Genomic DNA, 229,052 nt, shown 5'->3' on the forward strand with positions numbered 1-229,052 from the left:
TCAGGAGCTTCTTCCGGGTCTCCCACTTGGGTGCAGGGGCCCAAGGACATGGGCCATCTTCCACTGCATTCCCAGGCCATAGCAGAGCTGGATCAGAAATGGAGCAGCCGGGACATGAACCGGCGTCCATGTGGGATGCCGGCACTGCAGGTGGCGGCTACGCCACAGCGCCAGCCCCCTGGCGGCGTGCGGGATGCTTTCTCAGGCCGCTGACAGCAGACACCGGCACTGGTTGGTAGCTCTCAAAAGGTATTCGTGTTGGGTGGGTGGGAGCTCACACAGAAGGCTTGTGGGAGTGTCCACTTAGTGTTAATGGAAGGCGGTTTTCCATAATAGCAGCTTACTTCTAATGCTACGTGATGGGGAACACGTGGGTTTCCCAGGCTTACCAAATACTCGCTTTCCTTCCATCTCTAAAGACGCTGGCCCCCAAACTGGGGCAACAGCTGGTACTCCGTTTTCCCTCCCAGCACCATCGCACTCGGGAGACTGTTTCCAAGGATGCTTTGCCACGAATAGTGCAGACAGAACCAGACCGGGCTAGTGCTCGCTGTTCCGATCAGCCTTGTGGAGGATCTCCGTTTCACCCCAACACTAACTGGCCCCTAAGTTTTCACTTGGAGAGGTCCCTCTGCAGCTGCCTGTGCCCCCGCCATCTGCCACGTCACACACGAGTGAGTTAGCTTTGCTCCGGTCCTTGGGGCAGTCCCTTGCCCTGGGGGGCATGGTCCCCTGATGTCAGTGTCACTGTTGGGGACATGGGAGCTCATTACTGTAAGCTCTGGGTGCAGGGTAAGGGTGGGAATGAATGAGTCCCTCAGAGGCTGGGTCCAGTCCCAGCTCCGCCTCCAATCCAGTTTCCTGCTAATGGAGATCGGAGAGACAAGTGGCAGCTCCAGTTCTTGGGTTCCTGCACCCCCGTGAGAGCCCTGGATTAAGCCCGCATCTTTAGCCTGGCCCAACCCCAGCCCCAGCTCTAGGTGGGTACTTGAGGAGTGAACCAGTGGATGGAAGATTTCTGTGTCTCTGTCTCTGCCTTCAAATAAGTGAAAAAAAAAATTCAAACATTTAAGGCAGAAGCAGGGACTACGGCTGAAAATTTCACCCATGAGCGCCCTTTGAGGTGGGCTTACTCTCTGGTTTCAGTGGGGTGTGTGTGGTCCGCCTACTGCTCCAGTGACAATTGCAGGTCCCTGGACTTGTCCAGTAGCCTTCTCCCCTGGGTGCTCCACGTGTGCTCAGATCATGAAACCCAAGGTGGTCCTAGATCCCCCAGGACCCCTACCTCTACCTCACTGCTCGTGTCCCAGACTTCATGCAGGGACCCCACGTACAAGTCCTTAAGGGTCACTTATATTGGAGGTATTTTCAGGCTGGGGAAAGAACTTGGGCTTTTGGGTTTTGAACCTTCAAAGTAGATTTCAGGGTGGGCGTTTGGTGCGTTGGGTTAAGCACCCCATGCTGGAGTGTCTGATTCCAGGCCCAGCTGCTCTGCTTCTGGACCAGCTACCTGCCAATGAGCCTGGGAAAGCTCCCGACACCCACATGGGAGACCGTGATGGAGCTCCTGGCTTCAGCCTGGCGTGGCCCTGGCCTTTACCAGGCCAAATTCTACACCCCTCTGAGCCAGGAGCTTCCTCCGCGTCTCCCACCCGGGTGCAGGGGCTCAAGCACTTGAGCCATCCTCCACTGCCTTCCCAGGCCATAGCAGACAGCTGGATCGGAAGAGGAGCAGCCGGAACTAGAACCGACACCCATATGGGATACCAGTGCTTCAGGCAGCGGCTTTACCCGCTATGCCACAGCGCTGGCCCCTTCCACCCGCTTTACCAAGTAGTTTTGCTCCCCGAAAGAAATTGAGACAGAGCTTTGGAGAGGCATCGCTTTATTCCAGAGCAGTCAATACCGATTGGGCATCCCGGTCTCCCCGCACTGCCTCGCTCAGCTCCCGTCCTGGGTGGAGATGCTAACAAGGGGGAGGTTGCCGCTCAGGCAGCCATGTGAGGACAGCAGGTGTACGCCACGCCCGTGGGAGCGAGGCAAGGTCCACCTGAATGTGGCAGATAAACGGGAGATGTGCCTGAGCCTGAAACCGAAGGACAGCTACTCATGTCAGTGCCCTGGGGGCTCGCCGGAGACAAGCCTAATGCCTATGCAGTGCCTGGAGGCTGGCTTCCAATGTCGGCCCAAGTGCCACCTGCCTTGAAAACGCTCCCAGAGGAAGGAGTGACAGGGACGCGGGAGCTGGGCCCAGAAGATTCCAACCACAGGAGCAGCCCACCCCCAGGGGAGCTGTGGAGTGCGGGGTGTGGCAGGAACCTCCAAGCCCCGCCCCGCGTTCCTGAGAGGTCGCGCCCCGGCGCTGCGCTACGCTCTTACCCCAGAGAGGCGGCCCAGGCCTCCCCGCCACGCGGAAACACCCGGGGCGCGGGGCGCAGGGCGCGGGGCGCGGCTCCGAGCGGCAGGCTGCTGGGGCAGGGCTGGACTCGCTGCCGGGTCTTCACCCTGCCCGAGCCTCAGGCCCCGCGGATGGCCGAGTCCAGGGTGGCTGATGAGCCCTGTGCTCTAGGGGGTTCAGGTCCTGAACAGCAGGAAGCCGCCAAAGGTGGTGCTGGGCGGGCTGCTCTTGGTGATGGAGCCCTGGGTCAGCTCGAACCACACCCTGTCCCCCCTCTGCAGCTCCAGCATAGCGAAGGTGGTGGCCAAGCTCACACCCGCCTGCCTGGTGACGCAGACTGGGGTCCGATGGCGACTGCCGAGCACCAGCTGCCCGGTGCCCAGCCCGGGCCCAAATTCAATGCTCACTGCAAACAGGTAGACGCCAGGCTCCGGGGCGAGGAAGTAGCCGTGCTCCGGGAAGTAGCCGCCGCCGACGTTGATGGACGTGGAGTTAAACTTCACCGTGTGCAGGTCAGTGGTCCCCTCGGAAAAGCTGGCGTAGAAAGCCACCGGGAAGCCTGAAACAGGAGGACAGTGCTCAGCGACCCCGAAAACCACCCCCCACCCCTGAGACCAGGCCGGGCGTCGCGAGCTGACTTCCGGAGCACCCTCAGGTTCTCCCTAATGGGGGGGGGGGATGCCAGGCTGTGGTACATTGTAGCTTAGCGTTTGGGGGGGCTGGTGTTGTGGCACAGAGTGTTAAGCCACATCCCGCAGGGCCAGCATCCCATATGAACGCCGTTCGAGTCCCGGCCACTCTACTTTTGATCCAGATTCCTGGGATCCGACTGTGAAGTTGACCTTGGCACCCACAAAGACATGTTCCCCGTTGGTCCCCTCCCCATACTCTCCCTGCGGGGTGAGACAAAAGTCTTGCTTTTCTCTGGTTCTGGAAGGTTTCTGGAGGTTAGTTCGCTTCGTGTGCAATCGCACCCTAAGCCCTGCAGTTTCCCCTCAGAGCCCAGCAGGAGGCGCACTCGCCCAGCTGGAAACAGGCCGGCCTGCAGCGCCCCCTGCCGGCGCTCCGTCTTCCCTCTACCCGGTCCCCGCCTGCGCTGCAGATGAGCCCAACCAGCCCGTGTGGGCTCCGCACGCGCTTCCCGCAAAGGGTGGAAAGGTTGTGTAAACTTTGAGCGTGCTTCCCTGAGGCGCGCCCCCACATCCCTGCAGCTATCCTGCGAGACACGCAAGAGGACTTTTTTTTTTTTTTTGACAGGCAGAGTGGACAGTGAGAGAGAGAGACAGAGAGAAAGGTCTTCCTTTGCCGTTGGTTCACCCTCCAATGGCCGCCGCGGCCGGCGCGCTGCGGCCGGCGCACCGCGCTGATCCAAAGGCAGGAGCCAGGAGCCAGGTGCTTCTCCTGGTCTCCCATGGGGTGCAGGGCCCAAGCACTTGGGCCATCCTCCACTGCACTCCAGGGCCACAGCAGAGAGCTGGCCTGGAAGAGGGGCAACTGGGACAGAATCCGGCGCCCCGACCAGGACTAGAACCCGGTGTGCCGGCGCCGCAAGGCGGAGGATTAGCCTAGTGAGCCGCGGCACCGGCCGAGGACTTTTTTTTTTAAGGACACAAATATTTTGAAAGAGCAAAATAGTACAGTAATAAACAGATACCCTAAACCGTTGGGCAGATTCTGCAAGTCACCGGCACACGGAGGCCTTGCAGAGACCCAGGAGTTAGTGCAGGTGGCACAGCCTCAGCCCTGTGGATGCTGGGGAAGGGGGACATAGGGATCCCTGGCAAACACCCAGTTGGCCATCCTGGGAGGTGGGGAGTGACGCCCGCACTTCCCAGAGCAATGAAGGGAGATACGCCCTGCTGCAGCCTGTGTCCTGCTCCACACTGCCTCCTGGCCTGTTTGGACATTTGGAGGGTGAGTGGGGGCAGTGCAGACTGGGACAGCCAGGCCCTGAACCCCCCAACCCCCACCCCCACCCTGTGCCAGGTGCACCAGGGTGCAGGTGGCCAACTTGGTAGCCCCTTGTCCTCTGGCCGGCGTCTTTGGCAGAGCCTCCTCCCCCGGGGCACCTTCAAGGAGGGAGGTGGGAAGGGCAGCTACTGAGTGCTTGAGCTCCAGACCCAGCTGCTGGGCCTGGGTCCCCAGCAGTGAGGCCGGGAGCAGCCCTCGGTGACGCTGGGGACCGCTGGCCTAGGTTTGGGGCACCCCTGTGCTGCAGGCGTCTGTCACATCCCGGGGAGGGGGGAGGGAGGTGCTAAGGCATGCATGGCTGCACTGCTGCGATGACTCACGGTGGCCAAGGTGGGAAAGGACACTGCAGGGGACCTGCTCGGGCCAGAGAGCCGGGAATGCTTTAGGAACTGCGGCCTTTCTCTGCATTGGCCCCTGGTGAGGCAAAATGGCCGGTGATGCCAGCCCTCCCCACACACTCCCAGTGCACAGGGGTGAGGGGCTGGGATGCAGGGATTGGGGGAGCAGCCCCAGGGGGAGCCATGGCACCTACCACTGCAGCTTTGGCAGAGGCGGCTGTGCCGGTGCAGGGGCTCTGGCGTGAATGCTTGGTCCTTGTGACTCCCACCCCTCCCCCACTCCCATACTTAAGGTGACTTTAGAAGCCCATGGCCCTGGCCGGCGCCGCGGCTCACTAGGCTAATCCTCTGCCTGCGGCACTGACAACCTGGGTTCTGTCCCAGTTGCACCTCTTCCAGTCCAGCTCTCTGCTGTGGCCTGGGAGGGCAGTGGAGGATGGCCCAAGTGCTTGGGCCCTGCACCTGCATGGGAGACCAGGAGGAAGCACCTGGCTCCTGGCTTCGGATCGGCGCAGTGCCGGCCGTAGTAGCCATTTGGGGAGTGAACCAACGGAAGGAAGACCTTTCTCTCTGTCTCTCTCTCTCACTGTCTAAATCTGCCTGACAAAAAAAAAAAAAAAAAAAAGAAGAAGAAGAAGAAGCCCATGGACCTGAAAACATGGTGTGGGGGGGTAGACCCCCCCCAGGAGTGGTGAGCAGGGCCTTGCTGGCTCCTTAGCAGCAGGAGAGCTGCCGCAGGCAGAGGGGCCCAGTGCGCAGCCCGGGAACTCACCTGCCTCCCAGAGGCCGCCCAGACCCCTTTGCTCCGTCCCCGGGACGCCTGCTTCCACCGCGGGCTCTGCGTGCTTCTTGTCTCTCTTCCGGGACCCGTCCAGGCCTTTCTGGTGCTTCTTCCCTTTCCTGCTCATAAAGGCTTGCAGCCTGCCCAGGTCTAAGCTGACATTGGTGGCCGCCAGCTCTTGGAAGTTCCCGAAGAGGCCGTGGAAGAGCTGCTGGTGCTGCTCCAGGTTGCGCTGGGTGGCAGAGAGCGCACTGCGCAGGCCCTGCAGGGAGCCGTTGAAGGAGGCAGCCCAGGAGGCTTCGCAGCAACGTCCCAGGTGTTTCACGGCGGCCGTCAGGCCCTCGAGCTGGTCCAGGGCCGCATCCCGTCTGGGCTCCAGGTGCCTCGCGCCGTCGTCAGCGGCCTGCTCCAGGGCGGCCACGCGCGCAGCCAGCTCGTGCCAGCCGAGCGCCTGCTCCTGCAGCCCGCTGGCCGCGTCCTGCAGGCCGGCGCGGATGTGCTCGTAGCGCAGTGGCAGCGGGTCGGGCTCCTCCTCGGTCAACCTCTCCAGCGCGTCCTCCCCGAAGAGGGCGGTCAGCACGGCCTCGTGGCGCAGCGCGTCCTGCAGCAGCGAAGCGAAGGCGCCGTGCAGCCGCTGCACCTCGGCGCGCATCTCACCCGCGGCCGCCTGCAGCGCGCCCACCTGGCCGTGCACCGCCTGCAGCTGGCTCCGGAACCGTGCCCGCTCGGCGCGCGCCTGCTCACCCTCCACTCTGTGTGCGTCCACGGCCAGCGACACGGAGTCCAGGGTGCTGCTCAGGGCTTGCAGGGAGGAGTTGTCCAGCCGGCGCTGCTCGTCCAGGGTCACCTGGGTGTCCTCCAGGGCGTGCGTGGTGGCCTTTTGGCCCTTTTGAATGACATCCAGGTCGAAGTAGAGCTTCTGGCAGTTGCAGTCCTTGACGTACTTCAAGAGGTCGGCGTGGCCGCCCTGCAGCTGCTGCAGGGTGAGGTTGACCTCCAGCAGCTGCCGCTCCACGTCCTCCTTGTTCTCCTCCATGATCAGCGACTTCTCCATCAGGATGACCCGCAGCTCCCGCAGCGCTGTGTGGTTCACCTGCAGCTCCTGCATCTGCCGCTCCACCTCGCTGATCTGATCAAAGCTCTCATCTGACTCCGAGTACAACTCCTTGATCTCGTTCGCGTGCTGGGCCAGGGTGGCCTTCATGTCCGCCAGGGTGCTCTGTGCTTCCTGGTCCCTGAGGCCCATGGCCACGTGCAGCTCTGACAGGTTCCTCTGCAGCTGGCCCAGCCTGGCGTGCAGGCTGTCTGGCTCCGGCTTTGCAGCCGCCACCAGGCTGCCATTGGTGTCCGGCGGCTCCTGAGCCTTGTGCAGTCGCTTCAGCTTGGCGTCCACATCGGCCTGGACCTCGGAGAGGGAGTGACGCAGGGAAAGGAGTTGGGCATGCAGGCGCGTCTCCACCTCCTGCTGCAGCTGGTCCACTCTCTGGGCATTGGCCTGCGCCTTGGCTTCGAACTTGGCACTGAGCTCCTGGAAGTCCGTGCTGGCCACAGTGCCCTCCTGGACTCTCCTGATGGCCTGGCGGTTGGCCTCCACGTCCAGAGACAGGTTCCTCACGGCCTGGGAGAGGCTCTGCAGGCTGTCATTGAAACCCTTCCAGATGGAGCTGAGGTGCCCACGCAGGAAGGCGTCCACGTGGGGCAGCAGCACTTGCTCCAAGGACCTGCCGGGAAACCCTGCGAGGGACACATTTTTACGCGAGCGCCCACAGCAGAGACACTGCAGGGGCCTCTGTGGTCTGGGCTGTCCTCTCCCCTCCTCGCCCCCTGCCAGGTCACCTGCCAGGCTGTCCCTCAGCCCCGAGCCTGCCGCTCACCCAGCTCTGTCTGGTTTGCCTCCATCCTCGCAGCTGTGAGCTGATCGGCCGGGGCCTTCCCCGGTCCTGGGGGGTCGCCTGGCAGCGGGTGGCCGTCACTCTGGAACTTCCCCAGCAGGTGCTCCCGCTGACCCTGCTGCTCCTCCGGCTCCATCTCATCAGTCTCGGCAGCTGGGTGGCCTGAGTATGCGTGAGACATGCGTGTGGCTAACGCTCCAGGCCTAGGCAGACCCCAAAGTCCAGTCCAGAGGAGACGCAGGGGGCCAGCAGCAGGAGAGGCAGTTGTGCTGTCTCCGCCCACCCTACCAGGGCTCCGCCCACGCGCCCCTCTGCCGGGCTCAGCACACCAACGCACCATGCTCCAAGCTGTCTGGCCGGTCCCAGGGCTCCTGGTGGCTGCCGCCTGGCTCCACAGGTTCTGGGGTTGTAGTGGGATCTGCAGAAGAAAGCATCAGATGTGGACCTTGGAGTTGGAGGAGCTGTGTGAACTCAGAGGTCAAGGGCAGTGGGCTGCGGGGAGTGCTACCGTAGTGCTGGCAGTCGGGGCCCCCAAAGCCCGGGCAGCACCTCCAGGCCACGGACATCAGCACCTTCTGCTTGACCTGGTACACCGGCTTCTGGGCCACCCGGTACCTGGGGAACAGGGCCAGCTCAGCGACTCCAGGGCGCCACTCTCCACCCCCAACCCCCACCCCAGGACCCCCAGGAAACTCACATGACTCTGACTCTCTGGCAGTCTGGGGACCCCTCTGGACATGGCTGCTGGGAGTGCACGAGGAATTTCTCTGTTTTGCAAGCGGCTACAAAGGTGACCAACTTGGACTTCTGGTAGGGGCACCAGTTCCTGGAAAATGAGCCAGAAAAGAGGGCTGCTGAGCCGGCCCAAGCCGCCCTAAGACCCCCGCTGGAAACCAACAGGAGGGGCTGGCACGGTGGCACAGTGGATTAAACCACTTCCGGGAGCACCAGCATCCCATCTGGTGCTGGTTCGAGTCCCGGCTGCTCCACTTCCAATCCAGCTCCCTGCTAATGCGCCTGGGAAGGCAGCAGAGGGTGGCCCAAGTCCTTGGGCCCCTTTATCCTGAGAGGGGATAAAGAGGGTGAGAGACCTGGATGAAGCTCCTGGCTTCAGCCTGGACCCTGAGAAGGGAGAATTCTGCGTTACCCACCCCTGGGCTCCAGGGCCACCCACAGACCCCGGCTGGCGAGGAAGTCACCTGCTCTGCCGCCTTCCCCAAGCCTGGGTCAACACAGGAAAGTCCAGTGCAGAGCCAGGGGGCCTGGCACTGTGTCTCCTGGTGCCAGGGAGGCAGCTGGTGCCCCCGGGGTTGGAGAGTCCTGGGCTCTGCCTCTTTGCACCTCTAGCTGTGAGGACTTGAGTGAGGCACAGTGTGTGTGTCTATGGTGGTGGTGGGGATGCCACTGCGCTGAGTGACTGGAGCAGCCCGAGCGCCCGACTTCTGGCAGTGCCCCGTGCATGCTGCCCCAGGCCCCGGCAGCCTGCCCAGCTGGTGCGCCTGGCTTTACCTGCGGCCCTCCCGTGCCTCAGCAAGGCTCCTGCTCCCTGGCCAGCCCCATTATGGACTTTGAATCAGCCAGTGCCAGGGGACAGAGGCAGCTGGGCAGAGCGGCCTCCTCTAGTGCCCTGCAAGGGTCACCCTGGGGTAAGGGTCACCCCTGGGCAGTAGCCTCTCCATCTTCACCCTTCACCTGCAGTTGCTGTGGGTGATGCAGCCCCTGCTCACGGCTCCGTGGCTGGCTCCACGGGGGGCTAGTGGGTGGGGTCCGGCTCTTCCCTGGCAGTCAGCTCCCAGTGCAGATGACAGTGGCCTCCATGTTGAGCTCAACACCCTCTCAGAGTGGCCAGCATGGAGGTGCGGGCAAGCGTGCATGCTGGGACCCCCCTAGACGCGGTCCAGAGGAAGTGAGAACTGGGCTGTGTCCTAGACTCAGCGAAGCAGGAGGAGCTATGCAGGTGGCCACAGAGGGAAGGCGGGGGGCGGGGGGAGAGGATGTGGGCACCCAGGGTGTCCCTGAGGAAGTCATGGAGATGACTTGAGAGTCACCAGGCTCCTGGGTACAGAAAGGACAGGCAGGGGGCAGGTAGGGGTGGTGACAGGGGTCTAGGGGGAGATGATGGATATGGGAAAAGTGGCCACAGTAGGAGATGAGAGGAGGAGATGGGGTTGCTGTCAGGGCTGGGGTTTTGTCCTCTGGAGCCTTCATGCACCATCGGGGAGGGCAGTGAGAACACCTCCAACATGAGTGTGGCCCGCCGGCGCCTTTGCACTCGGCCACTCTTGGCAGGGACGTCCCCACCTTGCCAGCCCCGGGGAGGTGGGGGAGGCCGGCGGCCGGTGCCAGCAGCGCTCCGCCCACAGAAGCAGCCCAGCCAGAGCGCCCACAGCACACACCTGGACCGCTGGCAACACGCACACTGCAGCCTTTCCCCACCCCCGCCAGCAACCTGTGCCTCTGCTCCCTCTTAAGCCAGCCATGGTCATCCCTGAGAAGAGCCAAGAGCGAGGCCCCAGCAGGCAGATGGAGAGCGAGTGACCTCAGGGTCGCCCACACTGCGGGGGCCCAGGGTGTCCCCATGACCCGCACTCTGTTCCCAGCCTGAGAAGTCGCCACATCCCAGAAACAAGAACAGGAAGCTGTAAAAAGAGGCAGCAGGGAACATTCAGAGAACAAAACGAACTCTTGGGGGCGGGCGTTTGGTGAAGACGTTTGCGTCAACTTCAGTGAAGCGAGGTGCCTGGCTCAGGTCTTGCTCTGGCTCCTGGCTCCAGCTTTCTGCTCTTGTACACCCTGGGAGGCAGCAGGCGATGGCGCAAGTAGCTGGGTTCCTGCCGCCCCCGTGGGAGACCTGGATGGAGTTCCTGGCTGCTGGCCTTGGCCTGGCCCCAGAAAATTTTTTTAAAAGTTTTATTTTTATTTATTTGAAAGGCAGAGTTACAGAAGCAGAGAGAGAGAGAGAGAGAGAGAGAGAGAGAGAGAGGTCTTCCATCTGCCAGTTAACTCCCCAAATGACTGCAATGTCTAGAGCTGAGCTGATCCAAAGCCAGGAGCCAGGAGCTTCTTCCCAGTCTCCCACATTGGTGCAGGGGCCTGAGGACCTGGGCCATCCTCCACTGCTTTCCCAGGCCATAGCAGAGAGCTGGATCAGAAGTGGAGCAGCCGGGACTCGAACCATTGCCCATATGGGATGCTGGCACTGCAGATGGTGTCTTTACCCGCTGCACCACAGCTCTGGCTCCCCAAAATAGAAATTTAAGAGCAATGTTAGAGGGTAAAGTTAAAGAAATTCCCCTGAAAGAAGAGCAAACAGAGCTGAAAATTGGGAGAGAAAACACAAGAAAAACAGAGAAAATGCAATGTCTAAATAACAGGAGTTCCAGAGCCTAGGAAGGAAACCATCAACAAACAAATACATGCCACATGCCCGAAGGGGAAGACCAGCATCTCCAGGTACACAGGGCCTGCCCGCCACCTGCAGTCCCATAAAAACCTCGAAGGAAGTCACGTGATCAAGGCATGCTCCGGCTCTATGAACCAAGAGGGCCCTTCACAGTGGCAGAGAGGAAAACCCGAACACACACACGCACGCACACACACACACGTGCACACACACGTGCGTGCACACATGCTCACACACACGCACACGTGCACATCTCTCAATGGCAGCACCCGGAAAGGAGAACTGCGTTCAGCATTCCCAAGGCAAACGACCTGCCCTGCCTGACCATCGCGATGCCTGAGAAGTGCGGGAGACGCTCAGAGAACTTCCCTCCCACGGAGCCTCTGCGGGGGGGTGCCTGCGGGCGCTGGAATCCTGCCGGCACGTCGTCGGAACCATCCCGTGGGCTTGGGACAGAAGTCTCTGGGCCCCGTGTTCCTGGGTTCCACAAGCCTCTCTAGGATTAAGGCCCGAGCATCAGCAAGGGGCAGCCCTCTGGGCCGTCCTGTGCTGCAGGAATTGCCCCCACCAAAACCAGAGAAAGCCAAGCAGGGGGAAATGCAGACACTCCAACCAAAGGCAGGGTGAAAGGAGCCCCCAGACAATGCTGGTTGAGGGTGCAGAGGGCCCCCGTCCACACTGGATCACCTTCGGGAGCCCTGGGGGTAGACGTATCTCCAAGAAGACTCAGCTGGCCAGACACCTGGCGTGCATGAGCGTCGCGGGAGATGTGGACAACTGGCTGGCAGTTTGGAATTGCATTAGTCACAAAGACAAAGAAAAGTAACCGGGAGAGGAAGGCAAGGCCTGGCTGGCATTGTGGCACGGCTGCTTGTGATGCCAGCATCCCGTATCGGAGCACCTGTTCAAGTCCTGGCTACTCTGCTTCCAATCCAGCTTCCTGCTGATGTGCTGGGAAGGCAGTGGGGGAGGGTCCAAGTGCTTGAGTCCCTGCCACGCACGTGGAGACCTGGATGGAGTTGCAGGGGCCTGGCTTTGGCCCGGCCCAACCCTGGTTGTTGTGGACACTTGGGGAGTAAAGCAGTAGATGGAAGGTTTCTCTCTCTGTCTTCCTCTGTGTCTTCCAAATACATAAATGAATGAATGACTCTTCAAAAAATTAAATTTATGGAGCTGTTCACACACACACAAATAGGACAGAAGACATTTTTGTTTTTTACTCCATGGAAAGCCAAAATTGTGCAGAGGATAAAGATTCCCAGGGAAGGGCCGCTTAGGATACCTGCGTCCCATATCAGAGTGTCTGGGATCGAGCCCTGCCTTTGTTTCCAATCCAGACTCTTGCTACTGTGCACCCTTAGAGGCAGCACTTGATGGCTCAAGTTCTTGGTCGTTGTTGCCCGTGCAGGAGTCCTGGATGGAGCTCCAGGCTCCTGGCTTTGGCCTGGCCCAGCTCCAGCTGCTGGGAGCATTAGAGGGGTGAATCATCAAATGAAGGACTTCCCCTCCACACCCATCTTTCTCTAAAGATTTATTTATTTATTTATTTGAATGAATTAAAGAGAGAGAGAGAGGAGAGATGGAGAGAGGTCTTCCATCTGCCGGTTCACTCCCCAAATGGCTGCAACAGCAAGGGCTGGGCTAGGCTGAAGCCAGGAGCAGGAGCTTCTTCCAGGTCTCCCATGTGAGTGCCAGGGCCTAAACACTTGGGCCATCTGCTGCTTTCCCAGGCGCATTAGCAGGGAGCTGGATGAGAAATGGAGCAGCTGGGACTCAAAGCGGTGTCCATAATGGGATGTGGCACTGGCTTAACCTGCTAAGCCACAACACTGGCCTCTCTCTCTCTCTCTCTTTGCCTTTAAGTAAATGAGATGTGGATGGGGCCGGAGCTGTGGCATAGCAGGTAAAGCCACCACCTGCAGTGCTGGCATCCCATATGGGCACTGGTTCAAGTCCTGGCTGCTCCACTTCCCATCCAGCTCTCTGCTATGGCCTGGAGAAGCAGTGGAAGATGGCCCAAGTCCTTGGGCCCCTGCACCTACGTGGGAGACCCAGAAGAAGCTCCTGGCTCCTGGCTTCGGATCGGCACAGCTCCGGTCATTGCGGCCATTTGGGGAGTGAACCAGTGGGTAGAAGAGTTCTCTTTCTCTCTCCCTGCCTCCGCCTCTCTGTAACTCTGCCTTTCAAATGAATAAATAGATCTTAAGAAAAAAAATAGTGGAGCAGCCACGACTTGAACCTGCACCCACAGGGGATGCTGGCATTGCAGGCAGTAGCTTTGCATACCACATGCTGTGACACCAGCCTCATTGATAAAGTTGTATCAGAACACAGCCAGGCCCAAAGATGCTTCGATGGCATAGTTTGGTAGATGAGACAGAGCACAGGAGCCCTAGACATCTGGCTTCTGACTCTGCTTCCTGCTACACAGACCCTGAGAGGCAGCAGTGACGGCTCGAGGAGTTGAGTCCCTGCCGCCATTGTGGGAGACCTAGGTAAGAGTTCTTAGCCGCCAGCTCTGGGCTGATGGGAGCTCCTGGAGAGCGAATCAATGCACAGAGAGTGTTCTGTGTCTTTCGAATCAGAATTCTTAAAAACATGTTTCAAATTGTGTGTCTGGCCTCGTGTTAAATATTTATTTTCTCTCCCTTTAGAGAGAAGGTTTGCTGATGTCCTGGTTACACGGTCAGCCGCTCTGCCAAGTGTGTGGGGACAATCAGCGCTCCAGCTCTCTCCAGGCCTCAGAGGCGCTGGCTCCCAATTCTCTTGCTGAGTCTCTGAATTCTCCGCATCTCTGAACACTGTGCTCACGTGGCTTCTTCCGGGGGCAGCACTGTCCATGAGTCAGCCCTCATTCCTACCCTATCCCGCAGCCCCACGGGGAATGCACACATCCATCCTTCTCCCATAGGCTCATTTTGAATATTCCCATTCAGATGGCTGTGTATGTTGCTCTCCCTGCTAATGGCCCGGGAAAGCAGCAGAAGATGGCCAAGTGCTTGGGCCCCTGCACCCACGTGTGAGGCTCGGGAGACGCTCCTGGCATCGGCCTGGCTCAGCCTTGGCCATTGCAGCCATCTAGGGAGTGAACCAGCAGATGGAAGATCTCTGTCTCCCTGTCTCTCCCTCCTTATCTCTCTTTGTAACTCTGCCTTTCAATTAATAATAAATCTTAAAAAAAATGCGCTATTAACAAAAATTGGTCAGCGTCCAAACTTGGCTCACTTGCCAGACTTTCTGAGCCCTGCCTGTGGGTATAACTGATAAAAATGAAACTTAAAATAAATAAAATCCTCTCCCTGTAGATGACAGGGAGACGCTGGTACAGGGTCTGACAACCCAGCTGGTGGGCACCCAGGCCAGCAGGGGCTGTGAGCCCCAGGGACTACCTATTGGTGCCAAGGGGATACCCAGAAGTCAGGACGGGGGAGCACTGTTCACTCACACTCAAACTGCAGACCGTGGAACCAGAGCTCAGGAACTCTGCGTGTGACACCTGCCTGCACAGATGCCCGGGCCTGGGCCCCATGGAAGCTTCTGGAACATGGGCTCAGCCCTAGGGAAAAGTGGGTGTTGGTGGGGGAGGGGAGCTTTTCCCCAGGTGTGTCTGGCCGCATCCGAGACAGCTGGCTGCTGCTGGGCTTAGTGGGTGGGGTCCCAGGGCACCTTACAGTGCACAGGGCAGGCCCTGCACCTGCACCACAAGGCATCGGCCTGTGCAGGTGTCAGCAGTGCCGAAGCCGAGGAGCCCTGTGATCACGCGGAGGGCCCTGGGGGCCTGGGCCTGCCTGGGAGCGCCGGGCTCCGGCCAGCAGTGACCGGGACTTTCCATCTCCAGTTCCTGGAGCGGGAAACCGCTGCCCACCTTTCCTGCCCTGGAACTTTCTCTTCTGACCTGCTCCGGCCCCGGGCTCCCGCAGCGCCCGTCCCACTGCCCACGCTCCACCCGCCCTGCGGCCACCCGCTTGGCACACACAGTGCAGGCTGCTGGCCCGGAGGCCCTGGGAACATTCCTGCCCTTTGCTTTGGTTTCCTCCAGCTCTTGGCAACTCCTTGCTGGCCTCGGCGCCTGTGACCCTGGCCCGACTGCTGAAGCACTCATTGTTCGCACGGCCCCTCTGCCTCTGGCCATCTGCTGCTTTGCACCCTCCTTGGGAGAGCCCCCTGGGCACCCTCATTTCCCAGGGGTCCCCCGAGTGGCAGGGGCTGGCCAAGAGCGAGGGAGCTGCTGCCTGTCCTGCTGTGAGCCTGCTCTCTGCCCCAACCTGCGGCTCCACCCGTGGAAGAGCTGCAGACAGCTTTGCTGCAGATGGGCTGGGCTCTCCTCCCCTCCCCCTTTCTGGACGGCAATGACCTTCTCCCAGTCCTGGAAACGTGGAGAAGCCGTGCTCCTGGGATGCGCAGGTGGGTGTGGGGAAGGTAGAGAGAGCCTCACGCAGGCAAGGGGCTGGGCAGAGCCTCCTGCATAATGCATGGGATGCCGCGGGCTGCCAGAGCACTTAGGAGCCGCTCCCCCCCTCCCCCCACCCCCAGGCTTCCTGGGGATGGAGGGCGTGTTCTCAGCAGCCTTGAGTCCAGCCATTAGCGTGATATCCCAGGGGACAAACTTGGCACGGCTTTGTCGTCCCTGAGCCAGAAAGGGGCATTGGCAGAGAAGCCTCAGGCTGCCCAGAGCTGAGGCTCCCTGAGCATGGGCCTGGGGGCCTTGGCACCAGGCAGGGGGTGCAGGGGTAGGAGGGGGGCTCCTCCCTGTTCTTGCTGGGGTCCTGTGTCCAGGGAGCAGCAGGTGCACCGTGGCCCAGCGACCACCTAGGCTCCACCCTGCTCCTGTGTGAGCACCAGCAACTGTGCTGAACTCCCCTGGGCTTCAAGCTCCCAGCTGCAAAACCCTAACCGCCCAGGGCCTGCTGCGGTGGAACAGAGACAATAAGCCTCAGCCATTCTCGCTCACTGCCCAAAAGACAGATGAACATCGGGATTTATCCCTTGCCCTTGGATCGCAATTGGGTCTCACACCCTATTGCCTTTACACCCCACCCTGCATTCTTTCCTAGGTTCCAGAGGCCCCGTGTGTGTGCAGGGCCACCTAAAAGACCAGTTCCAGAAAAATTCACCTCCCTTGCTGCTCCCTACTCCCAGCCCTCCTAAGATATGAAAAGACCGGGCCCCTGGGGTCAGGGCTTCCTGCCATGAGTTCCATCAATGTGCACACCGGCAGTCGGTCACCCACCCCTGTGCATCTATTTTCTCTGAGTAAATTGGGTCTGGCTGGAGAGCCGGACACTGCCTCCTCTCTGTTCTGTGCCTCTTTTCCTAACACTGCTGCGGGCGCCCCTCCCGTGCACGGCTGCCAGATTTGCAAGCAGCCGGGGACAGGGCAGAGGAAGCCTGGGTCTGCAGATCAGCAGCTGTGGGTGGCAGCTCTGAGCCACCGCTTGGGAGCTCAGGGGCCCTGGCTGTCGTGCCCAGAGGCCACGTGGGAGATGAGACTCCGTGCCCGGGCTCCCCAGGGTCCTGCAGCAGACTCAGTCTCCTGGGGCAGCAAGTTATGGGTCACGGGAGCTCTGGTCCTCAACAGCCTGCCCCAGCCAGGGGCCTGGAAGGAGCTGCTTCCTTGTGGAGTCCTAAGGCTCCCATTGATGGCTCCCTGCGCCCAGCCCTGAGGGGGTCCCCAGGGACCCAGGAAACAGCTAATCAGGTCCCTCCTTCCCCCTCCGCCCCTGGGATCTGACTATTCTGGGACACAGGGCAAGGAGCAGCCAGTTGCCCGGTTTGTCTTCCCCTGGGTCTGAGTCCAGGGTCCGTCCTGGCTCAGGCTTCAAGGCAGGGGTGATGGGCGGAGGCCTGGCCCTGGCAGTGGGGGTGGGGGCTCGGACCTCTCCTGCTGCCGGGGGCGGCCGGAGCTGGGTTTCCCCTCCTCGGTGTCAGCAGTACGGGAAGCCGTCAGCCCAGGAAGCAGCAGCACTTCCTTCCTTTCCCAGCTGCTCCTCCGGTCGCCTTGGCCCCTGGGCCCCTGGGCCCCTGGGCCGGTGGGGGTCTGCACTTCCGGGAGGGTGGGAAGCCCGGACTTGGGACACCTGGGAGTGCCCGGGGCCAGGTGCAAGGCACACCCTCCAGGCCCTGAGCAGAACTGGAGCCGGAGGCAAGATTGGGCACCTGCTTTCTCACTCTCAGCCCCGCCCCTCTCACCTGCAGGCACCGGCACCGGAAGCTGTCCCCAGGGCCACGTTCATGCCTGCAGATGGGAGATGCAGGGTGGGTGTGATGTGGCCCCTCCTCCCCTCCCAAGTCGCACGGCCAGGGGAGGGGACACTGTGGGGTGCAGGTTGGGAGCATCTGGGGCTTTGAGCCTGTTCCCGCTCTCCCTGGCTGTGTGACCTGGGCAGCTGCTCAGCCTCTCTGTGCCTCTGGCTCCTTCTAAGTGGCACCAGCTGCTCCACCCTGGAGTGATCGGAGATGAGGCTCAGACCCTAGGGCGGGGGACCACCCACAGGCCCAACACCATATCGGCAGGAGGGTCCCTGGCCCTGGACAAACAGAACACTGGAGAACAGCATCCTGGGTGCAGCCACAACCTGCCCATTTCCAGGGGGGCCCCAGTCTCTGGGTGCCGCTGTCTCTCCTCTGTGCTCTGCAGTGCAGGGAGTCCTGTCTGCTCACGGGCTGGCAGTCAGGGCCAGGCCCCCTGGGCGTGCACATCAAAATCCCACACCAGGACCTCTGGGCTTAGCGGGGGAGCCTGGCTGGGGTTCAGCTTTCCTAGTGGATTTTGCTAGAAGGGCAGAAGTCACAGCCAGCTGGAAAAGTCCAGAGCTATCGTCTCCTGGAGGCCCATGCTGGGTGGGCAACAGGAGATGCTGATCCCACCCCAGCTGAGCTGCAGGCCCCCTGCCCCTGCCACGGGCCAGGCAAGGGGCACCCTGTCATTCTTAGGCCAGTCTCCCAGTGCCCCTTGGAGGCTCCTGCTCAGCCTCACAGCTGACACGGAAGATGGACAGTATTAGCCCATTTCACAGATGGGTAGCTAAGGTCCAGGGAGGATACGCTGTGGCTGAGCAGGGACTCTGCCTGAGCTCAGACCCTCCTTACCGTCGGACAGGGTCCTGGTTGGTGTCTTCAGCCATTGTCCGCGGTGGCCTGGGACCCCATGGATCGGAGAAACTGGTGCTAGGGACCTGGGCCCAGGCCCCAGGCAGCGCCCAGCCCAGAGGTCCCCCGAGGCCGAGGAGCAGTATCAGAATCATCCTCTCGGTGTGAGGCAGGCTTGTTCTGGGCTCCACGAAGGCTCAGCCTCAGCTACTGACTCCAGAAACTGCCAGTGACGTCATCTTCAAGTTGACTGTCAGAGGCAAAGCAAACACGGAACAACAAAGAGAGGAAGTGGCCTGGGCCGGCCCACCCGGTGTGCGCCGTCCGGCGGCCCCAGAGCTCCTGGCCTGGCCCTGACACGGGCTGTTCCTGTGCCCCAGGAGGACTTGGCTCAGGGACACTGGGGGAGGGTGGGGGGAGCGGGAGAGGGACACACAGGGGATGGCCTTGGCCAACATATTCCCAGGGGGAACCAGGGCCCTGGGAGTCAGCAGAGGCTCATAACCTCGAGGTGGGGCTGCAGGAAGCGGCCGGTCAGGCTCGGGGGTCCCGCTGCCACCCACGCCGCTGGCCAGGAAGTGGCGGGCACGTTGTGCCCTCAGCCCCTCGTCTGTCCGTGGGACTGTGGGAGCCAGTGTGGGCTGGAGGTGGGGCTCAAAGAAGCAAAGGGGCTATCTTGGGGTTCAGTAGCACGCAGCCCAAGGCCGGGGCACAGGGGAGCCCTGTGGGTACCCAGCTGCAGCCGCTCCAGCTCATTTCCCCAGAGGGGCCGGGGCAGAGGGGCGTCCTGGGGCAGCCCAGGCTGGTGAGGCAGGTTGGTCACTCTTACCCGACAGGTGTGTGCGTGACCCCTGCCCTGCCTGCGACACAGGGTGCCCTGGCCAAGGTGCCTTCCCTCTGTGTGCGGACATGCAGGGCCGGCCGGGAATGAATGAGGGGCCCTGAGGGAGGAGGGGTGTGTGCAGCCCCCTGCTGCCCCTCTTGGAGGGCAGAGGGCAGGAGGGCAGGGCAGAGCCGGCTGGGCCCCCTGGTGGGGCGGAGGGGGGGTGAACCTGCTTCCTGCTGCTTCCCAGAGGGAGGCCCCCCTCCCGCCCCGCCCCGCCCCCACCCCCGCCCCAGGGTTGGCTGGGCTCCTGCCAGCCGCCTCAGCATCAATATTTCATCGACGTCAATAAGAGCGGCGGCGGGCGGACAGCGGCTGCAGCAGCACTCACGCCGGCTCCAGCCCGAAGCTCGCAGCTCACAGGGGAGCCAGGCTCCTGTTCTTGCCCAGCGCCATGGACGTCTTCAAGAAGGGCTTCTCCATCGCCAAGGAGGGCGTGGTGGGCGCCGTGGAGAAGACCAAGCAGGGGGTGACGGAAGCCGCCGAGAAGACCAAGGAGGGGGTCATGTATGTGGGTGAGTGGGCGCATCTGGGCGTGGCCGGCAGGGGCTGCGGGGGCGGGCGGCATATGGGGAGGGGGCGAGGGCCTGGCTGCTGGGCGGGGTTTCCAGGCCTTGGAGCATCCCTAGGCACCTGCTGCACACCCACCACTGTTTGCTTCTGGCTTCCTCAGGACCGCTGAGGTCCGTGAGCACAGACCACGGACCTCACACACAAGCCAGGCACAGCCAGGTTCCCCTGAGCCCGAAGACCCTGCAGCCGTGGGCAGCTCCTGCCCTCTCCGTACCAGGGCTGCTGTGGCCCAAGCCAGGCCACAGGTCCCCACTGGCCCAGAGGGACAGGTGGGCTGGGGAGGTGAGACCTAGGCTCAGTGTCTGTCCTGCCCCACCCCATCCCCCAGAGCATGGGGAGGCCGGGCTGATGACTCGGCTGTCACCTGCCCTGTCCTGCTGCTGTGTCCGAGGTCCGGGCCACACCCAAGCAGGGTCTGGACCCCCAGTTCTGGTCTTGGTGGTCGTCCTGCCGTGTTTTCTTGTTGCCTTCTCATCTGTTCCCTACCTCCAGGCACAGCCCCTCTGAGGGGGCTGCTGGGCCCAGACCCCCTCCTCCCCCAGCCGAGCCCACAGTGTGCACAGCTGCTCTGTTCTGGGTTCTCCCCAACCGCCCCTAACTCCAGGAGGTGGCCTGGGCTGAGCCTTCCGCTGTCCCCCCAGGAGCCAAGACCAAGGAGAACGTGGTGCACAGCGTGACCTCAGGTGAGCCCCCAGTCCCACCCCCCAAGGTGGGGAGCAGAGCCCTGCAAACCCTGAGGCCAGACCAGGGCGGGGCTCCTGCATCCTGCATCAGTGTCGCAGCAGCCCTGGACTCACATGGGACAGCCCGGGGTCCCAGGAGCCGGGGGCTGCAGCCTGACCTGGGATGGGGATTGGGGTGGGGGTGCAGGCCAGCGGTGGGGGGAGGGGAGGAGAGGGATTGAGGCCAGCCAGAGTCCTCCCACAGTGGCTGAGAAGACCAAGGAGCAAGCCAATGCCGTGAGCGAGGCTGTGGTCACCAGCGTCAACACCGTGGCCACCAAGACCGTGGAGGAGGCGGAGAACATTGTGGTCACCTCTGGGGTGGTGCGCAAGGTGAGGGCCACACGGAGGAGTGAGGGGGTGAGAGGTGGGGGGTAGTGGGGGAGGTATCACTATTCCAGTTGACGCTCGGGGGCTGGCTTGGCCTCTGAGTGGATGTCCATTGTGCACTGGGGTGGGGCTTGAGCTCTGTGCTTTGGTGGGTTTCTGGAATGCTCACCACACCTCGGAGAGTGGAGGGAGGGTCTGGGGCCCATTTGATAAACAAGGAAAGCGAAGCTCAGAACCACGCCCACAAAATGGCTCCCAGCCTTTGGGAAATGCTGCATTTTAGACATGAAAACAAGGCCCCGTGTGCTGACAGCGCACAGCATGCCAGAACTGCCCAGTCACCAAATGCCCACCCCGTGCCCAGCTAGGCTGGCCTGACCTGGCTGCTGCCTCCTCCCAGGGATGCAGCGCCCCCTGGTGGTGGAGAAGCAGTTGGTGTTCTGACCCCGCCCTGATCTGCCTTTGTGTGCATGATCGTGATGTATGTGCCTCTGTGTTGTGAGCGTGGGTGTATATGGGTGTGCACGTGTGGTCATGCACGCATGTGCATATGCGTTTGTACATGTGTGTGGATGCCTGTGTCCACGGAGCCGGCTCTGCTTTCAGTGGCTCACGTTCGTTAACAATTAGCGGCCGGCGCCGCGGCTCACTAGGCTAATCCTCCACCTAGCGGTGCCGGCACACCAGGTTCTAGTCCCGGTCGGGCGCCGGATTCTGTCCCGGTTGCCCCTCTTCCAGGCCAGCTCTCTGCTGTGGCCCGGGAGTGCAGTGGAGGATGGCCCAAGTGCTTGGGCCCTGCACCCCATGGGAGACCAGGAGAAGCACCTGGCTCCTGCCATTGGATCAGTGTGGTGTGCCGGCGGCAGCGCGCCAGCCGCGGCGGCCATTGGAGGGCGAACCAATGGCAAAAGGAAGACCTTTCTCTCTGTCTCTCTCTCCCACTATCCACTCTACCTCTCAAAAAAAAAAAAAAAAAAAAAAAAAAAAAAAAAAAAAAAAACAACACTTAATTCGCACTGAAATCCTGTGGGCTGGGCTGTGGAAACCAGGGTCCGGAGAGATTAAGAAATTTGCTGGAGGTCCCCTGGTGAGTCCATGGGGGCTTCAAGATCCCACGGGGGGCCAGGCTCCTGCGCCCATGCTCTTGGGGGTATGTGAGCGACTCCAGCCTGGGGGAGATGTGGGGGGCTCCAGCCCCGACACCTGCTACAGGCCCCCAGCATGGCAGCACCAGGAGTCCCTGCCCAGACAGTGGTGGGGGGCTGCCCTGCCCCTGGCTCCGGGGTGGGGCCCAGGCCTCTTCTTCCAGGGCTAGCACAGAGTGTCTCTGGCCCTTGGTCCCCAGCTCTTCCCCTTCCTAGCTCTGGGACCTTGGGAAACAATGGAACCCGCTTGGGTCTCATTTGGTCATCTGCGAAGTATGGGGGGGGGCTGCGTAACGAGACAGGGCCGTGACCCCCTTGAAGGGGCTCTGCCCAGCTTAGGGAAGCCCCCAGCAAATGAGGTGATTGTACCAGCAGCAGCAGGGGCCCTGGCAGAACCCCCTGGGGTCGGGGCCAGGCTGCCCGGGCACCCCTAGCTGATCCTGGAGGAGCCCTCGGAGTCACCCCAATGGAGACTCATTTCCTGGTGACATCCAGAAAGCTGCCCGACTTGTCCCCTGAGTGAAGCGCAGGAGAATGCAGCGCTGCCTGCCTGACCTCTGATGTACAGGCCTCGGGGCAGCAGGACGAGGCTTGCAACCCCCTGCCCCTGGCCAGGAGCGCCTGGCCCACTCTGGCCGACGCAGGTCCCATGGTAGCACGAAGGTGGCAGGGACCTTCTGATGTAAGTGCTGGACCAAGGTCCTTGCCGGTCACCATGACAACCTGTGAACCCAGCCCCAACGATGGGCCAGTATCAGGCTGGCCTGGAATGTCGGGGATCCAGGGGACAGGAAGTGGGGAGGGATGATGTCACCTGTGCTGGCCCTGACTAGCCTGAGCCTGGAGCCCACCTAAGAGGCAGAGAGAGGGATTCCTGCTGCTGGAGACTGGAGTGAATGGGCCTGGAGCAACCCAGACCTGAGGCTGATAGGCCCTGCATTTTGGAACCAAGACCTTGATAAGGACATCCAGCTTCCCTGGCCTCAGGGTCCCCATGAGCAGTGGTGACTCAGTCTTCCTCCCACCTCGGGGTGGAGGGGTGTGCTCATGTGACACGGGGACATCAGGATGACACCAGGGCTGGGAATTCAGGGGCCCTTGCTCACCCCCACTCCAGCTCCCCAAGGAAGCCCGACCAAGGGGTGTACTCAGGGACCTGGGATCCGCTTGAGGGGAAAAGCTGGGTCCCAGGGTGCCGGGTACCCTCGGAAGGCCGTGGTAGCCTCAGTCCCAGCTGGGTCCCCCCCTCCAACTCCAGCAAGGGTGGCATCGAGGGGCTTCCGCTCACCATTGTGCCTGGGTCTCCTCACTACCTTGCGCCCCCTGCTGCTCCCCCGCAGGAGGACTTGAAGCCATCCGCTCCCCCACAGGAGGGTGAGGCAGCCAAAGAAGAGGAAGCGGCTGAGGAGGTAGGAGCTGGGCTCCCAGGGTACACTCCCACTCGGCACAGCTCTGCTGCTTCCTCTGGGGTCCTGGGCCTGTAGGGGTCTCCTGACCATCTGCAGCCCACACAGGGACTATGGGCAGGGCCAACCTGGGGCCTGTGTGCCAGGGGCACAGATCACTCCTCCCCCAGCCCCTGTAGGGCAGCCACTGAGGGTTGTGGGCCTGGGGCGGTGTGCGTGTGAGGGTCACTCTCTCCCAGGCCAAGAGTGGGGGAAAGTAGAGAGCTGCAAGCCGGCCGGAGGCCCCCAGGAACACCCAGGGACCCCATCCCCTGCTGGGACGAGGAGTACCCAGCCCCCGGAGCATGCCCTGGAGGCTGCCAGCGCTCCCTGCACCTGCTGCTGCCACCACCCTCACCTCCTGCCCTCGGCCCCTCCGGGCTCTGGGACTTCTGACCCCACAAATGCTGCTGTGAGTTTTTTTTTTTAATGATTCCAAATAAAATTTGAGTACCCCCCACCGGCTACGCCTCCCATCTGTCACCTCCCAACCACGCCTCCCATGTGGGGGTGTGGCCTTGCCTTGGGTTAACCCAGGCAATGGGCAGTGTGTGAAGTTCACAGGAGCACAGACCTGGATGGCCCTGGGTGTCTGGCCCCTGGGGAGCACCCTGTCTGTCAGCTCTGCCTCTCTGAGGGACCCACAGTCCGCAGACGGTGAGATGGACTCCTAGGCCTACCCACCCACACGCATGTCCCTAACCGCAGTGTCCTTGGGGAAACAAGGACAGCCTCCCTAGACTAAGCAGTGACTTACAGTCAAGGCTAAATCCATAGTGAGGGTGGAGATTGTCCATCCCAGTGGAGACGTGAGGGGACCCCAGGGCACTTCCTGCTGGCCCCACCCCACTCGGACTCCCCACCAGGCTTAGGCTGGGCTTTCCCTGCCCGCACCCAGAAACTTGTCAGTTGTCATTAACAGCCAGAGGGGGAGCCGCCCCTTGAGAAACAACTGGTGAAACGGGCAGGTGCACAGGCTCCAACCGAGCACTGCTCTGAACACTCGGCCTGACTGGATCCTCGGAGCAAACCTACCGCGCAGGACTTAGCAAGATGCCCTGTTTCCCCGAGATGGAGCCTGGGAACAGAGTGACCCAATAACTCCACTAGCTGAGATGCGTGGGGACTGGGTTTATCCCAGGTTCCGTTCCAGCCACCAGCGCTGCCTAGGTTCCAGGGGCTTCCGGCAGACCCCCATCCCCAAGGACCAGGCTGGTCAGCGTGGGACGCGGATGGCTGTTTGCATCGGGCCCTGGAGTCCTGTTCGGCGTTGGCTGACCAGGCACCGGGGCTCCCTGGGGACCTTAAAACCCATGACTCACTCCAGGCCTGCGGTCTGGGCGTGGGAGCCAGAGCTTGCACTGCGCTGGCTACGCCACTCCCCCACCCAGTCTCTGCAGTGAGGAGCATGTGCGAGGGGAGCCCGCGGGTGCTGAGAGCCCAATCAAGCACAGCTGAGCTGGGCTGTGTCCTGGTCAGCGGGTCACATGCATCTGCTGACTGAGGAGGTGGAAAGGGGCAGGGGCCCCCCTTGCCACCCCTAAGCTCCACCTTGTACAGCAGCGAAAGGCCTGGAGGAGGCTCAAGGCAGTCAGGGGCCAGCCTACTCCCCCGCCCAGGTATATGCACAGAGCAGGTATGTGCTTGCCCCAAAAGGAGGCCATGGGGCATCTGGGTGCACCTGCTCTCTCGAGGCACTAAGAGAAATCAAGGAGGAGCCAGGCCGGCTCGGGTGACTGGGGCGGGCTGGCAGAGGGTGGGGGGACACCCAGACCCAACTCACAGGCACAACTTGCACAAGGCTCCCAGCGCCCTTTGGCCCTGGGGGAGGGACTGCTGTTCCCCGTCTTCTCCCAAACCCCAACACCTACTCATGGCCTCAAACACCAGTGGTCGGGGCAGCCCACTCCTTGCAGGGTGAGGCTCTTCTCACGGCCGGGATGGGTCAGGCTGGTTCCTCAGGTCTCTGCTGGGAAGGCCTGTGCTGTGTGCCAAGCATCCTTCAGCCCATGTACGCCTTCCAAAAACACATCTGGAAGATTCTGTTGGTGCTACCTACATCAAGGTGAGGACACTGAGGCCCCGAGTTCTCTAGGGGTGTCTGAACCCAAGCGGTCCGACGCCAGGGCTTCCGGGAACCATGTCTGCTATCCCCTTCCTGTCCTGCTCACTGCCCACTGGCGCTGGCACCTGGGCTGAGCTCACCAGAGCAGCGTCCGAGGCCTCCCTGGCTAAAAGCTCTCTGCTACTGTGAGGACTGAGCGCACACAGGGCTGCACCAGCGTGCCCGGGGCAGAGCGGTCAGGCTGATCCCGGCCGGGCTGTGGCACCCAGGGCAGTGCCAGGCTAGCACAGGCTGTGAGCTGGGCAGGGCCATGACAGTTTGCAGCTGTGCTCCCTCCCTCCCCCGACCTAATCTGCCCTCACCCGGGATCGCCCTGATCCCCATGAATGCACACCCAGGCTTCATGGCAGCAGTGAGTCTTGACAGCTAGAAGCAGGGCACAGATCAGCAGAGTGGGCCTGCGGAGGGCAGCTTCCCCAGGAATCTAGAGTAGGGGAGACTCCCCCAGAGGTGCAAGGGGCTGCCCTGGATGGGCTGGGATGTGGAGACAGAGCGCGTGTGCACCGAATACAGGGGAGGTGTCCCCAGGACCCCTGGCTCAGACTCAGGTCCCCGACACCCTCCTACCCCCCACCCCAGTCATCCTTAAGCCCCCTGCAAACCCTTGCCCAGAGAAAACTAAAATAGACATGGCTCATTCCTGCACAGTGGGAGGGGCTTTGGTTCCCACTGACAAGCTCCACCCCTTTCCCCTCCCCAAGCCCCTCTGTTCAGGGCCTGTTCTGTAAGTCCACACAGCAGGGTCTCTCCTCTTCTTCTATGGGTCTCTCCTGCCCCCCCGACCCCCACTCTGTCTGCATCCGGGATCCTGGCAGCCACTGGGCAGGCAGCTGGTCTGTGGTACCTGCCCAGGTGTGTGGCACCGGAAGCTTGGGGCTTCCCTGGGCCCTAGGGTTTAGAGTCCACCACAGAATGGAATCCTGCCCTCTCTCTGTACACTGATGCTATTAATAAAAACATGCATATCACAAGGTGTTTGTAAATATGATACAAAGGCACCATCGGTTTGGGGAACCCCTCTGCTGGGGTGAGACCGAGGGGTGAGGGGAGGCATGTGTGTGCCTCTCTTGCCCCTAACCTCTCTCTGGACCCTGTTTCAGGCTGTCACATCCCACTGCAGCCCAAAAGAGGCCAGGATGTGGTCATTCCTCCTACCCTGTGGGTCCAGAACCGCCCCTGCTCCCTCCCTCTTGCTGACCCTCCTCCCCCCACTGCCAGGTGGGCCTTGAAAGCAGAGCTGGTGCTGGACACTGGTCACTGGACACCTCAGTGAGCAGGCTCCCAGGTCTCGGCAGCTGCCATGACCTCACAGCCAGCAAGGGCACAGGGCACGTGGAACGGCAGGTGGCAGGTGCCGCCCAGGAAGGCGGTAAGCCCAGGGGGCACCCAGACCCTGCCTGGCCTTGGGGTCTGCAGCACGTCATCTCCTAACGCCCTCAGCTGTCTGTCCAGAGAGCATTCGCATCACCGCTTGTGTGGTCTTCCTGGGCAGCCTACAGGAGGGAACAGGTGTGGAGTCCGCCTTGCGCGCAGACAGGCTCCAAAGCTAAAGGCGCCGAGCGTGGGAAGTCAGGCATCAGGGCCAGACTTCCAGAGACGCTGTTCAGCCGACAGGGGTCTGCTTAGGTCATGGCCAGCGACAGCCACAGCCAGATGTCAGCTCCAGACTGACTGTGCCCTGCTGGGTATCTTCTCAGCCACCCTGGAGACAGGAAGGGCCGAGGCCCAGAGATATACACAAGCAAGGACACCTAGAGGCACAGGAAGGGCTTGTACCCCTTGCAGGCTGGGTGGCCTTGGGCTTGGGGCTTGAGGTCAGTGGCATCCACCCCTTGGGTGGGCGGATGTAAGGCCGGATGGAGGCCCCTACAGGGAGCCCCGGAAGGAGCGGGGGGGGGGGCGCTCCTGTGGTCAGTGGTGCCTTAACAGGGAATAAAGGCAGCATCTGTGTGGCCGGAGCAGCTGCTGAAAGGCCTGGTGTGGCTGGGAGGGAATGCATTGCCCGCAGTGTCTCAGAGCAGGGCCCCTGGGGAGGGAGCCCCGGGCCAAGCTAACTCTGCAAGGTATTGGTCCTCCAGCCCCGGGCCAGGGGGCCAAGCCTACGCAGGAAACCCACAGGGGCGCTGACCGGGAGAGTTCTTCTGGACTGAGGACAAAATGTGGCCTCTCGAAGTGATGGCGTGGACGCATGGGCATGGCCTTCCAAGCCCTGGCCCTCAGCTGCCCATCTGATCCGCCCCTCATTTAAAGATGTTCAGTTTCGTGTGCTCTTCCTCGACTGCCAAGCCCCCCCGCCCAGGGTGCAGCCACAGTCACCGCACACACAAGGGAGTATTCCAAAAGTCTGTGGAAAATGCAAAATGTAAAGTTTATTTTGGTTCAAAACACTGAAACCATGCATATAAGGGGGTGTTTAAAAACTCATAAAAATCTTTGCGTGGGTTTCACTTTTTGGCATCAAAATACGCTGAACTCTTAATCTCATTTTCCACGTGCTTTTTAAAAAATGCTATTGTCTTTAAAGATATTTCTTTGTTGAAACAGAGAGGGGAGCTCGCTCCCAGGCACCGGCATCGCCTGACACCTCCCAGGGTGCGCATCAGCTGGAGGCTGGGACGCCGGAGGGGGCGTTGGCACCCGCACCCAGGGACTCCCACGTGCGACTCAGAGGCCCCGACCCGCAGGTTACCGCGACCCACAACGCGCGCCGTCCCCGCCCCCATTTCCAGGAGCCAGGTGCCTCCCCCGCCCCAGGAGTGGGGTCGTAGGTCTCCAATCTGCGAGGCTCATTTTTCGGCCCGGAGCAGAGGGTGGTCTTAGAAACCAGGAGCAACGCCAGGAGGCTGGGGGCAGGCGCTCGCCAGGACCGCAGAGAACTGAGAACTGAATCTGCCCCGCAGTCCCACAGAGGAACCCAGGGTGACTCATGGGCTTGGGTGCGGCCGCCCGGAGGAGCCCCGCCCGGCCACGCCCTCTGGGAGGGGCCTCCGGCGTACGGGGCCCTGCACGTGGCCGCGGAGCGTGCGGAGCGCGGGCACCGGGCAGTGCGTGCGCGTGCGCGCGCTCGGGCACGAGACCCCGCCCTTAAGTAACCCTGCATTCGGGACAAACCAGGCACGTCCCGCCCTGGACCCAGCTGGTCTTTGTGGCCGCCGGGTTCCCGCTGAACCAGGCTTCCCGCAAGCCGAAGTCCCACTCTGCACCCCCGTTCCCGGCACTGTCCACGCAGGCGGCCGCGCCCTGGCAGGGTCCGCTGACGGGTGGCTCACGGCCCAGCCCGGGGTCCCGGCAGCGCCCGGCGCCCCTCTGCAGTTTCCACTGCTCTGAGCCCTTGCTAGCTCCGTTGCCCGGGACGCGCGCGGAGGCCGCCCGTGGTAGCGCAGACGCACGGACCGCGCCTTCTCCCTCTGCAAGCCCACTCCGGCCCACCGCGCGGCTCGCAGCCCTGGTCTCATGGCGGGTGCGCCCCTGCGCGGGCCTGGCTGTCCTCTGGTCCCAGACCTCGGCCAACACAGGGCCGCCCGCGAATGCGTGCTCCGCTCCTTCCTCAAGACACTTCCCTCCCCCAATCTGCAGAATCAGCCAAGGCTGTCCCGGGTGCGCCAAAGGAAGGGAGGAGACGTCTGGGGCTGCTTCCAGCGCCTGGAACGGCCCAGCCAGATGGCCTGGTGGTTAGGGCCAGTGGACGTGTCGTCTTGGGGGGGGGGGTTGCATCCTCGTCCTGCATGACTCGCAAAAATCCCTGTCCTCGCCCTGCCTGTTGGCCTGCTCTGGTGAGGGGGTGCCTTATGCATGACTGTGTGACCTAGCTCTGGCCTAGGAGAGAAGGGCCAGGGCACTTGCAGAGGGGGAGAGCGAGTGAGGGCTCCTGTGTGCTGGTCACTCCCCACATGCCCACAGAAGCCAGAGCTGGGCTCTTGGGAACTCAATCCAGGTCTTCCACGTGGGCGACAGAAACCCAGCCACTTGGCACCCCCTGCTGCCTCCCAGGGAACAAAAAGTGGAGCCTGGACTTGGAGCCCGGGTTCTCCAATGTGGGCTGTGGCCATTGCTGCCCTTGTCTTAACTGTCAGGCCAGCCCCAGCCGCTCATTGTTGGTGTTTTTCAAACAAGAAAGCAGAGGAAGAAGTGGTCCCTCGTGGTCAGTGGACTGACTTTGTGCCTGGAAATGCTCCCCAGAACCCGCGGCGGCTGCGTGCAACAATGGAAGGAACAAGCCCAAGGGAACCAACTTGCTGATGAGGGCGAAGCCCAGCTTCCTGGGCCGCCTGATGCGGGCCCTACGTTAGCCTCTGTGGGAAAGGGTACGTGTTCCCTGTGGAGCAGCCATGGATTAGGTTTTGGGTTGCAAAGGGAAGCTCAGATGCTTTGCAGTGGAACCAGGCTGCCATGGTCCTGCCCTGGAGGCCTTCCCACCTACACACGGCCGGGCCACCAGCCATGCATCCTCACTGCACAGCAGCCTGCCCTTAACCTGTGTTTTCGCTTGCCATGGTTTCTGTTACGCGTGATCAACTGAGCTCCAAACATACAAGTTGGAAATGCCAGAAACGAATGATTCATACGTTTTAAGTAACTTGTGTTACAGGATGTTGTGTTCAGTAACTACAGGACATCATTGTTTTGGTTAAAGCTCCTGCCCTTAGCACCCCTCCACCCCAGTCTAGAAACTCAAAACCAAAGCCAAGTTGTCATCTGAGGCTCAGAGAAATCAGAAGAGAGCACAGCCAAGTTTTTGTCGCACGTTCTTGCTGCTTTGAGCGTTACCAGAAAGATAAGCTGAAGCAACCTGATGTTACCCATTTTTCTCTTATCTCCCCCCGTCTGTCCCCACTTTGCAAGGGATGTCAGTCTGAAATAACATCACTGGCCTTTTTTTAAAAAGATTTTTTTCTTTCTTTGAAAGGCAGAGTAACAGGAAGAAAGAGGGAGAGAGATATCTCCCAGCAGCTCATTCACTCCCCAGATGCCCAAAGCCAGGAGCCAGGAACTCCAGTCGGGTCTCCCACAAGGGCGGTGGGGACTGAGCGCTGGAGCTGTCCGCTGCTGCTTGCCAGGCACACTTGCAGGAAGCTGGATCAGAAGCCCAGCGCTGGACTTGAACTGTCACTCTGTTCTGGAATGCAGGCATCCCAGTGGCAGCCTAACCTCCTGCTACATAATGCCTGTCCCCAACCAAGGCCTTTTTGTTTCTTTTGCTTCAGCTCCTTTCTGTCTATAAAACTAATCTCTGGGGCCGGTGCTGTGGCGTAACCTGTAAAGCTACTACCTGCAATGCCAGCATCCTGTATGGACACTGGTTCAAGTCCCGGGTGCTCCGCTTCTGATCCCGCTCCCTACTAACGAGCCTGGGAAAGCAGTGGAAGATGGCCCAAGTCCTTAGGCCCCTGCACCCTTATTTGTGACCTGGATGAAGCTCCTGGATCCTGGCTTCGGCCTGGCCCAGTCCTGGCCGTTACAGCCATCTGGGGAGTGAACCAGCAAGTGGAAGATTCTCTTTCTCTCTCTCTCTCTCTCTCTCTCTCTCTGCCTCTGCCTCTGCTTTTCCTTCTCTGTAACTCTGATTTTCAAATAAATAAATAAATAAATAAAATCTTAAAAAAAACAACAACAACAACAACAACACCCCTAATCGCTGCTCAGTCCATCAGAACACTGAATGTTATTTTATGGGATGAAGTGCTGCCTGATTCTAGAACTACAGATATGGCCAATTGACATCTCTAAAATTAAATCTGTTGTGATGTTTGCCCTTGGACACTTAGTAGTGTCTTCCAGGGCCTAGCGCAGTGCTCTGGCAACCTTAGGTAGGCGAATGCATGAACCACTGTATTTTATTTTAATTTTTTAAAGATTATTTATTTATTTGAAAGTCAGTTACATACAGAGAGAAGGAGAGGCAGAGAGAGAGAGAGAGAGAGATATCCTCTCTCCGCTGGTTCACTCCCCAGTTGGCTGGAGCTGTGCCAATCCAAAGCCAGGAGCCAGGAGCTTCTTCTGGGTCTCCCACACGGTTGCAGGGGCCCAAGGCTTTGGGCCATCTTCTACTGCTTTCCCAGGCCACAGAAGAGAGCTGGATCAGAAGTGGAGCAGCCGGGTCTTGATCTGTCACCCATATGGGATGCTGGCACTGCAGGTGGTGGCTTTACCTGCTATGCCACAGCGCAAGCCCCATACACTGTATTTTACTCTCTACTGATTATTCTCTTCTATTCTCCACTGAGATGTCTGGGATCTGAGCGGATCACTTTTATAGTTGAGTAATAGGTGCATGAAAGTTCATTCTGTTTTTTACAAATCATGTATGTATTTTATTCTCTGCTGTTGATTCTCTTCCGTTCTCTACTGCAAGACCAGGTGGCCTCCCAGTCATGTTTACCGTGGCACTGACTCATCAGTGCGGCCCCTTCCACACTGCCGCCTGCCTGGGGCTCTGGGTCTCCCATGGTCTGGTGCCTGTGCCTCTGGTCCTGTAATCCACTGAGCCCTGGAGGGCAGGGCCAAGTGAGACTTGGCTCTCGGCCCGTGTCTGGCCTACAGAAGCATGGTTCCAGGGGATTCATGGGAGCCTGTATGTGCCCAGGCTTGTCTCTACCCAGGTGTGTGAAGTGAGTTGAGCCCAGGCTGACAGAGGAGGAAAGAGCTGTGGCTGTTCCATCTGTTGGATCACAGTCAAGTCTCCAAAGATCAAGTCTTTCATTAGCAATTCCCACAAGTCATTCCTAAGTCTGCAACTGCCGGGTCCCTATCAGGCCAGAGGGAGAGCCCCTGACATGACATTCTGGGGCCCCCACCTGAGGGCTGAAGTCTGCAGGTGGAGGGTGTCCCCTCTGGCGCCTTCCTCCCTCCTCTTCCTCATCACCCAGAGTCAGCCGGGAGGATGAGCCTCGTGTGTCTGTTCCCTTTCTGTGCAGAGACCTCTCCCACTTGGCTCTCAGCTTTGACTCCCATCACCCTGTGCGTGAGCCAGGGTGAGCAGATGAGCCAGGGTGAGCAGGTGAGTCCTGCGCTTACACCCACACCCACGCCCACACACACACACACACACCGCTGTTCCCTTTCTTGCCTCCCTTCTCCTCTGTGGAAACTCATGTCTTGCACTTCATTCCTCAGCCCTGAGACACGCTTTGGATTTTGTCTTAGACCCTGCCGTTCCGTTTGCTGAGGTGCTGCCCGCTGTCTGCTGATGGGGCTACGCTGGTCTTCCAGGCTCCAGGTGAGCTGGTGAGATATCTGAGATCTGAGCTGATCATTTTTATAGTTGACTGATGGGTGCAAGGGAGTGCATTCTATTCTATTGTTTTACAAACCATGTAGGTATTTTATTTGAAAGCCAGAGAGAGAGAGAGAGAGACTCTATCTACTGGTTCACTCCCCAAATGCCCTGCAACAGCCAGGCCTGGTTCAGGTTGAATCCAGGAACTGGGAACTCCATCCAGGATTTCCACATGAGTGGAATGGAACCAACTCCTTGAGCCTTCATCTGATGCCTCCCCTTAGCAGGAATCTGGAATTGGGAGCAGAGGCGGGACTTGAATGCAGGTACTCTGATATAAGATACAGGCATTTAAAAAAAAATTTGTTTGCTTGAGAAGGCGATTACAGAGAGATCTTCCATCCACTGGTTCACTCCCTGCATGGCCACAGAGGCAAGAGCTGGGCTACACTATGCCAAAGCCAGGGGCCAGGAACCCCTTCCAGGTCTCCCACATGGATGGCAGGGGCCCAAGGACTTGGGTCATCTTCTGCTGATTTCTCAGGTGCATTAGCAGAGAGCTGGATAGGAAGTGGAGCAGATGGGACTTGAACTGGAGCTCCTATGGGTGCTGGCATCTCAGGTGGCAGCTTAACCTGCTGTGCCTCATGCTGGTCCTGGGATGTGGGCATCTTAACTGCTATGCCAAATGCCTGCCCCGTTATATATTCTGTTTGTGTGTATGGCATTTTCTGTTTTAAAAGAAGGGAAAATAGGAACTAGTGTTGCGGCACAGTGGGTTAAGCTGCCGCCTGCAATGCTGGCGTCCCATATGAGCACAAGCCTGAGTCCCAGCTTCTCCACTTCTGATCCAAGCTCCCTGTGGGCCCCTGCCATCACGTAGGCGACCCCGTGCAGTTCCTGGCTCCTGCCTTCGGCTTGGCCCAGCCCTGGCTGTTGTGGATCTTTCAGGAGTGAACCAGCAGATGGAAGATCTCTCTGCCTCTCTCTCTAACTCTGCCTTTCAAATAAACACATCTTTAAAACATAGTTATGAGAACAAAAATAAGAAAGGAAGAGCTTATGTGAACCATATTTTGAATTCTTCATTGTTTGGAAAAGGTATATAAGATATGGTAAGGCATACTCAAACCATATGGATGCTGGTTTGAGTCCCGGTTGCTCCACTTCCATTCCAGCTCCCTGCTAATATGCCTGGGAAAGCAGCAGAGGATGGTCCAAGTGCTTGGGCCCCTGCCAACCACGTGGGAGACCCAGATGGAGTTCCAGGCTCCTGGCTTCAGCCTGGCCCAGCCCTGGTTGTTGCAGGCATTTGGGAGTGAACCAGTGAATGGAAGATCTCTCTCTCTCTCTCTCTCTCGCTCTGTGTGTGTGTGTGTCTCTGTCTCTTCCTCTTTCAAATAAATAAATAAATAAATGTGTTTTAAAAATTAAAAATTTTAAATTGAAATTGCATATATTTAAAATATAGCCTGATTTGTTAAAAACATTATTTATTTGAAAGTCAGCATGACAGAGAGGGAGAGACAGAGAGAAAGAGAGAGAGAGAGAAAGACCTTCCATCTACCGATTTAATCTCCAAATGCCCACAACCACAACAGCTGGGGCCACTCCAGGCTGAAGCCAGAACTGCCCCTGGTTCTCTCATGTGGATGGCAGGGACCCAGGTACTTGGGCCACCCTCTGCTGCCTCCCAGGGGCGTTGGTAGGAGGCTGGATTGGAAGTGTGGAGTAGGCGGTGCTTGAGCCAGGCACTCCAGTATGGGATGCAGGTGTCACAAAAGTAGCAACTTAACCAGCTATATACCATAATGCCTGCCCTTAGCCTGGTGCCTGTGTGTGTACACAGTGAGTGATTACTACAGCCAAGCTAATTAATACAGCCACCTTGTCGCTTTGGTACAGTTTTTTGTGTGTGCTAAGGATACTGGAGTCCTATTCTTCCTGCCAAATTTCAAGTATACGATACAGTATTATTAACTCCAGTTGCTATGTCTTATGTTAACTTTCTAGAATTTATTATTTATCCAACATAATTGAAGGTTTGTACCCTGTATCTGTCATCTCCCCACTTCTCCCACCAGGAACCCCTAGCCCCTGCTAACCTCCACTCTACTCTGTTTCTATGGATTTGGCTTTTTTAGAGTCCTCATGTAAGTGAGATCGTGCAGATTTGGCTTTCTATGCCTGGCTTCTTTCTGTTAACATAAAGTCCTTAAGGCTTATCCATGTTATTGCAAATGACAGAATTTCCTCCTTTAAAATTATTGTATATTTGAGAGATGGAGAGAGAGGAGGAGGTGGGGGAGGGGAGGGCAGAGAGAGAGAGCAAGAGCCAGAACAAGCGAGCGAGCGAGCGCGCGAGAGAGATCATATTCACTCCAAATACTGACAGTGGCTGGGGTTGGCCGGGGCTGGAGCAGGAGCCGAGACTGACCCAAGTCTCCCTGGGGTTGGAGGTGTCGAGGGTGTGTGTGGCAGGAACCCACTGACTTGAGCCATCACTGCTGCCCCCTAGAGTCTGCATTAGCAGGCAGCTGGAGGCAGGGGCTGGCCTCGCTGATGTGGGACACGGATGTCTTAATTGCTAGCCTGAACACCCACTCCTCCTGTGTTTTTTCTTTAAAGGCTGGATAATGTTTCATTATCTGGGATACATTTTCTTTATCTAGCTGTTGATGGACATCTGGGTTGTTTCCAGGTTCTGGCAATTATGACTAATGCTGTAATGAATGTGGAAGTGCAGACATTTGTTTGAGATAACTGATTTCATTTTCTTTGATTATATACTCAGAAGAAAGATGTCTGGGTTGTATGGTACTTCTATTTTTAATTTCTTGAGAAATTTCCGTATTATTTTTTCTTTTTTTTCAAGATTTATTTATTTATTTGAAAGTTAGAGTTACACAGAGAGAAGAAGCAGAGAGAGAGAGACAGAGGTCTTCCATCACTGGTTCACTCCCCAATTGACTGCAAAAGCTGGAGCTGTGCCGATCCGAAGCCAGGAGCCAGGAGCTTCTTCCGGGTCACCCACGTGGGTGCAGGGGCCCAAGGACTTGGGCCATCCTCCACTGCTTTCCCAGGCCATAGCAGAGAGCTGGATCGGAAGTAGAGCAGCTGGGACTCAAACCAGTGCCCATATAGGATGCCAGCACTGCAGGTGGTGGCTTTACCCACTATGCCACAGCACCGGCCCCTGTATTGTTTTTCATAAATCTGTGCCAATATTCATCCCCAATTGCATACCAGGGTTCTCTTTTCTCCACCTCCTCCCCAACACTTGTTGTCTTTTCTTCCACTCTGGCTTCATCTGCTTGAAAGGCAGAACAATAGAAACAGGGAGACGACAGAGACATAGAGAGAGAGAGAGAGAGAGAGAGAGAGAGAGACAGAGACAGAGGCAGACAAAGACACAGAGAGATCTTCCATCCACTGGTTCACTCCAAATGCCCACAACAACCAGGGCTGGGCCAGGATGGAGCCAGGAACCCACTGAGCCTGCCCGTGGGTGACAGAGACCAGGTACTTGAGCCATCCTCTAGCGTCTCCCAGGATGCATTAGCAAGAAATTGGATCTGAAGCAGAGTAGCCAGGACTGGACCAGCACTCGGGTATGGGAGGTGGGTATCCCAGGTGTGGCTTAGCCTACTGGGCCATGACGCCTGCCCCCTTTGGTCTTTTGGACACCAGCCCCTCTGACAGGTGTGAGGTGGTATCTCCTGTAGTCTTGGTTTGCATCTCCCTGAGCAGTGAGGCTGAGCGTCCGCTTAACTGTGTTGTAGACAATTTGCTGTGCTCCATTGCTTGTGTCTCCTTGGGGAAAGACAAGCGTGGGTATGAGGTTGTTTTCTGCCTGGTTTCCATCTCTGCTGTGCCTCTCTTGGATATGATTCATTTTTGTCTTTGATTTTAAAATGTCTCTTTCTTGGGGGCCGGCGCTGTGACATAGTAGGCTAAGCCTCTGCCTGTGGCACTGGCATCCCATATGGGCGCCGGTTTGAGTCTTCCATTCCACTTTTGGAAGCTCCACCTCTAATCCAGCTCCCTGCTAATGCCCCTGGGAAAGCAGCAGAAGATGGCCCAAGTGCTTAGGCCCCTGCACCCACGTGGGAGACTAGGAGGAAGCTCCTGGCTCCTGGCTTCGGATGAGCTCAGCTCCTGCTGTGTGGCCATTTGGGGAGTGAACCAGAGGATGGAATTCCTCTTTCTCTGTCTGTAACTCTGCCTCTCAAATAAAAATAAATAAAACCTTTAAACATTTTTCTATTTCCTGGGCACGCATTTTCTTGTATCTGCTTTCTTGTGCTTCATATAGTCTTCCTATCTGTAATGGTTTATTTGATCATTGTTTCCACTACTTTATTACTAAGTTCTGTAGTCTCCTGCTCTGCCTACCCCCACGGTCTGACCGTCTCATCTCAGGATCCCAGTATTTCTGTTTCACGGTCTTCTTTCATAACCACCATTGCTTACGAAGAGTCCTCTTTTCCTTGTAAAATCTGCACTGGAATGCCACATAATAGCTTCGTGTGTCCTCTCCGAAGGAATCTTTTCTATAGGATTTTTTTTTCTAGGCAGTGTGGTTTTGAGATTCTTTTCTAGTGTTTATTTAAAAATCACACTTGTACTGTTAAGAAGGAAAGAGAAGTGAAGTGCAGAAGTGTGTGTCTGTTGGGGCTGGTGCTGTGGCACAGTGAGTTAAACCGTTGCCTGCTGCGCCAACATCCCATATGGGTGCTGGTTCGAGTTCCGGCTGCACCACTTCTGATCCAGCTCTCTGCCATGGCTTGGGAGGGCAGTGGAGGATGGCCCAAGTCCTTGGACCCCTGTTCCCGCGTGGGAGACCTGGAAGAAGCTCCTGCTCCTGGCTTCGGATCGGCACAGCTGCAGCCATTGCAGCCATTTGGGGAGTGAACCAATGGATGGAAGTCACGCCCTTCCTGTACCTCTCTGTAACTCTGCCTTTCAAATAAATAAATAAATCTTAAAAAGAAACATGGTGTGTGTCTGTGGTTTGCTGTGCTTCCTGGAGGAAAAGCAGGGCATGTAGGGAGGCACACACCTCTGTGTGGGGAGAGGATGCGGGAAGGAGAAACCTGAGGGTGAGGAGATTGGTTCTCTACAGGGATGGGACGGGCAGGGAGGGCGTTGAAAGGGGGGGAATGGTTGCAGCATAGCAGAGTGAGGGCAGAGCGGGGTTCCTGAGTCTCTGTTTTTGTAGCTGTGACTGGTAGAACCGTAGTGCTGTGGTTTGAATATCTGTCCCCCAAGACTCAATTGGTTCCCAAGTCTGATGTCAGTGGCACTAAGAGGTGAAAACTTGATCTCACTGTGGTGCTTGGTGGCAAGGCCCGTGGGAGGGGGTTGAGTTGGGTGGTGAGAGTGGAGCCCCCCACCCACCAAGTGAGCCCCTCTGGCTTTCTAAGAGACCACCTGGACACAGACAGGCGCCATGCCTGTCTCCCGCTGGGTGATGCTCTGTGCCACCCCCGGACTCTGCCAGCAACAGGGGGCCTCTGGATCTTGGACTTGAACTTCTCAAACACTGAGCCAAAGTAAACCTCATTCTCTGTAAAGTTAGCCTGCCTCAAGGGTTTCCTGCTAGTGGTGAAAATCCGACTGATAGGCGTAGTGGCATGGAATCAACTAGGAAGTGTGTGTGGTGGGGAGAACCCAAAACAGAATATGAACACTGCCAAATGGGCCTCCCTCTTATTACAAATGAAGCAAACACCACCTTGACAGGTTGGGGAAGAAAAGAAAAAAGGCAGTGACCTTGAAAACAGTAGCTTGGCTGGGTTCTGTAGGACCCAAAGCAAGCAGGACAGTACATGTGTTGTATAAGATGGCCGGTGAATGTGTGTCTCACAGACAGCAGGTGAGCAATTCTGAAACAACTTTATGTACACACTAGAACAGAATGCATGCATACGAGGGACCTTCATGGAAAATTCAAAGCTATTTATGTCTGTCCATAGTTTTTTCATGGCACACATTTTCGTTAATTTTTTTGAAGGCCCCTTGTGTATACAACATAAGAATTTTTTTCACCAAAACAAACGTATCTATTAATTCCATTTTCCAAAAACATTTTGAAATACATTCATATACTTCCTATCTCTGTCTGCTGAGGGTCCCTAGATGCAGTCCTAGGAACAATGAGTGGAGACGGCACTGGCATCCCATAAGAGCACCCATCCAAGTCCTGGCTGCTCCATTTCCAGTCCAGCTCCCTGCTAATGCACCTGGGAAAGCAGCAGGAGATGGTCCAAGTGTTTGGGCCCTTGCACCACATGGGAGACCCGGAAGAAGCTCCTGGCTTCAGATCAGTCCAGCTCTGGCCATCTGAGGAGTGAACCAGTGGATGGAAGACTTCTCTCTCTCTCCTGCTCTCAGTCTGTAACTCTGCCTCTCAGGTAAATAAATCTTTTTTTTTGACAGGCAGAGTGGAGTGGACAGTGAGAGAGAGAGACAGAAAGAAAGGTCTTCCTTTGCCGTTGGTTCACCCTCCAATGGCCACCACGACCGGCGCGCTGCGGCCTGTGCACTGTGCTGATCCGATGGCAGGAGCCAGGTGCTTCTCCTGGTCTCCCATGGGGTGCAGGGCCCAAGCACTTGGGCCATCCTCCACTGCACTCCCTGGCCACAGCAGAGGGCTGGCCTGGAAGAGGGGCAACCGGGACAGAATCCGGCGCCCCGACCGGGACTAGAACCCGGTGTGCCGGCGCCGCAAGGTGGAGGATTAGCCTAGTGAGCCGCGGCGCCAGCTAAGGTAAATAAATCTTAAACAAACAAAAAACTAAAACACATCTCCTCACAGCCTTTAATGTATGTTTCATGGGTTAACACTTATTTTATGTTTTTTTAAAGATTTTATTTATTTATTTGAAAGAGTTACACACACAGAGAGAAGGAAAGGCAGAGAGAGGAGAGGCAGAGACAGAGAGAGAGGTCTTCCATCCGCTGGTTCACTCCCCAAATGGTCAAACAGCCAGAGCTGTGCTGATCCGAAGCCAGGAGCCAGGAGCTTCTTCTAGGTCTGTGTGCAAGGGCCCAAGGGCTTGGGCCACCTTCCACTGCTTTCCCAGGCTACAACAGAGAGCTGGATTGGAAGTGGAGGAGCTGGGTCTTGAACCATCGCCCATATGGGATGCCGGCACTTCAGGCCAGGGCTTTAACCCGCTGCACCACAGCACTGGCCCCTGTACAATTTTTTTAAAAAAATTTGCCTGGAGGGCAAAGTGACAGAGAGAGACAATGAGACAGAGAGACAGAGATCTTATAGCCACTGGTTCTATCCAAATGGCCACAACAGCTGGGTTCAGGCCGGGGCCTAAGCCAGGAGCCCATAACTCCATCTGGGTCTCCTACATGAGTGGCAGCACCATCTGTGCTAGTGTGAAGCTGGGTCAGAGTGGAGCAGCTGGGACTCGAACCAGTGCTCTGCTGTGGGCTGCTGGAGTCATGGGCTGTGGCTTATCCCGCTGCACCACAACACCAGCCGCTGACCACTGTGCTCTAAGTGAGATGTGAGCATCGGGAGGAATACATACACACTAGTGAGCTGGAGGGAAGACACCCACCTTGTCAGTCACGGAGCCCTCGGAGGCTGCCAGCCGCCTGCGGTTCGCTGAGGAAGAGGGGACCTCAGCGGAGACTCCTGGGGAGGGGAGGGGCTGGGAGCCACCCAGGGTCCTTTTGCTCAGGAGCCTGCCCTTCTTCCAGAACCGTGTGGGACTCCCCTGCGCAGTCTCTCTGCCACTCAGAACCCAGCCGGCTCCAGGAAGCTGCCTCCAGCAGCCTTGTGTCTGCAGCATCAGCCTCCAAGGCTGGCCTCGGCACTGCCTTCCCAGGGAACCCTTCTCCCCGACCGACGGTGCTGAGATGGGAGAGATGGGACAATGACGGCACGATATAGCCTTGAGCTGCTGCCGGCTCCTCCCAGGCCTGCGGGTCCAGCGAGGCCAGGCTGCACCCCGCTCTCCTGTCACCCCAATCCCTTGCTCTCTGGCTCTGGGGGGAGGCAGCCAGTAGGAACTTCTGGAGAGCAGAGGCTATTGGTGCCTGAGCCTGCCATCTTGCCGGATCCGTTCCTCTGCCAATGGCGGCAGCTCCTGTCTGCTGGCCCTCTGCGACAGCCGCAGCTCTGCCCGGGTCTGTGGATACCTCTCCTGCCCCTCCTCTGGGCCTGGGGAGGTAACCACCCTGATTCCATCCATCCTCGGTCCCTTCCCAGGGTCATTGGGCCCTCTAAGTCCCTCCCGCAGGTGACTGGTCCCCACCAAGAGGTGAAAGGGAGAACACGCCCGGTCTCCCGGAGTCTGGACACAGCTGTCCTGTGGCCTGCAGGGCTCAGTGCGGTCAGGGTGTGCAGATCTATGGGTGCAGCGAGCTCACCTCTGTGAAATCAGGAGCAGGAGGTGCACTTGACGTTGGGACAGCTATGGAGAAAATGACACGCGGAATTGTCACCCCAGCCCCGACCCCAGACAGGAGGCACCCTAAGTATTTAACTCCTTAAAATAAACAGGGTTGTTTTTTTTTTTTTTTAAGAACTGATAATTACTAAGTTGGCAAATTACTGTTTGAAAAATTGGCTCTCCTTGGCTTGATGAATCAGCCAGTTGGTCCTTGGCCAAACTGAGTGTTGTTTGGTGAATTCTACCTGGGGAATGAGTCTGCTCCTGTCCAAGCCAGATTCTCTCTGCCCAAGAAGGGGGCTGGACTTGAACTTCTGACTCAGGATATGCTGGCAGGGGCCACTCTACCAGGGTCCCGTGGGGCTGGGGCTCTTCCAAAGCTGGGGTGGTGGAGAGTGGGCCTCAGCTGAGTCACTCTCAGATTCACCTGCACAGGTAAAGATGGTCCCTGAAGGTGCCTGAGCCCAGCTGTTCAGACCAGAACCCATCCATGGCTAGAAGTCCAGTCCTCAGAGGGACTACCAGGGCACTCGGGCTGGGCTGGGGGGACAGGGAGCTGGCTCAGCCTGGAAACCAAGCAGGACTGGGCCTGGCCCAGAGCTCAAGAGCCCGAGCAAGGCTGGTCCTGGGGCTTGGCCTGGCCAGGTCTCTTGCCTTCTCCCCATTGGGCGTTTGGGACGTGTGACTGGAGGTACCCTTGGCCAAGAGACCCGGGGCGGTGGGGTGTGTCACCAGGAGAGTCACAGAGCTCACCCAGAGGCAGAGTGTTGAAGACAGCCAGACTCTTGTGGGCAGGGGGCCGTGGCGAAGGGGCAGAACCTGACAGGGAGGGGAAGGGCAGCTGTCCCCCGAGGCTGTGCTGGGCCTGGCGCTGGGCTGGGCACTGGGGCCAGAGTGCTGCTGAGTAGCCCAGCTCTGCCGAGGGCCTGTGGCAGCGGCTATGCTCCAGGGCTAGGGAGGAGGGCTCTGTGGGGTCTGGAAGTCATCCTGGGGCTGCTGGAGACAGACCTGTCTGCGGCACGGGAGCCCAGAGGACCCCAGAGGAAACAGATGCAGGGCGTGTTCGTGGGTCCCAAAGCTTTGTTCTCGCCAGTGCTGCCCTAGAAGTGCCTCTCCATTCCTGCAACCCTGGCCTGGTGCCCTGGCTGGAGCATCTGGGATTTGGCCTCATTGAGGGGAGGGAAGGGTCTTTTGCACCTGCTTGAGCTTCACAGCCCCCCACTCCCCTAGCCCCTTCTGGGTTCACAGGCTCGTGCCTATCCCTGTATGGTGGCAGTGCACGCGAAAGTGGTACTAGTGTGTTCTTTTCCTTTTCTCTTTAAAGATTTTCATGTGTTTATTTGAAAGGGTTAGAGAGAGGGAGAGACAGAGAGAGATCTTCCAGCCACTGGTTTACTCCTCAAATGCCTACAATGGCCAGTGCTGGGCCAGGCTGAAGCCAGGAGCTCCATCTGGGTCTCCCACGCAGGTGACAGGGGCCCAAGTCTTGGGCCATCATCTGTTGCTTTTCCCAGGCCATTAGCAGAGAGCTGGATTGGAAATAGAGCAGCCAGGACTGGAACGAATGTCTATATGGGATGCCGGCATCGCAGGCAGTGGCCTTACCTGTAACACCACAACACTGGCCCCTGTTTTATTTTTCTTAAAGAGAGCTCCTCCACATTGTTTATGCTTCAATCCACCGCTGCCTGAGGGGACACAGCCATGGTACGTTAGTGGGCTGTGGCCACAGATCCTGATGTTCCACAGTACCACTGGCTACCCCAGCCATGGGCCTGGGCTCCCTCAGCTCCATAGGGTCCAGGCCGTGAGGGCTGCGATCTGGCAAACTCTAATCAGGCCCCACCACACCCAGGAGGTCAGGTCTGACAGACGTGGGAGCCTGCTTCAGAGTCCTGCCCCGGGCCTGGCCCACGTGAGCAGGAGCAGGAACGTGCCTGCTGGCTCCCGGTCAGTGGGCCTCCCAGCCTCCCCCGGTCAGCGGGCCTCACAGTCTCCAGCCTGCTGGCTGCCAGGTCGCCTCCCTGGTCCACCTCGCTGGGTGTTCAGGGCTCCCTGCCAGGGGCCACCCGCCTAGCACAGGCAGGGTAGGGGGCTGCGTGCACGAGGTTCCCCAGAGTGTGCCTTCTTGGTGCCAGTGGCTGTCAGTGACACAGCGGGAAGGCATGGCTGTCCCCATTTCATGGAGGAGGAAACTGAGGCTCAGGCTGGGCTAGTGACTAAGGGAAGCAGCACGTGGCACATGGCTTGAGGCGTCTCTGTCCACCCTGAGCCACCAGGGAGGCCGCCCGGCCCCTCAACAGGTGATGTATCAGGGGCCAGGACAGCTGCTTCCTGGGGCGCTCTGGCTCAGGTGAGAGACCTCCAGGTGGGGCTGGGCTTCGGTGTGTCCTTCTGCATACCTCTGTGGGGAAGGGCACCGCTGAGCTCACAGGGCCTCCCCAAGTTGCTCGTGGGTGAGGGTCAGCTGAGTGGCTAGCCAGAGTGACTGTGCCCCGTGTCCTCCTCTGCCCTGGGCATGGCACCGCCCCGAGCCTCCCGCCTGCCCTGTGGAAGCTGCCAGGCTTCCCTGCAGAGCCAGGGGACAGGATGGGCAGTGGCCCCACTCCACTTGTGTTCCTGACCCCCTCCCAAACCCTTGACTCGGCCACACCGGAGACCCTGAGCAGCAGGCTGGAAGCCTTGGGCCTTGTCACCAGGCTTGGAGATCTTGGACTGCAGGGGCAGGCATGGCCGGCGCCTCCAAGAACTGTCACCTCTCAGAGCACTCAAGCCCCCAGCCTTGGGGAAGCGGCTTATGCAGAGCTGGTCTCTCCTGCCCAGCCTTAGCCCTGCTCCCTGTCCCTGCCCTGTCCCTCCCAGGGTCCCTAGGACACCGAGTGCCAGGCTCTCCTGCTGTCAGAGGGGCATGGCCACCGCCCACAGCACCAGAGCGGCCCCACCCAGCTCTTCCTCCTGCCGCCGCCTCCACTGACTCACCTGCCCAGCCCTGGCGAGGGCTCGGCGCCCTAGAGCCCGGCAAGGCATCAGAGGCATCTATAAAAGCCGGCTGGTGCAGTCCCCGGCATCCTACTTGTCAACCACCCGCTGCCACGCAATGCTGGGAGGCCTGGGGAAGCTGGCGGCTGAGGGCCTGGCCCACCGCACGGAGAAGGCCACTGAGGGAGCCGGTGAGCACCCTGGGGCTCCCCTTTGCACCTGGGCCCGGTGGGGGGGGGCAGGGGAGCAGACTCGACTGGGCCTGTCGGAGGCAGATTCCAGCAGACAGGTGGAGGTGCAGAGCCCTGGTCTACCAGCCCCACTGGGACGGAGGGAGCGGGGGCAGGGCAGGGCGCAGGAGACAGGCAGAGCAGCCCAGGGTAGAGCCGGGAGAGTAGCATTGACCGCAACAGCTGAGGACCAGGAGGAAGGCCAGTCCAGAGGGGGCAGGGGTGCAGTCAGACGCTGGGGGCGTGGGGGCCGGCAGTTGGCCGGTCTGTCTTTGCCCAGCTTCAGGGTTTTACACGATTTGCCATTTGACGGTTGAGAGAACCCAGCAGGGGAGGGTGGAGCAACAGAACCAGTTCTGACTCTGAAATCGTTCAGTTTGGGCCCAAACTGGAAACAATTCGGACGTGCGCGCAGCACCCCCTCTCCTGGGAGGAGCTGCCTCGCGGGGCTTGGCTTTGCAGGACGAGGCACGGGATTAGGCACGTCCAGAGGGGCGTGGCGCCCTCGCACACAGGCCTGGCCCTGACTCTGCCTCCCCAGCTGGCGGCAGGCCCACTCCTGGGCGTCCCAGGCTGTGCCAGGCTGAGGGACGTAGAGGCCCCGCCGCCTGATTGGGCTCGCTCTGCCTGGAGTCTTCGGAGGGACCCAGCTGGGGGCCCTTGTTGCGAGCCGGTGCGGGGGTGGAGCGGCGAGTCGTGCTGCGCCCTCACCCTGCGCTCGTCTTCTCCGTTCAGTTCACGCCGTGGAGGAGGTGGTGAAGGAGGTGGTGGAGCATGCCAAGGAGGCTGGAGAGAAAGGTACTGGGGCTGAGGCTGGGCCGGAGAAACGGGGTTGGGGGCAGAGGGAGGAAGTAGGGGGCGCAGCAAGGGAAGCGGGTTGGGGGGGGTTGGTGGAGAAGGAAGCTAGGGGCCAGGCCAGCCCTTCTTTGCCCAACCAGGGCAAGCCCCGCTCGCATGTTGCAACCCCTTCCCGCTGGCATGCAATTGTCGTGTTGACATCTGGGCGCCATCCTCATCGTCTCCTCTGTGGGTCCCAAAAGACTGTGTAGCTGTGAGCTGGAACAGTGTGCTACAGATGTAGCATTCCTTATTTCTATAAACACGTATGTACGCACGTGTGTTGTGAGTAGAACCCATGTAAGAAGCATGAGCTACCCCGCTCCTTATGCCGAAATAGGAGGGTGTGTCTACAGTTTCACAGAAAAATGGAATCAAATTTGGGGCAAAACCAATGTGAAAATCGTGCATTATTTTTTTTTTCATAATGCGTATTTCCATGAACTTTTTGAAGACCCTGCATGGCCTGCAGGGGAACCAGGGGCCTAAATGTTAACACGTGAATTTGTTGATTTGTTAGTACCCTATTCAGGCTGATGGGTTAAACTATAAAGCAGGGAGCTTATAAACCATAGAAACCCATGAGCGCCCACCTCTGGGCTCCCAGGCTGTGCCTCCAGCCATGTCTGCACACGGTGGGAGGAGCAAACTAGCTCCTGGGGTCCCCGTAACAGGGCACCAAACCCTGCTCTGCCCTCATAACCTAATTACTTCCCCCTTACCTCACCTCTTAATCCCAGCACACTGGGGATTTGGGTTTCAACGTATGGATTTTGGGGGGACACATTCATCCCACAGCAGGACCATGGCAGACTTTGGCGGAATCTTAGGGAGAGGAGGATCTTTTTAATCTAGGGCAGAAAATTCAGCGGCCATAAAGGAAAATGTTACAATATAAAATTTCAGAATTTTCCATGGTAGACCAAAAAAAAAAAAAAAAAAAAAAACTAATCAGCCAAGCCAATAGAAAAGCAACAGACTAAGGGAAAATATTTGTAACATAAACAATAATCCGATGTAACAACCCAATATAAAAATCAGCAGGAAAGCAAAATCTAAGCAGCGAACACAGCTATGAGCAGAGGCTCCAAGTTGTTGGGGGGGATAAAATCAACCAGGAATTCATTCTTCCCGGAGCCCTGATGCGCTCTGCCCCAGGGGGCCCCTCCAGGAAGAGCCCCGAGCCTGCCTGCCCGGGGAGCCCTCAGTGACAGTTCCTCTCTTTATCCCCCCACAGCCCTTGGCGAAGCCCTAAAGAAAGCCCAAGAGTCAGGGGACAAGGTGGTGAAGGAGGTTACTGAGAAGGTGTCGCACACGGTCACCGAAGCTGTCACCCACGCGGCGGAGGGCCTGGGCAAGCTGGGACAGTGAGCGTGCCTACCCCTGTGCTGTCCCTTCCTGAATCTCAATAAAAAGATGCAAAACGTGTCCGCCAGCCCCTGGATGTATTCCTGTTTGCGTGGAGACACTAGGCTGAGTATCTTTCACCACAAGTGCTGCGCGTTCCCCCAGCGTTTCATCTGCTGGCTGTGTCCCACCTGCAGGCTGTGTGCCAGGCAGCGAGCTCTCGCCCACACGCAAGGAGCTCTAGAAGAATCGCTAGCACCTCTGCTACATTTCTTCTTCTTTTAAAAAGATTTATTCGTGTATTTGAGACATACTGTTATATAGAGAGATCTTCCATCCACTGGTTTACTTCCCAAATTGCTACAACTGTCAGGGATGGGCCAGGCGGAAGCCAGGAATCAGGAACTCCATCCGGGTCTCTGATGTGGAATGCATGGACCCAAGCACTTAGGCCATCTTCTGCTGCTTTCCCAGGCACATTACAAGGGAGCTCAATCAGAAGTGGAGCAGCTGGGGGCTGGAGCTATGGCGTAGTGCGTGAAGCTGCCGCCCGCAGCACTGGCATCCCACACGGGTGCCAGTTCTAGTCCCAGCTGCTCCACTTCCGAGTCAGGTCTTTGCTATAGCTGGGAAAGCAATAGAAGATGGTCCAAGTCCCTGGCCCCTGCACCCACTTGGGAGAACTGGAAGAAGCTCCTGGCTCCTGGCTTTGTATCAGTGTAGCTCTGGCCAATTGGGGAGTGAACCAGCAGATGGAAGATCTCTCCTTCTCTCTATGTGAACTCTGACTTTCAAATAAATCAATCAATCTTAAAAAAAAGAAGAAGAAGTGGAGCAGCCAGGACTGACACTGGGGCTCATATGGGATGCTGGTGTTGCAGGCAGTGGCGTAACCTGCTATATCACAATGCCAGCACCTGTGCTAAGTTCTTTAAAAGATTGTTTCCAGGGCCGGCACTGTGGCACAGCGGGTTAAAGCCTGGCCCGAAGCGCCGACATCCCCCATGAGGGTGCCGGTTCTAGTCCCGGCTGCTCCTCTTCCGGTCCAGCTCTCTACTATGGCCCAGGAAAGCAGTGGAAGATGGCCCAAGTCCTTGGGCCCTGCACCCATGTGGGAGACCCAGAGGAAGCTCCTGGCACCTGGCTTTGGATCGGCGCAGCTCCAGCCGTTGTGGCCATCTAGGGAGTGGGCCAGCGGATGGAGGACCTCTCTCTCTGTCTCTACCTCTCTCTCTGTAACTCTTTCAAATAAATAAAATAAATCTAAAAGATTGTTTCTGGGACCAGCTTTGTGGTGTAGTGGATCATTGGTTCATGTCCCGGCTGCTCCACTTCTCACCCAGGTCCCTGCTAATGACCTGGGAAAAGCAATGGAAGAAGACGGTTCAAGTGCTTGGGCCCCTGCCACCCACATGGGAGACCTGGAAGAAACTCCAGGCTCCTGGCTTCAACCTGGTCCAACCCTGGCTGTTGCAGCCATCTGGGGAGTGAGCCAGTGGATTGAAGATATCTCTTTCTGTCTCTCCTTCTCTTTGTCTGTAACTCTGACTTTCAAATGAATAAATAAACTTTTTTTAAAAAAAATTAGCTGAGCTGTTTCGTCATCCCCAAGAGGCCTGGACAGCGTTTCTGCCGGCCAGTTGCAAAAGCTGCTCAAGGAGGGACGGAGTCCACTGCTCACTGGCACTGAAGCTGCTGTGCTGTCTCCAGCTGGGGACTTGTTTCGGGCCCAGGCGTTGGGTGGAAGTGGATGGGAACCCTTGGCTTGGGACGGGCACTTGGTGTAGTGGGTAAGACCTGGAAGCTCCACTTCCTGTATCAGAGGTTCTGGCTTGAGTCTCACTTCTGCTCCTGGCTGCAGCTTCCTGCTAGTGCACACACACACACACACACACACACACCGGAGGGGGGGCATCAGGCTATGACTCAAGGAGCTGGGTTCCTACTAATCACCTAGGAGACCTAGACTGGTTCCTGGCTCCTGGCTTTGGCCTGGCCTCAAACTGTTGCAGGCATTTTGGGAGTGAACTAGTCTCCGTACAAGTACAGATAAGTGCAGAAACTGAGAATGTCTAGAACCTCTGAGTGGCAGTTGCCACTGCCCAGGCCTCCAGGAGAGCCATCAGTGGCTGGTTCTCATTGAACGAGGGACAAACCAGCACAGGTTGTTGAACTTGCACAGCAAGTGCGTTGGGCACGTGCAGGAGGAACCCAGCCCGTGATGGAGTCATGTGAAGGAATTGCTCCCTGTCCACAGAAAGTCGGAGAAGCAGTGCCCACATCCCCTAACTTCACGGGGGAGGATGCTGTCCTAGAATAAGCACTTCCCTCTGTCTTTTTATTATTATTTTTCATTTCAGAGGAAAGAGAATGGAGGAAATAGTTAACATTTATAGATGACAGAGAGGGGTAGATGGATGGATGGATGGACAGACAGACAGACACACACACACACAAACATTTTCATTCCCTGGTTCACTCCCTAAATGCCTGAGATGGCTGTGGCTGGAGTAGGACTGGAGCCAGGACCCAGGAATTCAACCCAGGTCTCCCATGTACATGGCAGGAACCCAATTACTTCATCCCTCGTTACTGCTGCCTAGGGTCTGCATAGCAAGAAGCTGGGGTCAGGAGTGAGAGCTGGGAATTGAACCAAGACTCCAGTATGAGACATGGGCATCTTAACCACGAGGCTAAATGTCTACTTTCCTCTTTCCTTCCTTTCTTTTCATTTTGCTATGTGTGTATTGTGCAGTGAAGGGCATGAAATAAACCATAGAAAGTATTATAAAATAATAGATCTTGCCAATGAAAATTATAAAACATGAATGAAAGAAATCATCAAGTGCACACAAAAATAGGAAGATATTCTTGTTCATGGGTTGGAAGAATTGATATCATTAAAATGTCTATACCACCTAAAGCAATCTACAGAATTGATGTAATTCCTATCAAAATCCCAATTAAATTCTTTACATAATGAGAATAACAATCCTAAAATTCATTTGAAACCATAAAAGACCCAGAACAGCCAAAGAAATCCTGAGGAAAAAAAAAAAAAAAGCAAAGACTGGAAGCATCATAATGTGTGATTTCAAAGCATATTATGAAGCTATAGTAATTAAAACAGTATGGTTCTGGCATAAAAACCAGCACATAGATTGATGTAACAGAACAGAGAACCTAGAATTTTTTTTAAAAAATATTTATTTATTTATTTATTTATTTGAAAGTCAGAGTTACATAGAGAGAGAAGGAGAGGCAGAGAGAGAGAGAGACAGGTCTTCCATCTGCTGGTTCACTCCCCAACTGGCTGCAACGGCCAGAGCTGTGCTGATCTGAAGCCAGGAGCCAGGAGCTTCTTCCGGGTGTCCCCCGTGGGTGCAGGGACCCAAGGATTTGGGCCATCTCCCACTGCTTTCCCAGGCCATAGCAGAGAGCTGGTTCGGAAGTGGAGCATCTGAGACTTGAACCAGCGACCATATGGGATGCTGGCACTGCAGGCGGCGGCTTTACCAATAACGCCACAGCACCAGCCCCCAAATTTTTCTTTAAAGATCTAAATTATTTTTTTGTGATGTAGAGAGACAGAGACAGAGAGAAATGTCTTCCATCTGCTGGTTCACTTCCCAAATGGCCACAACAGCCAGAGCTGAGCCGATCCGAAGCCAGGAGCCAAGAGTCAGGAGCCAGGAGCCAGGAGCTTCTTCCAGGTCTCCCACACAGGCGCAGCAGTCCAAGCACTTGGGCTATCTTCTACCGCTTTCCCAGGCCAAAGCAGAGGGCTGGATAGGAAGAGGAGCAGCCAGGACTAGAACTGGTGCCCATGTGCCCAGGTGGAGGATTAACCTACCGCGCCACGACGCTGGCCCCGAGAACCTAGAAATTAATTCACATACATACAGCCAACTGATCCAGCTCCCTGCTAATGTGCCTGGGAAAGCAGCAGAAAGGTGGCCCAACTGTTTGGGCCCCTGCACCCACATGGGAGACCCAGAAGAAACTCCCGGCTTTTGACTGGCCCAGCTCTAGCTGTTGTGGCCATTTGGGGAGTGAACCAGCAGATGGAAGACCTCTTTTTCTCTCCTCTCTATGTATCTCTGCCTTCCAAATAAATAAATAAATCTTTAAAAAATTTATTTGAAAGGAAGTGTAAGACAGAGAGAGAAATCTTCCATCTGCTGATTCACTCCCTAAATCCCCGCCACAGCCAAGGCTGGGCCTGACCAAAGCTAGGAGCTGGGAACTCCATCCAGGTCTTCCTTCTGGGTGGCAGGAACCCAGCTCCTTGGAGCATAATTTGCTGTCTCCCAGGTACATTAAAAGGAAGCCGGCTCAGAAGTGGAGTAGCTGGGAGTCCACTTGGCACTCTGATGTGAGATCAAGGTATCCCAAGTGCTGGTTTGACCCACTGTGCCGCAACACCTGTCCCCTTTGATACCATTTGAGTTGATTTTGTATATGGAGTGAGGTAGGGTCCCATTCGGTTCTCCTGTGTGTGGATATCCAGATGTCCTGTGCCTTTTGTTGAAGAGACTATTTGTTCCTCCTTAAACAATATTATGGGTTGAATCGAGTCCCCCCAAAAGATACGTCGAATTCATAATACCCAGTGCCTTAGAATGTGAACCTGTTTTCTGACCACAAACCAGGAAAGGCAGGAAGGAACTCTGCCCTGTTGATACCTTGATGGATAAGCCCCAGGAACGTGAGACTGCAATTTCTATTGTTTTAAGTCACCCAATCTGTGGTGCTTTGTTACAACAATCCAAGAAAAACCACTGTCAAAAACCAATTGGCCGGGGCCGGCGCCATGGCTCTCATGGTTAAACCTTTGCCTGTGGCGCTGGCACCCCAAATGAGCACCAGTTCTAGTCCTGGTTGCTCCTCTTGCAGTCCAGCTCTCTGCTGTGGCCTGGGTGGGCAGTGGAGGATGGCCCAAGTGCTTGGGCCCCTGCATCTGCATGGGAGACCAGGAGAAGGCACCTTGCTCCTGGCTTTGGATCGGTGCAGCGCTGGCCATAGGAAGACCTTTCTGTCTCTCTCACTGTCCATAACTCTATCTATCAAATTGAAAAACAAACAAACAAACAAACAAACAAAAAAACAATTGGCTAGGGGCTGCTGTTGGGTAGTAGGCTAAAACCTCTGCCTGAGGCGCCGGCATCCCATATGGGCGCTGGTTTGAGTCTCAGCTGCTCCTTTTCCGATCCAGCTCTCTGCTCTGGCCTGGGAAAACTGTAGAAGATGGTCCAAGTGCTTGAGCCCCTGTACCCGCATGGGAGACCTGGAAGAAGCTCCTGGCTCCTGGCTCCTGGCTTCGGATTGGCTTAGTTCTGGTTGTTTGGCCATTTTTGGGAGTGAACCAGCAGATGAAAGACATTTCTCTCTGTCTCTCCCTCTCTCTCTAACTCTGCCTCTCAAATAAATAGATAAATAAATAAATAAATAAAATCTTTTAAAATTAATTGGCCATAGATGTTTGATTTTTAGTTCTGGACTCTTGATGCCAGCACACTGGCATGTATGTTTACATGCAAGTGCTACCCATCTTTACAAATTTTATAATTTATAATTTACATTTTATAATTATATTTTATAATTCCACCCTGTACAGGTGGGGCTGGGCTGGGGCTGAAGCTGGAAGGCAGGACTATAATTCAGGTCTCCCACATGAGTGGCAAGAAGCCAATTACCTGAACCATCACCACTGCCTCCAGGGCACTGCACTGGCAGGAAGATGAAGTCAGAAGTTTGAGCCAGGAATTGAACCCAAGCATTCCAATGCGGGGTGCGGCTGTCATAAACGCTGGGCTAAATGCTCTCTCCCTTAACAGAGCTTTGTAGTGAGTTCGAATGGAAGTGTGTGTCCTATTCTTCAGTACTGTTTTAGGGTGTTCAAGGTCACAAGCACCCTCCCCATAAGCCTGAGTATCTGATTTGCTATTTCTGCAAACAAGACTATTGCAATATGTATAGAAATTTCCAATAGGAATTTGAACCTATTGCTTTGGTGAGTATTGTCATCTTAACATGAAATTTTCCATTCTATGAACATAGGATGTCTTTCCACTTATTTAAGGTATTCTTTCATTTATTTTTAGCAATATGTTATAGTTTTCAGTGTACAAGTGTTTCACTTTCCCAGTTAAGTTTATTCCTAGATATTTTATTCCTTTGGATGCTACTGTAAGTGGAATTATTTTCTTAATTTCCTATTCTGATTGTCCATTGCTAGTGTATAGAAACACAACTGATTTTTAAAAAAGATTTATTTATTTATTTGAAAGGCAGAGTTACGGAGAGGCAGAGGCAGAGAGAGAGAGAGAGAGAGAGAGAGAGAGAGAGGTCTTCCATCTGCTGGTTCACTCCCCAGATAGCTGCAACGGCCAGAGCTGTGCTGATCTGAAGCCAGGAGCCAGGAGCTTCTTCCGGGTCTCCCCCGTGGGTGCAGGGACCCAAGGATTTGGGCCATCCTCCACTGCTTTCCCAGGCCACAGCAGAGAGCTGGATTGGAAGCAGAGCAGCCAGGTTTCGAACCGGAGCCCATATGGGATGCCAGCACTGCAGGCAGCAGCTTTACCTGCTACACCATAGCGCTGGCCCCCACAACAGATTTTTGTGTGATGATTTTGCACCCTACAATTTTGTGGAATTAATGTATTCATCCTGGGAGGTTTCTGTGTGTTTGCATTCTACAGGGTTTTCCCTATATAAAATGTCATCTACAAATAGAGATCATTTATCTTCTTCTTCAATTTGGACTCCTGTTCCTTTTCTTGCCTAACTTTCTTGGCTAGGGCTTCAGTGCTAGGCGGAATAGCAGTGGCGAAAGTGAGACTCCTCATCTTGTTCCTGTTCTTAAGGGGACACCTGGCACTTTTCACCAGTGAGTTTGATGTTAACTGTGGATTTTTCCTAAGTGCCTCTGATTATGTTTAGGAAGTTCCTCTTGGTCTAGCTAAATGCTTTTACTAGGAAAGGGTGTCGAGCTGTCAAAGATTTTTCCACATCCATCTCGCCTTCATTTGACTAGATTAACATGGAGTATTATGGTGATTGATTTTTCCTGTGCGGAACACTGCGTTCCTGGAGTGCGTCCCACCTGATTAGAATGTGTACTGTTTTTAATGAGCTGTTGGCTTTGACTTGCTAGTATTTTGTGGAGTACTTTCGTGCTTCTGATCCTAAGAGACATTGGTATGTAGTTCTGTTTTTCTCGTTGGCCTACCTGGCGTTAGTATCAGGTGTTACGCAGGCTGGATTAGTGGCTAAGATGCCAGTGGCATGCCCACAGAATGCTTAGTTCTGCCCTGGATTCCAACTTCCTGCCAGTGTACACTCTAGGGAGCAGCAGGTGACTGGCCAACTAGCTGGATCCCAGCCAGCCCTGTGGGAGACCTGGATTGAGTGCCCTGCTTCTGGCTTTGGCCTGGGCCCAGTTCTGGTCATTGCGTGCATTTGAGAACTACACCAGCAGATGGAGCTCTCTGTCTCTGTTTCTCTCCGCCTCTCACCTCAACCAGCAAATGAAAATTCAAACAAAATGCCGCTATAGGTAGTTGGTGCGGACGTTAAGACACTCACTGCTTGGGACACCAGCATCCCACACTGGAGGGGCTGTGCCTCAGTCCCGTCTCTGCTCCCCGTTCCGTCTTCCTGTTCAGGCACACCCTGGGAGAGAGCAGGTGATGGCTCAAGTCCCTGCCAGCGCCGTTGAGAGACCCAGATGGACTGTGGAGGCCTCTGCTTAGGTTCAGCCCAGTTCTGGGTGTGGTGGGCATTTGAGGGTGAAGCAGTAGATGGAAGATCTCTCTCAGAGGTCTTTCAAATACATGAAATAAATAAGTGAACAAAGAAAATTCTGCTATGAAGGTGGGTGCAGAAATATTTCAGAAGAGAAATGTTTTCTCTCCTTTTTTGGGAAGGGTTTGTGAAAGACTGATGCGAATTCTCCTTTCAGTGAAGACTTTTGTGCCTGCAGTGTTGTCGCTAGTCCCCCCCCCCCTCCAGGGGTGGGTGGGTGTGGCTATTTCTATTATGACAAAAGCTACCATTTAGTCATTTTTAAGTGTGCTCTCCGTGGAAATAGGCACATTCATGCACACTCACCACCCCTGTCCACGCCCTGAGCATTTTCTTCATTCCTCACTGAATTCTGTGCATTTCACCACTGCCCATTCCCCAGTGGTAGCCAAGGTCCTGCTCCCTGTGCTGGGAGGTGTCTGATGATTCACCTCTCTGCTTGCCTTAGGTCTCTTGAGATTTTCTATTTCTTCTTGAGTTGACTGTTGTATTTACTTGTTTCTAGGAATTTGTTCATTTCAGCAAGATGATATGGTTTGTTGGTATACAGTTTTTCACAGTATCGCCTAGTAATCTAAACTTCTGAGGTCAATAATAATGCCTCCATTTTAATTTCTGGTTTCAGGGATTTTTTTTTTTTCTGAGTCAGTTCATCAAGTTTTGGGAAAGCTTCTCAATGAACCAACTCCTGGTTTTGTTGACTCCCATTTTTTTTATTTCATCTTCCTCTGCTCTAACCTCTAACACTTCCTTCCTAAGTTTAGTTTGTTCTTCTTTTACTCCTTAGGGGGTAGTTAGGTTGTTGATTTTATTTGACAGGCAGAGTTAGAGACAAAGATCTTCCATCTGCCGGTTCACTCCCCAACACATCCAACAGCCAAGACTGGGCCAGGCCGCAACCAGGAGCCTGGAACTCAGCGTGGGTCTCCCAGGTGGATGGCAGGGACCCAACCACGAGAGTTATCATTTATTGCCTCCCAGGGGGTGTGTGAGCAGGAAGAGGGAATCAGAAGTGGAGCTGGGACTTGAACCCAGGCGTGATCATAGGGTATTGGAGTGTACCAAGTGGCGTCTTAAACAGTGCTCCAAACACCCACCCCATTTCTCTTTTGAAAATTTTACTTATTTTCATTTTGTTTGGAAGGCAGAAAGACAGAGAGAGAGATCTTCCACCTGCTGGTTCACTCCAGGAAGCCCAGGGGGTGGGCACCCAAGTACTGGAGTCATCATCTGCTGCCTCCCAGGGGCTACGTGAACAGAAAGTTGGATTGAAAGTAGAGAAGCTACAGGGCGGCGCTGTGCTGCAGGTTAATCCTCCACCCGTGGTGCCGGTTCTAGTCCTGGCTGCCCCTCTTCTGATCCAGCTCTCTACTATGGCCTGGGAAAGCAGTGGAAGATGGCCTGGCGAAAGAGAACGGGAGGGGGCTCCTGGCTCCTGGGTTTGGATCAGCTAAGCTCAGCTCTGGCTGCTGCAGCCCTTTGGGGAGTGACCCAGCAGATGGAAGATCTTTGTCTTTCCTCTCTCTGTAACTTTACCTCTCAAATAAATAAATAAATAAAATCTTTAAAAAAAAAAAAAAGTGGAGAAGCTAGGACTTGAACCATGCCCTTGAATAAGGGAAGTGGGTGTCCTAAGCGGTGACTTAGCCCGCTGCACCACTCACCCGTACTGCAATCCTTTTATAACGCAGGCATTTACAGCTATAATCTTCCCAAGTACTGCTTTCCCTTCATCCCACTAGCCTTGGTGTATTGCCTCTGCATTTTAACCCATCTCAAAGCATTTTAATTTTTGCTAGTCATTTCTTTGAACCATTAATAGTGCTGTTTCTGTGTATTTGTTCCAGCTTCATTCTAGTCGGAAACAATAGTTTGTATGACTTACTGAGAATTGTCTTATAGCCTAACATACGGTGTGCAAGGCCGAGTGTTCCATGCGAACTCAAGCGAGTATTTTCAATTGTTACTGGGTGGAGCGTTCTGTCCATTAGGCTGTGCAGTTCCTCTGTCTCCCTGTTGATTTAGCTTAGATGTTCCATTCATTGAGTGGGGTAATGAAGGCCATCATTGTAGAACCTCCTTCTGTTTCTTTAGTTTTGTTATATTTGGGGGCTCTGTTTCTTGCTGCATGCGTTTATAATTGTAATACCTGCTTGATGCTTTGACTCATTAAATGTCCTTCTTCGGGCCCTGTAACTTTATTTATTTTTATTATTATTATCATTATTTTTTTTGCCAGGCAGAGTTAGACCTTGAGTTATAGACAGTTATAGACAGAGTTATAGACAGTGAGTGAGAAACAGAGAGAAAGATCTTGCTTCCATTGGTTCATTCCCCTAATGGATGTTAGGGCCGGCGTGCTGTGCCGATCCGAAGCCAGGAGCCGGGTACTTTCTCCCGGTCTCCCATGTGGGTGCAGGGACCCAAGCACTTGGGCCATCCTCCACTGCCCTCCCGGGCCACAGCAGAGAGCTGGCCTGGAAGAGGACTAGTACCCAGTGCCCCAACCAGGACTAGAACCTGGGGTGCCAGTGCCACAAGCGGAGGATTAGCCTGGTGAGCTGCGGCGCCGGCCTATTTTTGGCTTAAGGTCTTTCTACCTGCTATTACTGTAACCACCCCCGTTCTCTTCTGGTCACTGCTCCTCATGGAATCTCTGCTATGGCTTGGAAGGGCTGTGACTCCTGAACTCACACATTTAACCCCTAACTGCGAGGTTAAGGCACTTAGAGGGTAGAAACTTGATCTGATTGCAGGTGTTTGGAAGGTTGGCTTGCTGGGAGATCCTCCGGGGTGTGGCCTTGGCAGGCAGCTCTCACGGCAAGGTTGTTTATGAAGGCCTGAGTCAGGCCCAGCCTTGCTCTTTGCTTCCTGGCAGGCACCGCCATGGCCCTCATCAGAGGCCAAACCCATGGGGCTGTACAATCTTCAGCCATGACCTTCCAGAACTGCGAGCCAAAGCAAACCTCTCTCCCTCCTACGCTGTTTGCGGTATGTGTTCTGTTGCCACAATGAAGAGCTGGGGAATACAGTCCCTTCTTTCCATCTTTTCACTTCCAACCAAGGAAGCCTTTTCTAAGTGGTACAGTAGGATTTCTAAATCCACCCACTGTCAATGGCTCGTAATTGGTGAGTTTACTGTACTTAAAGTGATTGCCGAAAGCATTTATACTATTATGTTGTTTGATTTTACATGTCATATATATTTTCTCCCACAGCAGGGACTGCACTAGGCTGATACCAGGAGCCTAGAACTCAGCTGGGTCTCCAGTGTGGATGGCAGGGATCCAGCCACTTGAGTTATTTACTTATTTCTAGGGAGTCGTTTTGGACCTCTCAATTCCTTTTCTCATGAAGACTATTTAATATGTTGACTTATCACAATCTGGTTTGAACTGCTACCAATTGGCTTTGGTTGCACACCATTAACTGTTTTTTCCCATCTCTGCCCCTTCCCATGTTGTTACTGTCATGATTTATTAACATACAACTAGGGAGTTCCTGGGGCCGGTGCTGTGGGGTAGTGGGTAAAGCTGTTGCCTGCAGTGCCGGTATCCCATGGGGCACTGGTTCAAGTCCTGACTGCTCCACTTTCGACTCTCTGCTGTGGCTTGGGAAAGCAGATGGCCCAAGCGCATAGGTCCCTGCACCTGTGCAGGAGACCTGGAAGAAGCTCCTGGCTTTGGATCGGCCCAGCTCCAGCCACTGTGGCCATCCAGGGAGTGAGCCAATGGATGGCACACCTCTCTGCCTCTCTTTCAAATAAATAAAACACAATAATGTTGGCTATTACCTTCACCAGTGCTTTGCTCACCTCTTCATATGGCTGTCACTACCTGCTGGCTAAGCATGCTGATGATAAACTCCTTTGGCTTGCCTTCTCAATTTCTGGGAACATTTCCTTCCTTTTTTGGATGATAATTTTGTCAGATAAATTCTTCGTTGATTTCTTTTAGTACTTCAAATATCTCATTCCACTGCTTTCTGGTCTCCATAGTTTAAAACAATTTGTAAGAAATCTACTTAGGAATGGGCTAGAGGGAGAGAGATGAGTGTTTCCCTTGTTGGTTGACTGCCCGAATGTCCACAACAGCCTCCTGGCCAGAACCAAACTCTGCGAGCCAGGAATTCGATTCTCATTTCCCACATGATGGCAGGAGCCCAGTGACTCGAACCATCACTGCTGCCTCCCGGAGTTGGTCTGCATTTGCAGGAAGCTGGAGTCTGGCTTGGAGCTGGGTATTGCACTTGGGCACACCAATATGGGATGCTGGCATCTTCACTGCTCGGTCGAATGCTTGTCCCTTCCCCCAGTTTCTGATGAGAAACAGTTAACCTTACTGAGGATCCCCTGTACATTATGGATCACTCATCTCTTCTGCTTTCCAGGAGTGTGTCTTTGGCTTTCTACAGACTGACATGCCTATACCAAGAAATCTCTCACACAGGGCCAGTGCTGTGGCGCAGTAGGTTAAAGCCCTGGCTTGCATTGCCGGCATCCCGTATGGGCGCTGGTTCAAGTCCCAGTTGCTCCACTTCTAATCCAGCTCCCTGCTGTTGCCTGGGAAGGCAGTGAAGACGGCCAAGTCCTTTGGGCCCCTGCACCCGCATAGGAGAGTGGGAAGAAGCTCCTGGCTCAGCACAGCTCTGGCCATTGTGGCCATCTGGGGGGATGAATCAGCCTCTCTAGTAGATAATACTTACTCTTGCCCTGGAGATTATAACGCATTACTGTATAATAATCTAGTTCCTGTAAATACCTATTTTCAATAGTATTCAAAGTGTACTCCTAAGTAGCTATCCCCTAATCCCTCCTTTCTGCTTTTATGGTCATACAAATGACCTTTCACATTCATCTGTACAGTTACCTGTACCTGGGGCTTGTTCTTACGTGGATTTGAGTTAGTGTCTTTTCTTTTCAAACCCGAAGAACTTGAGAATTTCCTGTAGGACAGGTCAGCTCAGCTCCCAGTGAGTTCTCTCCCTTTGTGTTTATCTGGGAAATAGGAACTTCTATTTGTTTATAGCTTTATAGTGATTGTGTTTCCATAGACGTCAGCAAACTACCTTAGTTAATAGGTACAAACCCACCACACTAAAACTGCATTACAATTAAAAGGTAGATGTTCAGGGGGAGCATGCAACTTCAGATGCCAGGGAGTTCCTGCAGCGGGGGCGCTCTGTGCTTGAGAACTCAGCGCTGGAGCTCCCGTTCAGCACTGCGGGAAGGGCTCAGCAGGCGCACGTGCCGCTCGGCTTTCTGTGAGACTAAAGGGAAGCTCGAAGCAGGGAGGCGACACAGACCAAGTGGAAAGCGACACTCCGAATGGGGCAGCTGGGCAGGTGGTGCAGCCCAGTTCTGCTGCCCACGGTCAGTACTGTCTTCAATAGCGGATGCTCTGGCTGAACGGATCCAAGCGAATGGGCACTGTGCACAACTCTAACCTGTCAGCTATAGCAGCAGCAGAGCCTCCTGCTTCAAGGACAGCCTCTGTCTGGCCAGCTCAGAACAGAGCGCAAGGAAGAGTTATGGAGGCGGCTGCCAGGACTCCAGAAACAACTGCAGTCTTACCATCTATTAGAGAAAACACTAACGAATACAAAACACAGAAAAGAAACAAACTTTGGAAAAGGTAGACTTTTAATAACTGCTTTTTATCACAGGTTAACTCATGCAGTTACAAAGTAGTTAGAAATTTCTGAAAGGATATTATATTGTTTAAAAAAAAAAAAAAAGCGCTCATTCTTACATAAATAGTATCTAGCACTTCATTGGGACACTACTGTTCAGAAGGCCCTGGCTGTGTGCAGCCCACCGCCAGGGAAGCTGGGTGCACAGGCTGAGCAGGCCCCTGGTGCTGTACGGGGCCAGCCAGACTCCAAACAAGGGGCCTAAGTGGTTTTTCTGGGACACTCTACTCGAATTATTGTCCAATGGTCAACACCATCAAGCTTCAAAGGGAGAAACAATTCGCAGGATGGGGCCGTTACTGCATTCTTTGGACTCTGTGTCATAATTACAGGGAGTAAATCCCAACAGTTTTAACAAAAATGGCCTCCAACCTGTGCAGGGGTGAGGAGCATTCCCCACTGGGCCTTCTGCTTGGCTGGACAACAACGGGACTGATACGCTATAAATGATACTGTCTTATGTTATAAAAATACTAGCTTTGTCATTTGTCATGTTTATAGGTATACACTGCTTGAGTTGAAGTTAGGCTTGTTAAGTGATTAAAGGCAATTTTATTACAGCAGCATGTACTTATTTTATTCTAAAAGAATAAAATGCATAAAGAGAAACAGCTTTTATTTTTGTTTGCAACTTGTAAAATTGAGTTATTCTGACGTAAAATACCAATAACTCATCCAGGACCATGACACCTTCTGAGAATGCCACATACCTATTTCTAATGTGTCCAAGTGACAGCCCATCCAGATCTGCCCAGCGCAAAAGAAGCAACAATGGATCGCTCTTGAGTATGTCACCTTCCCTGGCGACAGCCACCAGAGTAAGGCGGCCCACGGAACACAGAAATACCTAAGCCACTGTCTGGCACAGGTGATTTCTGCTTCCCCACTTCTTAGCTTGTACACGATCCCCTAACGTCACTTTCCTTCTTCTTAAAGGGGCTGATTTGGATTGACTGGAGAATGGTGTCCATTACCTAATGGGTCATGAGAGAACAGGATTTCCGTGTTACATGTAAACTTGTGATAGGGCTGTGAAGTTACAGGTGAAGAGGGTGGTGGGGAAGCTGGCCGTGCCCCGTCTATGTGAAGGTCACGCCGGCCTCGTTGTACACTTTGAAGACTTTCTCGATGGCGTTCACGTAGGCAGCTGTTCTGAGGTCCAAGCCCAAGTTATACTTCATGGCTGTGCGCATGATTTGCTGAAATGAAGAGGAATGTGCAGTGAAGACAACCTGAACACAGGGAGCACACAGGGACCCTGGTACTGTCAGCGCAGGTCTCCGGCAGCCAAAGACAAACGACTTTTGGCAGGAGGACGACCGCTAGGCAGAAAGGCCTCATTCTCTGAATGAGCAGAGTGGGAACTGTCTAGGCAGGAGCCAAGAAGCCGTCCGTTGTAACTTTAGACGTGAGCATGAGCAGTCTTCCTAACACACATCCTGTTATCTGGAATACACTGATCTGAAGCAGGAATATGGGAAACTGGCCTCGACACAGGGCTCAAGTGGTCCGAAAACCTTCTCCCTGCATCACATTCTCCAGTGAGGTAGCTTCCTACAGCTACTGCCAGGGTGCGCTGAGCTGCACTCCAGCCTGGCCAGCCCCTCAACACTCAGCCACCTGCCACACACCCCTCTCCCTGCACCTCGCAGTGCTACCCGTTTCCAAGCTTAGGAATCCTACCAGAGACGGCAAACTGCTCATCAGCTGCGACTCAAAAGCCTGCACTTTGCTGCATACAAATGAAACCTGGAACGCTGAAGACTGCTAGTTTCTGCACCACACAGGACCTGGGAGCTGACAGGCACACAGGGCTTGTGGAAAGGCAGACAGCACACGCACACATACCCTGGCAGAACGCTCCATCGTGTAGGCTAAGCCAGAGTGCACGATGTCTTTCTCAGATGCACCCTGTCAAGGAAAAAACAGACAGGATTCTTAGATTCAGCACAGCCAGGCAGAGCTGTTTTGTCTTTCACTAAAGATATATGTAGCTTCTATATAGAATCGGGAAGTGCATTTTAACTTCTACTCAGTTTTAATTACATCTGCCAGCAAACACTCATGGTAAAGCAATGAGCAGAGAAGAGCATGGCTCCCAAGCTGTGGGGTCAGCCGCTTCTCTCCGAGGCGCCAGCGCAGCAGGTTACACAAGTCCTGTGGAGGAGCGTGCACCTCGTCCTCCAGGTGAGCGGACACCAGACAGAGAGGACGGCTCGGGGGAGGAATCCTGCCTGTGCATTCAGTGGTCACCACCACCTCTGAAAGCTGGATGGATCGCAGCAGCTCTTTAATCCCTTGGTGAGGAACCAAGGACAGAAGCTGGCCAAGTCAGAGCAGAGCTGCAGCGCAGGGGCTCCCGCCATGGAGTCGACCTACCTCTTTCTTATGATGCCAATTCTCTCTACCAGTTCATTTGTTTCAGTAAATTCCTAAATTTGTTACTTGGAATGGTTTCTAAAAAAATTAGGACAATTAACTATCACTACTTCTCTTAATGCAACATAATACAGCTACAGACAAAACCTGAAGAGAGTCACCAACAGGAGTTATCAGGGTAAGCATTTAGTGGTTAAAACACTGCCTGGACACAGGCATCCCATACTGGGAATTCCTGGGTTCAAATCCTGGCTTGGCACCTGATTCCAGCTTCCTATTAATGTGAACCCTAGGAGGCAGCAGAAGATGGCTCAAGTACTTGGTTCCCTGCCCATGTACGTGACCTGGATTGAGGTCTTGGCTTCTGGCTTTGGACTGGCCCAGTCTCAGCTATTGTAGGCATTTGGGAAATGAACCAGAAGACAAGCAATCTCTGCCTGCCTATTTTTCTCTCTCAAATAAATAAAAAAAAAAGTTATCTGAGATGAACATCATTTAATTCATAATGTATCCATTGAAGAAAGTGTATTTCTATAACATTTGTTTTTATTAAGCACTTGTTAGAGTAAGCTAGGAAGAGAAAATAAGCTTGCTTTGTAGGCAGAATGCTGCTGTTTCGTTCATTTATTTACCAAATAGCCACTGAATACCCACTATGTGCCTGGCACTGGGAAACGCAGAACACCACCACCCCCCGCCCTGTTCTCCTGGAGTTTCCACGCTGTTGGGAGCAGACTGCATGTGCAGGACTTGAAGTCACGGGGCACAGTGTGGGGTGCAGATGGAGAGTGGCTCGGGACTGAGGCCTCCCAGCATCCTGAGGGGGGATGATGAAGGGGCAGCAGCACAGGGGTAAGAAGGAATGGCAGTGAGCAAGGAAGAGAGCCAGGAGTCCGGTGTCCTGGGAGTGAAGAGAAGATGCTCCTTCTGGGTCACTTGTGGCCAAGTGAGGTGGGGACTGAAAACTGACCACTGGATTTGGCAATGCTGATGTCACTGGTTATCTTGACACAAACAGTTCTAGAGGAGCAGGCTGAAGAACTGGGGCAGGTGTTTTGCAACAGGTTACGGGTACATATTGGAGGCTTGGTGTGGGTCCCTGCCACTCTGTGCTTCTGATCCAGCTTCCTGCTTGCCTGAGGCCAGAGCAAGCACGGGGCTGTGGTGGAAGCCCAAGTGCTGCGCAAATCTTCCTACTGCTGCCAGCGTCCCCTGTGGACACACACTAGGTCGGACAGTGCAGCGTGGGGCAGCTGTCCCTGGGGAGAGGGGAGAAGTACGGCTGCTGGCAGCTCAGAGCCCACTTGGGGCAGTGGTCAGCACAGAACTGGCAGCATGGCCCCTAGCTGCATGGGCACAGGCATGGAAGGGGCAGGGCGCTGCATGTCATCAGCGCTGGCTTCCAGCATGCCCGTGGGGATGTGATGAACAAACGAGGTCTGGGTGTGATGGAGCACGGACTCTAAGTTAGATGAGCAGAGAAGGGAGATGTAGGTGGGGATGAGGGGCAGTGAGACAATGGTGGGTTCAACGATGTGGGCACTGGTAGGGCCAACGCAGGGCAGGGAGGAGCTAGAGGGAAAGAGCTGGGGAAAACTAGTTTTCTTTAACTGGTAACATGCAAGACCTCAAAGTCTAAAATTAGGAGCAATGCAATCATTTAAAAACTGGGAGACCAATACACTGAGCACAGATTCTTTTAAAAAGGGCAAAGTCACTCATAGCTCTGTCTTCCTAAGCAGCTGGCTGTCCCCTTCCTGTGCTCCGCTCGGGCTGCAACCAGAGTGACTGTCGTGTGCCAGGCAAATGCTGGGTGGAGGGGACCAAAAGGAGGAGCCAGCAGCCCAGCCTGGCCCACAGCAGGAGCAGCAGTGAGCCTGTCCAGTGCTCTGGAGCTCCGGCCTGCAGAGGGGACTCCTGGAGTGAAAAGCAGGGGGGGCAGTGCACTCCACGGAAAGCCCAGGCCTAAGAGATGTGGCTCTGAGAGAAAGGCTGGTTAACCAACTGGGGGAACTGTGTGTGGTTATCGCAGCTCTTCCAAAACAAAACTCAACTTTTCCCCATGTTACAGTCTCATCTACAAGATTCTTGTGATAATACAAGGAGATTTCACAAACAATAAAGGGGCTGGCACTGTGGCATAGAGGGTAAAGCTGCCGCCCGTAGCACCTGCATCCCGCATGGGTGCCAGTTCTAGTCCCAGCTGCTTCACTTTCGATTTAGCTCTCTGTTATAACTGGGAAAGCAGAAGATGGTCCAAGTCCTTGGCCCCTACACCCGCATGGAGACTGGAAGAAGCTCCTGGCTCCTGGCTTTGGATCAGTACAGCTTTGGCTATCGCGGCCAACTGGGGAGTGAACCAGAAGATGAAAGACCTCTCTCTTTCTCTCTCTCTGCCTCTCCTTCTCTCTTTGTATAACTCTGTCTTTCAAATAAATAATTTTTAAAATAAAAACACCATTTTCCATGAGCTTTCTGAAGACCTCTTGTATTTGTTCCCTAAGAGGACACCTGTATTTCTAACATAACCACTTCCCCTAACTGAAAAGCTGACTGCAAACAATCCCAATGACATCAGCATGCAGGAAGGCCTTCCTCTGCTTTTCAATTATTTTCTCAACATAAATCCCCAGAGGGGAGATTACGGCAGTGCCAAAGGGCAGGGCCACTTACATAAATCTTCCCACTTCCCAGCGAGCTGCACCAGCCTGCATTGCTGTCACAAGAACCACACAACTGTTTCCCCATGGACACGGCGAGTGTAGGAGCCACTGTTTGTTAATTTAATCCACTTAAGAAATCTTTATTTGAATTAAAACACTGAGGACAAATACTTCTTCCCCGGTACCACAACTTAGCTATTCACGCCTGTTGCCATTTTACTGGTCAAAGTTTGCTTTGTGATCAATACATTACCAACCTGTTTTAAGATATTTTTGGCTAGATAGAATTTCAAATTTTCATTTAGTTCAGTCTTATGTTTACATTTCAATGCTTTTTGACCTCTGAAACTGGAAAGAGCTGGAATACATAATCCCTCATAATTAGGTTAGAATCACTGTTATGTCATCTGTTTTGCAAAGTTACTAATAACAGAATTAGTCACTACAATTCTTTTTCATTTTTTTAAAGATTTACTGTATTTGAAAGGCAGAGTGAGAGAGAGATCTTCCATCCACTGGTTTACTCCCTAAATGGCTACAACAGTCAGGGGTGGGACAGGAGCTTGGAACTCCACCTGGGTCTCCCACAGGGGTGACAAGGGCCCACACAATTAAGTCATCACCTGCTACCTTCCCAGAATGCATTAGCAGAGAGTCGAGGCGGCTTAATCTGCTACACCACAATGCTGGCCCCACTCACTAGGATTCTTACTGCATTTTGAGAATATAAAGAGAAAGGAGAAGTCATTCAATTACTATCACACTGACTCCAATCAACTTGAAGCTGGAACCCGGCTCCACCTGCCCAGGCTGGGCGGGCAATGTGTGTACAGTACCATTCATTCAAGTGTCACCATACTCACCGATATCCTGTCCTGGAACTCTGCTGTGGGAACAATAGGAATAGTTCCACCGTGCTTCCCAAATTTTCTTTCTAAACTCTCTTGAACAGACACTATTAAAAAAAAAAATCAAGAGATGAAGATAAGATATTCCTAGCAGAAAAAAAAATGCCAAGCTCCAAACTAAACTAAATTCATAACCCAAAAGCTCACACAGAGGTTTAGAAATCTAACACTGGATGGGGCTAAAAGGGTTAATCAGTGAACCTTTGGCAACCCCCTATATAAATATGAATTTAGGTCACTGCTGTTTCCATAACACCCAGTACCAGGGTTTTTCCTTGGCTCTGTTGAGAAGAAAAGGCTGAGGGAGAAGAAAAGGCAGTGGCTGGAACACTGCACCAGATTCTCCGAGTGGGCTGATTCTGAGAGCCGAGTACAGAAGCGCAGTTGGAGGTCTTGGTCTTATTTCAGCTTGATGAGAAATTACACTCCTAACTGTGGAGCTGACTCCAAAGAGAAACAAGCACTCTCATTAGAAGACTCGAACACTCTTGACACTAGATAGAGCTTTGCTAAGAGCACCCAGAGAGAGAAACGAATGGTGAGGTTTCCGAACACTGACTATAGCACTATTAATGTGCAGGTGGTGTTCTGGAAACACTACCCCACAGAAGGAAACATGCTCACAGATAGATAACAGCTTGAGAGAGCTAATGCATGGAATATCCATGAAAAAATCGTGCACTTTTGGTCAAAGCCTCATGCAGTAAAATAACGGCGTTCTCATCTGTTCTCAGAAGAGATTACCAAAGGGAAGAGTCCTCTGAGGTGCAGGCTTGCCGCAGCTTCCGCTGCCTCAGATTATCCGTGGGGGTCACTATTAGAACTCACTGAGCAAGTGGTAGTTGGAGTCCCTTTCATATTTGAAGGTCAGACGGCCATAGCTGACATGATTCAGGTTCTTCAGCCACTCAAAGTAAGACACTGTCACTCCTCCAGCATTTAAGTAGAGATCCTAGACACAAGAACGGGAAAGGAAGACAAATAATTAAAGCAGACAGTCACAGTGAGAGCCTGGAATGAATGTGAGAAGTCCAGTTCAGCACCAAGCAGACTACTGGAACTTCCACAAGGTAACAACAGTCCCTGACTTCCTGACCCACCTCAGGCTTTTCTCCATTTACCCAAAAATAATGAAGCTGGTTACTAACGAGTATGCAATCAACTTTGGTTACAGCCTCTTCTCCACCACAGGTTCTCAGATCAAACTGCTGGCCCAGCAGCCACTGGACAGGCTGTGCACAGGGAGTGACGCCTCTGCAACACCAGCCCCACCTCGACACACAAAGGGTAGCCTGTTCTGCTAAGCGCTTGCAGCAAAAGGCGTCCCAAGCACACATGGAGGAGCAGGAACCTTTGGCACGAGCCCCACGCTTATCCACTGACAGGCCAAAGCACGTGCTGCTCACAGCAGCTTTCTGGATAAAGTGGGAAAGGATATGGAAAAGTGCATACAGCCAGGAATCCTGTGGGAGCCTGGGAGTTTATGTGTAACTGCCCTCTTAGCAGCTGGACACACAGTCGAGAAGGAGTGTGGACTCAGAAGGAGTGTTCAGGTCCTGGTGAACAGTGACAGGTGTCTTGTACTAATCGTGTTCCCACCCAGTTTTTCTTAAAAAACCAGAGAAAGATGAAGGATTTACTAGCTTGGGAAACATAATCCCCCCTTCACTAATTCCTGGCAAAAGACAATTATGAAGCCGAGTACATATAAAGACTGATAAACATGGCTGACTTACTGGAATAACCATGATGTTCCTCTCCAGGAAAATCTTATCAGCTTCGGGCGTTGTTGGTCCGTTGGCACCTTCAGCAATGATCTGGAAGAATGAAGAACATGCAGAAATGCCATCTGCACTGTGAGCTTCCAACCAATATGGCAGGGGACATGCACATAGAGACGGCAGCTGTGAGCTGCAGAATTCCAGTTAAAATTAAACTAGCAGGTTCCTTTGCTTTAATAACACAAATAAAGCTACCCTTCACCTACTTCCTAGTTTTCCTAACTACTGTTTGGAAGCTTGCACAACTCTGAATGCACCGAAAGTCATTAAACTGTCTACTCTAAGTGGGTGAAATGTATAGGATGTGAATTATATGCCAATAAAATGGCTAAAAAGAAAAAAAAAAAAAAGAGGAAACACACTCAGACTCTTCCGTAGCCTCTCTGACTTCATTCTGTGCTGACAATCTTGGTTCTACAGTGCTCTTACCTTGGCTTTGACCCTGGGTGCGTTGGACTTGGTCAACTGCTTCTCGCTGGCAGCAGGGATCAGTATGTCACAGTCGGCCTCCAAGATGCTTCCTTCATACACCTTTGCCTTGGGGAAGCCCAGAATCGATCCATGTTGCTGTCAGTGGTTGAAAATCAGAATTATTGGCTGTACCAGAGTTCAAATGTTCACATCTAGCGGCCACAATATGAAAATGAGTTTATTAAGAGCTCTTTGAGTCATATTAAAAAAATAAGCTCTACAAGGTTCATTGTGGTCAAACTGTTCAGGCATTAAATTATCGTACCAGTTTGAAGTCTTCCAGTTCCTTTGGGTCAATACCATCTGGATTCCATATACTCCCATCAGATTCACCAACACCAACACATTTAGCACCAAAACGATGTAAATATCTCATAGAGTGCAGGCCCACGTTACCAAATCCCTGTGAAGAACAATTTTGCATGACACAAACGAAACTTCTAGTCTAGATAAAACCAAATTTTGCAAAATTTAAACCTGCATTCTGTTAGTTTAGAAGCAATTCTCAAAATCCTTCTGCTAAAAGAAATGAACATACTAAATGGTTTCTCATGAACAGTAATTATTTTTTTTTAAAGTTTTATTTATTTATTTATTTGAAAGTCAGAGTTAGAGAGGGAGAAGCAGAGGCAGAGAGAGAGAGAGAGAGAGAGAGAGAGAGATCTTTCATCTGTTGGTTCACTCCTCAAATAGTGACAATAGTCAGGGCCAGGCCAAAGCCTGGAGCTTCTTCCAGTTCTCCCACATGGGTACAGGGGCCCAAGTACTTAGGACATCTTCTGCTGCTTTCTCAGGTGCATTAGCAGGGAGCTGGATTGGAAATGGAGCAGCCAGGACTTGAACCGTTGTCCATATGGGAAGCTGGCATCGCAGGAGGTGCCTTTACCCACTTCACCACTCAACCCTTTGTATCTATAATATAAATATCTATAATAATGAGCCCTAAAGAGGTTTAGTTAGGCACAGCCTTTCTTGCCTTACAGAGAAAATGGCAGTGGTGTGGTCAGTCCTCAGAGACCAGACATCCCATAGTTCTAAGAAGGTATGTCACTGCTTAGGAGGAATATTTTAAAGCAAAACTCAACTTAATCTAGGTTCCCCAAAGTAATATATGTTAACACAAACAAATTTGGGTCAATGTACAAACCTTTCTGAATACTCAGAATAGCATTAGAAAATTATGCTGGGAGACCTCCCTTTCTGGATATAACTTCATTTTAAAATACTGGCCAAAAGAACTTGGTGACAGTTTCATAGGTATCTGGGAAACACTTCTGTCAGTTCTAGTCATGTGAATCATATCAAAGCCCAGAAATAAAGGATGTGTTACCCTGAAAATAGACTCGAACCAAATTTTTAAAACTGTAAGTTGAAACTAGAAATACTTAAAAATCACGATATAAAAATTTTTTAATAAAAGAAAAAAGTTATTTAATGCATCTCAGCTTTTAAGAGAACAAAACTCTTACCTGAACAACGAATGTTTTATCTCCAAACCCTGGTGTCATTCCTAAAATGCTCATGTAAGATGCTTCATTGATGAAGTTTTCAATTCCATGGAAAAGCCCACGGCCCGTGGCAGAGATGCGTCCGTGGATGCCTCCTTGACTGATGGGCTTGCCAGTAACACATGCATGTGCATTGATGTCCTGCAAAAGGGAGCCAACACTTAAAGAATGGAATGTCGGGGAGGGCGTCTGGCTCAGAGGCTTGGGTCTCCCTAGAGATGCCCATATTCCGTATCACACTCCCTGGTTCAAGTCCTGGATACGCTGTTTCTGACCCAGCTCCCTGCTGATGCACATCTTGGGAGGCAGCAGAGGATGGCTCAAGTATTTGGGCCCTGGACACCCATGGAGGACACCTAGATGAGAATTCTAGGTTCCTGGCTTCAGCCTGGCCCAGCTCAGGCTGTTGTGAGCATTTGGGGAACAAACCAGCAAGTGGAAGATCTCATTTTCTCTGTCTCTCCCTCTTTCAAACAAAATGAAAGTAACAGGATGAAATGTCAAGCCCCACTTCTAAGATTAACCAATCTAATAAGTTAAAGTCAGTACACATTCCCATTTAAATCTAATAAGTTAAAGTCAGTACACATTCCCATTTAACTATGTGTGTGTATGACTTTTTATTGATTTACTTGAGAGGCAGAGTGCGAGAGTGAGAGCAAGCTCCCATCCCACTGGTTCACTCCTATGAGCCAGGGATTCCCTCCAGGTCTCCCCACGGTGGCAGGGACTCCTGTCTCTCAGGATGCACACAGTAGGAAGCTGGGCCTCAAACCACATGGGGAGGAGCTGGGGCGTTTTAGATGCTAACACATGTCCCTGTGGGTGCCTCTGTAAAGTAATCTTTTACTCATAGGACAAGCCTAGCTTTCAGCTTTCTGTTCCTAGTGTATATATCCAAAGGGAAAAACACAGAGTTTAGAAATTTATCAAGTACAAACAAAAATATCACAAAAACAGAGATAGCTTGGCTTAAAGTTATTACTCAACAAGTATTTCGGCCCTACTAAGCCAGGGTCCACACTGACCCATAAGTATCCTAGAATCTACCATGAGACCCGCACGCTGCCAAAGCCAAGCCCGAGGGCGGGTAGAGGTGTGTGTTACAGTGTTCTTGGAGGGGAAGATTCAATGTTGTGAATTCAATAAAATGTCCATTTAAACAATGCTTGTTTGCATCTACTTGAGGGAGAGAGAGGAAGACAGGGAATGTCCATCTTCTGGATCACTCCACAGATGCTCACAACAGCCAAGTCAGACCTGGCCAAAACCAGGAGCGAGGGGCCCACGCATCTGCTGCCTCCCAGGGTGTAGCAGCAGAAAGCAGGACTGGAAGGAGAGATGCTAGGACTCAACTGGCATCCAGCATGGGCACCCCAAGCTGTGTCACAAGGCTTTCCCAAAGGAACTGTGAGACTCAAATTCACCTGCTACAGTGGATTGACAAAAGTACTTAAGAAACTTTCAAAAAAGGCACGTGTGGGTACGAGAGGCTCGTGCCCGTGAGTGCGCAGAGTGCCTGAGTAGCACTGCGTGGCTCTGTGGAGTGGTCACGTCTTCACCACCCACCCTCCTGCTCTCTTTGAATCGAGGCTGTGCATGTGCTCCTGTTCAGAACCAAGTATAACTAGAAAAAGAGCGGGGCTCAGGAAGGCCACGCTTCGAAGACATCGAGTTCGACCAGAACTCTGTGCAACAGATGTACTGATGCGTGGAACAGAGGACGGAGACACTCTGATTCTAGGAGGAAATGGAAAGAAAATGAGGAACTGCTTTCTGTCAGCTGCAAAAACAGACTATGTAATCAACTAGTGGAGGCTATTTGCTCTCATGTGAGTAAGTTAGAAAGTGCCCTGGTCTTCATCTGTATTGTCAGAATTTTTTTACAGAGAACTGTATTTCTTGTATAGTTTCAGAAAGAAGGAAGCACAAGAGGCCCAGGATTAGTAGTTTTCCCACCGTTTTCTTTCATGAATAATGGACACTCATGAATACAGTCGCACACCTAGTGCCAAGTGCTTCTGACAGGGAGAATGCCAGCGCTGGAGCCGAAGGAAACGCTGTCTGTGGTCAGCCTGGCGCCAACCGCCGGCTCCTCAGCATGCCTAATGGTCTGTGCCAGGAGGACTCTCCCACCAGCACCACACCTGCAGGTGGGGCTGCAGAGGGTTCCAGCTCATGTCTACAAAGGAGCAGCAAAAACCAGGCTTTCTTACCTGAGGCTTTGATTTTGGACTTCCCATCACTTAAAGAAAATCTTTTACCAACGGTCCAGCGTTTGGCTGCAGTGTCTCACAAGTTGTTTTTTTTTTTTCTTGCTGTCACCACTGTGAATGAGCTATGAATAACAGAATACTACCTATTGGTTTGCCCTGTCAGTTTAGTGTCTTGCTTACAAAGAAAACGGATCATACCAGCTCATTTAGCATGGAAAGATGCCAAGAAAGAGTGTCCCTTTTGGAAATGGCAGTCAAAATTCTTTGACCTAACACTACTGATGACCAGAGGGGACTTGTGCAACTGACATGATGTAATGCCTGTAAGTATGCCTGTGTTTACTAAGTGCTGTGTACCGTCCTAAGTACATTAGCTCGATCGTCTAATCCTTATAAAGTCCACCAAGTTGGTTTATTATTGTTCTTTCCCATATGAGGAAACCACAGCAGTGAGGAGGCAGGCCTGGAATCCCGGCCCCAGCACTTCAACCCAGGAAACACGCCTCAGCTCTCAGTGTCATCTCCAAGGCCCATCTTTCCACTGGGCCCCTCACAGCCAAGTTCCCCAGGCCTTTACGCCTTTGGAGGACGTTGCTACATGAATGACCCACCGTTCTCCTGCATTCTGTCTTGCGCACTGACAAATCTGGTCCACAGCGAATAAACAAGCCAAACCACCACATGCAACACGTTCTGTGGGCAACAGCCACCTTGCATGCATCTTTTCTCCAGTGCATGCCCCGCTTCTTTCTTCCGAGCCCCCTGCAGCCTGGACCCCCTGCACTCAAGAGTGAGGCTTAAAGTGCAACTCAGCTCTGTCACACATGCTCTGCTTTCAGGACAAAGCCCAAAGTCCCCTCTGTCCCTTACGAGGTAGTAGCCTGGCTTGACCCAACTGTGCTGGCCTTTCTGATCTTTCTCCTGTTCATGACACTGGCTCACAGCAGCTCTCCGAGTCTCTCAGCTTCACCTCCCTCCTGTACTTCAGAACCTTCACCTCCTGCCCCCGTACTGGCCCCCTCCCCTGGGTGGTGTCCATGCATCTTGCAGAGTGCTGACCACAGGGCTCTATTCCCAAGGAGGCCTTTTCCCACCTGACCTCCAAAGGCTTTTTCACAGCTTTGGAACAACTTCCAGCATTTACGCCAAGTGCAGTGAACACCTTGTTTGCACTTGGCCTTGTGTGCAGTAGGCATGAATGAATGTCTTTTCCCACTCCATTTCTCCGCCTACTCCTTAAATATTTCCATTTTCAAAATCCCAGGCCTTTCAGGGACAGGAAGATCCTTCCTCTTAGGCTCTGTTCAGTGGCACAACCCTTGCAGGGGCCCCAGACTCAGGCCTCTGATTCATCCCTGTCCTTATCTCCTCACCTTGAGGAAACCCACGGCTCCTGGGTGCTGGCAGCAAAGCTCTCCGCTGACAGCACAGCTCGGTGCGTCTTCACTCCTGCCCTAGCTCCCTTCATAAACACGCCCCGTCTGATCTCTCCTCAGCTCCCCCGCTCCAGATACTCAGATTCTACCCTTATCCAGGTGGAGCCCGATCACCCCCCGAAAGCCTTCTTTCAGAAGCTGTTCCCACACTGCACGTGTGTGGGGAAGTCGGAATGGAAAGTTTCCTCACTCCCCCTCTGGGGCCTCAACAGTATGCCTGCCTGGTTGGGGCATAGGGCATCGTGAAAGTAAAAGCTCAATCCGTGCTCCCTACCCCAGAACTTAAGACAGTGAAATATAGAGTATGTGTGTCAAGGTTACAATTAAAGGGGGAAAAAAATACATCGAGTGCCTCGCCACTTCTCACACAGCTGGCAGGATGGTTACTTGTTACAGACAGGAAATGCAGAAACCCCGGGCTCCCACTGGGAACTCACATAGTGCCCTATGGTGCTGGCATAGGTGTCGGCAATCCAGGACATCTCCCGCTCGCCTGTGCTCATGTCCGGGGCAGGCACATCAATGCCAGGACCTGGGGGCACAGGGCAAAGGTGGTGCATCAGTTTAAAGATGAACTCATCTTAAACACCAAGATCCTTGAGATTCTCTGAGACAGCAAAGTCACCGTGGCTAGAAAACTTTAGATCTCCTTTAGGTAACTAAAGGCTTAACCACAAAACATTACATTACATTCTCCCACTGGCATCTGCTGCTATGCATCTGGAGGACTTGAGAGGGGACCGCAGGCGGAGCAGGGCCACTGCTCTTGACTGCAGTGGAGGAGACAGTATCGCTTAGCCCCACAGAAGCAGGGTTACTCGAGTCAGGGAGTAGATGGGGTGAGCCAGTGCTGTAACACGCTGCCTCCTGGCGGGGCAAGGCCTTCTCACACGGTAGAGACTGGGAGGAAGTCCTGTTGTGGAAGCAACTTCCTCAAGTCCTGAAACTCCTACTCATGCAACAATGTCACTTTGAGCCATTATCAGGCAAAGCTGAGCGCATATTGAAGTTTTAAGCTTTCTGGCCCAGATGCCAGCTTACTCGTGCCATGGATTAATGAGGCTTCCGCACGTGAGCAAAGAAGCCACATTTACTAGCATTTAAAGCTCTAGTTTCTTTCAGTGTACCAAATCACTTTTTAACCTTTGTAACTTTAAGATTCTTATCAAGATGGACAAAATTATGGGGAGACACTCCAGATATGGGCAACAAACACAACTGAAAAAATCCAAAACCAATTAAGAGAATTAACTGTGTTTGAGATTTAGGCTAAGAGCAAATATAGTTTAAAACCTGATGGCTGGCCGGTGCCGCGGCTCACTTGGCTAATCCTCCACCTGTGGCACTGGCACCCCAGGTTCTAGTCCCAGTTGGGGTGCCACATTCTGTCCCGGTTGCCCTCTTCCAGTCCAGCTCTCTGCTGTGGCCCGGGAAGGCAGTGGAGGATGGCCCAAGTGCTTGGGCCTCATACCCGCATGGGAGACCGGGAGGAGGCACCTGGCTTCTGGCTTCGGATTGGCACAGCGTGCCTGCCGTAGCGGCCATTTTGGGGGTGAACCAATGGAAAGGAAGACTTTTCTCTCTGTCTCTCTCTCTCTGTCTAACTCTGTAAAAAAAAAAAAAAAAAAAAAAAAAAAAAAAAAAAAAAAAAAAACCTGAAGGCTATCATAGGCAGAACAGCACTTCAAGTCACCCTTTCTGGAATTAGCTGACATCCTGACAGGTGTGACTGAGGCTTAAGTTAACATGCTTCTCCTGCACGATGACGCACACGCAAAGTGCACAGTGGAACTGGGTAAGAGATATGGCAAAAACCCAAGTGACTTTTTTTTTTTAAAGAAGATTTATTTGAAAGCAGAGTTAGAGAGAGACAGAGAAATGAGAGAGAGAGAGAGAGAATCGATCTTCAAACTGCTGGTTCACACAGTCAGGACTGGGCCAAGCCAACGTCAGGAGCCTGGAACACCATCCGGGTCTCCTATGTGGGTGCAGGGGCCCAAGCAATTGGGTTATCTTCCCCTGCTTTCCCAGGTGTATTAGCAGGGAGCTGGATTGGAAGCAGAGCTGGGACTTGAACTGGTGCTCATATGGGATGGCAGCATTGCAGGCAGGACTTAAACCACTGTGCCACAATGCTGGCCCCCTCAGTGCCTTTTAAGTAATGAAAGACAGGCCAAATCTAGTAAAGCTGTAGTGTTACTTATTTTGTTTCCATATTAGTCCATTTATCTCCTGTATTTTTTTCCTAAAAATGGGGTAAAACATGGCTAACTGCATTTCATAGGAACCTGCCGACAATGGGGGAGGGGACATGGAGGAAGAAAAACACCAGGGTGGGAAATCAGAGAACAAGAACATCTCCTTTCCTATTTTAGTCAGTTCTATTTTGTTTTAGTTTGTTAGTGAAACAAATTAGAAACCTTCTAGACCAAGAAAAGAAACATTCAGAAAAATTTAACTTGCTTGAAAACTAGAGTAAATGACAAATATTTATGTATCTCAGAAGGCCAATCCTATTACTCACAAAAGAATATCAACAGGAAATGAGTAGAAAGATGCGAGTTTAACTTAAGACAGTGACTTTTCAGGTGTCCCCTGCACTCCTGTACCATGAAGCACAAAGTTCAGCCCTACATGGCAACACATACCAATAAAGCCCTTCTTGGCCAGCTCCATGGTGAACCTCCTGGTGATCTTTTCCAACTCATTATCCTGTGAAGAAAATATATAAACAACAATGACAAACACCTGATACAAATATCACTCGGAGAACAATTCCATCATATTTTCTATTTACAGGACATTTTCATGTATCCTATCTCAGGGCATAAATGAGGCACTTCCATCCTAAAGTTAAGAAAACAAGGGATCAGAAATTAGCTTGCTAAGAAGCGGGTGTTTGGGTTAGTGGTTAAGATGCCTTCATCCCACTTGGGAATCCCTGGGAGGCAGCAGCAATGCCTCAAGTGACTGAGTTCCTGCTTATGCATGTGGAAACCTGGAGTAAGTTCTCAGCTCCCAGCTCTAGCCCTGGTCATTGCAGACTTGGGGAGTATGCCAGCACTTGGGAGCTCTCTTTCTTATTCTCTCAAATAATAAGTAAAGAGAAATAAATAACTTAGGTTATGAAACATGATAGTAGAATAAGAGCTCAAATCCCAGTTCCCCTTTGTATTAATTCCCCAGTTAAAGACCAAATCTTAATTAAGACTTATTGAAAAACGCTATAATTGTATTGCTATGGACCCTAGGAGCCATCCATGCAGTATGTCTCCATTTACATAGCGAGTCTGAAGAAGAATAAAGTCATACCTATTTATCATGTCTGTACAGATTTAGTGCTCTTTAGAGCGTTGGAACAACTGGTTTTAACTAACTTGAAACAGAATGAACAATACAAATTTCCCCGGATTAGTTAAGATACTCGTCACTAGATCATACCTAAAAACTTTAGATTGTAGTATATAATAGTAATATTTAAAATATTTTGAAAATAAGGCACAATGTCTTTAAAAATTTTTCTATTTATTTTCACTTTATTTGAAAGGCAAAGAGACAGGGAGAGAGAGAGATCTTATATCAATTGGTTTGCTCCCCAAATGTCTGTAACAGTTAGGGCTGAGCCAGGCTGAAGCCAGGAGCCAAGAACTCAATTCGGGTCTGCCATATGGGTAGCAGGAACCTAGAGTTCAAACTGGCATCCAAGCAGCAATTTAACCCACATGGTAATTTTTTAAAAAGATTTATTTATTTGAAAGGCAGAGATACAGAGAGAAAAGGAGAGATCTTCCATGACTGGTTCACTCCCTAAATGGCCACACTGTCAGGGCTGGGCCAGGCCAGAGCCATGAGCCAGATCTATTCAATGTGGGTGTCATGGGCCCAAGCACTTGGACCATCTTCCACTGCTTTCCCAGGCACATTATCAGGGAGAAGCTGGATCAGAAGTGCAGCAGCCAGGAATCCAACCAGCACCCAAATGGGATGCTGGAACTCAAGCTGGAGGCTTAGCCTTCTATGCCACAGCGCTGGCCCCACAGTAATTTTTAAGCATGGACAGAAGTGCCCAGCAATATGAAAGCATTAATTATCCTTTATTCAAGTAAGAAAATGAAAAAGGGCATTAATGTTAAACAGGTGACCTCTTATATAGCCAAACACTCAATGAGTTAATTATTTACTAGTTTTCCCTCTCCCTTGTAAGGGGGATATACAGAAGCCCAGGAACTTCCAGGCCCCTGCTTACCGCCCCGCACGCACACACCCCACTTCGTTACTCACTGTGTAGTTCTTGGGATTGATCTTAACACCAGCTTTTGCACCCCCAAACGGCACATCTGAAAGGGAAGGCTGAAAGTTGTTAATTCCACAAAAGATTAAAAGAAAAGGAAAGGCACCGTGCCATATGAGCCGAGGATCCCTGATTGAAAATGCTTATTTCTAGCAGTATTTTAGATTTCAGATTTCTTTGGATTTTGGAATATTTGTTTATGCAAAATGAGTGTCTTGGAAATGGGATCCAAGTCTAAACAGGAAATTCATTTATGTTCCATATACACCTTATACATATAACCTGGAGGTAAACAGCGTTTCAGTGAGCTGGTGGACTGACTGCAACCCATCATGAGCTAACACACAGAATTCTCCACTTGGGGCTTCATATTAGCCCTCACAAAGTTTTGGACCTTGGGGTACTTTTCATTTTCAGATTCGGGATGCTCAACTTCAATGTGTGATGCTTTAAGCTTCAATTTCAGAAAATTCAAGAGCGAAACACACACTGACTTCTTTTAGAATGTTGTACTTACTCCATATTTAATTTCCTTCTACTATGGTTAAGTCTTATTAACAGAGTCTGGAAAGGGATTTGAAACAGATGCACACTTTAATAAAATCCCATTATCTCCTAGAACTTAACAGAAGCCTAAATCTTAATTATTAAGACTAATTGAAAAACAATGTAAGCCTCAAAGAATGCAACTTAAACTCAGTTCTGACAGGTGTATCTTTACAGCACCTTACCAGTAACTCTGTGTGCGAACACACTCCCTCAGAGCTCTCATAAGGCTGCAACAAAGATAATCACTTACCCACCACTGCACACTTGTATGTCATCAGAGAAGCCAACGCCTTTACTTCATCCACACTCACATCCATGCTGTATCGGATACCTGGCGGCGTTTTATAAAAAAGGGGCAGGGAGAGAGGGAGGAAGAGGATGTACTTAGAACAAACTCTCAGCAAGTTTCAAAGCAACTAACGACATACAAAGTGAAAATGCCCATATTTTCCACATTTTACTATTTCCAAGAATACTTATAATATCTCAAGTGTCAGAACATCACAAGTCTAAAGGAACGGCTGCTAACCTGACTCCCAACAGCTACGGCATCCGCGCTGTGCTGAGAGCTCTGAGTGGTGCAGTCCTGGGTCTGCCTTCCGATGTTGGCTGATTAAAGGTCATGGGGATCTCAAGATGAGTACAATGCAGTCCCTGTATTGTACCCAGTGGGAAACCACACAAGAGCTACCTTCAAAAATGGACATACATCATTACTATTACTTTTATGGCTGTTGTCATTTTCAAGAAAGGAATTCTCTCAGTGAAAGCTTCTAAAAGATTTGCCACTTCCTTTCTGGTTTGGGTAATTTGGTAGCAGTGATCAAAAACTCTGCTTTTTTGGTAATACGCGAGAGCAAATAGAGAGTCAGCGTTGTCTGACAGACTCAATGTCAATCCTAGATGGGTTTTGCCTTCAAAGGGTAAAACCTGACATCCTTTGCTGTGACCCTCTCACCCAATGCCAGCCTCTTTCACCCGAGATGAGGAAGCCATCGCCCCTCCTGGGAATAAGCGAGTCTCTGTAAGGAGGCTAGTGGCCCAGCAGACAGGCAACTCTGAGCCTTAACACCCCTGTGTCTAGAGGTTACGGGGTGTGTGGGAGAGGGGACAGTCAGTGGGAATGCCTACTACTTTGGTTCTGGGGGTCTGGGTCAATCACCCCTCCAAGTTCTGCAGGGCTAAGACACCTTTCCTTCTCCAGGGTCCACTGTGCTCAGCCCAAGCCGAGAGCCTGCGGGTCAATGACCGTGCACCACCGGGGGCTCCCTGACACTCAGGGAGATCCTCAGCCGCCGTTCTGCCTTCCCTCTCCCAACAGACTCAGCTCCCCTAGAGGTCTGGGTGACTCACCGTGGAGTCACAGCTGAGTAATGCGAGCCCTGGGGATATCTCTTTAAAGAAGCAGTCTGGGAATCTAAGGCTTTTCAGACAGGAAACGTACAACCTCCCTACATGGCATATTGGTGGGGTTTGGGCTGGGGCCTTGTCCAGGTGACCCCAGCCTGTAGCACCTGCTCGCCTGGAGGGGCATTAACACTGCTCTACTGTGCCCGGGCTCAGGACTGCACATGGTCAACATTCTCCATGCCATAGGAAGTCACTGCAAAGCATGAAGTAGGACATAACAAAGCAATCCATCTTTAAAAAGCACGTCTTAACAGAGAGGATTTGCACAACCAGCATTAATAGACCTTAGTTTCATTACTTCCAAGATGAATCCATGTGATAAAACAAGTTTCCATTTAATAATTGGTTTTGCTGCTCCCATACAGGTCACTTCTTCAAAGCACATTTAAATTTCTACTTATTATTTTTCACTGATTTGAAAGGCACATATATAGATAGAGACACAGACCTTCCATCTGCTGCTTCATTTCTCCAAAAGATCACAATAGCCAAGGCTGGGTCAAGCTGAAGCCAAGAGCCTGGGACTCAATCTGGGTCTCCCATGTGGGTAGCAGGGGTCCAAGTGCTCGAGCTATCACCTGCTGCCACCCAGGGTGTGCACTAGCAGGGAGCTGGAATCCTAAGCCGAGCTGGGGCTTGAAACCAGGCACTCTGATATGGGATGTGGGTGTCCCAAGCAGTGTCTCAACTGCTGTACCAAATACTCATCGCTTCTTTTTTTTAACTGCTTGCTCTTTTACAGACTTTAAGTAGTCACACTCTAATTCTTCTTGTTCTTAAACACAGGAAAAAGTTATGTTCTACTACTTAAAAACCTTTCATTTTAAAAACTATCTGTTGCAGGGGGGAAGTGGTGCTGTGGCATAGCGGGTTAAAGCCTAGGTCTGCAGCACCAGCATCCCATATGGGCGCCAGTTTGAGTCCCAGCTGCTTCATTTCTGATCCAGCTCTCTGCTAATAATGTGGCTGGGAAAGCAGCAGAGGAAGGCCCAAGTGCTCGGGCCCCTGCACCTACGTAGGAGAGTTGGAAGAAGCTTCTGGCTTCAGATCAGCTCAGCTCTGGATACTCGGGGAGTGAACCAGCAGGTGGAATACCTCTGTTTCGCCCTCTCTCTCTAACTCTGCCTCTCAAATAAATAAATATTAAAAAAACTACCTATAATGCAGTGCATTTACTAGGAAAAGTTAAAAACTGCTTCAATCAGTTAACATTTATAAATCAAACAGCAAAAGCATTCAAGTGGCAAGCCCAATATTCCAGACACTGGTGCTAATTAGAAACCAGACCACTCCTACAAAAGTATAAATAAACAGGCAGTTTTATTACAAAAATCCTGGGATGAGTCAGAAATGGACTTCCTGTCTGCAAGGAAAATTTGTTCGGGGGCCACACCCATGCGGAGTCACCTCTCCTCACAGCACAGGCCATTTTCTGCAAGCTGTGTGCAATTGCAGAGCTGGCCTGGGGCAAGGAAGGAGTTAACAGAAGCCCTGGAGACACCGAGGAGGGGGACAGAGCAGGTGGTATCCCCTGGGCTACAGAAGAAGCATCTTTTCATTTTATTTCTGGAAACTGGCAAGTATACTAGTATAGGGTAGCTTAAACTGTCAATCTGAAAAAAAAAAAAAAACTCAAAATGTACCCATAAACTATTCTATAGCAATATTTGAGACCAACTCCAGTTAGACAAGACTCCCACTCTAAAGAAAAGCTGGTTATTCCTCTCCACTGACTGTAAACCAAAGACAGCCACTAAAAATACCTGGTCTCCTGAGACTCTTTCCCCACATTCTAATGGACCAGAGATCTAAGAATATGACTGCACAAAGCAACGCAGTCTCCACCAAGTGTGTAAATTCAGCAGACTGGGAAAAACTGGAGTACAGGAAGGACAACCTGACAAATATATCACAGTGCTGAAAGGCGGCGAAAATAGCATGTTTGAATGGAGACCCTATTTCAATTGTGCCTAATGTGAAGATAAAGCTGTCCAACAAAGCAAAAAATAGGTCATATATATGCAAACTGTAAGAAAAGCAGAGGGGCCGGCGCTGTGGTGCAGCAGGTTAAGTTACTGCCTGCAACACTGACATCTTCTCCTAGTGCCAGCTGAGTCCCGGCTGCTCCACTTCCTACCCAGCTCCCTGCTAATGCTCCTGGGAAAGCAGTGGAGAATGGCACTAGCTCCTGGGCCCCTGCACCCACAGGAGAGACCTGGGTGGAGTTCCACATTCCTGGCTTGAGCCTGGCCCAGTCCTCGCCATCTGGAGTGCAAGATCTCTCATCTCTGTCTCTCCCTTCTCTCTTTGTAACTCTTTCAAATAAAGAACTTGTTTTAAAACCAACATGAAGCAAGAAGAATCCTATTTGGAATCTGAGTAATTCTCACTTGAGCACTCTGTTAGCCTTGACTAACTGCTAGCATTAGTAGTGCTTGGAACAGGTCATCTGGTCCTCAGACTACAGTGTTACCAGGTACAACAGATTGCTGCTTCAAGGAGAATGAAGGTATATGCTTTTAAGGAAGAGCAAGAGGTCTGGCGGGCAGAGCTACCCAGTGACTGGGTGGATCACACAGGTGTGTACCAGAGAACCAACGTTAGCAGTGAGGTTGCAAAAGACCTGTGTTCCAATCTGCGACTAATCTGTGCCTCCAGTTCAGAGGGAGCTCAAAAAGTCCACCCACTACAATGTTTGCTATTTACCAATCTCAGTGAAGCTCAAGGGCAGGCAGAGGACAGAGCAAAGTACTTACACTATGGGAGCTGTGAAATCCCATTTTTCCTTCCCCAGAGAAACTGACTGTATACAGTTATTCTGCATTGGCTCGTAGCCACATGTTTGAAAAGGAAATCCAGGAAATGCAGACATCTGCAAACCTCACACGCACAAGCAATGCTCTGCCTTTTAGCTTCGTTAGCATAGATATTCCTTAGCATGCTAAGGAGTCCAAGAGTCTAACAATTGGGGCACACTACGTTTTTTCTAAGAGAAATGAAACTCAAATGCAAAACCTAGTTGAAGTTGCTATGGTGATGGAGAAAACAAAGCAGCTCGCTACTTTAAAACAGACTCAGGGAAAACCACAACTGGTTGCTTGATTTTCTCTCCCTTTGCTAGATGACTCAAAACCACACACAAGCTCCTAGCTACCACTGTTTTCTACAATGAATCACTAATCGAACACTTATGAAAATTCAAACTGGTCTTTAAAATTATTCGGAGATCTCTTAATAGAGTATGATTTATACATCAGGAATCAAATTCCCAGCTATGGCCTCTCACTTTATAGCATAGAAACGATTAGGACCGAGTTCTACCACAAGCAGAACCCCCAGAAAAGCAAAAGGCCACAGAACTCTTAAAATGCATGCACTGGCCGGCGCCGCGGCTCACTAGGCTAATCCTCCGCCTAGCGGCGCCGGCACACCGGGTTCTAGTCCCGGTTGGGGCACCGGATTCTGTCCCGGTTGCCCCTCTTCCAGGCCAGCCCTCTGCTGTGGCCCGGGAGTGCAGTGGAGGATGGCCCAGGTGCTTGGGCCCTGCACCCCATGGGAGACCAGGAAAAGCACCTGGCTCCTGGCTCCTGCCATCGGATCAGCGCAGCGCGCCGGCCGCAGCACGCCGGCCGCGGCGGCCATTGGAGGGTGAACCAACGGCAAAGGAAGACCTTTCTCTCTGTCTCTCTCTCTCACTGTCCACTCTGCCTGTCAAAAAAAAAAAAATGCATGCACTGATGCTCTCACCATTTATTTTCTTTTTTCAAGATTTATTTATTTATTTGAAAGGCAGAATTACACACACACACACACAGAGAGAGAGAGAGAGAGAGAGAGAGAGAGAGAGAGAGAGACTGACTGATCTTCCATTGGCTGGTTCACCTCAAATCGCCAAACAGCTGAGGCTGGGCCAGGTTGAAGCCAGGAGCCAGGTGCTTCTATTGGGGTCTCCCACATGGGTGCAGGGGCCCAAGCACTTGGACCATCTTCTGTTGCTTTCCCAGACACATTAGCAGGGAGCTGGATCAGAAGTGGAGCAGCCAGCACTCGATCTGGTGCCCATGTGGGACACTGCTGTGCCACAGTACCAGCTCCTATTTTCTCTCTTGATACTGACAGACTTTGCTAACTTAACAACAGAGTAGCACAGCTTAATTAACAATGAGAAGCAGAGGGCGAGCAGCAGTGTGGCACTCAGGCCACCACCCAGTCACAGTCATGACCACCCGAAACGCCAGTCATGGCACACGAATTCCGACAGTCAGCACCAGGAAGGAGTATTTCCTGCAGGAGCTAAGAAAAAGCCAGACACTTCCATCTGCTTTGATGGCATCAATGCAATGTTCTGTGTGAACAGGCAGGAAAGCCCACACTTTAGACTTTAAGCTGTTAACTCTTTCATTTGGACCATTTTGAAGGGACAAATAGAAGCTCTCTGGGAAGCAAATGCTTTGCTGATAGTGGAAAATTATTTCTTTTCTTCTTTTCATTAAAAATTTAAAAGTACAGCACACGTGTCACTACACTCTCCCTTGATCACCACTTGTGACTCTGGTCTTCTTAAGCATTTCCCTGCCTTTATAAATGGACATACACAACACAGAACTCCGCCTTGTGTTCCAGCGTTTAACTTACTGCCCGACGGAAGGAAGGAAGATTCTGCATTAAAAGGGGGATCTTGTTAATGTTTTAACAGATTCTGACAATGACTAACTTCTACCTATGTTATACCTTCACACCAAACAGGTCTCAGAAATGACGCCAGTTAAAGTGGAGAACACCAAATCGGAATACACTTAGCAAAAGATAATAGCAATTTGTTATAAAAAGATTCAGAGGGGTAAAGGCCTGCAAGCTCGGATATCCAGTGTCACATAAATTATTTACAAGTCTGTGTGATATCGGAGGTAGGTTTTAGAGAGGAAAAGACAATCCCAGGGAGATGGGGGAGGAGGGCCAGGCATGGACCAGGCAGAAGCACTGCACCATGCAAGGGCAGGACTGAGAAGAACATGCCTACATATCCAGTTTTCCCAAAAAAATCACTGGACACTAAATCTTCATTTCCAAGACCTAATCTTCTTCCCTATACACCAGACTACCCAGAATGTGTGGATGGTACCCAAAACTATGTATCCTCTGTGTTGTCCTCTGCATATACACCGCTGATGAACCTTCATCTTCCCACTCTAAGGTCTGTCTTTGGCTATCTGAATTGACAGTTTTGCAATTCTCCTGCTTTGGGGCTCTATTAAGTACATGGGTCACTTAAACACATGCATCACGACAGGAAAGGGTTACTGACAGCACAAATACTCTGGACAAAGGGATGACTCACCTTTCTGGGCAAGGGCTTTCATCACACTACTCAGAACAGCACACACTGAAACCACAAATTGTTGACTTCTGGAATTTTCTATCTACTGTATCAGACTATGATTGACTGTCAGTAGCAAAAGCAAAGCGGAGATAACTATAATCCTTTGCTATTTCCTATACCATTATTTTTTCTTATCAATTTTTCATGCTGGAAATTTTATTAAGTTATTCTTCACTCCTCACACACAAGTGTACATCCTGCCTGGTGGTGACGGTGTCTGTACATGTCCTACCCTTCTATTTCCTCTGCCATGACTCATCACTTCATTCTCAGTTCTACTGCTGCCCAGTATTCTGCACTCTCCTTGGTTTATCAGCACCTGTGCAACCAATCTAAAAGGAAACCTGCTGCTGCTTGCACTTGGCATCAGCCGTGTGGGCTTCCCACACCAAGCAGTCCTCCAACTCTCCGCAGTGTCTCTGCAGAGATTGAGAGTTCTGTAACTTAATTCAGTTCCGACACTTCCCATCTGGAGCCAGGGCAGACCCCACAGGCTAAGGGCTCAGGCTAAGATTATACTCCCCCGCCCCCACCCCGAATTCTCTGAACGCTGTCATAATCATTCAATTTTTTATGGAGGCTCTATTATACAGACATGATTGACTCTATCACCTGGTTGTAAAACTCAACCCTCGGCTCCTCCCTACTCTCCAGACACTAGCAAGTGGGGCTGGAAGTCCCACCCCTGCAGTCATGGCTTGGTCTTTCCTGAAGGCCTCCATCCTGAAGCTACCCAAGAACTCAAAGAGCAGGCTCAGAACAAAAGATGCTCCTATCACCCAGGAAATCCCATGGGATTCAGGAGCTCCCTAAGATCACCCTTCTTGCTTGGGAAATTGCAAGGGTTTCAGAGGAGCTTGTCCCACATTCCAATCTCTCACTATGTACAACAGCCTGCCCCCACCACCTCCTGCCCTGGCCAAAGTCACTCCTTAGTGCCTTTATCTGAAATGACCTTTCCCTTACCCAGCTCCTGTCCAGCCTACCCGACACCTAGGTCCACAGTCTCTCCGTGGTATCTTTTATTCCTGTTAACAGTAATACAACTGTTTAGTCCTTTTTTTAATTGCCATTTATCGACTGGTTCCAGGATAGGAAAATGCAAACATAATACTGAGCTCAAAGCAAAAGAAGAAAGACAGTGATAGAAAAGATTTCAGATTCTGCTCTATTTTGGGAAATCAACTGAAAAAATATTCCAGTAAATGGAAAAAAAAAAAAAGCTAGCTTTAAAAAATAATCTCTTTGGCACTGTGTCATGGCAGGTAAAGCTGCTACCTGCAATGCCATAGTCCCATATGGGAACCGGTTCAAGTCCGGGTTGCTCCACTTCCGAACCAGCTCCTTGCTAAGGCGCCTGGGAAAGCAGCATGGCCCAAGTACTTGGGCCCTTGCCACCATGTAGGAGATCTGGAAGAAACTCCTGGCTTCTGGCTTAGGCCTAGCCCAGCCCTGATGTTGCGGCCATTTGAGGAGTGAGCCAGTGGATGGAAGATCTCTCTCTGCCTCTCCTTTCCATAATTCTGCCTTCTAAATAAATAAAACCCACCCCTCAACCAGCCCACGGTACCTGACCAAGAGCAGCAACTTTAAAACTTGCACTCAACAGGTTAATCACAGAGAAGCTTGTGAACTAAGCATAAAGTGTAAAGATGGCAGCTGTAGGAGGGAGAAAGTAGCAGGTGTAGATAGGTGTGTAGTGCTTAACTCAGTGAGCCCCCAGTCCAGGTACTATTACTCATCACTATCGTTCTTGTAAATCCTCCTAAGGCCCAATGTATACAAAATGCTTTTTAAAATATCCTGTGTTGACAGTCATGATACTGATAAATGGTGAAATGGGCCACAGCCCTGACAGCCTTTGTCATTTCATTTTCCTCTAGCCTACAAGTAATTCAGAAAAATTAGGTCTGATAGACTTGCTCCAAGAATAATAAAGTAATAACAACTCGTGATAAATAGAATTTTCTTGATTTTTAATGAAGAGACAGTTGTAAGGCCATTTCAAAATCATTCAACTGAAAACCCTTAAATATAAATGCAATGCTACTCTGCTAGAGATGAGCTGCTCTAACACATTAATCTATTTACACAGCCAAGGCCTTCAAACCTCTTCCAGTGGAAAACTCTAAAATGTTCTCTCGGCAGCAATTGGAATGAATGGCCTGAAGATACAGTTTACAGATGCAAAGTTGTTTGAATTCGCATGACTTTCTAAGAAGGTTGGTCTTCTAGCAGCTTTTAACACAGTTCCAAGGCATCTATGATCCAAAGTGTTAGGAATCACTGTGTCCGTGGCCTGACAGAGTTCTCAATCAATTGTCTACATCAAGACACAACTGAGAACTTTTTCACAGACAGGAATGACTAAAAAGGCAGGTGCTGGAATCAGTGACCGGACACTTGGTGCTCAAGTCCACTGCTTGGACACTGGCTGTGTCACCTTCACTCTTCAGCCTGGTAACCACATTTGGAAATCTGGGACAACAGTGTATCTCACCCGGCATAAAGGCACTGATGCATGAAAAGGTCTTGGGTACGTGTTGTTATGAGGCACAGAACACAATGCATAAAGTCCTTAGCAAAACGCCTGGCACACGCAGAGCTCTAGATGTCTGCTATTACTGTTCCCTTGCCCTTGCCTGTGCCAGCTGGCCTCTGCCGTGGACTTTCCCTGGGTGGCGCAGGGGGTAACTGAAGTACTAGGAACCCTGCAACCGATGTGAGGAGACTAAGACTGAGTTTAGGTCCCTGGCTTTGGCCTGGCCCAACCATGACCGTTTTCATGCATTTGGAGGTAATCAAATAGGGCACTGAGCAGCCCGCTCTGAGGTTGTCTTTTTGCCCTTCAAAAGGCCTTCCCTGCCTTTATCAGCAGCACTTCACAGATTAATACCTCCATCTTGATAGTGAGGAATTCTAATTGCATGCACTTCTGCTTCTGGGAAGGGGGAAAGATTGATTTACCTGGACAGATAACAGCTTTGGATTTAAGGCTGTTTATGGTTACCTTGGGGGAGGGGCTGCTGGTAGGTTTGCTTTGGTATGATGTAAATAGGCAGTTAGTGAAAGTTAAAGTGAGCTGGAATTCTTACACCCCTGAAAAATGTTTATCTCTTTAACTGCTGGCCACCTTCCCAGAGTGCACCTGGTCTCATCCACCCCACTGTATATCCAACCAAGGTACCACCACCTACTTCACAGAGAGGCTGAGATCAGGGGAGAGGTCTCTCTGCTACACACCACACCAGGAGGTACCACTCTCATTTCCTCTCTCCAGCCCGCTCATGATGGGTATTTCTGTGTGGTGTGGCCCACACTCACCTGTGAATGTATGTTTATACCCTTTGTTCCTATTTGTGTAGGAGACCGAGTGAAGCTAGAACACGGAGTAAAAATTAAGATGCTAAGACCCACATCAGCCTCTTTTTGTTTTTCATTATTTGAAAGGTAGAGAGACATTTAGTGAGAGGGGAAGCCACCACCCACTGGTTCACCTCCAAATGCCTCAGTCAAGGCTGAGTCAGGCCAAAGCCAGGGACCTAAACTCAATCTTAGTCTCTTCACGTGGGTTGCAGGGCCCCAAGTATTTCAATTACCACCTGCTGCCACCCAGGGTGTGCATTAGCAGGAAGCTGGAATTGGGAACATAACAGGGTGCTTAAACCCAGGCACTCAGATATGGGATGTGGGTGTCCCAAATGGCACTTTAACTGCTGTACCAAATGCCCACTTTTCATTTTGTAGCTTTCATTACCATATGAATTGCATACATCCAATTTGAACATGAACAGGGGTTGTTGGATACAGGAATTATGAGCCATTTATGAACTGATGTGCTTTGACATGGAGATAAGATTTTTCTTTGAACAGTTTGCATTCTAAAAACCTAATTATTATGCAAAATAAATAGGAAAAAGCCAGAAGAGTCATGTGTCCCAGATTGGGGATTGGTGGCTGTGATTTGTTCAATGTTCACAATATTTCAGTCTTTAATTAAGGTTCCAGGCAGAATTGTCAGTATCTCTACCTAAGTTGATCAAAACTGATTTTTCTCAGCATATTAGCAATGGCGGCAAACCCATCTTCCTCCCACTAAAAGCCACACAATAAAAGCTTAATTTTTGTTTCTCACATTTAAAATCTAAACGCTGCCAATTTCATTAGAGTTTAACACATACTGGTGCTTAGTCCCTAGTTTCTTTCTGATGTGCCAATCCCTGCAAAGCGTACTCTGCATTATGAGTGAACAGCCTTCCTGCAAGTGGGGTTTTTACTGCCAAAGCAAACTTGCCACACATAAAAATGATGGGAAGATGGAATGACAACCTGAAATATGCGTCTCTCTTATATGGCTAGGGGAGAGGCAGTTGGCTTAATGAAATGAAGAGACCTTTATAACACACACACAGTTTCACATTTAACTCCAAAGAATTAGCCAGTGCTGTACTTCCTGCTCTTCTCACACCACTGTTCTCACCAGGAAGGCGTGCCTGCAGCTCTGCGCTGTCTCCAACCCACCCTGGCATCCAGTCCTCAAGACAAGGCCTCCTACTTCCCGTTGTTCCTTTCTGCACTTTGGCTCTGAACAGAGTCACTGAGCTAACAGAAGAGCCTTTTTCTGGGTATTAGAACTGTTAAGTAAAGATTTAGGGTCACTGTATCAAAAGGGATAAGGCTTAATAGCCTTAACAAGACAATGAGGGTGTAGGCTTGAAGAGAAAGTAAATTCACAACATCCGATTGTTATTAGCAATCTGCACATTTGCCCCAAATTCACCTTTATCTTTAAAAATGTTTACTTATCTATTTAAAAGGGGGAAGGGAAGGGGAGAGAGAGAATGAACATATATCAGGGAAAGGTTCACTCTCCAAATGTCCACAATAGCCAGGTCCCGCCAAGGCCAATGCTGGGAGCAAGAACTCAACTCAGGTCTCCCTTGTGAGTGACAGGAATCTAACCACGAGAGCCACTACCCACTGCCTCTCAAGGTTTGAAGCTGGAATCAGCAGTGGAACCAGACACTCCCAATGAGAAGTGGGATGGAGGAGGCCCCCAAATGCTTGCTCCTCACATTGACTTATAAAGGATAAAACATCCATGGGCCAGGCTGTGGTATAGTGGGTAAAGCCACCACCTGCAGTGCTGGCATCCCATATGGGTGCTTGTTTGAGTCCTGGCTGCACCACTTCTGATCCAGCTCTCTGCTATGGTCTGGGAAAGAAGAAGACGGCCCAAGTCCTTGGGCCCCTGCGCCCACGTGGGAGACCCGGAAGAAACTCCTGGCTCCTGGCTTCGGATAGGTGCAGCTCCAGCCCTTGCGGCCATTTGGGGAGTGAATGGAAGTGGATGGAAGACTTCTCTCTACTTCTCCTTCTCTCTCTCAGTGTAACTCTTTCAAATAAACAAATAAATCTTTAAAAAAATGATAAAATGTCCTGATCTCAGAACCATGGCTAATAAAATGCAGAGAATTTACTCAGAAAATTTGTAATAACAATCTCTAGTAATAACAATCTCTAGCCTACAGCACACTTTTCTGCAAATCCTTAATTAGAGGTAAACCTAATGACATCAATTAATTAAGGCATGCATGGGAAGAGGCGCACAAAAACAATGTTATTAAAAATTTGCTGGGGAGGGGGGGCTGGCGCTCTAGTGCAGTGCATTAGGCCACCACCTGCAGTGCCTGCATCCCATATGGGCACCTGTTCCAATTCAGGCTGTTCCACTTCTGAACCAGCTCCCTGCTAATGCTCCTGGGAAAGCATAAAGATGGCCCAAGTGCTGGGGCCCCTGCACCCATGGGTGAGACCGGAAAGAAGCTCCTGGCTTCAGTCTGGTCCAGCCCTGGCCATTGCAGCCGTGTTGGCAGTGAATCAGCAGGTGGAAGATCCATCTCTCTCTCTCTAGCTCTGCCTTTCAAATAAATAAATATTTAAAAAGCCACCTTTTTTCCCCTTACAAAGATAACCGGACCGTGGCTTTGCTTCAATATAGAGAATTTTATTTTAGGAAACTCAGGTCATTCTAGAGGAAAGATTAGACAGAGAGCTGAGGGTTTGAGAAAGGACAAAAGGAGCAGAGGAGGTGCTGTGCTCTGTTTGGCAAAGAACACTGGGAAGAGGGCAGTTCAGAGGGAGGGGAAGAAGGTGCTAAACTATGCCTCAGATTTAAAGATTTCAGTGCCCAGGGATCAATCATCTAAATCATCTTTTACCTCAATCACCAAAGATACTCTAAGACCAGAGTGGAGGGGCTCGCATTGGGGTGCAGAGGGCTGAGAGAGCTAGGCCCCTGGCTTCGGCCTGGGCCAGCCCTGGTTACTGCGGCCACTTTGGGGAGTGAACCAGCAGATGGAAGTGCTCTTTCCTCTCTGCAACTCTGCCTTTCAAATCAATCAATCTTAAAAAAAGACAGGGGGGCCGGCGCCGTGGCTCACTAGGCTAATCCTCTGCCTTGCGGCGCCGGCACACCGGGTTCTAGTCCCGGTCGGGGCGCCGGATTCTGTCCCGGTTGCCCCTCTTCCAGGCCAGCCCTCTGCTGTGGCCAGGGAGTGCAGTGGAGGATGGCCCAGGTGCCTGGGCCCTGCACCCCATGGGAGACCAGGAAAAGCTCCTGACTCCTGCCATCGGATCAGCGCGGTGCGCCGGCCACGGCGGCTATTGGAGGGTGAACCAACGGCAAAAGGAAGACCTTTCTCTCTGTCTCTCTCTCTTTCACTGTCCACTCTGCCTGTCAAAAAAAAATAAAAATAAAAAAAAAAATAAAAAAAAAAAAGACAGGGGGGAATGAAGAAGTTTCCTGTAAGTCAAAAAAGCTTTAAATGTTTAAAAGTGAGAAAAACCCACTGAAAGCAAGTCTCTCTTGGGATGCACATTCTCTGCCATCAGACAAGGGGGATAAATGGGTGTGAAGACCCCAGGGGATCCTGGAAGCAAAGTCTGGTGGTCTGCAGCACCCACCTTTGCTGAGTATGGATTTAGGACACTGTTTATCTTCCACACACTGCACATTTAGGGCTTTTCACAGCTGTATATACTCCTCTGCAAACTCTTTCAAACTCTCTGCTTATCACTTTATAAAGGCCTGTTTCTTTCATGCTCCACCATCTTGCGATGCTTGCTGTTTACGTCTCTGTGTTTACATGCGGGGTTAACAGCTCTTTCAGCTCTGGCTTGCCTTTTCCCAAGTGGGTTAATGCAACAGAACTGTATCACCCTGCAGGACAAAAAAGGGCTACAATAACGGTGCTGGTGCTCTGGGGTCCCGGCTGCAATCTGTTGCCAGGTTCAACATTTTGGCATTAAAACTGCTGATGCAGCAAGAGGAATAAGGCTGACAAACTGGTAAACCTGAGTAAGGCTGGGCCTTTTAAAGCACTTCAGAGACCAGACCGAAAACCAAACAGACTGGGCTATTTGTGTATCTTTTAAGGGACTGAAAAAAGCACTGTCAACAACAGTAAAATAATTTAATGTTCATTTTAAAGAAGCAATGTAATTCAGTATTTTCTACCCATTACCTCTTCCAACCTCCTCGTCTGCTCTTCAGGGCAGTCTGGTTTGGACAATAAGGGAGTGGTAGGAAGGAAAAAGGCCAGCGCAGTAGAGTGACAAGTGTATGCAGTTTTATATCCTTTTGGACCGGAGAGGGAAATCAGAGGTGAAAGTGGTTTAGACCCCACTCTTCCCAAAGGAGACTATCTAGGCTTGAGGATAATTCTAGGGCTTACTCCAAAGGCAAGCCATAGAAGTGGGTGGGGTCAATGCAAATTTAGTAAATCATTAAGCCCTCTGCAGCCACCTTTGCTCCCCAGCACAGCGCTGGTTTTTCTGGTCAGAGAGGACCTCCAAAAAATCGTTAAGTCCTTGGGCCTAACAGAAAGAGCAGGAGACCAGGCTGAGCGAGACAAAGGATGCAGTCCAACACCCTCCATGCTTAAAGGCAATCCACCCCAGCAGGACGCTGTAGCCCCTCCCACACTTTTTTCCTCCCATGCAACAGGAAAAAAAAAAAATCTAGATTTTGCCCTTTCTATTTTGGCTACCTTCAAAGACATTGTGCAATATATTGAGGGGGAGGGGGGATGAAAACCTTTATTTGCTCAAACAAAGCATCTGACTGCAGCAGCCAAATCTAGAGACATTCCAACATTTTCACCACAGGCTAACTCGGGGACTACCAATTTGTAACCGCCTCAATCCCTTTTCCTCATCTACTTTTATCTCTTCCCGAAGCACCAATCTGGTGCTGGCCAGGGCCGGTACACACCCCCAGGGCTATTTCATTCCATTGGCTGGCAGGCAGCTCACAGCCTACAGCCTTTAGATTTACTGTCAGAACGCCCAGTGTTTGTCGGCGACGTTACGCTCACCGCTCGTTTCGTTTTTCCTTCTTTATTTCGCCCTCCCCCTTGTTTCTGCTACAAAATAGAAAGCTGTCAGAGTGGGAAAGTCATTGAAAAGGCTGGTGTGTGGCTAACAAACTCCTTTGGTGAATGAAACTGTCAACCCGTGTCCCCGTGTCACCTGTCACTGTTCTAAGAGGGGGTGGAAAAAAGAAAGCAAACAATGTATTTTTGAACTCAGGGAAACTCGCCCTGCACACTCTGCAGGAACGAGCCCCGGCGACACGCGGGGCACCGGCGCAGTGCGCGCTCCGCATGCAGCATCCACGCACGCAGAGGCCCGCGGGGGAGAAGGCGGGCCCAAAGACCGGATGGTTTCAGGCGGAAAAAAAAAAAAAAAAAAAAAAAACCACCACAATGCCCCGAGTCCGCCACACCCGGGGCGCGCGGGCCGCGGGCGCTCACCTCCCTTGCAGGGCGTGCGGTGCTGGCTGTGCTGGGCCCGGTAGCCCTCGATGACCTCCCAGGAGCCGTCGTCGCGCCGGATGGGAAACGAGAGGCTCAGCACATGGTTGCAGGGCTTGATGATCCGCAGGATGCCCCGCACCCGGTTCCGCTTCTGCTCCTCGCTCTCGCGGGTGCGCAGGTCCTCCACCAGCTTGTCCTCCACGATGCTGGCGCCGCGGTCGAAGAAGCCCTCCACCATCTTGAAGAAGTTGGGGTCGTCCTCGCGGTCGGCCGCCGCCTCGCTGTAGTGGCGCCGGGCCGCCGGCGCGAGCCCCGGCTGCGGGGCGCACGGCTGCCCGCGGGCCCAGCCTAACAGCGAGGCCGAGTCGGCGGCCGCCGAGCCCAGCGCCGCCGCGGGCCCGGCCCGCGACAGCAGCAACGCTTCGCCCAGACAGCGGTACATGGCGGCGGGAGAGTCGCGCTCGAAGGCCTCCGCACCGAGGGAGGAAGGGCTTGGCGCGGGCTGGCCTTTTAAGCGGCCGCTTCCTGCCTGCCTGGCTGTCCCCTCCCCTCGGGCGCTCGCCGACTAACGGGGAGGGCGGACTTGGGGACCGCGCGCGCCGCCCAGGGAGCCGGGCCTCCGCCTCCGCCGCGGCCTCGCCCGGCCTCCCAGGCGGCGGCGGCCAGGCGGCCAGGCGGGAGGCGTCGGGGGCGCGCAGGCGGGCGCGCGCGGGGGGGGTGCCGGTGCGCATGCTCGGCGACTCCGCGCGCGCGTGGCGGGGGAGGGGCGGTCGGCGGCGGCCGGCGCTCCGGGGAGGCCTCGCCCGCCCCCCCAACACAGCGGGGCTCTCAGGTCCGCGCGCGGCCGGGGGTGGTGCGGGGCGGCCGGGGAGGGGCCTGGGCCCTCCTCGGAGCTCTGGGAGGCCGCGGGAGCGCGGCGCTGGGGCGAGGCCGCGGCGGTTTGGCCGTGCGCCCGGGGCGAGTGAGTCACGGTGCCGCTCCTTGGCGTCCCCCGGGCTGCTGGGGCAGGGCGTGGGGGGCGCGGGGCGCGCGGGACGGGGCGATCGCAGGCAGGGCCTCCGAGCAGCCTCGCCCGAGCTGGAGTTCTGAGGCGGCGGCGGGCCGGGGAAGGGGACGGCCGGTAGGCTGAGGCAGCGTGTGCGGCTGGTTTTTCCCTCGGCCTGTGCCGCGTTCCCCTCAGCCACGGCGATCGCGTCCCGCACCCGCACCCGCACCCGCACCTGCACCGCCCGGGGAGCCCCCTTTTCCGACGCGCGCTCTCGACCTGGCACGCAATGAATTAGAGCAGGGGGCTGCATCGCGTCTCCCTGGAGCTTGTTTCCGAAGGCTGCGGCATTCAAGGGGAGGTTTCCTTTGAGCCGGGTTGAAATCCGAGCCTTCGAGGGTGTTCCAGAAGTTAGATTTGGATTTGGACAGTGTTTACACCACGTTAGGCGTTCTTAGTGCCGTCCCCTCGGCGTGTTTTGGACGGTTTGAAAACTTCAAGGCACGCGAGGGTTCATCTAGGTGCTTATCAGCATACTGGATGGGAAATGCTAAGTTGATAAATTAAGGTGCGTGTAAGAATCTGATGACTCAGACACTTAAGGCAGCGGTCCGAGCCCAGGGCACCGGACTCGGCCTCCGCGCCCACACTGGCACCTCGTTGACTTGACGTTGATGTGCACTTTGTCAAATCTTAGGACATGAAAGAGAAAGTTCGCATCATTGCCTCCCAAACAGAAAATGATAACCTGGGTTAGTGCAGTGACATGTGTGCATCTCCCTGCACCCTCAAAGCAAACGTCTTTCCTTGCTGGGGAACCTTGTACTTTGCCTTATTGGCTAAATAAGTCATAGGCGTTCATTGTATTTATCTGGTATTTTTCAGCCGAAAATATTCTCTGACTTGGAATCCTGAGTTCGCCTTCATGATTCAAGGAATAAGGTACCACATTTCTTTTTTTTTTCACTTGATAGACATATTTTACCATTTTCGTGTAGCAAAAATTAAAAAAAAATCGCTGGAAAACATGCTCCCCCCACCTGTAATTGCGGAATTATCTGATTAGCATCAGTAAACATGTGGGAAGAATTCTCAGATTAAATTCTTCAGTGTGTTTTGAGGAAAGTGGTTTTCTGGGCCTAGTTTATCTGTCTCTCGATAACCTTAACCTTTAGAAAAATAAATGTTTGACTTTGCTTCCTCTATTTCTTGTGCTCCCGAAATCACCACACTGGATGCAGTGAAAAATGCGGGTGGAGCTGTGGAAATGATTTTTTTACTGAGCGTCTAAAGTGTATAATGCCTTACAAAATGGCTCCACAAGAGCCCAAATGCATTTTTATTTGTTATTGTTTTATCTTTATTTACTTATTTTGGACACACAGGTCCTTATTTTCTTTACAACTGCTAAATTAATTGAATTTATTCAAATCTATATTTTTAAAGAAAGTACCTCTCTTTAATGAAAGTAACTTTTTGTTTCCCTTAAGATTTATTTATTTGAAAGGCAGAATTACAGAGAGGCAGAGAGAGAGAAGGGTCTTCCATCCAGTGGTTCACTCCCCAGATGGCTGCAATGGCTGGAGCTGGGCTGATCCGAAGTCAGGGGCCAGGAGCTTCTTCTGGTTTCCCATGTGGGTGTAGGGGCCCAAGGACTTGGGCCATCTTCTACTGCTTTCCCAAGGCCTTAGCAGAGAGCTGGATTGGAAGTGAAGCAGCCAGGACTAGAATAGGAGCCCATATGGGATGCCGGCAATGCAGGCTGCAGCTTTACCTGCTACCCCACAGCACCGGGGCCTCTGAAAGTAACACTTTAATTAGGGTATCAATTTCCAGGATGACAACTTTCAGAGGAGATGAAATCATTGTGGAACTTAATTCAGTGAAATCCGGAGTGCTATTCCAGCTTGTCTTCTTTTACTCATGTCCTTATTCAAGGGAGAAAACAGGAATACATTTTTTAAGATATTGTAACAGTCTTCTCATTTTTCTTAATAGTCAGGTTATGAGTTATCATTCATTTGTAATACTCACTTTCTGAGTATGGTACTTTTTTATTTATTTTTTGACAGGCAGAGTGGACAGTGAGAGAGAGAGACAGAGAAAGGTCTTCCTTTGCCGTTGGTTCACCCTCCAATGGCCGCCGCGGCCAGCGCGCTGCGGCCGGCGCACCGCGCTGATCCGATGGCAGGAGCCAGGTGCTTATCCTGGTCTCCCATGGGGTGCAGGGCCCAAGTACTTGGGCCATCCTCCACTGCACTCCCGGGCCACAGCAGAGAGCTGGCCTGGAAGAGGGGCAACCGGGACAGAATCCGGCGCCCCAACCGGGACTAGAACCCGGTGTGCCGGCGCTGCTAGGTGGAGGATTAGCCTAGTGAGCCACGGCGCCGGCCCGAGTATGGTACTTTTTTAAGACTTATTTACTTGAAGGCAGAGTTAGACTGTGAGAGACAGAATTTTCTATCCGCTGTTTAACATCTCAAACGACTGCAATTGGCCAGGGCTGGGCCAGGCCAAAGCCAGGAGCTTTCTCCAGGTCTCACATGTGGGACAGGGTCCCAAGCACCTGGGCCATCTTCCACTGCCCTCCCAGGTACACCAGCAGGGAGCTGGAAGGGAAGTGGAGCAGCCAGGACTCCATCCACATGGGATGGCGGCGCTGCAGGCTGGCCCCATACTCATTTTTGTCAATGTTAACTTGACTATAAAATTTAAGCTGACTCTGTTCCACACGTTATACACATTTTTATTTTTTCTAATTTTCTCTATGTTTTCAAATTCAAGTTGTAAAAAATTTAAAACCCTACAAATACATTTAAAAATTAAAAACACAAAACACACTAAAACACCGGAGTAAGGGAAAGGGTTTATTGGGATAAACCCAGCAGGCCGGAGGGGAGGGGCGAGGAAAGAAAAAGAGGGAGAAGGAAAGGGTAAGAGAGAGATCAAGAGAGAGATAGACAGAGAGATGGGGGGGAGATCATGAGAGAGGAGAGAGAAAAAGAGCCCTGTGTTCGAGAACAGGTCCTTTTAAAACTTTGCCAGGGGGCAGGCAGGGAAGGGAATTGGGAGCAGCAGTCCCATTAGGATGGGGGTGAAGTGTGACACCGAATCCCATTAGGCTGGGAGTGGAGCCTGACACCCGTGGTTGGGCCTTGTGGTCACCTGGCTTCCAGCAATGGCTGTGGGGGGCTAGAGCCTAGGATGGTGTCAGGTTGTAGATCACGCACCATTTTCCTAACAATTGTCAGCCACACCCCAAGATTTAGTGAACAATTAAGAGTATTTGTTTTCACGGTGAAGAAGGTATTGTAATTCCTGATTTAACAGAAGGGGGAACTGAGGCTGAGAGACTAAATAAATGGCTGATAATCAGTTTGCTGGATAAGACTGAGATTTCAAGTCTTATAAGGCTATTTCTATTTAGTTTAAAATTGTTTTTGTTGTGGGGCTGGCACTGTGGTATAGTGGGCTAAGCTCTAGCATCCCATGTGGGGATTATTTATTTATCTGAAAGGCAGAGTTACACAGAGGCAGAGAGACAGAGAGAGGTCTTTCATCTGCTGGTTCACTCCCCAACTGGCCACAACGGCCAGAGCTGAGCCGATCCGAAACCAGGATTTTTTCCCAGGTCTTTTTCATGGGAGCAGAGACCCAAGGATTTGAGCCATCTTCTACTGCTTTCCCAGGCCATAGCAGAGAGCTGGATCAGAAGTGGAGCAGCTGGGACTCGAACCAGCACCCATATGGGATATAAGTGCTTCAGGCAACAGCTTTACCTGCTATGCCACAGCGTCACCCCCCTCCCCTTTTTAAATTTATTTATTTTAAAAGAGTTACATAGAGAGAGGCAGAGTTAGACAGAGTTGTCCAACTACTGGTTCACTCCACAAGTGACCGCAACAGCCAGGGCCAAGCCAGGCCAATGCCAGTAGCCAGGAGCCTCCTTGAGTCTCCCAAGGGAGTGGCAGCGACCCAAGCCCAAAGGCCATCAGCAGAGAGCTGGATTGAAAGTGGAGCAGCAGGGGAACTGGCGCCTGTATGGGATGCTGGCGTCACAGGCTGTGCTGTAACCTGCTATGCCACAGCACCGGCCCCTCTACTACATTTTTTTAAATCTACTCATTGATGGACTTTTTGCTTATGAATAATGCTAATATGGACATTTTTGCACAAATTGTTGTATGGACATATTTCAGTTCTTTTGAGTAGAATTCCTGGGTCATATGGCAACGCCATGCTTAAAGTTTTCAGTAACTATCAAACTTTTTCATAGGGACTGTACCATTTTAATTTTTACCAGCAGTGAAAGGAGGGTTCCAGTTTCTCTACATCCTCACCAACATTTGTTATCTGTCTTTTAATTATAGTCATTCTAATGGTATGAAGTGTTACTCATTTGCATTTCCTTGGCAGCTAAAGAGGGTGTTAAACATCTGTTCATATGCTTATTAGCCATTTGTGTATCTTTAGAGAAATGTCAAATCAGAGCCTTTGCCCATCTTTAAGGTGGGTTATTTGTCTTTTTATTGAAGAGGTGTAAGTGAGTTAGTTAGATCAATTATTTGCAAGTATTTTCAGTCATTCTGGAGATTCTTTTCACATTTTTATGGTCTTTGAAGCACTATGAAGTGTTTATCTATTTAAAAGAGCGACAGAGCTAGAGAGAGAGGATGGGAGAGAGAGATTGAGATTGAGAGATCTTCCATCTGCTGGTTCACTCCCCAAATGACTGTAACAGCCAGGCCTAAGTCAGGATTCTGGAAATCCATCCAGGTTTCCTGAAGGGGTGGCAGAGACACAGTCTTTGAACTGTCAGCTGCTGCTTTGCAGGGCATTCATTAGCAGGAAGCTAGACTGGAAGTAGAGTAGCCAGGACTTGGAACTCAGGGATTCCAGTATGGGATGTGGGCGTTCCAAGCCATGATTTAACCTGCTGTGCCGCAACCCCCACCCCACACACAAGTTTATAATTTTGATGAAGTCCATTTTATAAATTTGTTGTTGTTGTTGCTTGTGCTTTTTCAGGGGTGGGGAACGTCAGGCCTGCCGGCCATATAAGGCCCATGAAATCATTTGGTTTGGTCCTGCCACGGCTACTGCACCTGGGACTTGACATTCAATACATGTATAGCAGGCTTATTTCTAAGTTGATAATTTTGTATGGCCTGTGAATGATGTTATAAATATCCAAATGACCTTTGACAGAAAAAAAATCTTCTTCACACCTCCAACTGGCGGTTATAGGGTTTTACACATATGTTTTAGTCTAAGGTTTTTTTTTTTTTTTTTTTAAATAGTTTTAGCTTTTCCGTTTAGATCTTTGACCCATTTTTGAGTTACTGTTGTATGTGAGATGAGGATGGGAATCCAATGTCATTCTTTTGCATATGGATAACCAATTTGTTGCAGCACCATTTGTTCTAAACTGTTTTTTCCTCCATTGAACTGACTTCACACTGTATGGAAGATAAATTGACGTAAATGTGAGGGTTTTGTATCTGGACGGCCAGTTCTGTTCTGCTTATTCAGATGCTTGTCCTCATGCCACTGCTACAGCTGTCTTGATCACTGGAGCTTTGTAGTAAGTTTGAAATTAAGAAGTGAGAGTCCTTGTAAAAAATGCTTTGCACTTCTTTTAAAAAAAAACAAGATTTACTTTATTTGAAAGTGCAAAAGACTGGTGCTGGGCCAGCTGAAGCCAGGAGCCAGGAGCTTCATCTAGGTCTCCCCTGTGGGTGCAGGGGCCTGAGCGCTTGGGCCATCTGCTTTCCCAGGCACATTAGCAGGGAGCTGGATCAGAAGTGGAGCATCCAGGAGTCAAACTGGTACCCATATAGGATGCACGCATCACAGGGGTGGCTTAATCCTCTATGCCACAGTGCTAGCTCCTTACACTCCTATTGTTAAATTATTACTAAGCATTTTCTTCTTATTTTTTTTTTTTTAAGATTTTTCATTTATTTGAAAGGCAGAATAGCAGAGATAAAGGGACAGAGAGAAAGAGATCTTCCATCTGCTGCTTCACTCTTCAAATGCCTGCAACAGCCAGGGCTGAGCCAGGCCAAAGCCAGGAACCTGGACCTCCATTTGTGTCTCCCAGGTGGGTGCCAGGAACCAGTACTTGGGCCACCATCTGCTGCCTTCCCTGCATGTCAGGATGCTGGAAGTGGAGTAGTCAGAACTGGAACTGGCGTTGTGATAGGGGTGCCAGTGTCCCAGCCAGTGGCTTAACCCTCTGCATCACAACGCTGGCCCCATAAACAAGGACCTTCATGATAAGGGACTGAAAACCTTGAAACTTTTATCAGATCTCCTTATTCTTAATAGTTTTTAGTTCACAAGTGCTAGTTAATGCTTCTTTAATCAGCCATATGAAAATGAGAATACAAGGCTCCCCACCCCCATTAAGGAAGGAACATGTGCAAAACATGAAGATAAATGAAAATATAGAGTTAGCATGTACTCTGATTAAAAGTAATTTAACCATCAAAACAACTTGGCTTAGATAGCAATTTGGTTGAAAATGAATATATCCTAGTTAGGATTTTTCCAAGCATTGGTCATTTTGGTGCATCCTGGGTTGTTTTTCAAGCTTTTGTGCTGAAGTTTTCAGGAAAAATTTTGATTTCTAACTGATGTTCAGAAAAGTTTGTAAGTTGGACCTTTTTCCCTTTAGTGACTCTGGTTTTTTTTTTTTTTAATATGCAAAGAAACCATATCAAAGAAAATCTGGACTCTTCAATGTTTGTAGTCTTTTTTTCTTTCAAAATCTTTTTCCTAATAACCAAATGTTAGTTAAATCTGGCTGGTTCAGTTTTCATTTTGCTGTATTGCTCAGTAATGGCCAACAAAGGTTTATCACCTCCTGCTTAAGGACTATTTTCATGGTGTGACTAAACAAAAAAATCATGTAGCATTTTATCCCTTTAAACATGGCATGCAAGAAATGTGAGAGCTTTTTAAAATTAGCTGAAATAAGGTTGGATCATGGTACCACATATATATTGTTCATTATGTATGTCTTTGTTTTTTTGAGGTTTTCTTTGTTTTCCTTATGTGTAAAAAGGATAACACATTCAGTTACTCAGCATTCAAAATGCCTCACCATTCATCTCTTTATTAATCTATATGGATGATGCCCCATACAAGCAAATCTTTATCCTGACTTTGGCGTTTTGTCTTTAAAATTTTTGGATCAATTGTGATTTCACTGTGGTGTTGTAATTTGGGTAGTAGGAAAGAAAATATGGACCAAAAAAGGGGGAGGGGATGCAAATCTGTAATACTGGTAAAAGCAGATATAACTGAGAAGTAGACCAGAGAAGCAAAAGGTACCTTCCCCTTGATGTCATGCAGGAGTTAAAGAAGAAACCAACTTCACCTTTAAGCTTAGTTTGAGTACAGTTACTTTGAGCTTGCTTCTAAGAGCAATTAGAATTTTAAAAGGGCACAAAAGATCAAATCAGGGAAGCAGTAGGGGGCAAGATTGAGGTAATGTTAGGTCAGCCAAGTGGCATCAAGTAAACTGATAATTGATATCTGGATTAGGTAGGATGTTTTGGCTCTCAAGTAACAATATCAATAAAAATGACACACACCAAAGCAACAAGCTAAGCTAACCACAAGTATTTCTAATTAGAATCCTGGAGCCTGAGCTTTTCTACCATTGATACTAGGGCTGAACCATACCATCAGACACCAAAATGTTTTCTCCCTGTCATGTCCAGCAAGTTGGTGGTGTCTTTCCTAAAGGTTGTAAGATGGCTATACCCGCTCCAGGGGTCACATATAGGTACACCTAAGAACCAGGGAGAAAACCTCCAAGGCCTGCCAGCCGGCTTTACCTCTGTTAGGCCCCAGTAGCTAGGACGGGGTTACATGCCCATGCCTTGGTTGTAGGGAAGCCTAAGAGGGGGACTTTCTACAATTTTAACCTGTGAAGTTCACATTCTGTGTGATCAAGGAGAGTGGAAGGAATTGGTGTTAGGTAGACAGCCAATAGTGTCTGCCATTTTTGTCACAGAAAGAAATGACTTGCTCTCTGCTGTTTTATTGTGTTAAGCTATTTCTTTAGACTGCTTGCATAAGGGCAGTTTAAGGCAGAGAGGAACATATTCTTAAAATATCATGTGAAAATCTGATATAGGTTCCCTCTACATTGGGAAATCTTCAATTCTAGTTCTCTTGGAGAACTTACATAATTACGACAGTCTTAAGATTAGGCCTCCTGTTTTTGGACAGCTTTTTACCATGGACAGCTTGTAAGGGAAGAGCTGTGTGCTGTGATGTTTACTTTGTTGCAAGACAGGGCAGGACCAAAACCCATTCTCAACTTCTGGGGAACTCAGGATTATAATGAAATGTCAAGTTCTCAAATGACTATAGACTTTTAGATGAAGTTGCCATCCACAGCCTGCTGTGATCAGTGTGACACCTGGACAAGAAGCTTACAATTTTAAAAGAGCTAATCTGGCCTTTGTGTTGAAATGAGAAGTCCTTGCCTTGCCTTTCTTTGTCCTGAGGGCAGAAAGGGCAAGTGTCTAGGTCTCTGTGTTAGAGTGGTAGGTTATCAGCAGCATAGCTGGGAACAGTACTTCTGAAGTTACAGAGTGGACCTGGAGGGAGCCTTTCCCATGTTTGTTATCCACAGCTTCCTCATTCAGTGTGGAATCCTTTTTAATTGCATCCTTGGCTGTTCCTAGAAAACCTATGAAGACAAAGAGACTACTGCATTGTTGAGGGTAGAGATTGACAGCTGCTGGCCATCCAGAACGAAATTTCAGGTTAGCTATTAAGAAAAGAAAAAACAAGCAAAGGAATTGTCAGTGAAGAACACAGACATATGGTTATGACAGTGGGAAAGGACTCCTCAAGGACAAGAGGTGTTTGTGATGAAAGGCTCAAGCTAAAGCAAGCATTTATCCTTACCCCCGTTTGTTTTTTTTAAGTTGGTATTATTAGTAGCCAAAAATGGGATTATTTTGATGAACATTTTTTGTATATTCTTATGTTAGCTATAATGTACATTATACTTTTTTTAACTTTTATCTATTTGAAAGGCAGAGAGACAGACAGTTAAGGGAGAGACAGAGAAAGAGAGATCTGCTGTCCCCTGGTTCACTGTCCAAATGTCTACAAACAGTGAAGGCTGAGCCAAGCTAAAGGCAGGAGCCAGGAATTCCATCCAGGTCTCCCACAGTGGTGGCAGGGCCATCCTTTGCTGTTTTCCCAGGTGTCTTAGCAGAGAATAGGATTGGAAGCAGAGGATGCAGGCCTATTTTTGTAGATTCACACCATTTCTGATCCTTATCACTTTTAAATTTGTTATGGGATGTTTATTTTTAAAAATAAACATTTTTCTCTATAATTCCCAATCTAAACCAATAATAATTATAAAAAACATAGAATTTTAAATGTAGGAAAGAATCTGAACATTCTGAAAAATGAAAGAAAAGTACTCAAAGATATGCTTCAAATATCAACTGATAGTTGAAAAAACAATGACTAGTATATTCATTTTTTCTACTTTTTAAAATTGATTTTTTTTAAAGAATTATTTTATTTATTTGAAAGAGTTACACAGAGAGAGAAGGAGAGGCAAAAACAAAGAGAGGTCTTCCATTCCGCTGGTTCACTCCCCAAATGACTGCAACGGCCAGAGCTGCGCTGATCCAGGAGCCAGGAGCCTCTTCCAGGTCTCCCACGCAGGTGCAGGGGCCCAAGCACTTGGGCCGTCTTCCACTGCTTTCCCAGGCCATAGCAGAGAGCTGAATTGGAAGAGGAGTGGCCAGGACCCAAACCACATGAGATGTGCGCTGCAGGCTGGGGCCTTAACCTGCTACGCCACAGCGCCGGCCCTAAAATTGATTTTTTAATAAATGAATTAAAAAGTTTATTAGTCTTTAAAAAACAGGTTCTTCAATATTAATTCTTTTTTTAAGAAAAAGATTTATTTATTTGAAAGACAGAGTTACAGAGGCAGAGAGGAAAGAGGGCTTCCATCTGCTGGTTCACTCCCCAATTGGCTGCAAGGAACTGGACCCATCCAAAACCAGGAGCTGCTTCTGGGTCTCCCACGCAGGTGCAGGGGCCCAAGGACTTGGGCCATCTTCTACTTGGGCCATAGCAAAAAGCTGGGTTGGAAGTGGAGCAGCTGTGACTTGAACTGGTGCCCATATGGGTGCTGGCGCTGCAGGCAGAGGCTTTACCCACTATGCCACAGTGCCATCCTCCAACATTTCTTTTTTTTTTTTTTTTTTTTTTTTTTACAGGCAGAGTGGACAGTGCGAGAGAGAGAGAGAAAGGTCTTCCTTTGCCGTTGGTTCACCCTCCAATGGCCGCCGCGGCCGGCGCACTGCGCTGATCTGATGGCAGGAGCCAGGTACTTATCCTGGTCTCCCTTGGGGTGCAGGGCCCAAGTACTTGGGCCATCCTCCACTGCACTCCCGGGCCACAGCAGAGAGCTGGCCTGGAAGAGCGGCAACTGGGACAGAATCCGGCACCCCGACCGGGACTAGAACCTGGTGTGCCGGCACCGCAAGGCGGAGGATTAGCCTAGTGAGCCACGGTGCTGGCCCCAACATTTAATTCTTAATGCTCCTTGTAAAGCAGTAAGCTTACAGAAACTTTCTTTCTCATGAATAGGAAATCACTATACTTTTGGTCCAAGATGTATTGGGCTTTTTCCTTCCTCCTCAGATGGCAGATGGGTGTAGCTGAGTCTGGGCCCGAGTGTAGTTGTCCCCATGTGCAGCGTGAGCACGAAGGTGATGAATGGAAGACTCATAACCAGCACTGGCACAGGGCCTGCTTTGAGCCCAGGGGGGTCTTTGGTGTAGAACCCACGCTCCTTGTCCCACAGCTGGCAGCTTTCCTTAGCTGGGCAGTGGATCCCACCGCACAGCAGCCACTGCCTTGCCATGAGAGTGGCCTGAGGAGCCCACATTAGTGCCACTGAGGGTTGGGCCAGGCATGCTGAAGTCTTGAGGTTGTTGAACACTGAAGAAGACTGCCATGGCCGGCGCCGTGGCTCACTAGGCTAATCCTCCGCCTGCAGCGCCGGCGCACCGGGTTCTAGTCCCAGTCAGGGCACCGCCTTTTGTCCCGGTTGCTCCTCTTCCAGTCCAGCTCTCTGCTGTGGCCTGGGAAGGCAGTGGAGGATGGCCTAGGTCCTTGGGCCCTGCACCCGCATGGGAGACCAGGAGGAAGCACCTGGCTCCTGGCTTCGGATCAGTGCAGAGTACCAGCCGCAATGCGCTGGCGGTAGCAGCCACTTGTGGGGTGAACCAATGGAAAAGGAAGACCTTTTTCTCTCTCTCTCTCTGTCTCACTGTCTAACTCTGCCTGTCAAAAAAAAAAGACTGCCAGAAAGTTCTAAAATTGGTTTTGTTTTTTATTTTCTTTATCATTTGGTTTGCAACAGTTTTTCTTTAAAAATTATTGTAGATTTACACAAAGATTGCCGAAATAGCCCAGAGTTCCCCATATACCCTTCACTAAACTTTTTCTGATATCACCATCTTACATAGGCTTGGTTCGTTTGTTAAAACTAGGAAATTAATATAGGTACAGCTATACGCATTTTTGATGGTTACGGTAGTCAGATTGGTGTGTTGACCAGCATGCTTTTTGCTGAAACGCCTTGAGCTGTACCACAGATGTTCATCACAGTCACTGCTATGTCCTCAGCCCTTTTAAGTAGTCATGGTTGGTACCCTGTGACCTTTATTCTGTATTCCTCAGTCTACAGATGACTGAATACCTTTTGGGCAGGTGTCCAGCCATGTTCACTCCAAATCCTGGCCAGAACCCTATGATATGGCGTCATTAGAAGAATGACTTTTCAAATTTAATTTCATTTATAATCTATGTGTTTCTTTATAAATACCTCTGTTTCTGTTTGGTGACCTAATGTCTCTTTTTTTAACCAAAACGGTCTGATGGAGACAGTGTGCATTTGGTAACTGCATCATCATTCACTGTGGCTGAAGTGAGTTTATATGCGAGGGAAGTGGAGATGTTCCAGACAGAACAGGAAGAGAGGTCAAATGGGGCATCGCCCCAGGCTTACGAATCTTCACAGGGCCAATTCATTGGCGTTGTTCTCCCCCGTATACTTGTTCTTTTGGATTGAGGCTGTAGATGGGGATCTCTCATAGTTGTAGAACATTTTCAACTGTTACTTCTTCAAATACTGTCTTTACCCCGTTCTGTCCTCTGTCACTTTATTATCTTTGTCTTTACCTACTCTTTCATATTTTCTAACTTTTTATTTTTCTGTGGGGAGGCAGAGTGCCACATTAATCCCAGGCTTGCAATTGTCTGGCCCACCAAACAATGCATACTGTGGTTAAGAGCCTGCAAGTTCTGGTTTACACTTGGATGACCGTTAATGCTGAGGGTGCTTCCTTTTGGGTTACTATAGGGATACTCTCTTATTAGACTCAACATTTTATGTGGGTCCTGTGCTTTGAGTTTTGCTCCCCTGACCCCATGAGGCCATCAAACAAAAATTCTTACTGTACTTGATGATCAAATACTTTCACATAAAGCAATTTCAATGCTAACTTGCTCTAGATTCCTGATTTTCTCTTATTGTTACTCTCAGACTATCCATAAATGACTTTAAGAATTAGTTTTTCAGGACTGGCATTTTGGCACAGTAGATGCATATTGGAGTACTCATTTGAGTACTGGTGCTCTACTTCTGATACATCTTTTCTGCCTGAGAAGGCAGCAGAAGGTGGCCCAAGTATTTGGGCCCTTGCCACCCAAGTAGGAGACCAGCATGAGTTCTGGGCTCTTGGCTTCAGCCTGGTCCACCCGTGTGTGTAGTAGCCATTTGGGGAATGAACCAGTGCATAGAAGATATCTTTTTCTATTTCTCTTTGTCTTTCTCCTCTCTCTCTGTTGCTTTGCCTTTCAGAAAAAGAAATATTAAAAACAACAACAGCAATAGAATTAGCTTTCATACTTTGCCTGTTACCAGATAAATACTCAGGCCCTTGCTGCTTACTGCGTGGTTGGCCAATTCACTGGAGCCTAGCATTGGTAAGAGGGAAGGGTTTAAGAAGCTGGCAGTCTGGGAAAGAGTAAGAGTAATTTCTGGATTCAAAATGTGCTCTTGACTACCAGCAAAAAAGATTTTTAAAGGGACAAGAGTAGCTGCAGGGGGAGGTTTAAAAAAAAAAAAGTCTAGTCAGTGGATAATTATGCAGATTTTCAGGCTTTGTTCTGATGGTGGCCTATCCAGGAAATGCGCATCAGCCCTGTGGAGGCTTCCTGATGGACAGTGGAGCTGTCCTTTTGCTGGAGGCTTCTTCAATAGCTGGGTCTAAGGTCCCCCATTCCAAGTCATCTCCTTTCTGTAGGCTGCTGAAATTCTTATGCAAACCTTATTCACTAGGCTAGGGGAAGGGAAAATGCATTCATTTAGGTAAAAATGTGAAAGGGAAGATGCCTTTATTAGGGTTTTACATCTAGTGCTTCTGTTTTCTTAGGAATAATTGATTTGAATCTAGCTTATGATTTTGGAAAACTGGAACTTATATTGTTATTTATATTTCTAAGTATGGCTAATACTGATCATGATTAAATTAAGATCATGGTCTACTTGGAGTTGCATTGTATTTATGGATTCATGTGGAGACATTGGTATTTTTTTTAAAAGGATTTTATTTTTTTGTTTGAGAGGTGAATTTACTGACAGAGAGAGAGAGGGACAGAGAAAGGTCTTACATCCTTAGACGGCCACAGAGGCTGGAACTGAGTTGATCCAAAGCCAGGAGTCAGTAACTACTTCTGTGTCTCCCATGAGGGTGTAGGGGCCCAAGCATTTGAGCCATCTTCTACTGCTTTCCCAACCAAAGCAGAGAGCTGGACCAGAAGAGTAACAGCCTGGACACGAACCAGCTTAGCCGACTGTGCTGGAGTGCTGGACCTCTTACATGGTTTAACTATAGAATAGGATGAATGGCCCGCGCTGCGGCTCACTAGGCTAATCCTCCGCCTTGCGGCGCCGGCACACTGGGTTCTAGTCCCGGTTGGGGCGCCGGATTCCATCCTGGTTGCCCCTCTTCCAGGCCAGCTCTCTGCTGTGGCCTGGGAGTGCAGTGGAGGATGGCCCAAGTACTTGGGCCCTGCACCCCATGGGAGACCAGGATAAGTACTTGGCTCCTGCCTTCGGATCAGTGCGGTGCGCCGGCCGCGGCGGCCATTGGAGGGTGAGCCAACGGCAAAGGAAGACCTTTCTCTCTGTCTCTCTCTCTCACTGTCCACTCTGCCTGTCAAAAAAACAAACAAACAAACAAAAAACAACAAAAAAAACAACACAAACAAAAAAAACAAATAGGATGGAGCATCTTTCATTATGTCCACACAATCTTCACAAACGCAATTTTTTAAAAACAAACAAACAATTGTTTATTTATTTGGAAGACTGTCAGAGATAGAGAAAGAGGGAGAGAGAAATCTTTCCTTTTACTGATTCACTATCTAAAAGTCCACAACAACCAGGGTTGGGCCAGGCCTAATCCAGGAGCCAGGAACTCCGTCCTAGGAGGCAAGGTCCTCATCTGCTGCTTTCCCAAGCATATTAGCAGGAAGCTGCATTGGAAGCAGATCAGTGGGAACTCCTGGCACTGGGATATGATATGGGATGCCTGCAGCACGGATGGTGGCTTAATTGCTGTGTTACAAAGCTGATACTGAAATTGGAAAAGACTCCCTAAAATTTACACTGAAATGTGGCCCTTTAAAGTTCCCTAGAAATGCTATCCGGGGTGCCACATGTGCTACCACAAGCTGATTACTAAATCCCCGATATTAATAAGCCCGAGAGGGTTCTTGCCTAATACTTAGAGAGGAATTCTAAATACCGGCACAGATAAATGAGGCAGCATGGTACATTTTAAGCTTTTATTTAGTGAGAAAGATGCATAGGAGAGTGAGAGCTTTATTTAGGAGAGCACCAGGAACCAGCTACGTGGATGAGCAGCTAGGCCTGTATCAGGGCCAGGAAGCCTAGAGCACATGGCCCAAAGGCCATGCGCCCTGGAGGCGTGGGGCCCCCTCTTGATAAGAGGCCTGGGAAGAAGAGCCAGCGGGGCACACTGTGCCCTAGACTTTTAACACACTTCCAAAGGGGAGTGGTTAATTAGCCTGATTGGCTGGTTGACACCCAGGTCTGGCCAGGTAGGGGGATGAGGTCACACAGGGGCGTGGTCTTCCCGCTCACAAACCTAATCAATTTTTTTTTTTTCATTTTTTTTGGAATTTTTTTTTTTAAATTTTTTGACAGGCAGAGTGGACAGCGAGAGAGAGAGACAGAGAGGTCTTCCTTTGCCGTGGGTTCACCCTCCAATGGCCACCGATGCTGGCACGCCGCGCTGATCCGAAGGCAGGAGCCAGGTACTTATCCTGGTCTCCCATGGGGTGCAGGGCCCAAGTACTTGGGCCATCCTCCACTGCACTCCCAGGCCACAGCAGAGAGCTGGCCTGGAAGAGGGGCAACTGGGACAGAATCCGGCACCCTGACTGGGACTAGAACCCGGTGTGCTGGCGCCGCAGGTGGAGGATTAGCCTAGTGAGCCGCGGCGCCGGACAAACCTAATCAATTTTAACCTATATGCCTGCCCACTTCAATACCTTCAGTAAAGTTTTTGGAGGCTAAGTTTTATTCCTATGTAGTTTGTGTACGTGTGTGTGTGTGTGTGTGTGTGTGTGTGTCTTTAATTTTAAACTTTTCTGAGTGGTCTGATAGATTTACTGTTTTTGTTTTAAATAGCTTAAACCTGGAGAAGGTACCCTGTGTTTTTACTTATCATCTTTTTAGACCTCTATAATTGCATTGTTCTTGACAGAAATAGAAACTTACTTAAAAAACAACAACTATTTTTGGTCTTTGATATCCAAATTAATTTTCTTATCTTTTTAACATTTGGTTTATTGGAAAATTATAAAGTTTATTTTGTCTATCACATTTTATTCTAACTCATTCTTTTGTGTAGGAGCTATTTATTATTTTAAAAAAGATTTATTAATTTATTTGAAAGTTGGAGTTACACAAAGAGAAAAGGAAAGGCAGAGAGAGAGGTTTTCCACCCGCTGGTTCCCCTCAATTGGCCGCAATGACCGGAGCTGTGCCGATTTGAAGCCAGGAGCCAGGAGCTTCTTCCAAGTCTCCCATGTCCTTGAGCTGTGCAGGAATAGAGGGAGTGAAGATCCCGGATTCTAGCAGAAATAGGAAGACAGTTTCCATTAGAAATAAGGCGGAAGGGATAGTGACTGAGGAGGTGTTTGGGTGGTAGATGAGAAATTTGGATTAACGCCTGAGGAATTTTTTTTAGTAAAGGAGGGACAGTTTGATCCGCTGAGATAACAGGGGCAGGAGGGGAGACATGGTTGTTGTAAGGGAGAGTTTGAGGAAAAGGAGAATATTCGGGCGACCACTGAAGGAAATGAGAGAGCAAACTGCATAAGAGTACTTAGCACAACTGAAATAATGTGCTTTTCACAGCTTTGGTATTTACAAGGGTACTTAAGAAAGTTCATGGAAGGATGGGCTTTGGGCACAGCAGTCAACCTGCAGTTGGGACCCCTGCATTCCATATCAGATCGTCTGGGATTGAGTCCTGGCTCTCCTCCTGACTCCAGCTTCCTGTTACTGTAACCCTGGGCGGCAGTGGTGATGGCTGAAGTCCCTGGGCTCCTGCAACCCATGTGGGAGACCCAGATTGAGTTCCTGGCTCCTGGTTTCAGCCTGGCTCAGCCCAGAGGTGAGTGAACGAGCAGATGGGAGATCTTTCTCTGTCTCTCTGCCTGCGTTTTTAAAGAAAAAAGTTCATAGGAAAATTATATTAAAATAGTTTATTTGAGTGCAAAAGTTTTTTTGGGTGAACTTTTTTTCATAACATGTGGGAAGTGTATATTATGAAAAAGTATATTATGAAAATGTATATTATGGAAAAATCCATAGAATTCAAAATTTTTTGCACTAGAATAAACTCATACTTTTAATTCCATTTTTCCATGAGCGTTTTTGGATTCCCCTTACATAGTTGTATGAAAGATTTTTCCCTTTTCTTAGGGCCCAGCAACCGAAATATCTGAGCAAGGAAGTTAAACAATTAGGTTGATCTTGGTGTGGGTTTCCAGGGCCAGTGTGACAGAAGGGATAAGGAGGCAATAGATTCCAGTAGGCAGAGTGCTTGAAATGATGGATCATTGAGTCCAGGCAAGCAGGGAACAAATGAAACCAGAAGAGCTGCTGGCAGTTGAGATTGGGGAGTGGGAGGCTCACTCGGGGGAACAGTTGCTGGTTCTGACATCAGACGTAATCTGGCCACCGAGTGGTTTCAGGAATAGAGACGAAGTGAAGGTTATTGGAGTTGAGCAGACCAGGGAACCATAAGGCTAGGTAGCTCCAGGTGTCAGCCTCAACAGAAGTGGGGTGCTTGGAAACTGTGGCAGAGCAAGGCCGGGAGGGGGACGGAGGGCGTTCTGTACCATGTTTCAGTGTCTTTAATGAATATGAGGGAGTGACCAGGAGGTCAGTGGGTAACAGAAGCAAGGAGAGGTGAGAACAGATGGCACAACCCGAAAAAGAACTGTTGTTATGTGAGAACAGAGGATGACGTGTGTGCCGCGTGTGCTGAGTGGGACAAAGAGCAGCTCGCACTCAGGTTTGCGTTTGGACAAGGTTTGCGTTTAGACTGTGGAAGTGGGTTCGGGACTTAGAGTGCTTGTTTGCTGGGGGATGGGGTGGAGGGTTGTCAGGGAGCGTAGCTGTTACAGGAAGCGTGAAGGGGCAGGAGAGGCAGAGTACAGAGCAGAAAGGAGAGGAGAGTGGAGCGGGGAGGGGGGTTAATTGCTGGGCTTACCTTTTGGATGACTGTGAGTATGCAAGACGTGGTCTTAGCTGAGCTCAGACTTCTGATGAATTGTGCAGAGCAGAGTGTGCTGGCAGGCGGAGAGCGCAAGGTAGTTGGCTTCGCTGTTTCAGGTCTGCTTAGCAGTGTTTACGGCCTGTGGCCTGTGCTCAGCGCCCCAGCATGGAGCTGCCTTGTTCTTTGACAGAGCTCAGCCCTGTTGAAGGGGAAAGCCTGGATGGAAGCGCTTGGTGTTCATTTGTTATTTTGGCCTGCGCAGTCTTGTTGCCTAGGGGTGGGAGGCTGGGTAGCGATTACTCTGAGTCCTGATCGGGTCGAGGAAGCATTAGGTCTCCAGGCTTTTGCAAGGCTTGATGCCAGGTCCAGTGGGGGCTGTAAAAAAATTCTGAGTCCCCAGAAGGATGCACTGGCTGTATGTGTGATCCATGATCTCTATCAAGTCATGCAAACCTAATTTAAAAACAATATTTAAGGGGCCGGCACCGTGGCTCACTTGGTTAATCCTCCGCTTGCGGTGCCAGCATCCCATATGGGTGCCGGGTTCTAGTCCCGGTTGCTCCTCTTCCAGTCCAGCTCTCTGCTGTGGCCTGGGAAGGCAGTGGAGGATGGCCCAAGTGCTTGGGTGCCTGCGCCCATGTCAGAGACCAGGAAGAAGCACCTGGCTCCTGGCTTCGGATCGGTGCAGCATGCCTGCTGTGGCGGCCATTTGTGGGGTGAACCAATGGAAGGAAGACCTTTCTCTCTGTCTCTCTCTCTCTCATTGTCTAACTCTATCTGTCAAATAAATTTAATTAAAAAATTTAAGTTCTGAAGTACAGTCTGCAATGCTTCACATTAAACATCTTTTAGAATTAGAAAATGTATCCATTCATAAAGTTGTAAAACAATACTCTAAATGTTTTACCTCTCTTGAAACACCTGTTGGCATATTTAAGATGTGCTTCAGACTTACTAAGTCACGTGTAATTAAAATTTTGAAGCATGGTGTCTTTGCAGGGTGCTAGGAAATACTGATGTGTAGGAGTCTGCTATACAAACCAAGGGTGCTTTTGCCAGCAGGAACTATGACTTCATTACATGTTTGACCATTTCTGCCTCTCACAAAATAATAGATAACACTAGAAAGAAACATATTAACCACCAGGCCTACTCACCTGATACTTGGTTTACCATCTATTAGAATTTTTTTTAAACATTTATTTTATTTATTTGAAAGACAGAGTTACAGAGAGGTAGAAGCAGAGAGAGAGGTCTTCCATCTGCTGGTTCACTCCCCAGATAGCCGCAACGGCCGGAGCTGCGCTGATCCAAAGCCAGGAGCCAGGAGCTTCTTCCAGGTCTCCCACATGGGTGCAGGGGCCCAAGGACTTGGGCCATCTTCCACTGTTCTCCCAGGCCATAGCAGAGAGCTGGATCAGAAGAGGAGCAGCCAGGACTAGAACCGGCGCCTGTATGGGACTCCGGTGCTTTATCCCCCCCCCCCTTTTTTTTTTACAGGCAGGGTGGACAGTGAGGACAGTGAGAGAGAGAGAGAGACAGAGAGAAAGAGAGAAAGGTCTTCCTTTGCTGTTGGTTCACCCTCCAATGGCCACCGAGGCTGGCGCACCACGCTGATCCGAAGGCAGGAGCCAGGTACTTATCCTGGTCTCCCATGGGGTGCAGGGCCCAAGTACTTGGGCCATCCTCCACTGCACTCCCTGGCCACAGCAGAGAGCTGGCCTGGAAGAGGGGCAACCGGGACAGAATCCGGAATCCGGCGCCCGACCGGGACTAGAACCCGATGTGCCGGCGCCGCTAGGCAGAGGATTAGCCTATTGAGACACGGCGCCGGCCTGACTCTGGCGCTTTATACCAGGGTGTTAACCCGCTGCGCCACAGTGCCGGCCCCACCATCTATTAGAATTTTAACTCCAAGGCAGGCGGTAGCAGATAAGAGTTAGGGAATCTTCAGTCTTTTTTTTAAAAAAACAGATTTTAGGGGTGGGCATTGTGGTGAAGCCAGTTAAGCCACCACTTGATGCCTGTATCCCATATCAGAGTGCTGGTTTGAGTCCTGGCTACTCTCTTCCAATGCAGCTCCCTGCTAATGCATCCTGGGAGGAGCAGATAACGGCTCAAGTGCTTGAGTCATTGCCACCCACGTGGGAGGCTCCGACAGAGTTCTGTGCTTCTGGTTTCAGCCTGGCACAGCCCTGACTGGTGTGGGTGTTTGGAGAATGAACCAGCAAATGGAAGAGATCTCTCTCTCTCTCTCTCTTTCTTTGTTGCTCTGCCTTTCAAGTAGATGAAACATAAAAATAAACAAACATTTAAAAAAATTTAGTGGTGAATGCTCTGTTTTTCAGGTTTTTTTTTTCTTTTTCTTTCTTTCTTTTCTTTTCTTTTCTTTTTTTTTTTTTTTTTAAAGAAATTAACTGTATGAGGGATGGTCTTTGAAAAAGTTAGTTCCATCATCAAATAAGTTTGGGAAGCTGCATACTGTATCCTCTTGAGACAGGCTGAAGCAGGACTCACTAAATCAAGCATCTCCTGACCTGATATCCACTTCCAACTCCAAAGAGCAGGAGAAGGAGCATCTAGACCCTGATTGCCAAAGATCATCTGCTGCCCCATTAGGGACTTCCCCAGCCTGCATCCCTGCCTAGAGTGGCCCGGTGTGACTGACATTTGACCTTCCTGGAATGGCAGTAGCAAGCAACACTGCTTTTTTGAGCAAGTCATATGCAATAAACCCAGTAGCTCCTTGAGTAAAACACTGAACTGGGTGCAAACTGAAGTGTTGTGTGCCAAGGCGGGGACAATTTAGAATTCCAGGCCCAGTGTGACCGAAGTTCTGTGTGCTGAGGGAGAACCACCCTGCCTCCCCAACTCCAGAAAAGCCCTATTCAGCTCCCATCTGAGACTCTGCTGTCTTCTTTGTATCCAAGCATAATCCTCCAAGAAACTTTGTTTAGGTTGCACGTGGGCCTCTTGTCAGTTTCTATTTGCAGGTGAATCAAAGTGGGTCAGTAATACCCTCCCCTCCTGGTGGTCACAATGAACGTCAGTTACTACCAGTAAAGCAGCATTTATCTAGCCCTTCTGAAGGTACTTTCTAAGGCTTCTATATGCATTAACCTTTGGTAAGTCATGTTGCTAGGCTCCAGTGGAAATAAGTGCCAGGATTCAAACACAGGAGGATTGGCAGCATAGGGCTTGCAAGCACCACGTACCATCTGTAACCAGCAAAGAAACAGGTTTGAACGTTAAATCCAGCATTTCTCAAACTCATTTGACTGTAGAACCACATTATCTTTCTGTATTTATATGGGGATTAGTCATACATGGAGTTGACCCTGAGAAGTGCTGCCTGAGATGACCTGATTTTACATTGCTGGTTGCTGTCATTTAAACAGCATTGGTTTGGCACAGCACCAGTTATTCCAACTTGGTTCTCTGTTGATAGTACTCAATGGTATATTTATCTATTTGTTACTTTTTCTGCTTGGTAGCCTAGGATTTTGACTTCAAGGGGTTTCATATTCTCTGTCACAGTGACCTTCCCAGCAATTTTTAAAAGATTACTATTACTATATAGTATACTTCATATTAAAGCAGCTTATAACCCACATCATTATTTTACTTAGTGTTCTCTACTCTATGATTATATTATCATAAAATTTTATTTTGTTTTTAAAGATTTACTTACTTGACAGAGACAGAGAGAGAGAGATTGATCTCCCATCTGCTGGTTTACTCCTCAAATGGCCAAAATGGCTGGGGATGGGCCAAACCAAAGCCAGGAGCCTGAAACTCCATCTGGCTGTCCCATGTGTGTGGCAGGGACCCAAGCACTTGGCCCATCCTGCACTGATTTCCCAGGCACACTAGCAGGGAGCTGGATTGGAAACGGAGCAGTCAGGACCTGAACCAGGGCTTCTGTGTAGGATGCTGGTGACGCATGTAGGAGCTTAATGTACTGTGCCACAAAACACTGGCCTCTATCATAACATTTTCATGATTGAACTTCTCAGAGACCACCCAGTTCGTCTTCTTTATTATTATTATTTATTTAAAAATTTCTGCAGGTTGAGAAAATGATAGCTCTTTAGTGCCATGAAGTATAATAATTCACATCTGAGTTTGAACCCTGGCTCTGCCTCTTTACCAGCTATGTGAAAAGTTACCTCCTTTTTTGAAACTTCTATTTCTTTCTCTAAAAGAGAAGGCTGATATCTTACAGAGTGGCTATGAGAATTAAATTTGAAACTATGTGTATGTCTGAGACATAAAGTATTCTCATGTTAATACCTCCATTTTTTTCCTTAAAGAGATAGATGTAATGGTATGCTGTGAATGAATTATGAAAATAGTTAGAAAGGAAAGCTCCGTTTTGTGTGTGCAGGGCCTCAGTCGTGTGCTCACATGAGCTACATTTCTGCTGAAGTGAGGTTGTCATGATACAGGTTGTATGGGAGCTCAAACCAGTTACCTTCCGGCTTTCCGACTCAGATATTAAGCAAAACTGGACTGGGCAAACATGGACTTGTTTATTAGCTCACTTATTAATGTTGAACTAGCGTTGGTGCTGACTTCTGTTCTTCCTGAAATGCCACTGTTGTCGTTTAAAATCTGACACTCTAAAAGCTTAATGGTGTGAAGTATGTTTTCCAAAGTGGTCTTATCTGCCAGTTTGGTCAATATCACACATATGGGACAGGGTTGTTTTTGTTTTTACATTTACTACGTGATGCTTGTTAGATTTTTGTGGCAGTCTACTTTTGGGGTTGGTATTATTTAACCTCATAACCTCATATGGATCAGCATTCATAACCTCAGCGTGGATCAGCATTTCAAAAAGAGTTATTAAAACCAAAATCTAGGGGCCGGCGCTGTGGCGTAGCAGGTTAAGCTGCCACCTGCAGTGCCAGCATCCCATGTGAGTGTCGGTTTGGGACCCAGCTGCTCCACTTCTGATCCAGCTCTCTGCTGTGGTCTGGGAAAGCAGTGGAGGATGGCCCAAGTCCTTGGGCCCCTGCACCCATGTGGGAGACCCAGAAGAGGCTCCTGGCTCCTGGCTTCGGATAGGTGCAGCTCCAGCTGTTGCAGCTGGTTGGGGAGTGAACCAGTGGATGGAGGATCTCTCTCTGTCTGCCTCTCCTTTTCTCTCTGTATAACTCTGTCTTTCAAGTGAATAAATAAATCTTAAACAAAAAAAATCTATAGGGATGTTTCAGTTTCCCGACAACTTAATCTCTGATTAGAGAGAATGTGTGGGATTTGCTAATATTCTAAATACCTCTTATAGCCCTGGCACATGGTGAGCACTCAGTCAGGACTTAATGATGAACTGAATTTGGTTTCTAATCTCGACCCTGCCCCTTACAGCTTCTGTGACCTTGACAGGTTCCTCATATGTACAAAAGGGGCCCCGTCCTTACCTCCTCGGCTTGTTGTACAGTGTTGTTACCTCCTCGGCTTGTTGTGCTTGTTGTGACCAGTCAGGTAGTGTGGCCGGCGCAGCCCGTGGTGTGCTGTTTCTCTTGACACCTCACTGTGTTCTTCAGCGGTGCCCTTTTCCTCCTCATTTCCTGCACACTGGGATGCTGCATTTAAGAGAATCTGAATGTTTGCCAGCTAAACTGAAAATCTCTGTTTCTTTGCAGCCCACACTTAATACATTTTAGCAGAAGTGATCTTATGTCGGACAGACCTTAGTTTGAATCCTGGCTTTGCAATGTATTGGTGTTGTGGCCTTAGGCAAGTTATTTATTTATTTATTTATTTTTTGACAGGCAGAGTGGACAGTGAGAGAGAGAGACAGAGAGAAAGGTCTTCCATTGCCGTTGGTTCACCCTCCAATGGCCGCCGCAGTCGGCGCCCTGCGGCCAGCGCGCCGCGCCTATCCGAAGGCAGGAGCCAGGTGCTTCTCCTGGTCTCCCATGGGGTGCAAGGCCCAAGCACTTGGGCCATCCTCCACTGCACTCCCTGGCCACAGCAGAGAGCTGGCCTGGAAGAGGGGCAACTGGGACAGAATGTGGTGCCCCGACCGGGACTAGAACCCGGTGTGCCGGTGCCGCAAGGCGGAGGATTAGCCTAGTGAGCCGTGGCGCTGGCCCTTAGGCAAGTTATTTAACCTATCTGTATAGTAAGGTGAGATTAAAATGAGTCATTATATATACATAAACCACCTAGGTCATTGTCCAGTTTGTGGACACCCAAAATAAATGTTATTACATTATATTAACTGGAAACTGTTATTCGATCTGGTAATTTCTACAGTTAATCCATGGACAGTGAGCACCTGCTGTGTTCAGACCCTGTCAGAGCAGGCAGGAACACAGCGGATAAACATGGGGCACATTTCTAAGTTGGTGGGTGGATTTAGCCTTGCCTAGAATTATGATCCGCAAAAGAAGGACTTTCTGTTTCATTTGAGATGAAAGAAAGAAATTCACGGACTTGTTATTGCATTTGACATGGCTTTTTTTTTTAAATATTGCTTTTCTATATTAAAGCTCTAAAAAAAGAAGGAATGGCAGGCAGGTTCATGAGTATGACAACAAACCAGGTTTTATTATCTAACAAGTCTCACCTTTTGCTGATCTTGTTCATTAGAAATTAGCATGTTTCTCTCCTGTACTAAAATTCAACTATATAGCCCTGTACAGGTAATATTCAGATATTCTGTTCATTGTTAAAGTCACTCAGATTGTTTAGACGCTATGTAAAATTGACTCCTCCTCTTGCAGACTAAACATTGCAAAGCAGGTGCTACGAATTTTGATTTCCTAATAAATAGAAAAGCTTAAGGATTGGATGTTATGAAGCTTTAATTTGAAAAATGTGTATTATATACTTAACAAACTAATAATAAGGTTTTTTTTTAACTTTTATTTAATGAATATAAATTTCCAAAGTATAGCTTATGGATTACCATGGCTTCCCCCTCCATAACTTCCCTCCCACCCGCAACCCTCCCCTTTCCCACTCCCTCTCTCCTTACATTCACATCAAGATTCATTTTCAATTCTCTTTATATACAGAAGATCATTTTAGCATATATTAAGTAAAGGTTTCAACAGTTTGCACACACATAGAAACACAAGTGAAAAATACTGTTTGAGTACTAGTTATAGCATTAAATCACAATGTACAGCACATTAAGGACAGAGATCCTATATGAGGAGTAAGTGCACAGTGACTCCTGTTGTTGACTTAACAAATTGACACTCTTGTTTATGGCATCAGTAATCACCCTAGGCTCTTGTCATGAGTTGCCAAGGCTATGGAAGCCTTTTGAGTTCACCGACTCTGATCATATTTAGACAAGGTCGTAGTCAAAGTGGAAGTTCTCTCCTCCCTTCAGAGAAAGGTACCTCCTTCTTTGATGACCTATTCTTTCCACTGGGATCTCACTCACGGAGATCTTTCGTTTAGTGTTGTTGTGTGTTTTTTTTTTTTTTTTTTTTTTTTTTTTTTTTTTTTTTGCCAGAGTGTCTTGGCTTTCCATGCCTGAAATACTCTCATGGGCTTTTCAGCCAGATCCGAATGCCTTTAGGGCTGATTCTGAGGCCAGAGTGCTGTTTAGGACATCTGCCATTCTATGAGTGTGCTGTGTATCTCACTTCCCATGTTGGATCGTTCGCTCCCTTTATTTATTCTATCGGTTAGTATTTGCAGACGCTAGTCTTGTTTATGTGATCCCTTTGACTCTTAGTCCTATCATTATGATCAATTGTGAACAGAAATTGATCACTTGGACTAGTGAGATGGCATTGGTACATGCCACCTTGATGGGATTGAATTGGAATCCCCTGGTATGTTTCTAACTCTATCGTTTGGGGCAAGTCAGCTTGAGCATGTCCCAAATTGTACATCTCTTCCCTCTCTTATTCCCACTCATATTTAACAGCAATCACTTTTCAGTTAAGTTTCAACACTTCAGAATAACTGTGTATTGATTACAGAATTCAACCAAAAGTATTAAGTAGAACAAACAAAAAAAATACTAACAGGGATAACGTATTAAGTTGTTCATCAGCAGTCAGGGCAAGGGCTGATCAAGTCACTATTTCTCAGTGTTCATTTCACTTTAACAGGTTTCACAATCAGGTTAATTTTTTTATGTATTTGAAATTGCTAGGGCTGGCAACGCGGCTCACTAGGCTAATCCTCTGCCTGTGGTGCTGGCACACTAGATTCTAGTCTCAGATGGGGCGCTGGATTCTGTCCCGGTTGCTCCTCTTCCAGTCCAGCTCTCTGCTGTGGCCCGGGAGTGCAGTGGAGGATGGCCCAAGTGCTTGGGCCCTGCACCTGCATGGGAGACCAGGAGGAAGCACCTGGCTCCTGGCTTCGAATCAGCGCGGTGCGCTGGCTGTAGCATGCCGGCCACAGTAGCCATTAGAGGGTGAACCAACGGTAAAGGAAGACCTTTCTCTCTGTCTCTGTCTCTCTCTCTCTCACTGTCCATTCTGCCTGTCAAAAAAAAAAAAAATAAAAATAAAAATAAAAAATAAAAAAAAAGAAATTGCTGGAGAGGTCGAGGGAGAGACCACAACGGCCAGGGCTGAGCCAGGCTGGAGCCAGCAGCCAGGAATTCATCTAGGTCTCCCAAGTGGGTAGCAGGGGCCCAAACACTTGGGCCAGCTTCCACTGCTGTATTTTTATTTTTATTTTTATTTTTATTTATTTTTTAAGAAGGAGCATATTCTTTCATTATTGCCTTTGGGTTTTTTTTTTTTTTTTTATGACTTACTTATTTGAGAGGTAGAGTTACAGGGAGGGAGAGGCAGACAGAAAGGTCATCCATCTGCTGCTGTTCACTCCCCAAATGGCCGCACTGGCCAGAGCTGGGCCGATCTGAAGCCAGGAACCAGGAGTTTCTTTTGGATCTCCCACACAGGTGCAGGAGCTCAACATTTGAGCTGTCTTCCACTGCTTTCCCAAGCCATAAGCAGAGAGCTAGATTGGAAGTGGAGCAGCCGGGACATGAACTGGTGCCCATATGGGATGCTGGCACCGTAGGCAGAGGCTCAGCCTACTATACCACAGCACCAGCCCCTCCACTGCTTTTCGCAGGCCTTTAGTAGGAATCTGGATTGGAAGTGGAGCTGCCAGGACATCCCACATGGGATGCCGGTTTCACAGGTGCTGGCTTTACCTGCTACGCCACCAGGCTGGCCCCAACAATAAAGTTTTTAAAGGAGTACCAAAATAATCAACATGTATTTCGGAAGTTGACTTTAATAAACATCAGCATGTCCTTTCTGTTTTGTAGGTTTTCTTGTATTGTTGAGGTGCACATTTACACACCATAAATGTCTCAGTGGCACTGAGTACGTTCAGTGTTGTGCAGCCAATTGTGTGTCTAGTTTCAGAACTTTCTCACTGCCCCAGAAGGAAACTCCATACTCAGTAAGCAGACACTCGCTGGTCCCACCTTCCCTACCCAGCCCTGACTCCTGGCAGCCACTCATCTGCCTTCTGTCTCCCTGGACTTCTTGTTCTGATATCTCATGAATGGGATCATGCACTATGTTGCCTTAGGTATCTGGCTTCTTTCATTTAATGTTTTCAAGGCCTAATCATGTCATAGCATGTGCTGCCTTAGTTTTGTGGCTGAATAATGTTCCATTGTATGTATATGTCACATTATATTTACTTGTCAGTTGATGGGACAGTTTCCATTGTTTGAGTATTTTGGAATATGCTGCTGTGGACATTCATGTATAAGTTTTTGTCTGGGCATATGTTTTCAGTTCTCCTTCCGCTATGCCGAGGATGGAATTACTGCCTCATATGGTAACACTGTGAGTTTGCTTAGCTTCTGAGGAACTGCCAAAACTGTTTTTCCTCAGCAGCTATACCCTGTGACATAGTTTTGAATGCTAAGAAAACTTTGAAGAAATGAAAAAGTCTGCTGAAATGTTGACCTGAGAGCTCTTGTAGCCGAGACAGCCCTTCTGGCAAGCCAGATGGTTGGTAGGCAAGTTCTCAGTTTGCTTCATTTGCTTTTCAGAATAAAAACATCAAACTCTATCTACCCCAGAGAATAGTGTCAGATTTTTTATGCCAGCCTTATTATTCTGCTTATGAATGAACTTTTTGTTACTATAATGAAACACTTAGGGAAGGGTAAGCTTCTAAAAAGAAGGATTTATTTTGGCTCCGGGTTCTGGAGCTACAGGGCCTAGAGGCCTTGTTTGGTGGTGGCCTTCTTGCTGGCAGAATCCCAGGAGCATACCGCATCACATCCCTGCAAGAAACAGTGTATGTCGTGCTTCTGTGTGGCCGGTCTCCCCCACTTCAGTAAAGGCACCAGCATTCACTCGTGGAGGCTCCCCGGTCAGGTCCTGTTCTAATCTCATCCCTCTTCAAGTGCCAGAGTCAGATTGAGTCTTCACTTTCTTAGCAGCATTCACGTGGCACTTTGGGGATTAAACTTTTTGAGTTGGGGTGGGGAGGGTAAAGAACAAGTATTCAGACCACTGCACCTCACTTCCAGAAGTTTGCTGTATTCTTGGAATTGATGATGTTCCCTTTTATGGCAATAGTTACGAAAAGTGACATATTTGGGTTTCTACTTTGCTTTTTTCTTAGTGAGTTCCATATTTTGTTCTTTTTTTTATGAATTTAGATTTGTTAAAAGACATTTATTTATTTGAAAGAGTTACAGAGAGAAAGGGAAAGAGAAACAGAGTAATCTTTCTCCTGCTGTTTCACTCCCTGGATGGCCACAGCTGGGATCTCTTTCATGGGTGGATCTCCTTCATGGGTGCAGAGGCCCAAGGACTTGGGCTATCTTCTGCTTTCCCAGACACATTAGCATGGAGCTGGATCAGAAGGGGAACAGCCCAAACTCGAACCCACACCCATATGGGATGGCTGGCATCGAGGCAGTGGCTTTACCCGCTACACCACAGCGCCAGTTCTGAGTTCTGTATTTTATTGCATGGTTCACTAAAACAGAGAATCCAAGTATTGCTCTTTGTATGTAAACCATCCTTTTTATTTTTAAAGATTTTATTTATTTATTTGAAAGAGTGACAGATATGGGGGGTAGGGAGCGACAAAGAGCAAAAAGATCTTCCACCTGCCAACGTATTTCCCAAATGGTCACAACAGCTGGGGCTGGGCCGGGCCGAAGCCGGGAGCCAGGAACTTCATCCAGGTCTCCCACGTGGGTGGCAGAGGCCCAGGCATTTCAGTCAACTTCCGCTGCCTTGCCAGTCACATTAGTAGGGAGCTGGATTGGAGGCAGGACAGTGGGGACTTAAACCAGTGCTTTGGAATGGGATATGAGCTTTGCAGGCAACAGCTCAACCTGCTGTACCACAATGCTGGCCTCAGAAGCCATTCTTAAATCAAAACTTAACTGAAGATTTGTGGTTCAAAGAAGGAAGTGGTTTTATAATCTGAATCTTGGGCTTGAACTTAAAACAAGTGGATAAAAATTATTCTGTTAATTATAATGTCTGAGGTAATGCTTGAATATTTTTGTGAATAAAATTGATATAAAGGCTTGGGAGTAGTTTTAATTATAACTGAATTTTCTTGGATGTAAAATGATATTTTTAAAAATATACAAAGTCTTCACTTAAAAATGTGTGAAAGACACTGATGTTGTGGCTGTGTGCTCAGAGGTCTGTGTCTTGATGATGATGCTGTTTGTGCCAAGCTGTGCTTGCGCACCAGCTGTCAGCAGTTCAGTCTGTCACACCCCTCTTAACAGGTGTTTTAATGTTCATCAAATGAAGCAACTACAAAGAAATATAATAAGCAGGTCTCACTGACAGTGAAGAATTTCCAAAGTTGAAAGGGTGCTCCAAAGAAATCATACTTCTGCAGTAATTTCAGGGCTCTGTGGGAGTAGAGGGGCTTTTCTGCCGCATATCATGGAAGGGGTCAATCTTTGTGCATTTTCCGTTTGGAAGAAGAAATGAGATTGTCAGTCATCCCAGAAAGCTTGAGGGGAGCTCTGACTCTGACTCTGTAGGGTAAGTTACTCTTCGTTCCTTTAAGCACAGTATTACAAAGATTGTAATCTTTCTTAGAGTGATATAAAATTGAGGGGGCTTTGGAAAGGGGAATTTCTCTCAGGTTTTAAAATAGGAAGATAAGTATCATTGTGGGCATTGAGTACATTGTCTACTAAATTGTATATATTGTGTACTAAATTCTGCCATTTTTATCATTTTAGTAAGTTTTCCCCTAAAATAATTTGGTATTATTGTTGGATCACTTTGTCTACTTCGCTTTAGGAATATATAGGCACTTGGATTTGAACTAGAGAAATAAATATTTTTTAATTTAAAAATTTACTTGTTAGGAGCCCTATCTGCCGGCTCACTCTGCAATGTCCCCCATGGCTGGGACTGGACTGGGCTGAAGCTGGGAGCTGGGACGAGGTCTCCGTGTGGGTGACAGGGACCCAGCTACTCCAGCTTCACTGCTGCCTCCCAGGGTCTGCATGGCAGGAAGCTGCAGTCTCAGCCTGAACGGAGCTCTACAGTAAGGAATGTGGGTATCTTAACCAGCATCTTAACCAGTTGCTAGGCTAAACACCTGCTCTAGAGACATAGTTTTCGTTATAATTTTTGTCTCAATACTGAATTTTCATACCTTTTTTAGGCCATTGTCATAAGTTTGCAACTGATGACCTGTTCTAACTAAATGTGGTATAGAAACTACAAATAAAAAGTCAACCCAGGAGCCAGCACTGTGGTGCAGCAGATTAAAACCCTGGCCTGCAACGCCAGCATCCCATATGGGCGCCGGTCCTAGTCCTGGCTGCTTTTCTTCCGATCCAGTTCTTTGCTATGGCTTGGAAAAGCAGCAGAAGATGGCCCAGATCCTTGGGCCCCTGCACCCATGTGGGAGACCTGGAGGAAGCTCCTGGCTCCTGGCTTCGGATCAGCTTACTACCTCTCTCTGTAACTCTGTCTTTCAAATAAGTAAAAATAAATCTTTAAAAAAAAAAAAGTCAACCCAATAAAATGTTGATGGATGTGTTTATTTAAGGTATCAGTGAAGGGAAAGAAGAGAATTTTGAAGACCAAGGTTTTTTCTTTTTCTTTTTTTTCTCTTTTTTTAAAGGTGTATTTATGTATTTGAAAGATAGAGCAATAGAGAAAGATGGAGATACAGATGAACTTCCACCTGCTGCTTCACTCCCCAAATGGCTGCATCAGCCCGGCTGGGTCAGGCTGAACCAGGAGCCAGAAACTCCATCCTGGTATCCCTTATGGATGGCAGGGAGAGTACTTGGGCCATTTTCTACTGCATTTCCAGACTCATGATCAGGAAGCTGGATCAGAACTGGAGTAGCTGGAACTTGAACCGGTGCTCTGACATGGGATGCCGGTGTTGAAAGTGGTGGCTCAACCTGCTGCTCCACAACTCTGGACCCTTGGAGGTCAAGTTTTATATTATGAGATCTCCATATAATAGTTTTATACATACTTGGAACAGTATGAATGATTTGTGACCAAAATGTGATTTGTAGCAGGAATGATTGTTATGTGGATGGAGCCCCTGTCTGTACTTTATCATTCTCTGTGCCAAATTCTGGTCTTACTGTCAACATAAAAGAAGATGTTCCTTCAGTTGGAAATTTTAATGCATTTCTCATAGAAACACTGCAGTTCAAATAATATTATGAATTTTACTCATTATTCATTAAATGGATATTTTAAGCTCATGATAGAAAGCAGGTACAGTATTATATGTACTGTTTGTTTACCAGGATACAAAGATAAAGGAAACAAAGTGTATCATGATTGCTGATTTCAAATAAGTACTATTTCTTTGCCAGCCATGAGGAGTGCAGACGTGGTTGAAAGCTACTTGACACAGTTAGACGTTCATTGCTTTCTTTTCCGTGGTTCTTAGGCACTTTATGGGTTAAACTGCCCAAGTTCACAACTCTATTTCATAAGCTTGTTTCTTTGGGAAAATACTTCTCAAGTTTAAAAATAAAATATAATTCAACTTGGAAAATACAATCTGTGCATAAGTTGGAGCCTTCACCTGTTGTGAAACCGAACAGTGCTGGCCTCAGCATTACCAAGTTAATGTATAGTTGGTGCAAAGTTTTCAAGTATAATCGCTAACTTGCTTAGTGAGAGTGAATGGCTGTCTTGCTCTTTTGTGGGAGGCACATATTGAATTGTCTACACTTTTGAAAACACCTTTATTTCCCTCTCACCCTTGATTAACAGTTGTGCTGAATAGCTCAAACTGGTTGGGAATCGCTTTCCTCCTGAGTTTGCTGATTCAGCTCCATCGTGTCCTCGTGCACACGGGAGCTCTGGAAGTTCAGAGTCATTCTGACACTGCATCTGTAACTTCTGCACCTCTCTGGAAGCTGCTCAGAGCTGCTCTCCATCTCTCCTGTCAAGAAATTTCAAACTGATTATACTTTAATTTGGAGGTATTTTATTTTTTAAAGATGTTGTTGCCGCAGGCAGCAGCTTTACCAGCCCCAGACTGGAGATATTTCATCAGTTACGCTGTGCACTCTCATTTCACTGAGGAAATGTGTTTAGTTCTGGGGTATGTGATAGAACTATTTCATTGATTGACTTTTCCTCTCTGCTTTCTTCTTTAGGACCCTCTTACACTGATACTGAATTGTTTTGACTGAGCCTTCAGTTTTCATATTTTTCCCTTATTATCATCTGTTTGATTCTTTATTCTTTCTGATAAGTTTCCTTAAGTTTGATTTCCAAGGACTCTTTTTTATCTTTTTTTTTTTTTAAAGATTTTTAAATTTATTTGAAAGGCAGAGTTAGAGAGAGAGCAATTAAGCTTTCATCCGCTGGTTCACTCCTAAAATTGCTTCAAGGAGCCAGGAGCTTTGTCCCAGTCTCCCACTTGGGTACAGAGGCCCAAGCACTTGGGGCATCTTCCACTGCTTTCCCAGGTGCATTAGCAGGGAGCTGGATCAGAAGTGGAGCAGCCAGATCTTGAACCGGCACCCATATAGAATGCCAGCATCACCAGCAGAGGCTTAGCCTGCTATGCCACATGCCAAGGACTCTTAAATAATATCCTTTCAAATAAATAAATAAATCTAGGGGCTGGCACTGTGGCGTAGCAGGTCAAGCTGCTTGCCTGCAGTGTTGGCATCCCATATGCGTTCCACTTCGAGACCCAGCTGCTCCTCTTCCAATCCAGCTCTCTGCTGTGGCCTGGGAAAGCAGTAGAAGATGGCCCAAGTGCTTGGGTTCCTGTACAAGGGAGACCTGGAAGAAGCTCCTAGCTGCTAGCTTTGGATTGGCTCAGCTCTGGCCGTTGCAACCATTTGGAGAGTGAACCAGTAGATGGAAGACCTCTCTCTCTTTGCCTCTGCCTCTGCCTCTCTGTAGCTCTGCCTTTCCAGTAAAAAATAAATAAATAAATCTTAATAAAATTAAATCTAAAAAATTTAAGTAATATCCTATGTGTTCATGTATGGAATATCTTCTCTTGTCTCTATAAACATCTTCTCAAATTTTAAGTTTTCTTCTCCCTCTATTGTGCACGTTTCCTCTAGGCTCCTGTTTTTTTTTTTTTTTTTTTTTTTCTGTTTGTTTCCTGTGTCGTATGATAGAGGCTTTCCTCCGATGAGTGGTGGGCCATGGCTGCCTGAAGGTGTGGCCCTCAGCTCATTGAGAGCCGAAGCCCTGGGTCCGTCACTGGTGACTGGTGACTGAGTTCATGGCACGGTGATATGGCTGTGTCAACATCTGGTTTCTTCTCTGTTTCTGAAAAGAGGAGAGGGGTCTGTTCATTTCCCATCTGGTGGGAGGAGGACTCTGCAGTTGTCTTGGAGCAGAAGGGGAAGATTGCAGCATTCAGTGTAGGTGTGTGTTGACTTGATCCTCATTTCCGTCGAACCTCCGCCCACCACTGTGCTGTGCTGTGCCTTGTTCAGACGCCTGCTACAGAGGCTGATCCTCTGGCACTGGCCTTGGTGCAGAGACTTGACCATGTGGAACTTCCGAAGGCACTTGAGAGACTGAGCTGTTTGTTAAAGAGCTTCAACCTGCCTTCCTCGCGTGGTGCTGCCTGTACCCTTCCTTGTGGAGGTACCATCTTTCACCAGTCCCCAAGCCTTTTGAGAATTCTGTGGCAGAGGTCCGGTTGGTTCTTGACTTTCCACATTGCTTGTTCTTAGATCTGCTGGTAGGCACCACTAATGCATTGGTTTCCAGCTTGAATTTAAACTTTTGTTTATGTCCTGAAAATCCCTTGTTAGCATTTTAGCACAACTCTGGGACCAAATGAAATAGGTGTGTTTAATTTTCCATATTTTCCCAGAACCCCTTTCTATTTTTTTTTTTTGGATTATTGTTTAAGCATTATTTGTTTATTTTCTATTGTGGTAGAATACACATAAAGTTGACATTTTACCATTTAAAAATATATGAGGGGACTTTCATGTGAAAATGAAATTGCAAAAAAACTTTGAAATCTATGCATGCAGAGAATCTTCAAAGAGCTCGTGAAAAGCATGTGTGAAAAAACCATGCACAGGGCTGGCATCAAGGCCTAATAGGTAGAGCCATTGCCTGCAACACCAGCATCCCATATGGGCTCCCGTTCATGTCTGGGCTGCTCCACTTCCAATCTAGCTCCTTGCTAATGGCCTGGATAAAGCAGCAGAAGATAGTCCATGTATTTGGGCACCTGCCACCTATGCGGGAGACCTGGAAGAAGCTCCTAGCTCCTGGCTTCCACTTGGCCCAGCCCAAGCCCTTATGACCATCTAGGGAGTGAATCTGGGGATGGAAGGTCTTTCTCTCTGTAACTATGACTTTCAAAGCCAGAGCTGCACTGACCCTAAGCCAGGAGTCAGGAACTTCTTCCCACACAGGCCTCCCACAGAGGTCTCCCACACAGGTGCAGGGGCCCAAGGACTTGGGCCATCTTGTACTGCCTTCCCAAGCCATAGCAGAGAGCTGGATCAGAAATGGAGCAGCCAGGTCTTGAACTGGTGCCCACATGGCACTGCAGGTGGTAGCCCCACCCGCTACACCATAGAGCTGGCCCCATCAAATAAATCTTTAAAAGGAACAAAAGACTGCATGGATTTCAAAAAGTTTTTCTACCAAATAAACATCTTTTGTTCTGTTTTTCCACAAACTCTTTGATGTGCCCTTGTACAATTCAGTGGCATTAAGTACATTCCCATAATTGTCCTAGAACTTCAGATCATACCAAAAAGAATCCCCATACCCATTAAGCAGTCATTCTCTATTCCCTCCCACACTCCCCTCCAGTCCCTCACAAACACTAATCTGCTTTCTGTCTCTATGGATTTGGCTATTGTGGTTGTTTCATATTAATGGGAACATGCAATATGTAGCCTTTTGTCTTGCATTTCTATTTAGCATAATGTTTTGTAGGTCATCTGTGGTGTAGCATGAATCAGTACTTCATTCTTTTTTGTGGTTAAATAATTTACATTGTATGGGTAAACCTCATTTTGTGTACCTGTTCTTCAGTTGATGGATGTTAGTGCTGTATCCACTTTTTGTGTACTGCAGATAGTGCTGTTGTGAATATTGATATACAAATTTTTGTTTGGACACTTACTTTTACTTCTTTGGAGTATATACTTAAAGTGGAATTGCTAGGTCATATGGTAATTCTGTGTTTAACTTATTGAAGATCTGCCAAGTTGTTTTTCATGGTGACAATGCCATTTTATATTCCTATCAACAGTGTGCAAGGGTTCCAATTTCTCTGTGTCCTTGGTAACACATCTATTTTCCATTAGAAAATTTTTATTATAGTCATTCTAGTGGGCTTAAAGTGATATCTCGTGGCTTTGACTTGCATTTTCCTAATGACTAATAGTGTGGAGCCTCTTTTTCATGTGTTTCTTGGCCATTTGTATGTCTTTGGAGCAATGTTTATTCAAGTTTTTGTCCATTTTTAAGAAAAGATTTATTTTATTTATTTGAAAGGCAGAGTGACAGAAAAGAATGAAGAAACAGAGAGAGAGATCTTCCATCTGCTTGTTCACTCCCTAGGTGGTCACAGTGGTCAAGGCTGGAACAGGTGAGGAGCCCAGAACTCTATCCTGGTCTACTCTGTGGGTGGCAGCTGCCCAAGAACTTGGGCCATCTTCCCGCTGCTTTCCTAGGTGCATTAGCAGAGAGCTGAATTGGAAGTGGAGCAGCCGGGACTTGAACCAGCGCCCATATGGGATGCCTAGATTGCAGGTGGCTGCTTAACCCATTAAGCAGAACACTGGCCCTGGTAGCTCTTTTAATTGGTGTTTCTCTTAGACATACCCCCACCAATGTGTGTGTTGTGTGTGAGTTCATCTATACGTATTTCCATTGTGTACTCCTCTGAATTTATATTAAAGTAAATGTGAATTCATATTTGTTTTACCCAACTGAGTTCATTATCATGTGGATCATTCTAACCTCCTGCCCTTGGTTACCTGTAAACTTGCACTCCAACAGTGAAAAATCCAGCTCTCACCATCTATCGTTTACTTAACTGCTCAGTTCCCATGTACATATAAAGTATGCATATGGTGGCTTAGCTGTGAGTCACAGAGTTAGAGAGAGAGGGAGAGACAGAGTGAGAGAGAGAGAGAGGTCTTCTATCTGTTGGTTCACTCTCCTAATGGCTGCAATGACTGGTGCTGGGTTGATTCGAAGCCAGGAGCTTCTTCTGGGTCTCCATGCGTATGCAGGGCCTAAGCACTTGGGCCATCTTCTGTTGCTTTCCCAGGCTATAACAGAGAGCTGGATTGGAAGTGGAGCAGATGGGACTCAAACTGGCACCCATATGGAATGGAAGAACTGTAGACAGCGGCTTAACCCGCTACGCCACAGTGCCAGCTTTATGGAATAACTTCCATAAAGTGCTCCCGGAAAAAAAAAATCTGTTAGCCTACTCTGTATCAAGCAGAAGTACCTTTCAAAAACAAAGCCAGCGTGGTCGGCGCCGCGGCTCACTAGGCTAATCCTCTGCCTTGCGGCGCCGGCACACCGGGTTCTAGTCCCGGTCAGGGTGCTGGATTCTGTCCCGGTTGCCCCTCTTCCAGGCCAGCTCTCTGCTATGGCCCGGGAGTGCAGTGGAGGATGACCCAAGTGCCTGGGCCCTGCACCCGCATGGGAGACCAGGAGAAGCACCTGGCTCCCTGCTTCGGATCAGCGCGATGCGCCGGCCGTGGCCGCCATTGGAAGGTGAACCAACGGCAAAGGAAGACCTTTCTCTCTGTCTCTCTCTCTCTCACTGTCCACTCTGCCTGTTAAAAAACAAAAAACAAAAAAACAAAGCTAGCACCTGGTTAAGGGCAGATGAATTAAACCATGTTAATATCTAATATTCTAGAATTCACTGTAAAACATTTTTTTAAACAAATTTGTTCATTTATTTGAAAGGAAGAGTGACAGTGAGTGAGGGTTGGGGAGAGGGAGAGACAGAGAGAGATTGATCTTCCGTCTGCTGGCTCCCTCTCCAAGCGACCCCAACAGCTGGGGCTAGGCCAATCTGAAGTTAGGAGCCCAAACTCCATCTGGGTCTTCCATGTCGAGGGCAGAGACCCAAGTAGTTGGGCCATCATATGCTGCCTTCTGAGGTGCATTAGCAGGAAGCTGGGTTGGAAGTGGAGGAGCTAGGACTTGAATCAGCACTCTGAAAGGAGATGCAAACATCCCAAGGGTTGACTCAATCCATGCTTCCACAACATCGCTCTGAGTCCTACCTCTTAAAGGGAGGAGTGTCACAGAATTTATGGACATATTTTATTTTTTAAAAAAGATTTATTTATTTATTTGAAAGATATAATTACAGAGAAGGAGAGCCAGAGAGCTCTTCCATCTGCTGGTTCATTCCCTAAATGGCTGCAATGGCTTAACCCAGCCAAACCGAAGCCAGGAGCCAGGAACTTCATCCTGGGTCCCATGTGGATGACAGGGCCCAAACACTTAAGCCACTTTCCCCTGCTTTCCCAGGCATGTTAGTAGGGAGCTGATTGGAAGTGGGCTGCTAGGACATGAACTGGTGCCCATATGGGATGCTGAGTGTCCAAGGCGCTGGCTTAACCTGCTATGCCGCATCACCAGCCCCTATGGACATATTTTAAAATTTCCGTAGCTTCTAGGGAAAAGAAAAATTATTTTATGACTTTGGAATATTCAGATATTTATTACACAATATCCTGCTATTGTTCATTGGTTTGGGTGTCTCCCAAAACCCCATGTATTAAAACCTTGGTTCCCAAGCCTGTTGATGAGTAATAGTACCTTTGGGAGGTGGAGCCTGGGGCTTGTGCCCTTTCAAGGTAGTTCTTGTATGACCTTTGAGTTCTGTGAGAGTTGTCATAAAAGCCTGAGTCTGGGCCCGCCCGGTCTCTCTGCTGCCTGGTTCCCCACGGTCTCCTTCCTTGGCACATGCTCAGTCTTTGCCTTCTACCACTGCACAGAGGCCAAGCTGCGAGGATGCACCCAGTCTTGGGCTTGAACCTCCACAGCTGTGAGCTAAAGTTATTTGCCTCAGGTGTTTCATTGTAGTGATGCTAATCTTACTGATGCATATACTACAAAATTGGGATAAGAAAAGATATTGATAAATTAGACCACATGTAAATTGAAATTACTATTTTTTAAAAGATGCCATTAAGAAATGGAGTAGATAAGTATAGGGCAGAGAAGAAATATTTCTAGCACTGGCATCCGTGATATATGAAGAATTGCAATAACCCAACAGAGGAAAAGGGGACTAATCTAAGTAAGCAAAATGAATAAAATACATGAACAGGCTGGCGCCGCGGCTCACTAGGCTAATCCTCCGCCTTGTGGCGCCGGCACACCGGGTTCTAGTCCCGGTCGGGGTGCCAGATTCTGTCCTGGTTGCCCCTCTTCCAGGCCAGCTCTCTGCTGTGGCCAGGGAGTGCAGTGGAGGATGGCCCAAGTGCTTGGGCTCTGCACCCCATGGGAGACCAGGAGAAGTACCTGGCTCCTGCCATCGGATCAGCGCGGTGCGCCGGCCACAGCGCGCCAACCGCGGCGGCCATTGGAGGGTGAACCAACAGCAAAGGAAGACCTTTCTCTCTGTCTCTCTCACTGTCCACTCTGTCAAAAAAAAAAAAAAAAAAAACAAACAAAAAAAACCCAAAAAAAAAAACAAAAAAACATGAACAGACTTACCAAAAGAGGTTATAGCAATGACGAGTGAGCATTTGCAAGGTACCTTACATCATTTTGTAGGGAGAGGCAAGCCAAACTGACAGTGAGATGCCATTTCATACTGTAGAATTTCAGCAAGAGAAAGACTGAAGATATTAAGTGCTGGGCATGGTGTGTCACCCCTGGAACTCACATAGGACTAGTGAGTATGTAAAATGGTACAACTATTGGAGAAACTATTGGAGAACTGTTTGGCAGTTTCAAATGTAGTTAAACATCTTTTCTAGGATTTGGTGACTCCATTCCTAGATGTTTAACAAATAAAAATGAAAACAAACATCTACAAAGTCATGAACTTAAAAATGTTCCTAGTAGTTCTATAATAGCCCAAGGTTGGCAACAACTGAAATGTCTGTCTACAGAAAAATGGATAACAAATCGTGTTGTGTTCCCACCCTAGATTATTAGTAAGTAATACAATGCATGGAAACACGATATACTCAACAACACAGATGACTCTTTTTAAAAAAGATTTATTTATTTGAGTGAGTTACAGAGAGATTTTTTTAGAGAGACAGATCTTCTATCTGCTTGTCCACTCTCCAGATGGCTACAACGGCTGGGACTGGGCCAGGCTGAAGCCAAGAGCCGGGAGCATCATAATATACACATGTATAATTTCTAACCTTAGGGTAAATAGTGGTAAACTGAATGTTGTTTTTTCAAAATGTAAAATTCTTTCTATGACAGTGTATATTCTTCATGCTTTTAGATGGTTGTAGCGTAGAGCTTGCCTTTGTATGGATATGCCATAATTTATTTAGTCCTCCCTCCCTCTCTGTCCCCCAACTCCAGGAATTGATATTATTGATATTCTCAACCAACAGGGAAACAATTCTCATTTGACAGATAAAGGAATTTACTTTTGTGGCAGGTGTCTGGTGCAGTGTTAAACTGTCTCCTGGGCCACCTGCATCCCATATCAGAGTACCTGGGTTTGAGTCCTGGCTCAGCCTCCTGCTAATGCTCATCCTGGTAGGTAGCATGTAATGGCTAAGTACTTGGTTCCTGTTACCCATGTGGGAGACCTGGATTCAGTTTTGGGTCCTGACTTCAGCCTGGTTAACCTTTGGCTGTTGTAGGCATTTGGGGGAGTGAACCAGCCAGTATAAGAGCTCTGTCTCTGCCTTTTAAATAAAATATAAATAAATAAATAAATTTTAAAAGAAATGTGTTTTTTTATTATGAGGATTTTCAAATTTATACAGAAATAGTATAGTATAATGGATCTCTGTGACTGTCATCTAGCTTCAACGTTTTCCAAGTTTGTAGTTTTGGTAAGTTGCAGAGCAGGGATTTTTTTTTTTAATATTTATTTATTTTACTTGAAAGTCAGAGTTACACAGAGAGAGAAGGAGATGCAGAGAGAGAGAGAGAGAGGTCTTCCATCCACTGGTTCACTCCCCAAATGGCTACAAGGGCTGGAGCTGCGCCAGTCCGAAGCCAGGAGCCAGGAGCCTCTTCAGGTCTCCCACGTGGGCGCAGAGGCCCAAAGACTTAGACCATCCTCTACTGCTTTCCCAGGCCATAGAATAGCAGAGAACTGGATTGGAAGTGGAACAGCTAGGACTCGAACTGGTGCCCATGTGGGATGCCGGCAATGCAGGCAGCGGCTCTACCCATTACGCCACAGCGCCAGCCTTGCAGAGCAGGGATTTGAACTCATATATATCTTACTCCAAAACCCATGCTTTCATTTGTCATTTGATGCTGTTGAGTAATTTTATGATTACTTGGTATTTTGATAAGATAGACATGAAAAGGGTTTGTAATAGTTATTACCTGTTATAAAAGTGAAGTTTCTTGGTAATATGGTGGAGAAAGCACTCTCTGTTAACCACTTAGGTTTTGTAATAAGCTTTTTTTAGCTGCAGTGTTCTGCAAAGACAAACCTGCTGATACAGTTCATCCTGTTTTATAAATCTTTGACCTATCCACCAGACTCTGCCCACGTTAAAGATAAAGGGTAGTGGTTGTATTGGTCTTTGTGACTGAATGGCTTTCTGCAGATTAAGAAACGGTATAATCATTAACTGTGCTAATGGACATGTACTGGCAGGTTTGGTCTGGTATCTTAATGAGCTTTAACCCTCTGGGTACACCTAAAACCGAATCTAGAATCACTGAAAGCCGTCAATTGTCCATAAGTTAACTCTTTTGTCTGTATAATTTTGTTGTGGTATTTTGTTTCCCCCTGCCCTTACCACTCCCTGTCCCCCGACTCACATATTCACAGCTCCCATAAATTGGAGCATTTAGTAGCAGCAGCTTTTGGTATAAATAAATTAGAGATCTTCTATCCGCTGGTTCACTCCCTGCACTGGCCAGGGTTAAGCCAGGTTGAAGTCAGGAGTCTGGAACTCCATCCGGGTGTCCTATGTGGGTGGCAGGGATCCAAGCACTTACGCCATCCTCCACTGCCTTCCCAGATGCGTTAGCAGGGAGCTGGTTCAGAAATGGAGCAGCCAGAACTCAAACCGGCACTCATATGGGATGCCAGCATCACAGGCTGTGGCTTAGCCTGCTGGACCAAGACACTGGCCCCGAATTATGATTATTTTTATTATTATTTTTATATCGCTCTTCTTTTAATTAACAAGGCCACTTTGTAGTCAGTTGTTTGTGGGTTGAGTCCCACAGTTGAGGGGTATTTATTTAGCCTACTGCAGCAGCTGCTGTGTCAGTGACCTTGTTCTCATAGACCTTTGGTTCACCTCAGGCACCTCCTGTCCTGAGAGGGCTTCCCTGCACTCTCCTGACAACCTCTCGTGCTCCACCGTCTTTGAATCGTGCCCTTAATTCTGTTGTGGTCCTGTCGGATAGGAAGGTGTGGAGTTTGGGAGAGTTTGGTTTTGTGAAGTACAGTTGGATGGAATTCTCCAGAAATGTGTGAAATGAAAAGAGATGGTCCAAGGAAGAAAAGATAGCAGAAGAAACATAAAAATAATTACTAAATTAGACTAGAAATTGAGGAAGGAGTTTCACCACTGGAGTGGTGAAGTACTCAGAGTACTTATTTGGCCATCTAGACTTCATTATTGTCTTTCCAGAGATAAGAAATGAAAATCAGGGGCCAGTGTCGTGGCTTGGCAGATTAAGCTGCCACCTGCAGTGCTGCCACCCTCTATGAGTGCTGGTTTGGTTCCTGGCTGCTCTATTCCCAATCCAGCTCCCTGCTAATAAGCCTGGGAAAGCAATGTAAGATGGCCCAAGTGTTTGGGCCTCTGTACCCATGTGGGAGACTGGAATGAAATTCCTGGCTCCTGGCTTTGGCCTGGCTCAGCTCTAGCTGTGTGGCCATTTGGAGAGTGAACCAGTGAACGAATTTTCTCTCTCTCTCTCGTAACTCTGCCTTTCTTTTTTTTTTTTAAAGATTTATTTATTTGAGAGGTAGAGTTACAGACAGAGAGGGAGAGAGAGAGACAGAGAGAGGTCTTCCATTCACTCCCTAAATGGCCACAATGGCCAGAGCAGTGCCGATCCAAAGCCAGGAGCCAGGAGCTTCTTCCAGCTCTCCCAAGTGGGTGCAGGGGCCCAAGGACTTGGGCCATCTTTGACTATGACGAAAATTCAGTTTCAGAATTTCATGATTAGCCATGCTCTTAAAAGCCTATGAAAAATGCAGGCAAATGGGCAGCATTGGTTGAGTTGTCCCAAGCTTTTCCCTTCTAGGGGCACCCCTGCCTTTAATCCTGTGGTAGCCCTTGTCACTGATGTAACTGTCACCTTGTTTTTTCCATTAGACTGTAGGCGCCTTAAAGCCCCTTGTCCGTGTTGCTGAGATCCCAGTACAGTAGATAATACCTGGCACAGTGGCACATTTGCAACATGAATGACTGAGTGATAAACCAGTCATATTGGTCTTTTAAGCACAAGGGAAATCCAATTTGGTGGTGTCACAGAATTTAAAAAGCACAGTGTGAGAGGAAGGAGGGACTGGTGAACAGTTTCCAATGGCAGCAAGAGGAAGATTGGCAGCCGGCCTTTGGATTTGGCCACCGGACAGCCTTTGATTTCCATAGTGAAGGTGTCACAGCAGAGCTGCAGGCCGAGAAGCCGTATTGATGTGATTGACTGGAACGTGAGCGAAGAAACGGCGTGAGGTTGTTTTGTTTTGTCTTTAACGCTTTGGGGCTAACGAGAGGAAACCACTGAACACACTCAATGATTCGAGAGCAGAGTTTGTTCCTAGTGTCTGAATCTATTTGGCTGGATGTTATCAAAGGATTCTCACCAACACGTGACAGTAATATAGCATTCTGTCTTCCACTTGGTGTTGACATGTATTTTGAACTCAAAGGTTTTTGCTGTGTTACTTGGGCCCCTCTAGTGGCAATATAGTGATGACACATAAACAGTTACACATAAATTAGATCTAATATACCAGTAATTTCTTTTTTTAAAAAAGATTTATTTATTTGAAAGTCAGAGTTACACACAGAGAAGGAAAGGCAGAGAGAGAGAGAGAGAGAGAGAGAGAGAGAGAAGGTCTTCCATCTGTTGGTCACTCCCCAAATAGCTGCAACAGCCGAGCTGCACTGATCTGAAGCCAGGAGCCAGCAGTTTCTTCTGGGTCTCCCATGTGGGTGCAAAGGCCCAAGGACTTGGGCCATCTCCCACTGCTTTCCCATGCCACAGCAGAGAGCTGGACTGGAAGTGGAGCAGCCGGGACTTGAACCGGTGCCCATGTGGGATGCCGGCACTGCAGGCAGCAGCTTTATCCGCTATGCCACAGCACCGGCCCCCTGCCAGTAATTTTTTATGCTCTTTAATCTTTCTGTGAGGGGTGAATGAGGGTGGGATGTATGATAAGTATTGTGGTGCTTAGTCTTTCTTTGGTTTGGAATGAGTCATAGCTTGACCCCTAAGATTACCAGAATTTTGTCTCTGTAGTAATGCTTTGCTATTATAAACTATTTGAAATTGCAATGTATTTACTATAACTGCTAATACATTATCAGCTGCTGCTGTTGTTCTCTTATACCAAAAGTTAGATGTAGAGTCATTATTATATAACATTGGAACATTATTTTTTATTTGAAATTTATAAAAGAAAAACCTGAATTACCAAACAAAAAATAATTCTTATTAAAATACTATACATTGGGCCGGCGCCGCGGCTCACTAGGCTAATCCTCTGCCTTGCGGTGCTGGCACACCGGGTTCTAGTCCCGGTTGGGGCGCCGGATTCTGTCCCGGTTGCCCCTCTTCCAGGCCAGCTCTCTGCTATGGCCAGGGAGTGCAGTGGTGGGTGGCCCAAGTGCTTGGGCCCTGCACCCCATGGGAGACCAGGAGAACCACCTGGCTCCTGGCGCGGTGCGCCGGCCGCAGCGCGCCGGCCGCGGTGGCCATTGGAGGGTGAATCAACGGCAAAGGAAGACCTTTCTCTCTGTCTCTCTCACTGTCCACTCTGCCTGTCAAAAAAACAAAAACAAAAAACAAAAAACTATACATTGTTTATCACAATAAAACTTAAAAAATTTATTTGTTCTTATTTATTTGAAAGGCAGAAAAAGAAAGAGAGAGACGGACAGAGATCTTCCATCTGCTGGTTTAATCCTGACATGCCCACTGTGCTGGGGCTGGACCAGGCCAAAACCAGGAAGCTGGAACTCTAGCCAGCTGTCCCACGTCGGTGATGGGGACCCAAGTGCTGGAGCCGTTACCTGCTGTCTTTAGGATGCACCCCTTCCAGGCATGTGTAAAACTCAGTATATTGATATCACAAGTTACACAGTCTTCAAATTGCTTTAAAATTCATTTAAAGTTATGTTTGCAAAACATATCCACAAGGATACTTCAAAAAGTTCTTGGGAAAAAACTGTATTGTTAAAAGTTCAATAGAAAAATAAAATTTTTAAATGAAGACACCTCGTATGCATGGATTTCAATTTTTTTTTTTTTTTTGCAACAAAATAAGCTTATGCTTTAATCCATTGTCTGGCCTTTCTGGAGTACCCTTTATGTTGATGCGTGTGTAGCTCTTGTTCATTTACTTTTGCTGCCATATGGCAGTCCCTCTTTAAATACTCTATGATGTGCCTGTTCTTTTATTCATGGGCTTTCAGGTTGTTTTAATTTGGGGACTCTACAGTCTCCCATGCTCAGTCTTGTACTTGTTTTCTTACATATGTGCAAATTACGTGTAAGTTTTCTCCAGGCCAAAATCTTGGAAGTGCAGCTGTTTTGTGGTATGGTTTATGTGCACTCAGTTTTACTATGTTTTACTGAATTGTTCCTCATAGTGGGTGCCAATTTAGTCTTGCACCAGCAGTTGTAAGAGTTTGTCAATGTTGAGTAATGTCAGGCTATTTAAAACTTTTCCCAGTCCTGTGGACATGAAACCATGTTTCTTAAAAACAAACAAAAGACATGTACCAGTATTTTAGGATATTTCAAACATACACAAGAGTAAATTAATTAGTGCAGTGAGTTGCTATGTGTCCTGTCACCCTACCCCAGTGGTTATCAACACCCTCACTCCCTTCCCCCTCCGTGGCATTTTGAAGAAATCTGAGATGTCACACCATTCTGTCTGCACTCATGTATGTCTTCCAAACATAGCCTCAATCACATTACCCCACTACAGCAATAACAATAATCCTTTCATGTTATCACATATCAGTCAAGGCTTCAGTTTCTGCAGTTGTCTTGTAATACTTCTGTTTCGATTGTTCATGTCAGGATCTCAGTAAGGTACAAAACTGTAACTGGCCTCAGTCTGCCGGTTCCCTTTGCTCTCCCTTCATCTGTCTTTGTGCTGTTAACAGCCATTAATGCTCATTGCCTGAAAGGCCCACTAGTTCACTGGAATTGCTAAATAATGGCATTCTGTCATTCCTTCATTGCTTATTAGCAGAATGGCTCTATAGAGATTTCTTCTCATGAGTTGGTCACTGAGATACTGTTAGTGCAGAATGACAGGATAAATTTTCTTCTTGTCAGTTTTCAAAATGAATTGGTTGGGACAGGCGCTGTGGCGTAGTAGGTTAATCTTCCACTTGCAGTGCTGGCATCCCATATGGGCACCAGTTCAAGTCTTGGCTGCCCCTCTTCCAATCCAGCTCTCTGCTATGGCCTGGGAAAGCAGTGGAAGATGGCCCAAGTCCTTGGGCACCTGCTCCCGTGTGGGAAGAAGCTCCTGGCTTCAGATCGTTGCAGCTTGGGTTTTTGCGGCCATTTAGAGGAGTGAACCAGCGGAAGGAAGACCTTTCTCTCTGTCCTTCTTACTGTCTGTAACTTTACCTCTCAAATAAATAAATAAAATCTTTAAAGAAAAAATGGTGCTAGGTAGGCATTGTGGCACAGCAGGTTAAGCTTGGGCCACTCACATAACATCTGAGTGCCTGGGACCGAGTCCTGCCGCCACTTCCAGTTCAGCCTCCTGTTAATGCATCTGAGAGGCAGTAAGTGGTGGCCCAAATACTTGGATTCCTGCAACCCATTTGGGAGACCCAGATAGAGTTCCTGGCTCCTGGCTTTGGCCTGACCCAGCCCAGGCTATAGTGGCCATTTGAGGAGTAAACCAGCAAATAGACTGTCTCCCCTCCCTCTATCCTTACCAAAAAAATAAACTTCTTATAAAAAAAAAAAAGATGTATTTATCTATTTGAAAGTCAGAGAGGGAGAGACAGAGAGAGATCTTCCACCTGCTGGTTCACTCCCCAGATGGCTGCAATGGCTGGGACTGGGCTAGACCAAAGCCAAGAGCCTGGGGCTTCTGCCCAGTCTCCCACATGAGTCGCAGGGGCCCTAACACTTGGGCCATCTTCTGCTCCCTTTCCCAAGCCATTAGTAGGGAACTGGGTCAGAAGTAGAGCAGCTAGGACATAAACCAAACCAGTGCCCATATGGGATGCCAGCATTGCAAGTGGAGGCTTTGCCTAATATGCCACAATACCTGCCCCACAAACTTTTACAAAGTGTATTGATGAAAAGGTATTTAAAAAGTTATCTAAGCCGGCGCCGTGGCTCACTAGGCTAATCCTCTGCCTTGCGGCGCCGGCATACCGGGTTCTAGTCCCGGTTGGGGCACCGGATTCTGTCCCGGTTGCCCCTCTTCCAGGCCAGCTCTCTGCTGTGGCCTGGGAGTGCAGTGGAGGATGGCCCAAGTGCTTGGGCCCTGCACCCCATGGGAGACCAGGAGAAACACCTGGCTCCTGCCTTAGGATCAGCGTGGTGCGCCAGCCGCAGTGCTCTGGCGGCGGCCATTGGAGGGTGAATCAACGGCAAAAGGAAGACCTTTCTCTCTGTCTCTCTCTCTCACTGTCCACTCTGCCTGTCAAAAAAAAAAAAAAAAAAAAAGTTATCTAAGATTAGTGTTAATAAATTTAAAGTAAAACTAGCTTTCAGATGATTGTGTATTTTTTTCTTCTCACTTCCAGTCATAGTAGATAATGATTCAATCAGTGTTTGCATGTAGCTGGGCGAGTACCTTGGAGAGCAGAAGAGTGGAGTTAGAGACGTGGGTCTGGAGTAACTACAGTGATGGACCCTGGAGTAGCAGTTGGTTAAGGAGGGAAGTGAAGCATAAGGCTGTGGAAATGTGGTATAATCAGTGTATTCACTGTAGCTTCCCTGTAGCCAAAGAACTGTTGGAGTTGTGCATGTACAGGAAGCAGGTTGGAATGTAGGAAAAAATGCTCAGAGGGCTGAAAACTTAATACTGAAATCAGGAAGGGGTGTGTGGTTATTGATAACAGTATTGTATATGATTATGGGGATGCGTGACGGAGGTGAGGTAGAAATAAAATAAATGGAGGGAGTGGGTGTTTAGCCTAGAGGTTAAGAGCCTGTGTCCCACAGTAGAGCACCTGGGTTTGATTCTGGCTCTGGCTCCCTACTCCAGCTTTCCACCAGTGCAGACCCTGAGAGGTAGCAGTGATAGCTCAAGTAATTGGGTTCCTGCCATCCTGGTTGGTTACCTGAATTACATTCCCAGCTCCTAGAACATCTGGGGAGTGAACTAGGAGATGTGGGCTCTCTGTGCGTCTCTGAATCTTCTCTATCCCTCTCTGCCTCTCAAAAAAAAAAAAAAAAAAAAAATCAATGGAGGCGATGAGGTCAGCCAACCAAGAGACCTGGTGAAGAAAGGGTCACCCATGTTGATATTGAAATCACAAGTTATACTCTAGAATAATCGGGACCACTGGATTTGGAAGAGGGGACAGTGATCCAGTCCTCAAGGAATGTATTTCCCTCTGGGCTCTTCATGGTTCAGTCCCTTTGCTTTTTTAACATAGGCTCCTGTCCTGTGACCAGCAGTGCTCATTCCTACCACATCTGCCACAATGCAGATCCTGTTTCTTTGGTTTGGGCTGCCCTTAGCCACAACGCCTGCTTTCTGTAGTATGTGCTTCCCCAGGAGACTGGTTGTTTCCTTAGATCTATTTAATCAGTGCTATTGAAAATCAGTTATTATGACTCTTTACGCTTATCTCAGTAAGTATGTTGCTTGCTTAGATTTACTTGTATTAGGTGCCACAGTTAATAAAAAAGTTTAAGTTATAATGAATTTCTCTTTTATGTTTATTGCAAAATGACTATCACCTATATTTCAGAGAAGATTAAAAACTGTAGGAACAATATTGATTGTGCTAATGTATTAGAGTGAAGATAGATAATACAGTCATCAGTATGATTTTTAAAAAGCCTTACTTTGAAGGTTGGTGGGGAGGGTGACAGCGTTGTGGCATAACACATAAAGCCAGTGCCTGTGACACCAGCATCCCAATTGGGTGCTGATTATATTGCCAGCACTCTGCTTCCCATTCAGCTCTCTGTTAATGGGCCTGGGAAAGATGGCCCAAGTGTTTGGGTCCCAGCACTGCGCAGGAGACCCAGAAGAAGCTCCTAGCTTCTGGCTCCTGGCTTTGGTCTAGCCCAGCCCTGGCCATTGCAGTCATTTGGGGAGTGCACCAGCTGATGGAAGGTCTCTCTCTGTCTCTGTCTCTTCTTTTCTCCCTGTAACTTTTTCAAATAAATAAATAAATCTTAAAAGTGATCATGCCTCACTTGGGGCCCTGGCATCCCATATCCGGGCTCCAGTTAGAGTGCCTCCTGCTGTGTTTCAGATTCAGCTCCCTGTTAATGCACACGGGAAGGCAGCAGATGATGACTCGAGTACTTGGGCCCCTGCTGCCCAAGTGGAAGACCTGGGTGGAGTTTCAGGCTCCTGGCTTTGGTCTGGCCCAGCTAAGGCTATTGTGGCCATTTAGGGAGTGAACCAGCAGATGGAAGAGCTCTCTGTCTCTTCCTCTGTGTCATTCTGCTTTTCAAATAAATAAATCTTTTTAATAAAAAGTCCCATTTTTAAATTTTATCTGCCTTCTGTTTTGTTTTTGGGAATTAAATTCACTGCTGAAGAAAGGAGATTCTAAACTGAGGTAATCTATGCAGTGAAGCACAAGTAATTTAAAGGTGACTACTATGATTCAATGAATGTCCCCCCTTTTATTACCAACTTGTTATTTAAATGGGGCAAATGTTTACAATATCAGATATGAATATGCTAAGAATTTATTCACTCATTTGATGCTGGTATACTTGGCTTTATTTCTCCTAAAGAGAATCTGTGGGTGAAGAATTTCTGGTGACTCTTCTTGATTTCTCCTTATGATTTCTTGTGTATTTGTGAATTTTATGATATGACATATCAAAATGAATAATTTCCATTTATTATGTTTTAGATTCATAGTTTTCTTTTGGTACACTGTGAATTAACATCAGTATATGAAAATTATTGACAAAAGACTAATTTTGTATTTTTCATTTCTTATTAGAAACCATGAGCAGAGGGTCTCAAGTTCATGTCTTCTGGGGTGCTCCAGTGGGTCCACTGCAAATGACGGTATCGCAGGAAACAGCATCTCTGACGCCCACTGCTGACCCCTGGAAGGAAATTCAGCTTCTGTGCGATGGTCGCGCTTTACGGCTGAGGGATGAGAGCCTTGAGCGCAGGAGCCTCGGGGACACTCAGGTGCCAGAAGCCACTGCCCCGGCCGAGCTTCCTGGCGGCCCACGATTGGCAAACCCTGTGGGTAGGTCCGTTCCTGAGAAGGATGACTTTACACATTCAGAAACACGGACTGTAAAATCCGGGCAGATCCAGCCCTCGGGGCCGAGTGATGTGAGAAACTCTAATGTGCAAGCACACGCATTTCAGGGCGGAGGTCGGCGCTTAACCGAAGAAGGGCAGTGTCCTGAGCCTCAGCAGGAAAACGAGGAAGTTACCAGGGAAGAGCCTAAAACCCAGTCCGGCGGAGGTGGTCCGCACTCTCCTACAGATTCCTTTTGGTTCAGTCACAAGGGTGCTGCTGTGTTGGATTTGGTCTGCAGTAGCGGGCAGATCAGGATGGGGCCAGGAGCTGTAGGAACACCGTGTGTGCCAGCGGAACATCGCGAGACACAAGCCCAGCGTCAGGCATTCTTTTCCACCAACACAGGGGATAAGGCGAGGTCCGAGGGAGCAGACAGGGAGCTCTCAAACCTCCAGGTGTCTACTGACACTGAGTTCCTCAGCGTACTGACCTGCAGCCAGTTGGCTTTTTTAGCTCAAAGGGAGGATAACGGGCAGAAATCTGCAGCCACCGGGACAGCAGACGTGGAGACTGAACCAGAGACGAGCGGCGGGGAAGTAACACTGACTGCAGATGATGCCAGTCGGCCTCGCGCTGATTCTGCGGAAGGAAGTGATGATGGACAAAGCCAGGCACATTCCCTGGAACTTTTTAGTCCTGTTTGTCCTGACGCCAAGACCAGCCCCATCCCCATCAACTCCGACGAAGCTCTTGAGGAAGGCACAGGATCTGAAGAACTTTTCAGTTCCAAAGGTAAACTGCCGCCGGACGAGGTCGCCATCCAGCTGTGCAGCTCAGGAGTGCTGTGCTCCCAGCGAAGCACCTCCCACAAGAGGGCTGCCAAAAGAACCCGGGCTTCCGAGGACCGGCCAGCCGCTCCTGATGTCCCCCGCGTGCCCAGGAAAATGAAGCGGGCTTCCCACGCAGCGGTGGTGCAGCGGCGCGGGTCTGCGTTTAAGGGTGTGAGAAACACATCCTTGATAAAACACTGTCATTCTAAAAGTCAGAAATATAACTGTTTAGTCGTGGTGCTGTCTCCGTGCCACGTGAGAGAGGTACATGTGAAATCGGGACCCAGCGCCGGCTCTAAAGTGCCCTTGGCAACGATTACAGTAACGGACCAGTCCGAGATGACCAAGAAGGTGTCCCTGTGGAGGACTGCCGCATTCTGGGCGCTGACGGTGTTCCTGGGAGACGTGATTTTACTCACAGGTGAGGTCGTCATGGTAGAGTGGTCCCTGTTTTCTCAGCTCTGGGGGTGCTTTGTGTGGTTTCTTTTCTCCCGCTCCAAGTCTTTGAGGACTCTGTCTCGTTTGTCTCTTCTGGGCCCAGCACGACTGACCCCTTCCCAACATGCCCCGTGTCCTGGGCCTCCATTCTGGCCCTCCTTCCCAGCCTGCCCCCTTAGGAAGCCTTTCCTGGTTTCTGCTCTTGTTCGTTCACTGTCCAAGTGTCCAGGTTCTATCACTGGCCTCCTCGCTTTCTGATGGTTTTATCTGTGTATAAGTGTGTCTTTTTTTTTCCTTTGAAGATTTATTTATTTATTTGAAAGGCAGATTTACAGAAAGGCAGAAGCAGAGAGAGAGAGAGAAACAGGGAGTGAGACAGAGAATGAGAGAGAGAGGGAGAGATCTTTCATCTGCTGGTTCACTCCCCAAATGGCCACAATGGCTGGAGCTGGCTCAGTCTGAAGCCAGGAGCTTCTCCTGGTCTCCCACGCAGGTGCAGGGCCATCTTCTACTGCTTTCCCAGGCCATAGCAGAGAATTGGATTCGAAGTAGAGCAGCTGGGACTTGAACCAGTGCCTATATGGATTGCAGGCACTGCAGGCAGCAATTGCCCCAAGTACATCTTATTTTTTAACCCTTTTCTTTAACTGTATTATCAGTCTTAGGATGGCAGGACAGCGTTTCTGCTGCTACTAACTGTCTGTTACCAAGGGAACAGATACAGATTTCTGTTGTACTTTTTCATTTTAAAACTATATTCCATCACATTTGGAAATATAGAAAGGAAAAAAAACTACTGGTTTAGGGTAACGTCACATAACCACCAGCAGGGTTTTAGCGTGTTACCCTCTAGTTATTTTCATATGATTATTAAAATGTGTATTCATGGAGCAGGCACTTGGCACAGTAGGTCTGGTGCCACTTGGGATGCTTGCATCCCATATCGAAGTGCCTGGGTTTGAGTCTGACTCTACACCTGATTCCAGCTTCGTGCTAAATCATATCCTGGGAGGCAGTGGTGATGGCTGAAGGACTTAGACCTGAATCTGAGTTCTGGGCTTCTGGCTTCAGTTTGTCCCAGCCCTGGATGTTGTGGATATTTAGGAAGTGAACCAGCAGATGGCAGATCTCTCCCTCCCTCTCTTTGTCTCTCTCTCTCTGCCTTTAAAATAAGTAAAAATAAAAAAATTTTAAAAAGAGACAAATACTGCCCTTTAAAAATGTGTGTATGTGTACATATATACACACACATACTCATATATATATATATATATGAGGACACTTTAAAAATTCACAGAAAATGGAATTAAAAGATTATTTTGGTGTAAGAAAAAATTTAAGTCCTTGCATTTTAAAAAATAATACACCTTTTCCATGGACAGAAAAGAGGAAGATACTGAATACTTCCCCCACTTTTCAGCTGAGAAAATTGGAGCCCAGAGAAATAAAAGAATTTGTCCAATGTCACACACCTGAAAAGTGGCAAAGCCGTGATTTCACCTGGGCTCCAGAATCTGCAGTCTTACTATGTAGTTTTAATCATATGGCGCATACAGTTTTCATCCTGCTTTTTTGTTCAGTGTAAGAAATACAACATTTTGGGACCAGTGCTGTGGCATAGTGGGTAAAGCTGCCACCTACAGTGCCAGCATCCCGTATGGGCGCCAGTTTGAGTCCCAGCTGTTCCACTTCCCATCTAGCTCTCTGCTATGGCCTGGGAAAGCAGTAAAAGATGGCCCAAGTCCTTGGGCCCCTGCACCCACACAGGAGACCATGGGGAAGCTCCTGGCTCCTGGCTTCTGATCAGCACAGCTCCGTCCATTGTGGCCACCTGGGGCTATCTGTGGCCCTTCCAGTGGATGGAGGACCTCTCGCTCTCTTTGTGCCTCTGCCTCTGCCTCTCTGTAGTTCTGCCTTTCAAATAAATAAATCAATTTTTAAAAAATATAGATTTTGTTTCATGTTCTTTGTTGATTTATTTATTAAAAGCTGTATTTATTTAAAAGGCAGAATTATAGAGAGAGAGCGGGAAGGAGAGACAGAGACAGAACTCTTCCATCTGGTTCAAGGGGCTGGGCTGGGCCAGGCCAAAGCCAGGAGCCTGGAACTCTGTCCTGGTCTCCCACATGGGTGGCAGATGCCTACGTACTTGGGGCCATCTTCTGCTGCTTATCCCCGCACATTAGCAGGGAGCTGAATCAAAAGTGGAGCAACCGGGATTCAAACCAGCACTCACATGGGATGCTAGTGCTCAAAGAACGCACAGAAGAGAAGCTAGCAGCTGGGACACAGCAAGAGTGGACAAAGGGAGCCACAACACTAACCCCACATAGGCCGTTCAGTCCTAGTTTCCAGAAAGCTCCCCCGTAAGCTTTTCATTTGTTCCCTTCTTCTGTAGAACAGGATCATGGGAGTCGTGGAAGCTGTTCCAGCTCTTCCTGGCTAGGCAGTGTTTTCTAAGTGAGTCATCTGATCCCAGAAATGTTGTCAATAAATCATTCTCTAGCATTGTGGGACATGTGTTGAGAGGTAAGAGGCGCGTTAGGAGTGGGAGGAACGTGTGATAACACGCAGGGGAGGCCGGGTGAGTTCAGATTTTAGTTTACCTGACTAGCAGCACAGTGTTAACAGATGAGATGAGTGATGTGAGCGGAGGTTTGGGCTGTGCGGAGTTTGGAGAGCCACTGGAATATCCCAAGCAGAAATGTCCGTTAGACAGTTGTGGATACAAGAGCTTGAAGCCGAGAGGTCTGCAGTATCTATGTGGGAATAACCACGTGGAATTCATGCATCCTTGTGTTTCTTCCCCATTATCTCCAAATTATTTTGCAACTGTCAATACCGTCTTTATACTTCTAACACTTTGTACAATGATTGTATCCTATCTGGGTGATAGCCCTCATTTTGTCTGTACAGTTTACAATTTTTGTTCTACATAGAATTCTTTCTACCTGTTGGTGTGTTTAGTTCCACCCTAAGTGATTCTTTGCTGACATCTTAGATCCTGCACCTCCCTGCTTCCCACTGGAAAGTGTTCCTGCCACTGAGGTTCTTTACTTTTAACACCTATAGAGGACGATTACCATGCCATTTGGGGAAAGCTAATCGAGTCCTTTAAGAACGCCTTATATTGTGTTTAGGTACATTTCTAGTGTGCACTAAGTATTACTTTTCTGGGCACTGTGGCTTTGGAACTACTCTTTGCTGATTTATCAGAATATATACTATAACATTTGGTTTAGGTAAACAAATAACATTAACTTTTTCTCCGTGGAGTTAGTGAGCTTTCATATTGGTAATAGTTAACTGTAAGGGAGCAATTTGTTATTTTACCTATAGAAAGGCATACAATTATCCTTCCTTATCCACAGGGGCTATGTTCCAAGACCCCCAGTGGTTACCTGAAGCCACAGATAGTACTGAGCCCTACATATTCTATGTTTTTTTCAAAACATACATAGCTATTATAAAGCTGAATTTCTTTTTTAAAGATTTATTTATTTATTATTTTATTTGAAAGGTAGAGTTACAGAGAACAGAGGCGAGAGAGAGAGGGAGAGGTCTTCCATGGATGGAGGTGTGCTGATCCAAAACCAGGAGCCAGGAGCTTCTTCCAGGTCTCCCATGAGGGTGCAGGGACCCAAGGACTTGGGCTGGCACCTCATATGGGATGCTGGCGCTGCAGGCGGTTTTACCCACTATGCCGCAGTGCCTGCCCCTAAATAAACCTTAAAAACAACAACAATAACCAGTTACTTATTTCTGAAATCTCCAGGTAATGTTTTCACTGTGACTGACCATGGGAGGCTGAAACATTGAGCGTGAAACTGGATAAGGGGGAAACTACTACACCTAGGTTCAGATCTTGGCTTTGCTTTTTATCATCTGTGCCATGTCTGAACTCTATGCTGTATCTGGCTAGTTATCCACAGTGTGAAGGAATTTATGGCGTGATCAGAACTTCTCCCCTCTCTCTAGATGTCACCGTTCACGAGGACCAGTGGGCTGGTGAGACGGTGCTGCAGTCAACATTCACCAGTCAGTTACTGAATCTTGGGAGTCACTCATCGGTCCAGCCCGAGGAACGTAAGAGACATCTTGAAAGTAGTAATTTCTCATCACTTTAAATATGTAAACGTATAGGAAAGATTACAGTTAAAATATTTTTTTTTTACAAAATGCTGAATAAACAGCTGTGGAGTACTTTATATTAGCTTATTTTCACTAGAAGAGAAATAGTTTTTAAAAAAGAATTTATACATTGTAAATCATATTTCAAAAATATCAAGGTTCATGTTTCATTTCTTGGACAATATAGCGATGGCTCTTAACCTTTCAGGGAGTCACAGATCTCTTTTTCCAGAGAAATGAGCTTACATAGACACAAGCTTTTACTTACAATTGTAAGCCATTCTGTGGCCTTCTGAAGTTCTGTGCAATTTTTGAGCCTCTAACGAAGAATCCTTAGGGGAATACAGAGGCCTTGGCCTGGTGGTTTGAATCCTTCTTTTCCTTTCTGCCACTATCACTTCTCTGACTGTTTGCTCTTCTTTAAGATAAGATGTTTGGTGGAGACCTAGCAGCTATCTTCTAGGAAATAGGACAAAACAAGAAGTCAAAATAAGGGAAATGGTATAGACTGGGGTCAGAGACTGAGATTGGATCCTGGCCCCAGCACTTCCGTAGCCCTTGTCTTTAAGAGGATCATTTATCCTCGCTGAATCCCCTCTTGCCATCTGTGAAGCAGAAATAAAAAGATGCATACCTTACAGCGTTGTGAATATTAATTGAGGTAATGAATATAAGGTGTTACTGCTATACATAACATAGTAACAATATAGCAAGGCTAATGGGAGAAGTCACAAATGAGCAAAATGTAGTCAACAGAATACTGAAATAGTACAGTCAAAGAATAGCATCGGAGATGTGCAGATTACACAAGAAGTTAACCAGAATAGCAGGAAAGTTGTGTGACTTATTTGAGACAGGGTTGGAATTCCAGCCTCTGGTTTCTCAGTAACAGCAGCTAGAACAATGACGGCTGTTTGGAAGGAGCGGGCTTTCGCTGTCTCCCCAGGTTTGTTCATCAGCAGGAAGCCAGCATATGCTCTCGGAAAATGACGGAAAGAGTTCTTCATGTATCCAGTGTGCATTTGTGATGGTGGACATTGTTTAAGGCACCATGTTTCACCATATGCTGGGGTACAGTGGTGCCTGCCTCTGGGGAGCTTACATTCTTGTGTGGAAAGCACACACACACACACGCACACACACACACAGAACTAAACGGATGTAAATAAAATATTTGCCAGTGGGAAGGAGTGCTGTGAAGAAACCCACAGAAGGCAATAGTTAGGTTTGAGAGGTGATGGGAAGCCAGTGGTGATAAACAGAAATGGAGAGATGGGAGGTTTTGTCAATAGAGGTAACAGGATGCTGTGGGTTTGGAGGTGGAAGATGGGAGCTATCTGCTGCTGCTGAGTTTCTGATGTAAGTAACTGGGTAACCTTTACTGGGGAAGGCTGAGAGGGGGAAATTAAGGCAGATTTGGGGGAAATTAAGGGTTCTATTGTAGGCATATTGGGTTTGAGATACCCTTTGAGGCTTCCAAGTAGAATTGGAAACAGTCCAGGACTCAGAGGACAAAACTCTGGTTCAGATTGCAGAGTTACTAGCATATGGATGGTGTTCATTTATTTCGTTAAAAAGTTTAAATTTTAAAATATTGTCTGTGAAATGATAGACTCACAGGGGATTACAAAAATAGTAAGCCAAGTCCCATGGACCCTTCATTCAGCTTCCCCCAGTGGCGACATCTTACAAAACTTTATTATAATGTCAGTGTAATGCTATTAACCAAACTGCAGACCTTATTCAGTTTTTACATGCACTTATCTGGATTTATCTATAGTTCTATGCAGTGTTAGTAATCACCATGGTCAAAGTAAACTCAGAGAAACTCCCTCATGCCACCTCTTTAGAGTTCCCATCACTGTCCCTGTTCCCTCACAGCACTGATTTGTTCCCCATAGGGATCGTTTTGTTGTTTTGAGAATTGAATGTAAATGGAATCATGTTACATCAGTCTGACTTTTTTTTTAAGATTTTGTTTGAAAGGTGGAGTGACAGAGAGAGAGAGAGAGAGAGAGAGAGCGAGCGAGAGAGAGCGCTTCCATCCGCAAATGATTGTAACAGCTGGGGCTGGGCCAGGACCAGTACAAAGCCAGGAACCTGGAAGTCCATCCATGTCTCCACGTGGGTGGCAGGGGCCCAAACACCTGGGCCATCTTCTTCTTCTTCTTCTTCTTCTTTTTTTTTTTTTTTTTAAGGGAAAGGGTTTATTGATGGGGGAAATCCGATAGGCCAGAGGGAAGGGGTTAAGGGAGGGGGGAGGTCGAGAGAGAAAGGGAGAGAGAGAGAGATCAGGAGAGCACGTTTGTGGGAAGCAGGACCTGTTATACCCTTGTGGCCGGGGGCAGGGAAGTAGGAGCAGCAAATCCCATTAGAGTGGGGGTGGCACTGACACCTGTGGCTGGGCCATCTCGTCACCTGGTTTCTAGCAATGGTGATGGGGGCTAGATCCTAGGATGGTGTCTGGGGCATAGATTACACCACAGGTAAGACTGTGCCATTTTACTAACATCCTCCTCCCTTTTACCCCCCCCCCCTTTTCTTAAAAAAAAAAAAAAAGATTTATTTATTTATTTGAAAGTCAGAATTACACAGAGAGAAAGAGAGGCAGAGAGAGAGGTCTTCCATCTGCTGATTCACTCCCCAATTGGCTGCAACAGCTGGAGCTGTGCCAATCTGAAGCCAGGAGCTTATGCCGTGTCTCCCATGTAGGTACAGTGGCCCAAGGACTTGGGCCATCTTCTGCTGCTTTCCCAGACCACAGCAGAGAGCTGGATTGGAAGCAGAGCAGCCAGGCCTCGAACCGGTGCCCATATGGGATGCTGGCATTGCAGGCAGCAGGTTTACCCACTATGCCACAGCGCCAGCCCCCCCTTTTGTTTTTTATAAAGCAACCCTAATAAAAGTCCAGGTGGTGGTGGTGGAGGGATGATGATCTGTCTTTAGAGCTATTTCCTGCTGACGTAGGGTGACGATTTACTCTCCACTGGTGTGGGGCGATGTCTCAAGCCGCAGTGTCCTGGGTGGAGCACTGAGTATATCCCTGTAGCAGCATTTGGTTGACTGCCTGGTTGGGGAAGGCTTTGCTCCTTTCCATTATTACCTCCTGTAAACACTTAGACAAGGTAGTAGAAAAGCCAGGGTGAGAATAGCAGCCAATAATCCTAAGAGTGGCATTAGCTGAATATTGAGAGGATTTTACAACAGAGAGGAAATGGGGGGATTGGTCTTTGACCCTTGTGAAGACTGTTGGATGGATGGGGTTTTACGTGGCCTGATTGGTTCACATAATAACAACACAGTTAAGATCAGTCTGTTCTGTAGTACCACGCCTGTTAGTGAGGCTGGGCCGTCTTCTGTTGCTCTGCTCAGGTGCATTACCAGGGACTTGAACCCGTGTTCTTATGGGATGTGATGCTGCAGGCGGCAGCTTAACCCACTGCACCACAGCGCTGTCCCCTCAGTGTGATCTTCGGAGATTTTGTTCTCCCAAGTAATGATAATGCCCTGGAATCCATTCAGTTTGTTGTGTACATCAATAGTTACTTCTTTTTAGTGTTGAGTACTGTTCTAGTACATGGATCTACCAGAGTTTGTTTAATTGTTCACCTGCTGAATAACATTTGTATAATTTGCCAATTTGGGCTGTTATGAATAAATCAGATACGAAATATGAGTACAGGTTTTTGTGTGAACGTAAATTTCATTTCTCTGGCATAAATGCTGGGTTACATTTTGTAAGTGCATGTTTAGTTTCATAAGAAACTACCAAACTGTTTTCCTGAGTGCTTATATCATTTACAATTCTTTTTTTTTATTTATCTTATTTATAGATTTATTTGAAAGTCAGAGTTACAGAGAGGGAGAGGCAGTGGGAGGGAGAGAGAGAGAGAGAGAGAGAGAGAGAGAGAGATAGATCTTCTGTCCTCTGGTTCACTCCCCAAATGGCTGCAATGGCCAGGGCTGTGCCAGACCGAAGCCTAGATCAGGAACTTCATCTAGGTCTTCACATGGGTGCAAGGTCCAAAGCACTTGGGCTATCTTCCACTGCTTTCCCAGGCGTGTTATCAGGGAACTGGATCAGAAGTGCAACAGCTGGGACTCAAACTGGTGCCCATATTGGATGCTAGTGTTGCAGGCAGAGGCTTTATGTACTACACCACAGCCGACCCCTATCATTTAAAACTCTTACCAGCAATGTATCTTTGAGTTCAAAGGTTTTTTTGCACCAGTAATCATGTATAATATATTTACCTTAGTTTTTATTTTAACCATTCTAATAGTTATGCTGTGATATCTTGTTGTTGGGTTAATTTACTTTTCCCTAATGGCACAGAACAGATCTAATATACAAAATACAGCTAAAGAGATAGAAGATCTAAACAGCATAAAAACTAGGTTTGACTTTATGGATACAAATCAAACTATAATAGTAGAAATATACATTCTTCTCTTGTGCCCTCAACACATCCAAAAAGTTGATTATCTGTTAGGTCACAAAAAAAATATCAATGACTTTGGGCCGGCGCCATGGCTCACTAGGCTGATCCTCCGCCTATGGTGCCGGCACACCGGGTTCTAGTTGTGGGGAGCAACTCAGACTAGACTGTTACTCGAATTAAGACTTATTCTATGCATCTGCTCTCCCACAATATGGCGCTGGGAGAGGAGGAAACAGCTTCTACACAGCTGCCTCCAGTTCAACCAATAAACAGCAGGACCTGCTCCTGATTGGAGGAGAGCAGCGTACTCGGCGTGTGGGTAGCAGAGTTGGGATTGGTGGAAGAGGACTATAAAGGAGGAGAGAGACAACGTGCACCAGGAACATCTAAGGGGAACACCTGAGGAACATCTGAGCAGCCCCCGAGAGAGCCGGCTGGCGGTGTGCCGCTCCCCCATGGAAGTGGGGAAAGTGGCTAGGGGGAACCGCCCTTCCACGGAGGTGGAAGGGACGGTAGCCAACCCGGGAAGAACCAGCAGCAAACCCGGGGAGGGCCGAGCAGACAAAAGAACAGCGCAGGGTCCTGTGTCGTTCCTCCACGAAGACGGGGAGCGACACTAGTCCTGGTCAGGGCACCGGATTCTCTCCCAGTTGCCCCTCTTCCAGGCCAGCTCTCTGCTGTGGCCCGGGAGTGCAGTGGAGGATGGCCCAAGTGCTTGGGTCCTGCACCCCATGGGAGACCAGGAGAAGCACCTGGCTCCTGGATTCGGATCAGCGTGGTGCACCGGCCACAGCGTGCCGGCTGCGGCGGCCATTGGAGGGTGAACCAACAGCAAAGGAAGACCTTTCTCTCTGTCTCTCTCTCTCTCACTGTCCACTCTGCCTGTCAAAAAAAGAAAAGAAAAGAAAATATCAATGATTTTCATAAAATGTGAGTATTACAAATGTGCTGATCGAAATGGTATACCTAGAGTCTCAACAAAAATTTTATTTGGAAGTTTTACAACCTATATAATAAATCCAACACTTTTACCAATAAATATGAAAGAATATAAAAAGAAATTAATTAAATTCCAAGCTCAGAGAACTTTCAGAAGAACAATTAAGTAAATTAAAAAAATCCCAAGGAAGAAAATAATTCAGATAAAAGCAGAAATTAATGAAAATGAGAATTGAGGGGCCAGCGCTGTGGCATAGCGGGTAAAGCCGCCACCGGCAGTGCCGTCATCCCTTATGGGCGCCGGTTCAAGTCCCAGATGCTCTACTTCCAATCCAGCTCTCTGCTATGACCTGGGAAAGCAGTAAAAGATGGCCCTAGTCCTTGCGCCCCTGCACCCATATGGGAGACCCAGAGGAAGCTCCTGGCTCCTGACTTTGGATTGGCTCACTACCTCTCTCTGTAACTGTCTTCCAAATAAGTAAAAACAAATCTTTAAAAAAAAATAAAGGTAACCCAGTAAAATGTTGATGGATGTTTGTTTTTATTTAAGGTATTGGTGAAGGGATCACATCAGACTCCAGGAATTGGAAAACCAATGGGATGTTTTTAAGGTGCTGGAGGAGTCAAAACAATAATGGAAATTTTGAGCTTTGCTAATTGGTAGAAAAATGTATTACCAATGCCAGTAGAGAAGTAAGGGACAGAGCAAGGTTTTTAGAGAGGATAAATAATTGTTTCCAATGATTAAAAATATCAAGCTTTATTTTCTGCATTTAAACTGATTCAAGAAGAAGCTACATATTTTGTAGAGATGAAACCATGTTTTATATACAATCCCACTTTACAACATAAAATACAGTGCTAAGAAAATATTGTATGTCGTCAAGAAAATATAATGCTGCCATCCTTTTTGTGGGTTTTTCCTTCCTAGATTCCAGTATTGTTAGTGGTGACGTACTTCGGGACTTGCTGGCGTATGTGTCTTCCAAACACCCCTACCTCAGAGATCTACCTCACAGGCAGCCTCAGAAGGGGAGCAGTGTGGAGTTTGTGGACTTGGAGCAGCTCCAGTGTGAAACCTTAGTCCATGCAGTGCTCCGAGTTGTGGATATCACAGTATTGACAGGTGAACATTGGGTACTTCCTGACTTTTAGATTGCAGCTAATTGAGCATGCATGGACTCTCTTTCCAGTCATTATTCTCTGAACAATATAGTATAACAGCTGTTTACATAGCACGGACTCGCTGTTGAGTATTCTGGGTGATCTAGGGCAGACTAAAGTATATGGAAGGATGTGCATGGGTTTATGCAGATAGCGTACTATTTATGTAGGGAATTTGAGCATCTGTGGGTTTTAGTGTCTGGGGGTACAGATACTGCGGGGCGGTTGTAACACCAACTACGACCCTCCTTTTCCTTTTCCAGAGGCTTCGTACAATTACAGAGGGCAGAGGCAAAGGAAAGTCATAGTAACAGTGGAGCAGACCCAAGGTCAACATTATGTGCTTGTGTTATGGGGTCCTGGAGCATCATGGTACTCGCAACTTCAAAGGAAAAAAGGTAAACACACTAAAAACGTTTAATGTATTTGTATTTTGGTAAATGATTAATGCTTCTGTTCCTGAGATGAAGAGACTCTTAGAAGAGATAAGACAGCATTTGAAGTGGCAGTGATCATGATTGAATATTCTTCTGCCAGTTTTCTCTGTTACAGTTTTTGTATCTTTTGTAACAATTCGGTTGTCTAAAAACTCTTTTATAATTAATGGTGTCAAAATAAAGGCTTACATTTATTACCAGATATACTAATTTAACTTTTAATGAAGATTTATCTCCTTCAGACAGTGTCCTTTAAAGATTAATTCTGGGGGGGCCGGTGCTGTGGCTCACTTGGTTAATCCTCTGCCTGCGGCACCAGCATCCCATATGGGCGCTGGGTTCTAGTCCCGGTTGCTCCTCTTCCACTCCAGCTTTCTGCTGTGGCCCAGGAAGGCAGTGGAGGATGGCCCAAGTCCTTGGGCCCCTGCACCTCTTGGGAGACCAGGAAGAAGCTCCTGGCTCCTGGCTTTGGATTGGTGCAGTGCCGGCCGTAGCGGCCATTTGAGGGGTGACCCAATGGAAGGAAGACCTTTCTCTCTGTCTCTCTCTCTCACTGTCTAACTCTATCTGTCAAATAAAAAATAAAAATAAATAAATAAATAAGTTAATTCTGGAGAAGCTCCTACGATTTTTTTTCAGGCAGGGTACTCTTGAAAAATGAGCTGCTCTCTGGTTATAAGGCAGATATTAGAGTTTCATTAACTCTTTCAAATTATAAGTACTGCTCAACAAATCACTATGTATCAGGGTTTTCTTTAATTGTTTTAAAAGTATAGACTGTCGGCCTGTGCCGCGGCTCACTAGGCTAATCCTCCACCTTGCGGCGCCGGCACACCGGGTTCTAGTCCCGGTCGGGGCCCCGGATTCTGTCCCGGTTGCCCCTCTTCCAGGCCAGCTCTCTGCTGTGGCCAGGGAGTGCAGTGGAGGATGGTCCAAGTACTTGGGCCTTGCACCCCATGGGAGACCAGGAGAAGCACCTGGCTCCTGCCTTCGGATCAGTGTGGTGCACCGGCCGCAGCGCGCTGGCTACGGCGGCCATTGGAGGGTGAACCAACAGCAAAGGAAGACCTTTCTCTCTGTCTCTCTCTCTCACTGTCCACTCTGCCTGTCAAAAAAAAAAAAAAAAAAAAATTACATTAAAAAAAAAAGTATAGGCTGACATCCAAAGAAAGTTCCTATTTCAAATATGACCCTTTTTTTTATATTTTTTAAAGTTTAAATAATTTGTGGTGTAATAGATGAAATTAAATCAATATTCTAGTAAAATAGTATGTCTCTCTTTTGATATTGTGAGATTCTCTTGTAGCAATAAGATAGTTTGATTAGTGGTATAAGGTATTTTACCCTGCTATATTAAAGATTGATTGAGTGTATGGCCCATTGTTTTTTACCCAAAGATATTAATGTCTCTTCCCAAACTTCTGCCTATGAAGTAGTTATCTGTGGTAGGATCTGTCACATTGTCTCCCTTAATCATTAATAGTTATAACCAGGATTTGCGATAAGTCTGACTTCCGACTTTTATGTTAGGATCAAACAGTGACAGATGTTTGTTCAGTTGAGAAATCTGGCAAACACATATTGATGAGAGCGTAGTCATGATCACTGACCACCGTATCATAGCCAAGGGCATGAGTCTAGAGCGTGCTGACCAAAAATGTAGGTCAGAGGTGTACCGGAGCTGTAGGGAGCAGGTTGCTCCATGCTTGCCACGAATATTCTTTTAAGGTTAACAGTTATTTGGTTAATAGAAGATAAATTGTAGTCTTTTAATAATTCTACCATATTTAGGTTAATATTGGAAACTTATTAATCCACATATTTAGATGTGGTAGTTTATTGTTGATCCAGCACATATTTATTTTTAATCACCATTTAGAAGTTTTAATATCCATTTCAATACTGCAAGATTGTTCTTTTTTAAGGGAAAATTCAGATTTCAAAGGACCACTTAAATAAGTGTTTCTGCTTTCAAATATTGTTGGCATTCTATTTATTCATTTAAGATTTCCTATTCTTTCTATTAACTACAATTAAATTCTTTCTGTTAACTTCTGGGCACTGCTTTACTTCCTCCTAAGGATAACAAACTCATTTTGGATAATATAACCAGAAATGAATTCAGCAGTCATTATTTGAATACTGGAGATAATAAAGTTGATTCTGTGGGGAAGAATAGTAAGAAATCCCAAATTTACACACTTTTGAAATATGCATTGTTGGTAGGACTTTGGTGTGCCTCATGTATGCCAGGCACTCTCACAGCTTAGGTCCTAATGACGGTGAACTAAGGTCATAAACCCTACGTTGTAGTAGTGGTTGAGTAAGCCTAGAATAAGCTTCTCAGAACTAAATGCTGGGGAGGGTGTTTGTTGTAATGCTTGGGATGCCCACGTTGTGTATTGGAGTGTCTCAGTTTCAGTCCTGGAGGATCCTGGAATGCCTTCCTGGGAAGGCAGCAGATGATGGCCCAGGTACTTGGGTTCCTGTCACTCATGTGGGAGACCCAGATGGAGTTCCTTATTCTTGGCTTTGCTCTGGCCCAGCCCTGGCCAGCTGTTGTGGGCATGTGGGGGAGTTAACCAATGGATAGAAGATTCTCTCTCTCTCTGCCTCTGCCTCCCTGAAACTGTGCCTTTCAAATATAAATAAGTAAATCTTTTAAAAAATTTTAAATTTGGGCGCTGGAGCTTGTAGTTAGATCTCCGTTCTTGCCACCTTATACCGTGCGAAGCGTCTTGGGGTTTCAGGGCACCCCAGGGCAGCAGTGCTGACAGGCTCCAGGGCATCTCAGGATAGGAGCTGAAGGCGGAGGCAGCCCCAGGCAGCTTCTCCTTGTTTCTGGGTTACTCCTTCAGGACTTTCTCTGCTTCTCCACCACATGGAAGGCACTTCCTAATTTTACTTCTCCTTCCAGCAGGCCAGCTTCGTTTCTGGATTCTCAGCCAGGAGAATCTGATTGTGCGGCCTGATCCCATCAGCTGTGACAGGAAGATGAGGGCCTGAGCTGCTTTCAGTGAGGAGCGTGTGGCCTGGCTGTACACCTGGCTTGTGCTCACCATCCAGGGAACATAGATTCATTAGCTTAGAGCTGCATGTATCATAGAATCCCAGCTTGATAAACACATAGCTATAAATATGTGTGTATATTTAAAAATCGAGAAATGGCTTTCTTAATGCTAGCAATGGTATTTGTGTGGTATTATGTGGTTTTTATTTTCTCTTTATGCCTTTAGTTTGAATTTTAGGTGTGGGTGAGCTTCTGCATTTATTCTTCAAATTTTTTTATTGTAAAAGCCATAAAACATACACAAAAGTAGAGAGAATAGTAAGAACAAGAGTACCTCAAAGAGTTAATAATTAGACCTCTAGTCATTTATCATGATATAAAGATGTAGCGAAAAATCTGTTTATCTCAGTTCTGTTTATAATAGTGAAAAATAAAAGCAACCAAAGAGTCTCAAAGTAGAGGATTCTTATAATTTTAAGATTTTGGTTTATTTGTGCAGTTTTGTTTTTTTTTTAAAGATTTATTGATTTGAGAGTCAGAGTTACACTGAGAGAGAAGGAGAGGCAGAGAGAGAGAGAGGTCTTCCACCCAATGGTCCGTTCTCCATTGGCCGCAACGGCCGGAGCTGCGTCGATCCAAAGCCAGGAGCTTCTTCTGGGTCTCCCATGCAGATGCAGGGGCCCAAGTACTTGGGCCATCTTCTACTGCTTTCCCAGGCCATAGCAGAGAGCTGGATCAGAACTGGAGCATATGGGACTTGAACCGGCACCCATATGGGATGCTGGCACTGTTATGCAACAGTGCTGGCTCCTTATTTGTGCAGTTTTTATAGATTGCATATTCATATATAAATAATATATTGCAACTTTTAAAGATACTGTAGAATAATACTTAATGATATAAAAACATATATTTAGCACATTAACTAAAACTCAAATAAATCCAAAACAACTGGTTGTCCACTAAAATGTTAACTATTTTATTTTAGGGTATTGAGGTTATGGCTGCTATCTATTTATTTACTTAGCTTGTCTGATTTCTCAGAATAGAAAGCTATTTTAAAAATAATAATTGGTTGTTAAATAGCAACTTGGAATATATGTTCTTTAGTTCTGTATAATGATACTCTGATTGGAGAGATTTTCTGACTTATTTTAAATTCTCTATCCAAAAAAGTGGGTTAGATTTATGGAAACTGCAAACCTAGTTGTTATCAGAAAAGTTAATGCTGAGAAACCTCGTCTTGTTTTATTGCATTTTTATTTTTTAAAGATTTATGTATTTATTTGAAAGGCTGAACGTGTGTGTGTGTGTGTGTGTGTATACGAGAGTGAGAGAGAGATCTTCCATCCTCTGGTTCATTCCCCAGATGGCCCCACAGTAGCCAGCACTGGACCAGCCAGGAGCCAGTGCTTCATCCAGGTCTCCCATGTGGGTGGCAGAGGCCCAAATACTTGGGTCATCTTCCACTGCAGCTTTCACTGTGAAGCTACAACACTGGCTCCATATTTTGTATCTTGATACTCAAATTCTTTAGTAATAAAATTTGTAGTTAACTGATCCAATCAGGTCAATCTATTTAATCTGATCTTGAACCTAGACTTTTTACTTTTTGGTGACTTTTTGTTTTTATTTGTTTTTGTTTAAGATTGTATTTGGGAATTTAAATATCTTTTTGTTCAGCCTAATGGTGTACTAGAAAACCTAGAATTACATACAACACCTTGGTCATCCTGCGAGTGTCTATTTGATGATGATATAAGGGCAATTACATTTAAAGCAAAATTTCAAACAAATCCACCGTCCTCACTGAAGGTGTCAGACTTAGCAACTCACCTGCAAGATAAGTGTTCAGGTAAGATCATTGTATACCTAAAACGTTGCTAGTTTTAATATATGCAAAGAAGCTACCATTTCTAAAAAGAATGTATAATATAATGACTATAAAAGTGAAATACATATCCTTGCAAATAGCTGAACCAGATGTTAGCAACTTCTTAGCTTTTTGCCTCTAGTCCTTTGAGGTGAACTTGTAATGCATTTTTGTGCGTAGTTACCAACAGCTCATTGTCTGATAAACCAGAAGTAGAAAAAGCACCTTCACCAGAGCCACTGTAGACATAAACACCTTAGGAAGTCTGTTGGCTGCCGTGTGGACACAGCTGTAAAGATTTTACAGTGATGTAAATCGTGTGACGCTTACTTACTGCCCTGTAAACGTAACAGCATACTTCCCAAACTCAGATATGTGTGGAGAGTGTAGATAAAATTCATCCTCAGAAGCACATCACAGAGAAAAATGCCTTTGATGATGAATTTTTGTACACCTCCCATTAAGTAAATGTGATTACAGTGATCTGTTTTGAGTGAAGTAACAAAAAAAATACCTTTGAGGTTCAAAATTTCATAGACTTTTTTTATTTCTTTGAGAAGCAGAGTTATAGACACAGAGAGACAGAGAGAAAGGTCTTCCATCTGCTGGTTCACTCTCCAAATGGCCACAACAGCCAGAGCTGTGCTAATCCGAAGCCAGGAGCCAGGAGCTTCTTCCGGGTCTCCCACGCAGGTGCAGGGGCCCAAGACTTGGGCCGTCTTCTACTGCTTTCCCAGGCCATAGCAGAGAGCTGGATTGGAAATGGAGCAGCCGGGTCTTGAACCGGTGCCCATATGGGATGCTGGCACTTTAGGCCAGGGCATTAACCCGCTGTGCCACAGCGCCAGCCCCTACTTTTCCTCATTACTTAAGGTAGGAATTGAGATTGTTGATATGAGACCTTTCTTTTTTTCACTATAGATCTTCAGCGTCATAAATTTCCCTCCAAGTGCAGTTCCCATGCTCTCTATTCAGCGCCCTGTGTGTTGTGAGAATTGCCACTCTAGCTCGTGGGAGAGGCACTATTCCCAGATCTGTGCTCACCCCGGGGATGTTCCTAGTTTTTTGGGTGGTTCTTTCCTTGGCTGCTGGTCAGTGCTCCAGAGTTCTTGCTCTTTGCACCCCCCTCTGTCTGTCCAGTGCCCTACCCCTGAGAACTCACAGCCATGTTGGCCTCACAGACCCAAAGCTCCAGCTCCTGTCAGCTCAGGGAAAGCACCAGCTCTGAGCTGTCTAGGGTCTCCTTCCCAGGCAGTGCCCATATGGGATGCTGGCATTACAGTCTGTGGCTTTACCCACTAGGCCACAGTGCTGGCCCCATCAGTGCACTTCTGATAGCACATACCCAGAGGTGGTATCGGGCTCCTCAGGGTGAAGAGTTAGGGTGCCCTGACTTCAGACATCAGTCACAAGTATTGGGTGCCCAGGTTCCCATGTCTCTGTCTGACTCTGTACAGAGCTGGGGGTTCCCACATCCCCCTTTTTGGACTTGATCATTTGCTAGAATGGCTCACTGAATTCAGGAGCACTCTTTACTACCATTTGTGGTTTGTTATAAAGGATACAATTCAAGAATAGCTAAATGGAAGTGATGTATAAGGCAAGTTATGGGGGGTAGGGCATAGAGCCTGCATGCCCTCATTGGGCGCTCCACCCTCTCTGCCCATGGATATGCTCACCAACCCAGAAGTTCTCCAAACCTGGTTGCATAGGGTTTTTATCAAGTCTTCATTCCACAGGCATGATTAAGTCATTGGCCAGTGGTGCTTAACTCAATCTCCAGCCCCTCTCCCCGGGAGGATGGGACTGGAGAGATCAAAGTTCCAACCTTCTAATCCTGCTTTGGCCTTCCTGATCCCCTCCCAAAGCTACCTATTGGTCCCCAGATACCAATCATCTCACTTTTATCAACTGTGCAGATTCCAAGCGTTTTAGGAATTTTGTGCCAGAAATCAGGAGCAGACCAAATATTTATTTTTGATTTATAACTCAAGATATGGGCAAGAATCTAGTCTCTTACTCCACCCTAGTCAAGTGCCAGATTATAGTTTTACTATTTGCCAGTGACCTGCTGGGATGGCTAGATCAGAAAACTCAGCCAATGTGCCTGGCTTGGTTTTAAACATAAAAATTAACAACTCCATGGATAGTAATGAAATAGGAGGCCGCAGCACTGATCTGGCCCCTCTGGCTCAAGGATGAACCCAGGAGTGGCCATGTTCTTGGAGATCAGGGGTCTGCTTGCTTTACAGCAGTGAGAGTAGGGCCAGGACTGTGTCTGCCTCCTTGTAAAGAGAGGACAACGTTCACCGAGCGTCTCCCCCACTGCCCACAGAATGTCGGCTCAGCAGGCTGCAAGCCCCTTGCAAGCAGCCCACATTCAGAGTGCCATATTACTTCTCCTAAGCAGGCGTGTATGTTTATACAGTGGTAGGATAACGATGGCATTCTTTTAAACGGACTGAAGTCTTCCCTCAATAGTGTTTTAGTCATTGAGCGTGTCTATGGTGGGTTATTAGATGTGCAACCATGACCTCTCGTGCTAACTTGGGAAACGTGGTGCAATTGGAAGAGACATGCGCCTTCTTTGGGCACTGAAAGGCTGAGACAAGTAGAAGAACTAAAGAACAGCAGAGCTGCTGTTCATGGTACCCTGAGAGAGGTGACAGGAAAAGCGAGTGGGGACCAGAGCGATGAGGTGTTGGCCTGGGATATTCTAGCGTCTACAGTGATGAGAAAGAACAAATTTGAAGGCTTAAAGAAATCTTTAAATTAAACATGGAGAGGAAGGGAGAATAATGCTCTGATAAACTCCTGTGTTCAACAGGCAAAGATAAACTAACAGTGTGTCTGGCAGGTCACAGAGAAAGGATTTGTCTAATGGGTGGATGGCCATTAGAGGTCCTGGTGAGTCATTCAAGAAATGTTTAGGAAATTAGGGTGCTTAATGTGCACCCCGAGCAGGTTGATGACAGGCAGGAAATTGGGAGTAAAAAAGATTTTTTGAAAAAATATTTATTTATTTATTTATTTGAAAGTCAGAGTTACACAGAAAGAGAAGGAAAGACAGAGAGAGAGACAGAGAAAGAGAGAGAGGTCTTCCATCCGTTGGTTCACTGCAACAGCCGGAGCTGCGCTGATCCGAAGCCAGGAGTCAGGAGCTTCTTCTGGGTCTCCCACGTGGGTGTAGGGGCCCAAGCACTTGGGCCATCTTCCACTGCTTTCCCAGGCCATAGTGGAGAGCTGGATCGGAAGTGGAGCAGCTGGGACTTGAACCGGCACCCATATGGGATGCTGGCACCGCACACAGTAGCTCAACCCATTATGCCACAGCGCCGGCCCCCTAAAAAAGATTTTAAAGAGGGTAAATTGTTGGCCGGCGCCGCGGCTCACTAGGCTAATCCTCCGCCTGTGGTGCCGGTACTCCGGGTTCTGTCCCATGTGCTCCTCTTCCAGTCCAGCTCTCTGCTGTGGCCCGGGAAGGCAGTGGAGGATGGCCCAAGTGCTTGGGCCCTGCACCCACATGGGAGACCAGGAGGAAGCACCTGGCTCCTGGCTTTGGATCGGCACAGCGCCAGCCATAGTGGCCATTTGGGGGGTGAACCAACCAACGGAAGGAAGACCTTTCTCTCTGTCTCTTGCTGTCTAACTCTGCCTGTAAAAAAAAAAAAAAGAGGGTAAACTGTTGGTATATTATTTTTGGACAAGGTGGAGAGTAGAATAACTCATGTTCTATTTGGCTTTTGGCTGTGATCATTTTAAAAGAAGACAGGGCAGGGAGAAAGGGCATGGTAACTGGTTCGTGTATCTGCAGTACTAAACGAAGGCTTAAACTTTGCTTGATTCTAGAGGAGAGGAGGGAGAAAGCACCCGCCCTGTCAGCCGGGTTAGCTGCAGGCAGATGCATGTCCTCCCCTTAGAATCTGGAGTCAGTGCTGAGACCACAGGGAGCCTTTGTCTGGGGAGATAGAAGGCCCAGAGCAGGGCCTCCGGGTGAGCCTGTGACTAACCCCGTATTTGTAAATCAGCGCAACACGTTTGGTCCAGAATTTCTAGTGTTCCTTTTGGTTTGCCTTCTCTAGGAGTGACTCTAATTAAAGCCCGGATTCTGGAGCTGGCATTTCCCACCGCAGCAGCTCAGGAGATCGCGCTAAATGCTCACACTTCTCTGGGGAGGGTCTTCGCTTCTCTTCCCCAAATCATATACACTGGCTGTGCAAAATGTGGATTGGAACTAGAGACGGATGAGAATAAGATCTACAAACAGTGTTTTAACTGCTTGCCATGTATGAGGAAGAAAATCTACTACAGGTAAGGCATCGAAGCAAGCTGACGTGATGGAAAATGATTATTATTAGTATAGGGTGAGAAATGACCAAAAATTATATATCAGCCCTTACTTTCATACAAGAACAAATTGAAGCTATTCCAAGAGAATAAATTGTACTTCCTGAGTGACAAATAGCTGTTTATGAAAGCACAAATTGCCCGGTTATCATGACAGGAATTTTTAAAAGCAGTAATCGAGACACTGTCCACTCTGCCTGTCAAAAAAAAAAAAAAATAGCAGTAATCGGGAGATTACTATGAAGGAAGGCAGTGGAGGATGGCCCAAGTGCTTGGGCCCTGCACCCGCATGGGAGACCAGGAGAAGCACTGGCTCCTGGCTTCAGATCGGCGCAGTGCGCCAGCCCTACTGGCCATTTGGGGGGTGAATCAACAGAAGGAAGACCTTTCTCTCTGTCTCACTATCTATATCTCTTCCTGTCAAATAAAAAAAAGTGGCATATTCAAGAAAATGTTCGCTCATGAACCTTGTTTCCCTTCTTAGATATTTGTGTTTGCTATAGATATGTGAGTGAATTTTCCTGTTGCTTTGAAAGTGTGCTTTTGTGGGGAAGAGGATTGAATAAAGATGCATGATATATAATGTGATGAAAATGGAGTTCTCATCTGAAGTTAAGGCCTCGTATGTTAGGTGACTTTCAGTATCATTTACTCCATTCTGCTTCTTCCTTGCCACTCAAACCACTTCTTTTTAAAAAATTAATCCAGACATTATTTTTAAGGCTCATTTTATTTATTTGAAAGGCAGTTACAGAGAGATAGAGAGAGAGAGCAATCTTCCATCTATTGGCTCACCCCCCAAGTGGCTGCAACAGCCTGGGCTGGGCCAGGCCAAAGCCAGGAACCAGGACCTTCATCTGGGTCTTCCACATGGGTGCAGGGGACCAAGGACTTCGGCCATCTTCTCCTGTTTTCCCAGGCACATTAGCAGGGTGCCGAGACTTGAACCGACACCCATATGGGATGCCAGCACTGCAGGCAGTGGCTTAATCCATTTGCCACAATGCTGGCCCCTCAAACTGCTTTTGTCAGGGCAAGCAGCAATTTTAATGTTGCCTCATCTATGGATATATATTTGATTACTTCTGCCTTTTATTATTTATTTATTTAATTGAAAGGCAGGCAGAGAGAGAGGGAGAAACAGAGACAGAGAAAAATCAATCTTCTATCTGCTGGTTCACTCCTCAAATACCCACAATATCCGGGGCTGGGACAGGCTGAAACCAGGAGCCAGGAGCTCCATCCAGGCCTCCCTCCTTGAGCTGTTACCCTCTGCCTCCCAGAGTGCATGTTAACAGGAAGCTGGATTGAAAGCAGAGGCAGGACTCTATCGTAGGCACTCTGACAGGAGAGGCAGGCATCGCGAGTGCCAGCCCACGCTGCTGTGCCGCCACTGCTCGTACTTCCCCTCACCTAGCTTCAGGGGCCCTGCCTTCTGGTTTCTAAATTGCCTGTCAGACCCTTCCCTCTCAGCCTCTGCCGCGAATGTTGGGGTCCGCCCAGAGTCCTCTTTGTTCTGTCTGTGTGCTCTGCCTGGCTGATCATACTGTCTCCATGTGTTTGGATATGACCTGTCTACTCTCCATGGTGTCTCATGACCTGTCCCTTCTCTCTTCTGAGTTCATTTTTGTGTATGGTGTACGAATGTGAGTCCACTGTTGTTATTCTGCATGTGGATGCCCAGTTGTCCCAGTGTGACCTGCGGGAGACTGTTACGTCTCCATGGGGTCCTCTCGGCACCATTGTTGAGAGTTTATTTTCTTTGTGTCCACTGACTACTTACGTTCCATGAATGGAGGAATGGATGTGTCTTGTCACTAGTGTACATCCGGAGCTTAGCACAGGCCACGGGACATCACAGAGAGTCTGCCTGTTGAGCAGACAGAGAAGACAGCCTGCAGGAGAGAATCGCGAGGAGGAGGAAAGGACCCAGGATCACCACGTGCCTGAGGGGCGGGCCGGGAGTCGTGCTCTGGCTCTGTTGGAGGAGAGCACTCTCAATGCCCTTCTCCATTTATTTTTTTCAGGCCAGCTTTAATGACCGTAGCTGATGGAAGCCATAAGGTTTGCATCCACGTAGGATCCAAGCTGATAGAGAAGATGCTTCTCAACATTGCACCAGACTGCCTGGACAGACTGATAGGTAACGTAGCAACATGCCACCAAGAGGTTGTTCTTGCTGAAACCGTTAATTCAGGAGCACAGGTGCTCTTCTTTTGAGTGTCTAGTAAGTTTTGTTTGAAAGATAAACATTGCATTGTAGCAGTGTACTGTTTTAAGAAGCTGGTAGCTGTGCCATGACAGGTGCTGCTTTCTGTCTGAACCGTGTGTCATCTGCACCTGCTTTGCATGTCCAGCCATCAGTCTAGATGACCTTCAATAACTGGCAAATAGAAGCATAGGTTTAGGAAAAGAACTTGAAAATGCGCGGAGACTGGAGGGGCCGAGGGAGAGTGTGTGTGTTTCTGTGGGGCTGCATGCTGAGCCTGTATGTGTCACTTCCTCAGTGCCCTCCTCCAAGGTCACCTACGGGATGGTCGCCGCGGATCTGCTGCACTCCTTGTTGGCAGGCGGTGGGGAGCCCCGTGTGCTGAAGCTTCGGAGCCTGTTTGTGTTAGACGAAAACAGCTACCCACTGCAACAGGACTTCTCCCTGCTGGATTTTCATCCCGACAGTGTGTAGCACGGAGCCTCTGCCTTTCCCTGAGGCCCCGGGCAGAGACTGCAGGCATTTCAAGGAAGATGCACTGAACAATTATTTGTCTTCTGAAGTAAATGAATGACAGGGTTTTGCTTTGGACTTTTTAGCAAATGTATTTTACAAAGAGAATTGTGTTAAATATATAAATTAAAGCTATTTTTTCTAAGAAAATTCCATGAGGTTTAAAAAATTGGTTTTTTTCCCTTTCCAAAATTTCTCCTAGAGAGATGATCGAGCAGTGGAGGCAGTCGCGGAGTGGGTCCCTAGTAAGCCCAGGTCCGCCATTTGCTCAGTGCGCGGTCTGCCACTCCAGGCGTTGCACAAGGCCCTTCCACAGACTTCGCTTTTCTGCTGTGCTCATGAACCCTAGGTACTTCCCCTCATTCATTTTCACACTCGGCCGAGAAGCAATCCTCCTCGTTCCTTTTTTAAAGAATTATTTATTTTTTTACTTGAAAGAGTGTCAGAAAGGGAGCTCTTTCGTCTGCTTGTTCACTCCTTGCTCCTGACATTCACAAACAATCCCTGTGAAATGATTTTCTTGATTGTAGCTGTACGTGATAATAGAGTAGTTTGTAAAAGCCTACGCTTAGGTTCAGGACAAGCATGTCCTTCCTTAAAATACATTGAAAATGAAGGGGAAAGAACATTGTGCTTCAACTCATAAAGGGAGAAAGAGGGACCTGTGGTTAGTTCTCATCTAACGTGTGAGTGCCTCCCTGCATCTCCCAAGAGACTTCCCACAGTTGTTTGCATCATGAGCACAGAAGGAGCTGGCGGGAAGTGGGGGCACCAGTGGGGGCCTGAACCTGAAGTCTCTGAGCCTGGAGCAGGCTGTGTTAACGGATGAACACCACTGCCTGAAAACAGCCCCATTCCTGGTGAAATGGGCAGGTTTATGTTGTGTGTGTTTAAAAAAGAGCCTGCTGCGTCTTTGACATTGTTTTCAAACTTGGCTTCCCTGGGAATGAACCTCAGGAGTTTTATGGTTCTTTGAGAAATAACACGCACAAGTGCCTGCGTGTGCGTGTGTACACACAGATGCGCTTTTCTGTGTAGAAGGCTGGGGGAGTCTGACAGAAAGGAAAGGCCCGAACAAGGCTTTCTTTGATGAGTCTCTTCGGGTGATGAGGGAATTAGCGCTGAGGTTTTGAAAGGTGATTAGAGAAACAATTGCCCCATTTAGTGTCTAGGGAGACTGGGATTTAAAACACAGTTGGCTCCTTTGGGTCGTCCACCTCATGGGTGATGAAGCTCAAGCCTGGGATTAGCCTTCTAATCTCTGCTGTGTCAGTGTCACCAGAATTCTGGATGAAATTTGCCCATCGGGGTAAGCCCACCAGGAGAGCTGTTCCCTTAAGTGTGCCTTCCGCACCTTGTCCTCAAGCTGTGGCCTCACCAGACATCCACCCAAATGATTTCCTGGATGAACTGGCTCCTCCCAGCCTACTGATAAGCAATCTTGAAACCATTTCCATTGAGACAACCCTAGGGCACATCTCCTCACAGCCTTTGATGTATGTTTCATGAGTTAACACTTATTTTAAGTTTTTTTTTTTTTAAAGATTTGTTTATTTATTTGAAAGTCAGAGTTACACAGAGAGAAGGAGGGGCGGGGGGGGGGGGGTCATCCATCCACTAGTTCACTCCCCCCAATTGGCTACAACCGCCGGAGCTGGGCTGATCTGAAGCCAGGAGCTTCTTCCGGGTCTCCCACGCGGCGCAGAGGCCCAAGCACTTGGGCCATCTTTCACTGCTTTCTCAGGACATAGCAGAGAGGTGGGCCAGAAGAGGAGCAGCTGGCACTCCATCTGGCACCCGTATGGGATGCTGGCACCACTGGCGGCTGCTTAACCTGCTGTGCCTCAACGTCAGCCCCAACACTCATTGTTGAGAAACCTTATTTGGGCTGGAAATGCCTTCCTCCTGCCTCGGGGGATCTGAACCTGACCCCGGAAGTTGTGATCCATTTGATGGGGATCAGGAAGCCGTGGCTCTTGCTGTGGGCTGAATCTGTCCCCCACAAATTCGTAGGTTGACACCTAATCCCCAAGGGGGTTCTCTTCAGACGGGGCCTCTGGGGTGATGAGGCCATGACGGTGAGCCCCCGTGAATGGGACTAAAGCCTTCATAACAGAGGCCCCAGGGAGCTTGCGGGGACTCAGCTAGGAGCAGAAAACAGAATTCAAAGGTGGGTTTATTTTGGTGCAACAAAAAATTTGAAATCAACACATAGCATTTTCATAACAAAACATTTTCCATGAACTTTGGCAAGACTCCTGGTGCGTCTCTGAAGACAGACAGACAGACAGACAGAGCTCCTGTCCACTGGTTCCCTCTCCAGTGCCCTGATGGCTGAGAATGCAATCCAGGAGCCCTCGCTGCTGCCTCTCAGCGTCTGTGTTGGTGACAAGCTGGCATCAGGAGCTGGGACCAGGTACCGGGTCCAGGCACTCCCATGTGGGACATGGGCCTCTTTCCCACTAGACTAGGAAAAGGTCACAGAAAATTTTAGCAATATTTATCCTAAGGAGCTAACGTCTACAGTAAATATTTTACTTAAGGATGAAATGTGAAAAATTTTCTGAGAACAGAGATAAGGATGTACATATTTTTCTGTGTTCCTAGATGGGGTAATCAAGCAAAACAAAAAAATTAAAAGTATTAGAACTAAAGTATAAAGCTATGATATGTATATCATATATCATTTATGTATTATGTAAATTTATATATTATGTATATTGAAGACTCAAAAGAATCCAAAGATAAATTGTTAGTGAGTTTAGTATGATTGGGTACAAGGTCAAAATAGGAAAACCAACTTTATTTGTGTATAACAGCAAGAAATAAAAAAATTTAAAATACCTTGAAAAAAATTTCTAGGGGAAAATTTAATGAAAGATGTATAAGATATCTGCATGCAACAGTATTCATTATTTAAAGAAAGGCTAGGAGCTAGCGCTGTGGCATAATGGGCTAATAAGCCTCTGCCTTTGGCACTGGCATCCCATATGAGTGCCAATTTGAGTCCTGGCTACTCCTTCTCTAATCCAGCTCTGCTGTGACCTGGGAAAGCAGTGGAAGATAGCCCAAGTGCTTGGGCCCCTGCACCTGTGTGGGAGACCCAGAAGAAGCTCCTGGGTCATGGCTTTGGCTCAGCCCGGTTTCGGCTATCTGAAGAGTGAACCAGCTGATGGAAGACCTGTCTCTCTCTCTCTAACTCTGCTTCTCAAATAAATAAGTAAATTTTTAAAAAACAAAATGTTTTAAAATGCTAAATAGAAGGGCATACCAATCCTGTGGACAGGTTGGAGGACTCAGGAGCTCAGTGCAGTGCCAGTCAGAATCACAAGAGGCTTCTGCTTATTCTATGGGGTGTGAAGAGCCTAACAGGCAAACTTTTAAAATTTATACGCAAATGCAAAGTGCTGCACTAGCTAAGACACTCTTGGAGAGTCAGATTGAGGACTTATTCAACCAGATAGCGACTTGTCATAATCCATAATGAAGACATAGTGGTGTTAGTATGGAGACGGGCCAAGTGATAAATGAGACCAGACATACACAGACTCAGGTGTGTATGCAGATTTATTACAGCAGACAGTGGGGGGAGGATATTCTTTTCAGTCAGTTGTGCTGGGATAGTGCGATACCCTGGTGGAAACTCTGTCATAGCTTTTATTAATGTTGATGTCAAATAAGTTCTAGATCTAGCTTTGAAAAGCAAAATAACAAAGCTTTTAGAAAATAGTAGAGGAGAATATCTTTGTGATCTCCAAGTATGGGAAAAGTTAAATAGGACACAAAAAGTTTGTGCAAAATAGAATTAAAAGATGAATTTATTTGGGGAGCTGGTCTGTGGCATAGCAGGTAAAAGTCCCTGTCTGCCAGCATCTACAGGCATCGGTTTGAGTCCTGGCCGCTCCACTTCTGATCCAGCTCCCTCCCATGTCCTGGGAAAAGCAGGTGAAGATGGCCCAGGTGTTTGGGCCCCTGCATCCACATGGCAGACCCAGATGAATCTCGTGACTCCTGGCTTCAGCCTGGTTCAGCCCCGGCCATTTTGGCCATCTGGGGAGTGAACCAGCGGATAGAAGAGCTCTCTCTCTCTCTGTTTTTTCCATTTCTTTCTGGAACTCTGCATTTCAAATAAATCTTAAAAGAAAAAAAGTAAGTCTATTTTGGTGCTAAAATTTTGAGATACATGTGTAGTTCTTTTGTAATTTGTACTTTTTTTTCATAATAGATACTTTTCATGAAGGAACTCTTGGAATACCTCTCATATGCATTGATTTAATTTTTGTACCAAAATATCTTTTAATTCAATTTTCACAAGTTTTTGATTTTTTTTTTTTTTTTTTTGACAGGCAGAGTGGACAGTGAGAGAGAGAGACAGAGAGAAAGGTCTTCCTTTTGCTGTTGGTTCACCCTCCAATGGCCGCCGTGGCCGTCGCATTGCGCTGATCCGAAGGCAGGAGCCAGGTGCTTCTCCTGGTCTCCCATGGGGTGCAGGGCCCAAGCACCTGGGCCATCCTCCACTGCACTCCCTGGCCATAGCAGAGAGCTGGCCTGGAAGAGGGGCAACTGGGACAGAATCCGGCACCCTGAGCAGGACTAGAACCCGGTGTGCCGGCGCCGCTAGGTGGAGGATTAGCCTATTGAGCCACGGCGCCGGCCCATTAGGCAGGTATTTATTTAGGGAATGGAATATCACACAGTGACGGACATGAGCAAATTATGCTACACATGAGAATTCCTCCTTTCTGACTATTTAATAATAATATAGCTAGTGTTGAGAGCTGCATGGTTATGTGGTAAAAGCATAGACATGACTGCCATAGAGAAGAGATCAGAGGCTGTGTTTTCAAAAAATTTTTTTAAGATTTATTTTTTGAAAGAGTAACACACACACACACACACACGGAGTCTTCCATCCGATGGTTCACTCCCCAGTTAGTTGCAATGGCCAGAGCTGTGCCAATCTGAAGGCAGGAGCCGGGAGCTTCTTCCATGTCTCCCATGTGGGTGCAGGGGCCCAAGCACTTGGGCCATCTTCTGCTTTCCCAGGCCATAGCAGAGAGCTGGATTGGAAGTGGAGCAGCCGGGACTCAAACCGGTGCCCATATGGGATGCTGGCACTTCAGGCCTGGGCGTTAACCCACTGCACCACAGTGCTGACCCCTAAAATTTATTTTCATTATGCTTGAAAAGAACAGAGAGAGAGAGCTTCCATCCACTGGTTCACTCTCCAAATGGTCACAACAGCCATGGCTGGACTAGGTTTAGACCAGGAGCCCACAGCTCAGTCCAGGTCTCCCCCGTGGGCGGCAGGGACCCAAGCCCTGGAGCTGCCTCCCAGGGTGCCCGTTAGCAGGAAGCTGGATCAGAAGCCGAGGAGCTGGGCCCAGAGCAACACTCTGGGCAAGGGATGCGGACGTCCCGAGGAGCTACTAATCCTGCCCCACACTGCACGCCCCGCCGCGGTTGTTTTGGTGGGGAGGGAACAGGTAATGCTTGAGGGGCTGAGAAGGCTGGTACACCAGCTGGCGATTTATGCTCTTGCAGCTCCAAATCCATCTTCCCAGCCGCACTCTGCAAACACTGCTGGAGCAGGGGTGGGGAACGGCCAGCCCCCAAAATAATTCGGTCTGGCCCTGCCGAGGCAACCGCAGGCAGGACCTGACAGCCTGATAAATCTACAGCAGGCAAATTGTAAGGCTGACAGTGTACGGTCCACGAATGATGTTAATATCCAAATGGCCCTTGGCAGAAAGTAGCATCCCCACCGCTGCGCGGTCCTTCATGGAGAGTCCGCTGTTGAACAGTAGAGGGCGCCAGAGACAAGCTACAGGAGGCTGGGGCTGGGCGTGAGGCCACCCAGGCGGTGCTGCGCCCAGCCTGCCAGTCACGGCCCCACCCCTTCCTGGCAGGTTCACCACGCACTCCAGGCTCTGTCCCCACAGTGCCCTGGCCGCATCCGCCCACCTGCTCCCTGGGAGTTTGTCAATCCGCAGAGTGATCCAAGCAGAGGATCAGGAACAAAGGGCAGGCAGCCATCCTGGCTGGCGGCAGGTCATTTCTGGAGAGAGCAGGTGGAGACGGCACAGCCCCCAGAGCCGCCCCTCGCCCACCTGCAGGGATGCGGTGGTGCGCAGGTTCTGCGTGGTCTGCACTGGGCCCGGCAGAGCTAACCATGATGGCAGTGTTGGATTCAGATCCCCTCCCGAGCCGGGGCCCCTCCCTGCCCTCCCGGGCCTTGTGCGGATGTCACAGAGGCTGATGTGCGGAGACCTCCTGCAGCTCCTCTAGCTGCTGCCTTTCTCCTCACTCTCCCGACATTGCGCTCTGAGGGTCGCAACACCTTTGAAGCAAGGCCACAGGTGGGGACCAGGTCAGTGATTTGGGCAAAAAACAGCAAACCCCGCAATAGGCAGGTATCACAGTCCACGATGGCCATGGTAGACTGAATTGAACCGAGAGAGCGTTCTGCCCAGCCATCTTGAGAGAGCCAAGCTGAGGGACCGTCGCCAGCAAACCACTTCATTCGTTATTTTTTCTGGCTATCCATTCAAACCTGCTCGGCAGGTAGCTTCTCCACACCTTGTGGATAAATCCTTGTGTCATCATCACAGGCTGCCCAGTTGGCCGTGGTGACATTGAGACCCGGCCACCGCGGGCTCCTCCTGTCAGCACACCTGCACAGCTGAGCCGAGCTCCTGAATTCCCGTCTCTCAGTATTGTGCTTTGGGGAATAGTTTAGGGACACCTAAGGGCTTGAAACCCAGCGTCTTACAGCGGTGGGTTAAGGATGGAATTTAATCCCATCACAGCAAAGGACATTTGGAAAGTGACTGGATGAAGGTGCTCCAGTGACAGCCTCTCTGTTTCCTGGCTGGCCATGTGACCCTCTGTCCCTGTGCATCCCGGCACCGCCAGACTAATGAAATTCCAAAACCACAAACAAAAACAAACCTTTCCCTCTAGAAGCTAGCTCCTCTCGGGTGTTTTACTTTATTACTTTAATAGTTACAATGCTTTTTTTGAATCAGTTTTGCATGAATAGTGCGCCTTTTCCATAAGCTCCGTGGCATTCACTGGGATGCAAAGGTAGACCGGTGGGAAGCACAAGGACACTCCATGGCCCGAGAACAAACCCCGGACGGTGGATGAACGGGATTTGTGGAAACGGCCGTCTCAGTGAGTTTCCCCGGACGCATCACCTGGCACGGCGCAGCAATCCTCCGGGAATTGTCAGGTTTTCAGCGGTCCCTGTGGGCTATACTAGAGCCACGAGTTCTTCCTGTCCTTAGAGAGAGCGCCGGATCGGAATGCTACTAGCCAAGGCGGCCACAAACACCGGGAGCTGAGCACCTGCCGGGGCAGGGGTGTGCAGTTTTGGACTCTGGGGAGGGCGGCTCATGTGACAAGGTGTGGGTGCGATCTGCTACAGTCCCAGGAGACAAACTGACAGGCCCTCCTCACCCAGCCAGCAGTGGGGCGACCCTCAGCCTGCTCCACATTACGTCCCTGGAGCTGCGTGTTGTCGATGCCAGGGTGGGTGTCGCGTCACCCTGGGCTCCCACGGAGCACGCACAGTCATCACCAGGTTGAATAATTCCGGGGGACACGCGCTCTGCTGGGTGTGGGAGGGTCTCCTGGCCACAGCTGCTGGCCAGGGTGGAGCTTTCCTGGTCCTGGCCACTGCCGCCGGGTCAGGCCTGGAAGGGGCGGCAGAGTGCGTGCCAGCGCCTCACCAGCTCCTTGGGCTGGCGGAGCATCTCGTCCCAGTGTCCCAGCTCTCTGCCGCGGGTGTACATGTAGGGGCCCACCACGACCCGGCCCAGTGGACAGCTCTCTGCAGGCAGGGAGAGTGCTGTTAGGCTCCTGGGTGCAGAAGCCCAGCAACCCAGCAGCGTCCCCAGTGCCACGTGCGCTGTCCTCCACTGGCAGGAAGCGGTGAGCCCCCTCCCCACCCAGGAGAGCCTGCCGGGCCACCCATCTGCCCCTCACCCTCCCGAAGGCCTTGGTAAGCCCCCTTAAGAGCTCCTTCAGAAAGAAGGCATCTCACCAGCCACTGCACGCAAACAATCTTTAACAAGTCGGCAATTATGAAAAAACTCTTCGCATCAAAATAGACTTACCTTTTAATTCCATTTTCCCACGAACCTTTAAGTCCCTTTGTGCTTCCAACAGTAAAACGCACCCACCCAGTGCCACAGCAGAGAAGGGACTTAAGTCCAGCTCTTGGGACGGTGACAGCGGACGCCAGGTTGGGGGAGCAGTGGGTCAGAGCTGGCTGCGGTTACCTGCCAGGCACCCAACCAGCTCCTCCAGAAGGCACGAGGACACCTGCTGCTAGGCAGCCTCCCTCCCCCCACCTCGTCCTAGGGGGAACCCAGACCAGGTCCCACTGGACTAGTGCTGGGCATGACTCCCAGCCCTCCTGCTGGAAAGCTGTGTGTCCTCGGGTAAGAATCGCAGCCTCTCTGAGCACCGGTCATCTTACCCAGGAAACAGAGACTGCACAGCTCCTTCTGAGGTCAGGGGTTCGCTCTGCCTGCCCTCAGCAGCCCCTCCCTTGCCCCCGTGGCCCCACAGCCCAGCAGGGGGCTGGCCTCACCGGCTCCTCTGACGCTCTGCAGCACGGTCAGGCTGAGACTGGCAGTGTCCATTTCCGCAGCGCTGGCCTGGAAGCTGAAGGTCTCGTTGAACACGGGGTTGGTGGAGCCCAGCACAGCTGAAGTCTTCTTGCACTTGACAAATTTGTTGTGGTTCATCAGAGACACTTTGACAAACACACCTAGAGAGACAAGTGCACCCCTCTGCTGAGCTGGGAGAGGCGGGCAGGAGCCTAGAGCCCACGGGAGGCCTGGCTGGAGGGCACATGGCCCAACCAGGTGCCAGGTTTCCAGCCCTCACCCAGAGGAAACGGGGTTGATTAGTGGAAGGCCCTGGGGTGTGCAAAACGCTTGGCTCTCTTCCTCTTCCTTCCTCCGTCTCCGGAGCGTGCTTACACTGCGAGCCAGCATAAGCAAAGGCTGCCTTTGTGCACCCGAGCCTGGCGCCATGCGCACAGCCCCCCTGCCCCGTTCATCATCCCCTCCCGGGGGCAGGAACTGCCTGCGGGGTCCTCAGTCTCCTTTTGGGGGTGGGATTCAGATGAGGAAGGTCAGGACTCTGGCTTGTGTAAGGACCCCGAGGTAAAGACCAGTAGGGGACCCACACAGGGGACTGCCAGTCAGCGCTGGTGTTCTGAGAGACTGGGGGAAGCAGGTGCAGCATCAGCTTGTGTCAGAGCCTCTGAGCATGGGAGCCCTCCCTCTGGGGGCAGGTGGCAGGCCAGAGGCAGGGCTTGAGCTTGCTTACAGCCCCCGAGGGAGGCAGACACTGGCAGGAGGTAGCGAGCGCTCCGAGATGGGGTGTGTGCAGGCAGATATTGGGAGGCAGAGGGGAGGCCGGACTCCGGCTCAGCAGGGAGGCAGAGGGAGGTGACTTACTCACAACGCCCTGGTCCTCTGGGAGCTGCAGGCCCCTGGCGCGCAGCACCACCACCGTCAGGCGGCCCAGGGAGTCGTTGTAGCTGAGGCAGAACTGGAGGTCGCCGAGCTCTGAGGGAGGCTGCGAGGCGGAGCGGGACGTGCCCCACCCTGGTCACTCTGGCAGGTGCCGTGGGGCCTCCCCCTCCCTCCACCCTCCCAGTGGCCTGGCATGGGGGGGTGCACATGACACACCCACGTGAGGCTCCTTGGAGCCCAGCATCAGCTCGTGCACTGGTGAACAGTGGTGTGGAGCATAGTCAAGGATGCCCATCCAGGCCCGTGGGATGCCACACACTGTTCTGGGTCACGTGGACCCAGGTGGGATGGGGGATGGCGGGACTGGTCCAGCCATGGTGGCACCTGTCTCCGCTGTTTGACCTGGGGGTGGGAACCTAAATGTGGATTTTTCAGATTGACCCAGAGTGAAGGGTCTCAGGTGGTCCTGCACTGGCCAGGAGCTGGTCTGCCCCCCCACCCCCCCTCCCACAATCTGGTTGCACACAGCTCGGGGCCTGGTCCCACCTTCCTGAGCAGGGGCCGAGGGCTGAGGGCTGAGGGCTGATGTTGTGCCCACAGGAGCGCTGGCACCCGGAGGCACACACCTGGTGACCTTGGCCCTTACCTCCAGGCCCTCGGCCTCCAGGTCTCGCCAGATGGTGCGTGGGCAGCCGCCTGCCAGGGTCTCATTCTTCAGGGGGAAGAGCACCTGGCCCAGGAGCTGGTGCTTCCTCTGCCTGTCCACGTGGTACACGGAGAACCTGAGCACCCTCTGGGTGATGCTCTTGCTGGACACCTGGGGAGACAAGGACCCGGGCCAGGGACCAGGTGTGGGGACAGCAGGTGGGACGATGGGACACATTGTCCTGGACACAGGTGCTTTGGGGAGGGCTGTCTCAAGCAGGAGTCTACACCCACCACCACCAAACACAGACATCCTTGGGGGAACCTTCTCTACAGTGGGGCCAAGTGCCCCCAAGAAATGAAAATGGGCACAGAGCCCGCCATGCGCAGTGCGGGGCAGAACCAGCAGCAGCTGCTGCCGCCTGATGCCTTGCTAGAGCTGCGTCCGGAGTCTTGGGCCCCAGCACAGACCCCTAAGAGACTGGCCAATCACTTAGACTGACAGTCTGACTTAGAGCTGATGGCCAATCCTCACCAATTTCCTTCTCCTTCTCCCCTCCCCTCTTTAGGAGAGGCCGGGATCTGGTGGGAGGGCGGCTGGGACGGGGGTGGCGCAGTACAGGCAAGAAGGCACAGGCATGACCTGGGACCGTGCGGCTGCCACCTGGGATCTTGATGTCCTGCAGAGCAGGCTCACCTGTGAATTCTCACAGCCACGGCCTCTGTAGGACAGCCGGGGGCCACGCCCCAGGCCACCCGCTCTCCCCAGCTCTCAGGGGCCCTGGGGGAGAGGCGTGCACGGTGGCCCCAGCAAGCAGCTGCCCGGCCTCTCTTCACCTCCCGGGCTGGCTTGCTGCCCAGTTCTTGAGAGAACGTTTGCCCAAGGCCTCGTGGCAGGTGGCGATTGCCGGCCTCCCCTTAGGGCCTCAGGTCACCTGTGGAGGCTCCCAGGCCTCTTTGGGTCTGGCTCTGTGGCCTGGCAGCCTCTCCACCCCCAGACCCTGAGCCAGCCAGCCTGAAGTGAGCAAAGGCACCGTCCCTGTCCCTAGGATGCCACAAAACAGCCACTCCAAGGGGTCCTGGGGGTGGGGTGTTTCTAAGCAGGAAGATCCCACCTTCTGCCTTCTCAGAATCCCAGCATCCCAGAGAGCTCCAGGGCCCAGGGGTGCTCCTCCAAGTAACAGGGGCCAGGGCCTGGCACCCAATCAGTGCGCCAAAGCCACGCCTTCTCCTTTTGGTCTCCACACAGCCAGCACTGGAGGAGCCCAGCCTTCTGGCCACCCCTCTCCAAGCCTCTCTCCTGCCCTTCTCGTAGGCCCTGACCCCGCCGGTGGCACTCAGGGCTGGCTGGGTAGGAGGCCAGGGCTCTCTGGCACAAGGTCTGCCCTGCCCAGGAGGCCGGCGGGCACCAGGTGCCGATGCTCCAGGGGCCGTACCTGGAACACGAAGTGCTCATCAAACTGTGGGTCGGCAGATTTGCACCTGGTCTTGGACTGGACGAAGCGCCGCTCGTCCGGCAGCAAGTGCAGCTTCACCAGGGGCCTGCAGGTCTCCGAGGGGGCTCGCAGCTGCCGAGCCTTGATCAAGCCCACCAGCAGCCTCTCGGCCTCCTGCTGGTATTCCAGGGAGAACCAGAGCCGCCCCCGGCAGCCGGAGGGGAAGTCGCTCTCACTCTTGCCCTCCGGGAGCTTGTACAGCTCTGGGCTGAGGGCCCCCAGTCCATGTGCCTCTCCTGCAACAGAGGGACTGCTAAGTGCGGCAGGCCAGGGGCAGGTGGGCACGTGGGGGCGGCAGCAGGCTCTGGGGGCCCCTCCCTCCTGGCTCTGCTCCCCTCAGCTGAGTCCCAAACACTTCATTCTCTTCTCCAGACCAGCGCAACCCCCCCCCCCCCCCACACACACACAGCTGCTCCAGGAAGCCTGATCAGCGAAGGCACTGTACAGCCACACCTGGGCCCCTCACAGCATCCAATCCATCAGCCTCCGTCCCCGATGCCAGGGCCTGCTTGAGGGACACAGGGCCCGGCACCTGGCCTGCCTGCCTCCTTTCCATGTGTCTAGAGAATCCCCTGGTAAGTAAGTGCTGCCTTTTTTCTTTCTTCCTCTTCAGATTAGGACAGGCCGCTGACTGGGTGGTTCCCGAAGTCTCCTGGGATATCGTCAGCATAAAGAGGTGGCCAGAAAACTATAACTCTGCCACCCCCATGGCCATTATGCCGGACCCAGCACAGGCTCTGCACCTGGAAACACCTGTTCTGTTGCTTTTCTGCCTCTGGGACCTTGCGCCCAGGCACTGTTTAACCTTCAACAGCTTGTGTTTGGGGCCAGTGTTGTGACATTGTGGGTTAGGCCGCTGCCTCAGACTCTGGCATCCCATATGAGCACCGGTTCGAATCCCAGCTGCTCCACTTCCAATCCAGCTCCCTGCTAATGGCCTGGGAAAGCAGCAGAGGATGGCCCAAGGGCTGGGACCCCTGCATTCACATGGAAGACCCAGAAGAAGCTCCTGGCTCCCAGCTTTGGTCTGGCCCAGAGCTGGCCATTGTGGCCATCTGAGGAGTGAACCAGCAGATGGAAGATCTGTCTGTCTCTTCCTTGCTCTCTATAACTCTTTCACAATACATAAATAAATCTAAAAAAAGGCCTCTGTTTGTGAAAGTGTGAAATGGGGTAGGAATTCCTCCCCCACACAGCTGTGGGGAGGTCTGATTCCAAAATGGTCCAGGGGCCACACCCCACTCGGCATGGGGTGCAGCAGGCACTTGGTGGTGAGAGTATCCAGAAAGAGGGGCCCTGGGCGACCCGGCCACCCCTGGGCCAGGGCAGGCTGTGCTCCGGAGCCAAGCTGGGGAAAGCAGGTGGATCCATCTGGGCCCCGCAGATCCTGATCCTGGGCAGGCCCTGGGCGGGGGGGGGGGGGGGTGGCACTCACCGAGGGGACGGCTGCAGGGGGTGGGCAGGGGCTCCAAGGCCGGGCAGGGCTTCCGTGGGGCCTGGAGCCACTCTCTGCTGTCCAGGGGCATCCAGTCTCGGCCTTCAAGGGAAGGGGGCACCATGAATGGCATACCTGGTGACCTGGGAAGATGACATATAGGTGGTAAGGGAATGATGTGGCCTCAGATGGCTACATCAAGGAGCCGAGTGCCAGGGGCTGGAGGAAGAAAAACCACTGGGAGGCAAGGGGATGCAGGAGCACCATTATCAGGGCACACCCACACATATCCATACACAGACACACCCACCTACATACACACAGACACACCCACCTACACACACACCTATACACACACATACCCACACCCATACACAGACACACACAGACACACACATACCCCCATACACAGACACACACATACCCACACACCCACTCACACTCACACCCATATCCAGACACACACACACCCCACACACATACCCACACACCCACCCACACATACACACCCACACACAGACACACATGCCCACATACACACAGACACACCCACACACACCCAGACACAGACACATACCCACACACCCACCCACACCCACACACACCTATACACAGAAGACATGGACACACACACCCACATACCCACACACCCACACACAGACACACACACATACACCCACCCACACATACACACACACCCACACAAACACATACAGACACACACACCCACACATACACCAACACACACAGACACACACACATACCCACACACCCACACACACCCATACACAGACACACACATACACACCCATACCCAGACACACACATACCCAAACACATACACACCCATACCCAGACACATCCATACATAGACACACACACAGCCATACCCAGACCCAGACACATACACCCACTCACACCCATACACAGACACACACACATACCCACACACCCACACACACCCACACATACCCAGGCACAGACACATACACACAGAGACACACACCCACCCACATCCACAGACACATACCCACACACCCACACACACCTATACACAGAAGACATGGACACACACACCCACGCACCCACACACAGACACACACACACATACACACACACCCACACATACACATACAGACACACACACCCACACATACACCAACACACACAGACACACACACATACCCACACATCCACACACACACACACCCACACACACACAGACACACACACAGACACACACACACACACAGAGACACACACCCACCCACATCCACACACACCCACAGACACATACCCACACACCCACACACACCTATACACAGAAGACATGGACACACACACCCACGCACCCACACACAGACACACACACACACATACACACACACCTACACATACACATACAGACACACACACCCACACATACACCAACACACACAGACACACACACATACCCACACATCCACACACACACACACACATACCCACACACCCACCCACACACAGACACACACACAGACACAGACACACACACACAGAGACACACACCCACCCACACACAGACACACACACAGACACAGACACATACACACATACCCACACACACACAGACACACACACCCACGCACACACCCAGACACAGACACGCACACCCAGACACAGACACACACACACTCACCCACGCACAGACACACACACATACACACATCTGTCTGCAACAAGGGATGTCGCAGAACAGACCCAGCCTGTGACGTCAGACTGTGCATTCTAATGCCTGTCCTAATTCCTTCCCCGCTGTGCTTCTGCACCTGTTCCTTATGCCCACTGAGCCTCAGCTCCCTCAGCTGGAGAATGGGTTTCACAATGCCTGCCTCCTGCCTTCTGGAGTTCCTTTGTGACAGCTCCCAGCACAGGGAAGGCAGGGCGAGCAGGCACTCCCTAAACAGATCTTTCCTTCCCACTCCTCCCAAGGAAAACCACACGGAGGGCACTGGAGCTGGGCTAGAAGCCCTGCTGGCCCCACTCCCAGCCTCACCTGCTCGCGTGGGTCCTGGCATGGGGCTGGCGGAGCCTGTCCCCCTGTTGGCTGGCGGCGGCCGCGGGGGTGGCCTGGGCAGATGTCTCCAGCAGCTCCTCGTAGGAGAGGGTGGCGCAGAGCCGCTTCCACAGACGGCAGCTGGCCCAGATCAGCAGCAGCAGCAGCAGCAGCAGCCCCCCAACAAGGCCCCCAATCAGCAGGGTCAGCGGCTCTGAGGGCAGAAACCACCAGGACTGGGGTCAGCTACTGGGAAGCCACTTCCGTTTACACCCCAGGTCCTGGGACAGGCCCCGCACAGCCACCCCAGCCCCTGGGATGGACACGGGGAGTGACACAGATGCAGCTGCTGGCTGCCCCAGGGGCCTGCTACCTAGCGGAGAGCCACTTCCCATGGGGTCCCCGTGCCCTGGCTCAAACAGCTGGTCCTGCATTTGACACCACTTCCTTGCACCTCTAGGTGGAAATCAATCCTTCCCTCCTCCTCCCGTCCCCCCACCCCAGGGGCTCCCGGGAAATGTGAGGGTGGGCTTGGGATTGGGCACTATGCACTCAGGAAAGCCCAGGAGGGAACCGAACCCTGAGTTGCACTCAGAGCTCTCTCAAGCACGGTCCAGGAACCTGTTGTGAGCCTGGCTCCTGCCTGCCTGGGCTCTGTAGCCGTCTCTAAGCCTCACCCACCATGCCCCAAGCCTGTATCAGGGGAGGCCACATTTAGGGGAGCTGGTGGGTGCCGGTGGGAGCCGATGGCGGGGATGAATGAGGAGGCTCAGGGATCCTAGGCTGCTGGCACCCGCACTCCACGTTTGCTGGGAGCCTGGACAGTTTGTGCCTCCTTCGGGTTTCCCCAGGACTCCAGGGTGGCAAGGGGAGACCCCCCAAAAAACCCCAGCCTGCCCCCCCCCCCAGCCTGCAGCTGCCAGCGAGCGGCTGGACTGCCCTGCAGTCCCTCCCCTGCGTCCTGCCCAGATGGGCTGGATGGGGTCGCGGGGAGGAGAGGGGCGCTGCGCTGCGGCCCGGGTGGAGAGGCAAGGGCACCTACCCGCCATCGGGGCACTGCGGCCGGGGCTCTGTCTCGCAGGTCGCCGCCCCGGGGCCGGGTCTCTGAGCGCCGCGCCCGGCGCTCCGCGGGGGCGCTGCTGCCCTGCGCGGTGGACTGCGAGGGCAGGGACCCAGCGCCCGGAGGCCACAGATCCGCCCCCGCCCCGCCCTGGCCGAGGTCCGGGAGGGGCGCGGAGCCAACCTTGCTCTCACGAAAACCGCAGGGCGCGTGTTCCAGGGACGCAGGGGCTCCCAGCGCTGCAGGTGGGGCGAGGATCCCTCACCCGCGAGGGCAGCACAGAAGCTGTCCCGGCGCCGGGTCCGACGGGGCTCCACTCCCGGCCGCTGGTACCTGGTGGCCTTGGCAGGTGCTACCCAGTGGCTGCCAAGCACCTTTGGCTGAAACTGCTCTGTCTTTCAGGCCCGGCTTGGACCTGGGTTCGAGGGCAGGGCCCGGCATCCCAGGCCCGAGTGCCCCGCTGCCTGCTTGAGCCGCCGCCGGAGTTCTGGGTTCTCCGTCCTGTGGATTCTTCTCTCTCGGGCTAGGGTCGATGTAGCGAAGGGATCTTAGGACGGCGACCTTGCGTGTGGGGGGCACGTAAGGTGGGGGAGTGGCGCGTACCGGCCGCTAATAAGGAGTCCCTGACAGAGGGCAGCGTCTCTTGCGTTCCTTGCACACTCACATTGGGGCGTCCATTGTGGTGGGGCCCGCGTCCATCAAGGTTGGTGGAAACCGCCCTGATGAGGGGTCGGGGTGGGGTCCTGCACACCCTCGCAGCGCGGGCACAGGTCCCCAGTGGTGGAGGGCGCTCCAGCACAGCCCCTGCAAGAGGGAACAGAAAGGAACAGGGCGGTGGTGATGGGGGGGGGGGGCGCTTGTCTTACAGTCTTGAGGGTTGTGTCCAACGACCAAGCCCTTCCCCCCATCCCAACTCCCCTGTGGCACCTGCGCCTCTGGGTGGCGGGGCAGGCGGAGCTTCGGATCCTGCCTGCACTTTGGATCACGCGTGCTGGGGATGAGCTGGGGTCCCTGTCATCACGTTGACACGGGGTCTGGGGGCCTTTGTTGCCCCTTTGCTGGAGCAGTGGCCTCTGCTGGGGACTGGGCGGTGTGGAGGAGGGGCGGTGAGAAGGCAGGACCCCCACACCTGTACCCAGGAGAGAGGTAAGGGTCCCTTTGTGGCTCCCCTGGCAACTTGCTCAGGCAAGGCAGGGCAGCAGCTCCCCCCCACCCCCCACCTTTTCATCTGCCCACAAAGCTGCCCTCCTGGGACCCAGTGGAGTGACTGGGTGCTGGGGTCAGGGGGAGGAGGGTACAAATCACTAGAGATTCAGTGTTGCAAAACCCAACTTCACCATCTTTGTGTTCTGGGGTTTGAAGTCCCAATGGGGCTACAAGGCTGCTCCCAGGAGACTCCAATTCCTTGCCTCTCCCGGCTTCTGGGAGAAACCTTGTGCTGACCACAAGGCTGGGCTCAGGCAGCTAGAAAGACCCCCGTGAACCCTTTGTGATGACCGCTCGTCTGCTCGGACCCTCCTCTGCTCAGCTGCCCTGCACCGCGACTGTGGCCTGACTGTCCCCGATGGGTACGGCCCTGTCCACACCGGCTGCCCTGTAGCTGCACCTGAGCTGTTCTCCCCAGGGGTGGGCAGGTGTGTGCTCCTTGCCTTGTGCCCTGTGGGAGGTACCTGGCCCCGTGCTGTGCCTCCCCAGTACCCTCTCTGTGCCCTTCCCTTGCTAAGCAGTTGCCAAGTCCCGCCAGCTCTTCTTCCTCCAGCAGCTCCTCCTCCACGAAGCCCTCCGCCACCCTAAGTGTCCTCTCTGGCCCGGCAGCTACCCTGCCTGTGATTGTCTCCCCAGCAAACCTCCGTGAAGACAGGGCCACATCCTAGTCAGCTTGGCATCTCCCGTGAGTGACTGGAGAAGGAGAGGTGTCCTTGGATGGGCTGCCCTAGGCTCCTGCCAGCATAGTCCGTGCGTCTCACACAGCCTGGGCCACACGTCCAGGCCAGACCCCAGCTCCTCGCCCTGGAGACCAGTGGCTGGTGCTTGCCTGTGCTGTTCGTAAGCCCCTTCCCCACCCAGCCAGCCCCCTGAGCCTTGAGTCATTTTGTGCAGGTGGCAGAGGAAGCTCCCCTTTCTTGCTGCTCCTGATTCCTGGGTGTCGTGGTGCAGGCTAGATGTACATGATGCCGTGAGCCTAGCCTCATGTCAGCCCTGCAGGTCGGAAGCAAACCTAATCAAAAGGGATGCCCACCCAATGCATGGTGGCATTAGACCCTGCACCTGCTCCCCCCACCCTATCTTCCCCACTGAGGGGCCCGTGCAAGGGGCTCATAAACCCATTTCCTGTGGAGATGCCCAGGAGCCAGGCTGAGAGCCCCGGGCCCTGTGGTCAGTCTCCTGTCTGTCTACTGCCCCATTCCACTTAACGGAAAGGCCACCCAGGTCTGGCTGCAGCCCCGACTCTGCTTCCTGTTTTCAGGCCTTGCTCCTTACTGGATCACTGGAGCTGGAGCAACCCGGGAAGGGCGGCAGACACGGCTCCTTTCTTCCCTGGCCAGAAGGAAGTCATATTTCCACCGGCGAGAACATTTCCAAGGAGGGGTGCGGGAAGCCCAGGAGCTTAAAGCCTGCAAATGCTGGCAGGTGATGAATAATTCAGTGCAGATGATTCATGAGAAAGGCCACTTTCAATTAACCTTAAGAATCAGTCCCTGTCTAAGGAAGTGTCACCTCTCATCACATGGGGACAGAGAGGCCGGAGCAGGATAAAGGCCATGCTGAGAAATACGCTCAAGACTGTGTGTCTCGCGATTATGTGAATACCCCCAGGTCACCCTAGTTCCCCCTTTCAGGGGCGAATCCTCACGTCGCCCTGGTTCTGCTGGCAGGGCCCTGACTTTGAGGCTCTGGGAGAGGATACCTTTCCTTGTTGGGCCGGAAGCTCTCCTTGTCCCCCATGCCACCTGCTGGTCCCAGATGCTCCCATGCTGTGCACACACGCCCAGGGTGCCAGGATGGAGCCCGAGGCCTGTGGCTCACTCCTGCCTCCCAGAGTGTACTCTGCCCTCCTGCTCCATTGCCCCCTCCTCCTGGGCCCCGTCCAACAGCCTTTCCCCCTATACTGCCCCCCAGCCTCCCTCCGTTCCCTGTGCACAACGTCCCTGTGAAGCTGGTCTCCGCCTCACCCCTGTTTGGGGGCTTTGCACTTGACCCAGGCCTGCCCACTCAGTGTATTTCATTCTCTGGCCACAGCAGTCAGTCCAGGGGTAGGCGTGGGATCCCAGACAGGCTAACCAAGAGCAACCCTGACAGCCCTTTTTTTTTTTTTTTTAAGATTTATTTATTTATTTGAAAGTCAGAGTTACACAGAAAGAGGAAAGAAAGAGAGAGGTCTTCCATCTTCTGGTTCACTTCCCAACTGGACGCAACAGCCAGAGCTGCGCCAATCTGAAGCCAGGAGCCAGGAGCTTCTTCTAGGTCTCCCACATGGGCGCAGGGACCCAAGGACTTGAGCCATCTTCTACTGCTTTCCCAGGCCATAGCCGAGAGCTGGATTGGAAGTGGAGCAGCTAGGCCTCGAACCAGCGCCCATATGGGATGCCAGAACTGCAGGCAGGGGCTTTACCTGCTACGCCACAGCGCCGGCCCCAACCCCGACAGTCTTGTACCATCTCCTGAGTGTCTCAACTCCTGTTCTGGGCAGGAGTTGTTGAGCTGCAGGAACTCAGTCTGAGGCTGTCAGGAGCTCCCATGTGAGGGAGTACACGTGCAGGCTGAGTGGGCAGAGCTGGATCAGAAGTGGAGTAGCTGGGACTTGAACTAGCACTCATATAGGATGCTGGCATTGCAAGGCGCAGCTTAACCTGCTGCACCACAACACTGCCCCTGCTCCACTGGGACTTTTGCACAGTTTGCTACCGTGCAGCCCCTCCTGACACAGGTAGGCAGCCAGCAGCACCTGTACACAGTCCTCAGGCTGGTGAGGAGCTATGCCTGCATGGACACCAAGAGGGTCCAGAGTGAGGGCTGTCTGAGTGGCCCCTGGCATGAGAAATGGGAGTCCACAAGTCCCCAGGCACAGGGGACGCCTTCCTCTCTGTCGCTTCCCTGCTCCTGCGTATCAGCCTGGTGAGGCGGCCACTCACACCCGGGCTGGCTCAGCAGCAGCGTCTCTGAAAACATGCAGTGGGGGGATTTCCCACTGTAGCCTAGCTTCCTGGCTTCCCTTTCGCAGTCACAGACCCCTGCTCTGTCTTCTATTAGATGCAGTCTACAAGGCCGGCGCCGCGGCTCACTAGGCTAATCCTCCGCCTAGTGGCGCCGGCACACCAGGTTCTAGTCCCGGTCCGGGCACCGGATTCTGTCCCGGTTGCCCCTCTTCCAGGCCAGCTCTCTGCTGTGGCCCACGAGTGCAGTGGAGGATGGCCCAAGTGCTTGGGCCCTGCACCCCATGGGAGACCAGGAGAAGCACCTGGCTCCTGCCTTTGGATCAGCGCAGTGCGCCAGCCACGGCGGCCATTGGAGGGTGAACCAACAGCAAAGGAAGACCTTTCTCTCTGTCTCTCTCACTGTCCACTGTCTACTCTGCCTGTCAAAAAAAAAAAAAAAAAAAAAAAAGAAAAAAGAAAAAAAAAGATGCAGTCTGCTATTCCCACATCAGGGGGTAGGTGCAGGATGCGAGTTAGACCAACCAGATGCTCTCACTCTGCAACCTGACTTAGGAGTGGAGGAATCCGGACCAGGCGAAGACTACTTGGGAGTTTACCCCCAGTGACGGCACTCTGGAGAGGCAGCTCTTTAGGTCCTGGCACAGCTTGGGGTGGGGGTGGGGCTCAGAGCCTTGCTTTACTACAATTCTTTCCAGGCTGACTGAAAGGACCACCCTTCAACCAAGAGCTCTGGGTCTGGTGCTGGGTGCAGCCACTGGTGAGCTCCTAAATCCTGTGCTGTCTTCCATTGCAGTGGACATGAGTAGGGTTGGACACCTTGTGCTGTACCTGTGTTATTGTGAGCAAGAAGCTTTTAACAGCTGTGTCTGTGGCAGGAAGGGGACGTGCAGATAGTGAGCAGCCAAAGGTTAAGATTGCAGGAGGCATTTGTTGTTCTTGCCCATCTACCTTCTTTGGTGACAAAATCCATGTGTGCTCCCCAATTGTCTCGTCGTGCCATTGCGGGAGGGCGTCCCACTTCCGCTTAACTCCAAAGCTAGGCTTGATCCAGACATGGCCAGTCACATATCATATCCCTTAGGCGTCCGTTGTTAGTTAAGAACTGGGCAGGGCCATCGCTGTGGTGCCTCGGGCTAAAGCCTTGGCCTGGAGTGCCGGTATCCCATATGGGCGCCAGTTCTAGTCCTGGCTGTTCCTCTTCCGATCTAGCTCTCTGCTGTGGCAGTGAAGGATGGCCCAAGTGCTTGGGCCCCTGCACCCGCGTGGGAGACCTGGAAAAAGCTCCTGGCTCCTGGCTTCAGATCGGAGCAGCTCCAGATGTTGTGGCCATCTGGAGAGTGAACCAGCGGATGGAGGACCTCTCTCTCTGTGTCTACCTCTCTCTGTAACTCTGCCTTTCAAATAAATAAAATAAATCTTAAAAAAAAAAAAAAAAGAACCGGGCAGTGGCTCAGATTCAGACATAGGGTTTGCAGGCCACTGTTGGGGGCGATACAGTGACAGTTGATGTAATCACTTGGCATTGTTCTCCTTAGATTCTTTGCCATGCACTTAGAGCCATAAGGATATCATCTAAGAGGAAGAGCTGCGATGTAGGGAGATCCCGGTGAGAAGAGATGGCAAAGCGCTAGAGTTTGATGTCATTGCTTAGACTGATGGCTCCGGTCAAGACCAGCTACTCTGGACTCCAAACTTACAAGGGCCAAATAAAAGCCCTGTTGGTGCTTAAGCCAATTTGGGTTGGGTTTCTGCTTCTTGAAATCGGGAGAGCGCTAGCTAACGATTAAGCAGAGCAGGATAGCCCAGCAGAGGGACTAGCCACGAGGCCGTCTTCCTTTCAACCATGCGGGTGGGAGAGGGCCCCTGACCCTAGCATCGAACCCGTCTGCTGGCCAGGACTTGTGTGTTTTCTTCCAGCGTTACAGATGACCTCCCTTTTATGAATGGAGAGTTGAGAGACACGGCAGGAGCGAGCCAGCCGGGAAGGTGTGTAAAGGATGCTTCAAAAGAAGCCACCAGGAGGAGCTGGGATGGTGGCAGTTCCAGGTGTCGCAGCAGCAGGAATTCAACATCAGCAGAGGGCAGGAGCTGCTGGAAAGCCTGGCAGAGCCACTGGAGGGAGCTGGTCTGCAAGGCTTCAGGGCGGAAGTGAAGGGCAGCGGCCATTTCTGGAGCTGTCTTGCCGGATCCCAAGGACAGTGCCAGTTCTTGTTCCAATCTGCATGCAAACCCATTTTTCTCCCCGAACAAGCTTCAGGTGCTTTCTAACTTACCAACCAAGGCTGAACTTGAGCCTCCTTCCTTCCATGAAGCCCTGCACAGACACTCCCAGGGTTGGCCGGCACCTGTGTCACCGAGCACACTGTTAGTAGCAAGGGAAGAAAATTTAACGCAAGTGAGCGTCAACAACAGGAAATTTCTTGTCTTCCTTATCTGAGGCATCAAGGGATGAGCCCAGGTTTCCTCTTCCCTGGATTCAAGGCTCCCAGGATGGGCTCAGGCCCTGGCTTCTCTGAACATCCTCGCTCTGGTACCCTTGGGACTGCCTCTGGTATCACAGGCTTTGGTAAGATGGCAGCAGCAGGGAACCAGCGCTGTGGCGTAGCAGGTAAAGCCGCTGCCTGCAGTGCCAGCATCCCATATGGGCACCGGTTCAGGATCCGGCTGCTACACTTCTGATCCAGCTCTCTGCTGTGGCCTGGAAGAGCAGTAGAAGATGCCCCAAGTGCTTGGGGCCCTGTACCTTTGAGGGAGAACTGGAAGAAGCTCCTGGCTCCTGGCTTTGCATCTGCCCAGCTCTGGCCATTGTAGCCATTTGGAGAATGAACCAGTGGAAGGAAGACCTCTCCCTCTCTCTGCCTCTGCCTCTCTGTAACTCTGCCTTTCAAACAAATAAATATAACTTTAAAAAGATGGCAGCAGCAGCTTCCGGCTGCACATCCTCGTGGGGGAAAAGAGATCTTTCTCAGGACTCCCAGGGAAATCCTTTCGTGCTTGTCGTCGGCTCTAAGAGGAACGCAAGCTTATCGCGAATGATCTCCATGGCCAGGGCAAGGTGACACAGCATTTGGCTCAGGCCTGGTCACCCGCCCCTCCTCAGAGACCCACCCACAGCACCTGGGTGGAGGGGAGGGGACAGGCTGAGTAATTTTTAGAATAAGGTCGAACTGCTGGAAGACGCTCCGGGAAGACTGGCCGAAGCAAGACAGCAGCTTCTTTGCTCGCTCTGCTGTGTGCAGGTAAGCGGCCTGGGGCGCCCAAGTCTTCTGTCTGATGCTTCACTGTCCCCAGTGTGGAGTGCGATGCTGCACCTCCACTTCCACACTCAGCCAGTGGGAACAGATGAGGGCAACAGGGAGAGTCCCCGCCTCCCGCCTCCCCCCTCCCCCCAAAGGCATTTCCCGTCCTCACGGCAGTCCTGTGCCACGTGACTCAGTGCAGCTCTGGGAAATGAGGAAATACAATCCTTTTTCTTCTAGATTTTCATGCCTTCTAGCTAAAACAGGGATTCTTTAGACGAGGAAGGAGATGAAGGTGGTTTGGGGGCAATGAGTGGTCTAAGCTCCTGGGTGTCTGTTTGTCTGTGTGTCCTGTATGTCCTTCCAATGTCTGCCTGTGGCGAGGGGAAGGATGACAGCCCCCAAATTCCACCGGGTGCCTGCATCCAGCACCACACCTCACCCTGGGGCGAGGGGCGGGGGCAGGGGATGGTCTGCACCATCAGGTCTGGGAGTGGTTTTTCATGGTGCAATGCCCTCAAACTCTATGCATCCCACCCACTGTCCAGGAGTTGGTGAGACTAGTTGGTGAGCAGTGGGTGTCCTCATTGAGTTTCTGGGTCCTGGCCTCTGCCTGGCCCAGCCACCTGTGTTGATGAGGGCATTTGAGAAGTGAACCAAAGGATGGAAGTGCTCTCTCTCTTTCAAATAAAATAAGTAAATAAAAATATTTAAAAAGTGCCTGAGAAAGGTTAGGCCCACATTGCTAATACAAGGGCTTCAGACTCTTCTCTCTCTGCCTTGGTTTACGTCATAGACTGTCGCTCCCCCTCTTCGTGGAGGAACGACACAGGACTCTGCGCTGTTCTTTTGTCTGCTCGGCCCTTCCCGGATTTGCTGCTGGTTCTTCCCGGGTTGGCTGCCGTCCCTCCACCTCCGTGGAAGGGTGGCTCCCCCTGCCACTTTCCCCACTTCCGCCGGGGAGCGGCACACCGCTGGCCGGCTCTCTCGGGGGCTGCTCAGATGTTATTCGGATGTTCCCCTTAGATGTTCCCGGTGCATGTTGTCTCTCTCCTCCTTTATAGTCCTCTTCCACCAATCCCAACTCTGCTACCCACACTCCGAGTACGCTGCTCTCCTCCAATCAGGAGCAGGATCAGCTCCTGCAGGTTGTTGGTTGAACTGGAGGCAGCTGTGTAAAGGTTGTTTACTCCCAGCGCCATATTGTGGGAGAGCAGATGCATAGAATAAGTCTTAATTCCAGTAACTTAGTCTAGTCCGAGTTGCTTCCCACAATAGAAGTTTCAACCTTGAAAACTTCCGAGCTTAGGTTCAGCCCAGAGAGAAAAAGCTTCTCTTAGCACCACCGTATTTCCTTCCTTCTCTGCCTGCTCGTCGGCTCCCTTGCTCCGAATTCTTCTGACTGGTGCGGGACTTCCTTTGTGGAGAGAGGCAGCAGGTGTCCAGCATACACCAAGATTCTGAAATTTTCAACCATTGTCCTCAGCACAAATGGACCTGGCTTGCTAAGCACTGTGAACAACGTGTCACTTCTGCTGGCCTCTCACTGGCCAGAGCCGAGCCCAGCAGTGCACTTGCTGCATGATGCCTGGGAAGAGGGACTGACAGCCCGGGCACTTGTGTTCCTGGCTAGAGGACTTGGATCACTCCAGAGGAAGGGAGGAAGTATCGGGTGGCAATTAGCAGACTCTTTCTTGGGGTGACCCTGAATGAAAGGGGGGATGGATTGTGGGGAGCTTAAAAGCAACACATGTCTACTATAGGGCCTCTCTTCTGTATGTGCTAGCCTCTTCTGTTCCCTTCCATCACTGCAACTTGTCTGTGTCTGTCACCATCCGTCCTGAATCCCCCATTACACAGGACTTGGGGCCAAGGCGCCTCTGATTCAGCCTGTGCTCCCAACTCTCACTGTGGGACAGCATTGATTAGGGGCTCAGGAAAAGGTTTGTGGAACTGAACTGAGATGGTAATGGTATTCCCAGATAAACCACCTTTCATCAGACCATCATCCATCCTTCCATCTGTCCATCCATCCCTCCACCCACCCATCCACCCACCTACCCACCCACCCATCCACCCATCCTTCCATCCATCAGTTTGCTTATCCACCCATCCCACCATCCATCCATCCATCCACCCATTCATCCACCCACCCACCCATCCCTCCATCCTTCCATCCATCAGTTTGCTTACCCACACATCCATCCATCCGTCCATCCAGGTTTTCTCCCTTCCTCCCTCCGCCCCTCCCTTCCTCTCTCTCTCTCCCTCTCCCTCTCTCTCCCATCCATCCACCCAGCATCTTCTATATGTCAGATCTTGGGGAGTCAGCGTCTTCTTCACTCACAGATCTTACGGCTACAAGGGCCTCTTGCTCTGCAGGAAAATTTGTCAGAAAAATAGGCCCTGCTCAACCCAGTAAAAGCTCTCTCTCCCCCAGGCACTGCCAACACCCTGGCACGTGCCAGCTCTCGGCGTGTCTTCTAAAACCCCCACCTCAGCCGTGACACCCTAACATGTGCAATCTCAGAGGGGCAGGAGACGCTCCAGGGGAGACATGTGGACAAAGGACTGGAAGGCTTCCTTCCAAGGTGGTGACAGGCTGAGACCCCAGGTGGGCTCTGGAGCCTGGGCTTCCGCTCTGAGCTCCCTGCAGGCTTCCCCCATGGCCCCCACCCCTACCCTGGCTTGGGGAGCCACATTGATTGTTGGCTGAAATCAAGGGAATATGACCCATTCAAACACAGACAGATGAGCAACAACAAACACAACCGTCCACCCAAAACACCACTCTCCACCCCACACTGCTTTCCAAGTGACACATTTATCACTTCTCCCCTCCAATGGCCACGTGCTGTCTCCAGATAACTCATCTAGCGCAACCCCAGCCGATGGCTTCTGCCTCTGTCACCGCCCTGGGTTGCCAGCTCTCTGCACCCCACATCACCACGGTGCCCCAGTTTCCCTCTCTCCTTTCTGGCTGCTCCTCCTCAGGCCCTGTCACCTGCTTACTCACAGCCCCCAGGGCTTCTTCTCACTCCCCTCTTTCCCTGAAGTCTCACACACCCCATGACTCAGGGATCATTTTATTTATTTATTTGAAAGTCAGATTTACAGAGAGAGGAGAGAGAGAGAGAGAACCTTCCATTCACTGGTTCACTTCCCAAATGGCCTCAATGGCTAGGCTGGACCACGCTGAAGCCAGGAGCCAGCAGCTCCATCTGGGTCTCCCACGTGGTTGTAGGAGCCCAAGCACTTGGGCCATCTTCTGCTGCCTTCCCAGGCACATTAGCAGGGAGCTGGATTGGAAGTGGAGCATCTAGGACTCAAACCAGTGCCCATATGGGATGCTGGTGTCACAGGTGGCAACTTTACCAGCTATGCCACAGCACCAGCCCCAGGGATCATCCTTTTACCCATGACACACAGGTGTCCCTGGAAGCTCCAGGCCTCTCCGTGCTGTGTCCCAGTCGCCCCAGTGGGCCCTCGTCCCTGAGCTCCCGGGTGTTCCTCTTTTCTCGGACTGCAGAGTCTCGGCCAGGGCACTTGGCCTGGTGCTCCTCAAGCCAGAACTGCCTCCGAATCCCCACCCCAGTGCGAGCTTGTACCTCCAGAACCAGACACAGGAGATGCTCCATAAGTATTTGATCAAATGGGCAGAGCACTCGCATAACCGCCATCTGCCCGCAGCCCTGCCGCCGCTGTCCTCACCTGTACTCCACCGATGAGGAAACCGAGAGCCGGCAGCTGAGCGGTTTTGCTCGGGTGTGAGATCACAGGGCAGGCGAGTATGTGCAGGAGCTGGAACTGGGGCTCAGGTCTGACTCCCCAGCCTGGGCTTTCCCCGGGTAGCCGCCATAGCCAGAGGAGCCTTTTTGTCGGGGCAAAGGGCATCAGTCGGACCAGGGGTCCTGGTGGTGCGGCCCAGCCAGGGCACACTTCTTGCTCACAGGCAGTGAGCTCCCAGGAGGGCACTCGGGTACCTAGGTGGGTGCGGGGCTGCCCCTAATGCTCTGTGTAGCCACACGTGGCTCATCCTTTCTTGGTGCTCAGCTGACTTTGCTAAAAGGGGAATACCCCAAGATGTGGAAGAAGGGGCAGTGGTCTGCACAAACACCCCACTGGCCTGGTTGGGTCTGATCCCCAGCTGGCCTGTGGGCGCTGGGGAGGCCAAAGCCCCCGAGGCTCCACCTGGACACTTGCCCAGGGAGCTCAGCCCAGCTGGGGCAACCACATGCCAGAGTCTGACAGTGCCCTGTGTCCTCCCAGAAGGGACACCAACGGGCAGTCTGAGTCTCTCTGCAAACGGAGACAGGACGCCCCAAACCGGGGAAGGGACAGAGATGGCATTGGTCAGGGGCTGGGCTGGACCCCAGGAGTGCAGATCTTTCCCTGCAGGCATGCAAAGGGGGGGTCCCCCGGGGTGGGGGAGCTGACACCAGTCCCTCATCTCCTGAAACTGGTGTCCAAACATAGGACAGACCCCTTCTACGGGCATAGCCAGGGGCGGACAGCAGGAGGGGACCCTGACCTAGAAGAAGGGGTCTGGAAGACGGGGGCCGGGCCGGGAGGATGGGGTCCCCGTCTGGGCTGCAGCCCTCGGGGCGGGGCTATTAGGATAGCGGGGAGCCTGGCCTGTAAGATCCAGACCGAGGGGTCGGGTCGGGCAGGTGGGCGTCTGGGGGCGGGGCACGCGAGGTGGGGGCGGGGCGGGGGCGGGGCCGCGGAGCGGGCGGCGGAGCCTGGGGCGGGTCCAGGTGAGCGGGGCCACCGCCCCCTGCTGCCTCTAGGGCCGCGCCTGCCGCCCCCTGCCGCCCCTCCCCGGCGCGGGCTCCACGGGCGTCTCGGGCCCAGGCCGGGTCCGGCCCGGGCTCCATCTTGGGCCGCGGCGCGGGGCACCTGTGGCGGCCGCAGGAGCAGCGTTTCCGCCGGCCTGCGCGGCCCCGGGCGGGCGAGAGGGTGAGAGGCCGGCCCCGGGCGTACCCATGGGGGCGGAGGGGGTGGGGGGTGGCGGCCTTCCCCTACTGGAGCCCACTCCTCGCACCTGCCCGCGCCCAGCCCCTCGGCTTCCCGGCCCGCGCCTATGCCCGGCGCGCCCACGGCCTGGACCCCCCTCGCGTCGCGCCCCTTGGCCCTGCCCCGGCCCGATGCGAGCGCCTCTGCCCGGACCCCCTCGGCCACCCGCTGGCTGTTCGCCGGCGTCACCACTCTCAGCCCTTCGCTGCCCATCCCCCACGGCCAGCACCCGCCCCCCAGCCCGCCCCACGGTTCCACCCCGAAGCCCACAGCCCCGTGGCTCCTTGGCCACTGCCATGGTGCTGGGCGCGGGGTGCGGGGACAGAGCGCGTTTCCGGGCCTCTGGGGTCCTTCTGCCTGGCGGGGCGGAGAGGAGAGCTCCGGGTGGGTGGTGGGGAGGGCGCCGGGGTGGGGTGAGGCTGCTGGCTGCGCTGTGCTCAGGCCTTTGGCCTCGCGGCGGCAGGGGCGGCCTGGACTCGCAGTGGAGATGTCTCTACCTCCTGCAGGCTCGCCCCTTGGCTTCTGGTAGTCTATGGTGGAGCCGGTGCCCGTGAGCGTGCCGGCAGGGGCGCCCTGGCCACCTGGGCTGCTTCTAGGCTGGGGCCGCTGGCCCAGAGGCTTCCGTTCCCCTGTGTGGGCAGATCCTCCCAGGGGAAGAGACCCAGGAGCTGTTGGAGGGAGGGGGGCTCATCCTTTGTGCCCTTTTCTTATCCCCCCTCCCATTCCCCCATTCTCGGTGCAGGTGTGACCTGGGCGTGCTGTCTGCAAGGCACAGTCATCCTCTCTGTGATGGGCAGGCTCTGTGGTCCAGCCGCTCCTTCTCAGGAGTGCTCCCGAGGCCTGCCTTGCTCTGGGAAGAGTAAGCCACCTGCTGGAGGTTGCCACGCCCCCACTGTGCAGTGAGGGATTTGAAGAGTGCGTCTCCCTACCTGCTGTCCGAGGGGACAGGGCTGCGTCTCCATCCGTGGCCAGTTCCCCTTGCTGCCCAGCTGGGTTGGCTTCTCCTGTGTTGGCTTTGCTGGCTGCCGCAGTCGACAGCCAAAGGCCTGTTGCTTAACGGGAGGTGACTTACGCGGCACCCACCTGTGGCAAACTTTGGTAGCCCCTGCACGTGGGCCGAGGGCTGGGCCCCTCTGCCAGGGGGGCAGGGAGCATTTGGAACCCCTGAGCGGGTTGGCCCAACAGTGCCTTTGGCTGCTCCACTCTCAAAGGATCTCAGAGCGGAGGGCTTTTCATCCAAATGACGCTGGCTGGTTGACACTGTAGCTGCGATGGCCCCAGGCCCCTGGCCATAGGGCATCTGGCAGAGCCACTGCAGCCTTGTCCCATAACGGGGCTGGACACTGTCAGTGCAGGACGCCCAGTGGTGTTGGAGACCGCCAGCTGCCTTTGCTTTGTCTCGTGCCGAAGCGTTCTCCCAACAGAGAGGGCTTGAACGTGAGTGTACATCCCCCAGGGCGGAAGTTTCACACAGGCTGTGGGAGATGTGCTATGTAGACAGGGACACTGGAGACCCAGTGGTGACCAGTCCGAGGAGGACGAGAAGGAGTAAGGCTGGGAAGCAAGGCTAGGCTGAACTGCGGGTGTCCTGGTGGCTTCTTAAAGGGACCTGTGCCCCCACTGGTAGTCCCTACAGTACCTGGAGCACAAGCCAACCCTGATGGCAGGAGAAAGAGAGGATTCATCCGTCTCTCCCTCCTTTCTTTTCCTTTCCTTTCCTTTCCTTTCCTTTCCTTTCCTTTCCTTTCCTTTCCTTTCCTTTCCTTTCCTTTCCTTTCCTTTCCTTTCCTTTCCTTTCCTTTCCTTTCCTTTCCTTTCTTTCAAAGATTGATGTATTTGAAAGTCAGAGTCACACAGAGAGAGGAGAGGCAGAGAGAGAGAGAGAGAGAGAGAGAGAGAGAGAGGTCTTCCATCTGCTGGTTCACTCCCCAGTTGGCTGCAATGGCTGGAGCTGTGCCGATCAGAAGCCAGGAGCCAGGAGCTTCCGGGTCTCCCATGTAGGTGCAGAGGCCCAAGGAAATGGGCCATGTTCTGCTGCTTTCCCAGGCCACAGCAGAGAGCTGGATTGGAAGTGGAGCAGCTGGGTCTCGAACCGGTGCCCATATGGGATGCTGGCACTTCAGGTCAAGACGTTAACCCACTGAGCCACAGTGCTGGCTCCCCTTCTTCCTTTCTAAAAGATGTATTTATTTGAAAGGCAGAGTGACAGAGAGACAAAAACAGATCTTCTATCAGGTGGTTCATTCCCCAAATGGCCACAGTGATTGCAGCTGGGCCAGGCCAAAGCCAGGAGCCCAGAAGTTCATCCGGGTCTCCTACATGGGTGGCGGGGCCCAAGAACTTGGGGCCAGGTTTGGTTGGTGCTCAGGAGCATTAGCAGGGAGCTGGATTGGAAGTGGAGTGGCCGGGCCTTGAACCAGCACTCTGATATGGGATGCTGACGTTACGGGCAGTGGCTTGACCCGCTGAGCCACAGCGTCGGCCCCTGAAAGAAGATTTCTGTGAACAGTCCACATGCCATCATGTCTGGTCTTCACAGCCACCTGCAGGGGAGGATGTGGGTCCATTTTGCAGATTGGGAAAACAGACTCAAAGAAGTCAGGTTTCCCCCTGAGATTACATAAGTAGGAAAGGGTGGAACCAGCTTCCTCTTCTTCTGAGCCTAGTCCCCCGGGCCGGCCACAGGGAGAGGGGGAAGACACCTTTCTGTTGGGACAGAGCCCTTGCCTGCCTGGGGCTGGGGAGGCCAGGATGGAGGAGGGTACCTGCAGGGGTCCTGAATCAGCCACTTTCAGCTGTAGATTCTGTGACATTTCTGAATTGCTCTAGGCCTTGGCTTTGACACCTGCCCCTTGTGGATGGAGGGGGGGGAGGGATCCAGCAGATACACAACCCTCCCCCCCCACCGAGATCTCTGCCATCTGTGAACTGTCTGGGGTGCCTAGCCTTGGGCATGGGGCAGCTGTCTGGTGAAGCAGGCACAGCGGGTCCCTTGCCGCACTGGTGGCTTGTCACTGGGTCTCGTCCCACCTGCTGCCTCAGCCTCCTGGGGCTGTTGGTGATCGTCCCCTTTGTGGGCAGCCTGAGAAGCGGCTAGGAATTGGTCAGGGTGGGGTGGGCGTGGAGCGGGCTCTGCTCCCACTCCTTCGTTTATCCCCCTGGCCACGGCACCATGGCGAGTGCCAGACCCAGGCAGGGCGTGGGGCGGGTGGCAGTTGCCAGGATGGGGTCTGCATGCATGGTGCATGGAGGAGCAGAACACCCCCACCCCCGCCCCCGCCGCCAATTCCTGGGCCCGATTCCTGGCTTAGCTCCTCCCCAGACATGGAACCTTGGGCAAGTCCAGGAACTTCTCGGAGCTCTGGTCTTCTCATTTGTAGAGTGGGGAGGACTTATCTCACGAGGTTGCCCTGACAGATAAATGAGACATGAGTGGTCAGGCAGTGGCCCGTGCCTGGCGCGTGGTGGCTGATGGGGTGGGCAGTCATTGTGATCGGCTTCCTTCTCTGTTTATTGGGTTCATTTTAGGGCTCCCTTTGGGCCAGAGGCGTCCCTTGGCCACTCATCCTTTTCCTGTCTCTTCAGGGAGCAGCTGGGATAGGGCACTCCCCGTTCAGAGCTGCATGGCGTGGTATGGCTAGTTGAATTGCAGTTCCCTAAGTTAAAATAAAGCCACAGATTCAGTTCTAGTCACAGCAGCCGCTTGTCACATGCCCAGATGCCACTTGGGACCAGGGCCTGCCTGTTGGACTGGGCAAGGTAGAACCTCTGTGTCGCTGCTGGAAGCTGTGCAGACCTGGGCTCCCAGGGCACTGTGGCTCCCGAGCCGTCCTCACTGCTGGCTCCAGAGGCCACTGTCGTCCCCAGAGCCCTGGGGCAGCAGGAAGGTTGCAGTGACACAGAAGCCCCTCCCACATTGCCTCGTGGCTGGCCTGGCTGGCCTGGCTCACCTGGCCAGGGTGGTTGGTTTCCGGCAGTCCTCATCCGCCCCGGGGTGGGAGGGCGTGGCCGGGATTGCCTGCCACCCCTGCCCTGTTTCTCCAGCTCATCCTGCCTGGCAGGGAGACCTGGCATGATCTTCATGTATAGCCTGGCCAGCCTCCCCCCATACTCCCCCTGCCCGACTCCAAACCACTGCCCCGAACACTGGCCTCTTGCCTTTTGCCTGCCCTGTTCCTTCCATCCGGGCACCCTCCTCCTTTCCTGTGCACCCCCATCCCCCACCCCGGCCCGGCCTTGCTCTCTCCTCCAGGAAGCCTGTTCTGATTTGCCACCAGACATGCTTGCTGCCTGGCCATGCCGTCCCGCAGACCCATGGTGGACTCTCTGTGCCTTCCCTCTGTGGGTCTGTTTCTCTCAAGCCTGCAGTAGACCTCTGAGTACCCGCCATAGTCAGGGCAGCCCAGGGCACTGGTCCCACGGAGGGGGTGCAGAGGATGGGATGGGTGGATGCAGCTCCCTGCGGGGCAGGGGACCCTGCTGACTCTCGGCCAAGACTGCACAGCCTGAGAACTGACAGCAGCAGCGGGAGCTCACAGGCAGAGAGCTGACGTCTCATGGAGGCGGTGGCTGGCTCAGGTGCTGGCATCTCCAGGGGCACCGCCAGGTCTGGATGAGCCCCGTGGGGCCTAGCTGCAGAGCCTGGCACACAGGAGGGGCTTGGGAGCTGGCTGTGGAATGAATGAATGAATGACTCTGCGTCAGTTGTATGCATCAAGAGTGGCTTTGGGGGCCCCTCCCTGCCCCTGCGGGCCCCGGAGCTGGAGAGGGGAGGCCTAGAGATGTGACAGCATGGCCAGTGTGGGCTATCCCAGAGCTACTCAGAGCCCCACTCTGTATCAAAGAACCAAGGAGCCTCTGTGGACTCCGCCAGCCCCAGGTGGGTGGGGATGGGAAGCAGGCTGGTACTCAGCTGTCCAGCACCGGTCATTAAAGGCCTATTCTGCTTCCTGCTGGCTGGTTCAGAGCTCTCGTCCCAAAGCACCCTCCCCAGGGCTGGGGTCCCACCCTCAGAGCCTCTCCCTAGAGCACCGCTCCCCCCACCCCCCACCCCCGCCGTGGGTGGCCTCCAGGCCCCTGCGGCCGCTGAGTGCCGGTTGTTGCAGATCTGCAGTGGCATCGCTGTGTGTACTGGGTCGTGACCTTGACTTGAAGTTGTCTGGTTGCTGTCGGACTTAAAGGCTCTGACCAGTCAGGCAGGCTGGGACTGAAGCGGAGGTGCTGGCGCCCCACTCAAACTTTCCTCTCTTGCTCTCTCTCCCCTGCAGGCAGCCATGAGCTCCAGCCACCCTGAGCCAGGGGCCCAGGCACCCCAGAGCCCCCGCCTGCAGCCCCTGTCCCGGAGCTCCTCCAGCCTGCTGGGCGAGGGCCGGGGGCAGAGGCTGGAGCTCCGCAAGAGCGCCAGCAGCACCGTGTGGCGGGCCCAGCCGGGTGAGGCCGGCGCCGGAACCCAGGCCCCGGAGGAAGAAAGCTGTCACACCGAGAGCACAGAGCAGGCCCAGGCCTCCAGTCCCCGGCCGTCACCTCCTGCGGGGGGCCAGTGGCGCAGCAGCACCGTGGGTAACGTGTCCAGCATGGGCAGCGGGGACCTGGGTCGCCTGCGAGCCCCCAGTGCTGCCGCCGTGCAGAGGAGCCACTCGGATCTGGTCCGCGGCACCCAGGCCCGGGGTCATGGCGGTGCTCGGAAGGCCAGCCTCAGCTGCTCGGCCCTTGGCAGCCCGTCCGTCAGCAGGGCTCAGCTACAGCCTGGCGCTACTTCTGCCCAAGGTGACCACGTCCCTGGAGGCCCAGAAAGGGACCTGGCTGCAGAGGATGGGGCTTCTAACTCAGCCTGGGTGCTGGGGGGCAGTCAGGCGTGGGTGCTGCCTCGAGCCCTGGGAGGTACCACTCCCCACAGCGGCAGTGCCCAGGCTGAGCCCCGAGCCACCGGGCAGCCGGCTGCCACGTCCTGCCGTACCCTGTCCCCTGCAGCTGTCCTCTGCGGCATGAGGGAAGCCGGAGCCGGGTGCTGCTGCCACGCACTGCCCGCCACAGGGATCCTGGCCTTCCCCAAGCTTGTGGCGTCCGTCAGTGAATCTGGTCTGCAGGCTCAGCACGGAGTCAAGTTCCACTGTAGGTTGCCCGTGGGGCTCCCAGGCCACTCGCACTGCTGTGCCCACCCTTGGGGTCCCCCCAGCGTAGCCACCGAGCCCGGCTCCAGGACCAAAGACATGTGGACCATGACCTCTGCCAGTGACTTGGCCCCAGCACTGATGTCCCCTCCGCCAGCCCAGGATGCTGGGGTGCAGGTGGCCCCCGTGGCAGCCTGCAAGGCTGTGGCCACCAGCCCTTCCCTGGAAGCCCCCAGGGCCCTGCACGTGTTCCCAGAGGTCACTCTGGAGTCCGGCCAGGAGGAGGCGCCGTCCCCGGTGCGAGACGTGCGCTGGGATGCTGAGGGCATGACCTGGGAGGTGTACGGTGCTGCGGTGGACCCCGAGGTGCTCGGCGTGGCCATCCAGAGGCACCTGGAGATGCAGTTTGTGCAGCTGCAGCGGGCGCCTGCCAGTGAGGACAGCCTGTGTTCCGAGGGCCGGATGGGGCCGCTGCGGGCCGTCATGCGGTCCCTGCGCCGCCCCAGCTGCTGCGGCTGCTCTGGTGGTGCTGCCCCTGAGTGAAGCACCGTGGCTCCGCAGCCGTCCTGGGTCCACGGACTCAGCCCCAGGCCAGGACCAGGACGGGCAAGGGGGCCCTGTGGCCAGCAGGTACATCCTTCACCTGAAGACTGCTGGGTCGGGACCACAGGATTGCAGCTCCACCCGGCGGGGCTGGTTGTTAAGGGCTGGATCTCCCAGAGCGGCATTGCTGCCTATTCCCGGCTCTGAGGGCTGGGACAGGGTTCAGCTCTGCACAGTGAGATCCCGCAGCTTCTGTTAAATACTCCACCTCCTGTTCAGTCTGCCCCAACCCCCAAACCCTGCCCGTCCCCCAACCCCCAGGCACACGCCGTCGCTTCCTTTTCAAGCAGAACTGAGAAATACTGAAGCGTGGACAGGAGATGGCCTTTGGGCCCCACAGACGCTGCTCCTCATCCCGCTGCCTTGGCGCAGACAAAACAGTGGGCGTTTGGTGGCTGTGCCCCTGGATTGGACAGCTGGAACTGCTGAGCCCTGGCGTTCCTCTGCGGCACCTGCCCTGCCCAGTGCGGGGCAGGCGGGCACAGGCAGGGTCTGTGGATTCCGTGGGGAAGGAAACGGAGGCTGCCTGCCCTGCCCTGGCTGGGCTTCAGGGCTCCTCGCCGATCAAGGCACCAGGAAGGGGAGAGTGGGGCCCGCCTGCCCCCAGATGTATCGCAGTGCCTGAAATCGCACCATTTCACCTCATTCTCTGGGCTTTAAGAATTTATTTCCTGGTTGGGGAGGCTAGGGGCAGGGAAGGAGACCCCAGGCTAGAGGCTCTCACCTGGTGGGAAATGACTGGAACTAGGGGGCTCTGGGGGGGTTAGGGACAGCAGCAGGCTGGACCACCCAGTCCAGCCCACATGACCTGACAGTGGGACCAGGGGGTCTGGGGAGGGGAGGGAGGCACACCCGACTTTATCACCCAAGGTTATCTCAGGGCCTGTGGAAGTTGGGGAGGGCTGCTCTTCTTGGCCTGGGACCTGTTGTTAAAAAGCCCAAGCTCTTAGGATAGAATGGAGCCAAAAAGGTAGCATCAGGGTCCATGACCTGGCCCTGTTCCTGGGACCCTTCCTTTACCTGGAAACCCAGAAGCTGGGAGCTGGGCTACCCTTCCCTGTTCCCAAGCACCAGGTGCTCACAGAGCTGGGAGTGACAGGTGCAGCGGTGGGCTAGTGTGTAACTCGGAGGGCCTTTCTCCCAGGCCCAGGGAGCAAGGAAGGACGGGTGTGCCTAAGGTCCCAGCACCTCCCTCAACTGCTCACAGGTAGTGTAACTGGCTCGGAGGTCCTGGGCACTGGCTGTCCTGTGTGTGGTGCAGGGTGGGCGCCTCCTGTTCTGGGAGTGACGTGGGCACCAGGCCTGCTTTGTGCCTGGCAGCCTGGCGTGCAGGGGCTGTGGGGACATGGGGTGGGGCGCCTTCTCATAGGGCCACAGCTGGGCAGGGGCTTGAGGATACCGAGGCTGGACCTGCCTGGCAGGTGGAATAGCCTGGTTGGAGGCTTGGGGGTGCCCATCCTGCCCAGAGGCCCCATTGGGGTGTTTGCCAGGTTGGGGGCAAGACAAGGGGCCCCATTGTCAAGGTCCTGGTGTGACCAGGGAATGGGACTTCCGAGGAGCTATGGAAATAGGCGTTTGCTGCCCGTGGAGGAAAGGTTGGTGTGGAAGAGGCAGGAACCCAGGAGAAAGTGGTGGGTGCCAGGGAGGAGGCTGTTAAAGGAAGGACTTGGCACCTGGGGCCGGCCCCGCCCCCGCCACCCTGCACCTCAATTTAGGAAGCAGTAGTTCCAGGAGACCTCAGTTTCCAGTTTGAGCAAGAGCAGGGCGAGGCCACTCCCTGGCACAGGGGAAGGCAGGTGGGCAGGGGACGGGCCACAGGGTTTGGCCGGGACCAGTGAAACCCACTGGGCAAGAGACTTTCTCCTTCGTCACATGCAGAGTCTCACGCTATGATTGGCCCATGCATGCCAGTCTGTGTCACCTCCCGGCTGCACCGGGCCTTCCAGGGTGACAGGCTGGGCTGGGCCCAGTGTGGGACGGGCCAGCCCAGCCACCCACCCACCTCATCATGCCTGAGACCTGGCTTTGCAGGGTGGTGCTGGCCTCATAGCCTGAGCTTCTTGGAAAGAAAGCAGCAGCTTAATTTCCTAATCTGATCAGGAGCCCCTTCCCCACACCTCCCCTGGGATATGCCTCCCCCAGGGGTTCCGGCCCAGGGCATGGCTGTTTGTCAACTTCCTCCAGGGGATCCCAGATTTCTGGCCAGACTTCCGGGTCCCTGTCCAGCCCCACTCTGGGAGGCGCTGGATCCCATTGTTCCATGTTTGTTTTGTTTTGAATTCATAATAAACACAAGTGCAGAGCTCTGAGCTTTGCCAGGCCCCAGCAGGGAAGGGGCGTTGTCTGGCTGGCCTTGGTCTATTCTGGTGAGTTCTGTTCTTGGGAGCGTAACCCCAGAGTCCTGGAGAGCTCCCTGCCCTCCTTCTCCAGGGACTCTGCTCTGCCCGCTGGGTCTCTGTCCGGGGCAGGCTGGCTTCCTGGGGCTTGTCACCTCTGTGCTGTGGCCAGGACATGGGTGTGCCGCAGGCTGCCATTGCCCTCACAAGAAACCAGTAATCCACACTTAAGGGGGAAGCTACCACTGCCCTGAGGTCAACCGTGCTAGGGAGTGGGCCTGCTCCATGGGATGTCACACTTGGAGCCACATTGACGGTCACGAGATCCTGTGGGCAAATTACTTGCCTCACTGAACCTCAACTTCCCCATCTGTAAAATGGGATGATAGCTGTGCCTTCTTCAGTGTCTTGAGTGACAGGAGTTAGCAGATGATGGGGGTCACTGTACGGCCACAGGAGGGGTTTAGCTCCTGCCCTGCCATCGTGGCCGTGGTCACAGCCCACACGGCAGTCCCTAGACATGCCTCTGCCCGGTCCCTGGACCCTCTGCTTGGGGTCTGACGCTCTTTGTGGGTTTCTGAGAACGGAGTTCCCAGAGCTGCGTGGAAGAGGCTGGCCCCTCCCCCACCACTAAGCTCCCGTGGGAATTCTGGAGTGGTGAGGGAGAGAGCAGAGAGCCGCTGGACCTCCTGGACGAACTAGGGTGCGACTTCCCCCCTTAGAGTAAGAGCTGTTGGGGTGGGGCTCTGTGCTATGCGGCTCTGGGAGCCTGGGGATAGGTCTCCCTGCGGGGTTGCAGGGCCTGGCCCAGAGGAAGGTGTGCACAGGAGCCAAGGGACACACAGGCATCTGGGGCTGCACCCCTGTCCAGAGCAGCCCATCCCCGAGGAGACACAGGGGGAGCTTGGGGCCCACCAACCCCCTGCAGAGTCTCCACGCACACTGCCGGAAGCGGTGCCGTCTCGGCGGTGGTCACCAGTGCCAGTCTTTTTATTTTTTATTTTTTTTTTGACAGGCAGAGTAGACAGAGAGACAGAGACAGAGAGAAAGGTCTTCCTTTTGCCGTTGGTTCACCCTCCAATGGCCACCGCGGCAGATCTGATGGCAGGAGCCAAGTGCTTCTCCTGGTCTCCCATGGGGTGCAGGGCCCAAGCACTTGGGCCATCCTCCACTGCACTCCCTGGCCACAGCAGAGAGCTGGCCTGGAAGAGGGGCGACCGGGACAGAATCCGGCGCCCTGACCGGGACTAGAACCCAGTGTGCCGGCGCCGCAAGGCAGAGGATTAGCCTACTGAGCCGCGGCGCCGGCTACCAGTGCTGGTCTTGAACCTGGAGCGGGCTGCTCACCTTCCAACAGGGAAGTGTCCCTTCTCGGCAGCCCAGCTTCTCACACTTGCTGCCTCCTGATGACGATCCTGCTCGCCTCTGTTTAACATGAGGTCCACGGTGAACTCAAGTTGCAGCTTCTACCTCCTTCCCCGGGCATCCTGGGGGCTGCCACTCCCCCACCAGGCCTCCCCTTTGCCCTGGACCCTGGAAAGGGGCTGGCCTGGATGGGGACCGTGCGGGGTTTGGAGCCAGAGACTCCAGGTCAGCCAGGTTTCATGACCTTCCACATGGAGCCCCTCCCTGCGTATGTTCCCCGGATGTTGCTGCTGCCGCCGCCAGTGCACGTCCCTCCAAAGCTGAGTAGGGGCTGCCTGAGCACTGGGAGAAGATGGGGCATGCTCTGTTGCTGTGGGAGAAAGGCAGAGGAAACTGGGTGTGTATTAAAAACAACAACAAACAAGCACACCAAGCCAAAGTGGCATGAATAGGGTCTGGATCTTTTTTTTTTTTTTTTTAACGTTTCTTTATTTTATTTGAAAGAGTTACACACACACACACACACACACAAAGAGAGAAGGGGAGAGAGAGAGAGGTCTTCATCTACTGATTCACTCTCCAGTTGGCCGCAATGGCCGGAGCTGCACTGATCCGAAGCCAGGAGCCAGGAGCTTCTTCCGGGTCTCCTACGTGGGTGCAGGGGCTCAAGGACCTGGGCCATCTTCTACAGCTTTCCCAGGCCACAGCAGAGAGCTGGATGGGAAGTGGAGCAGCTGGGACTCAAACCGGCGCCCATATGATGCCTGCATTGCAGGCAATGGCTTTACCTGCTGCACATAGCGCTGGCCCCCAGGGTCTGGTTCTGACTCACTTCTCCCCCTCCAAGCCCAGAATGGCTCTGCAAGGAGGTAGATCTGGGCTTCATGACAGGAGGTCCCAGGTGAGCATCCTGCCACGCCTCTTACACAGGAGGGAACGTGAATGTTGTTGACATCCGGGGCCCTGGGTAGGACGCTGTGTTCTGTCTAAGATGGATGGCTTAGCCAGGTCCACGTCCCCTGTCTGCCCTGGCCTGGGGCCTCTTCTTTTAAAGATTTATTTTTATTTATTTGAAAGACAGAGTTACAGAGAGGCAGAGAGAGAGAGAGAGAGAGAGAGAGAGAGAGAGAGGTCTTCCATCCACTGGTTCACTCCCCAGATGGCCGCAACGGCCAGAGCTGTGCCTATCTGAAGCCAGGAGCTAGGAGCTTCCTCCAGCTCTCCCACATGGGTGCAGGGGCCCAAGCACTTGGGCCATCTTCTACTTTCCCAGGCCATAGCAGAAAGTGGGATCAGAAATGGAGCAGCTGGGACTCGAACCAGCGCCCATATGGGAGGCCGGCACTACAGGCGGCAGCTTCACCACTACACCACAGTGCCGGCCCCTGGGGCCTTTCATTTCTGAGCATCCTCCTGAGGACGCTGCCTGCTGCATCCTAGGTTCGTGGCTAGGATGCTTGCCTGTGCAGGTGTGTGCAGCCGGGGACAGCGGGAGCACCCTGGCGGCCCTTCCCCCAGGCCCCATTTCCTGTCTCTCTTGTCCCCCTGGAGCCTTCTGCTCCCACTGGCCCTCTCCTGCTTCCCTTTATGCCGAGGGTCTGCCTTGCCACAGCCTTGCCACTGCACGCAGCAGCTTCTTTCTTCCTGTGGTCTGCGCCCCCTGCCCCCGGCCCCGGCCCTGGACCCCGGGTCGACCACAGCCGGGCCTGGCTCTGGGCACTTTCCTGGTGTTCACAGGTCCAGGCATTGCTGTCTCTGACACCCACTGCAATGCGTGCGCTTCTGAGTGTCTCACTGAGGAGGGAGGCCTCACCGGGGCTGCCCTGCCTGGTTTCCATGGCTTTTGCCCAGGAAGAGAAAGCAGCAGCCCGTGGTCTGGACCCTGCGTACATGGAACCCTTTGCCCAGACTGGAAGGGCACCCCAGCAGTCCTGTGTTTTGCTGGTCCTCCTTGGGGGCGCCGGAGGGGCGCACTGGGTGGGTGGTGCCCACCCTCTGGACAGGTTGGGGTGCGGCCTGAGCCTCTGCACTGGTCCTGTCTGTGTGTCCGTCTCTGTGCACAGCTGGCCTTGTGTCCAGGAGCCAGGCTTGGGGAAGAGGAGGGGACAGAGACGTTTGTCTGACACTGAGTTATGTATGCATCTCTCTGCCTGGCCTGAGCAGAGCGGCGGGGAATGGGGTGGGGGCAAGAAGGGAGCCTCTGCTGGGGCTGGGATTTTCCACGCGCTGCCTCATGAGCCCAGCCAGGAGGGGTGTACCTGCAGCCTGGCCCCAGGTCCCTTACACTGTCCTGAGGCTGGGCCCTCTCCCGTAGCCACCTGCCTGCCTCCCCGTCCCATCGTTCTAGGAGCCCAGGGTCTGGAAGGCCGTGGCCAAGGGGGTCACTTCGTAGGCAAGCCTGGTGGCTTTGTGAGCTCAGCTGTCCTCCCAGAGACAGGAGAAAGGGCTCCTGCTGAAGTCCCAGCCCCTGGGCACCTGTCCCTCCCTGGGGCGGCACCCCCCCGGGGGGGCGAGGAGAAGGGTGCGGCAGGAACCTGCAACCACAGGGGCTGGTGCCAGGGTACTGTCGGGAGGAAGTCGGATCCTACTTCATTGGAATTTTTGATATCTGATCATTAATCTTGATGTAGAAGTATTGCATTAAAATACGATTTATCTCGATTATGCTGTCTTTCAGCATCCCCTGCACCCTGCCTCTCCGCCTCCTCCCCACCCCCCTGGCACGTGCTGGGTGGCACTGGGGAGGAGGGCGCCCAGGGTGGGGGCGGGGGTGGGGAGAGTGGGCTGTGGATGCTCAGGTGGCCCCAGGAGGGAGTCCAGGCCCAGAGGGGGTCCCTGTGGTGTGGCCCGCGGGAGGACTCATGGCCCCCTCTGCCCCTGCCCCACAGTGGGGCCCTGGGCTTGGGGGGGGTCTTGAGGCCCCAGGAAAGGCCTTCAGCACCCAGTCTGGTGCCCACACCTCCCTCGTGGCCCTCCCCTTCCATGGATGCTCCGAAGGTTCCGGCAGAGTCACTGGAGGTGGTGCAGGCAGCTCTCGCTACACCTGGGACTCCAGGTGTGGGCGGTGCACCCCTGGGGCTGGCGTCATCCTCCTTCCTGCCCACACTGGGAGTTCAGTTTGCCTTCATCTGTGAGTTTACCTGGGCCTTTGGACTGCCTGCTGGCCCCACCCCTAGAGGGTTTTCTCCCTGGGGCTGGGGTGCAGGGGGAATGGGTGTGGACAGCCAGGAGCTCCCCCTGACCCCACCCTTCCTGGGTTTGAGCTGGGGCTCACTGCACATGGGGACGGAGGGAGTGGGGCTGAGACTCAGGGCCTTTGCCCACAACGCCCTGGCTGGCAGGGTCTCCATCCGGTGCCCCAGGAGGCGCCGGGGTGGTGGTAGCCAAGAGAGGGTCCAGGTGCCGAAGGCTGGGAGTCTTGGACAGAAGTGTGGCTTTGGTCTCCATTGCAGGCTTCCATGGCCTCTCCCTGGGGCTGACTCCCTTGGGACACTTTACCTGCCAGTAACTCAGCTGTGAGCCGGAAGTTAGGATGTTTACTTCCTACCTAAGAACTCAGGGTAGGCTCAGTGGCTCAGGGGGTCGCCCTGTTTCTGCGCTTCTGCTCTGCCATCTTGTAGGTGTTTGTGAGGGTTGTCCTCATGGTCACAGAATGGCTGCTGCACCTCCAGACATCTTATCATAAGGAAGAACTCAACAGTCTGCCCCAAAAGGTTGTAGGTTTGCACAGTCAGTGAAAATGCCAGCTCTCACTGCCTGTCAGGGAATAAGGCCAGTGACCATAGGGACTGCTGATATATCCTGGCGCTGAACACATGGAGCACTGGCAGTGTCTGGCATAGTACCCTCCTCACTTTGCACAGACCGCCCAGCTTCACCGTGGCAACAGAGGACAAGTGGCTCATGCTGTTCCCCAGCCAGGACCTGAAGGAGCTGGAATCCCAACCCCAGACTGCGTGACTCCAGCCTGGCTCTTCGTGTGTCTTTTCAAAAACACAAAAGTGATGCTTATGCATGTTAAGAGTCTAAGACACTATGGGCCTTTTGTTTTCAAACGTTGCACAGGTTCAGGATGAGAATTTCAGAAAGCGTGAGAGTCTGGTCTTCTTCCCCTGTGGAGCTCCCCACGGGTGACCACTGTAGATCAAATTTCCCGTGTGGCTGCAAGGTCGCGCCCTGAGGGGAGATCCCGCCTAGAAAGTGTCCCCCATTGTAAACACGTGGTGCTGCTGACAGCCGACAGGGCTGGCTCTGGATTCCGGCTGCTTTCTCGTGCGGGGACCGTGATGCCTCACAGGCAGGAGTTTTACTATTATTAAATCAACACTTTCTTGTGGGACTTCATTTTACACCCCCTATAGTTTTTAAATGAATAGATTTTATTATTTTTTAGATGCATAGAAAAACTTTTTTTTTCTTGGCACATTGCCAAGATTTATTTATTTATTTATTTGAAAGGCAGAGTTATAAAGAGGCAGAGAGAGAGAGAGAGAGGTCTTCCATCTGCTGGTTCACTCCCCAACTGGCCACAACGGCCAGAGCTGGTCTGATCTGAAGCCAGGAGTCAGGAGCTTCTTCCGGGTCTCCCATGCAAGTGCAGGGGCCCAAGCACTTGGGCATCTTCCACTGCTCTCCCAGGCTATAGCAGAGAGCTGGATCAGAAGAGGAGCAGCCAGGACTCAAACCGGCGCCCATATGGGATGCCGACACTGCAGGCAGCGGCTTTACCCACTATGCTGCAGCCCCAGCCCCAGACTTTCTCATTCTTAGGCAATTTTTTCCCATTAACATTGTGCATGGTGTAGATTAGGATATGGTTGTTACAATCCTTGAGCCAATACAGATACGTTATTATTACCTAGAGTTCGTATTTTCTGGCTTTTTAAAAATTTTTATTTATTTATTTATTTATTTTCTGGCTTTTTAAACTATTTTTTTTTGTTTATCTTATTTTAAACGCAGAATTGCAGAGAGAGAGAGAGTGAGAGAGCGAGAGCTCGTCCAGCTGCTGGTTCACTCCCCAGGTGGTAGCAACAGCCAGGGCTGGGCCAGGCCAAAGCCAGGAGTCAGGAGCTTCATCTGGGTCTCCCGAGTGGCCTCAAAACCGCCACGTGTGAGTGTGGGTGTGGCCTGCGGCAGGGGAAGCACCCACACGTGTGTGTGTCCAGATGCAGCCGATGGGTGGTGCGCCCAGCTCGTCACGGCCCCTGCTCCGGGGCAGACCCCCCACCCCACCCCGAGAACAGGCTGTGGTTGGCATCGCCCCTCTCCATCCCCCGTGGGAATCAGCAGATCAGCGGGAACAGCGGAGGCTCCTGCACTGGCCAGCTCACCCCGTGGTCTTGGGTCCTCCTTCGCAGCTGTGTTGCATGCCTGTCGAATGGGAATGTATTCCCTTTGAGCGAGTGCCTCATACATTGCAGGTACTCAATCCTTGTGTCTACACCGTAAGCAGCCCCGCTGCTGCTGCCCAGGGAGAGGAAGAGTGGCTGTGTGGGCTGGGGTGGGCCCTGTGCATCTCGGGGTTGGCCGGGACTTTTCCCCGGGAGCCCACAGCAATTCCCAAAGTTTCCAGGTGAGGGAGCCAGTGAGCAGCCCTGCGGCAGCTTCCCTCTAACTCAGGATGGGTGACGAGGGTGGGTTGTACAGAGGGGCTCCTTATCTCCCGGGCCGCTTCTGTGCTTGTCCCCTTTAATCCTCGTGACAACGGCTCGGGATCAGGCCTCGTCTGCGCTCTGTTGCTGTAACCGAATTCCGCAGCCCGCGGAACGTATGGAGAATAAGGGTTTTTTTGGCTCAGGGAGCCTCATCTGGTGAGCTCCTTTTTGGGCCTGGGGACTGTGGAGTCCCGAGGCCGCACAGGGCACCTTGTGATGAAACAGAGGTGTCCCAGCTCGGGTGCCTCCGTGGCACGAGGGACCCATCTTCTGGCCTAGTTAGTTCCCACCCTCTTAGAACCTCATGGCAAGCGAGGGGGGTGGGGCCTCCCCCTGAGCTGTTGCGGGGGCACTGCCACCAGAGCAGGCAGGTGCGAGCTTGCTTCCATTAAGTGAGGTGGGGGCATGAGGTTAGCTGGCTTGGGGTCACTCGGCGAGCAGGTCAGGCTTAACCAGGGGGCCTTGCGGCAACTTTGCAGTAAATCCTACTGGCCAGAGCCCTGGCCCACAGGGCTATCTGGGGCACTGGGCAGAGGGAGGGTTTGGAGGGGTGGGGAAGAGCCTGCGGGGGTAGGGATAGCCAGGCAGGGGGCTGGACATCTCCCCGCTGGAAAAGGCAATCCTGGGGGCACCTGAGAAGGGTGGGTGTGGTCCTGGTGGGGGTGCAGCCGGGGCAGCGGCGGTGGGGACCAAGGAGACTGCACGTGCATGACCATAGGCATGGGGAGGGGGAGGCTTGGACATGGAGGCTTTCTAGAATGTTCTAGAAAGGTCACCTTTGCCCCCTTCCCCCCTCTCAGGACAGCTTCTGGGGCTTATCTCTGTGGGTGAGGCTGACCCAGGGCCTTCCCTCTTGCATGCAGGAGGCCTGTTGGCCTGGCCCTGACCAGTGGGAAGACAGAATGTAGGGAAGGTCTGATGGCCTCCAGCTTACTTCCCAGAGGTCCCCCTCACTCCCACAGTCCCTCTGCCCAGTCCAGGGGTGAGGTTAGCTCTCAGGTCAGCAGGCAGGGAGGGACAGAGGGGTGGGGGCTTGGACAGTGTTGCCTACCCTGTGCCCATTTCCTGGTCCTTCAAATGCAGGTGGGGCCCAGGCAGTCTCTGAGGGCACCTGCTCCGGGCCTCCCCGTCTCCTGCCGAGCCTGAGGTCATCGATCCTGTCCCTGCCTCCCTCTTTCTTCCAGCTCTGGATTCCGGATTCTCCGCCCTGAACGCCCCCGGCAGCCCTGCCGCCCTGAGCAGGCCCAGCACGCAGCCATCCAGGGGTCAGCAGCCTCACGAGGCCCGGTGGGGAGGGTGGGTGTGCGCAGCCCTGGGCAAGAAGGGACTGAGGACCAGGAGTGAGCACACATCACATCCCTCTCTCCCCTGACTCACTGGCCTCTGCCCCAGCTTGTCCTGTCCCAGGCCCTCCTGTCCCCACCCACCATCCCTGCCCAGGTTCTTGTCCCGAGGCTGTTTATGGCTCTGCGTGGGAAAGTCCCCACCCCAGGTCCTCCATGGCCAACAGCCCAGCCACAAAGTGCAGTGAGGAAAGGGCATCCTCAGAGCCCTGGTGCCACTGTCATCTCTCGATGTAGTCTCCTAGAGCCCTCAGGCTGCCTCCTGCTGACAAAAATGCCAGTATCCCACATCGGGGCGCTGGTTCAGCATCCCACATCAGGGCGCTGGTTCAAGTCCCTGCTGCTTTGCTTTTGATCCAGCTTCCTGCTAATGCGCCCAGGGAAGGCAGCAGGTGATGGCTCGAGCACTGGGTCCCTGCCACCCATGTGGGAGACCTGGATGGAGCTCCTGGCTCCTGGCTTCCGCCTGGCCCAGCCCTGGCTGTTGTGGATATTTGGGGGAGTGAACCAGCAGATGCAAGATCTCTCTCTCTCTCTCTCTCTCTCTCTGTTGCTCCACCTTGCAATAAATGAATAAACATGACTTAAAAGCAAAACCTCCCGAACATGGAGGAGGCCGTGTCTCACCTCCAACAATTCAACCATGGGCCCCCGGTTTTCTTTCCCAGATGTGAATTTTACCGTGTTACTCTATCGCCACAGAGGCTCTCCAAGTTTCCTAACATCACGGATAAGTCTCAAAATCCTGTATCTTGCCTACTTCTCTGGTCTCAGTCTCCAGACCCCTCACGCCTCCTCTCTAATCCCATCATTTCCCAGTTGTTCCAAGCCCTGGGTTCTGATCCCCTGAGGCACCACCCCAAACCTGCAGAACCCCTATGTGCCCTTGACAGCCATCCCTAATGGGACTTGGCCCATGCACACATCACAGAAAAAGCGTGCAAATGACACACGCATGTCATTTACTTATGTCAGTGACCTGGGCAGCTGACCCCGACATTACTGCCCATGGTAGCCCCCTTGTGCTCGATGGGACAAGGTTGGCGGATCCTTTGGGAGAAGATCGCTCTGGTGGGCTCAGCCCCGGCAAAGGAGGGAAATTTCCGAACCAGCTTCTCTGTGAGCTGTTCCTGGCTTCCTGTCCTGGAGAGCAGCTGGCGCAGGAGAGGTGCAAACATTCTCCAGAAATGTGCCATCGGGATGAGCTACTAATGACCGCACCTCAGTGACAGCACCATCAGCCAATATTGATACAGCACTTTATGGCTTCCAGAGTGCTTTCGCATTAGTTCTATCGTCCACCTCCTGTCACAGCCCAAGAGGATGGTGATCCTGTACCCGTTTTGTAGACTGAGAAACAGTTTGAGGAATTGGAATTGGAAGGTCCCTGTGCTCCCGAGGGAATGGAGCCAGGGCTCTGGGCAGTGGCCTCTGGCCGTGCTCCTGGGCCCTTCCCAGGCACCTGCCCTGCCTCTGCTGGTCTGGGCAGAGGTTGGGCTACTGATGACCTTTGTTCTCTGGAAACAGAGTTGCTGAGAAACTAAAGAACGCATGCCGTACAGCGAAAGCACGTGACAGCCTCCCGGGCACAAACCGATGTCAATATCTCCAAACTTGGAGTAGGGTCCCTGGGGCCAGCTCCACAGAGCGTGCCTGGGTGAGCCGTGTGTTTGGGGGACCCTGGGGGAGGGTCCTGTCTCAGAGAAGAAGGCGGTACAACCCCTGCTGCTTCTTCCATGGCCTTGTACTACGACATTCAAGGCCATTTTGCTGCCTTCCCTGCATGGCACTGGAACTCAATCTTCTCCTTGTCATGACAGTCGGGCACCTACCTGGGCATGGTTGGGGACCTCTGTTAGCTTCGGTCGTGTCGTCCTGAGCCTAAGTGGTTTTTAACAAAACCAGAGAAAACCATACCAAGCCGTCGCACAGCCATGGCCTGCACCTGTACAGACAGCGGTGTGTATCAACTCCTCTCCCTGAAGCTGTGAGTGAGAGGCAGGATCAGGCGCACCCCAGACTGTGCGCGAGATACGGCAGGGCAGGGCAGGGCAGCTCATTCGGAAGTGAGCACGTGCAAGTTGATGACAGCTTGTGTTTCCAGAACATTCGTTCATCAAAGCAACACCTGACCTGCCTGTGAACTACTCGGTCGGCAAACATTTATTGTGTGCCTTCTGTATGCCTTAGGCTGCTTGGAGACCCCAGCCGTGAAGAACAACCTCGTGAGGTCAGCAAAGCCACATAGGGTGGACAGTTCTGTGACAGGACTGAAGCTCACCATAACCTATTTATTGGAGCAGTTGCCTCCTAAGACCGCGGCTCCTGAGTGGGGGGCTGAATTTCTGTATACAGGTTCTGAAACAGACGGGACTTCCATGGTTGATTGGCAGAAGGGGTTTTCAAGAAATGTCACGCACAACGTGTATCATGCAATTCAGTTTTTAAAAGAAGTTCTTTATTTGAGAGGCAGAGAATGCTAGGGAGAGCTCTCCCATTCACTGAGTCACTCCCCAAATGCCTACAAGAGGTGCAACGGGGCTGGGGCCGCGGGTGAGAGCCTGGAACTCCCTGCAGTTACTTGAACCATGGCTGTTGGCTCTCAGAGCCTGCACTGGCGATGCAGAGCTGGGAATAGAACCCAGGTTTTCCAGCATGGGCCGTGGCCATCTGAGCTGCTGGGCTGAATTCTGATTCCAGGATTTCACAAGTTTTCTTTGCATCAGAATAAACCTACTTTTTAATTCCATGTTTTTGCCACGAGTATGTTTTTTTTTTTATTTTTTTTTATTTTTTTGACAGGCAGAGTGGACAGTGAGAGAGAGAGAGAGAGAGAAAGGTCTTCCTTTGCCGTTGGTTCACCCTCCAATGGCCGCCGCGGCCAGTGCGCTGCGGCCGGCGCACCGCGCTGATCCGATGGCAGGAGCCGGGAGCCAGGTGCTTTTCCTGGTCTCCCATGAGGTGCTTGGGCCATCCTCCACTGCACTCCCTGGCCACAGCAGAGAGCTGGACTGGAAGAGGAGCAACCGGGACAGAATCCGGCGCCGCAACCGGGACAGAATCCGGCGCCCCGACCGGGACTAGAACCCGGTGTGCCGGCGCCGCTAGGCTGAGGATTAGCCTAGTGAGCCGTGGCGCCGGCCAGCCACGAGTATGTTTTGAAGTCTCCTCCTCTTAGCATAGTTTACCTGCATGGTGCTGCTTAACACGAGACGTGTGGGGCACCAGGGAAGGAAAGACAGGATGTGGTGGGTGCCCTGGCAGGAGGCGGACTCGCGCTCTGTTTGGGTGATAGAGCGTGGTGGGTCCTGGGGTTCGTTTTGGAGATTGCTCTCGACCTGCCTATGCCTGACAGCGGTGAATTTTTTGTGCTTGCTTGTGTGCATAGTCAAGTCTCACTGCATGCTATCTGGGGTCCAGCAGTTGTGGGGTTCTGTGTCCCCTGGGTCCACCTGCAGAGGTTCTCAGCACAGCTGCCAGGCTGAGTGACGTCAGTGGCCCCCTGGGGCATTGAGCACACTCTGGGGTCAACCGCCCCTCCCTGGGCCCCTTCTCAAGATGGGCAGGGGAGGCCCGCAGTAGTGCGGGAGGGAGGGAGCGGGCACACACGGGCGTGCAGGTAAATGCAGCCAAAACAGCGATTGGGCTCTGCAGCTTTCCTCTTTGGAGCACCCATGTCTAGCTTCTCTGCAGGGAGCACCCCGGGGCCAGGAGGCAGCAGGCAGGTCCCTCACCCCACAAACCTGTCCCCCATTTGAAAGGCACTGCCACCACCTCCCCAGGAGCCCCGACCAGAACTCGAGTCCTCCTGTACCCTCCCTGCCTTGTCCCGTCCCCGCTGGTCCCCTCCACTCCCTCCTCCTCTGCACCCCCCACTGCAGCTGTGCCCGCTCTGCAGAGTCAAAATCAAAATGGAGTGGCCCGGCGCCATGGCTCACTTGACTAATCCTCCACCTGTGGCGTCGGCACCCCGGGTTCTAGTCCTGGTTGCTCCTCTTCCAGTCTAGCTCTCTGCTGTGGCCCGGGAGGCAGTGGAGGATGGCCCAAGTGCCTGGGTCCCTGCACCCGCATGGGAGACCAGGAAGAAGCACCTGGCTCCTGGCTTCCAATCAGTGCAGCGCTGGCCGTAGCGGCCATTTGGGGGGGTGAACCAAAGGAAGGAAAACCCTTCTCTCTGTCTCTCTCTCACTATTTAACTCTGCCTGGCAAAAAATTAAAAAAAAATCGGAGTGAGTGTGGCTAACAGCTAATTGCAGATCTCTTGCATCTGTACATATTAGCTTTGCTGGCTAATGGCTAAGGGTGCATCCTGTGAAACTACACGCGCCCAAATTCCAAGGAACTGAGAAAGGACACAACCGAGTGTTCTGCCTAACTTGACAGAAATACACCCTGCACTGTTATCTGACAACCATATCTTGGGTTCGTTACTGTTCCTGGGTTTGTCATTGTTAACTGCTATCTTACAACCACATTCTGGGTTTTTTATTGCTCACTGCATCCCCGGGGGTTTGACATTGGGAGCCCTAGTGGACAGAATACTATAAAAAGCTGTGTAACCTGCTGTTGGGGGCCGCACTCTGGTAAGGAGTGTGGTTCCAATCGGTTGCCTTGCTTCTCCTTTTCAATAAAATCCATGTGTGACAGCCACTGGTTTTTGTAATATTCTATTTTAGCTCATGAGTGGATGCAACACCTCTTTCCCACGGACACGGCCACCCCCTGCCCTTCCTCCCTGGGCCTCGCTCTGTGACTGCTCAGCTGCCCTCCACACTGTGGCCAGAGCGCGCCCAACCTGCTGCTCCCAGTCCTGCTGCGAGGTCCTCCCACCCCTGGGACGAGGCTTGGACCTGCCTGCCTCTCTCTGCCTCCCTCCGGCTCTCCTCTGTCGTGGGCCGGGAGCTGTTGGAACCCTGTGCCTGCCATCCCTTAAGCCTTCTGCGCCTCCATCCTCCCCTCGCCCGCTCCCTTTAGGCCCCTGTGTGCAGCCATGGAAGAGACTCAGGTGTGGTTTGGGGACCGCGTGGGTCTTTGCTGACTTGACGCTGTCGGGCTCTGGGTCTTGCTGAGTCTCGCGAGAGCGTTCCTGAAGGTGGCCATGGCCGGCCTTGCTCTGTCCTTCTCAGCCCTGCTTGTGCATTGCGGTCCTCGGCCTGCTCTGCACCTGGGCCGGGCACTGCTTGCCGAAACACAGCAGAGCTGTACAAGTCCCATAAAACAAACGTGAGGCTTAATGCCGTTCCGTAAGGGGAACTCCTCGCAGCCACCACCCGGACAGAGAAGCAGACTTTGCTCAGAGGCCACACCTCCAGTCCCATCTTGATGTCACCTCCCTCAGCCTTCTTCAAAGTCACCGAGGTCCCGGCTTAACCACGCCCTCTGCCCGGCTTGGCTTTGCCGCGTAATTATTGCCCAGGTGTGGATTCCTACACCCTACAGGTAAATCTTTCCTATTTTAATTGTCAGCTAACACACCGGCCCCTCCTTCTCTTTCTCATCCCTGTAATCTCTTTATTGGAGGTCCAGGCACCTGTCAGGAAGAGTTTCCCACAGTCTGGATTTTGCTGATTGCGCTGGGGGGCGCTGAGCCGTGGATTCCTGGCCCTCTGAGTTTCCTACAAGAAGAAGCATTGCTATTGCGCACCATGCTGCTAGAAACATGCGTGTGCCTGTATTTGTCCATTTTTTCCCACTTTATTCAATTCTTTATGATTTTTAAAAGATGTTATTGTTTGAAAAATAGCCACTTTTTTTTTTTTTTTTTGACAGGCAGAGTGGACAGTGAGAGAGAGAGACAGAGAGAAAGGTCTTCCTTTTGCTGTTGGTTCACCCTCCAATGGCCGCCATGGCCGGCGCGCTGCGGCCGGCACACTGCACTGATCTGATGGCAGGAGCCAGGTGCTTCTCCTGGTCTCCCACGGGGTGCAGGGCCCAAGGACTTGGGCCATCCTCCACTGCACTCCCTGGCCACAGCAGAGAGCTGGCCTGGAAGAGGGGCAACCGGGACAGAATCCGGTGCCCCGACCGGGACTAGAACCTGGTGTGCCGGCGCCGCAAGGCGGAGGATTAGCCTAGTGAGCCGCGGTGCCGGCCAAATAGCCACTTTTTTACCGTCATAACAGAGGTTCCCAACAATAGAAAAATAATCTGTGTTAACAAGTTTGCTTCTGGTACATGCTATGGGATTAGCCGGCAGCCTCACTGGGTGTTGTCAGCTCTCTTGGGTCTACAGCCAGGCGTAGAATTGTTGGACCAGATGGTGATTCCCTAGTTGGCTTTTCAAGAAATCATGCAAGTGTTTTCTCAGCAGCCCTGTCACGTTTCCATTCTCACCAGCCAACACTGTTGTTTTCTGTTTTGAAAGCTAAATGCATGCTTTTGGGGAGTGAAATGGTGCCTCATTTAAGTTTCCATTTGCATTTTCCTAACCGTGCATGGGGCTGAGTGTCTCTTCATGGGCTCGTTGACATTCGTGTCTCTTCTTGGGAGAAATGCTGATTCAAGTCCGTTGCCCATTTGTATGGAGTCACTTGTCTCCTTATTGTGGGGTTGGAAGGGTTCTCTACACATTTCGGATACCAGACCTTTATCAGATATAGGATTTGCAAATATTTCTTTTTCTACAGGTATACTATTTTTTCACTTTATTGACAATTTCTTGTGCTGTTCAAAAGCTGACTATTTTTATAAAGTCCTATTTATTTTTCCTTTTGTTGTTCATGCTTTTGATGTTGTAGCTAAGGATCTATTGCAAAATCTAAGGTTATAAAGATGTATTCTTGTGTCTGCGGCTAACTGCTTTATGCTTTTAGCTCTGATATTTAGGCTGCTGACCCATTCTGAGTTAATTGTCGTAGGTGCTGTGAGGCTGGGGCGGTGTCCAAATCCAGTCTTCCATGTGTGAATATCTGGTTGTCCCAGCCACTCTTCCCTCACTGGACGGCGCTGGCACTCCTGTGGAGAGCCAGTTGATGGTAGATGTGGAGATGGTAGATGGGGTAGATGTGTGGTTCTGCAGCTTTGTCCTTTCTTCCAAGGTGGATTAGGCTCTTGTGGGCAACCTTGACTTTCCATGTGGGCTGGCCGATCAGCTGACGGATTTCTGAAAAACACCTCCCATGTAGGCGTCAGGGTACAAGCACTTGGGCATCTTCTGCTGCCTCCCCAGGTGCATTAGCGGCAAGCTGAATCGGAAGTAGAGCAGCCGGAATTCAAGCTGAGGCTCCAATTTGGGGTGCTGGGGTCGCAAGCAGCAGTTTAACCCACGGCACCACAGTGCTGCTTTGATCCCATGTGGATGACACTGCCTTCTTCTCTGGTTGCTGAGGCTGAAACCTTCAGTCCGGTGTCAAATGGGAACAAGGGAACAATGAGTGTGAACCCCTGTCCTCTTCTTGGTCTTGGGGATCCAGTCTTCCACTATTAAGTGCCCTGTCGGCCATTTTGGTTTTTGTGATAAATACCCTTCATTAGTTTCTATCTATTCATTTGGAATTTTTCTTTAAAGATTATTTATTTATTTGAATGGCAGAGTTACAGAGAGGCAGAGGGAGAGAGAGAGAGAGAGAGAGAGAGAGAGAGAGAAATATTCAATCTGCTGGTTCACTTCCCAATTGGCCACAACAGCCGGAGCTGCGCCGATCCGAAGCTGGGAGCCAGGAGCTTCTTCCTGGTCTTCCACATGGGTGCAGGGGCCCAAGGACTTGGGCCATCTTCTACTGCTTTCCCAGGCCATAGCAGAGAGCTGGATCAGAAGTGGAGCAGCCGGGACTCGAACTGGCACCCATATGGGATGATGGCACTGCAGGCGGTGGCTTTATCCGCTACGCCACAGTGTTGGCTCCCTTGAATTTAGTTTTTAATCAGTGGAAGAGCTTTGAATTTTTCCCCCTGCATCTGTTGGGATGATCCTGTGGTTTTGGTCCCTCATGCTGTTCATATAGTGCATCACACCGATTGATTTTTGGCTATTAAACCAGCCTGGGACAAATCACTGTTTGGTCATTGTTTAATATTTTTTTGTTGGCCGGTGCCACGGCTCAATAGGCTAATCCTCCACCTAGCGGCGCCGGCACACTGGGTTCTAGTCCCGGTCGGGGCCCCGGATTCTGTCCCGGTTGCCCCTCTTTCAGGCCAGCTCTCTGCTATGGCCAGGGAGTGCAGTGGAGGATGGCCCAAGTGCTTGGGCCCTGCACCCCATGGGAGACCAGGAGAAGCACCTGGCTCCTGCCTTCGGATCAGCGCGGTGCACCGGCTGCAGCGCGCCAGCCGTGGTGGCCATTGGAGGGTGAACCAACGGCAAAGGAAGACCTTTCTCTCTGTCTCTCTCTCTCTCTCACTGTCCACTCTGCCTGTCAAAAAATAAAAAAATTTTTTTTTTGTTTGTTGCTGAATTGGCTGTTCGGATTTTGTTGAGGATTAAGGTAATCATATTCATACGAGCTATTTCTTTCTCTTGTTTGGGGATGTCTTTGTCTTGTTTCAGTGTCGGGATAACGACCTCGGAGAGTGCTCTGACTGCTCCTATCTTGTTGGAAGTTTCTGAAGAGTTGGAATACTTATTTTCGAAATGTCTGCAAATGTTCTTTAAATGTGAATCCCACTTTAAATACTTGAATCCTTCAGTGAAGGCAGCTGGGCGTGGCTTTTCTTTGTTGAGTAGTTTGCCGGTCACTAATTCTATCACCTTATTACCCTGTTTCTTCTTGAGTCAGCTTTGGTTTTTGTGTATTTCTAGGAGCTTTCTCATTTCATTTATTTATTTTTGCCAAGTAATTGTTCATGGTAATCATTTATTTTTCTATTTTTATGAGGTTGATGGTGATGTTCTCTCTTTAATTGTTAATTGCCTGTCCTTTTTTCTTCAACAGGGTATTAAAGCTTTGTCGATTTTGTTAGTGTTTCAAAGCATCAGCTTTGGATTTGTTTTCAATTCTCCACGTCACTGATGTCTGCTCTGGTCTCCACTACATCCTTCCTCTGTTTGCTTTGGCCCCCATACTTAAAGTGGGGATCACCAGGGAATGCAGCCCCACTGCTAGGCTGGGGTTTACTTTGCACCTTGTGGGGACAGAGCTGGGATAGGAAGAGGAGCGAGACATACACTCTCCCATCGCACACGTACCATCTAGTGGGGGAGACTCCTGCGCTGCCCGGTTCTGTCTTTTATTGTTTTAAACCGGTTCTGTCTTTTATTGTTTTAAAGATTTATTTATGTATTTGAAAGGCAGAGTTACAAAGAGGCAGAGAGAGAGAGAGAGAGGGAGAAGTCTTCCATCCGCTGGTTCACTCCCCAAATGACTGCAACCATCTGAAGCCAGGAGCCAGGAGCTTCTTCCTGGTCTCCCACGTGGGTGCTGGGGCCCAAGGACTTGGGCCATCTTCCACTGCTTTCCCAGGCCATAGCAGAGAGCTGGATCAGAAGTGGAGCAGCCGGGACTCAAACTGGCACCCATATGGGATGCATGTGCCGCAGGCGGCTGCTTTGCCCTCTCCGCCACAGCGCCAGCCCGGGGTCATCACTCTTCATTGCAGGATTCTTTCTGCTTAGACACTGGAACCCATACTCTGAGCTTGCTCAGTAGTTCAGGGCTCAGTCATCCCCTTTCTCCCACAGCTGAGGGCTCTTCCGAAGACGCCGGGGGTGAGCTGTGAGTATGTGGGACCACCACTCACTGTGACACACACTCTGCGATGCTCTCCTTCCCATCAGTTTTATATTGCTTGAAAAATACCTCTGAACATCTTTGTGGTTGATACTGTGTATGAAATTTTATAGGATACATATTTTACTTAAAATAAATGTGCTACATTGCACTTCAAACAAGTAACACATTTATCTTTGGGAAAAGGTGCCACATTTATTTTACACTGCAAAATAAACATTTAGACATTTTTAAAAAAAGATTTATTTACTTGAAAGGCAGAGTTACAGAGAGGCAGAGGCAGAGAGAGAGAGAGAGAGAGAGAGAGGTCTTTCATCTGCTGGTTCACTCCCCAGATGTTCCCAATGGTCAGTGCTGGGCCAGGCTGAATCCAGGAGCCAGGAGATTAATCTGGGTCTCCCACATGGGTAATAAGGGCCCAAACACTTGGGCCATCTTCTGCTGCTTTTCCCAGGCCATTAGCAGGGAGATGTATTGGAAGTGGTGCAGCTGGGACACGAATGGGTGCCCATATGGGATGCCGGTGTCACAGGTGGTGGCTTTACCTGTTCCGCCACAGCGGCGGCCCCTACCCCCCAACTCCTGATGCCACAAGGGGCACCCCCTTTCTCTGGGAGCTGCAGCCGCTGGAATGCATCCCACCTCCACTTCTGGCCTGGTCCCAAGTGCTCCACCAGCTGTCATTCCCGAAAGTGTGATGCCTCCTTCTCACTGGAGTCCCCTGGCCTGCCGCATGGTCATTCCTTGAACGGCTGTCCCCCGGCTGTGACATGGGGCCCTCTGTGCATGGGTGTTGGCCCTGGTGCAACCCTGGAGAGCATTGCAGTGGGTGAGGTGAAGGCACCAGCAGCACGGCCCATGTACCTGCTGTGTGACCCTGACTGCGGAACACTGCATCCGGTCAGCCACTGACCCCTCAGCCTTATCTTCATTTCATGGAAAAAGAGACCAAGGCAAAACTGGGATTTAATCCAGCTCTGCCCAACCCCCAGCTTAGACCCACATTCTGTGGCCTCCTCCCTGGCCTCATCTCTCCTCCTCCACAGGGGAAGTCAGCTGCTATCTAACCAGGAAGAGAGCGAAGTCTCCCCGTGCGTCCTGGGCTCATGTGCCGGTCTGCCATGCCCCCCGTTCTAGCCTTTGCACAATGCGTTTGTGCTCTTTGAGGACTGGCTGGCTGTTTCCTAGACTGCACGGTGCTACGAGCTGGTGCAGGAAGATGCCGAGAAATGAGGGCTCTGGGTCTCAGGGCTGGGTGTGTGTGTGTGGCGGCCGGGGGGTTGGGGAGGGCAGGGGCGGCCACCACGAGCACCATTTGCCGGGATGCCACTGCCGGCTGCTTCCAAGTTCCACTCCGCTGTCCTTGGAGAGCTCTGTGCTCCATGAAGCCTCCCACTGGAAGAGTCTGCCCATCCCCAGCCTGGGAATCATCTCCCTCAAGGCTGTGTGCACCCTGGTAGGCAGGGGGAGAGGCTCCCAGGGGCGTGGGTGCCTCTGTGGCATGTGGCACATCTGGACTCACAGGCGTGCGCCCTACCCAGGAGGGCACACCACACTCCCCTGGACTCCCCTTTGGGGCTAGTGGGAGACTCATCCTTGAAGGGTGCTCCATGTCTCTCCTGCCAGCCCCTTCCCAGGGAATATCCCCCTCACTCCCCTTCCTTCTTCTTGGAGTTGGGATGCTGCTTCTATTAAGCTCAGGGTGGTTTTCGATGCACGAACGGACACCTAGATGTGGTGGCTCGGCTCAGCCGGCTTCCCCAGGGCAGGGAATCGGCCACCAGTCACTGGCAAGAACAGAATCTTTCCAGCTCCATGGAAGACTCCTGGGCTGGGGCCTGATTGGCCAAGGTGAAGTCATGTGACCTCAAGGGACCAATCAGCTATGCAAGGGTGGGGCGGAGGCACCTGCCAGAAAACACTGGTCATGGTGTGACCTTCAGACCTGGCTCTGGGTTCTGTCACAGTTGGGGGGGGAGGATTCTTCAGGACATGACAGTGGACATGAGCAATCCAGCTTGTCCTGGAGCCTGGGGGGGAGGGGAGGGAAGTAAACACAGCTCAGTGATCACAAATGACCTTGGAAATGAGTGTTGGCATGGAAACAGGCAAACCGTGTTCAGCCCAACAAACATCCACAGGGCATTTGAAGTGAGCTAGGAAAGTCTCTGCTTTAGAAGCGGCCTGGGAAGCCCCAGAAGCAGGAGGCGGCTCAGGAAGCTCCTACATAAGCCAGACCCAGTCCTCCACCCAGCCCTTGCCTCTGTGCAGCCCCCGATTCCTCCCACCCCACCCCTGTAATGCATCCTGGAAACACCAGGACAGCCGTGTTCTGCGGTTGCAAAATAAACGGACGGGTTTGTAGGGCACACAGGTGTGTTAGAGCCATGTATGTCAGGGATTGTTTGTGGATTTCAGGGAAAAAGTGAGGTGGCTCCATGGCCAATGTTTGGGTGCTGAGCTAGCCTGTGGATCTGGGGCCATTGCCAGCTGGGGTGGTCAGGGCTGGGCAAGATAGGCTGTGGCCTTGGGATGCAGAATGGACAGGCAGTGGCTGGAGCAGCAGCAGCCTCTAAGGCGTATGTGTGACAGCATTGGGCTCAGGAAGCTCTGGTATGCAGCTGGGGGTGAGGACATTGAGAGGAGACCATGTGACTGGGCAATGCAGGCTTGGAGGAATGGAGTGAATCCGGTGTCTATGGCCATGGGTGAGGGTGACCCATGCTGGATACAGGACCACAGTGCCAGAAACCAGAGCTATAGGCATCGGAAGGGAAATCCAGAGCTCTCAAACACAAAGGGGAAGAAGGAGCCCTGAGAACAGCAGTGTTCGGGTTCCTAATTTGCTTAATGCACTGGTGTTTTCCAGATGCTTGCTCGCGGGCGGGTAGAGGGGAAAGGCACCTCCAGGTAAAGGCATGGTGCTGCCGTTATGCTCCCCACGGGACACTTGCCCACCCGAGCTCTGAGCTTGCGGCTGCTGCGCTTCCTGTAGTTGCTGGGCATTGCCCCAGCACGCTGGCGGGGCTGAGCCAGGGAGTCGCTTTCCTTGCCTCTGCCTGATCCTGTCTGGGAACAGCACCACATGTCTACCAAGGCCTCTGGTTGGCAGTAGGGATGCTGGTCCAACACTGTGGACAAGTGAGGGTGAGATTGAATCCAGGGGCAGCCCAGACTCGTAGCCTGTTTCCCACAGTCCCAGATATCATCATGCAACATTGTCTTGGAAGGTGTGGAATCCCAGGACCCCCTGGAAGGTAAATCCTGTCTGAAAGAATTACCAGAGGATGTACTTCAGCAAAAATGAAACATGAATCCAAGACAAAGACATGCCGTACAAAAAAATGGTGTGAAGAAATCATCAGTAAAATGTATTCGCTATATTACATATAATTGTAACAAACTAGAACTAAGATTCCAGATTGGAATTTTATTTTATTTTATTTACTTTTTTAAAGATTTATTTTATTTATTTGAAAGACAGAGTTACAGAGAGAGGTAGAGCCAGAGAGAGAGAGAGAGAGAGATCTTGCATCCGCTGGCTCACTCTGCAAATGACCGCAACAGCCAGAGCTGAGCTAATCTGAAACCAGGAGCCAGGAGCTTTCTCTGGGTTTCCCATGTGGGTGCAGGGGCCCAAGGACTTGGGCCATCTTCCACTGCTCTCTCAGGCCATAGTAGAGAGCTGGATGGGAAGTGGAGCAGCTGGGACTCGAACCATTGCCCATATGGGATGCTGGCACCGTAGGCTGGGGCTTTACCTACTGCACCACAGCGCCGGCCCCCAGATTGGAATTTTAACATTGGGGGAAGTGAATGAAGAAAATAAAAATGGAAATAATAACAAGCCCTCCTAGTCAAGAAAGAAAAAGCCATGAACTCAGAAATACAAGTCTTTTTTAAGATTTATTTATTTATTTGAAAGGCAAAGTTAGAGAGATACAGGGAGAGACAGAGTGAGAGATCTTCTAACCACTGGCTCATTCCCCAGATGGCCACAAAGGACAGGGCTGGGCCAGGCCAAAGCCAGGAGCCAGGAGCTTCATCCGGGTCTCCCAAGTGGGTAGCAGGGACCCAAGCACTTGGGCCATCTTCCACTGCCTTCCCAGGCCATTAGCAGGGAACTGGATCAGAAGTGGAGCAGCCAGTACCCAAACCAGCGCCCATGTGGGATGCTGGCACTGCAGGTTGCCACCTGGCAGCTTTACCCACTATGCCACAACACTGGGCCTGCATATCTTTTTTGAAGTGAGGACTCACAGTTAATTATGAGAAACACTGACGCAAGTCACTCTGACCTGGAAGTGCTTTCCCCATTCAGGGAATGGGAGTTTCTTTCTCTGTGCTGCTATGAAAATACTTTGTAAGCTGAACTAAAACATGGAGTCAGTTTCCTGACAAATCAGACTGACGACGAAACTTTGTTCTAACCTTGGCATGAGTCAGGTTTTCCCCGCTGCAATTCTGTCATCCAACGTAAACACATTGTTTAAGATCCAGTTGTTTTCCTGTAGATCGTATCTGGAATGACCAAAAA

At 51.3% G+C, this 229,052-nt stretch overlaps 7 protein-coding genes and 1 long non-coding RNA gene across 23 annotated transcripts; 5 read left to right on the forward strand and 3 right to left on the reverse strand.

Annotated features, from left to right (window-relative positions):
* Positions 1-1,868: 1,868 nt before the first annotated feature.
* Positions 1,869-18,139, reverse strand: MMRN2 (multimerin 2). The gene is made up of 7 exons (XM_002718359.5): positions 17,873-18,139; positions 8,078-8,206; positions 7,889-7,995; positions 7,718-7,798; positions 7,363-7,542; positions 5,480-7,222; positions 1,869-2,957 (listed from the first exon to the last, which is right to left on the reverse strand). Exons 1-7 carry the CDS (start codon positions 18,025-18,027, stop codon positions 2,575-2,577), a joined length of 2,778 nt encoding a protein of 925 aa, XP_002718405.3. The 5' UTR covers positions 18,028-18,139; the 3' UTR covers positions 1,869-2,574.
* On the forward strand, positions 14,649-16,078 carry LOC138845410 (uncharacterized). The gene is made up of 2 exons (XR_011382506.1): positions 14,649-15,187; positions 15,838-16,078. It is a non-coding gene; the product is annotated as an uncharacterized lncRNA (long non-coding RNA).
* An 850-nt stretch (positions 18,140-18,989) lies between the features above and the next one.
* On the forward strand, positions 18,990-23,428 carry SNCG (synuclein gamma). The gene is made up of 5 exons (XM_017348684.2): positions 18,990-19,270; positions 19,970-20,011; positions 20,256-20,383; positions 22,866-22,934; positions 23,171-23,428. Exons 1-5 carry the CDS (start codon positions 19,150-19,152, stop codon positions 23,189-23,191), a joined length of 381 nt encoding a protein of 126 aa, XP_017204173.1. The 5' UTR covers positions 18,990-19,149; the 3' UTR covers positions 23,192-23,428.
* Positions 23,429-32,243: 8,815 nt separating this feature from the next.
* FAM25A (family with sequence similarity 25 member A) lies at positions 32,244-46,205 on the forward strand. The gene is made up of 4 exons (XM_002718347.5): positions 32,244-32,311; positions 43,594-43,901; positions 44,676-44,738; positions 46,015-46,205. Exons 2-4 carry the CDS (start codon positions 43,829-43,831, stop codon positions 46,146-46,148), a joined length of 270 nt encoding a protein of 89 aa, XP_002718393.1. The 5' UTR covers positions 32,244-32,311; positions 43,594-43,828; the 3' UTR covers positions 46,149-46,205.
* Positions 46,206-59,553: 13,348 nt separating this feature from the next.
* Positions 59,554-94,104, reverse strand: GLUD1 (glutamate dehydrogenase 1). Its single transcript, XM_008269891.4, has 13 exons — positions 93,430-94,104; positions 78,074-78,154; positions 77,265-77,320; positions 75,632-75,695; positions 73,421-73,515; positions 69,293-69,472; positions 68,089-68,226; positions 67,782-67,919; positions 67,308-67,388; positions 66,400-66,523; positions 65,527-65,618; positions 61,470-61,532; positions 59,554-60,820 (listed from the first exon to the last, which is right to left on the reverse strand). The coding sequence occupies exons 1-13, from the start codon at positions 93,872-93,874 to the stop codon at positions 60,701-60,703; spliced, it is 1,677 nt and encodes a 558-aa protein (XP_008268113.2). The 5' UTR covers positions 93,875-94,104; the 3' UTR covers positions 59,554-60,700.
* Positions 94,105-94,149: 45 nt separating this feature from the next.
* On the forward strand, positions 94,150-169,009 carry SHLD2 (shieldin complex subunit 2). Of its 12 annotated transcripts, XM_070058007.1 has the most exons (12): positions 94,190-94,264; positions 95,303-95,359; positions 130,245-130,338; positions 138,994-139,182; positions 144,269-145,777; positions 149,773-149,880; positions 156,238-156,432; positions 156,734-156,868; positions 161,566-161,772; positions 165,873-166,101; positions 168,165-168,280; positions 168,645-169,009. In XM_070058007.1, the coding sequence occupies exons 5-12, from the start codon at positions 144,274-144,276 to the stop codon at positions 168,818-168,820; spliced, it is 2,670 nt and encodes an 889-aa protein (XP_069914108.1). In that variant the 5' UTR covers positions 94,190-94,264; positions 95,303-95,359; positions 130,245-130,338; positions 138,994-139,182; positions 144,269-144,273; the 3' UTR covers positions 168,821-169,009. The 12 variants fall into 12 exon arrangements, with proteins under 12 accessions (XP_069914100.1, XP_069914101.1, XP_017204174.2 ...); XM_070057999.1 differs by lacking the exons at positions 130,245-130,338; positions 138,994-139,182 and adding an exon at positions 100,369-100,520 and having other exon boundaries at positions 94,150-94,264; XM_070058005.1 differs by lacking the exon at positions 138,994-139,182 and having other exon boundaries at positions 94,177-94,264.
* A 6,817-nt stretch (positions 169,010-175,826) lies between these two features.
* LOC100351528 (synaptotagmin-15) lies at positions 175,827-185,126 on the reverse strand. Of its 2 annotated transcripts, XM_070058010.1 has the most exons (8): positions 185,007-185,126; positions 183,965-184,178; positions 181,930-182,072; positions 180,435-180,730; positions 179,000-179,170; positions 178,336-178,456; positions 177,459-177,638; positions 175,827-176,693 (listed from the first exon to the last, which is right to left on the reverse strand). In XM_070058010.1, the coding sequence occupies exons 1-8, from the start codon at positions 185,011-185,013 to the stop codon at positions 176,551-176,553; spliced, it is 1,275 nt and encodes a 424-aa protein (XP_069914111.1). In that variant the 5' UTR covers positions 185,014-185,126; the 3' UTR covers positions 175,827-176,550. The 2 variants fall into 2 exon arrangements, with proteins under 2 accessions (XP_069914111.1, XP_008268116.2); XM_008269894.4 differs by lacking the exon at positions 185,007-185,126 and having other exon boundaries at positions 181,930-182,031; positions 183,965-184,129.
* A 5,485-nt stretch (positions 185,127-190,611) lies between these two features.
* GPRIN2 (G protein regulated inducer of neurite outgrowth 2) lies at positions 190,612-206,501 on the forward strand. 4 transcript variants are annotated; one of them, XM_051823751.2, is made up of 3 exons: positions 197,178-197,379; positions 198,179-198,351; positions 202,704-206,501. In XM_051823751.2, exon 3 carries the CDS (start codon positions 202,710-202,712, stop codon positions 204,087-204,089), a length of 1,380 nt encoding a protein of 459 aa, XP_051679711.2. In that variant the 5' UTR covers positions 197,178-197,379; positions 198,179-198,351; positions 202,704-202,709; the 3' UTR covers positions 204,090-206,501. The 4 variants fall into 4 exon arrangements, with proteins under 4 accessions (XP_008268117.3, XP_051679711.2, XP_051679714.2 ...); XM_008269895.4 differs by lacking the exons at positions 197,178-197,379; positions 198,179-198,351 and adding an exon at positions 190,612-192,420; XM_051823754.2 differs by lacking the exon at positions 198,179-198,351.
* Positions 206,502-229,052: the final 22,551 nt, after the last annotated feature.

The sequence above is a fragment of the Oryctolagus cuniculus genome, chromosome 15 (assembly GCF_964237555.1).
Source record: "Oryctolagus cuniculus chromosome 15, mOryCun1.1, whole genome shotgun sequence".
Taxonomy (NCBI): domain Eukaryota; kingdom Metazoa; phylum Chordata; class Mammalia; order Lagomorpha; family Leporidae; genus Oryctolagus; species Oryctolagus cuniculus.

Bases quoted from the DNA above. Each gene is read 5' to 3' on its own strand.
- MMRN2 (XM_002718359.5), bottom strand. From the start codon at position 18,027: ATGATTCTGATACTGCTCCTCGGCCTCGGGGGACCTCTGGGCTGGGCG. The intron at 8,207-17,872 runs GTAAGGAGGGTC...CTCATTTTCCAG, and splicing joins AACCAGGACCCTGTCCGACG to GAACTGGTGCCCCTACCAGA. The intron at 7,996-8,077 runs GTGAGTTTCCTG...CCTGTTCCCCAG, and splicing joins TGCCAGAGAGTCAGAGTCAT to GTACCGGGTGGCCCAGAAGC.
- LOC100351528 (XM_070058010.1), bottom strand. The intron at 179,171-180,434 runs GTACGGCCCCTG...TTGTCTCCCCAG, and splicing joins ATGAGCACTTCGTGTTCCAG to GTGTCCAGCAAGAGCATCAC. The intron at 177,639-178,335 runs GTAAGTCACCTC...TTGTCTCTCTAG, and splicing joins AGAGGACCAGGGCGTTGTGA to GTGTGTTTGTCAAAGTGTCT.
- SNCG (XM_017348684.2), top strand. From the start codon at position 19,150: ATGGACGTCTTCAAGAAGGGCTTCTCCATCGCCAAGGAGGGCGTGGTG. The intron at 19,271-19,969 runs GTGAGTGGGCGC...CTGTCCCCCCAG, and splicing joins GGAGGGGGTCATGTATGTGG to GAGCCAAGACCAAGGAGAAC. The intron at 20,384-22,865 runs GTGAGGGCCACA...GCTCCCCCGCAG, and splicing joins CCTCTGGGGTGGTGCGCAAG to GAGGACTTGAAGCCATCCGC.
- GPRIN2 (XM_008269895.4), top strand. From the start codon at position 202,710: ATGAGCTCCAGCCACCCTGAGCCAGGGGCCCAGGCACCCCAGAGCCCC.
- GLUD1 (XM_008269891.4), bottom strand. From the start codon at position 93,874: ATGTACCGCTGTCTGGGCGAAGCGTTGCTGCTGTCGCGGGCCGGGCCC. The intron at 66,524-67,307 runs GTAAGTCAGCCA...TCTTGTGTCTAG, and splicing joins GGAACATCATGGTTATTCCA to GATCTCTACTTAAATGCTGG. The intron at 65,619-66,399 runs GTGAGTTCTAAT...TTTTTTTAATAG, and splicing joins CTCCAACTACCACTTGCTCA to TGTCTGTTCAAGAGAGTTTA.
- SHLD2 (XM_070057999.1), top strand. The intron at 149,881-156,237 runs GTAAGAGACATC...TTTCCTTCCTAG, and splicing joins ATCGGTCCAGCCCGAGGAAC to ATTCCAGTATTGTTAGTGGT. The intron at 156,869-161,565 runs GTAAACACACTA...TTTTTGTTTAAG, and splicing joins GCAACTTCAAAGGAAAAAAG to ATTGTATTTGGGAATTTAAA.
- FAM25A (XM_002718347.5), top strand. From the start codon at position 43,829: ATGCTGGGAGGCCTGGGGAAGCTGGCGGCTGAGGGCCTGGCCCACCGC. The intron at 43,902-44,675 runs GTGAGCACCCTG...TTCTCCGTTCAG, and splicing joins GAAGGCCACTGAGGGAGCCG to TTCACGCCGTGGAGGAGGTG. The intron at 44,739-46,014 runs GTACTGGGGCTG...ATCCCCCCACAG, and splicing joins CAAGGAGGCTGGAGAGAAAG to CCCTTGGCGAAGCCCTAAAG.